This window comes from Camelus bactrianus, chromosome 13 (genome assembly GCF_048773025.1).
Source record: "Camelus bactrianus isolate YW-2024 breed Bactrian camel chromosome 13, ASM4877302v1, whole genome shotgun sequence".
Classification (NCBI taxonomy): Eukaryota; Metazoa; Chordata; class Mammalia; order Artiodactyla; family Camelidae; genus Camelus; species Camelus bactrianus.
This window is the reverse complement of record NC_133551.1, coordinates 59,726,916-59,944,207: the sequence shown is the minus strand read 5'-3', so window position 1 is coordinate 59,944,207 and position 217,292 is coordinate 59,726,916. Positions and strand designations below refer to the sequence as shown.

Below are 217,292 nucleotides of genomic sequence, written 5' to 3'. Positions count from 1 at the left end.
GACATTGGCCCTGGGCAGTTGTTAGACAAGAATAACAGCCAGGAGACGTCATCTACAATTCAGGTACCCCCAGTCATCTGTGACGCCTCAGGGACCAGAGTTCACAGTGTGTGCTTGGCACTCCCGTCAGGGCTTTGACAAGCAACATGTTTGTTAGACACGGTGTCCTTTCAAGGCTCAACCAAACAGCCCCAGCCAGCCTGCACTGACCAGCAGAACAGGCCCCCAGGCTGAGTCACTGCCCAGGTTCTTTCATAACCTGTTTATGCACTGAGGCGCAGAGGCAGGGAAGGTCACTGTGGGTGGCTAGTGTCTTCTGGAGCTCCAGGACAGGAAGGTAGCGCCCACTGACAGGTGCAAGGAGAGCTTGGCTCACCCTGTGCCCACCTGATTCTCATCCAATGGTTTCCTCAATTTGTCTCATTCTTTGACCTTAGGCACAGTCCTGAACTAAGGGAAGTTTCAACAAGCCTCAATTCCTCATCTGTAAAATGGGAAAGGTATACATGTTTAAATCATTGTGCACACTACATGCACCCTGCAGATCAGTGAGGTCGATGCTTTTACTTCATTTTACAAACGCAGGTAGTGAGCATCAGTTATATCCCACAGCTAGTTAGTGCAGGGTCAAGAATCAACCCCAAGTCTGTGTGACTAAACAGCTTGGGTCCAGAAGGAAATAGCAAGAGAAAATTCTGGCCACTGTTCAGGGCTTACCATTCTATGCTGAGTCATTTAGGCAAGTCCCTTCTGTTTGCCAGGACTTGGTTTCCCCATATGCTCTGTGGGGTGAGGGAGAGGGAGCTGGACTAGAGTCTGAAAGCTCACTTTCAAGTCTATGATCCTATGCTTTCACGTCAACAAGTCTTTCCCTAAATCACCTCCACCCCCACCCCAACCCTCTGGCATGGTCTCTATTTCCTGAAAAGCCCATTCTGGACGAAGAGTGATGAAGGATTCTTCCAACTTGGAAATTTCTCTGAAGGTTTCAGCTCTTGCTTGAAACTTTTTCATGACTTCCATTGAGCCATGTCTACACCCATAAAATTGAGATGATCATAGTACCAGCAACCCAGTCACCATATATACCACTGTGCTAGGGGTGTCATATACATTTCCTTTTATCTTCATAATGGCAGTAGAAGAAGATGTCACTGCTTGAGGTCATCTGGTGGAGTTGGCATCTCAGCCTAAGTGTGGTGTGTCTACCTCTTTGTCCCTTGCCACACAGCCCCTTGTCTTACCTCTTACTCCTTGATGGCGCAAGACAGGACTGAAATGAATGAAAGACACTTAGTGAACTGTACGTTGCTGTGCACATGTGAACTATTTTTTAAAAATTCTTACTCTTTATTGAAGTGTAGTCTATTTGCAATGTTAGTTGCAGGTGTACAGCAAAGCAATTTAGTTATATATATATAGATAGATATATACACGTATATATATATAAATACACATATTTTCAGTTTCTTTTCTATTATGACTCATTACAAGGAATTGAATATATTTCCCTGTGCTATACAGTAGCTCCTTGCTGTTTATCTATTTTATTTATTTTTTTAATCTTTAAAAAAATTTTTTTGAAGTGTAATTGATTTACAATGTTAGTTTCAGGTGTATAGCAAAGTGATTCAGTTATACATTTTTTTTCTTTTCAGATTCTTTTCCATTATATGTTATTACAAAAAATTGAATATAGTTCCCTGTGCTATGCAGTAGGTCCTTGTTGTTTATCTATTTTTTATATAGTAACGTGCTGTTAATCCCCAACCCTTAATTTATCCCTCTCTGCCCTTTCCCCTTTGGTAAACATAGTTTGTTTTCTATGTCTGTGAGTCTGTTTTAGGTTTGTAAGCAGAATTTGTATCATTTTTTTTAGATACCACATGTAAGTGATATCATATGAATTTGTCTTTCTCTATCTGACTTACTTCACTCAATATAATACTCTCTAGGCTCAACCCTGTTGTTGCAAATGCATTATTTCATTCTTTTTATGGCTGAGTAATATTCCATTGTATGTATGTACCACATCTTCTATAGCCAGTCATCTGTTGATGGACATTTAGGTTGTTTCCATATCTTGGCTATTGTAAATAGTGCTGCTGTGAACATTGGGGTGCATGTGTCTTTTCAAATCATAATCTTCTCTGGATATATACTCCGGAGTGGGATTGCTGGATTATAGGGTAAGTCTATTTTCAGTTTTTTAAGGAACCTCCATACTGTCCTCCATAGTGGCTACACCAGTTTACATTCCCACCAACAGTGTAGGAGGGTTCCTTTTTCTCCACAAACTCTCCAGCATTTATTATTTGTAGACTTCTTAATGATGGCCATTCTGATCGGTGCGAGGTGATATCTCATTGTGGTTTTGATTTGCATTTCTCTAATAATTAGTGATATTGAGCATGTTTTCATATGCCTGTTGGCCATCAGGATGGCTTCATTGGAGAAATGTCTATTTAGGTCTTCTGCTCATTTTTTGATTGGATTGTTTGTTTTGTGTTGCTATTAAGCTGTATAAGCTGTTTGTATATTTTGGAGATTTGTCCCTTGCTAGTTGCGTTATTTGTAAATATTTTTCTCCTGTTCTGTAGGTTGTCTTTTCGTTTTGTTTATGGTTTCCTTTGCTGTCCAAAAGCTTTTAAATTTAATTAGGTCCCATTTGCTTATTTTTGCTTTTATTTCCATTGCTCTAGGAGCTGATTTGAAAAAAGTATTGCTGAAATTTACGTCAAAGAGTGTTCTGCCTATGTATTTATCTATTTTATATTTAGTAATGTGTACCTGACATGTGAACTATTAAGTCATTAGTAGTCCTCTTTTTCCCACTGTAGTGGAAGCTGGGACCTGAGTCTTCTACCATTTTTGCATCCACAAATAACGCCAAGGTGAGACTTTCTATATGTTCTTGGTGCATAATTGCTGACTAATATAATTCTATTCATGAAGGACACATAGGTGGGGTCAGTCAACACTCCTGGCTAAGCAGGAAGGACAACAGTGCTGGGATTAGCTCCCTGGTTGACTTGGTCATTACCACGACCCTTGTGCCCACTTTCTCCTTCATTTATTCTCAGATTTTCTCTGCCATTATGATTTTTGTCATTGCCACAGTCTCACTCTTTCCCCAACGGAATGGGAAGACAGAACCCTAAGAGCACGCGAAAAAGCCAGTGAAACATAATTTCTTATCGGCTCACCTCTTCTGACTCCATTCTCACTTCTTTCCCACCTGTGCGGGTCTCGCAGAGGTCACCCCCATCCTGTCGTCCCTGACAGCCTCATCCTCCAGCATGGCTTCTCTTGGATTTCTGTAGTTCTTACTGGGTGTTCCATTCTATTCACTCTTCTCTGCTTCCTCCTGGGTTTAATTTTCTCTCTTACACTGTTTCTTGATTTACCAATATTTGCTGGGTACCAAACCCTGTGCTTAGAGTTGCAGTGAATTTCCAATTTCTCAAAATGGAGGAAGAAAACTTTTCTTAAATATTAGAACTTTTTTTCTAAAAATACTAGAATTTCTTACAATAAGCATGACATGCTCTTGTACCAGAAAAAAACTGGAAAGTTTTTCCATTATTTTAATCAATTGTGTGGCCATACACATATATACTATTAAAACGCACCCATTCAAATGTAGAGCTTGATGAGTTTTGACAAGTATACACACCTCAGTAACCACCACTGCAATCAAGATGTGGAATAGTTCCATTTTCTCAAAAAGTTCCCTTGTGTCTCTTTGCAATCAATCCTTCCTGTTCCTCACTCCAGGCAAGCAGAGACCTCATTTCTTTCACTATAGTTATGTCTGTTTTAGAATATCATATAAATGGAATCACAAATTACATATTCTTTTGTGTCTGGCTTCTTTCACTTAGAATGTTTCTAGATTCATCTATCTTATTGCATGTATCAGTACTTTGTTCTTTTTTAAGTTGCTGAATACTATTCCATTGTACGAATATATCCCAATTTGTTTATCCATTTACCTTTTGTTGGACATTTGGTTTGCTTAAAGTTTTTTTTTTTCCTTTTTAAGTAACATGTGCTCATCAAAAAATCGGAAAACAGAGACAAATGGAGGAAAAATAATCTCTGGTCTCATTAACCAAAGACAATTATAGTTAGCATTAGAGTGTTTGGATTTTTCTTCCTCTCTGCACAGATGTTTTGGAGATTTTAGATAGTCAAAATCATATTACACTTAGGATTTTATAACTGGCTTTTTTTAGTTGACATTACAAGTATTTTCCCCATTATTTCTTTTGTAATCATTTTTAATGGTATGTAGTATTTGATCACTAAAATGTAGGCCCTGTCAGGGCAGAGATTTAGGTTGTCTTGCTTATTCTTATATTCTAAGAGCCAGGCACACAATAAGTATTGACTAAACTGTATGCCACAGCTTGCCTTGCTATGTCCATGTAGAGACATGTCAATGCTCCTTAAAATTTGCTTTTCATTCGCTCTCTTTTTAATGTTTATGCCCTGCCTCCTCAACCATGCTACTTGGACACAGTGTCTGAAAACACCTATTATATGCTAAACACGTTATATACCATCTCTACTCTTCACAGCATCCTGTCCAGTGGGTCATCTTCCTGTTTTACAGATTAAGAAACAAACTCAGAAAGATTAAGTGACTGGCTGAAGGCCACACACCAGTATGAAGCTGAGTCCAGATATAATCTGTGTGTGTTTGTTTTTCACCCATGTTTAATAGAGTCCATATCCCACAATCATATTGGGAATAGTTAAGATAATTATTGATATTTGCTATGTGCCAAGTGTATCAGTCAATCCTCATAACACCCTTAGAGGGAAGTCCTAGTATCTCTCCACTGGAGAGAGGAGGACATGAGGTTCTCAGAGGTATGGTAACCTGCCCAAGCTTACATGGCTAGGCAGTGATAGGATTTTAACCCAAGTAGCCTGACTCCAGGGCCCATCTTAAACCCTAAGCACTAGTGTGTTAACCCAGGCCCTTCTGCTTCTCCCTGAAGCCCCCTTGGACTTCTGTAGCTCCTCTGGGCTGTACACTGAGTGTCCCCCAAGAAATGTTTGAGTTGATAGTGTATATGATGACATATGACCCTCTGACCAAAGAAGGAGTTAATGATGATGAAATCTTAAGGGACCAGAAACAAACCCTTTTGCTTCCAAAGATACCACATGGCAGACTCACAATTCTCACAGCTGTGAGGCTGGAAGAACACCACCTGCTTGAGAAGGCTGCCATGAGTAGTAAAAGATTGATCCGGATTCACAGAAAATGCTTATCCCAGAGCCTGGGACAGTACCCAGTAAGCACACACTAAGGGGGAGCTGTTCAAGGGCCTCCCCTAGGAAATCCGAGACACAGTGGGTTAATTATCCTCAGACAGAAAAACCACACTGACTTCCCCAGACAAACCTGAGAGGAGAGAAACCCAAACAGACAGTTACAGTTCAGCTAAAACAGGGCTAATCTTTAATCTTTTATGGATATGTGTAATACATTAACTATTATAGCCCATCGCCTAGAGGCACTTCAACACCTGGTCAACTAGAGGCTGGGGTTGGGGTGGCTGGGCTAAGTGGAAAGGAGCAAGTAAATAGACCAATTACCCTTCTGCAGCAGACTTTCTTAGATCCCCGCCTTGAGATTAAGAGGATGAAATGGCTGATGCTGCCTGTCATACAAGGGTGGGGTAGGAAGGTGAATTCTTGAGTCAGCAGCCACTGAAGAAGACTAGGCACAAAATAACCTGGGATGCATTACCTGTCTCTCTGCAAACCAAGCTCCTTAAGAGCAAGAACTGTATTATTTAATATTTGTCATCAGGTGTTTGCTCATGGTAGTTACTATTAATAATGATGTTGTTGTTTTCATAATAGGAAAAAAATCCAAAGGTGAAGAATTACTAAGGCTAGGTGTCTCTATGAATTATGAAATCTTAAGTTTCAACCACCCTATTTTTTCAACTCTAAGATATCTTCTGTGTCCGTGTTTATCAGGCCTTGTCTTATAACACATATACACGTGTATATGGAGGTGTTTCTCAATGGTCTGAAACTCTCTTATTGAGTAAATGCTGTGACTTAAGAGTGGATAGTGTCTAAGAATTGAAGCAGCATCTATAAAATAACATATTGAGTATAATAGTTCAGTCTCCCATTCCAGGTAAGAATTCTTTCTACCATAATTTCTGCTTGACTATTTCCACTGGAAAGGAGTTTACTTCTCATCCAGGCAGTCTTTTTCATTTCTAGACACCATCACTGTGACCAGTTGTTCCTTATATGGAGCCAAAATCTGTCTCCCTATAATTTCCACCCAACATTTCTAGTTCGGTCCTTTGGAACTACACAAAACAAACCGAATTTTTCTTAGGAGGCAGAGTAGCTTAGAACAGTAAGCAAAGTCTCCAGAGGCAGACAGACCTGGGTTTTAATCCTGACTCTACCAGTGATTAGCAAGTAACTTAATTTCTGTTTCCTCATCTGTTAAGTGGGTTAAAGTACCCACTGCTGTAAGATGTAAATGAGATAAATATGTATAAAATATCTGGCAATTGATGCTCAATAAACGGAAGCTATACCTCTCCCATTCCTCTATACCCTTTCCTTGCTGGCTTTGTCATAATCTTATATGCTTGAAAATAGATGCTATGTTCCACCCTTCTCAAGTCTTTTCCAAATTAAACATTCCCAAGTTCCTAAACTTCTTCTAATAATAACTCTGATTCATTGCATACCTACAACATACAGTAAGTGCCAGGCACTGCCAAAGGCCTAAGAATTTAAATAAGTTGCCCAGGGCCACATAAGCAGTGGCCAGGATTCAAACCTAGATCTGCCTGGCTCTAAAGCCATACTTTTAAATCTAGATCCTACAGCAGTGCTGTCCACTAGAAATATAATGTGAGCCACAGATGTAATTTTAAATAGTCTAGCCACATTTTAAAAAGTAACGAGAAACAGGTGAAATTAAATTTAATAATATAACTTATGAAACTCCAAATATCCAAAATATCATTTCAACATCTAGTCAATATATAAACTTATTGAAACATTTCACATTCCTTTTTTGTAATAAGTCTTCAGACTCCAGTGTGCATCGCACACTCATAGTATGTCTCAATTTGAACTTAGCCACATTTCAAGTGGTTTATAACCACAGGTGTCTCCTGGTTGCCATATTGGAAAGCACATACCTAGAGGAAAGATGTAGTGTTCCCAGCCTGGAATTTAAGGACTTAGGTTCCCCCGCTGAATCCAGCGCTGACTAAATGTAGGAGATCAAGAAAATAATTTAATAATCCGTCTGCTAACCTCTGTTCTCTACCAATCATTTTCTCAACAAAAACAGTATTTATCAAGTACCCGCACTGCGTCAAGCATCATTCCAGGAACTGGCATATTGCAGCAAATAAAACAAAGCCGCTGCTTTCATGGAACTTATGATTTTAATGGTGGGGGTGGAGATAAATAGATTGATAAGTAGGCACTGTGTCACCTAATCAAATGTGCTGTAAGAAAAATACAGCAGGGTATGGGAGAAGGCAGGGCAGACAGTGGGTTGCAATTTGAAATAGGTGGTCAGGGAAGGACTCCCTAATAAAGATTTGAGAACAGACCAAAAGGGCACAAGGGAGTGAATCCTGCAGTTCAGAGGAAAAGGAGAGTTCCAGGCAGACTGTACAACAATTAAGGTGGGAGCATCCTTGACATGCTCAAGAAAGAGCTATGAGAACAGTGTAGCTGGAGCAGAGTGGATGGGGTGGGGGGGTGGGGGCACCGGCACAGATGGAGATGATCAGAGAGGTAACAGGTGATGAGGGCAGATCGTGTAGCCATAATGAGGGCTATGGATTTTACCCTAAGTGGAGGAATGGCATGAACTGTTCAGGATGTTGGAGATAATTAGGTTGAAAAGCAACAGTTACACCTTTTCCAAAGCACTATGCATATAGGAAGCAACCATTCCCAGGGAAATACTAGTTTGTAGCACTAAAGTTGAGATCCTAGCAGAGCATATAACAGAGGGGTAGGTCTATCTTTATTTCTATCAGGCCATTGTAGAAAGCTGATAAAGGAATTGTGTATGGGTACATGTGCCCTGCAACCCACAGTCATGGTCTGGTGTCCTGATGAAGACTGGCCAAGAACTAGTCTTACTCCTTTGCGCCCAGTCTAGTGATGGGCTGGCAAGCATTAATGTATGAACTTTCCTCCTCTTTTGCCACCACTAATTGTAACAACTGGGGAAACTTATTGCGGAGAAGGAACCCATGAATTCAGAAGGAAGCATGATAAAAGGCTTATAAATTAAAGAATTGAATTTGAATCTGAGTTCTGCCATATGCTTGGCCATTTGGCTTTGGGCAAGTGACTTTACCTCTCTGAACCTCTTTTTCCTCCTCTATAAAGTAGAGATGTTAATATCTACCTTTTAGCAATATTTGACATATTTACACAAATATAGTGTAAATGTGTTGACATGTAGCAACTGTTCACTGATTGGTAGGTATTGTTATGTGTTCAACAAAACTATGAACATTCATTACACATAAAGTACATTGCTATAGACTGAATGTGTCCCCCCAACCCAAATTCTTATGTTGAAACCCTGCTCCCCAATGTGACAGTATCAGGAGGTAGGGCCTTTGAGGGGTGATTAGGATTAGATGAGGTCAAGGGGGAAGTGCCCTCATGAATGGGATTAGTGCTCTTATAAGAGTCCTGAGGAAGTTTGCTTTGCTCTGATCTTCACTATATAAGGATACAAGGAGAAGTCTGCAATCTGCAACCCAGAAGAGGGCTCTCGACAGAAACCAACCATGTTGGCAACCCAATCTCAGACTTCCAGCACCCAGAATTGTGAAAAATAAATTTCTGTTGTTTATAAGTCACCCTGTTTATAGTGTTTTGTTATAGCAGCCTGAGCTAAGACACGGCTATATATAAAGAAAACACATGATTCCTCCCTTTAAGTTTTCGTTGTGTCTTTTTTTAATGGAGATACTGAGGATTGAACACAGGACCCCATGCATACTAAGCATGCATTCTACCATTGAGCTATTACCCTCCCCACAACCCTTCGAGATGTCTGCAATCTATCCAGGGGATGAGACATGTACAAGGCATATTCAGTAATATATTACAATGAGCATACAATGAAGTTCAAGGTCTACTGGAAGTTAAATCTCCCACCATCTTGGGCCTCAAGGTCTGCTGGGAGTTGAATTCTTTACCATCTTGGTGTTAATTTCTGTCATTCTTTTAATAGTTGTGCCTTGCCCCCCTTCCCTCCTGCTTGTTCAAATGATATATAAAGTACAATAATAATAGCTACCATTTATTTACTGCTTACAATAAGCCAGGCATTATACTAAGCGTTTCATATGTATCTTTTTTTTTTTTTGCAATCTTCCTCTTAGAAAGCACTATTTTTAACTCTGTTTGAAAAAAAGGAAGCTATGGCTCAGAGAGGGGAAGTGAATTGCCCAAGGTTGCACAGCTGGGTAGTGGCAGAGGACAGAAAGGAGTCCCTTCTATGCTCCAGGCATCACATCCTTATCAGAGAAACTGATCCCTGTAACTTCTAGGCCTTGTCCAAGTTCTACATATTGTTTACCAATGTCTTACCCATACTTTTTATCTTACTTTGAAGTGCCAGCTCAAATCTGGGTAAATGTTCAAAGGAACTTTTTTTTTAATGAATGAGTGAGAGGTAGTGTAGGTTACAGCAGGGTAGCTGGAGTACAAGCGGCTGGACAGTGTAAATAAGAGGGTGGGATCTGAAGTTAGCGGCTTAAATTTGTATCCCAGCCTTTCAGCTCCCTCACGTGTTATTTAATATCTTGTTGCCCAAGTTTCCTCATCAGTAAAATTACAGTAATAAATTATACTTGGGTCATAGGGCTGCTGTGAAGATTAAATTTAAAGTTTTGACATTTTGTTCATCGGGACTTTTCTTTTCTTTTGCATTAAATTTGTAACATATTGCATTAATTTGTTGTTGTTGTTGTTGTTACTGAGTTTTTTGGTGTTCCCTTAAACTTTTCGCTCCAGGGAGTGCCTCAGTCACCTCTCTCTGGTACCCTCTTTGTCTGCATTTTATATGCTGGACACATAAGCAGCGTTCAATACATATTCGTTGAATTTACTTATCTCTCAATATTTTTAAATTGATATAAAATAAACACAGAAGAATGAACAAATATTAATTCCACTGTTGAGCTCCTAATTGTTCAGAACAGTTTGCTAAGCAGTAAACGGTGGCTTTTCTTTTTAGCCTCGGGTACCGAACCAAAGGAAGTTTTTGTCTTGTAACAATCTCTCCTCTTTCTTCTGCGGTTCTCTTCCCCAGGTTCTCTTTTTTCCCTGTTAATTCCATGAGATTTTCTGGACAAAAACGTCTCCAGGTCGTCACATTTGAAAAAAAAATACTTTCCCAGAGGGCGGCCTATGACGTCAAGACCCCAGACAACTCCTAGAGAAACGCTCTAAAGGCGGCCGCCGTCTTCCAAGCAGCGTCGCGTTTTGCGCATGCGCTTCTGCTTGCAGGGTAGGCAAGGCTTTTTGTGCCCTCTCGGCACCCTTACGTCTCAGGTTGGCTGTGTCTAGGTTTGTGCGACCGCGGTTTCTCGCCGGAGGTGGGAAAAGGAGGAGGAAGTGTTGCGCTATTCTGGGGTCTTTAAGTTTAAGGCTGGGCACTAATTGTCGCTCAAAAGCTCCGAGGTGTTCGGGTGGATATAATTCCCCGCTTTGCGAGAAGAGTCTAGAACGCACGAGGAGGTGTGTTTTTGGTGTAAGTGGGCATACGTTCTTGATACTGGCGTAGGAGGCCCAAAACATCATCTTAAAAGAACTTCGAGCTTTCGCCTGGTGCACTTTAATGGGCGTTTTCAGAGAGGTGGAACCTTAGACTTTAATCTGGTCTTGGTTCTGCCACTGATTTGCTGTGTGTCCTTTGGCCCTTCCCGAGTCTCAGTATCCTCGTCTATAAATTGAAGGATAGACAAGGTTCTTTAAGTCACCTTTAAGTTTTTATAAATGTTATTGCATGTCCATCATGTCGTCTGAGCCACAAAGCCTTGGAGGTTCAATATCGTTGGCCCCATTTTATAAGGAAGACTTTGAGCCCCAGGGTGAGAGGTTTGATAACTTCCTTATTGCACAGAAAACTTTTAGAGGTTTCAGACCTTGAGACTAAAAGATTATGCTATAATTCCATGATCAGGTCTCCTTTGTATATTTCTGTGTCATCCCCAGCCCCTGAAACTGGCCTATAGCAGTTACTCAAAAAGTTTTGAATGGATAAATGAATCTTTTGATGTCAAGGCTAATGACCCAAGCAGATCTGGTGTCTTTCCACATGTCTGAAGTATTAACAAGTAGAACTCTTCTCCAGCTGTATCCTGTGCTTTACTTTACTAGAGGCTACGAATCCAGTTCTGTTGTTTTCATCTTAAACAGATAACATGGAGGCTCCTCCAGTCACCATGATGCCTGTTACTGGGGGCACCATTAACATGATGGAGTACCTGCTGCAGGGTAAGTGAACTAGGGAGCTTGGATTACCTGTCTTCCTCTTTTCTGTTCAGCTTTCATGGAGATGAGAGGCTGTTATGCAAAGGCAACCTGCATGATTCCTGGCACCCAATAGGAATTTTCTTTCTTTTTTTTCAGTTTACATTTAATTATGGTCACAAATACATAACATTAAATTTACCATCTTAAACATTTTTAAGTGTACAGTTCAGTAGTGTTAAGAACATTCACTTTGGTGTATAGCTGATCTCTATAACTTTTCCATCTTGCAAAATTGAAAATTTATATAATTCCTTTTTCCCCTCACCCCAGCCTTTGGCAACAAAGTTTATACTTTCTATTTCTGGTTTTGACTACTTTAAGTAACCTCATGTGAGTGGAATCATACAGTATTTGTCTTTTTATGACTAGTTTATTTCATTTAGTATGATGTCTGCGACGTTCACTCATATTGTAGTATGTGACAGTATATCTCTTTTTAAAGGCTGAATAATGTTCCATTGTATGTATATACCACATTTTCTTTATCCATTCATCTGTCATCGGACATTTGAGTTGCTTCCACCTCTTGGTTATTGTGAATAATGCTGCAGTAAACATGGGTGTGGAAATACCTCTTCAAGATCCTGCTTTGAATTCTTTTGCATATATACCCAGAAGTAAGAGTAATGCATATGGCAATTCTGTGATATTGTTACAGCTTCATTTCATAGATCAGGAAACAGAGATCAAGTAACTTGCTCAGATGAGAAAACTCAAGACCTAGAGAGGGTAATGATTTTCAGGAGGTATATAATGTTTAGTGGAAGTTTGGACTTTAATTCAGATCATCCATTGAGTGACTTACTGTGAACATAATAAAGTTATTAATTTTCACTCCTCAAGCTGCCCTTCCTCAGTCTTTCCTGTCAGTAAGTGCCACTGTCATTCCCCAGTTGCCACGCATTCAGGAATGAATCCCCATTTCTTACTTTACCTTCACATGTAGTCCATTTCTAGTCCTATTCATTTTACTTCCAAAGTATATATCAGATATATTTTTTCTTCCCCTGCAGTACCTCACCCTGGTTTATCAGCCTTTGCCCAAATTGTTTTAGTAACCTCGTGCTTATTACCATACTTCCACTTTTGATCATCTGCCTCTTCCCACACAACAGCTGATCATCTTTTTAAACATTATTTTATTGTTAAAAAAAAGTCAAATAAAGAAGATAGAGATTAATATAGTGAACACTCCATAGGATTTCATAGGATGCCACATCTAGAATTCAGCTTCTACCATGGTACCATATTTGCTATATCTTCCTGGTTTGGCTGTCTTTAAAGACAATTTCAGACCTCATAACATTTTACCTTTAAACACTTTCAGTATACATTTCTAAAATACAAAGATATTTTCCTTCATAACCCCAATACTGTTGTATTATTATTTTTAAAAATTAATAAAATACTTTTAGTATCATCTAATATCTAGTCTATATTCAAGTTTTCCCCAGTTGTCCCAAAAATGTGTTTTGTATCCAGGATACAATCAAGTTCCTCTTAAGTCTCTTTTAACTTGGACCAGTCTCCCCTCCTACCTTTTTATGCCGTGACCATGTCCTGTTGAAGAGTCCGTACCAGTTTTCCTGGAATGATCTTTTAAAAATGTAGATCCAGTCATGTCTTTCCCTGTGGTGTGGAGAATGAAGTGTAGCTCTATTAGCTGCCCCATGGCCTGAGAATAAAATACAACTAGTATTATTATTTTAGATAGATATTGTTGCTTGTTAACATAAGGACTGTACATATGGCCTGCATGCTTTGGCCCATCCCAAACCCCCATTTCATCATCATCTTCCATCTCGCTCACTACACTTCAGCCAGGCTGATATCCTTTCACTTCTTTGCTTTCCCCAAGCACTTTCCTGCCTCTGTGTCTTTGCACTTGTTGATCCCTCTGTCCACACACTTTGTTCCAGCCCATCAAATAACTATCTCACTTTTACCCTTCAGGCCTCTGCTCAGTTGTCATTCCCTTAGAGAGACCTTCTCTGACTATGCCAAAGCCTCAGAGAGGTCTCCTCTCTCCACCCCTACCAGCTGCTCTCTATCCCATCTCCTTTTTATTTCCTTGTATTTCTGTTTACTTATTTTTTATTTCCCCCACTAAACTAATCTTCATGAGGGCAGGACCCCCTATTTCCTAGCATAGTATCTGGCAGAGCATTCAGTAAGTATGTATTGAATGAGCCAGCACTTGCAAAGCTCCTCAAATGTTTGAAAAATGAAAAAACAGGTCTGGCACTATTGTGAATGTAGGACTCGTTCCCTGCTCCCATGATCTTCTGTCCTTTGATTACTGGGACCTGATATGTTACTCTTCCTCCAACACTACCCATTTCCAAAAATTTAGTCATTTGAGTCCTACTGTGAATATTTACCATAGTTACAGTAATACGTTGTTATTTACTTTAACAGATTTATTCGATAAATGAATGTATTCCCAGCATTGGAATATCAGCAGTGGGGAAAGAAAGATAACTTAAAAATCAATACATAATTGATACAGTGAAAGATGACTAAAAATTGAGGTGATAATGCTAAAGAAAAATAAAGCAGAGAAGTGGAAAGAGATTGGAGAGAGATACGCTATTTTACTTAGGGCAATCAGAATAGAGATCTCTGATAAAGTGACATTTGAGCAAAGACCTGAACAAAGTGGTGGCGTAAGACATGCGGATATCTGAGAGAAAAACATTCAAAGTATAATGACTAAGGGAAAGGACTCTGCAGAGAAATACTTTGTCAAATACTTGGCATTTTCAGGAAACAGCAGGAAGAGCATTGTGTTTGGAGAGAGTGATCTAGGGGGATAGTGGAAGGAAATGCTGTTGGACAGGCAGCAGAGAGCACAATATATAGCATCTTGTAGACGATGCTAAAGACTTTGGGATGTATTGTGAATGACATTGGAAGCCATTGGAGGGTTCTGAGCAGAGGATCATCATTATCTGCCTTACAGCCTAAAAAGACCAGTTGGCTGTTGAGTGGAAAAGAAAAGAAGAAGGCAAGGGTAGAAGCAGGATATTGCAAAGACCAGGCAAGAAATGAAGGAGACGTGGACTAGGTGGGAATGACTGAGGGAGTGAGAAGTGGTTGGATTCTGCATTTATTTTAAAGTATGGATTGGGTATAGGATGTGGGAGAGAGAAAGGGGTCAAAGATGATTGTGGTTTTTTGGTTCAGCAACTGGAAGCAAAGAGTTGCCGTGTAGTATGATAGGGAAGACTGCAGGAAGAGTAAGATTGTGGAGGAAAAATCAACAGGTTGGTATTGAACGTGTTTAGATGAAGATGTCTTAGGCATCCAAGTGGAGAAGTTGAGTAGACCGTTGGAGGAATGTCTGTAGTTCATGAGATATAAATGTGGTAGTCCTCAGGGCATAAGTGATACTTACAACCATAGGACTGAATTAGGTCACGAAGGGAGGAGGAGATTGTTGATGGAGACGAGGACAAGGATTGAGTCCTGGGATCCTCCAGTATTTAGGGAGGAGGAGGAACACCCAGCAAAGATGACTTAAAAGAAATGGTCAGTGAGCTAGGTGAAGTACCAAGAGTTATATCCCAGAGGCCAAGGGAAGAATAGATTTCAAAATTGATATAATCTCTAACAACCATGTGAAATGCTCCCAGGAGGATGAATAAGATAAGAACAAAGACTAGTTTATTTCTGTGAGGCAGTTCATCCTCTTTTAGTTAAATATATTACATGAAAATGACATGTATTTTTTCTATAGATGGAAAACTTTTGTTTGCTGGAAATAGGAAACCATTTTTTAAATAAATGACAATGAAACAGTATTATTATTTTAAATAGATACTGTTGCCTGTTAAATGCTCTGCGCCCAAAGCCGGCTGGAGATTAACATTGTTAGAGAAGGCCTGAAGACTTTCTAGTACCAAAGACAGTGCAAAAACAAACAAACAAACAAAACAAAAACTGAAAGGGAATTAACCTGTTACATAATATCTTTGCAGTATAGCCCCTTAAAGTCTCATGTATTGACCCTATGCTTTACAAAACACTGCACTAAACTGTTCTGGTTTTTCATTTTGGTCTTTTCAATCTTTTGCTAATTCCATTACCCAGAATGAAAGATGGGACTCAGTAGTGCTTTTTCCTTCTTCAGGAAGTGTTTTAGACCATAGCTTGGAAAGCCTCATCCACCGCCTTCGTGGTTTGTGTGACAACATGGAACCTGAGACTTTCCTTGACCACGAGATGGTATTCCTCCTTAAGGGCCAGCAGGCCAGTCCATTTGTTCTGAGGGCCCGGCGCTCTATGGATAGGGCAGGGGCCCCCTGGCATCTGCGCTACCTGGGACAGCCAGAAATGGGAGATAAGAACCGCCATGCCCTGGTGCGTAACTGTGTGGACATCGCGACATCTGAGAACCTCACTGACTTCCTGATGGAAATGGGCTTCCGCATGGACCATGAGTTTGTTGCCAAGGGACACCTGTTCCGTAAGGGTATCATGAAGATCATGGTGTACAAGATCTTCCGCATCCTGGTGCCAGGGAACACGGACAGCACGGAGGCCTTGTCACTCTCCTATCTTGTGGAACTAAGTGTCGTTGCACCAGCTGGGCAGGACATGGTCTCTGATGACATGAGGAACTTTGCAGAGCAGCTGAAACCTCTGGTTCACCTAGAGAAAATAGACCCCAAAAGGCTCATGTGACTAAGGCCTGTCCACCATGGGGGCTTGTCCTCACCTGTGACAAAAAAGAAGACATTATAATTGCCCCATTTCACCATGCCAGCCAGGCATTCTTCCCTCAGGAAGGAAGACAGTGAGAACTTAGTTGGGTCTTTGCACTGTTTTCCTCATATGGCAAGTTCACTTTCATGACAGCCTTTCTAAATTCAAGGCTAAGGATAACATGGAGAATCTGTATAATCCTTCTGCATAAAGAGGGGAGACTGGAATAATGTAGCTTTGGAGGAGGAGAAATATCTTGTTTTGCCATATGTGTATAAGGTTTGTTAATAGAGACTGTGAGCTTGAATTGTGTGGTAATAAAGGCTATAAAGAGAAATGTCTATAATTCTGATTCTTTACCCCATTACCCTGCTATTTGGGGTGGTCTCATTACCAGCTGGAGCAAAAACATGACAGTTTTTAGTTTTAATTTTTGAAAGAGATAGTTTTTACCTTTCATAAAAGTAACACATTTTTAAATACGAACAAAAATAAGAAAAATAACCTGTAATCCTATTATTCAAAGAGATGTACTATTTCTGTTTTGTTTTATATCCTTCTAGTCTTTGTTTTGGGAAATTTATATATATGAGATATATTTATTTTAGAAAAATATTCTGTATATACTGATTTGTAATCTCCCTTTTGTTTAATTTATCATTAACATCTTTCTGGGACATTCGGCGACAGTGTTCTTTTACAAAAACTTAGTTTATTGAGTTCTTATTATGTGTCAGTGATTTCCAAAGTGCTTCAGGTATGTTAATTAATTTAATCCTCACAACAGGCCCATTTTATAAACAAGGAAACTGAGGTGTGGAGAGATTAATTAGCTTTCCCTGAGCTATGCAGCTACTAATTAGCAGAGTTTATATTTAAATATTGATCATTATAATTGCTATTTGTATCCTATCATTTGGGTTTTCCGTAACTTGATTCCCCTACTTTGGGATTTTTAGTTTGACCCCAAGTTTTTGTTTTTATAAGCTATCCTGTAATGCTAGTGCTTTTAATTAAATTTCTGTTTCATTCTATGATTAGTCTTCAGGATAAACTCTAGGGAACTGGTGAGTCAGAGGATATACACCATTTTAATTCTTCTGCTATGCATTGCCAAATGCCTCCCAGAAATGTCCTAGTTTTCACTCCTACCAGTTGTAAATGAGGTTTCCAACAGAGTTGCCAACACTGGGTGTGACCATGAAAACTTGTTTTTCTCATTTGATGATAAATGGTGATTGGTTTTAATTTTCTTCTAAAAATATTCATCAGTGAGGTTTAAATTTTTATATGTTTACTGGACATTTTTTTCTTATGTGAATTCCCTTTTGTTCATTGATTGTTCATTTTATTAATTTGTAAACAGCTTTTATATAATTTCCCATTTGAGTTTTAATTTAATGGATTTTTTTTAAGTAACAGTTCTTAGTGGGATAAATGTTGATCATTTTAACACTTACAGAGTTTTTCATACACTGGAGAGCGTTTGGCTTTTTAAAAATTGTAGGTTACTCAAAATTATCATCTTCTGGAACCTCCGCTTAGATAATACCCCAGTTGAGGTGCATTGGACAAATCATAATTCTTTTTGGACCTCAGTTTGCCACTCAAAAGATTATATGAATACTCTGTTAGGATGCTTTGGGCAAGTAACAGAAAACATATCCCAGGCTGCCTTAAATGATAAAGATGGTATTATCTCATCTAAGGATAAGTTCTAAGATAGGACAGCTTCCAAGTTGATTAGCTGGTTATTTCTCTGGCTCTGGGATCCTTCTGTTGGCTTTCCCTTGTGTATTTTCAAGCTAGCTTCTCCCCTCTTCAGTTGCAGATTGCACAAGTAAATCTTGTTCCTCCTTCCATAGCATATTAGTAAAATGACTGAAGCAAGGCCTTGTTCTTCTTTTGTAGCCTGCCCCTTCATTCCTAAACTCTACTCTCATTCTGTCCAGTAGGCACTGATTCTGATATATTTGATATATGTCTGTGATGCTTGTCTTGTAAAACAGAGTTATGTAAATATGTTCAATTCATATAAGTGTGCTATAAAGGTTCCTTTTCTTACTTTTAAAAATTGTCATTGCTTTTGTGATATTCTCTTGTCTCTGTATGTAAACCTAACTCACGACTTTGAATTTTCATATACTTTTGTATTATCAGTAATGTTAATACTTAAATAATGTTTAACTCTGTTTTAACTCATATACTTCTAACAACAATCCTATGAGGTAGGTATTATTCCCATTTTATAGATGACAGTGAGGCACACAGATTACTCAAGTTTTCTTCCATTGTAAGTGGTGAAACTTGAATTTCAACTCAAGCGGTCTAGTTCCAGAATCCAGGAATGTAACCACTGCATCCACCATGTTTTACTCATTCACTTTTTTGATAATAGAAACCTAGATTGCCTTCAACTCTTTTACCATTAAAAATGCTAAAATAAGCGAGTTTGTAAATTGATGTGAATATTCCTCTGAACTATGTAATTGAGCATGCTCAATTTTGCCAAAAATTTTGAATTTACTTTTCAGAATGGCTGTACTATTTATATTTCTATCACCAGTAAGCAAGAATTCTTATAACCACATTTTCACCAGTCTTTGGTGTTTTCTTTCCATCTTTCTAATTTTTGCCTATTTGGTAGAAGTAAAGTGGCAGCTCTTGGCTGTTTTGATTTGCATTTCCTTGATTATAATTAAATTTGAACCTTGTTTTTTTTGTGTATGTGTTTAGCATATGAAACTAAGGTGTCTATACCCTTTGCCTATTTTTCTGTTTGATTTCCTGTCTTGTTGATTTGTAGGAATTCTTTGTATATTCTAGAAATTAATCTTTCATTTGTTTTAAATATGGCAAATGCTTTCTCCCAGAGCCTTTTTATATCCTTGGCCTATTTTTTTTCTATTTGATTTCCTGTCTTCTTAGTTTGTAGGAACTGTATGTATATTCTAGACATGATTCCTTGTTTGTTTTAAATATTGTGAATACCTTCCCCCAGATTGTCACCTTCCATTAACTTTATGATGTTATTAATTAAGCAATGTCCTAAATTTTGACTTTATAATTTGCAGTTTTGTTTAGGAAGTCTTTATTTACACCTGAGGAACACAGATTTTCCTGTATTTTCTAATACTGGCTTTGTAGTTTTGTTGTTGTTTTGCCTTTTGTGGGGGAGGAGTAATTAGATTTATTTATTTATTTAATGGAGATACTGGGGATTTTACCCAGGACCTCGTATATGTAAGCATGTGCTCTACCGCTGAACTATACCTTCCCCTGCTAGCTTTATAGTTTTAACTTTCACATTTAGGTCTTTAATCCATTGGGAGTCCACTTTAACTTAGTTTCAAATAAAAATCCAGGTTTTTTTTCTCTATACAGTAATTTCATTTTTCTATTACCATCAGAAAAGCAATCTTTTGAGAGCTTTGTAATGGCACCTTTATCACATATCAGATTCCCATATATATACTTTATTTCTAAGCTCTCCATTATATTCTACTGGTTCTTTCATTAGTGTGGTTTCATGGTAGAGCCTGTTCTACCAGTAGGGCAGGTATCCCTACTTTCATTTCCCCCTGAAAACAAACAGCTTTTGTAGACATTTATTCTTTCATATTCACTTTAAAGTGAATTTTAGTTTCTCAACATTACTACCAGAATTCTGGGGGGATCTCTATCAAGTGTGTATAGATTCAGCACCCGCGGGGAGAACTGACATCTTTGTGTGGAACACTTCTTTGCCAGAATTCAGTGTGCAAGCTTCCTTCACCTCTGGTCTCTGCTAAAATGTCAGATAAGCCTTTCCTGACCACCCTAAGTTAAGTAGCACATTCACTCCCCATCACTCTCTTTTTATGTTATTTAATCTTTTTCATAGCATTTATTACTATATAACTTGAGATTACATAATCACTATTTCTCTACTAAAATGTAAGATTCACGAAAATAGATGCTTTCTTTTGTTCTCTGATGTACATACCCCTAGGACCCAAAACCATGCCTGACCCACTCTAAATATTTGTTAAACAAATGAATTAAATATTTATATTACTGAGGTTATTCCAATTAAGACATTTATTCAGATCTTATGTCCCTGAATAGAGTTTAGGCTTTTTCTTGATAAACTTCTGAGGCGTTACCTTATAACGGGAACATTGCCTGTCATTCCAGTAAACAATGTTGTCTGCCATTCGAGTGGTAACAAATATTGCCCACCATCAAGGCATCAGCTACTACAGCTGCCTGCACCACCCACCCACAACCAGAGTGTGCCCAGAGGAGAATTCAGGATGGAGAAAAATAGGAAACATTCTGTGCTCCAGATTCATATCTGGCTGTATATCTAAGGAATAATTTTAATGAGTCCAGACTCTTAAATCCTCCCATATATAGAAAAGCACTAAAATCATTAACTTGAGATGTCTATTTTTTGTGATTAGCAGTAATCTTTTTTTTTAATTGAAATATAGTAGATTTACAATGTGGTGTTAATTTCTAGTATACAGCATAGTGATTCAGTTGTACGTACATATATTCCTTTTCATATTCTTTTTCATTATAAGTTATAAGGTATTGAATATAGTTCTCTGTGCAGTACAGTAGGACCTTGTTGTTTATCTATTTTATATATAGTAGTTAGTATCTGCAAATCTGTAACTCTCAACTTATCCCTCCATCCCCATTTTACCCCCTGGTAACCATAAGTTTGTTTTCTGTGTGAGTCTTTCTGTTTTGTAAATGAGTTCATTTGTGTCATTTTTTTAGATTTCACATAGAAGTGATATCATATGGCATTTTTCTTTCTCCTTCTGGCTTACTTACTTAGTATGACAATCTCCAAATCCACCCATGTTGCTATGGATGACATTATTTTATCCTTTTTATGGCTAAATAGTATTCCTTTGTACATATATAGCACATCTTCTTTATATAGTCATCCGTTGTTGGACATTTAGTTTGCTTCCATGTCTTGGCTATTGTAAATAGTGCTGCTGTGAACATTAGGGTGCATGTATATTTTCATATTAGAGTTTTCCTCTTTTCTGGATATATACCCAGGAATGGGATTGCTAGATCATATGGTAACTCTATTTTTAGATTTTTAAGGAATCTATACTGTTTTCCATAGGGCTGCACTAAATTACATTCCCACCAACAGTGTAGGAGGATTCCCTTTTCTCCTCACCCTTTCCAGCATTTATCATTTGTGGATTTTTTAATGATGGCCATTCTGACTGGTGTGAGGTTTGAGAGACAAATAGGTTCTAGTTCTAGCCATGCCATTGACTTGCTATACGGCCTTGGACACATTGCATCACCTTCCAGAGAATTCATTTCCTCATCTGTCAAATTGATAATAATACCGTCATCATGTAGAGGATATGATGAACTAACCTGTGTGAAGTCTTTCAACACAGAGCCTGACAAGCTGCCAGGATTTTCCCTTTCTGTCCTGTGATCACTCCTCGAGCACAAGAAGGTCACGAAGTCTCTATCCTGTCACTTCTGACATTGGATGGCAGATAAGTATCATCACTTGTTTTACATTTCGCTGTGTTCCCTACACAGTAATTTGTATAGCTTGGCTTCTACTGCTACCATTTAATACCTGTTTGTGTCTTGGGCAAGTTATTTATACTCTCAGAATGTCTATTTTCTCATCTATAAAACAAGCATAACTACAATAGTACCTACTTCATAGAGTTGTCATATGAATTAAATGATCAATATGCATAAAGGCCTACCAGGGGGCTTGGCGCATATAAGTGCTTAACATTTGTTAGCTATTTTTCAATTTTAGTATTATTTATAAGACTGCATGCTTCCTAAAGGGAGGAATTATGTTTTGTAGTACAGCATAATGTTTAAGAGCACAGACTCTGGAGTCTTGAGTTCAGATCTGAACTCCAACCCAGGTATGTTGCTCAAGTTGGGCAAACCTCTCTAGGTCTTACTTTTGTTATCTGCAAAATGGGGATGATAAAAGAACCGAGTTCCTAGAGGTTGTTGTAGGGATTAAAGGAGATCATACACTCATTTGGTATTTAACAGAGCCTGGTGTATTGATTTTTTTTATGTCTTTTTTAATTGAAGTATATAGTCAGTTATAATGTGTCAATTTCTGGTATACAGCATAATGTTTCAGTCATACATATATATACATATATTCTTTTTCATATTCTTTTTTATTGTACAAGATATTGAATATAGTTCCCTGTGCTATACAGAAGAAACTTGTTGTTTATCTATTTTATATATAATAGTTAGTATCTGCAAATCTCAAACTCCCAATTTATCCCTTCTCATGCCCCTTCCGTGGTAACCCTAAGTTTGTTTACTATGTCTATGAGTCTGTTTCTGTTGGCATATTGACTTATTGAGCAATTATTATGTGCCAGGTAATGTGTTAAATGTTTTATTTAGCATTGTTCTAAAAAGTTTTTTTTTCTGTGACCTCCATGATCCCTATTCACAGCATAACCTTTCAAATATTTACTGAATGAGTGAGTGAGTGAGTGAGTGAATTAGTGAATGCTGACTTGTAGACCGCAAGAATCTTGCCTGCCTAAGCTGGTTTGTCCCAGGTTAACACTCCTCATTCCTCTGTGATGAGTTAGTGTATAAGCCATGAGATTCAGCATCTGTAAAAAGCAGGTTATGGAAAGGGAGCAGATTTTAGACCTTGGTTCTTTTACTCTGGAGAAATCACGTATTTTTTAGCACTTGAATTTATTTCCCAGAACTGGTAAAATGAGTTTTTAAATGTTGCTATAGGCGAAAGTGGTAGATTTATAACATTCAAGGTCACAGAGAACACAGAGAAAGGAACACCTCTTTGGGGGAAATAAAAATCAATGCAACTGTTCTTGAGAGCATTTAGCCTAAGGAATTAAGGATGTGCACAAAGGTCCAGTGTAAGGCTGGTCATCTTACTGATGTGTATAACAGAAAAAATGGAAATAATCTAGATGCCTCATAAAAGGAAGTGGAATAATTAAATGGTATTTCATCCACACAATGAGATACCTTGCAGCCATTCAAAAAAATCTGCAGAAATGAATTTAATGGCTTGGAAAAATATTCCAGATAGTTCACTTACTAACTTTGTGACCGAAGGCAAATTGCTTCTGTGCCTCAGTCTCCTTATCATTAAATGAGAATACTGATACTGCCTTCCTTATAGAACTATTGTGAGAACTAAATGAATTATTACGTGTAAAACTACTTGGAATTGTATCTGGCCCATAGTAAACATTATGTGGCTATGAGCTGTAATTATTATTATATGAAAAAAAAGTTTAAAAACAACATGTATATTTTGCTTTTTTTTTTTTTTTAATGGAGGTATTGGGGATTGAGCCTAGGACCTCATGCATGCTAAGCATGTGCTCTACCACTGAGCTGTAGCCACCCTCCTTAGTACATGCTATTTTTTATAAAGCACGAACTAAAGAGAAAATAGTACGAGAGTAAATACTTCAAAATGTAAATGATATGAGAGTAAATACTTCAAAATGTTAATGGCTTTTGCTTGGTGTTGGAAATAAGCTGTACTTTTTATTGTTTTTCCTTATCTTATTTTCTTTTATGTTGAATATATATTTCTTATGTAACTAAAAAGTAGTAATAATTTAAAACAAAACAAAACAGAAAAAGATCACTGCTTTAGTAGGGGAGTAAGAGTATCTGGAATTTTCCACCCTGTCTGTGTCCTGCTTTTTAGCTGATGTGATAGGTATGACTGCAGAGGAGGAGTCAGTCTTCTCTATTCCCTTTAAAAGGTGATCTCCCCTCTTTCAAAGGAGAGAGGATCCCACGCTCAGGATGCCCTTCGGCAATGGCAGGTTCTTAGTAGTAAGGGACCCAACATATAGAATCAACACAACACTGAACTCTAGAGGCAGACAGGACGTGAGTCATCACACTGGCGTTTTGTCAAGTTGACTATAATTGTTTCTATGTTTTTTCTTGGAGATATGACTGTGAAGTGATGAGACTAATTAAAAAAAAAAACAAATATATCAGAAGACAAACATCTAAACAAGTGAATCCCTTTAAAGTACTAATTTTGAGAAATTACATGCTTATTTATAATTTTTGGCCATTGTTCAAATAACTTTTTGGATTTGGGGGGAAGGGAAAGGCAGAAGTCAAACCAATTCACTTCAGAATTAGTTTGTATGAAATATTTTTCTAGCTACTAACTTATTAAAATTATGATAGCAAGTGCTTGTTTTAGATGCAGTGAAATGGGTATTCTAACATTTCTAGTGGCATTATAAATTAGTGAAAACCTACTGGAAAATAATTTGGAAGTAAATACCAAGAGCCATCAAATCCTTACACCCTTTGATCCAACAGCCCCACTTCTGGTAATCCAGGCTGAGGAAATAAGAAAAATATGGGAAAAGCTACATATATTTCATAACAATCAAAAACTTGAAACAACCTAAATGTTCAGCAAAAAAGGTGGTTAAGTAACTTCTGACATACTCACTCGATGAAATATTATGCAGTCATTAAAATTATTATTATGAGGACTACAGCAACTTGAAAATATGCTTATGATGTAATTTTAAACTAGGTTAGCATGTTATAAATTATACGTACACTATTACTTCTATTTTTAAGACTGTATATTAAGGAAAGATAAGCAAAACACACCAAAATGATAGCAGTTGTATTAAAGAGTTAAGCTAAAGATCATTTTTTTCTGTTTTAATGTAATTGGACTTTATTGCTTTTACCTTTAAAAATTACTTTATTTTAAAAGAACAAAATCCATATAAAAGCCATATAAGAAAATCCGTCTTACTTCATTTTCCCCTGTACCTTAGTTATTCACCAACTTCTAATTATTTCACAAATTGAATTTATCTTTACTGAAGATAAAGATTTGCTACCAATGAAGATATTAAAAAGAATGTGTCATAGACCCTATAGACATTTCTGAATTGGGTATCCCAAAAATGTTCTGGAGAGTAGAAATATCCCTGGAGTAAGTGTACTGCCTCCAAGGTGATGACAACTTGAACTAAACAATATTCATTTGTACATATAAGGTGTGTCCTGTTTTAAAATAATCAGTCATAATACTGTTCTAGGTCCCAGACTGACCTAAATTGGGCCCACTCCTGAAATTCAGTCCTTATTCGATATGCCTGATGAGGTAGGCGTCCTACAGGTGATAATCAGCATTACCTTTTAATAAGCACTTACTATGTTCTGGGCACTGTGCTAAAAAACTGCAAAGACTGTCACATTTTAAACTCTTTCAGCAATCTTTTGAGGTAGCTATTATTATCCCCGTTTTACTGGTAAGGAAACTGAGGCTCATGGAGAAACAGCCAAGGTCACAGCTGTGAGAGGTAAACTCTCACGACTCAACTGCTGCTCTGTATTGCTCATCGTATTTGCATACGTTTTTTGCAGGAGAAGGGTGCTTATATTGATGAGGAGAAAGAGAAAAGCTTGCACGAGAAAGATAGCCTGATTCTGTGTATGATATTAGTGCCCCCCACCCAGCCTTGAGGACCTGCCTGTATCTGAGCCCTGTACAGAAAGGGGCTGTAGGTTAAAGCTCTTTTCCTCTGTCGTTCAAAGTCTCAGGCAGAGCTACTCTGGGGCCCAGGTGACAAAATGTGACAAGGTAGAGGAAAAGGGTTCTCATCTACCCTTTTCTGAAATACACTCCACTTTGTTACACTGTGGATTTTGAGGAATTGCTCTGTTACTTTGAGGCAAGGATGTTGGTGTTGGTGTTGGTGAGTCTCAACCCAGGCCAGGAACTCTATGAGCCTCCTCGGGCAGTTACATTGGTGGCCAAAGTGGGAACAGTGGAGTGTGATGAACATTCCTTGTCTATGTCTGGAGTCTTACAAGAGACCTCTGAGGACTGTGTCATTTAACCAGATAAGACGTGGCAGGTGGGAAGGGAATGATTTATTCCCTGAGACCTAAGGAAGTTCAAGTGATGATAAATTATCATCATATTTTGTAAAGAAACAGGGTTTGGGCAGCATTTCCATATGCCTTGTGAACATGGATCACCTGAAATGCAAATACTGGAAAAACTCTAATAAATGGCACTTAGAGAAACAGGAAGAAATAATAATCCAATAAAGAGAACTGAGAAGTAACAGCAAGTGGGAAAAGTGTTTCTAAAATAGCATTGGCCAAACCTGATGATCATCAGAAGCTCCCCAACCAACCCAATTAGAATCTTGGGTATGGACCTAGGAATCTGTATTTTCCCCTTATCAGTCTCTCTAGGTGAATGTGAAGATCTCTGGTTTAGGAACCATTGTTCCAGGCAACTCATCACCAGAACTGCACATCATTTTCAGGTGTTCAGAAATTAGATCTTATGGTTGGAGGCAAAACTGGTCCCCTCTTTTCTGCTTTCTAGGAACTGGAAATCTAATTAAAGAAGTGAGGACAGATCTCATAAGGACTTCAGGGCTGGAAGTGGGTCTTGAAAGATGAGTACATTTTCAAAATGAATAAGGAGAAGAACATGGATGAAAGAAAGCAAAGGTAGGTGAGATGACAGTGAGTCCTCCAATTCTAATTTGTGCAAATAAACTAAGATTTGACCCAACAACTCCTCTTTTAGGAATTTATTCCAAGAAAACTATTAAGGCTGGTACCTTTTGCTGTTTTATTCACAATTACAAATAAATAAATAAACACTAGAAAGAACCGCAGTAATGATAGAAAACAATTCACACAGTGAAATACCATGCAACTTTGTAGAATGTTGTTGTAGAAAAGTTTAATGCGTGGAAAAAAGTTCACAATATATAAAGAGAGAAAATCAGGCTATAAAACAATATATCAGATATGATCCCAATTTTAAAATGCATATGTGTGTGTACTAGAAAGAGATATAAAATATTAATGGAATGCTAGGATTATGCATAATATCATTTTTTCCCATTTTGGTTATCTGTATTTACCATTTTTCTGTACTGATTGTTTCCCTCCTTTTTTTTTTTGAGCACTGTATTGTGGAAAATTTCGAACACACCCCAAAGTAGAAAGAGGGTTTAGTAAACCTGCATGTACCCATCACCCAGCTTCAATAATTACCAATACTTTGCTAATATTGTTTCATCCCTGTATCCTCCTACACTTTTTTTTCTGGAATATTTTAAAGCAAATCCCAGATACCATGTCATTCCATGCTTAAATACTTTAGTGTCCATCTCCAACTTACAAAGATTTAAACAAAAATATGCCATTATTATATCTAAAGACTTAACAATAGTTTCTTAATGCCACATGATAGTCAACTATTATTCACAGTTCTCTAATTGCCTCAAAAACGTCTTTCTATCATTGGTTTGTTTCAGTCAGGACCAAAAAAAGGTCAGTATGTTATACTCATAATGTAATGTCTCTTAGCTTCCTTTTACTCTATAACATTTCCCTCCCCTCTCCTTTTTTTAATGCCAGTGATATCAAGTAACACAAGAATCCAGATAATCTGGTTTATAACATACAGCTCAGTCATCCCCTCTTGATGGTCCCTACAGGGAGGTCTCCCTGTCCACCCCTGATCATTCCTTCATGTGGCGGAAGGGATATTTAACTCTTACCCCACAGGACCTTCTGCAAGAACCTTCATATTCAACTGAAAAGGGCAAACTCAAGATAGAAAGTTACTTAAACCAGCCTTAGTTGCTTTGAACCCTCTTTCCCATCTGAGGGATCTGATGATTGATGCCAGAAAGCCCATCACCTTTTGGAGACCCTGACCTAAACTATTGGCCCTTCAGGGTGATTGATCCTAGAGGCAGGAAGGCACTGGTGTGGCCAGAGGCTGGTAATGGTGGCTTTAGGCCCAAAGCTATGATGTTACTATCTTTTTTTTGTGTTTATATATTTTTGGGTGGGTGGCAGGGAGGTAATTAGGTCTATTTACTTATTTATTTTTAGAGGAGGTACTGGGAATCGAACCTAGGACTTTGGGAATGCTAAGCCTGCTCTCTACCACTTAAGCTAAACCCTCCCCCTACTATCTCTTTTTTGCTTGCTCTATTGCCTGATTCTGGGAGAGCACGCATTTTACTACTAACCTGGTCAAGACAAGCTGAATGAAGGTAAGAATCAGGTCAGGCTCACTTGGATCTATATTCTTAAGTTTAAAAAAGAGAATACAATAGCAGCAGAGTTCTTGAATGCAATAGTCTTCTGTATGTCATTCTCTTCTGTATGTCACTCTACTGCTCCAGTCTAGATAGGCAGTGCTCTATGTGTGGATCACAGTTGTCATCCTAGAATGTTCCTTCCAGCCTCTTGGGAATTCCCTTTGCTTCTCTCTTCTATTGGCTTCCCTGTTTCCTGAATCCCATGCTTTCTTTCTCTTAAAAAAAAAATTAGATATAAGTGACATATAACATTATATTAATTCAGATGTACAATATAATGATATAGTTACATTTCCCCCCCCGTGATGAGAACTTTCAAGACTTACTCCGTAACTTTCTTTATCTTTGTTTGCCCTCTAGTTTTGGTGGCCGTATCTTATAAAAGAACACATTAGAAGTAAAATGTTATTAACACCTTGTATATCCGACTGTGTCTTAGTCACCTGTTAATTGTTGGTATCGGTGGTTTAACAGGGTATAGAATCTTAGGTTGAAAATCATCGTCTTTCAGAATTTTGAAGGTATTCCTCCCTTCTTTTCTACTTCTAGGGTTGCTGTTAAGTTTGAAGCCATTCCAGTCTCTGATCCTCTATATGGGATCAGTTTCTTAACTTCCTGGAAGCTTAAAGAATCTTGTCTTGGTCTGCAGTATTCTGATGTTTCACAGTGGTGAGTCATAATGTGGGTCTATTCTCATTCATTGTGAGGGATACGACATGGACCCTTTCAAACTGGAATCTTATAGAAATATTCTTGAATTATTTTATGCTTTCTTTAACTCTTTTATATATATTCTCTCTTTATGGAACTTTTATCCAGCTATTTTACTTCCTTGACTGGCCCTCTAATTTTTTTATCTTTCTTTCTCCTATTTTTCTTATCTATGTCTTTTTGCTGTATTTCTTAGGAGATGTCCTTCTCTTTATCTTCCAGTCTTTCTTTTGGGCACTGACCTCTACTTTCATGTTTTTTTTTAATTTCAAAGGACTTTTTTCCCTTCTGAATACTTTATTATTATTTCATATATTCAGGTATCTTTTCTTCTATTTGAGGATGTGCATGATATTTTTTAAAATTTTCTTTCTCTGCATTGTCTCAATTTCTTTCAAGTTTCTTTTTTCTGTTTGTTTTCATCTCTTTTTTTTCTGTTAGAGGAAAGCCTCATGTCTGGTAATCCTTAGTTTTCTGCCCATGAATAAAGGTGGGGGACTAAAAGCTGATTGGAAACTCTTTGCATGAAGGGGTGAGTCATTGACCATGAGGTTATTTGTGCATGAGGTCATTTGTCCATGAACCAATGACAATGAGGAACCTTTAACTCGAAGACCTCTCAATGCCATTATCTTTAGATCTGTCACATTGGACTTCATTTTCCTCAAAGAAGAAAACTCAAAAAAAAAAAAAAAAAAGAAGAAGAAGAAGAAGAAGATTCATCTTCCCAGGGGGTAAAGGGCTGGCTACCAGAATTCTGGGAGCAGAGTATGGAAAAAAGTCTACTGATTCCCCCTATTTTGGTATGATGCTCTTAGCTGTGCCTGATGACCCCTATGACTCCAGAGATTGCTTTTGTTTCTCAAGAGAATAAACCTCCATATTTCTGCAGAGGTGGAGGAGGGGCAGTCACTGGGAGGGTACAGTGGCAGAAGACAATATACCTTCAACTGGTCCTTCTTATTTTAGTTGCCCTTCTTGCCCTTCACCCCCACTTCCAGGGATACCAGTGACATGTTAATTCCTGAACATATCCAGGCTGCTTCTCAGCTTTCTCTAGTCTCAGGTCCAGGATTCAGTGTTCTTGGTTCTGCCAGGCCTATTAACTCTCATTCATCTGTTCCTCACTGTGAAATTCTGTTGTATTTATTACCCCCTGTCCCTTTCCTTATGCTTTAAAATAATCCTTTATGAAGTGGGATGGGATTGGGAGGGGAGGAAGTGGAAAGGAAAATTACATGCATGAGAAATTACAGCCATTGTCTTTATCCAGAACTCTTTCATTGTTTTTTTATGGGGCTGTACCGTATTCTCCTACTTACAGACAGGCAAGTTACTTGGATTTCTCTGTCCTTCAATTTTCTCATCAGTAAAATGGAAGAAATGATGCTACCTACTTTATACTATTATAAGGATTAAGCAAAATACCATATTTAATTGCTTTTAAGAAGCAAATTTTTCCCAGATTTTTACATCTCTGGAATCAGAATGTTTAGCAGAGGTCCAAGTATGGTGTAAACATTCAATAAATGATTACCTGAGGTTCAGTGAAATATGGTAATACACATTACACACTTTACAGAGTGCTTGAAACAAAGTTTGCAATAAATGTTGAAGACAGGATTGCTGTTATGCACACTAAAACCTGCTTAACATTCTGAAACCTGCTTATTCTTTTAATACAATCTTGTGTCCATTCTTCTACATCAGTAGAAGGAGATCTACCTTACTCTCTTTGAAGTTAAATGATACTCTATAGAATAGATGTTCCATTTAATCATTCCTCCATGGATGAACATTTATTTTTCAATTTTTTTGCTGAAATGCCAATAGTAAGAGCACTAGTAATAGATCCTATGTTAGTATTTCTGTAAGATAAAGACCTATAAGTGGAATCACTCTGTCATACTCATATGGAAAATGTCTACTAGGAATTTCCAGAGTAAAAGAGGCACATGAGTGACTAATCAAAATCCTGATTTAGGTAGGCAATATGTGATTGTGGAAAGCACACTAGACTTGAAGACAGAAGACCTGCATCCCAGTGGTAGCTCTACCGCTCATCTTGGGGACTATTTGTTCTTTCATTTATTCAAAAATATGTACTGGATTCTGCCTACTCTGTGCCAGGCAGTGTTGGACACTAGCAATACAGAGATGAGTAAAACTCAGTCCTTGCCCTCAAGAAATTTACAGTAATCAGTGAAGAGATGGACACATAACCAGATGCCACTTGCTCACTCTGTGACCTTGGGAAGTTGCTTAACCTCCTGAATGTCCGCTTCATTTTCTGTAAAATGGGTAGCAGTTCTTACACTACAGAGTTGTTGTGAAAATTACATGATAATGTAGGAGAAGTGCCCTGTACAGTGCCTGGCACATATATGTACTCAATAAATGGAAGCCATTATTATTGTTTGAGTACTGGGATAATTATAGTAAGTAATTTGTTATAGTTGCTGTGATAGAAGTTCCACCTCTTTGAACTCATTTCTACAGTATTAAACAAATTGTTAAGAGACAATAATATAGCATATACAAAGTGGCACTAGATAAGTATTAGGTTTTTTTGTTACATTCTTATGTTGGGACAAAGGGTGAATGAGCAGATGGATACACAAACATCCATTTGTTTGAACACAACAGTGCAAAACATATGTTTGAACACAACAATGACAATGATCTTCCTGGTCCATGTGTCATAGAACCAATTCTGGGCACTTCCTTAGCTACAGAGATTTCACCTCTGGCTGTGTCTGAACATCTGGAATGAGGCCACATACTTCCCTGCCCACGGCCACAAATAATCATGGAGACAGGATGTTCATTTGGCCCCTGCCTCCCACAAGGGATTTTTTTCCCCCAGTTCACAAAGTACAGCACAGCTTGCATTGCAACCTTAATGGGGTCACTTATTGCTTGACACTGACTTTTGTGAAACAATTTCTTTTCTTTCCCACACAGATGTAGAAAAAGAATTAAAAGAGGTATATCTTGATACCAAAAGTTTTCAGCTTTAGCTACTAATTAAATTTAAAGATAATTCTAGAGGCAAATTTAAGTAGAATTAAGTGATAGAAAAGAATAGTATAAGTATTCGGGATAGGCTCTCTGTTTAGGGATTAACTAGTATTTAATTACTAGACGCTTTTTAAAAATTATTGAAGTATAGTCGATTTACAATGTTGTGTTAATTTCTGGTGTACAGCACAGTGATTTATATACATATATATATCCTTTCCTAGACACATTGCTTTGTTTTATTTTTTCTCCCTGTTTCTTTACTTCCCCAGAGGGTTTTAAAAGCACTGATATTTATTTCTCCTGTCTGAACGTGTGCCTGGCTATTCAGATCATACCACATTCCCCTGGGTTTTTACAGGCTGACTCTCCTTGCAAAGATAGTGTGGTGCAGTGGTCTAGAGCCCAAGTTTTGGAGTCAGACAGACCTGGGTTCGAATTCTAGCTCTTCCATTTACTAGCCCTGGGATCTCAGGCAAAAATCTCTGACGCTCAGTTTCCACAACTGTAAAATGGTCAAATTTTTTAAATTGAAGTACAGTCAATTATAATGTGGCAATCTCTGGTGTATGTCAATCTCTGGTGTAAAGTATTAGTGTCATTAATATTTGATACTAGCTTATAAAATGAACATGGTTAAAGAGATAACACATGTAAACTGTTCAACACAGTCTCACAATATGGGCTTTTAGTTTTTAGTTATGATCATGATATTTTCATTTTCATTAAGGTACCTCATGCAGTGCTTGGCCCATGATTGATACTCAAAACATGGTAGCTATTTTGGTAAGTTACCCATGGTTTCTGACTGTCAGCATTATGGCTTTGTTATTTAGTTTTTTAATTTGTTAGCAATTACCATGATCTTTAGCCCAGTACCTGGGAACTTTCCTCATCATCTCTGTAACTCTGACAATGCCTGGCACCATTCCCAACACATAGTAGAGCACTCAGTATATCGCTGTTGGATCGTATTCAATTGAACTGAACATCCATTCAGATGTTAGCACAAGAGATGTGTCACTAAATAGCTGTCATTCCAAAACGGACAGCCAACCCTGACACAGACGTGCTTGCACAGTTTGTAAGCCGTGATTTCAACTTCCTGCGTCACAGGCATCTCAGTTAATATTCCATTCCACTCACATGACCCTTAGAAGGAACAGACAAACTAATAGAAATACCTAGTTTAGCAGCTAAGAGAATGAGCTTTGATCTGGATAGATCCAGGCTTACATCCTGGCTCCAGCGCTGTCTCATGGGTCAGTTACTTAATCGCTCTGAGAACGTCAGTTTTCTCATCTGTGAAAAGGGGATAATCCTTGCACCTGCCTCATCAGGTTATGGTGAGAATAATGCCTTCCAGAGGCTGTTCTCTTTTTCTGGAACAGTCTTCCCCTGTGTTTCACTCCTGCTTTTTCAGCTAGACTGTCACTTCTTCCAGAAAGTCTTCCCTGTTGCCCATGGTAGCTTGGCTTCACTGTTACACTCTCCCTGTAGGACCTGCCAATTACCCTTTGTAATTACTTCTTCAATGACCCATTTCCTTTCTGGACTGTGAACTCCCACAGGACAGGGATAGTGTCTGTCTCATTCATCCTGTGTCCTCAGTGCCTAACAGTCCTTGGTACATAATATTTTGTGTGGACTATATTTGTTAACTGAGTGAAATAGTAATGTACATAAACACAGAGCCTAACATTTAGCAAACTTTCAGTAAATAAAATATATTATTATCAACAACATATTGGTGCTGAGTTTATTCACCTTGAGAAAACTAATATAGTGAGAAAAGCAGCAAATTTAAAATAGGGGTTGTGAATCTAGCTCTGTATCTCGTTGGTTACATATCTTGACCAAATCTTTATTCTTCTCATTTTCCCCTATTAAAATGAACATAAGAAATTCACCTTGGTGTCCAGCTTGGCTTGTTTCTTATAAAGTCAGCCGTTTGCCAGATCATACCTGACAGGCTCTCCTGTGTGTGCCTGGCATTGTTAGATCGAGATCCTATCCATCCTAGTACACCTCTGCTTTCTCAGCTGCTCGCTGTTGACCCCTGACCCTAATCCATTCTGACCCTGTCTAGCTCCTCAGTTTGTTACACCAGTTGGCTACCTCCCAGCTTCCAGCCTTTAACTACATCCACTCTCAAAATCCTTAAGTTGCCAGCTGGAGTCTCATCTTCTTCTCACCTTCCCCTTCACTGTGCTCCAGCCACCAGGCTTTCCTCAAGTTTCCTGGAGGCACTAATCTCCCTGATTCAAGGCCTTTGGACCTGCTAGTCCCTCTGCGTGGAACATTGTCCCCACTCTCTTTACCAGGCTAACCCCTACACAACCTTCACCGTCTCAATTTTAACATCACTTCTTCAGGGAGCATTACTTGGCTCCCTTCAAAGAAATTAGATTTCTCTGTTATATGCCATCTTCCTTGTAGACCTGGTGTGATACCTTTTCAGAGCTTCACATTATAAAATAAGTTAAGAATCTGGACCGAAATGTGAAATTTCTGTCTGGCAAGTAATTTAAAAATTGTAAGACCCTGAGGGCTGAATTAAAATATCTGTAGGTTAGTGTCCTCCGGTGGCCTGCCTGTTTACAACCTGAGCTGTTCAACCTTTGGCTATACTTGGTAACTACTTCTGTGTTAATCATCACTCTATTTATTCCACTCCATGCCAGGCACTGTGGTTGGTGCTTTACATAGATGATTTCATGTAAAATCCAAAACCACCTGTGAGGTCAAATAAGGTTCAGAGAGGTTAAGACACTTGTCCAAGTTCACAAGTCATACGGGGTGGAGCCAGGTGCTAAAAGTCTTTCTACTGGACTACTGTGTGTCAAGGAACAATTTGTCAAGTTAGAATGGAAGAAGTTTCTGAAGGTTTGCCTAGCACATAGTTTGCTCACTATGTGCCAGGCATTGTGGTAAGCACTTTACGTGATCTAATTCAATCCTCACATCTGTTCAAAGGAGCTACTGTTATCTCCACTTTATAGATGAGGAAACTGAGGTATAGAACTGGTATCTGATTCTGATGCCACAGCTCCCACACTTAGGAACTCCTATTACCAATTTGGGTTTGTGGCAGAGTAGTGGTCTGACGGGCAAAGGGAAAAATGTTTAAATCCCCATTTCTCCAACCCAGAACCCCACAGAGGATTCAATTGAGTGTGATTCCGTGGGTTATTTCCATGAACCTGCTGTTGAGAGATGTGGCCGAAAGGTGGCAGCAACATTCACAGTCTCAATTTTACGAGGTTCAAGGCAGCAGTGAGGAAGCTTTATGTAGTCAGATTCACTCATTTGCATCTCGCTCTCTGATTGGCCCAGTTAATTCTTTGCCAGTTAATTGGACTTGGTTCTCAACCCATTGAGGACTGACAGGCTTTTGGAGCCCTTCACAGCTGTGAAAGAAAAGATCTCAGGGTTTGAAACTATGGTGAAGTCATTCAGTCCAACAAACGTGGTGATTTTAAAATGTGTTAGGTGAAACAGTGTTTCAGAGAGATTCAGCTTTGTAAAGAAATTTCCTATTTTGTTGTTATTTTTAAGGTACAGTACTGTGTATATTTAAGAAAAAAATCAAAAGCACAAAAGGGTACATAGTGTAGAGTCAGTTTCTCTATCACGTTCAAATCACACTGTTTTTCCACCCCAGGGGAAAGCTTGCGTATCCTTCCAGGTATAGACTGTGGATATAAAGTATATGATTGTATCTTTTAAAAAAAATGATAACCTAAAACTAAACTTCTACAAGAAAATTTAGGAGGAACTTTTTGTGATCTCAGGTTAGGCAAAGATTTCTTAGCTATGACATGATTCACAAGAGAAAAAATGGATAAGTTGGACTTAATCAAAATTTTAAAATTCTGCTCTGTTAAGAAAATGAAAAGACAAACCACAGACTGGGAGAAAACATTGGCAAATCGCACGTTTGATAAAGGTCTTGTTCCTAGAATATATAAAGAACACTCACAACTCAATAATAAGAAAATAAACAACCCAGTAAAAGAATGGGCACAAGACTAGTACAGATACTTCACTGAAGGTGTCCAGATGACAAATCAACTCATAAAAAGAGGCTAAATATCATTAGTCCTTAGGGAAATGCAGATTTCCTTGAGATACCACTACATACATATTGGAATGGCTAAAAACAAATAATAATTTTCAAAAAAACCTGACAATTCCAAATGTTGATAAGCACGCAGAGCAACTGGAGCTCTCATTATTGCTGGTGGAAATGCAAAATGGTATAACCACTTTGGCAAAGAGTTTGGTTGTTTTTTGTTTTTTAATAATGTTGGGCATACACTTAAAATACAACTCAGCAATGCTATACTTACCATGCAACTCAGCAGTTTATCCAAGAGAAATAACAACTTAGGTCTTTTTGTATGTTTTGTTATATTTTTTGTAAAAACAAAAATCTGTATATAAGTGTTTATAGTAGCTTTATTCACAGTCAACAAGAACTAAAAACAATCTCAGTGCCTTAAAACTGGTGAATGGAAAAACTATGGTCCACCAGTACAATGGAATACTATTCAGTAATAAAAAAGGAAAATCTACTGACAGATCAGACAACATGGATGAATCTTACACGCATTATTCTAAGTGAAAGTAGACAGACTCAAAAAACTATATATATATTTTTATTCCACTTTCTGGAAAAAAAACCCCAAATTATAGGAAAAGAAAACAGATCAGTAGATGCCATGGGTTGGGTAAGGAGGAGGGGTTGACTATAAAAGATAGCACAAGGGAATATTTTGGGGTGACAGAACAGTTCTTACATAGATTATTATGGTGGTGATTACACAAGTATATGCATTAAACTCATAGAGCTGAACACCAAAAAGAATGAAATTTACTGTATGTTAAAAAAAAACTTGTGAGGGGAGGGTATAGCTCAGTGCTAGAGCACATGCTTAGCATGCATGAGGTCCTGGGTTCAATCCCCAGTACCTCCATTAAAAATAAATAAGGAAATCAATAAACCTAACTACCCCCCCAAAAAAACCCCAACTAAATAAATAAATAATAAATAATTTAAAAAAATTATTTAGAAGGGAGGGTATAGCTTAGTGGTACAGTTTCTGCTTAGCATGCACGAGGTCCTGGGTTTAATCCCCAGTACCTCCATTAAAATAAATAAATAAATAAACCTAATTACCTCCCTCCCTAAAAAAATTAAAATAAAATAAAACTGTTTAAAAAAACAAAACAAGACAAACCCCAATACTTCACTTCCCCACCAAAGCCATTGATCTCAGGCTGGCATAACAACAGTTGTTGATATAAATAAACTGTTTTTCTTTACCAAATGGGAAAAAAAAGTGGACTATTTTGTACACTGCTCTGCTCCATGCTTGCTTTTTTTTAATAGAGAACACTGTCAAACAGGCAAATAAACAAAGGTTTATGTAACACTCAACTACCTTTCACCAACTTTGTCAAATCTTAATGTTTTGCCTTATTTCCTTACAGCTTTTTCAAGAGAAAAAAAAATCAGAGATATGTTTTAAGCCTCAACGTATCCTTCCTTTCACCCATTCCTTTCCTCTCTCCCCAAGAATTAATCACTTACCTGAATAGTTTATTTCCACACATGATTTTATATTTTTACAATATCTTTACAATATAATACAGTATTTCTACAATGAATCCTTAAACAGTACATAGTAATGTTTGGCATGTTTTAAATTTTTATATACATAGTATCAAGCTGTATATAGTCTTCTACAGCTGTTTTTTTCCCTTCAGCATTTTATCCATGTTGATCCCAGTAGCTTTAGTTTATTCATTGTAACTGTTTAGAAGTATTCTGTATTATGAATATATCACAATTAATTTGCCCATTCTCCAGTAGACGGATATTTAGATTGTCTCCATTTTTTTTCTATTTCAAACAGTGCTACAATGAACATTCTTGTACCTGCAGCCTGTGTCTGTGTTAATTGTTGAAAACTTGGGAGCTAAAAAAAAAAAAAAAGAAAGATGAAAACTACTATTACCCACCATAACAGTTACTATTTTTTGATATTTTAATCAGATATAGTGCTGGTACTTTATGTATGTTATTTTATTTAATTCTCACATCAACCTATATATTATTAGGTTGATTATTACGTACTATTATGTTTCCAATTGTTTAATGAGGAAATTGAATCTTTTTTTTTAAGTAAAAAGTGAAAGATTTACTCAATCTGAACAGAAACAGGAGCGTGGAAACTGAATCTTAACAAGTTTAAGTTAACTTAGCCAATGGCACCCAGATAGGAAATGACAGAATAGTTCTCTATTGCCAAAGCCTATGCTGTTAAATCAACATTATGTTCCCATAGTGCCCAAAGGCCCCAAATCCAGAAATATCAATGGCTAGAAATAGTCTCTACTGTTAATTGGTCTCTCAGAAGATAAGACTCACTCAGGCCACATCCCATTGAAAAACTTATATCAGGAGTATTATATATTTATATGCAGAAAATTATACATACCCCATTGATGAATTTTTACAATCTGAATATACCTATGTAACCAGCACCCAGATCAAAAAGTGAACACTACCAGTACTCAGAAAACCTCCTCTTACCCTCTCCCAGGTACTGCTCTTCCACTTGAAAGGGTAGCTGCTATCCCAACTTTCAACAGACTATTTTTGCCTGCTTTGTGTTTTATACATGTGAAATCATACAGTACACACTACTTGGTCTGGCTTCTTTCAGTTAATATTGTTTGTGAGAATCATCAATCTGGTTGAGTATGGTGTGTCATAGGACACAAAAGGCGTATGGGACAACATACATTTTGCAAAGAATTACGAGCACCACTAGAGATTGCAGCCAGCCATGACTCTGAAGAGTAGGTGACAGACTGGATCTAACGTTGAGCATGGGCAAATCTGAGTGTTGCAAGGGATGGTGTGGGACCTCTTTTGCCTTTTGTCTCATCTTCTCAGCCTTACCTTAGATTCTAGCTGAAGCTGCAGAAAACAGTTTAGTGAGGGCTTCAACTGTCCTTGTTCTTTCCTTGATCTGTCTAGGAGCTTTTACTAAACCAGGATGTAGGACACTGGTGGGAGCTTGTCCAGAAGTGGGAAGGGAGTTGACACCCTGGGGCAATTCTAACCGATGGGGGATGGGAGTCAATGGATAAATGCTTCTTTGTGACAGTCCTTGGCAGGTGCACCATGCTAAGAGGTTTTCTAGAAAATCCTCAGATAGTTTTAGTAAGATCTAGCCCCAGGTGCCTACAGCGGTGAACATCTTGGTAATGCATTTTTGTGTGTGTTGGCTTTTCCTCCTTCCCTATTTTACTCTAGACTTGCATGTTAAATCCCTGGGATCGTGTTCCAAGTAAATTACCTGCAACTAGTAGTTGCCTTCAGTTCTGTTTTCTGGGAGGAATCCTAATTAAGACATATGTAAAATACCTGGTACATGGTAGGTGTTCAAGAAAAAGTAGCAGTTTTATTATTACTACTATTACTACTACTACTACTTTTACCACCATTAGTAGTTACCTGATTTCACCGTTGCCATCCCTATCAGTCCCCTTCCCCATGGATGATATTGAAGCTCCACAATTAGAGCTTCTACGGCAGTGATTTTTGCTTTTTTTCCTAGAGTACTGGGAAGCCACTGAAAAACTGGCTTCCTTTTTTAAAACAGATTTTTTAAAAAATTTTTTAATGGAAGTACTGGGGATTGAATCCAGGACCTCGTGCATGCTAAGCACACACACTACTACTGAGCTATACCCTCCTCCCCAACAAAATAGATTTTTAACTATATTATTTTTCAGGTTTAGTGGAGTATAATCAGCAAACAATAAACAGAATATATTTAAAGTGTACAATTTGATGAGTTTTGATTTATTTAAAACCTTGAAACCATAACCAAAGTCCAGATAATTAACACACCTGTCACCCCCAAAAGTTTCCTCATCCCCTCTATGATCTCTCCCTGCCATGCCTCTGCCTCTTTGGTCCCCAGACAACCACTTGATCTGCTTTTGTTACAACAGCCCCTAGAATTTTATAAAAATGGAATCATATAGGATATACTCTTTGATAAAGTCTGACTTCTTTCACTCAGCATAATTATTTTAAGATTCATCATCATGTTGCATGTATCTGTAGCTTATTCCTTTTTATTACCAAAGAGTATTCCATTGTATAAATATCCATTTACCTTTTGAAGGACATTCAAGTTGTTTCTAGTCTTTGGCTATTACAAATAAAGCTGCTATGAGCATTCATGATCAGGTCTTTGTGCGGATGTATGCTTTCATTCATCTTGGTTAAACGCCTATAGTGTAATAGTTGGGCCATATGGTAGGTGTATATTTAATTTTTAGAGAAACTGCCAAACTGTTTACCAGCGTGGTTATATCATCTTACAATCCCACCAGCAGTGAATGAGAGTTCCCATTGCTCCACATTCTTGCTAACACTTGATATTGCCAGTCTTTTTAATGTTAGCCATTCCAGTGGGTGCATAATGTTATCCCATTGTGGTTTTAATTTGCACTTCCTTAACATCTTTTATGTATTTATTTGCCATCCACTTATCATCTTTGGTAAAGTGTCTCTGTTCAAATCATTTTTGTTTTCCAAACTGGACTGTTTGTCTTGAGTTGAAAGAGTTCTTTGTGTATTCTTGATACTAGTCCTTTGTTGGATATAGGTTTTGCTACTATTTCATCCAGGTCTGTGGCTTGCCTTTTTATTTTCAAAACAGCGTTTTAAAGAGGAAAAAAAATTAATTTTGGTGATAAGCCGTTTACCAAATTTTTTCCTTTATGAATAGTGTGTTTGAAAGTCACATGAATTTTCTTCTGTGTTTTTTCCTCTATAAATTTTGTAGCTTTAGGTTTTACATTTAGGTCTAATTGGGGTTGTGACACAACGGGTTTGGCATTTAGAAAGCTCCTCTGGCAGCAGCAAGGAAGGTGTTTGGAGGGAGATTGCCTAGCGGCCTGAAACTAGAAAAACTTGGAGAGGTGATGGTGCTGGTACCTAGGTGCTGGTAGTAGAAAAACTGGTAAGGAACCGGGATGTAGAATGACTGGGCTTAATGGGCTGAAAGAGATGATAAAAATGATTCCTGGGTTTCTTCCTTATGCACAAAACTAAGGGTAACTTGCTTCGAAGTTTATTGCACTTCAAATTAGCCCTCAATAGTTTTGGGTTTTTTTCTTCTTCTTCTTCTTTGGGTGTATAATTGAAATTTAGCCAGACAGGAACTGGACACAGCTTTCTAAAAGAGCAAACTTGCATCAGCTCCCTCCTCCAGGCACTCCCTGGAGCCCAGCAGTGAACTTTGTCCTCCCAAGTCCAAAGACCTTTGTGCCCTCCTCGTTACCAGGAAAGGTGCCCAAGTTCTTCACACGCAGGACGCGGGCAGCGGGCGGCGCATGCTCAGAGAGGCCGTGTGCGGCAGACCGCCCGGAGAGCTAGGGGATAGAGGTTCCCGCCATTTTGTCCGGCCCGCGACCCAGCTGGCCCCTCCCGGAGACTACAAGTCCCGTGAGCCCCCGGGGCTGCACTTCCTACCCCTCACTGTCCGGCCCGCTCCCTATACCCCCCTCCTGGGGGCCAAAGGCTCTGGCTGCCTCCCGGCGGCCGGCGGGCCAGGTAGGATTTCCGGAGGAAACTACTGTGGACCCTGAGGAGGCGGCGGCGGCTGCGCCCTGGTGAGTTCGGCGAGCAAGGGAAAGTGAGCGGGAAGTGCGCGGGGTCGGGCTGCGGGCGCCTCGTAGGCTGGGGCCGCGCTCTTGGCTCCGCGAGGGGGTCGCGGTGCGGGCCTGGGTAACGGCCGGGCCGTGGTCGCTTCGGGCCACGGCGGGGCGGGCCGAGCAGCCGCCTCCTCCCCCGTCCTCCTACAACAGTCCGCGGTGGCTTCTCCGCCTGCGGCGCGTCCCGCGCAGGCTCGCCCTCTCCGCCTCCCGCGACTTGGCGGGGCCCTTTTGTCTGGGCTGCTTTGCACCCCTTTGTGCCCGGGCGTGGAGTCGCCTCCTCGGGGGAGCCCGCCGGGCCAGACCCTGAAGGGGCCGGTCCCTGGGGATCCGGTTACGGTAACAGGTCGGGTCAAAGTCCATTTTTCAAACCTGCCGTCCTTCATACCTCTGCATCCCACCTGGGCAGACCTGAGGCTTCGGAGCTAAGCAGAGGCAGATGGAGTTTCTGTTGAAAACCTCGAGGTTATTGTCCAACTTTTAAACGTCAGCCCCGGGTGGCTTCAATGCACTAATCTCCAGGCATTTTTCTCGGTTAGAGGCTTGGGCCTGTGGGAAAGAAGTGAGCACCCCCTCCTCGGGAAACCGGGAAGGGATCAAATTTGCTGCGATATCTCTATGGGTCGCAGCTATGATCAGAGTATAAAAGAACCAATGCGGATGGGCAGAATGGTAGTTCACACACCTCTAGAATCTCGGAGAGAAAGTGATTTATTTATAGGGCAACGAGCAGTCTCTTCATTCACTGCATGCAGAAAAAGACGACTGTATTTCATCCAGCCGCGCAGTTCCTCGCCCCCTTGTCCCCCTAAAATCCTTTTATTTCTTCTGCTTAAGACAAAAAGTTGAAAGCAAATGTCCATTAATAGAAGCATCTGCTTTATAGAGAAACCAGAAACCTAGTGGCTTCTAGACAGCAACAGAAGTAATAGAAGTGAAGCCAGTTGATGGAGGAGAGGCAGTAGATTCTTACTGCAACCATTGAGTTGTGTGATCATATTTTGCTAGTAGTAGCTTTATGTATGTCCCGTTGGAAGACTACATTACTAGGTTCAGCTTTAGGTAAAGCTTTTTAAAAGCCATTGCAGATACTCCTTTTGAAAAATAGATTAGTCTTTCAAGTCTCTGAATTGAGGACAACCAAGACCCCTTTACATGAATCAGGGAAGGTTACTAAAGTTAGGTAAGCAAAGTTCTTTGTACTTTATTACTTTGTTTGATATCATAATGGAAATGATTTACTGAGAATCCCAGATTGTTAGCAATATTATACAGGGATGGAGGTCTTTAATACAGTTGTTCTTCAATTTCTAATCCATCAGTGAAGTGGGGATTGTTTGTGTTTTTCTAGCCATGCTTTGAAGAAGCATCCACAGGATTACTCTAAAAGTTGGCTGTTACTTATTTGTTTAAACATGACAGTACTATCAGCGTTATTTTTTAAAAACAGCTCATATCCGTTATGTAACTGAATTCTCACTACAATTCTGTGAGATGATTGTTCTCCCATTTTAACAGTAGATGAATATTAAATTTTCAGCCTCTGAAATGTTAAGTGACTTGCCCGAGGTCACACAGTTAACCTAGTTAGGAAATAGTAAACCATATTCCAAATCCAATGCTCTTTCCATTACCTCACACCTAGTGCAATTATTTATCATAACACTACCAACAGCTTGTGATTTGCTGAAATTTAAATAATGGAAATATTTTCCATCGAGCAGACTAATCTGGAAGGATCTGAAGTTTTGAGAACCATAAACAGTGTCGTACTGAACCATAAGACATACTGAACATTGGTTCTGTCACGTTGTCTTACTGTATGCTGTGATTACCTTGTCCCTAGGCAGAATGGCAGTTTTATGGAGCCCTGGGTGTGGAAGGGTAGTGAGTTACTGGGCTGTGGTTTTAACTAATGGTTATTGAAAGTTTTACTTACTAAAAGATTTTGACTAATCTTTGCTTAAAGGTATATTAAGAAATATGTTGGAGGACATATATACAGCAGCTTTGGCTGTGGAAACTAACATTGAAGAAAGAACTGAAATTCAGATACTTCTCTAGCCAAAGAGTCAAGACTTAAGAAAATGCTTTCTTAGTTTTCACTTTTAATAAAAACTTCAGATCAGTTTCATACTTGCAGTTTAAGCCTTGGATTTCTGTCAGTACATGCCATGAATGTGACATCAGAAATATAAACCTACTTCACCTCTCTCAGTTAAATTCTTCTTAGGTAAAATGCATTACATGCCAATGGAATTGAATCAGTACAATTAGTCTAGCCTTCCTAACTAGTAGAAGCCTGTTATAAATCTCTCCTTTATCATGTCATCATAGTGGGAAGGGGCTTTTTTTTCTGTGTTTTTTGCCGTTGGTCTACTCTATTTTAAAATCAATTCAGCCATTCATTCAATCAACAAATATTTATTGAAAGCCTGTTGTGTTTTAAGCACTTTTGTAGACCCTGAAGACAAAGCAGTGAAAACAAAACTGATAGGGGCAGCAGGTGGGGGTGAAGGTAAAAGGGAGGAGTAAGACTGTTAATAAGTACTAAATAAATCCTCTCTTATTTACTGTGCAATCTTGAACAGTAAGCTCTTTGAACTTTAGTTTTCTCATCTTTAACATGGGTGTAATGATTCCTGTTCTACTTAGCTTGTGGAATTGTTTCCAGAAGCTAGTAGGATAAAAATTTGGTTGCATTGTACCCTTCACATTCCCGTGGTAAGTTACTGTTACAACTGTTAGAACTGGAAAAGGAGCATTTGGAAGAAATGTTGTTTATAAAGAAAGAGACATCATGTATAACTGAAAAATTGTGCTCTACACACTGGAATTTGATACAACATTGTAAAATGATTATAAATCAACAGAAATGTTTAAAAAATTAAAAATAAAGAATGAATGGACTCTGGTCTGAGAGAGTCTGATGTCTCATTGGTTTTTTTTTTAATTGAGTTATAGGCAGTTTACAATGTGTCAATTTCTGATGTACAGCACAATTTTTCAGTCATACATGAATGTACATATATTCATTTTCATATTCTTTTTTACCGTGAGCTACTACAAGATCTTGTATATATTTCTCTGTGCTATACAGTATAAACTTGTCTATCTATTCTATATATATCTGTCAGTATCTACAAATCTCGAACTCCCAGTCTGTCCCTTCCCACCCTGATGTCTCATTGTTAAACCTTCTGTGACTGTTAGTCACGTCTTCACATGGGCTACCATAACCCTTTATGTAGACTTTTTAAATAGCACTTATCAAATAAGACTATTCTGTGTTGTCACAGTTAACTGTCTTAATGTTAGGGACTGTGTCCTAGTCTGCATTCTTATGCTTAGCACACAGCATCAGGTATTTCATTGGAACTTTTTAAATGTTTGTTAATTGAGTAAATAAGTAACAAATGGGCAGGGGCAGTTGTGGAGAAGACCAGAACACAAATGCGGAATGGTTCTTTTATTTAGCAGATTTTTGTTTGTTTGTTTTGCTCTTTGTGTGCTAGAATCTGGGTTATGTTCTGGCAGGACAAAGATGTGAAGGTATATAGCTTCCGCCTTGAAAAGCTTACAATGTTACACCACCTAATAGTGTGGTGAGTGTTAAATAGGGGTGTGTTATAATAGAAGTGAGGGACTGAATGATTGTTTTGGTAGACAGTGAAAGGAAGGCATTACGGAGGACATGATTTTGGAGCTTATTCTTGAGTGATGAATAAGAACAGTTACTATAAACGTTATTTCACCCAAAGGGAGCAATTTGAGCATAGGAATGGAGATGTGAAAGTATAGGGAACGTGTCTGGGGAAGAGTGAAGAGTCTGGCATGGTTAGAAGGTATTGCAATTGGTTTTTAACATTTTTTGGTTCAGGTACCCCCTCTAGAAAATTTGAGAATAGCAATAGATTTTTTACCCCAGAAAACTGCACATAAGCAAACATATGCATATCATTTTAGGAAGCTATGGAATACTTAGGGATCTCTGGACCAGTGGGGCTGAGTAGTTGAAAAGTACAGTGGCTGGTGGAAGGAAAGATTGGTGGCTTGTGCTGAGAAGGATTTAGAATGCTTTCTTAAAGACTTCAGGCTTTATGATTAGGGAATTGCTAAACCATCAGAAGTTTTTAAGCAGGTAATTGACATAAACTGATCTGTTTTGACAGGTAATTGCTTGCTATCTTCAGGGTAGGTTAGAGGGTTCAGGAGCATATTTAGAGTAAGTGCTAAATAGAAGGCAGGATTGAGGGCCTTTTGGGGGGTTTTGTTTTGATTTTAAAGAATGGGAGAGATTTGACATGTTTGAAAGTAAGGGAAAAGGAGCTATCAGAGAGGCAGATATTAAAAATCTGCACAAAAGAAAAGGGAGATAATAAGGAAAGTTTGGGAGGAAATAAAATCTAAAACTCCTAAAGAGGTGACTCTTGAAAAGGAAACAGAAAGAAAGAATAGGAGAACATGTGTTTGGAAGTGATGGAGGTGGAAGTTGAAATTGGAGTGAGTTACTAACTGCCTATTCTACACTCAGCCACTGATCTAGGAACTTTCCTGTGTGCTATTTCATTTAATTTTACAAAAATTCTGTAGAGTGGGTGGGCATTTCCATTTGACAGTTGAAGAAAGTATGGCTCAGAGAAATTAACTAAATTTCCCAGAGGCACTTTAAAGTAATTGAAGAGATCTGGAACCCAGATATATTTCAGCTTCAAAGCTCAGAGTCATAATTTCTACCTTATATAGGGTCTGTTAATGTCTAATGACTTCTTTTTAATTTTTCTGAAGAAATAAGTTAAGTTAGCTGCAGAATAATAATAGGATAGGGTGGGCTAGAGGACTTCAGAGGGTGTTAAAGTTTGAAATAGGAGTCATGGAAAAGGTAATGGAGCCAACCAGAGATGAGCAAAAGGGCAGCTAAACCACAGTTTGGGCCCAACTGAGATCAAACAAACCACCCAATAGGCCATCCATTCTGTCTTCTCCATTCTCAGACATTTCTTGAATACTACTGTTGATGCAGTCCTTAGAAGAAGACACACTGTATTGCAGTGGGAGGCTCAGAGCAAGTCGCAAGTCTTGTGCTTCAATTTTCTCATCTCTAAAAGGGTCTCAATTAGTCGATTTCTCAAAGTGTAGGATTTTATGATATTCCAAGGAGTTTTAGGAGAGGAAATGTGTTCAGTAACTGATTTTTTAGGGACGAGATGGTTGAAACCATATAGCTTTCAGATTCAAGCTTGATTTTCAGTTTCACTTCTCTATTATGTTTAAAGCACCAGATATTTGTTTTGACAATTTGACAGTTCTGATGTATTTACTCAGTGTAATGTATTTACTACCTTTGGAGTGTAAAAAGCTGGATTCTAGTTCTAGCTCCATCGCTTCTTGGCTGTGAATATCCAAGTCAGCTAACCTCTTTACACTTTAGTTTCCTCATTTATAAAATAGGGATAGTAACCATTTCTTCAGAAGTGTCAGATGAGATAATGTATGTGACAGGTGTTTGTGAACTGTTTAATGTTTAATAAATTTAAGAAAAGATATTATACCTGACAAAGAAAAATAGGGTAGTACCATTATCAGTGCTGTATGAGGGAGCCAGCACTGGTTTAAAGTGTGTCCTTCAGTTCCTGAGTACTTAGTGGTAAGGGAAACCTCTCAAGGTGTATACAGTCAGTGCATTGAATTTAGACATTTATTTGTAGTATATAATGTTGCTGGGTGTTTTTTCAGGTGTACATTCAAAATCAAATCTAATCTTGAATCAAATCTGACTTAAAAAAAAAACCTTCCTTGTTAAAGATTCTTTTTCATTCTCTTAAATGTAAACTTGTTAGCTAAATTTCCAGTATTTTTGAAATAGATGTTGACTGTATTTTGTTTAAGGGTAGATAACAATGTTATGATATCTTACAGAACTTAAGTGCATTGCTTGATTTTTTTTTTCCTTTGTGGTTGACTGATTCTGATGGAATGCAACATAATTTATCTCTTACGTAGAACTGTCTTAGCCCACCTTGACCCTGCAGGAGCCATCTAGCTGATAACCAGCATACTTGATTCTCCCTACCCAGCTGCTTACTCTCTTCTTTGTACTTGGTTTGGAAATACAGTGTCAGAAACTGGCATAAAAGGTTAATGATTCATCCTTACCTTGAGTGATCCCAGAGCACTTTGTCCATATTTCTACAGGGCACTTTTCCCTCTGTAGCTTATTTACCTCTATTCTCCCCACTAAATAGTACCTATTTATGAAAATAAACTGAATTAAGGATTCCTAAGTTGTTAGTTTCAATTTATTCAACTATTACAAATAATGCTGCCACATAGGTCTTTGTACATGTAACTTTTTAAAAATGAAATTACTGGATTAGCAGGTATGAATATTTATGCCTGATTTGTACTGCCAAATAGTTTGCAAACATCAATATTCTGTGGTATTTGTTTATTGACAACCAGTCTTACTAATAATGGATTTTAGTATTTTAAATATGTATATTTCTAGTTTAATAATTGTAAATTATGCATAATTGCTTTAACATTTTAATTATTACGAAAGTCAAGCTCTGAAGCTGCAAGATGCCTGGATGCTCAGTCTGAGGCCAACACTGCCAGGACCAATAGCGGGAGAGGGGCTCTGCTCTCCTCTTTCAATAAAGCTGTTGATCTAGTTTTTTAAAAAGACATTTTTTCATATGACTGTAAATTCTGTTCTTGTGTTTTGCTCTTTCATCTGATTAGGTCTTTATAATTTAAGATACTTTTGTAAGTCTTTTATTATAGGTATTAATTTATTTTCAAGTTTATTTAAAGATTTTCCCTAGTCTGTAATACTCATTTTTAGTTTAGTTTTGTTTTATAGAGGAATCTAAATATTTCATTCCATAGCTATTTACTGTTTCCTTTGCAGTTTCTTGTGTTTCTTCCATCCTTAGGAAGTTATTTCTCCATAGGTAGAACAAATATTGATTTCTGAACTTCCATTTCTCTCTCTCCTTTTTTAACTTTTGGAAAAATAAATTTTGATGTATGGGAAAAATGTTCTAAGTTAATTTTTTTTCATAATGCTGCCAATTATTCCTAGTACTAATTGTTTTGTGAAGATATTAAACTTTGGAAGATATCTTGCACTACTAATATTTACCTAGGTCATTAGAAATTAAAAATCTTCACTTTATAAGGGATCAAGGATAAGAAAAAATAAAGTATCTTTCTCACATAATTGTTGATATATTTTATTCTTATTTACCAGTCTAAGGTAAATAAGAATAAAATATAGAAATGGTTGTTCTTTGGGTGGATTGATTGTTTATTGTTAAAAATTGGAGCCCTGGAATACTTTTCCCCTCCTCAGGTGGGTGACAGGTAGAAAGGGGGAGAATAGCCTATAATAGTGTCCCCTCTCCCTCGTGGGTAAATCCCTGTTAAAAATACTTCCTGTAGATACCAAAGAGTAGCTGGATAGAATCAGTTAGAAGGTGTGAAGAGTACTTTTCACTTCCTTTTGCTTGCCCATACCCAGCTCTGCCTCCTATTCCTTCCTCTGAATTAAATTTGAGAGAGAGCATTATGATTCAGGATGTGATTGCATGTTTGTTGAAGTATTAAAAAATGACAGTGTTTCTTACCTAGTGGTGATACCATTAAGATTGGGTATTTTACAAACAGCCTTTTATATATTCTACATGCTTACATAGAATTAGGTAAGAGATGATTGGCTTCTGGGATATCTTTGTATAATGAGAGAGGGGTTTCATCCTTCCATTGTAGCCACAGACCACTAGGACCATTCTGTTAAATGAATATGTCTTTGTATACTGTGGTGTAAGATAAATGAGAAGTCTGTTTTTAAGTGTACAATTCAGTGGTATTAAGTACATTCTCAATGCTGTGCAGCCATCACCAATATCCATTTCCAAACTTTTTCAACATCCCAAACTCTGTACCCGTTAAATAACTATTCTACGTTGTCCTCCCCACTTAGCCCCTGGCAACCTCTGTTCTACTGTCTCTCTGAATTTGCCTATTCTAGGTTCCTCATATAAGCAGAATCATGTATTTGTCCTTTTGTGTCTGGCTTATTTCTTCTTATTTTTTAAACTATTTCCTCTTTGTGCTTACGTTTGTTTTATTTTGTAAAAGATCAGAAGCTCTTTAACTCTCTGGAGCAAAGACACCATTTGAGTGAATTAGAAAAGCAAGCATTTAAGTATCTTCAGGGTGCTTATGTTAATTTAAGGATTATTTAATAAAAGGTTTATAGGATTTGGTAAATTAAATATTTTAGTGTTGTCAAGGCTTTTGGAGGGCAGATCAGAAAGGAAAAGATTAAGGAGTAGTTGTTGAGCAACTTCTTTTTCAAAAAGATTAAACACGTTAACCTCCTAAATATCAATTATGCCATATTAAATTCCTGTAAATAGTGATCCTAAATATTATTTCATGAGGAAATATTCATTCACGTATGATCCAACATACGTGAAACTATTTTTTTAACCCATTTAAGTCATTCTTTCAATTGATCATTTTTACTTCATTTCTAACACTATATAGATATATTTAACTAAACTTCATCTATTAAAAAGAAACTTTTCTTGCGTGAACCCCAACTTTAGTCTCAAGTATTCCGGGAGAAGAAATAAGATGATTAATTCTGGTCTGCGAATCTTAAAAATGATTTTTAATTGTAAAGGAAATATACAATAAAAAATGCAGGTAGTATATAAGTACATAAAATAAAAAGCCAAAGTCCTTATCATCACCTTACTGTCTCTATTTTACTCTCACTCTTGTCCCCGCCAAACTTCCACAGAGAGTTAACCACTAATTAACCCTCTTGGTGAGTACTCTTATAATCCTACCTTTCCTTCTGCAACTTGTTTCTTCTTTTCATTCAACAAAATGTTGAGTATATCGCTTTATGTCAGAGCATAATAGACATCCTTAACTCTTTTGAATGTCTGCATAGTATTCAATGTATGAAGATTTCATACTTTAACCATTTTCTTGCTGACGGACATTCAGGTATCCCCAATTTTTGCCATTATAAAAAATACTGTTGAGTCTAGTGTATCTGTACTTTAGAAGTAGAATTGCTGGGTCAGAGGTTTACAAATTTGATTAGTACTGCCAAAATGTTTTCCAAAAAGATACATCAAATTACCTGTTTATTCAATGTATGAGAATACTTTTCTGTACATAGCATTATTCATTAATTGAATACCACCAATACTGGACATTTTATTTTTATTTTTTTCTGGCTTGAGATATGATTGACAAAATTATATGCATTTAAGGTTTACAGTGAAATATTTTGATGTACATATACATTGTGAAACGATTACCACCATCAAGCTAATATCCATCACCTCACACAATTACCGTGTGTGTGTTGAGAACACTTGAGATTTACTCTCAGCAAATTTCAAGTATTCAAAATGTTATTATTAACTGTAGTCATCATGCTGTACATTAGGTCTCCAGAACTTATTCATCTTATACCTTTTGATCAATATCTTTACTTTTCCCCTTCTTCTCTCCCGAAAACTTTAAATCTTCAAATTTTTAGCCATTCTGATAGGTAAGAAAAACCAAAACAAAACTCAGTGTATGTTCACATTTTCCTTATTAGTAATCAGGTTGAACATATTTTCATGTTTATTAGACATTTGTATTTCTTCAGTGAATTCCCTCATCATTGCCATTTATCTTTTCATGTGTCTTAATCACGTAACTGTTTTAAAAGCTAAAGTTGACAGCAAATATAAATTTCATTTTATATTTTTAGTTTTGGGATAAAACTATATTTGGAGATTTTTAAAAATAGTATTCTCATCATAGCTAATGTTTACTGCCAAAATTATTTTTTAAAAAGATTTCATACATTATATCACTGAATACTGTAGTTTTTATGGGGGCAGGGGAGGTAATTAGGTTTATTTCCTTTGTTAATGGAGGTTCTGGGGATTGAACCTAGGTCCTCGGGCATGCTAGGCAGGTGCTCTACCGCTGAGCTATACGCTCCCATACTATAGCTTTTAAAAGCATGTTTTGTTCTGGGGGATTTTCTCAAACTGTGATGTATATAATGCCAAGAAGAAACAGGGCTACATTTTTCTGGGTATAGACTTTGTCATGCTTACTGATGATGAATTGCCCTTGCTGAGATCTGTCCTTTATAACTGGTATTTCCTGAGAGTACTTTTGCTTATCATTGAGCCACACCTCTTTTAAAGCTGATTCATGCTGCTTAGTGGTGACAGAAGGGCTGTGTTTAACTAGGAGGAGAGGGTCACAGTTTTGGTTTTGTTTTGTTTTTTTAACTGAAGTATAGTTGATTTACAATGTTGTGTTAGTTTCTGGTGTACAGCATAATGATAGATTCTTTTCCATTATAGGTTATTACAAGATATTGAATATAGTTCCACGTACAGTACAGTAGGACCCTGTTATTTGTCTGTTTTGTGTATAATAGTTTGTACCTGCAAATCCTAAACTCCTAATTTATTGCCCACTCTTCTCTTTGGTGACAATAAGTTTTCTATGTCAGTGAGTGTGTTTCTGTTTTGTAGATAAGTTCATTTGTGTCCTTTTCTTAAGATTCCACATGTAAGTGATATCATATGGTATTTTTCTTTCTCTTTCTGGCTTACTTCACTTAGAATCTCCAGGTCCATCCATGTTGCTGCAAATGGTATTATTTTATTCTTTTTTATGGCTGAGTAGTATCCCATTGTATAAATATACCACAACTTCTTTATCCAGTCATCTGTTGATGGACATTTAGGTTGCTTCCATGTCCTGGCTATTGTAGATGGTGCTGCTGTGAACATTGAGGTGCGTGTATCTTTTCAAATTAGAGTTTCCTCTGAATAAATGCCTAGGAGTGGGATTGCTGGATCATAGGGTAAATCTATTTTTAGTTTTTTAAGGAATCTCCATACTGTTTTCCATAGTGACTGCACCAAGTTACATTCCCACCAACAGTGTTGGAGGGTTCCCTTTTTTCCACATCCTCTTCAGCATTTATTTTTTGTGGGCTTTTTAATGATTGCCATTCTGACTGGTGTGAGGTGATAATTCACTGTAGTTTTGATTTACATTTGTCTAATAATTAGCACTGTTGAGCATTTTTTTCATGTGCCTATTGGCCATCTGTATGTATTCTTTGGAGAAATGTCTGTTTAGGTCTTCTGCCCTTTTTTCAGTTGGGTTTTGGTTTTTTGTTACTGAGTTGTATGAGCTGTTTGTATATTCTGGAAATTAAGCCCTGTCAGTCATGTAATTTGCAAGTATTTTCTCCCATTATGTACGTTGTCTTTTCATTTTGTTTATTGTTTCCTTTGCTCTGCAAAGGCTTGTAGTTTGATTAGGTCCCATTTGTTTATTTTTGCTTTTATTTCCTTTACTCTAGAAGCTGGTTTGAAAAAAATATTGCTGCAATTTTTGTCAGAGTGTTCTGCCTATGTTTTCCTCTGGGAGTTTTATAGTATGATCTTACATGTAGGTCTGTAATTCATTTTGAGTTTATTTTTGTGTATAGTGTTAGAGAATGTTCTAATTTCATTCTTTTACATATAGCTGTCCATTTTTCCCAGCATCACTTTCACAGCAGTTTTGGCACTGCTACTTTACTTATCATGGGCTATGACTTTCCTAGCTTTTAGGAACCATCTTAGTGGTAAGTTCATATCATATTCTGAAGTTTTTGCCAGGATGTTAAATCCTGTATCTTGGGAGAGTGACCAGTGACCTTATGTCCTGGTCCTTATGTTCAAGCTTCCTCAGAATTCAGTTACATTTGCGCTCCCCTGGCCCCTGCCCATACATGTTGGCTAAGTCTTACAGCTCCCTTGGGTCATAGTTCCTTTCTGACCTTATTAGGCACAGCACATCTTCCTTCTCTGATATCCTCGTGTCCTTTCCCAGGAGTTTATATGAATTTCTGTAGGTTTTGTTTGTTTATTGGGGGATTTTTTTTTTTGCATTAGAAACTTGCCTTTTTCACTCCTCTCTCTCCTCCTCCCTCTCTACCTCCCTCCATCTCCCTAAAGTAAAATAAATTTAAAATTTGCCACTTGCCTTACACTCTAGTAAATTCAAGATGGAGACTGGAAAGGAACTTGGATGATGTCTATTTAAAATGAAAATTAGCCTTAAATGTTTTATGCCATTTTTATATTATATATCTGTATCTCAGCCTCCTTAAAATAAATCCTAGTTGACAGTGTTCTCAGTAAGTTGTGAATTTCTATAATGTTCCAATTTTAAACTATAATCACTATTACTGAATTGGGTTTATTTTTTAAGAAATATAAACAGTGATGGGTTTTAAGTTCTAAGTATATCATTTATCTTTTTCTCTTTTTAGAAACTCTATCCCATCTCCCTAAACTAGTTGGCAGTGGCATGGAAGATCCATTTGGTGAGTATCACCTACACTTTTCTTAGTAAATGATATTTGTGTTTTACCCTTTCCTCCATTAAAGCTTTGAGAGTAAATTGATTTTTTTTTCATGTTTAATATGCCAAACTCTCTAGTTTATTGGTTCTCAAACCTTTTGGCCTCAGAATCCGTTTATACTCTTAAATATAATTGAGGGCCCCAGAGAGCTTTGTTAGTATGACTTATATTTATTGATATTGCTATGTTACAAATTAAAATGGAGACATTTTAAAAATATTAATTCATCTAAAAATAGTTAATAAACCCATTATATGCTACATAAATAAAATTTTTTATGAAAAATATCTCCCAAAATAAAAAAAATTAACAAGAAGAGTGGCATTGTTTTACATTTTTGCAAATCTCTTTAATGTCTGGTTTAATAGAAGACAGCTGGATTCCCATATCTGCTTCTGCATTCAGTTTGTTTTGTTATTACATACCATGTAGTTTCTGGAGAATTGACTATACGGTTTGGAGCTAATGAGAGTGAGAAGACAATGTTTTTGTATTATAAAAATAATTCTGACCTTGCTATGAGGCATTCCCAGTGGTCCCTGTACCATACTTTGAGACCTGCTGCTCTAGAATGTTAGTTACTTTAAATAAAACAAAGAACCATTTGGCAAGTTAAAATAATAAGTTTTAAATTCTGTATTGAACAACATGGTTAAGGGAATATAAATCTAGATACACAAAGATTTAGTTATCTACCTTCTTGACTAAAAAGTCATTCACTGTGTGTTGAACTCTATTTTTCTATTGACTGTAGTTTCAAAGTCTAGGGTATTCAATTAAAAACAAATGATGAGGAAGGAGAGTATAGCTCAGTGGTGGAGCACATGCTTAGCATGGACAAGGTCCTGGGTTCAATCTCCACTACCGCCACTTAAAAAATAAATAAATAAACTGAATTTACCCCCTTCCCTTGCAAAATAAAAATCAAAAAAAAATACAAACAGGCAAGTGGGCATAGCTCAATGGCACAGCACATGCTTAGCATGTACAAAGTCCTGGGTTCAATCCCCGATACCACCATTAAAAAAAAAAAAAAGACAGACATATTATAGACTTGGAAGACTAGCTGAGAAGTACTTCCTACTTAAAATATACATCAGCTGGAAAAAAGAACCAGGGACAGTTTTCCTTGTTTAACCTCAGCATGCTGGAGGCAGATTTTGATTCAAGCACTTTGTGATTCTTCACCAAAGAGGGAAGAGTCTGAATCTTTTTATGCCACTGTAACTTGAAGAAGTGTAGTAAAAATGTTACCCAAGTTTAAATTCTACTCTTGCACAATTACCAGAGAGGACTGAAATTAGACTCCTTGGGCTACTGGTACAAGTAATCAGATAGCTCAGATTAATAGCTGTTGTCTTGCTTTGACAAGACTGCTATTGAAACCTTGCTGAATCAGAATTTCTTCTCTGATTTTAATGACCTTAAATGGCTTCTTTAGGACTTTTTTTTTTTTAACCCTGAAGTGTACTTTACAGTACATCCAGCTTATCAGTGAAACTTACTGTGAACACTAGAGGGCAGTCAGTACTTAATTCGGAAATTTGTAGTTTCATTACCAAGTTAATTCTTTTTTGGAGGGGTGCAGGGAAGCTAATTATGTTTATTTATTTATTTTTATTTTTTAGTGGAGGTACTAGAGATTGACCCCAGGACCTAGTCCATGCTAAGCGCACAACCTACCACTGAGCTATACTCAAGCTATACTTGAACTCCCCGCTCAAGTTAATTCTTAAGAGCATCATTAATAAACAATTTGGTAAATTGAGTTGATGTAGTTGCCTGGTGACAAATCCTAAAGAACATGTCCATATGATAAACTAGAGTAATGTATGAAACTTCAAAGGTTTTTACAGGAAATACTGTTTTTTTCCTTCTGAGTGACCGCCTAACCTACCTAACTTAAGCATAACTTAAATTTAATCTAATCTAATTAATTAAACTTATTAAAATAATTAAATTTAACTTAAATTTAAATATAACTTATATTTACTAGAGAACAGCAAAGGCTAAGTTGCTGTGAAAGTTGCAGGTGGCTAGTGGTCAGTGGAAATATAAATGGGAATATGCTTTTGACCACTAATATGGAAAAAGGTTTGTCTTCTGTGCTAGTGAAATTTTTTTCCTCTTATATTTTTAATCTTAGAATTTGTAAATTAACATTTATATTCATAATGTGGTTTTCAGAAAAAAATGGAAATGATTCATAGTTATGTATTTAACAACCAGGCCCCTCTGACTCCTCCATTCTTTCTTCTAAATGTTATGCTGGTTTTTTCTTTTTTTGTAATTTTTATTTTATTTTATAGAAGTCTAGTTGATGTACAATATTATATAAATTACAGGTGTACAATATAGTATAGTGGCTCAAAATTTTTAAAGGTTATATTCCATTTATAGTTGTTTTAAAATGTTGGCTATATTCTCTGTGTTGTACAATACCACTGTAGCTTATTTTATGCATAATCGTTTGTAGGGTTTTTTCATAATTTGCTTACAAAACATACATATGATTAGAATTTGGTTACTGAGTAATGGTCCATTCAGTGCCATCTGACAAAGAAAAAGAATTCTGAATGTAAAATGAGTTTGTTTCTAAGAAGGAGCTCTAGAAGACGGGCCAAGATTTTTGTTATGATTAGATTAGCTAAGAGTTATGTAGATACAGTGGAAAAGACTTATTTGTTACATTCTAGAAATAAAAGCGAGGGATTTTTAACCATCAGGTTTTTTTGGGGGGGGGTAATTATGTTTATTTATTAATTTATTTATTTTAATGGAGATACTGGGGATTGAGCCCAGGACCTTGTGCATGCTAGGCACACAGTCTACCACTGAGCTATACTCTCCCCACCTTAACCATCAAGTTTTAGTGAGACAGGCCTAAAGGCCTCTGGAACATTTCTTACACGGACAGATATTTACACATTTTATTATATAATATTTTAAAATCACATTTGTTAATCTCACCACTGGTCTCATAGAAAAGTCTTTAATATTGGGAAGCTGATAAGCTCACTCTGGTGAATATGTTTTCCAAAATTCTAATTTTCTCCTGAAAGCTTGACCTATGTCACTGGCAACAAGTACTATTTGTAGTGACAGGCTTACTTCATTCATATTTGAGAAAATATCTGTGGAATATTTAAGCCTAAATAACATAGTTTGTCATTCAATCTTCCCAGTAAAAATGGTATTTCATGAAAAAAACTGGCTAGTTCAGCTTTCAACTCAAGTGCCTTTCCTGAAGGTAACTTACTATTGTACTTAAGTATATGCTTTGTGCATACGTACCATTTCATCACACAGAATAGAAACATGTACAGAAGTCTTGAGATTTATTTAAAAATTGTTTACAGCTTTCTCAAGGACATTCTTAAATTAAAACCAGCATTATTTTTAACTGCAGTTATGTAGTGGTGAAGAATATGAGTCCTACTACAGTTTGGCGCCGCTGCCTCAATTTGTGCAAACGTACCAGGAGTTTTGCTCACCATTGCTTTTGTACCCTCAGCACAAGTGTCAACACAGTGAAAAAAGGAACTAATTCTTTAGTATTATTAAGTATATAGTTATACCTCTGGACTCCTGAAAGGATCTTGGGGATCCCAGGGATCGATGGCATACTTGCTTCAGTTTCCTGATGTTCACAGAGTCTCTTTGGTGGAAGTCATGAACAGAGCCAAGACAGTCCTGGAAATTGTATTGGGCAGGACTGCAGTGTGGATCAGGGCTTGGACATTTGGCAGAAGAATGATCAGAGGGAGTGAGCAGCTCTGTGATCTCTCCAAAGTTGACCATGTTCTACCTACAGCTTTCAGGAATAGATTAAAGAACACTTCTGTGTGGTGAAATGAGTGTTCTGAACTCATTAGGCACTCAGTATTTTGAGAAAAAATTTGCTAGAATTTACTCAAGACAAGCTGAAGGCCACGCTCACCTGGGCACTATGTTCTCATTTTTAAAAAGAGAATAAATGTCAGAGCTCTTGGTGATGACACCCTTCAGCATGTATGTCCCTTGAGTTACACAGCTCCATTCGGGACAGATGTCCATCTGTGTGTGGTACACAGCTGTCATCATGGGGTATCCTTTCTCACCTGGGGACTTCGCTTCTCTCCTGTGTTACCTCTTTTTTTCCCCTACATCCTATTTCTTCCTCTTTCTTGATTGCCAATAGCTTCTTGATGATGGATCTCGTGGAATAATTCTTTAATTTTCATCTCTTTTTTTCTTTAGCTGTACCTCCTGAAAGGTTTCTTCATCTTTATATTCTATTAAATTTTTCTTTTCCACTGTTATGTTTTTAATTTCTAAAAGGATTTTTTAATTCTCTGAATGTTTCTCTCATAATATTCTTTTATTGTTTCAACAAATTTACTTTGCCCTGCATATGCTCTTTTCCCCAAAAGTTGCTTTCCTTTGTTTGTTTTGATCTCTTTTATGTTAGAGTTTTGGTCTGAAGTCCAGTAATAATTAGCTTTCTGCTTGTGATTAAGAGTGGGAAGCTTTAAATTAGAAGGTGTAAATGCATAGGCTGGGTTGCCTTTGGGCCTTACCGCAGGGTGAGCGCCTGTGCCTATTGTAGAAGAACATCTCTACCAGTATCAGGATTCAGAGTCTTCTCATCACTGGATGGTAGGGGTGATGAGGACTTGGGAGGGTTGCTGCATTCAATAGTAATTATACATGTTTACTCAATTCCTCTCAGATTTTCATTCTATATTCCCACCATCAACTGCCTTTTGAATCCTCCAGTCCAGAGATCATTTGTTTTATCCCTTCCAGAAAACAGGCCTCCAGAATTCTGCCAGAGTTGACATAGGACTGACATTCAAGGTCATGGAGTAGGGAAGGTGATAAAGGAATCAAACAGCTTTTACCCCTTATTCTCCTTATTTTATTCCCTTTCCCTTCAAAGAGACCTGGTAGAATACAATGAAAGTATTCATTGTTAATCTGTATTAGTATATACTACCATGTTTTTGTTTTTATTTTTTTTTAAGTAATGACTACACTGTACATAAGTGCTGGGAGAAGGAAAGGTCCAGAGAGTGTATGTGTACAGTTAGTTGCTCTGATGCTTCATACTCCTACTGCTTTTTAAAATGGCTCATCCCTGCTTCTGCTTTCTTTCCTCTCCCTTCTCAGGTGTTTATGGGTTAACAGCCATTTCCCCCATAGCGTGCCAGAAGAAAAGGGACTGAAAACCTGGCATACGAAACTTCTTGGAGTAGGAGAGGATCTGTATATACTAAATTGTCTTCCCAAAGTGTTTTAAATCTTCTGACAATTTCATTAAGTTTCTGTATAGCCTCCTTTCCACAGAAGTGAACACAGTTTGTTGGGAAAAAATGTTTAGGTATGTGTTTAATGAAATAATTATTTAATGAGATAAATTACTGATGTGAAGCCTGAATTTAAAGCTAGCTACAAAGGCTTTGTTGATATGCATGGTATTCTGGGAACAGATTGAACAGATTTACAGGGTAGTATCTCCTTTAGATTAGTTTGTATCACATAGGAAATATGAGAAGCAGTTTGTTGAAGTAGAAAACAGAAGCCATATCCTAAATAAATAAAGCCAATTATTTTCTTCCTATTTTGTATCAAAATTTAGAAATCATTATTATGTTTTAAAGAGGGTTTTCCTAACGTTTCAAGGGCATTTGTTAAATGTCACTTTAAAGTTTATGGGAAGAATTTTTGTGATGTTATCATGTTGTTACCACTTGAAGCTCAAAATGTGCTAATAACACAGTCCTTCCCTCCCTCCTCTTTAAGAATGAAGGACAAAGCATGAACTTAATTAGTTTTGAGATTCTTAAGGTGTAGGAGATAAATTCCTCTAGAATTAAACAATGCCAAAAATGATGTTCTATTTTTTTTCCTGTGGTGTTAAGTAGAAATTTAATATAGCATTATTGCACATATATACATTTTATATCTTCTGTCGTTTTATTTCCTAATAAGAATATAAACTTATGGAGGGCAAGATCTTTTTACTGTTATATCCCACTGCCCAATAATAGGCAATATTTGTATGTATTTCTCATAGTGGTTTTAAATTTTTTGCATGAGATAGAATTTAAAATCTTAAGGGAAACAGAATTCATAGAACACCAGTCTCTATAAACTTTAATAACACAGATGCCCTATAATTATTTTTTCTGTCAGTAGAGAAAGATGAGCCATCATGGTAGTAATGAAAGCTTGAAAAGTAGTAATGCTGACATTCTGGACTATGTCCCATGGCCTCTCACCACTTTTCATCACTTCTGACTGCTATTTACTCTCTAGAAAATCGTAACAAGTGTGATAGGTGGACTAAATGTGTAGATGGTTTTCCATCTAAATTTATTTCTACATGCTGAGCCCTTATCAATGTATCACGAATACTGCATAGGCAGTGATTATAAGAATGAAAATTAAAAGGGAGGAATAGGAAGGATAGATGGCTTTCAGTTATCATTTTGTATCTTCCTGTATGGTTGGAATTTTCTAACTATGTACATATATTACTTTTGTTTTTCAAAATGTAGAGGGATTTTATCTGGGTTGTAGGTTTAAGGGCATTTTAGTTCCTTCTTTATATTTCTCAGTGTTAAAAATAAAATATGTAACAACCAAACGACCCAATCCAAAAATGGGCAAAAGACCTAAACAAGCAATTCTTCAAGGAAGACATACAAATGATCAATAGGCACATGAAAAAATGCTCCTTATCACTAATTATCAGAGAAACGCAAATCAAAACTACAATGAGGTATCACCTCACACCAGTCAGAATGGCCATCATTCAAAAATCCACAAATGACAAATGCTGAAGAGGCTGTGGAGAAAGGGGAACTCTCCTACACTGCTGGTGGGAATGCAGTTTGGTGCAGCCACTGTGGAAAACAGTTTGGAGATTCCTCAAAAGACTAGGAACAGACTTACCATATGACCCAGGAATCCCGCTCCTGGGTATATATCCAGAAGGAACCCTACTTCAGGATGACACCTGCACCCCAATGTTCATAGCAGCACTATTTACAATAGCCAAGACATGGAGACAGCCTAAATGTCCATTAGCGGATGACTAGATAAAGAAGACGTCGTATATTTATACAATGGAATACTACTCAGCCATAAAAACCGACAACGTAATGCCATTTGCAGCAACATGGATGCACCTGGAGAAGTCATTGTAAGTGAAGTAAGCCAGAAAGAGAAAGAAAAATACCATATGAGATCGCTCATAACGTGGAATCTAAGAAAAAAACAAAAAACAAAAACAAAGCATAAGTACAAAACAGAAATAGACTCTAGACATAGGATACAAACTTGTGGTTGCCAGAGGGACAGAGGGAGTGAAGGGATAGACTGGAATTTCAAAATTGTAGAATAGATAAACAAGATTATACTGTATAGCACAGGGAAATATATACAAGATCTTATGGTAGCTCACAGAGAAAAAAATGTGACAATGAATATATATATGTTCATGTATAACTGAAAAATTGTGCTCTACACTGGAATTTGACACAACATTGTAAAATGATTATAAATCAATAAAAAAAGTTAAAAAATAAAAATAATAAAATATATAAAATAATTTCTTAAAGGAGGTGAAAGAGAATAGAAGAACATTAAAGGGAATTAAAGACTGTCGTAGTCATTCTACATTCACAGCTTACCTGCTACACCTAAAATAACCACTTTATAACTCTACTTAATATTGTGTCCTTTAAAAAAATTACATATATATATATATATATATATATTATTCTTTCTATGAACTAGATTCAGCCTACCTTACCAAACTCAGCACAATTGACTTTTTCCTTATCCATTCATTTGTTCAGTATACACTGAGCAAAGTCAGCAAGGCAGCATATCTTAACAGTTAAGCCCTCAGGCTGTGGAGTCAGACGAACTTGAGTTCAGATCCCAGTTCTGCCACTTCTTGACTATATCCTTTTGGGCTCTAAGATAGTTACTCTCTTATCTTCAGTTTATCTGTAAAATATAAATATGAATTTTACTTTTCCCACAAATTTGCTATAAGAATTAAATGAATTAATGCTTGTAATGCTCTTAGCATAGTAAGCACGTAGTAAATATATAATAGTTGTAATATTCTAGGCACTAAGGGTATAAACATTAATAAGATGTGATCCCTGTCCTTACGGAGCTTTCAGTCTGTGTTAAACAGTTACAATATGCTCCCTAGAATTCCTTTTAAAAAAAAAAAAGTCAGGTTAAATGAGATACAATTTATATGCAAGAAAATTTACCCCTTCTAGGTATATAGTTCTGTTTTTTGACAAACAGGTAAGGTCGTGTAAATACCACCACAATCAAGATATAGAGTACTTCCTTCACCCCCAAAAGTTCCCTGCTTACCTTTTGTAATTAGAATTATACAATGTGTAGCCTTTTGTGTCTGGTTTTTCACTTAGCATAATGCTGTTGAGATTCATATATGTTGTTGCATGTATCACTAGTGTTAGTATCTTTTCATGCCTTTTCCAGCCTGTCATAAGGTTGGAATCATATAGTAGTTTTTTCATATGTAGTTTTTTCAGATTGACTTGTTTCACTTAGTAGTATGCATTTAAGATTCCTCTATGTCTTTTCGTGGCTCAATAGCTTCTTTCTTTTTACCACTGAAAAAATATTCCATTGTTTGGATGTATCATGACGTATTTACACATTGACCTACGGAAGAACATCTTGGTTGCTTCCAAGTTACAGCAGTTATGAATAAAGCTGCTATGAACATCTGTGCAGGTTTTTGTGTGGACAGGTTTTCAGTTAATTGGGTAAATACCAAGGAGTACAGTTGTTGGAATGTATAGTAAGAGTATGTTTGGTTTTTTTAAAAAACTGGCAAATTTTCTTCCAAAGTGGTTGTACCACTTGGCATTCCCATCAACAGTGAATGAGAGTTCCTGTTGCTCCACACCCTCACCAGCATTTGGTATTGTCAGTGTTTTGGATTTTGACATTCTAATAGATGTATGGTGGTAGCTTATCAAGGTTTTAATATGCAGTTCCCTTATCACTAATAATATTGAGTAACTTTTTATGTGTTTATTTGCCATCTATATCTTTTCTTTGATGAAATGTCTGTTCAGATCTTTTGCTGTTTTAAAAAATTGGCTCATTTTCTTATTATTGAGTTATGAAAGTTTTTTACATAGTCCCCATACAAGTTTTTTTAATAAGTGTTATCCAAATGTTTTTTCCTAGCCTGTGGCTTGTCGTAGTGGGAGTTTTTAATTTGGTGAAATCTAATTTTTTCTATTTATGGTTAACGTTCCTTATCTTCTAAGAAATATTGCTTAACTCAAGGTAAGAAAGATTTTTCTTTTTTTTTCTTCAAGATGTTTTATAGTTTTAGGTTTCACATTTAGGTTAATGATTCTTTTTGAGTTAACTTTTTGATATGGTATGAAGTTGAAAATATTCTCCATTGTCTACTGAATTACTTTACATCTATGTTAATAAATTCCTGATGCAATAGATAATTTTCTACAGAAATGTAATTTACCAAAGTGACTCCAGACATGAAAATCCCATATAGACTGATAGGCATGGTAGGAATGGTACGTAAGCCCAGTGGGTTTTATTGGCAGTTTCATTCATAGTTTGAAGAAGCAGATACTTAAAAGCTGTATCAACCACAGTAGAAAAAAAGATAGAAAGTATACTCATTTATTTTATGAAGTTAGTGAAATTTGATAACTGAAAGCTGACACAGGTAGTACAAAAATAAGATTGACATTTGTCCTGTCTGACATAATGAATATAGTTGTAGAAGGTCTGTGTAAAGTCCTGGTAGAGTAAATTCAACAAGTCATTATTATATTTTTTTCTGATTTCAAAAAAATACATATTTCTTCCAGAAAATATAAAGTGGCATAAAGAAGATTTTAAGTCACACTTAATCTTTCCACCTCGTGGTAACTACTGATAACATTTTGATATATCTACTTCCATGATTTTTTCCAGAGCAGTTATCTATATAGTTACATGTTTTTAACATACTGATTTAGAACTGCTTTTTTTCCTCATTGGATATGTCACATCTCTCAGTATATTAAAAGAATATGATCAAGAGGAGTTCTTTCAAGATCTAAGGCTGTTATATTAAGAAAATATAAATAATAGCACATTAGTACATGATAACTCAAAAAACAGGAGGAAAATGATATACTCATCTCCCTGGATGACAAAAAATTTTTATAAAATTCAACTATTTCCAGCTAAAAGGTCTTAATACACTAAGAATAGGGTAATTTATTTTTTTCCTGAAACATTTAAATAATAAGCACCTATATTTCTACTCAGTTGATTTTAAAATTGGTAACATTAGGGCACATTTTATAAAAGTTAGATATAATCTCCTTTGACCACTACTGTCCACTGACAACCCGTAATGTGACTGTTGTGTATATCCTTTTAGCTCATTGTTTTCTCTTATAACATGCTATTAGATACTCGTTTAATATGACAAACAATAGCTATCTGAAACCAACAGACACTACCACACTTACCAGTGAAATACTGAAGAAATGTCCTCTACTGCAAGAACAAGAATGCCCACTGTTACTTTGTTTAACATTATTTTGGGGTTCTTAGTGCAGTAAAATGATCAATATGTTTCCATTAATGAACAAAATAAGTATATATTTGTTGACCGAAAAATATTCCCAAGAGAATCAGCTGAAAAAGAGTTAAGTAAAATGGCTGACTAAATGCGAAATAAATGTTTAAAAAAGAATCGTTAAAAATGTGTATATATAAGTAGAATAAATTGCATCTAAATATCTACAAATGATCTTAAGAAGTACATAACCCATATGATAAAGCTTAAAGTTTGCTATAGATGAGTAAATAGAAGCATTTTGTCAAGAAATAAGAAATTTTGTTAGTGTCAAACTACTCTTTTTTAGTGATTTATGATGCCATTTTGGTCAGGCTAAGTTTTGTGAGCTCACAAGTGTATTTTTGGACTACATAGTCTGTTCTGTTGAACCATCTGTCAATTTTTACACCAGTTCGACATTGTGTTTATTATCATAGACATCTTTTAAGGTCTAAGAGAATATCCCTTCATTATCCTACTTTTTCACGTTTTTCTTGATTATTTACCAAAGAAATAACCTTGATAAAGAGCAGTGGCGTACAGCACAGTGTGTATGGCACATTCCCATTTAAAAATGTGTATTTTATTAAATAAAAGAAAACTTTAAAGTTCTTGAAATTTTTATGTTTTAATATTAAGTGATAAGTAAATTTCCTTAATTAAAAAATAGGTTTCCTCAGTATGGCGATTCCTTAAAAGACTGAAAATAGACTTACCATATGATCCAGCATTCACACTCCTGCTAAGCATGCACTCTACCACTACGCTATACCCTCCCTCTCCCTCTCCCTCTTCAGTTTAGAGCTCAATAATCAAAGGGCTTGAATAGCAAGAACAAGTAAGAATTGCATCTTAAATAGTAAAAAAGAAAAGTGGCACCAAAGAAAAGACATTCTTGCTAAGGTGAGGAGCTTGGCTTAATACTACAGATGTGTGTTTGTTACTTTTAGTTATAATCTCATAGTGCATCGGTGGCTTAACATTGGTTACAATGAAGTACAGTTAGTTTTGCTTGATAATTTATTGTCATACTCTCTACATACCCTAACCCAAACCAAAAGGTGAAATAGCAGTTGGGTGTATGGCTGAATGATTCATTCATTCAATAAATTTTTCTTGGCACTCTGCCCTAGCTGCCATGAAGGAAAAAAAAAATGAATAAGATACAGTTTCAGCACTCAAAGAGAAGATTAAGAACTATTTATGTGAGGCAGAATAAGTGTTTTTACATAGATGAAAACAATTGTGTTATTGAAATTTCATGCCATTATTCAACATGACTTGTATTTAAGAAAATTATTCAAATGAAACTTGCTTCCATAACATCTTTATTGCCTTTTCTGTATCTGTGTTCTTTGAACAGTTTAGTATTGACAACTTTAAGGAGAGTTTTTTTGTTTTATTTCTGTCTTGTATCCAACAGGAAAATTAGTTCTGAACACAGGGAAATAGGAAAAACTGGAGGCTTCCCAAGTACCTTTGAGAGTATGGGTAGACAGTGCATGGTAGATGAAGCGCACTTTACGTTGCTAGTAATTACCATCGCCTCCATTAGCAGAAATACAGGTTAAAGGTGTGAACCTATGCTTCAATAATTTGAGTTTCTCATGAAACACTGGGCTGGGACTGAAGTATTTTTGTTCTAGGTTTGATTTGAGGGGTGGTAGAACTGTCTCTGTCCCAAATAGCCAACTTTTTTTGATTATAGACCTTTTACTTATTTTCTAAGAAATTCCTTTAAAAATTGATTTTGAGATAAGAAACATTATTCTTGTTTGGTGGTTATACTGGAAATATCAAGAATAAGCTAAGAGGACAAATTTTTGGTTTTGTTTTTAATTTTAACATTGTCATTTTGGGCAATTCACATAACTGCTCTGTACCTGAATCTTTTATTAAAGTACTACCTTCTAAAATTTTTATAAAGGTTAAAAATAAATGCCCTTATCTAAATACCTAAGAGGTATTATGTGAATTCAAAGTATATTTAGTGGTACAAACTGTCTTGTAGTAGTTAAGAGTGGAAATTTGCATTCAGATTACTTACATATGAACCTTAGCTTTTGCCATTTATTAGCTATTAACGCCTTGGACAAGTTTACCTCTGTGTGATCCAGTTTCCTCATCTATTAGACAGGGATAATAAATGGTATCCTTCTTACAGGCTTGTTTTAAGAATTAGACCATACATGCAAAACAGGTAGAATAGTCCCTGGCACTATAATATGTGCTCAGTTCACGTTAGCTGTTATTATTCATAGAGAATGGGGAGAAGGAAAGCATAGGAAATTGAACTTAGTTTATCTTTTCCAAGTTTTAGCTTTCTTTTTCATCAAATCTTTTATTAGAATGATATGTAACAGTAGATGATTTTGAGTTTAGTATTATTTTATTTCTTTATGTTCTGATTTTTTGGTGAAAATTTCTACCATTTAGTGAAATGATCAGAAACCAGGAAGCAGGAATGAAAGGGAGAAGAAGCAGAGACCACAAATCAGCCTTGAGTGATTAAAAACTGGTGGTGCTGCTTTAGTCCTTTTGTTTCTCTTAGGAGCTAGAAGAAAAGCAGAGTTGTTTTTTTTTTAAATCAGTTTTTTATAAATCTAAAAGCTGCTTTAATTAAAAGATTGTGTTGCTGTAAGCATCAATGGCAGTGCATTTATAATATGTAACCCATAGCTAAGCTAGCAAGATAATCTCTCTATGTCTGTCTTTCTCTTTCCTATTTGTCATGAAACTGTTCGGTGATTTGTTACAGTACGTTTAGTACTTACAGGCCTGGCATGTGTCCTAACACAAATACTCCATAACCTGAAACGGGAACCTATAGGCTAAACTAGTGAAAGATCATACTTTCCCTTTGCCTCCCACCATTTAAAAAAAATAAGAGTGTGTGTGTGTGTGTGTGTGTATTATTTATTTATCGAATCCCTGCTATTTGCTGAGCAAGCAGTATGTTACTTACTGAGGATATAAAGACAATTTCTGCTTTCAAAGAATGTAGGAGAGACAAGTAAGTAGATAATTACAACAAAAGTGATATATACCCCTATATGTAGAGATAAATTCAGAGTAACTTTGGGGCACAGAAGAGGGGTGCATGATTCAGTCTTAAGTATAGAAAAGTAGATGTTCAAGGAAAGAGTCCTAGAGGAAGTGACACATAAACTGAATTTTAAAGGAGTAGGAGTTAGCCACATTGGGAATGGAGGGGTAGGACATTCCAGGCAGCTAGAACAGCAAATGCATAGGTAGATAGACCTGGGTGAATATGTCATAGTTTGGAAACTCCATATGGTTTGGAATAGGACTAAAGACAGCAGGCATGGGGGAGTGGTGAGAGAAAAGGTTAGGTAGAAATACAGGCATTGGGTCAGATCTTGAAGGATTTTTTATACGCTGTGAAGAACCTCATCAAATTTGTGTTGTTATAAAGGTCATTGTGGCACCACTGTTGAGAATAGATTAGAAAGGAATAAAATTGGAGTCAGGTAAGAAGGAAATTATTAGTGCCCTAAACACACATGAGGATGTCACATTTGAAATCTGTGACCCACAAATAAATTGTCAGACTGGGAAGATGTATAAAATTATTTAAAGACATAGAAGGCTTTTTATCTCAAGTGAATAAATCCCAGAAGAATCATTTTAGCCCTTTATATTTTTTCTTTTCATTCACTGAAAATGAATGCAAAGAAACTTGGTTGTCAGCTCTTTGGATTTTAGGATAGGTGGTATTCTAAAAGTTCGAGGTGCTTAGGCCTTAAACAAGGTGACTATGGGTACAGTGTTTAATAGCTAATTGGATCCCGTTTGATGTAGGACTTTTTTGAAAAGAAATTATTTTTAGGCTGAAAAAAATAATAATCAACTTTACATCTTAGATGATTTTATTTGGTGATTACAGTTTAACAGACTCAGTAGCGCTAATAAAGATTTGGACTAGTTAGACAGGTAAGCAAAGGGACAAATTGTCCATATTTTTCTCATCTCACTACATTGTTTTCCTAAAATGTTAATGTGTTTTACTGTTACTTTTTTTTCAAGATTTAAAAGCAAAGGTATATATAATCCAAAGCATTATTTCTCTTTGGATTTAGAAATTATATACAAAACATTTTTTTTCTCCTGTGCTTCACTTCCTAGGTTCTCTTCTTGTGAAAGATTGAGAGTTTTGAGAGAAGGGAATAGTATATAAGAGATGGATATTTGGGGGAGGGTATAGCTCAAGTGGTAGAGTGCGTGCTTAGCATGCGTGAGGTCCTGGGTTCAATCCCCAGTACCTCCACTAAAAAAAAATTTATATATAAATAAATAAAATAAGTAAATTACCTCCCCAAATAAATAAATAAAAATTGGACATGTTAAAAAAAAAAGATGAGCTTGAAAAAAAAAAAGATGGATATTTCATACATGGAAAATAAAGAATAAAGTGCATTTGAATTATTAGCTGGAGCAAATTTGATAGAAACACTGTTTATATGGTCATCCTTGGTTCTTTTGCAAGAATTACTGTTGACTCACAGTGTAACCAGGTGTTCATTACTCACAATTTTTATTTGGTAGAAGATGAAGTCTATATTCTCCTGCACATGTACTGGAAAAGAATATTTAAGGAGATTTCTTGTTAGAAAATTCTGAATAACTCTTACAAATGTTATAGCTATCACCAGATACTTATTTCCACTGGATATGTGGCTGAGTAATATTTAGATTTCTTTCTCACTCTCTTAAAGTGAAACTGAGGGCCAGATGAATTAGAAAAGAGCTATGAAAGAGGGAGAAGGAAGGAGAGAAGTGGCGGTGGCTAGTAGTCATCTCTCTGAGTCATCAGCAATGAATGTCACTTTACCGGAGAATATTCAACATTTTAATTCCTGTGATAGGCAGCTCCTTGATTTCTGACTAATTTCTACACATTGATACCTCCAGGTTCCTTAATAGACGCCAGTTGGCACTTCGTTTTTATGAATATCATGTGGTTTTATAAAGTACTTTTTTCTTTAAGATTTCTCAGTCACTTTCACTGTAACTACATAAAATCTAACTTCAGCTCATGAAAAAGTACTATTTGGAGCAGAATATTAAATGGATGGCTAGTAAGATGGAGGTTGTTAATTTTCAATTGATAACAAATGGATATAATTCTCAGTAGATCTTTAAATTGAAATAAAACCATTCTTCTTTGTTAGGCTTTGAATTGTTATTAACAGTCAAAGACTTTAACTGAGTGTTAGTAGAAAAAGAAGTAGTAATTCAACTCTAAAGAGTATCAAAGATTGTGAATATAAATAGCTGAATAGTTTGTAACTGAATAAAAGGAAACTTTTTTTAAACTGTCAGTGTTCCTTCATGTGTACTGCCTTTAGTAGTTGGTGTTTAGTAGTTGATGCCATGGAAAATAGACACCACGTACCAATGAGATATGGACTTAGTGCTCTGAGGTAACTCTGTTTTGTTGTTACTGGAAGACTTGTAAGTGAACTTTAAAAATCCTCTAAGTTCAGCATGTCTGATAGAGCTTTGTGCAGTGATGGAAATATTGTAGATCTGCACTATCAGGTGTGGTAGCTACGTGCGGCTACTGAGCCCCTAAATGTGACTAGTACAACTGAAGAATTGTAAATTGTGTTTAATATAAATGCAAAAAATCATAAGTAACTAGTGACCACAGTATTAGATAGCACATTTTTAGATATCTGAGATCTGAGGAGCCCATTTGATACTGATCAGTCATTAAAATATACCATACTGTAATTTATATTTATTTTTAATATATTAATTGAGACATATGTTGTTTATTTCTTTTATTTCAGGTCTTTGTTTATATATCATCTTCCCAACGAGGCCTTTCTGCTTGCATAGTTTATAATTTAGCACCCTCTCTCTCAACCATCCTATTTCCTTTTCCTGAATTTTTTTTTCTGTAGCACTTATCACCATGTAACATACTAGAAAGAAGGCATGAATTTTCCCCTCTTTGTATCCACTGCTGTGTTTCCAACACCTAGAACAATACTTGATATTTTCAAAGTGCTCAGGAATGTTTGTGGAATGAATAAATGAGGATTGTGGTTTCCCAATAAAACTCCAATTTGTTAAGCACTTATTTTGCTTTTTTTTTAATTTATTGAAATATAGTTAATTTATAGCATTTCAGGTATAAGCAAAGTGATTCAGTTGTACATACGTATATATCCTTTTTCATATTCTTTCTCATTATAGGTTATTACAAGATACTGAATATAGTTCCCTGTGCTATATAGTAGGTCCTTGTTATTTATCTATTTTATATACAGTAGTTTATCTGCTAATCAAACTCCTAATTTATCCCTCTCCTCCCTTTCCCTTTGGTAACCATAAGTTTGTTTTCTATGTGCATGAGTTTGTTTCTGTTTCGTAAATAAGTTCATTTGTATCATTTTCTTAGATTTCACATATGAGTGATATCATATGAAATTTGTCTTTTTCTGACTTTGTTCACATACTATGATAACCTCTAGGTCCATCCATGTTGCTGCAAATGGTATTATTTCATTCTTTTTTATGGCTGAGTATTTTGCATTGTACAGCAAGCATTGAGTTAGATTAGCTATATAAAGTGCACATGGCCACTGCTCTTTCCCATAATAAAACATTTCTTGAACCATTATTTGAAACAGAACACTTAATTGGTTAAATCGTTGATTTGACTCTGCTATAGAATTTGAGAACCAGAAGGGAGCTGGGCAATAATGTGATTCAACTGCCTGATGTTACATAGTGGGTGAAAGTTTCATCAGTATCATTTGTATCCTTTTCTCACTTTTCTTTTTCCCTCATCCCCACAACCTGTGAATCTTTATACTCAATTATTTTTTCCCACATCCTCACATCTCCATTCAGTTAATTCTCATTTTCATCTAGGCTTACCTTTCCCACTGACTCTACTGTACTCTGATGAACTACCTAAATCCTTAACCCAACCTAGAGAAACTCTTCATCTTTCTTAACTGAAATGTTCCTATTTACTTTAATTTTGTATAACTAATTCCTCAGTTCTAGAAGCATTTTTGACCATTAGGGCATCCTTAAGAACTTACTGTCTTTAAAACAAAAATTTTTAAAGAAAGCAAAAAGACAGAATCTCTGTAGCTCCAATTTCCTAGCCTGAGGTCTTTTATTCCATGGATCTGAAAGCAGTCCTTCTGGGCATCATTTCAGTTTCTTTCTCCCATAAACACAGTCCAACGTATTGTAGGTTTATAAGCATATATATTACTTCATGCTGGTCATACGTACAGGCACTGTGACACAAAAGTATATCAGAACCTCCCCTCTTTTTCCTAAGGAACTGTGGTGTTTAAAGGTAAGCATTTAGGGGAATCATTTATATAAAGAATCTTAAGTGGGGTGAGAAGGAGCCAAATATATTAAGCACCTTTGGTCATCAGACTGTAATTTAGAGATTTCTCTTATTTAATCCTTACAAAAAACTCTGGGTATCTATCTCCATCTCGCGTAAGTTAAGTAAGTTGTTCACTCACCTCATCAGTAAATGGAAAAGTTGAAAATTTACTTTGTTATGTATATGTAACTCCAAAGCCCCTTTCTTCCATGCTGCCTTCTGGAAGTGGGCATAGGCAGGGAATAAGAGTTACAGTTTTTGATGTAGAATAAGAGACAGGTGTGCTCATTTTTTGCATCCAGTGAGCCAGCCACAGAAAGAAACCAGTGTTATTTGGGGTAAGGGAAATGAATATCTGGTGGTACCAGTGGCCCTCCCTTAACTTTAGCCTCTTTCAGGCTGTTCTTTCAGGTAGTTTACATGGAGTATAAATGCATTCTGCTGAGGATCTTCACCTTAACAGTCGTGACTATATGAGAGTTTATGTAAACATTCACCTGACACATTTGTCTTCTTTGAAAGTTGTTACTACTTACAAAGCAATAAATTCTTAAAAACCATCATGAGCCTGCCATTTTTTTCCCCACAGAATCTAGAGGTTCACATCAGTTCTCAAGACTGTTTGGAATGCTAGAATAGTCTGTGGTCTTCACGTTTCTTCCAGCCTTCATCGGTGGCACTTTTCACCTTCATTGCCTTTGTTACTAGATTCTGTGAGCAGAGCTTAAAGTTGAGGAATGCTGTTTCTTTCCTTGCAGTCAATGTTAATAAATATGTATTATGTGTCCACTGTGCACTAAGTTGTGCCAAGCACTGAGGGTTTAAGTATAAATACAGCATGATCCCTGCCCATGGAAAGTTTCTGGTCTAACAGAGAAGTCTGAAGATCATTGCAATTTAGAGCGATATGCAGAGCACTGTCAGTCACAATCAGCTCTTTACCTCTCCCGTCTTATCTCTTGATGCCTGTACCTTTTTCCCACCTCTGTCATCTGTTCTATGACTATTGACTCTTTCAGATTTTAGATGTCACTTAATTCAAGATCTTTTCTTTGATCTCTCAGGATAGAGCTAGATAACCCCCATGCCCACAAGTATGAGTTTGCTTAGCACCTAAGTACTCATCATGCTCTATTGTAGATGCTATTTACTTGAACTGTAAGCACCTTACGGGCAAAAATTGTTGGTTTTAGTTCCAGCACATCGCTAGGCATGTAATCAATGATCAGTAAATCTTTATTTGAATTCTGCTTGAGTGACTGAGGAAAGGCTTATAATAGTGGAAGCAACACTGGAACCAATTCTTAAAGGATGGATAGGAGTTCCCTAGATGGATCTGGGAGAGAAATTCCAAGCCAAGGGAGCAGTTTGTACAAATAGATGAGACAGTGAAGAGTTTACAAATGACTGGCAAGGCTTTCTCATATCCACATGGAGTTTGAGACATCAGTTATTAACTGTAGGATATTGTCTCTTATGCAGAGCCAGCCAGACTAGATTAGAGTTAGATCATGGGGTAAAGAATAGAAAGCTGCTCCCTCCCTCAATTATATATCCAGAAGTTGAAAGTTAGTCTTTTACTTGAATATGTATCTATATGACCTGTTAATAATTTCCGTTAGTCAACCTTTCTTAGAGGAAAGTGACTTTCTCCCCAGCCTCCTACTAGAGCTCACCTTCTTGAGACATCTCAAATTTAAGAAAGCAATATGCTGAATTAAGCTGAGGGAGATGTAATTGAAATAGCTAAGAGCTTACTCTCTCCTAGGTAATCCGATTTATTTTGGTACTTTAGCAAAAAAGTGTATTTAAATGGAAGCATTATACTTCTGTGATTGATCTTATAAACTGTTTATTGAAAATACAATGCATGTTCTCATGGTAGTGTGTGATATGAACACTTGCCAACAAAAAGCTTTGGAATTGTAAATGTCACTAAAGGTTTTGAATGCTCAGCAGTTTTTATAAGAAACAGGTTTTTTTTTGAGGGGGACGGGTAACTCAAGTGGTAGAGCATGTGCTTAAAGCCCAAGATCCTGGGTTCAATCCCCAGTACCTTCTCTATAAATAGATAGATAGATACATAGATACATAAATAAATAAATCCATCCATCCATCCCCCTCCCCAAAAAAAAAAAAAAACAAAGGCTCTGGTTAGAGGACTTCAATTACTGTCTAAATCTAAGCTGTAGCTTAGATTCCTTTGCCTGTTAAACTCTATAAGGCCTTTTGTGCTCTTTCCATAAGATAGGAAGAGATTCACAAATTTTGGGGGTGGTGGGGAAAGGTAATGAGGCTTTTTTTTTTAATGGAGTTACTGGGGATCGAACCCAGGACCTCATGCATGCTAACCACGCACTCTACCACTGAGCTATACCCTCCCCCAAGATTCTCAAATTTTAATCTCTTACTTCCTCCATTCCTTGAGACAGTAAACTGTGGAGGAAAAGTACTCTAAAAAGAGAATATCTTAATTAGGTGATAAGAAGAGAGGGTTGTCTACTTATAAAGTTAGAGAGTTACCTTTGCATTTCTAAAATACAATGCATGGAAAACTAGAATGAATTCAAGTGTTTGTTAAATTTTAAAACCATCAAAAGGCCAATATCTTTCCCTCTTGTCTGTTTGTGTGCTTTTGTTGACGCAAAGTAAATATTATTAGAATGAAACTGAAACATGCTGGTTAGGGAACATATATTGGCTTGGTACATAGGCAACAGAATTAGAATTTCTGAGAGCTTTGTCATTGTTGTAAAGTATGGACTTCCTTGGGAAATGAATGTATCTTTAGGAATTAAATATTACCTTAGCCATTTATATGAGAGCCAAAGTGAGTCCCAGAGTTAGAGTCTGGAGACTTGCGTTTTAGTTTTGTCTCTGAGCAAAGCATTTAACTTCTTTGATCGTCAGTTTCCTTCTTCTGTAAGGAGTGGGAGATTGAGCCAGATGATCAGTACAAATCCTTTTTTTTTTTCTTATCTTTGAGTTTATTGCTACTTTTAAATACCCTAGGTTTAACAGTGAGCCAAGTTAAGATGGGCATTTAAATTTGGCAGGTGGTAAACAGCAGCCATCCAAGGATCCTTAAATCTATCTCTTCTACTCTTACATAGTTCTGTCAGCATAACCTAGATTCTGCAGTACTGTTTCTGGGCTGTGTGTGTGTGTGTGTGTGTGTGTGTGTGTGTGTTTAACGTGCCTGATTTGAACTAATCCACAATAATGCACATGTCTGGGCTGTTCCACCTGCTTAATGATTCTGTACACCAACCCTGATTGTGTTCAAACTTCCTCCTTGGCCTGCTTCTTCCTGATTTGCTCTCTGGATTCATGCTACAGAATGTCATTCTCTTCTGTTTCTGACTAACCTCTTTGTAATGACTGGGTTTTTTTGACATGTACCATTGTCTGGCTGCTCCTGATCTGGCCTCTCCTTCTTTGACTTTTTTTTTTTTTAATCTTGACAACTGTGATAAGTACTGCTTGCATTTATTGAGAGCTTTTCATGTGCCAGGTACATTACAAAGTGCTTTATTTATGCTCGTGTCATTTAATCCTTACAACTGCCCTGTAATGATAAGTAATATTATGCCCACTTTATAAATTAGAACACTGAAGCTCAGAGAGGTGAAGTAACATGCCTAGTGTTAGCATGTAGTGATAGATCTAGAATTAAAATGTTAGTCTGCCTCCAAAGCTCGTCTTCTTAACCAGTCTGCTGTATTGTCTCCTTGATGATGATAACTGCAATATGTTGAGCACATACTAGATGCTAAGCAATGCATTTGCCACCTTTCGCCTCTCGTTTTACAGTAGTGGAAGGGCTATATTGCACATGATCTGCTTTTAGGCTAATAAATATAGGGGCCAGCTTAGAAGGTATTTGATGTTCTTAGATTGGAGCATTCTTTCAATGTAAAATTTCAATGTATTTTTCCTTTTACTCTTTCCTATCTTAATGGTGAGTATCATAGTGAGTTTTTCTTTTTCTTGACTACTGCCAGTATTAACAATTGAATGTTGCCCAAGTGTACACTATTTTTTCTTACTGATGCCTTAGTGTTGTCATTTTTTTTAGTTGTTACCTTTGCTGTTTTTTTTAAATCAGAAGCAGATAATGGAAAATGAGGAACAGGTCCTAAGGAAAGGGGAAAATCCAAATACTAGAAATCTTTCTGGAAGCTCAATTTGAAGAACAAAAATTTAAACTAAAACCTAGTTTTTTTGGGTAGCTGTCATTTGTTAAAGGAATATTAGGGCTTTGACAAACACAGGATTTAACCTCACTAGCCTTAGTTTTCTTATCTGATAATGTTGCAAATAATATATTCTTCACAATGCCTAGTTAGTTGTGGTGATAATTAAAGGAAATAAACTGTAAAATTCCTTAATATAGTGCTCAAAATTGTTAATTCCCCCTTTATGTTCAGATGTTAATTCATCAAGATGTATCCTTAAGATTTATGTATTTGGCTGTATGTAAGTTAGTTATAGCTCAGTAAAAAAAAGAATCAGTGTGCAGGCTGGCCCCTTCATTGCTACATGTGGTTAGCTGATACCTCCCATGTATCATATATAGCATGTAGGGCTGCTCCTTTTAATTTTGTATTCTTCAAGATCATTACTGAACTTTAGCAGAAAGAGAAATATTGCATAATACCTTACAAATATTCACTCCAAGTTTACTATTTTAGTAAGCAAGCTTTTCAGAAACATTTCTTTTTATTTTTAGAAAAGGTATATTTAATCCCCAGATCTTGTTCCTAATGTTAATTCCCAGTACATAGATCTCATCTGGCTCTGAGTATGCCACTCATAGGTAGGAAATAGAATTTTAGAGCAAGCAGTGAAATGTCCGAACAGTCGGATTTGGAGGCAAACCTGTGTCTAAAAAATATCTTTGAATGGGCTTCTGTTCCCATTAGCCTGCTACGCGTAACCCTAATGTTTTCTGTGTGATTAAATTTACAAGTTCTTTGCTAAACTCTTGAGCAGCCTCCCTTTCTTTGTGGCTGTGAGTCTGGAGAGTTGTAACCAAGCTCAGTGTCAGGAAAAGTAGGTGTGGACTTTCAGGGCTGTGCCGCCCAGCAGCGTGAATGTGGTCAGCAGTCTCCTCCCCTTCCTGCACTTCAGCTCTTCACTGCGAACTCTGGAATGACAGGCATTCCTGCGTGAAGAGAGCCGGTGTGAAGACATATTTGTAAGAACCACGAGTGCCTAGTCTGGGATACAGGGAAACAGAAGCTCCAGCAGATTAACTGACCTTGTGCCATTTCCCGATGCTTGGCAGTGACATTGAGAGAGGAGTACATGTCCCCTCCTTATATGGATTTATTGTTTAAGAAGAGTTTGCTTTGGTCTGGCACGGTTTGTTGTGAGACACATCAGACAACATAATCATGGGGCAAGCTGACATCTCCAGACCGGTAAATCCAGATGGAGTTGGTGAGTAATAGAAGTCAAAGAAACAAAATCTTGACGGAGGCAAGGCAAATCTAGGGCTGAAGCTGAATAGAGATTTTATAGAGATTTGAATGTGATGATTTTGATGCTTTTAACTTTGGGACATTGATAATTTTGTGAAGAATAAATGAAAAATATAAGTTAATTTTTCATTCAGTTATACTAATTTACCACTCATCATTTTGTTTTACTTGGTCCCTTTAGACTTTTTAAAGATAATATTGCTAGGAAACCATCTGTTAATATCTTGCCCTTGGAAAAAGTAAGTGCTACAGGAACTTGTGTTTAGAAATCAGTAGTGTTTTACTGCTATTTTGCAGGGCTCTAGCAATTGGTTTCTATATGTGGTGTAGAACTGGAACTGTTGACTTCTATAAATAGGACTGTTTTTAAGATTTGACTTAATTTTTTAGACTCAGTTATACATTTTCCAAATAAGGCTTTTTCCATTGTGCTGGTGTTTCCGTTTCTCATAAGCAACACTTGGTATAAACATTTCTGAAGTCAGTTCTTTATATTTTAAGTGTTATTGTCTCAGAAATAGCTAGAGACTAGGCTGAGAATTGTAAGTGTAGCCAGAGCTTCAAAGCATATAAGTGAAGATTCATTTTCCCAACATTTGGGGTTTTTTATAGGATGAAGATGGAGAGGTAGGAAAGATAGATTTAAGTGGGTGTTCATTAAAAAGTTGCTAAATATAAGCAAAGTAGGGGAAAGCCTATGAATCATCCCTTGACATTATACTATATTTTTAAAAAAAGGTTTATACCTTCTCTTTGATTTATGAAGCAGCATAAAGCATGTTCAGTCTCAGGCTGCCTTTTTTTCACAAATGAAAAGTGTTGGCAATTTTAAAGAAAAGCATAAAGTGTGGGAACACAAGTAACACCCCCAAATGTGTCTCGTGATTTAATGTGATTTAGTTTCAAAGGTATGTTTTCCCTGAGAACTTGTCAGATGAAATTCCTACAAAGTATTATTTTTCATATTTTACTGAAACTAGGCACATGGATCACAAAGTGAGTCATTCAGCCACAGATTTTTAGGACTGACGTTAGGACTAGACTTACTTTACCTGATCACCAGGGCTGAGTCCATATCAATTCAGTTGCTCACTTTTTGTTTTTCTAAATGAAATATTTTATAAATAGAAAAAGGTATCGAGAAGAATACAAAGGACCCTCTGGGGCCACTACCCAGCTTAAGAGATGAAATTAAAAACAGATATATCCCTCCCCACCCCTCTTCCTGTGCCCACATTCCCTTGTATAATTCATAGATGACTATAAGCTATTTTAATGGACAGACTCCACTCTATCATTTATAATTCAGAATGTATTCTGTTTGAGCAAATCAAGACCAGTTCATGAAGGTGTAACGTTGATATGTAAGATGAATATCATTACTGTAAAGTCTTTTACCAAACAACAGTTGCTTAATGAAATGAAATTTTAAAACTATTTCAAATGGAAAAGAATCTGAAAAAATATATATGTTTAAAAAATAAAATTGTAACACTGTACCCTAATGATATGAAGATACAGTAAGCTAAGAAACTTTGAGTCTGGGCTACTTGTGAAATCCTGCACTATTCATGAAAATTTTTTTTATAGATCTGAAAGTGTTATAAAGTGAAAATGCATTAAACAAAATTTTTATTTTTTAACACATAATTTTTAAATTGTCCTACTAGTAATTGCTATTAATTTCCCCTGCCACCTATTTCTATTGTTTCATTTTTTTAAAATTAGATTTATGACAGAGATAAGTAAATAAGCCAGAGTAATACATAATATCGAATAGCATCAGTTTTACATATTTTATGTTAAATTATTAATGCACGTGTATAATAATTTATTAAAATTGTTACTTGGGTGCACTTTTTTTTACTGTTGTACTTTACTGATATGGCTGTGTCCTGGGTTACTCTCTAAAAAGCCTTTCATCAGAGATGTCAGTCAGGACTCAGACTTTAGTGAGCCTGTTTCACTTCATGGCTGAACATATTCAAAAGGCTTGTTTATGAAATAAAACAACTAATAAAAAAATAAAAAGCATTTCAATGAATAGGTGTCTGAAATATCTTACTAGATTTTTTGGAAGGATAAATGTAGAAAGTAAGACTTAGATCATTTCCTTACAGTTCTAGGCCTGTAATAGAGTAGTTAGTTTTGAGCTTTAAAATTGATACTTTAAAATACTGGGTTTGGCAAGCCAAGTCATACAAAAATAAAAGAATGAATGAATGTATTGAAATGATTTCTTATTATTTTCAAGCCACTGTGAATGTGGCAGACTCTGAATAGGTATAATTCCTGTCTGTGCCCTTAAAAAGTTTACTTTCTAGTTAAGAATTTAAAATATTAAAAGTAAAAATCCAAAATACTTAAAATTTATTTAAGATAAGACATACTCCTTTTTTTAAGGTTATTAGACTCCCATGGCTTATGATGGAAGTGTAGAGCTGTTAACCAAGAAGAGTCTACTTTTAAATAAATAACCTTTACATGAGGACTCATGCAGATTTATGAGATGTTATGTCAGTATCCAGCTATTGTTTTTTACCATAGGATCTTTCTAACAACAAGTGAGCTAATGGAGTATTTGAATGCAAAGTAGAAATTTATGCTATGGTGTCCATTCAAGGAGATAAGCAGTTATCATCAGCATTTCATATAAAAAAATTATCCTAAAGTTAAATGTGTCCACAGGAGAAGCCTATAGATTTACTGAGATGAAACGTTCAAATAATACTTTGTAGTTCTTGATCAACATAAAAGCTGTTTCTGTATGCACTTTAATCATTCATTATTTATCATATTAAAATGAATAGCTAATTAGCACATGTCCTTAAATTAGGCACAAGACCAAAGAATTTTAATAAGCTCTACTCAACCATTTAGTCTGGAACTTTTCTTCTCTCTGCCTTTCTGTTCCCACTCTAGCTTTTTTTTTTTTTTTTTTTTTTTTTTGAGCCCCAACATATACCTTCTACTCACTAATTAGCCTCCCCCCCAACTTTTCCTTTGTATGAGAATATATTACTTTAAAAGATACTATGTTGTAATATTTCTTACTTTCTATATTCCTTTTCCACACCATTTGATTCATTTTGCTCTGAAATTTGTTGTTACGGGTTCTCATTCATGAGAATGGGAGTAGTTATGGGAAAGGTGGTTTAGAAATTTATTGTTATTTGGAGGCGAAATCAGTAAGCAAATTGCTGGATGAGTAAAATTTAATGTAGCTTTATAACTATTAACATAGGAATAAATAATATATGGATTAATTAAAAATAAACTACTTCATGAGACTTGGAAGAAAAATTCTTGGTATTGTTTGGTCATCAGAATTATGAGAGACATTTCTCAAACCTATTTTGGTCTAAAAATAAATACTTTCTTCCGAGAAAGAAGGAACAGGCATACTTTCTTCATGTAATCCAGGAATCAGGAGAAAGTGACAGTATAGGGATCTGTCATGGACTCTTTACAGGATTTTCTGTTGTTATTGAATGTAGAATACCAATCAAAAGTTATTATTCCCTCTCTCTGCTTCAGTAGGTTTTCTGAATAGCCTATTGTCACAACAATGTATTCCTTCTTTCTACTTGCAAGTTAACTTTGGTAAATTTAAGGGTTTTTTCCATGAGAGAATATATTTCTTGGCACCTCACTATAAAAACTTTCTCTCAACTTGGAATTTTTGTCAAAAAAATATACATACCAAATTGCCAGAGTAAAGCAGCATCACTTCTTGATGCAGTCATGATCGGAGAACTATTTCCCAGAGTTAGAATCTCAAACCTAACTGTACCTGCAAGTACAGAAAGAGAACTTTTCCCTGAGTATCTTCTTGAGTGTTTTACCCAATTCTTTCTACTTCCCAGAGGTCAGAACTATGCAGTATTTCCAAGGAAAGTTATTGGGCCTGCTCTGGACAAAGCTTGCTTTGTTCATTAGTGGCAGGTTTTGCTTTCTGTAACTTTGTTGCAGTTTTCTAAAACAGCTCTTTAAATCCAATAATAATCTTCTTTTAGAAGGCAAAAAAGAGTATAAATACAATAGAGTAAGTACCGTAAATTACTGTTCTCCATTGACAAAGTTCTAATGCTGTTAAAATGCTTGTGTAAAAGCAAGATCTGTTTCAAGCTAGATGAGCATAAAGGATAATTAGACAGAGCCATTAGATTATAGAAGTAACTAGTCACAGTATATGTTAGGTCAAGCCATTATGCTGTATACCTTAAACCTGAAAAAAAAAAAAGATAATTGATACCTCTTCATAGTGGAGTATGTGTCTTGTTGCACAAAACTATGTATTAAGTTTTGGACAAATAGCTGATTATTAAAAATTTTGTGGGTAAAATAAAAGAACTTTAAACATCTTAAATCTACACATTTTTTAAAACCCAGTAAAGTATAAGAAATAGGGATAGAACCAAGACAGTCCCAGTAATTTTGTTGGTTATTACTAAGCCTAGTGAAGGCGAGAGGATAGCGAAGGCTGTCTTGAAAACTAAGTTCTCTATCAATTCCAAATGTCTGTGCCTTACCTTTGCTTCCAACGTAGATGATTAAGAATTGGTTGTAAATCAGATTCTAAAATGAACACTTGTGCGGAGAATATAGCTCAAGTGCTAGAGCACATGCCTAGTATGCACAAGGTCCGGGGCTCATTCCCCAGTACCTCCTCTAAAAATAAACACATAAATAAACCTAATTACCTCCCACCTAAAAAAAAATAAATAAGTAAATAAATAGAATAAACACAATAACACTATCTTTGACCTAGGACTTACTGTTTAACCTTGCTTTATCCTTTATTTTTAGCAAGTAATGTAGGTATAATATGTATCCGCAGTGAATAGGTAATGAATATTTTAACTGAAGATGTAAAATGCTAAGTAATTTTTTAATAATGCTATATATTTATTTAAAAATCACTCCAGAAATTCATCTGGAGCAACTGAACTTGAAGTAAAAAACTTGAATTAAATGTTGACAAGGAAAAAACTGAATATTGAAGCAAGAAACTACTAGAACTCTGCATAATACATGATATAAGAAATAAGCCTATGAAATGTGAGGTGCTACAACTTGAAGGAGGGACTAAGTAGTTTAAATACCAGGGCATAGTTTCAGGATACTACTCAAACTAGAACTCCAAACTATAGTTTAGTTAGTTATCTTCCTCTCCCAACCTCCACCCCCTCCAAAAAATACCAAGACCTCCAACTCTGTGACATGCTTTCCTAGTGGCCTGCAGCTGCATGACTCAAAGAAAAAGGTGTTTTCTTTGGAACACACAATCGTAAAACTATAGCCAGCATTCTACACCCTGTGTTCTGAAGGACAAAGGGAAATGAGAGGAACCACCTTGTTTGGCTCTCATGGAAAATAGAGGGGGCCATAAGAACATTTTAAATTCCATAGTTTAAACAAAAACAATGAGATATCTAAATATGACTCCAAGCCTGTATTTATTCTGTCAAATTAGAAGTGGGAGGGAGATGGTCAATAAAATCAGAGTTGTTGAGAACAAATGGTTCGTGTGCAAATTTGCTTATGAACAGACTCACCTCTCTAAGCCCTTTGTTTATGAGTACAGAAACAAAATTTGAGATGTAATTGTATCATTAAAAATAAAAAAGAAAGATGATTTCTAGATACCTGAATATACTTTTTGTTGTATAATTTATTCTCCTGTCAGTTTCTTTCTTTCTATTGTAGTTTTCTAAGCAATGCAATTGAATTTCCTTCATGTCAGACAAAAATTCATAGTAAGAAGCCTGAGCTAGTGTACCAATTTTAATGGATCCAAGAATGTTACGGAGATGAGTAGCTTCACTTAGATCTAGTCAGCCACTGCCATCAAAGATTTATGCATACTTTAAAACACTTCACTCTAGCTAAAAAGTTTACACCTGGTGAATTTAGATTACCATTAAATTTGGTCTCTAACTCATAGCAAAAAAAAGGGTGGGTTTTTGTTTTTCATTTTTCAGTTTTGTTAAGTAGAATTGTTACAGTTTGACTGCACATATACAATATATTGCATGTAAATACATGTATACAATATAATGCATTTATTTTTAAAATTTACATGTATGTACTGTTCATTGTTTCTAAGAATAGTTTAGAGCTTTAGCTTTTTAAATTTACATAGTTATCAAAGGAATAAAGCCTACCACAAAATAAAAATCAACAGAATGCAGTAATCCAATCATAAAGGACAGTGCTTACACATATTCAGGAAATCAGTCATCTAAGATATAAATAATAAGTAGTTCATCTGTGTCCTTTGTTTAAGACTCCACATATAAGTAGTATCATATGGCATTTTTCTTTATCCTTCCAGCCGCTTCACTTAGAGTGACGATCTCCGGGTCCATCCATGTTGCTGCAAATGACATTAAAAAGGGTAGTATTCTTAAAAGATTGTAGGACTAGAAAGTATTGTTTGGGTAATCCAAATCTACTCACTTTAACATGTGTCACTCTGCCAAAAACCAAAGAAATATGTCCTTTAATGGTTTAATTTGCTTAATATTTCAGACTATGATTTTCATGTGGGAAATAACTCATCTTTATAGGAGCCTAATGTTTAAAAAGAATTGTTTTCTTTTGTGTATTTATGTATCTACTGGACTTAATTTATTAACTGTCATGGTTTGAAAGCTCCCACTTTCATAGTAAACTTGGTTTTGTTCCAATTATAAAAGCCATACACGTTCATTGTAAAATATATATCTATATATATGTATAAAAGAAGTTGGAAAAGAGAGGCACAAATATCCTGTAATCCTTCCATCAAATTACATTTACATTTTAATTTAGTCCCTTCCATTCTCCTTTTTAACATATTTTTGTACACTTTAGATAATGTGATACATAATAATTTATGGCTAAGTTTATACTCTTTAATCTAGGATTACTAGTTACTCTAGGAACTTAAGTTCTAATGATTGTATATTTTATATAAATTCTTCAGTTTATTTACATACCCATCATTATACAATGACATTCACAATTGTCACCACCCTAAATAACACTGTCAGAAATAACACCTTTGGGCAACTTCCATCTTCTGAAGCCGAGCATCCTAGATTTTTATGTAAATGTTAATGAGAACTTAGGCTTTTATTAGAGAAAATGGTCTTTTATAATTTATACATAGTTAGAATTAAAATTTGAAAAAAAAAATGTGCATGGCCCTGGCTACTATTCTAGTTATAAATAATGCCTAGTTAGATTTTTTTTTTTTAAAAAAAGAATATATGCCCAAGTGGAATTTGATTATAGGAGATCAATACCTGTATCATAGATTCTTCAGAGTTGGATTTAGGCAGACTGCTGAGTAGTTCTTTCCAAAAAATGTTACCATTAGTCTGCTTTCAATCTGCTACCTTCCCTTCTTGATTTAAAATACTCTTGGAAGTTACCATATGATTCAGCAGTCCCACTCCTGAGCATGTATCTGGGGGAGACTCTAATTAAAAAAGATACATGCACCCCAATGTTCATAGCAGCACTATTTATAATAGCGAAGACATGGAAGCATTCTAAATGTCCATCAACAGATGACTAGATAAAAAAGCTGTGGTACACACACACACAACGGCATACTACTCAGCCATAAAAAAAGAATGAAATAATGGCATTTTCAGTCACCTGGATGGTCCTAGAAATTATACTAAGTGAAGTAAGCCAGATAGAAAAAGACAAGTAACACATTATCACTGATATGTGGAGTCTAAAAAAAATGACACAAATGAACTTATTTACAAAACAGAAACAGACTCAGACATGGAAAACTTATGGTTACCAAAGGGAATGGGGTAGGGGAGGGGGTGAGGGGTAAATTAGGAGTTTGGGATTGGCAGATACAAATTAATTCTATACAGAAGAGATAGGAGTAGGGGTATAGCTCAGTTGGTAGAATGCATGCTGAGCATGCACAAGGCACTTGGTTTGATCCCAGTATCTCCATTTAAAAAAAGAAAGAAGCAGAATAAACATCAGAGTCCTACTGTATAGCACAGGGAACTATATTCAATATTTTGTAATAACCTATAATGAAAAATAATATATGTACATATATATCCACAACTGAATCACTATACTGTACACCAGAAACTAGCACAACATTGCAAATCAACTGTGCTTCAATAAAAATAAAATAAATTAAATTAAAATAAATACTCTTGGATGTAGTAGGGAAGGCTTCACTGGCTGCCTGTCCTACCTACAGTCCTACCCTTCATATATAGGACATTTGATGGAATCAGGTTTTTGTGATTTCCCTCTGGTGTCAACATAATTGATTTTGGGGGAAAAAAGAAGGTGATTTACCTCTTTCCCTTTTCATTAGGAATGATTAATCTACTTCTCTTTCTTCTTTTTCTGAAATCTTTCACCCATGGGAGCACAGCCTTAACTCAGAATTTCTTTCTTTCTAAACAAAGAGCACACGGGAAGAACTTTATCAACACTTTATTTTAATCAGTTATAGGTGTTGCTCTTGAATATCTAAAAGTTGAGTTTCCAGAGCACTCCCAGACTAATCTCCATGAGAAATGCCTAAGAGTATGACTTCAGAGTCCTCTCCCACGTATCTTATCAACAACATAAAGAATCTGTCTCAGCTTGAAGGAAGATCTAAAGAGTAAGGTGCACAACAGTCAGTGAAGAAAGACTCCAAATACAGGATATGATTTATGAATAAAAAAGAAAAATCTGTACTCCAATGTAAAAATAATGTACAATAATGATCTAAATCATAAAAGTTGATTGCTATATCCAATTTAAGTACAAAGCAATGACTTCTAAGAGAAGTGAACAAAGGAATGATAAAGTACCTGTTGAAATTTGAAGTAATTATAAGTAGATAGTGAATTAGTTTATAAGGAGGCTTTAATAAGAATCCTAACTTTAGTATTTGTACCTTTATAAATTTTGATAGAAAGCATCCAAAGAATGAAACATACAAAGAAAAGCAGTCCAATGGGTTGGGGGGAAGCCAATAAAATGACATTTATAAAGTGCTGAAATTAAACAAATAAAAATACCTCTCAGTTCCCAACTGAAACTACTGTACCAAGTGAAAATATTATTCAGAAATAATGAAATAAAAGTAGCCTAGTTGGAAGCACAGAATTGGAGGAAGACATGAAGAGTACCTGAAAGAGCAAACATGCAGAAAGTATGAACGAATACTGTTTGTTTAAACAACAATAATAATGTTTTCTATGGTTCAGTTATGTATATGTAGAAGTAATATATGACAGTAACACAGAGTAAACAGTTGAAATGTCAGATTCTTGCATTGTTCCTTTAGTAGTAAAAGTACTAACTTAACGTCAATTATAAGTCAGGGATGCACAGAATAACAAATAGAAATGAATAGAAAATGGTAGACTTTTAAACCCAGCTGTGTCAGTAAAAGCATTAAATATAAATTGACTAAATATTGACAAAAGACAACAATTGAAAACTAGAGAGAAAAAAATAAGGCAAAAGTTTTATTAGAGCAATATAGGGAATTTCCTAGTGATGAAAGGGTCAAGTCAACAGGAAGATATAACTCTAAATCTGTGTGTACCTAGTAACATATCTACCAAGTATATAAAGCAAAAATTAATAGAACTAAATAGAGAAAGAGACAAATCCACTTTCATAGGTAGAAATATTAACATACCTCTCTCAGTAACTGATAAAACAAGCTGCAACAAATCAGAAAGGATTTAATGATTTGTACAACACGATTAACCAACTTGGCGTGATTGGCATATAATAGAACCCTACACTCATTAACTGCACAATACTTTCTTCCCAAGTGCACATGAAACATACCTTATAAATCTAGGGGAAATATGTGTAAATTTTAATTTATTTTTAATTTAAACTCTACCTGAGACTAGGAAACACAGAAAAGATCCTTACAGTTCTGTAGGAGTACTTGAGTAGGAAACACTGGAATGTTGCTGTGATTTCCTGGTTTATTTTTCATCAACAGAGAATTAGGTTACATGCAGAGAATGTCTATCTCTGTCTCTTTTAACATGCATAAGATTTCCAGATAATAATCTGGGATTGAATTTAACAAACTTGACTGATCATTAAGAATCGCCTGGGAAAATTTTTGTAAACAGATTTCTTGGTCCCACCTCCTGGAGATTCCATGTTTTGAAAAGGCAACTGGGCTGATTCCAAGTATTTCAGCAGATTTGGGAGTCGCAGAAATAATGTTCTGTTTGTCATCAGAATATGAATGAATGGATTTGGGATCAGGCTGGGTGTGGCTGAACCCCACTGCATGATGCAGGAGACATACTTCCTTCTGAAAGTTTTATCAACATGAAAATTAAGCACATTTGCATAAAGCATCAAAGAAAAAAACTACTCTTTGCTTTTTGTATTCAGTGACTTTCTTTACATAATGAAAGAGGAGGGCTTTTCTTAGCAACCTGTATGACAGCAGATGCATTCATTTTTATCGTAAGTTGTTGATATTTTGCACACACACTGACTTTTTAATATAAACAACTTATTTTGAGTTTATATGCTAGCAAGCATAAATATATTTGAAAGGATATTATATTGTTGTTTTGAATGTATAAGAGAAAGGGAACATAGAAATATATTGTTCAATATAATGAAGAACTAAAAGGGATGAATTAAGTCTTACTTTTTTTTTAATTGAAATGTAGTTGATTTATAATGTGTTGATTTCTGGTGTACAGCATAGAGATTCAGTTATACACATATATTCTTTTTCATTGTAGTTTATTACAGGATATTGAATGTAGTTTCCTGTGCTATACATCAGGACCTTGTTGTTTATTTTGTATATAGTAGTTTGTGTCTGATAATCCCAGACTCTAATTTATCCCTCGCCACCCCCTTTCCCATTTGGTAATCATAAAATTGTTTTCTGTGAGTCTCTATTTTATAAATAAGTTCATTTGCATCATCTTTTTTTATTATTTTAATTTTTTTAATTTCTTTTATTTATTTATTTTTTTTTATTGGTGGGGAGAGAGGTAGGTTTACTTATTTATTTTTAGAGGAGGTACTGGGGATTGAACCCAGGACCTTTTGTGTGTAAGCTTGTGCTCTACCACTTGAGCTATACCCTTTCCCCCTGTATCATCTTTTTTAGATTCCACATATAAGTATATATGATAGTTGTCTTTCTCTGACTTAACTTCATTTAGTGTGATACTCTCTAGGTCCATCCATATTGCCATAAGTGGCATTATTTCATTCTTTTTATGGCTGAGTAGTATTCCATTGTGTATATAAACCACATTTTCTTTATCAATTCATCTGTCAATGGACATTTAGGTTGCTTCTATGTCTTGGCTATTGTAAATAGTACTGCTTTGAACATTGGGGTACATGTATCTTTTCAAGTTAGAGTTTTCTCCAGATACATGCCCAGGAGTGGGATTGCTGGATCATTTGGTAACTCTTATTTTTAGTTTTTTAAGGAAACTCCATACTGTTTTCCATAGTGGCTGCACCAAATTACATTCCCACCAACAGTGCAGGAGGGTTCCCTTTTCTCTACACCCTCTCCAGCATTTATCGTTTGTAGACTTATTAATGATGGTCATTCTGACCAGTATGAGGTAATATCTCATTGTAGTTTTGATTTGCATTTCTCTGATAATTAGTGATATGGAGCATCTTTTCATATGCCTATTGACCATCTGTATGTATTCTTTGGAGAAATGTCTATTTAGGTTTTCTTCCCATTTTTGATTGGGTTATTTGCTTTTTTGTTATTGAGTTGTATGAGCTGTTTGTATATCCTGGAGATTGTCCTTGTCAATTGCATCATTTGCAAATATTTTCTCCCAGTCCATACTTTGTCTTTTCATTTTGTTTATAATTTCCTTTGCTGTGAAAAAGCTTATAGTTTGATTAGGTCCCATTTGTTTATTTTTGCCTTATTTCTGTTGCCTTGGGAGACTAACCTCAGAAAATATTGCTACAATTTCTGTCAGAGAATGTGTTGCCTATGTTCTCTTCTAGATTTATGGTGTCCTGTCTTATGTTTAAGTCTCTAAGCCATTTTGAGTTTATTTTTGTGTATGGTGTGAGGGAATATTCTAACTTCATTGATTTACATGTGGCTGTCCCAAGTCCTATGTTAGAAAGTGGTTAAATCGCTGAGAAAAGAGTGGAAGCAGACTAGATTGGATATACTTCATTTAAAGACCTCATAGACAGGAACTTTTCTGTGAATATGTTATCATCTAACATTCCTGTAGCTATTTGGCTATTTTTCTTTGTAAAAGCATCACATAGCACTAAGAACCTTTACTTTCATATTGTTAGTTTGGGTTTTTTTGTTTGTTTGTTTTTGGTTTGGTTTGGTTTCGGGGGTTTGTTTTATTTTTATATTATCTTCGCTATTACTTTTCTTTTTTCGTTGGGGGCCAATTGGGTTTACTTTTACTTACTTGTTTTTTTTAACAAAGGTACTGGGGATCAAACCCAGGACCTCATGCGTGCTAAGTAGGCACTCTACCACTGAGCTACTACCCTCCCCCTTTCCCTATCACTTTTAACCAAACAGGCATTTTCCTATGTGTCTTTTGGAACTGAGTGAGGTTCACTCAGTGGGTGGGTTAGCAGGAGATTTTCCTTTCGTGTCTTTTGGAACTGAGTTTCACTCAATGGGAGGGTTAGCAGAAGATTTAAAGTTTCAATCCCTCCTTGCCTCTGTAAGAAAGGCTACTGTATGAGAATGAATAGCTTATGCTACTTAGTTCCATTTCTGAAAGTGTTATCATTAACATGTTAAATATTATGATATCATGAATGCTCTGAAATGTCTTCAGTTCTCATTGACATTCCATAATTGGTAAAACACTGTCTTAGTGAAAGCACTCTTTTTTTTTTTTTTACTTTTTTTTAACACCTTTATTGGGGTATGATTCCTGTACAGTAAACTATACATATTTCAAATGTACAATTTGATGAATTTTGATAAATGTATACACCAATGAAACCACTACCACAAGACAGATAACATTTCCATCACTCCCCAAGAGGGAAAGCACTTACTCTTGAAAGCAATACCGTGTGTTCACCCTGGTGCCACTCTTGGTGGTCCATCCCAGGGTACCGTGGAGGGGAACTTGTTTTGCAGGAGTTCTTCTAATGTCTCTAGCAACTATACTTTAAAAAAGATGATCCAGTGTTATATTCTATTGCATTTTATGTAAAGAATTAAGGTAGCTGAGACCCAAGATGCCCACAAGTAAAGAAAAGAGTCACTCTTCTCTGTCATCGTCATCTGTTGCACTTCAGGAACCAGAACCCTGTTTTGTCTAAGTCATCTAGACACAGCAAAGTAATGTATCAGTAGTTATTGCTGCAGTCACTCTGATTATTACGATTGTGTAACCCTGATCTTTATCAGCGGACTCCCCTAGACTCACGTCTATCAACTGAAAAAAGTTGGAATTTGGCAAATGTTTCTTTAAAAAAATGCCTATTGATTGTGTATTTTCTCTTATGAAAAAAAGTCTAATGAATTAAGAATCTTGTAGTGCATATATTATGCCCTCTTATCCCCCCAGCCTCCAAAAGCATTATTTGCTTCGAATGTGAAATTGTTTACAATAAATATATTCACTTATTACAGGCAATTATACAGGATATGATCCTTGCTAATTCCAGGATTGTTATTCCACATGACTCTTTTTTTCTTCTCCTCTAGACTTCTCCAAAGAACCCTGGGACAGTAGGTGGAGTGCAAAGTTGTATTGTGTTGCTTTCCTGCTTTTTTTGTTGCCTTCCTGCTTTTTTAGAAAATTACTCTTGGCCCAGTCTTGGCTGCTCCTTTCCGTGCCACTAAAGCTAACTAACTAAACCCTGCATGAGGGACTCATAGCCTTTCATTTTGATCCTGCACATTTACCATGTCAGTTATGTTTCTTGTCAAATCTTTAGAATCAGGATTGTCCTTAAAGCAACACTGCAGTAAATGAAATGAAATCTTATCTCTCCAAAAAAAAAAAAAATGTCCCTTTGTTTGAAGCACTCTCTTTCTAATACCCCTGCCTCCCCACCCATAGCACCTTCCAGTACTCCAAAACTACCTAGGGTCTTTTTTGCAAAGGGAGATAATAATCTGATAAACATATACAAGTAAGGTGTTAATACTTAAAGTGTTACCCCCTCCCTGAACTAGTCATATCCTCAAAAAAGAGGGCAGGGAGAGGGCAGTGATTAACAGAGAATAATGACTCACTCACCAGCGGTGGAACTCTCTGCTTCAGTGACACAAGAGACAATGATGTGAGCTGAGAAAGGCCTTTCCCCATGCCCAGAGAATGAGAATGGCAACAGAAGTAGCCTACACTGGGGCAAGATCTCATGCGTACTGGGAAGACATCCACATTGTGTGTGTGTGTGTACCTTTAAGAGATTTGAGCTGGTTACAATCATCTCATTGAATTTTTGTCCTAAAATGGTATCAGCTCCTTAGTAGTTTTTCTGTTATGGATTTTGGTGTTTGGTGTCCATGTGGTGTCCAGGAGTCTGTCTGCATGATTATTTATCATTGCTCTGATCCTTTCCAACTACTACAGGAAGAGAGGGGAAGGGACATTTTCGAGATTATTCTGAAATAATAAATTAGCTGTTCTCTTGCCTCTCTCCCTCTCACCATGCAACAGAAGAAGCAGGCCAGCCTGTTGCAGACCCAGGCATGGTAATGGACAGTGTGGAAGCTGGAGACACAACACCTCCTACCAAAAGGAAGAGCAAGTTCTCAGGCTTTGGCAAGATCTTCAAGCCCTGGAAATGGCGAAAAAAAAAAAGTGATAAATTCAAAGAGACATCAGAAGGTAAGATGTTAAAATTTAAATATATGTTCTGAGTTAAAGAGTTCCCCATTTTGGAAGTACCTAATTTTTTCATTCTCTTCCCAAGTTTCTATAACCCCCTATTTGAAGAGGGAATTGAATCTTTTAGAATTAAAAAACCAAGTGATCATTCATTAAGCCTTATATCCTATATTTTGATGGGATTAATGTTTATCAACTGAGTGGTGAATGGAGCTCCTGAACAATAGTGAATCTAAGATGCTTCTTTTTTCTACTCTGGCCACTTCCTCCCAGAAAAAGTTCATTTATAAATACCTTATTATTGAAATTTCAATTAAAAGAGAAAAAGCTAAACTTATAAAAGGATAGTTTCTTTTGAAAATAATATTTTCCTAATAGTACAGGGTGTGAAAGAAATTAAGTTTTTTTAATTTGAAGTTAGTTTTTGTGTTCTTTCCTAAGAATAGAAAATTGAACCACTTTATGCTTTTAACCTGAGGAATTAGAATACTTAAAGTTGACCTTTATCTACCACATTTCTGAGTGTTTTCCAATTTACTGTTAGTTTTAGAGCGAAAAATATCTATGCGAAAACCAAGAGAAGAACTGGTTAAAAGAGGGGTTCTGCTGGAAGACTGTGAGCAGGGTGAGTTCGCAAATAAATAGCTAATGCCTGTCTCTGTACACTTGATCTTTGGTTCTCACTAGGTATTTGAATTTTCTTTCTTTATTACTTGCTATTGTTTAGAGGGAGTTGGGCTTAAAAAATAAAACTGTTCATGTATCTAGAATATATATTTTTAAGGCTTTTATTGAAAAAAAGAAGAAGACAGTGCAATAGGAAAGTCTTCAAAAGCATTGAACAGTTCACTGAAGAGTACATACAAATGCCCAATACACAAAGAGGTGGTTTTTTTTTTTTGCTTCTTAGTAATGAAGGTATACACGTTAAAGCCAAAATAAAATACCTCTACAAATAAACTAGAAAACCTAAAATTAATCAAACGACAAAGGGCAAGAGTTGATGAGGGTGTGAAATAAGCAGAAGTCATATACAACTGTTGGTGGAAGTATTAAAGTGGAATTATCACCTTGAAACATAGTTCAGCATAGTCTATGAAAGCTGGAGAACGTAAACCTATGTACAGTCTTTGATGTATACCCAACAAAAATGTGTATACATGCTAATAGCAGCAATATTTATTAACAGTTGAGCAAAATTGGAAACAACCCAAATGTCCATCAATAGTAAAATATATAAATAACTTGTGATACATTTATTAGAATGAAATATTATATAGCAATGAAAACAAACTAAACCTACATGCTTTAATATGAATCTCATAAGTAATACTGAGCAATTGAAGTCAGTTAGGAAAGAATATATATTGTATCATTTCTATAAGTATAAAGAAAAACAATGTTTGGAGATGCATGTTTATGTGATTAAACTGTAATAAAAACACAAAGAAAGGATAAGCATAAGAGGAGAGTGATGGATTGCTTTGAGGGGGAAGGAGAGGTATGTTAATGAGGGAGAGAGGGAGGCTTCAGAGGTCTGGAAACATCTTACTTAATGTCCGTAATGATCACACAAGTGTTATTCTTGTAATATGTCTTTGAAACCTACATTTCTATTTTGTACATTTTTTCTGATGTTAAACTTGTCAGTGAAAAAAAATTACATAATGATAGGATATTTCTATAGAATTCAGTGCCATACCATCTATATTTGATTTATTCAAAGAAGGCATGTATTTTTTTATACAACTTTTAAAGTTTCCATTTATGGTTATTACAAAATATTGGCTGTATTCCTTGTGTTGTACACTACATCCTTGAGCCTATCTTACACCTAGTAGTTTGTACCTCCCACTTCCCCACTCCTCTGTTGCATATAAATGGGCATATATTTTTTGTGAGAATGAAAATATCTAGTGATGAGAAAATATTAAAACATAAGTGAGAATAATTGATTATTTTTAAGGAATTAGAACTTCAGGGTAATCATGAATGATTTTCTTTGCAGTAATTACCTCCTAATTTCCTATATTAAAGTCCATTTTTTCGCTGAGTTAAAAAGAAACTTCCCTCACCTTTCCTTCCGAGAGCCTACCTTGTCTGGCTGTGGTCTTTAACTCTGGAACTGAAATTGAGTAGTTAATGAAGGATCTTTGAGGCAAACATACTCTTTCTCTATACATTCTCAGCTTTGTACCAGCTACAGTACTGTGTCATTTCCTTTTTTCTTAAACCAAATTTGTCTCCAGGCCTCTATTGCTGTCCTAATCTTGTCTGTCTGTCTTAAAGATCATGTTTTGGTATTTCAGCACTCATTGTTGGTTCAATAATGTCAATACTTTCTCCGATGTATGACTTTTTTTTTTAATTGAAGTACAGTCCATCACAATGTGTCAATTTCTGGTGTACAGCACACTATCCCAGTCATGCATATACACGTATATATATATATTTGTTTTCATATCCTTTTTCATTAAAGGTTATTACAAAATATGTATGACTTTTATGAAGCAGTATATCAGAAGAGTAAGACTGTAGTACATTGGTTGCATTTCATTTCTCTTCATTAGAGCTACTTTGCATTAAATAAAATCTGAAAGCCAAATTTTAAAAATATATCGTCTCTCTCCTACTTTAATTTTTGGCTTCCTGTTACCTACAGGAATTAGTCCAGGCTCTTTTACATGGTATTTGGTACCCTTCATAGCCTGACTCTTGCTTGTCTTCACAGTCCTATCCATACTATTTCTTACGTATATCGAGTCTCCTGCCAGGCCATACTGGTTGTTATTTCCCAAACATGTTGAATAATTTCACACCTTCATACTTGCTATTCCTTCTTCCTACAGTCTTTTCTCATCTTGTCATTGAGTGGTAGGCTTCTCCTCCCCTTTTAAGATCCAGTTTTGCTACCACTTTCTGTAAAGCTTTTCTAACCCCATCCCCCCATCCAAGATAATTGTTTCTTCATTCCTACCATAGCACTTCATTCATTATAGCTCTTAACATTTAACATTGTAATTATTTATGTATCCTAAATCTGTGTTATTCATATAGCAGGATACCTGGTACATAATAGACAGTCAAATGTTTATTGAAAAAAGTAATTACTTATTTCCATTACTACCATAAAATCCAAATAATTTAGATCTAAATAATAAGCTAAAACAGGAAAGCTTAGAAATTGCTGACTATATTTACAAGATCTTGTGGTAGCTCACAGCGAAAAAAAAATGTGACAATGAATATATGTATGTTCATGTATAACTGAAAAATTGTGCTCTACACTGGAATTTGACACAATGTTGTAAAATGACTGTAACTCAATTAAAAAAGTTAAAAAAAAAAAAAAGAAAGAACACTAATTTAAAAAAAAAAAGAAAGAAAAAGAAATTGCTGACTTTTCTCCCTATCTGACCACGCTGGTCCATCAATTTCCTCTTTTTTGGACCTTGCAGGTGGTGAGGATCCAGGGAAGTTGAGCCATGCCATGCTAAAGAATGGCCATACCACCCCCATAGGGAGTGCCAGATCTTCCAGTCCAGTCCAAGTAGAGGAAGAGCCAGGAAGAGTAGCAAATCTTAGGAAATCTATTCCAGAAGAGGACCCAAAGAAGCGACTAGGTAAGAAACTGGATTTAAGTAGAATTTTCCCCTCATTCTTGCATTCACAAAATGCCTAAATTTGTGATTCTCAAGGGTGAAAAAGGATGTTAAATATCAGATACACCTATAGGGCTTTTTCAAGCTTCACATTCCTCCTCCTCCATCCAAGGGACTCTGTCTAGTTGCCCGGCTCTCGTGTGAAGAATCACTACCATAACAAGCCTCTCTTACTGATTGAGAAACTGTCATATACCTTAAGTATGTTGAAGTTGAGAAACTTTGCCTCTAAACTTATCTGTAAGTTAAATAAGGGATGAAGTTGACTGTAGATGTAGAGGTGTTAGGTTTTTCAGGCTGTCTTGTAACTCTCTCCTCTCTTAAATCACATCTGTTATTACACAGGCTCGACTGGAAGCCAGCCTAATTCTGAAGCAGAGTCCATTCCTGAGAATGTAACCAAACAGCCTCTACTTCCCCCTAAAAGACACTTTTCTTCTCATGAGGCAAATGAAGGGCAAGCAAAGGACGCCACTTCCTCTGGCAGCACAGCAAGACCCATCTCCTCCACTTCCACAACCGCCATCACCACAGTACCTACTGCCACTACGGCTGCTACGAACCTGGCAAAAACTGTTCATTCCTCTGTCCCCCCTTCCCAAGCACCCAGGACTCCTGCTGCTCCTGCCAGCACTAACACTACTGCTACCCCGAGCCTCACCCATACAGTCCCTGCCAAGCAGCCCCCTATCCCTCCCCCTAAACCAGCTCACAGAAATAGCAACCCTGTCATTGGTAAGTCTTTAGAGTTCTGTTGGTTTGGTTTGATTTGGTTTTAGATGGTTGTTTTGTTGAATAACTGGTACAGTATTGGTTTGGTCTGTGAGAGAGTTCATATCTTGTCCCTTTCAATGCCATCAATATAGGGGAAAAAAAGTTTTGAAAATGAGGTAGATAGATGGCTATGAATGGTAACAGGGTGGGGTCAGAGATCACTAAAATTAGGTTCAAGTTTGAGGGAATTAATATTTATTTTCCTAAAACAATGTTTCTGAACTACTTTTTATAGTTGGGGAACTGGGCTTGTGAAGACCATGATGGGTTTAACCTACATGGAGAAAAGGGTTGTTTTTTTTTTTAAACCTATTTTAAACTGCCAGTGCCTTCCTTCAGCAAACCCAGTAGATAAAAAGATGATTGTATAGATGCCAGTGTAACTTACGATTCAGTGTCTGACATAATATCTTCATGGGGAACTGCAAAAGATATTATTTAAATTGTTCTGATGAAATCATGTTTTATCTTGGGAGAGTTAAGAATGCTATTCTTAATGAAATAAGTGGTTGAAGAGGAGTGGTAGAGCACATGCATGAGGTCCTGGGTTCAATCCCCAGTACAGCCATAAATGAATGAATGAATGAATGAATGAATGAATGAATGAAGATAACCCATAAATTTATATTGGTTTAGTAAATTTTTTATATTTACCTGATGTCATATTTAGGTTAATTTTCTTTTCTTAAATATAGAGGAATTTTCAAGAAAGGGAGGACAGAAAAACAGATAGTTTTTTAGGAAACATTATATTAAGCTTAGTACTGCTTAAAGTTTTTGTTAATGATTGAATGGAGAAATAAAAAAGTATGCTCATTAAATGGCTAATTTAACCAAATTGTGTGGAGTGACTAGAAAAACAGGCTTAGGCTTCATTGTGAGTAAAACAGGTTGGATTAGCTTGACAAAAACAGGATGAAGGTTATTATCATTATCACCCTTTGGATGGAGTACTGTGTTGACTTATCTCTGAAGATCAAGGAGGTTTCATATACTTATTTTCAAAACCTCCTTGTGAAGTTTTATCTACTTTATCTATTGTATAGTTAAAGCAGTAAGAATGTGAAGTTGTGATTCACTCAGGGTTGCAGTTAGTGAGAGATAGAAACCAAACATAAGCTTTTCACCTCTGCAGTACAGACCTCTGTCCTGTGTGCCTGTGTTCTCAGTCTGTTGTGTGGACAGGTGTTCTCCTCATGATCACCTGGAGGGCTTGTTAATGAACACAGAGTGCTGGGCTCTGCCCTTAGAGTTTTTGATTCCGTAAGTTTGCGGTAGTGCCCGAGAATTTGCATTTCTAATGAGTTCCCAGATAATGCTGATGCTGCTTATATAGGAACCACAACGAGAACCACTGCTCTAAACCAGTAGTAATCTACCCTTTTGGGGGTAAGACAACATTAAAAAGTGATAATATGTGTACTGTATCCTGGGCTGAATTGCAGAATTCACTCCTCACCTCAGGTGAATAACCCAAAGCGATAGGCCCAGTGACTGAGGGATCGACATCAAATCATGAGTAGTCCTCAGCAGAAAGAAAAATAGGACAGTTCACACAGCTTTTATTAAGGTTAAATAGATTTGATTTAAAGAACTATCCTTTATTCTGAAATTATGACCTTCCTAATTCTTTGGTGTTAAAAGACCATTTCTTTCATGAAATGATTATGTTCATAAGTGGTTTACTGAATATCAAGCCTTACTTGAAAATAATAAAAATTGACAACCTGTAATTGGTTGAGAATTTCTTTTTAACTGTATTGGTCTATGAAATCCAAACATTTGGAAACCATTGCTTTAGACATTGTTCTGTCTACTAACAGGCGTAGTAGTAGGACTAAGGACTAATTAGGAGTATTAGGACTAAGGAAGGACCACCATAAATAACTGAACAGATGAAGGGAATTTGTAACCCCTCCAGCAAATATTCTGGCATCTTTCCCACAGAACTACAGCCAAGTGCCATCGTCAGGGTTTGTATACCAGAGGTTACTTCCTTACCAACTTCAGCTATATGTTTTATTTAAATTATCAAAGTTGATTTACTTTATCAATTCAAACATTAAAATATTCAAATTTGGTCTTTCAGGTGTGGGTTTTATTGTAGATTGAATAGCTAACTGCTATTTTTAGGCAGACAGCAAAAATCTAGTCTACTAAAAAGTATCTCTTTCATTGATCCTAAAATTCACATTTTTTTTAAATCTTTTTTTTTGTATGTATGCAATATTTTTCTAGAAAGCCCTTTAAAATTTTACTTACAAAGAGTGACATTAAAATATTATTAGGTTAGCTAGACTTTCACTTTGAATGCTGCCAATGGAATGGGATTTAGGGCAATTAAGTTTTCATTTTAGGGAAACTTGAGGTGCTGCTCTCTAAGTAAGACATAAAATCTTTGAAAACAATTTGTGGGACCAATGTGAGGGATTTGGGTAGAGGATTAGAGATTGGCAACCAAGAGAACTACTATTTATTTTGGAAGACTGACCTTTTGTGATGTGATGATCCACTTCTTAAAAGCCATTTTGAGCTCTCCAAAGGGACTTTGCTGAATCAGTACCTGAGTCTGGGGCTTTGGGGGAATCACACAGGGATATATATTGTCATGACACAGGGTAGGGGGCCTCTCATCTAATAAACATGTATTGAGGGCCCATTATATGCCAGACACTGTGCCCCACCCTGTGAATATGATGATAGAGACAACGGTTGCCCTGCCATCAAGGAGCCCGTAGTGTAGTGGAGAGTGGAAATGGCAGGTTGGGCATAAAGGACACCAAGAGGCCTGGACACTAATAAAAATAAAGTCAGTGGGATCCGGAGGATGGAACTTTATAATGAGTCCTGGGAATTAGCTGAATCCTTGCCATTTTGTAGTATATCTTGGGCAAGTCACCTAACTTCCGTGGCCTCAGTTTTTCCTTCTGTAAAATGGTAAAGATGACCCTTGTATAAAAAGAATATTATGAAGTCAAAGATAGACAAGCACTATGATTTCTTCAAAGTCCTTTGCATTTGCTATAAAAATCCAAGGTGTCATTATTGGTGGTTTAATAATACAGAGCTGAGATATCTAGGTATCATTATTTATCAGGATATGATAGCAATGCCTGGTAGTATTTGTTTTTTTATTTCTATCTGCATGTTTAAATTTTTTAATGGAATACTGTTAGACAAAATAACTTAGCCACATTTTTTCTATCTCTATTCACATTAACTTTATCTATACCAATATCAAGTTATACAAAGTTGTCATAGCTATTGTCATAGTAAAGAAGCAAGAAATGTCTCATCAGAATATTAAGGTAGTGGTTTTCCTACACTGCTGTACATTTATTAGGCCTTCTAGATATTCAAATGTAAATTTTGTTTCAGGATGAGCTAGCTAGGGAATGGCAAAGCCATGAAATGTTCTAATTAGCCTGAAAGACTAAGTGTGAGCTCAGCTCTAATTCTAGGCTGTGGGCTGGCCCCTCAAAGCACTGAAAAGCCATCTTAATTTGAGGTGTTGCTTTCTCTTTTCCAGCTGAACTGTCCCAGGCAATAAACAGTGGTACCTTGTTATCAAAACCATCCCCACCTTTACCACCTAAGAGAGGCATTCCATCAACCTTGGTACCCACCTCAGAGTCTGCTGCTGCTGCTGCTACCACCACAAAAGCACCAAGTGATCAGAGAGAGAAGAGCACTTGCTCTGTGGGTTCCGAACCACTGCTGACAATCCCCCCTTCCTCCCCCTCCCCCCCACTGCCTACTCATATACCTCCAGAACCCCCTCGGTCCCCTCCATTCCCTGCTAAGACTTTGCAAGTTGTGCCAGAAATTGAGTTTCTGCCTTCCTTAGACCTATCCCAGGAGGTTCCCCAGCAGGAAAATCAGAAAAAGGAAGTGCCCAAGAGGATGTTGGACCACAGTTTTGGGGAGCCCCATGTACCCCCTAGGCTGCCCCCACTCCCACTGCATATCCGAATCCAGCAGGCCCTGACCAGCCCGCTCCCCATGACTCCTCCCTTGGAAGGCTCTCATAGAGCTCATTCATTGCTCTTCGAGAACAGTGACAACTTTTCTGAGGACAGCAGTACCCTGGGTCGGACCAGGTCACTTCCCATCACTATTGAAATGCTAAAAGTGTGAGTGCCTTTAAAGCTTGCCTCTTGTTCCCTCTTCTCTACTCTGGGTAGTCCTTCTTAGAAAAAATTACTTATAAAGAGAAAATGAATACATTTAAATTAAGAATGCTTAATAAGTAGGACATGTTCTTGAATTTGGACTTTTTTACCCTCCTGATTTCTATAGCATTGTTTCCATGGCAGAAATGTCCATGATGATAAAAAGAAATTACAAGCTTCTGTACTTGAAAATTAAAACCACTGTATATTTTTATATGATATAAGGGAAGCAGTGGAACATGATGCTTAAGAACGTTGACCTTGGAGTAAGATAGTTCGGGGTTCAAACGCCAGTTCTGCCTCTTATTTACTAGCTTGCAGTAGTGTCTGTTACTTAACCTGCTCTTCTGTTGTCTAACCTGCAGACAGGAATAATACCTATCTCACTGGCGTGAGAATGAAATTAGACAAATCTGAAAGCACTAGTGCCTGGCACACAACTTGGTAGAGAGGGAGAGAGAGAAGCCTAGAGAAAAAGAAGGGAGCTCTGAAAGATAGGTCAGTATTCCAGCCCCCTAGACTGGCGCTGGTCATCTTGTTTCCCACATCTGTCCCCAAACTCTCAATCTGTTCACAGTAGCACTGGTACTTCTACCTACTTTGTTGGTGTTCTTAAAATCCAGACAAATTGTGACTGAAGATTAATACCTTTTGGCAAGTTGGAAATTTGTTTTACTAACTAAAAGAATTGTTACAGAGCTATTGCAGCATCTTACTTTTTATTTGTTTTGCTGGTATTACTTATTTCACATCTTGGGAAGAGACAGTTCAGGAGTTTTAAGTAGACTAAATCAGGTTTATGCCTCCCAAGTGCAAAGGGGAGAAGTTAGTTTTCATCTTTACTTCTCTTTGCTTCCTTGTTTTAGATTATCATTCTGTCCTACTTCATTGTTAAACCAAAGAGAAATGGGTTAAGTATTTTTATTGAGTTTTGCCCATGAACAAAGTAGTCTTCTCATTTAATCAGACCAAAGCAAACTTCAATCTTATGTGTAGATCTTCAGGGCCCTGTTTGCCAGGCACTAGTGCATTCTAGAATTTGTTTCATTCTCACAACAAGCCAACAAGGTAGGTATTATTCCCATCTACAGAAGAGTTAAGTAACTTACAAGCTACTAAATACATTGTAAAGCTGGGATTTGAACTCAGAGCCCTTTAGATTAATAGGTGCTAAAAAGTTTCTCAGCATGATTGTAAAAGTTAAGGGAAGGAACTATAATTATTTCACTCATGGACCTTTTCATAGTTTTTCGGTACTTTGCCTTGCAAATCAGTTATTCTTTATGTCTCTGAAAGGAAAATGTAATTATGTTAATTTGTTAGTCCAGACGATGAAGAAGAAGAGGAACAAATCCACCTGTTTGCATTTGATGAGGAAGTAGCATCTACCTCCGTCGTTCCTAAACCACCACAGCGTCTGCAGGAGGAAGAGGAAGAGAAGGAGAGTGACTCTGATTCAGAAGGTCCCATTCAGTACCGAGATGAAGAGGATGAAGATGAAAGCCATCATAGTAAGAAAGGGAGGGAAAGCAAAGGAGAAAGTTCTTTCACGGATATAGCTACAAGCTGGTCTTAGCAAGCATAAGATGAATGGAAGCAGGTACCCTCCCCCGTCAGGAGCTAACTGCTGTTAAAAGCCACTGGGAAGGACCCTTGTCCCTGCTGTTCCCATTGTTATAACAAGCCAGTGAGAGGGAGCCAAGTAGATTGAGTCAATCAGGTTTTTATCTGTTTGATTTTGATTTTAAATTTACAATGAAAGTATTAAGGAATGTGGAGTAAAGGAAAGTTGGTATTTGGGCTTTGTGGAGAAGACAAAAGTGATGCTCTCCTTTAGCCTAATGAACTCATTGTGTTCATGGAGCAAAGGGAAAAAACATGTTCACAAACACAAATCTGCAAATAATGGAATCTTGATTCCTAAAAGTGGAAAGCAGCTTTAAGAGTAGGAACCTTACGATAAAGAAGATGTGGTATATTTATACAACGGAATACTATTCAGCCATAAAAACTGACAACATAATGCCATTTGCAGCAACATGGATGTTACTGGAGAATGTCATTCTAAGTGAAGTAAGCCAGAAAGTGAAAGAAAAATACCATATGAGATCGCTCATATGCGGAATCTAAAAAAAAAAAATACTAAACAGAAACAGACTCATAGACATGGAATATAAACTTGTGGTTGCCAGGGGGGATGGGGGGTGGGAAGGGACAGACTGAGAGTATGAAATTTGTAGATACTAACAGGTATATATAGAATAGATAAACAAGATTATACTGTGTAGCACAGGGAAATATATACAAGATCTTGTGGTGGCCCACAGCGAAAGAGAATGTGACAGTGAATGTATGTATGTTCATGTATAACTGAAAAATTGTGCTCTACACTGGAATTTGACACAACATTGTAAAATGACTATAACTCAATTAAAAAATGTTTATATATAAGAAGAAAAAAAAAAGAGTAGGAACCTTATGAGGTATGTAGTGCAAGTGTCTCTATGTTTTAATTCAGAGGCTGTCCTGTGCTTAGATTATCCCTCCTCTGGCAAGTCTCACTCAGGACAAAACTGATAGAGAGAACTGCTAGAAGGGAGAAGATGCCTTTAGCTCAGCTGAGTCTATCTGCTGAAAAGATTTTTAGATGTCTCCAGCTTTACCCCCACCATTGTGTTAGGTGGATCACTGACGGCCAAGTAGAAAGCTGGGAGTTATGATACTGTTTGTTCAGATTCTTACCTAGCTCCAGGTGAGGTTGAGCCTTAAGCTTCTACATGTTTTTCTTTCCCTTGCACAAAGGTGCTCTGGCCAACAAAGTGAAGAGGAAGGATACACTGGCAATGAAGTTGAACCACAGACCCAGTGAACCAGAGGTGATCACGGATTCTTGGCCTCGAAAAAGCAAAGAGGAGTGGAATGAAATACGGCACCAGATTGGAAACACTCTGATCCGGTAGGTCTTTGTGTAGAATAGATTGATTTGATTTGATTATGCCAGTATGTGTGTTAGAGATCTACTTTGTGCTGGAATACTCATTTAGCCTTTTTTTAAATTTTAGAAATAGCGTAATTTTTAAAAATATGTATTGTACACAGTTGGGGTATCTTTTCTAAGAATTTGGAAATTAAGTAACTAGATGGCTCCTAGAACTTTAAGCCATGACGTAGACGTATCTCACAGCTTTACACCGTAAGACAGACATAAATATGTTTTTTTTTTTAAGTTTCTAGAGAATTCGGGTGGTTCCCAGGACAGCAAGGCTCCTCTGGCATTTATCCGGTTGCTCAGCCATGAGGTACCAGCCCAATTCAAGATCACACCCATATTTTCCATTGTATCTATTTCACATGTTCCATGTAACTGCCTCGTTTCAAAGTGTTAGTATATTTTTGAAGTCAGCTGGAACCAAAAGCATAGAGAAAGTGAATGCAAGCCAGCTTCCTGCATATAGAATACATGTAGAATCCAGGTACACAGACAGGTGTTTGCAACCTCAAATGTTTCTCTTGGTAGAGTGAGGAAAAGGAGGTGGAATTCTTGACATATTCCTTAAAAATAACTAACTAAGGATGTCTGCTAATTAAAATATATTCTCCTCTCTTGCCTCAGACACCTGGCTTTGCTGTTGGCCAAGATGACAATCTTTTTTTTTTTTTTTTTTTTTTTTGGAGATGACAATCTTAATGCAGAACTGTGGCCTTCTGAATGTCAGCAAGAGACCATCAAGATTAGGAATTAGTTAAGAATGGATTTTTTTTTTCTTCTAGTTTTATTGAGATATATTTGACATACAGCACTGTATAAGTTTAAGGTATAGAGCATAATGATCTGGCTTATATATACATCATGAAATGATTACCACAAAATATTTTTTCCTTGTGATGAGAACTCTTGGGATTTAGTCTCTTAACTTTCATATATAAGGTATATGTTAATTATATTAATTATGTTATTTATTACATCCCTACTGTTTATCTTTCACTGTAGATTTGTACCTTTTGACCACCTTCATCCAATTCACCCTCTCCTACCCCCTACCTCTGGTAACCACAAATCTGATCTCTTTTTCTATGAGTTAGTTTTTCGTTTGTTTGTGTTTTAAAGTATAATTGACCTACAACACTGTGCTGGTTCCTGGTACACGACATGGTGGTTTGATATTTGTGTACACTGCAAAATGACCACAACAATGAATCTAGTTATTGCCTGTCACCATACAAAGGTATTACATTATTATTGACAGTATCCCCCACGCTGAACATTTCATCCAAGATTGGGTATCTTTCATAATAGATTGCTTTCTGCTTTACTGCAAAGCTAGTTGTTCATCTCTGAGTGTTTTTTCCAAGTCATAATCTTTTTGGAAGAGCTTGTTGGACACTAGCAATGAACAGTCTGAAACTGAAATGTAAAAATATAAGAGATTACCATTTACAGTAGCATTAGATATCTTTAAAAATTTAAGGATAAACCTGACAGAAGATTGTGTAAGACCTGTACACTGAAAAGTATAAAATACCACTGAAGAAAGTAAAGAAGACCTAAATAAATGTAAAGAAATAACATATTCATGGATCAGAAGTCTCAGTATTATTAAGACATCAGTAGATTCAACAGAATTCCAATCAAAATACCCCTGAGTGGGCTTTAATTGACAAACTGATTCTGAAATTCTTATGGAAATACAAAGCAACTAGGGAAAAGAACAGGCTTGGAGGATTAACACTGTCTTATTTTAAGTCATATTATAAAGCTAAAGTAACCTAAACAGTATGATATTGATATAAACATAGACAAGTAGATCAATGGAACAGAAGCGAGAGCCAGAAATAGACCCACCCGTATATGTACAACTCACTTTTGAAAAAGATACAAGATAATTTTATTGAGAAAGGATGATCTTTTCAACAAGTGGTGCTGGCACAGAAATAACTTCAATTCATGCTGTGTATCATATGTAAAAATTAATTCAAAATGGATCATAGACTTAAATATAAGAGCTAAAACTTTAAAACTTTTAAAAGAGTATGGGTTAGACAAAGAATTCTTAGATACTATCTCAAAGCATGATTCTTAAGAGAAAAAATTGATAAATGGCTCTTCATCAAAATTAAAAAGTTTTGTTTTGTGAGAGACACTGTTAAGAGAATGTAAAAACAAGCCACAAACCGGGAGAAAATATTTTCAAACCATGTATCTGATAAAGGTCTTATATCTAGAGTATATGAAGAACTCTCCAAACTCAATAAGAAGACAGACAACCCACTTTTAATTTAAAAGGTGGGGGGAGCAGAAGATTTCAAAAGACACATCACCAGAGAAGATGTACAGATGGCAAATAAGCATATGGAAAGTTGCTCAACATCATCTGTCATTAGGGAAATGCAGATTAAAACCACAGTGAGATACCACTACAAGCCCATTACGATGACTAAAATTGCAGTTTAAAAGGCTGATAAAACTAAGAGCTGCTAAGGATGAGGAGCAGCTGGATTCTCATACACTGGTAGTAGAATGTAAAATAGTAGAACTACTTTGGAAAGCAATTTGTAAGTTCCTTTAAAGAAAATCAATGTATGATCCAGCCATTCCATTCATTGTTGTTTGTAATAGTCCCCCCTCCAAAAAAAAAATAGAAACAACCCAAATATCTATCAAAAGACAAATGGATGGACATAGTCATGTGATGGAACACTACAGAGCAGGAAACAGAAATGAACTATTATAATGCCACAACTTAGGTGGATCTCAACAATCATCCTGACTGAAAGAAGCTAGACAAATAAAGTATATACTATATGATTTTCTATAAGATTTTAGAAAATGAAAACTAATTTATAGTTACATAAAGCAGGTCAGTGTTTGCCTGGGGGCAAGAAGAAATTAAATTGAAATTGAATAAAGCAAATCAATGTTTGCCTGCAGGTAATGAGGTTGAGATTACAAAAGGAAATGAGATTTTTGTCAGGGAGGTTGTAGAGTTGTATCTCTGGTACCTGTGAATGTGTCTTTATTTAGAAGGAACATCTATGAAGATATAATCAATTTAAGATGAAGTCATACTGGTTTAGGGTAGGCTCTGATCCAGTGAGTGGTGTCCTCATGTGAAGAGGGAAATTTGGACACAGAGACACAAACACACACAGAGAGAGAATGCTGTGTGGCTAAGGAGGCAGGCTGGAGTGATGCATCTCCAAGCCAAAGAATGCCCAGGACTACCGGCAGCCACTAGAAGCTAGGAGAGAAGCTTGAAACAGATTCTTCCTCAGAGCCTTCAGAAGGAACCAACCTTGTCAACACCTTGATTTTGGACTTCTGGCCTCCAGAACTGTGAGACAGTAAATTTCTGTTATAAGCCATCCACTTTGTGGTGATTTGTTATAGCAGCCCCAGGAAATCAATACAAGGGTGATGGATATGTTCCTTTTCTTGATTGTGGTGATCGTTTTACAGGTACACACATATGTCAAACTATCAAATCATGAAGTTTATTGTATGTCACATCTTAAAGCTGTAGGGTTTGTTGTTTTCTGTTTTTGTGGGTTTTTTTGTTATGTGTGGTTTTGTTTGTTTGTTTTATGAACATTGAAGAAAGAAGGTCTTGTTCTGAGTGACTTTGAAATACATAAACCTGTAAACTGTATATAAAATGGGACTGGGAGTTTTCCATGCAACTAAAGAGTTACTAGCATGTAGTTCAAACACTGTCTGAGGATGCGTTAAAGCTAAGAAATGAAGAACTTTCTGATTGCAGAAATGACAAGTTGTCATTATTGAATAACATCTCATAACTGTGGATGCGATGAGAAGCTTCAGATATTTCAAAGAGGACAGAAATTAAAATCGTAGATTTACAGAATATCACTTCAAAAAAAGACAATCTTTAATTCCAGTGGTTCCTAAACTACTGGTTTAAAAATCAAGACAGGACATCAGAGTCATACGGGAAGCATTGTAAATATACATATGTATCATCTTAGTTCTCATCCTGGTTTCCTGAATCAGAATTTTTGTTAGTATCCTTGAGGATCTTTGTTAACAGATATGCTGAAGGAGGAAATCTGTTTGGGAGCCACCAATCCCGTTCAAATCTTTATTTTACACATGAGTACACTCAAGGTCTGACTGAGCTTTTTTGCGGTGATAGGGCTTGTTAAGTGTTAGAGCTAGAACTAGAATCCCAGCCTCCTGTTTGCATGTACAATTCCTTTTTACGTTGTAATTTCTGTATTAACACTTTCATTATGAAAATTGTTTCATAAACAATGAATCAGATAAAAAATGAAATATCAAAAGTTTGAATATGTATTGATTTCTTTCTAGAATAGGGGCTAATATAAACTAAGACCAAACAGATCTTTGTAAACAATATTAGGAGGTTTAATGTAGAAATAATCTTATCTCCCTTTTAGACGACTGAGTCAAAGACCAACACCAGAAGAACTAGAACAACGAAACATACTACAACGTGAGTCCAGCCATGGAAATGAAGTTGTATAGATTTTCTTTGTATATCTGACTTTAACATGCATAACAGAAAAGAGAAGCATTTTCTACAAGGGCTGAGGAGAGAATATTCTAGCCAAGGAAGGACTATTCATACTTTTTTCCCTGAAGAAACAAAGTTCTTCCAAGCTTCCTTTACAAGATATCATTATGTATTGTTTAGTGTACTGGGATACTCCAGAAAATTACGTTTTAATGTTCTCACCGTATCTTGAGCCTACCTTGGGCTTTTTGAGGGGGTTGTGCATTTGGAGTGGACCTTCCTGTTGCTAGTGGAGTCTAAGGGTTTGTGCCCAAAGCAAGTCCCAAGTGCAGCTTTTTCATCTCTTAAGACTTTCATACCTCTGAAGTCATAAAATATGTAATGTAATTAATTTGCTTTCTGTTTATATAGTCGACTTTCTGAAGTAGCATTCTAATCTAGTATAGATTTATTTCTATAGATTATAGAGTGAAATTTGTCCTTAAAAACCTCCACCTTAACATTGTAAATCAACTGTACTTCAATTAAAAGTTAATTAATTTTTTTTAGAACCCTCCACACTGAAGAGGATTAGGCTTCATAGAGTTATTTGTGGGCATACTCAGCTTGACCAGCCCATCCCCTGTTTTCTCATCACTGTTTGAATACGCACAGCTTAGTCACTAAGTACATTTTAAAGTATGGGAACCATTATAGACGTATGACATGAAACTTAGTATGATCTCCTTCCTCCATTGTTAATGGTTACTCTTGAGCAAAGATATGCAAGGTTTTTCTTAAAGGACACATAGTAAATATTTTCAGCTTTGCAGGCCAAAAAGCAAAAGGAAACTATTATGTAAGTACTTATCAAACCATTCAAAATGTAACCATTTAAAAATGTAAAGATCATTCTTAGCTATGGGCAGGAAAAATACAGGCAGCTGGCTTGATTTGGTACCATAGTTAGCTGACCCATGCTCTTAAGTATTTGACTATGCCAGTTGACAAGAAAATTATCTTGATTAGCCGTTCCCAAAGTTAGTATTTCATTCTGATGTGGAGCCTGTAAGAAATACTTGCCATGTAATTATTGAAAAGTTTGATATGCAAATTACCATTTTGAAGTAATAATCTTTGTTTCTGTCAACTGTAGCTAAAAATGAAGCTGATCGTCAGGCAGAAAAACGAGAGATTAAGCGTCGACTTACTAGAAAGGTACATTGCCCGTCTTGTATTTGACCTGTTTGGAAAGAAATGAATTTGACTTGAATTGCTATAGATTGATATGAAAATACAACACATGATGAAAATATAGAAAACAATATAACATTATAAGAACTTTTTTTTTCATTTTTACTGTTTAGAAAAACCTGCACAAGAAGGTGCTCAGTAAATACTTGGACAAGTTTTGACCTTTTATTTGGTAGACCAGGGGTTTTGTTGTAGATTCTTAACACCTCTTGAAGTATGAGACTGTAGCAGGAGGCTGTGGAGCATTCAGTTTTGCAAGGCAAACTGATTGTTTTCTAATCAGGGAAAGAACTAAACTTACCCTTAGTAACACCTGAAAAATATGAAAAAAACAAATAGGATTTTCTCATTGGTCCCAGATCAATTAGGGTAGAATCTTTTCTGTACCAGACTTGGGTAAATCCTTCAACTCTGGGATTAAACCCTTTTTCCTTTCCATCCCTCCATAATAGTAATTACTTCCTGTAGGTTTTTGGAGTTGGTCTGAGTTTCTCTAGATATTTCTTGAAATGTATAAGAATTCCCAGGAGAGCAAGGAATCTAGACATTTTCTTCCTGAATTTCTCCCACTGCTCCCCTTCCCCAGGACCAGAGGAATTATCCTTGATAGAGTGAGGGTGCCTAGAGGCCGTGTCTGGACTTAATGCCTTCAGGTCGAGCAAGTTACCTGATTGTTCAACCTTAAATCATAATTTGTTACAGAATCTGGTATCTTGGGCATTATCCATGTTGAAAGGAAATTCACCCTTAATATTACCCACACTAGATACTGCTTGCATATTAAATGTATTCACTTTACAATTATTAGATACGAACTTAAAGCCCTGACACTTCTGCTACCCAAAATGTGGTCCACAGACCAGAAGCATTGGCATCACCTGGGAGCCTGTAAGAGCTGCAGTCTCAGGCCCCACCCCAGATCTGCTTAATCAGATTCTACACTTTAACCAGATCCCCACATGGTTTGTATGCATATTAAAGTTTGAGAAGCACTGGTTATACTGGTTACACTGGTTTATAGCAGTGCTTCTCAATCTTGGCTGTGCATTATGGAGCTTAAGAAAAAAAAAACTGATACCCCAAGTCTCTGAAGATAGACCCAGGGGTCAGCCATGTTTAAAGGTCCCCAGGTGATTCCAATATGCAGTGAAAGGCAGAAGCACTGGATTAGAGGCAGTTTGAGAGCATGATTGATTCCTAACTCCTGGCATAGAGAACTAAGAGGCTCCGTTTCTTTCAGCTCAGTCAAAGGCCAACTGTGGCTGAACTACTTGCCAGGAAGATTCTGAGGTTTAATGAATATGTGGAGGTAACAGATGCCCACGATTATGATCGGAGAGCTGACAAACCTTGGACCAAACTGACCCCTGCTGACAAGGTATCTGTCATCTGTCTGTCTGTCTTTCTTTGAAGCATACAAGACTAACTAGAATGGGGAACCATAAACAGTTTCACTTCTGAGTCTAATCAAGATACAAAATACCAAGATGTACAAACCAAAACTTTATACTAATAACTTCACCACCACCACCTAAAATGAAAGAGAAAAAAATCCCTGCTGTATCAGAGTATAAAAATCTGGAAGGAAATATTTTTAACAGTCATTCTGTTTGGTTGGAGGGAGTTTGAATGGTATATTTTAGTAATTACCCATATTTCACTTTTATAACAGGAAAAGCTATTTTACATGCTGTGGAAACTATAAAAGCTATAATATTTCTTTTAAGCTCTTCAAGTGTTTTGATTTAACTGGAGATTTTCAGTTTATTATGAGATGAAGGGTGTCAGGGAAGGCAGTGTGCCTTGGGCTCAGAGCTTCACTCAATGTGTTGACCTGGCTTCTTGCCTCCCCCGGGCAACCTCCTGCGGGTTGCAGTCACTCACACAGTTAAGCACCATAGAGATTAGATGGCAAATCACACTGCTATGCTATAACAGACAGAAGATGCTGAAACATTTGTTTCTACTCTACAGGCTGCCATAAGAAAAGAATTAAATGAATTTAAAAGCTCAGAGATGGAAGTTCATGAAGAGAGCAAACATTTTACACGGTAAGACCCAAATACTCTGAGCTAAGTAGAGCTTAACCAAAAAGTAGACATACTAGGGGTATTCAGCGAGGAAGGACTCTAGTGATGTGAAAAGAACAGCACTTGCAGGGTTAACTGCAAGAAGACTACATTGAGGGAAAGGGATGAGAAAGAACTAAGAGCTCATGCCTATACTGACTGTGGCATTTTATGTATATTATCTTATTTAATCCTTGCAGCAAAGATGCCAGGTGTATTTAGATCCCCGTTTTATTGATAAAGAAACAAGCTCAAAAGGGTTAAATAACTTGCTTGACCTGCTAGGACATGGGGAAAGGAAGGAATGACTAAAAAGCCACTGGGTGCTCTCATCTCTGCACCTCACTGTCCGGGTTATGGATGAGGAAGTTGTTGCTGAGCTGGACAAGATCCTGCCCTCTCTGGTTTCAGTCTTTTCTAAGTTGATCTTACCAATTCAATTGTCAACTTTGTTTTAATTAACTGTCTTCATGAAACAAGCCAAGAAGCATTTTGGTTTGGAATTACTGTAGTGACTGAGGACCCAGCCCATACCTGAAGACTCAGCCAGCCACAAATGGAATCAGTGAAAGTGTCTAGATGACTCTCGGAACATTTATACAGAGAGGCTAAATGAAAGAAAATACAATGACAACTACAGTTTGCTCTAAAAAGAAGGAACAAACAAAGTTGGAAAGTAAGATATTATTAAATATTTTTCCATCACAGTACAGGCAAATGGTTATTTTAACTATAGAATTTGTTTGTACTGAGCTCTCAGATGTGTAGAGAAGCCAGATTCTTTGAACAGTAGTAACATAATTCGGAGCACTGAACTCAAATAAGAAACCATACTTGCTAGCAAGGAGATTGTAGTCTAATTTGGGAAAACCTGTGTACAATCAATATGATAAATGCCCCAGTCATTCTGAGTCCCAAATCTGCCAGGTTTAGCATCCCAAGTCCACCATGTCCTAGCTATGGCAGTGTTAGCTGTTTTTAGTGTTATTAGTAACATTTTATAGTAGTAAAGTACCATAGTCAGCAACAATAAAGGAAAGTCATAGAGAAGGTGACGTTTAGGCTGGATGTTAAAGTATGTAAAAGGATTCTTTTGGACAAGAAGGAGGGAAGGAACATGGTAAGCAGAAGGACCAGCTTTAACAAGACTTTGGGAGCAGAAAAATGCATGCTGTTTCTGACAGAAAATGGAGCTGGAGCAGAGGAGGGGTGAGGGCAGTGTGGTGAAGGTGAGACTAGCAAGATGGGTTACGGTCATGTTCTGAAGAGCATTGACTGTTATGCTAGGATATTGGAACCACTGGAGTTCTGTGTATCTGGGAACAAGCCCCGGTGGAACTATGGAAGGTGATTTGGAAGGATGAAGAGAACAGCAGCTAAGAAGCCAGTTAGGAAGCAACTAAAATAGTCATAGCATGCTGCTAGCTCAGAACAGGGAAGATAGATTTGAAAGACATTTCAAGTATAGAATCAACAGGATTTGGCAATCTGTTGATTCCAGGGATGAATTAAAGGAAGTAGTCAAAATGACTCTTAGATGTCTAACTTGTAATTTTTGAGGTCTATGAAGTCAGTAAGTGAATAGTTTAGGACATTTATTCAGTAAATATTTTTTCAGCACATAGTACTTGATAGATAATGGTGCAAGGTATTTGGGATATAGCAGAGAACGAGATAAAGTCCCTGTCCTCAAAGAGCTTTTATTCTAAAAGAGGAAGGCGGACAATAAACTGGAAAGTCAGTTATATATGTTGAGTTTGACAAGCCTGTGACACATTGCAGTGAAGCTGCCTGGAAGACAGTTGACTATTCAGCCTAGACTCCAGGGAGAAAAGGTATAAAGCTTCAAATTTGCAAGAAAAGATAGTAGTTCTTCAGGAGAAAAGTGTTTTGTATTTAAAGGGTGGATGGAGGAAAATGAACCAGGGAAGCATACTGAGGAAAAACAATTGAAAAGAGGGAAAACTAGGGAAAAGATAGTATTACAGAAGTCAAAAAAAAAAGAGTTTCAAGAAGGAAGAGGGTCAGGAGTATCAGATGCTACAGAAAGGGCAGGTAGAGTTAGAGTGGAGGAGAGGCAGTTTTTCAATATTAGAACATAACATTTCATTACTTTTAAGATAATACAGTTGACATGTGAACAGTGCAGGGGCTGAGGCACCCACAACCCTCAGCTGAAAATTCATGTATAATTCATAGCTGACCCTCCATATATGCGGTTCCTCTGTACCCGTGGTTCCATTTCCTACGCATCCTATTCAGTCATGTAGCTCTGTGGTATTTACTATTGGAAAAAAATCTGAGTAGAAGTAGACTCACACAGTTCTAGCCCTTGTTGTTTAAGGGTCAACTGTTACAGCAAAGCAGTCTGCAGTATTTGGTGACTCGGCTCTTTGTGATCATCTGTTTTAGCTACCACCGTCCATGAAGCTGAAGTTTGAGAGAGGATCTAAACAACCCCCCAGAACAGGACTGCTTTGCTGCTTCAGTCTCCAGAGCGACGTGGAGGGAACTTCAGCACTTCTCAGCACAGCCAGAGCTGAGTCCTCCGGGATACAGTTCTGGGGTGAACAGCACTTCTATGAATGTAGCATTTCACTGGAATGGATTCTAATGTGTGCCGTAGTCAAAACTGAACACTTTGTCAGTGCTTTTGAACTGCAGCATACTTGAGGGGTCTTCCCTCACCAGCCACCAATGTTCTGGCTCACTTGCAGGTTCCAAGTTTAATTGGCTGCACCTCTGCCTCACCCCAAGATGACTGCCTGTGCTGAGGCACAGTTTGCACTGTTAGCCTAACCTGCCCTGTCCTGGTTTGAGACCCACCTATGTGGACACTAAATTCCAGCCATCAAATCTAACTGGTAGTAGGGAAAACCTTCTGGAAAAGGGGCCCCCACCTCCAGGGGAAGCCTTCACACCACACTGGTGTGTCAGTTGAAAGTATTGTATTATACCTCCCGTAACACAGCATTCAGTCCTCCCCCAGCAGCCCAGCCCGAGAGCAGCTCAGGACCTGGTGTGTTCTTCCCTTGGGCAGAAGTCATTCTGATTTTTTTTTTAAGGTATCTTGAAGGAATGATGGGAACTTATGTTTTTCCTATCAGGCAATCTGGACTGTAACCAGATTCCAAGTTGGAAAAATAAGAAAGCATGTATGTTTTCTATATATAAAAACAAAACCAAGAAAGGCCTTTATGTTAAAGCCAACTTGGCAGAGAACTGACTCATGGCTTAAATTTTATAGGCTGTTGTACTTTGTTGTACCAAATGATACCCTAAATCATTCTAACCAAGAGATGCATTCTCTCCATAAAGCAGAGTTGTTGCAACCCTGTAGGAGCATTTGTGTGCTGTCAGCCCCCACACTTCCAGCCAGAATCACCCCAGGGGTCTTTGGAGACGCAAGGAGGGGCAAGATCATGACCCACTGCCCCTGTCTGTCCCTCAGTGCTATGTGCTCGCCTCCTGTGCTCTCCCTCCTGACTCCAGCCCTCGTCTTCCTGCTGATCCTCTCTGGCAGCTTCCACCTCGCTCACCCCTCCTCTTCCAAGCTGTAGCCAGTGTAGTTGGTGCCTGGGCATTGGCTCAGCTCCCACTCCTTTTTGTATTTGTAATATATATTAATATGATTTCCTAAAACAGAAGATTCAGTTACTTTCTTTGAATTTTTATTGAAAACCATACAGCCTTACTATTTCCCTCTAATTCCTATCTACACTAAGTGGAAGGAAAAAAATAGTTTCTATTTAACTGATGAATGTGGCTTTTTCCCTTGAATGTTCAGAAAATTGTGGCTATTTTTTAGATTTCTTCTGACTCCTTCTGCAGTCCCTGTTCTGACGAGATCGGGTGTATTCAGGGTGGTATGGCCGTAGACTGCAGTCCCTATTCTGTGTGTGATCTTTCAGTAGATTTTTTTTCTCTTTTTCTCCTTTCATGTCCATGTAAGATTTGCTGACTAATCAGAATATCAGGTCAAAACAAAAAAGCTAAAGTGACCTTAAAAGGTAATATCTTCTCTTCGTATGGGGAACAGGGAGGTATTTGGATTTCTCAGTAACATCAGATGCTTCATGGCTATGGAGATACACTGGGCCCACATCTCCTTGAAGCTCATTAACATTTGGTGTGACTGAGGAAAGATAAGTGACAATTACAAATTGTTAGAGGTCTGTATATAAGGTGGCCACACATTAACTGCTAACTTGACTTCTAACCTTTCTGTCTTGTTGGTTTGGAGACTACTTGGCTTATGCGAGCATTCTCTGTGCCTTCAGACATTTGACATTTTTCAAGCTCTTCTTTCACTGCCTTTCTTTCCCTTAATGTGCCAAGCTTGAAACAGGATTTGATCTCCTGAGCTACTTGTCTGTTTTCTATGTGCCACCAAGGAATCTAGTTCATTATCATCTCATTCATGTTCTTTTGAAACAGGATACTTTGGGGGGGGTCAAGTCTTTTCAGGTGTTTTTATATAAATATATATAAAGTGGGTTTTTTATGTTCTCTTTCCATGTAAGTAACAATTCACAATCACAATGTAAAGAAGAAATAAAAGCCTGATGTATTGTACTTCAAAATGCTTCCCTGATGTACAGAATCTCCTTGTAAAATAAATAATTGCATTGTATATCAGTCTTCCTATCAATATTAATTATTAATGTATTTTAGAATTAAAAAAACAAACTATACTGTTCTGGTGTGAAATACTTATTTTTTATCTTCTACCTTATTCCAAAAGATTTAAGGTAGCTTAATAATGATCACTAAAATATTGCTAGACACCCTAATGAGAAGTAGATGAGAAAGAAAAAATTATGGTAAGAACATTAAATGTAGTCAGAGACAAAGATCTGTCTATCTGTGCACACATGAGGAAAAAGAATAAGCTGCAGAGAGGAAGCCAACTGTGACCCCCACACTATGTAGCAGATACAGCCCTAGGTCTTCCTATTCCCACCTAGTCTGGGAGGTAAGTGAAAATTTTACCAATTAAAGAACTTGAGAGGTAAAGTGACTTCCCCAAAATCAAAGCAAATTATGCACTCACTCTTCATATATTCAAGGACAAGCAACTGCATCCCAATCAGTTGTCTCTATAAGGACTTACTGCATATGGACCACATTATTAGACCTCAGGCTGACATCACAATAGGACAGTCTGTAGCTCATGTACTCCTCACTGGCAAGCAACCCAGTTTCAATCCGGGCAGCCCCACCAATGACTCACTTTCTACTTGTCACTTCAGAGACTGACTTCATTAGGATACCACCCTTTACCAAAGGTTAAGAGAAACCATGAGTCAGAACTGCTTCTGTCATTGGGCTCCACCTGCTCCCATATTTTCCTCCTCCTAGCCTTCCAAAAGAGTCCTCAAACTTCCTTGACCCTTTTGAGGTGACGCATTGTCTCCAGAAGGGTGTTTTGAAGATGCATATTGCCTAGTGTTTGTTGAAACTGAATGAATTTAGGGTCCTTATGAATTTCGATTACCGTACCCCAGGAGAAGGAGGACTGCAATTGCAGAGGGAGAGGTTGGAAAACAACTATCAGAAAGGGCAAGTCCAGTGGATATTGAATGGAAGGGGATGGGATAGGAAGTGTTCTTATAAAAGATGAGGATGTACAAGAAAAGCCAAGCCCTGAAGCCAAAACAGCCTAAACCAGTTTCAATTCCAGCTCAAGGAGGCATGAAGGGAAAATCAGGAAACAACAAGCAACGTGGACCACTTGCTCCATCTATCTCCTTTGTCTAAAGGGTACCATTAATTTCTTCCCCCAAGGATTTTTGCCTCCTTCATAAAAGCATAGAGGCCATATGACAGGAACAAACACTCTCAATTTCCCTGCATCTGATACTGGTGTACACACACACCATTCTTTCATTCATTCATTGCCTTGATCAGTGTTTATCTCCTTCCTGTCCAACAAGAAAAACAATCTTCCCTGTTGCTCTATCTCCTGCTTTTCCTACACTCCGTACAGGTAATCTCTTCTAACACTGAACAACTTAAATTCCTGTACAGTCAAAGCAGCTGAGCTTAATGAGTGATAGATGGAGGAAAAAGAAGTAGGCTTCTTGATACCATTTTAGGACCTCTGGTCTGTACACACTGTTTTCCATTCCTAAAGCCATGTTCACTCAACTCATTAAAATCTAAACTAAATCCATAATAAAATGGCTTTCCCCGAGGTCACCAGTGACTCCTCAGTTAACTGCCACATCCAAAGCCTGTTTTCAGCTCAGTATATCTGACTACCCTGCAGTATGTGATACTGTGGGCCATGTCCCAGTCCTCAAAACTTCTTCCTTGGCTTCTCAGATACCTCATACTCTCTTCTGGTTCTCCTCTGATCTTGCTTCCTCTGTCCTGCTGGCTTCTTCCCTGACCACCATTTAAATGTTGGGTTTTCATGTCCTCTCATCACTCTCCCTGCTCTCCCAAGGTGACTTCAATTACCACTTATTCCAACAACTTGTTTGTTTGGGTGGGGGGTGGTAATTAGGTTTTTACTTATTTATTTATTTCTAGAGGAGTTACTGGGGATTGAACCCAGGACCCTTTGTGCATGCTAAGCATGTGCTATACCACTGAGCTATACCCTCCCTCCCTGCAACAATTTCTAAATCTTTATCTACAATTTGGATTTCTTGCTGGAATCCAACCCTCTATCCAATTACTGTTTAGACATATATACACCCAAAAGCTCCCCAGGCAACTTATACCTTCCACGTGGACCTTATTCTCGACCTGTACAGCCTACTTTCTCAATTATCAGAATTAGAGACCACCATATATGTTCAGCCTCCCAAGTCTGAAATTTTAGTATTATATGCAAGTTCCTCTCTTACCTCAAAAGCCCAGTGGGACAATAAGTTCCATGCATTCTCTACCTCAGAAATGTCTTCTGATTCTTTTATCTCCCCTTGCCTTGTTTACCATGCAACTTCAAAGCCAGCGTACTTTAATGGGACTTTATAACTTCTGTCTCTCCAATCTATCCTCCAGTATTGCCACTAGAGTTACCGTTCTAAAATGTAGACTGTCATAGCAATTCTTTTTTTTCTTTTTCAGTTTTATTAAGTAGAATTATTACAATTTGCACATATACTTCATATTGCATGTAAATACATGTATACAATCTACTGCACATTTTAGTTTTACATGTCTGTACTGATCATTGTTTCTAAGAATAGATTAGAGCTTAAGCTTTTTAAACTTACATAGTTTTCAAAGGAATAAAGCCAACCACAAAATAAGAATCAACAGAAGGCAGTAATCCAATCATAAAGGACAGTCAAATGTGCTTACCTATATTCAAAAAATCAATCATCTTAGTTATAAACAGTAAGTAGTTCATTTGTGTCCTTTTTTTTAGATTCTGCAAATAAGTGATATCATATGGCATTTTTCTTTCTCTTTCCGGCCCAGTTCACTTAGAATGTCAATCTTCAGGTTCACCCATGTTGCTACAAATGGCATTATTTTATTCTTTTTTATGCTAAGCACACACTCTACCACTGAGCTATACCCTCCTGCCTGAAAAATAACTATTTTCCAAAAATAATTAGTGAGAAGAGTGGCCTTGTTTTACTTTTTTTTTTTTTTTTTTTTTTTGCAAATCACTTTAATGTCTGGTTTCATAGAAGACAACTCAGTTCTCATATCTACTTTTGGATTCAGTCTGTTACTATAAGCTGTTTTGGTTTAAATAAATGAAGAAAATCCAGTCCCACAGAGATATATAGTTGGTAAAGATGTTAGCCATTCTTTCAAGTAAAATGATATTCCATGAAAAAAATGTGGCTTTTTCAGCACACAACTCAAACAATGGTATACGTGCTTTTCCTGGAGATAAGCACTGTACCTTTGCATGCAGCCTAAGTGCTTTATGTGTACTTCTTACTTTGTCACAAAATATTAAAGAGATGGATACGCAAAAGGCAAGAATTAGTAACATTAATGATTTTTACTTCTTCATGAAGGACAATTCTTCGGTGAAACTGACTTTTTTTTTTTAATTGTAAATTTGTGTTGATCAAGAAGACAATGACAACAGGGCCTTGAAACATACTAAGGCAACAGCAGTTCACAGCACGATTTCATTTTATAACATCAGTGCAGAGTCAATACAGTGAAAAAGTCAGAAAACATCTAAGTATTATTATGAAATACTTTTGACCTCATAGCCCCCCAAAAAGTCTCAGGGACCCCAGAATCTGCCAACTACACTTTTTGAGAACTACTGCTGGACCTGTTTCACATCTAAATCTTAATAATACCAATGTCTTAGAATTGCTGTGATGCTAAAGTATGTAAAATACCCAGCACAAAATGTTACGGGAGAAACACCAAAAATGTTTCTATTCGTTATAGCCGAGTTGTGATGGCTGTCAATTTATCTAACACTTGTTCGAAATTCTATCCCAATTTCAACATTTCACATGTAATATTTACCTTCAGGGTTTTAATTTTTTTCTATTAATTTTTAAAACTTTTTGAGGAGGTAATTAGGTTTATTTACTTATTTTCTTACTGGAGGTACTGGGAATAGAACCCAAGACCACAGAGCTATACCCTCCCCTATCTTCAGGATTTTTTACTTGCCTTCTTTAAATTAGGTGTTTGTAAGTGTTAAACTCAGCATAAAATTCACCAGTGTAACCATTTTTAAGTGTACACTTCAGCACTTCCGTCTGACTTACCAACGCATTTATCAAATGTTTATTTCACACGTGACAGGGCAGATTCAACCCCTTTTGAGGTTGCATATCTCTTTTTCTATTCTGTATATTTATTACTCCAAAGGGTTTTTGGCGACTTTATTTAATGCTATATTCTCCAGATTGGTGAAGTGACCGTAGAGACATAAATATAAAATACAGCACACAACTACCCTCTTAAATACTTTAAAAAACGGAGTTTCTGTAACTCGCGCTCTCCCGCAAGATCCCGCGCGAAGTCTCTAGTATCGCGAGTTGCCTCTGAGCCAGGTAGGGGTGGGGCTTAACTTGCAGGAGATTCCCAGCACCCTTAGCGAATCTGATTCCCTAATTGCGCATGACGCAGTGCAGGCGCAATAGACGTTCCTTGACTTCCGCGTATAGAAGGTATAAATATCGATGCCTCCGGTTTCTCCGGCCTTTTCGGGAAAGACTGCTGCGCCTGCTGTGGCGTGTTTGGTAAGTTTTCCTAACCGCCTGCTTCGTTAACTCTAGGTCTTCTACCCCGGGTACCCCAACCAGCTTTTTCCGTGGGAATCTACTGTTTAGAATGATTCCGAATCTTTTGAGTCCGTGGTAACTACACTTACTCGCAAAATGAGGCAGGGTCGGGTGTGGGCCGGGGAGGCCTCATGGGCCGTGAGTCTCGGTAACCAAGGCGCGCTAGTGCCGAAACTCCCCGGCTTGCAGGGTTGGCATCCTGCGCAGCGTTCGTCTTTTACTGTTTATTGCGGCATGTATAATGCTGCTCCTAGGAGGCGCGATGGCACTTTAAGTGGAGTTGCATGCAGGGTATTTTGTTTCTGGTTTTGTTTAAAGGTTTTTGTGGTTTAGAAACGGATGCTTTAGTTATGCGAGTTGTTTTATCTTTTGAGGTGGTTTTCCTATTCCAGATGATAGGATTAAAGATAGAAGCTTTAATTGCTGTAACGACTGTACACTCGCTATTTCTTTGGCAGGAAGTTCATCGCCTGTTGGGGTTTCTAGATGTTTTCTTTGGAGACCTAGCTGAAAATTCAGATTACTAATGTGTGTCTGATTATCGGTCTTGGACTGGGATTTTTTTGTTGACACTCCAGGTGTTTTGGGTCTACTCCCTTATAGATATCTCTCCGAAGCAGCTATCAACTGGGTGAAGTTTCTCAAGTATAGTGACCAACGTGGATACCCCGGGAGGTCACTCTCCCCGGGCTCTGTCCAGGTGGCGTAGGGGAGCATAGGGCTCTGCCCCGTGATGTACAGTCCCTTTCCACAACGTTGGAGATGAAGCCGGGCCTTGAGTCAGCGCCTGCATATTCCTACAGCTTCTCAGAGTCCTGTGGACAGTGACTGGGGAGACAAACCATGCAGGAAACAGCTCTGTAGAGCAACCTATCTGGATCTGGGTTGAACTGAAATACAGGAAAAATTTGCTTTACTCAGTTTTACTGTAGTCGTAGATTAAGCTCTTACCTGCCTTCTTTTACAGTGTTCATTCGGGATTCGGGATAGCTTGATTTGGGGTAAGTAAATCTACACATTGCTTTTGGCTTGTCAGCGTTTGCCTGTCGGTGTTTTGTATAAGAGGTTTGATCTTTCTGAACTGGGTTCCTTTCATGAAGATGCTACTGATGTATAATGCATCCAAAGACTACTACATTTTTGTGAGCATATTTACAATTTCTTAGATGTCTGGTTATATTCTGAAAGATGGCTTTTTAATTTTGTTCCTGTATCGTAAAACTGATTCTCACATTTTTAATTGTGATGGAGAGAAATTTGTATTTTGAAAATGGAATGATTTTGACTGTTTTGGTGGCTTAACGAAAGTCAAAAGCTGTCACATGAGCCATACATTGTATGTACCACCTCCCCCACGGTCTATCCAAGGGAGCTAAGGGTTTGATCTCTTGTTTAAAACCTTCCCACAATGGGAGTGAAGTTGGGCTTGTGCACCAGCCTACTTCTGTGATGAGTGACAGTAATTAAAATACATGAAGCACAAAATAGTAGCAGTGACTTTAGAATTTATTTTAAAAGTTGCTGATCATGGTGAGCTTCCTTTCTCAAATCTGTGTAGGGTATGAGGAAAAGTGAAATCTCTTGAAAATAGGGGTAATGGTGTTAAAACACATTCCAACGTGGATACCCCGGGAGGTCACTCTCCCCGGGCTCTGTCCAGGTGGCGTAGGGGAGCATAGGGCTCTGCCCCGTGATGTACAGTCCCTTTCCACAACGTTGGAGATGAAGCCGGGCCTTGAGTCTGCACCTGCATATTCCTACAGCTTCTCAGAGTCCTGTGGACAATGACTGGGGAGACAAACCATGCAGGAAACATCTAGTATGCCAGAATTTACAGTTGAAGTTAAGATAGTAAATATGAGTCTAATTCTTTCTTTGTCTTTTTTATTCAGGAGAGAAGAGGAGCCTCGCTAATTTTGGCAGTTAACGCTAATGCTTTGGGGTCCTTTATTTGGCAGGGAGAGTTGGTAAAGTGAGTAATACACTATTTTTGGAAGATAAAGCCTGGACGGCCTGAAAATGTTTGGGCACAGTGTTTACCCTAGAACTGCACCTTAAAACCCAGCAGAGTAGTAGGTGGTTCTGTTGCCCAGGGGCCCACTGAAATTTTTAAGGATTTCCAAATGATACTGGTGTGTGGGCAGGTCTGTTAAAACAGTATAGTCTTGACCTAGGAGGCCCAGAGACCTTTCCACGTTTCCTATGAATTGGAACCTTGTCATGATAACACTAATATACTACTTAGCCTTTTTTTTTTTTTTTTTACCATTCTGAAGTGGTATTTTCTAACAGTGAGTGAAAAGCAGATGCCCATGAGAACCTAAATGTCCTATTAAAAGAAATCCATGTCAGTTTCTAATGTACTCATAAATAAAGATGATAGTATACATACTTGTGTGGTTCCTTTTTTTATGTGCAAATGTGACTGCTGAATGAGTATTATGTGAATGGAACTGCTTGTTAAAGCAGTTAATGCCTGGTTAGTTCCACAATAAAAGGCCCTGAGCTCTTGTCTGAGATTGACACTTTACCATCACTTGGGAAAATGCTTTTTGGTTAGGGCCCAGATAAAAGCTCCTTGGGTAAGCCCTGTTTTCATTTCTGTTGGATGATAATTCAAAGGTGGATATGCTTAAGGTACCTGTCTAATGATTTAAGGTGTGGTATTCCGGACTTCATGCAGTAGGCCACTGATACGGGAAATCTGCTGGTCAGACCTAACCTTGCTGGCAAATTGACATTGGCAACTACAAGATTTTGTATAAATGTTACCACTTGTTAGGTTAAGCCTCTGCTGCCTGTGTCCAAGGGGTGTGGTTGAGTCACAATAGAACTTTTTGTCAAGCCCTTGTACAGGCTGCCAGCCTTGGGGAAATCAAGGCCCTGAAGGATGGGGACTAGCGGGGAACCATCTAGAAGGTAAGAGTTTAAATCTCTGATGTGGCTAAGTGAATTTCACAAGGTGGGGAGGTAGAATAGGCATTTAGAAGCCATTGGGGTCACCCTTAGGGGAAGATTCGGGGGCTTGGTTTTGGTGGTCACGTGGGATGTCCAGATGGACTGCAAAGTGCTCAAAGCCAAGAGTTTATGTGGGAATAGGAGTACTTGTGTCTGTGATTATTGGACAAAAACCTGGGAGAACTTGTTGGATTGTTACAAGTACCACTGTGTCTCGGGAGTTATTTCCCAAAACAAGTAGTGACGTGTGCCAGGTTCTTCAAAACATTTGGCATATATTACTCTGCTCTCTGAGGTGGATATTGGTCTGTTTTGATGGGAAAACCCAGAAAGAAAGGCTACATAATTGCCCAGATCTACAACTAGGAAGATGGGCCTCTGCATAAATTGATGGGACACTTCCTTGGGGGTGGACACGTACAAAGCAGGGTCCTGTTTATCTTCGCGTCCCCAGGATTATCCCTGTGTCTAGCTCACCTGGTATCATTACCACATAAACACTGTCTTTGGAGAGTAGATGCAAAAAGCCTGAATAGTGTTTTTAGAACAAATTCTCAGGGTAGGGCTGGGTGGTAGGTGAAAAACAGTATCTCCTGATATGGAAGTATACCTGAAGGAAAGCTGTCAGCATGTATTCTATGTCCCACCCTTTCAGCTAAACTTCAGATTGCACCATATCTACCTGTAGACTTTACAAACCTGCTCTCCTGGCTTTTTTCTGTATGTATGCCTGTAGTCAAGTCAGTTGACCAAGCGTGACAGTCTGATGCCAACACTTGCAGTCCCTGTGGTCTTGGGCAAGCTACTTAACCTCTGCCTCAGTTTCCTCACGCATTGAATGGGGATAAAAGTACCTACCTCTTGGAGTTCTAATGAGAATTAGTTAATACTTGTAAAAAGCTGCTTACAGTCTCATAATACGATGAGCTTGTGAGAAAATTCTCTTAAAAACAGACAAGGAATATAGTATCCAGTAAATTTATTCAATAAAGTCCACCACCATAGATAAATGATCCACTAAACCAGGCTTATCTCACTCAGAACCCTACCTATCCAGGGGAGTTAAAAAGAGGGTGATTCAGGGAGCTTAGTATCGCCAAGATCATCTAACTAGTAAGTAGCAGAACTAGAATTTAAACCTAACTCCAAGACCACGTACTAGCTTTGAGCAAGGCAGTGTGGTAAGATATGTACATTATCTCATCTAATACTCCTTGCACCTCTGCGAAGTGGGTAGTCTGCCCTGCCCATTTTTGCAGATGAAACAAGTTGAAGGCATTGAACTTGCTTAAGTTACACAGCCAGTAAGTGGCATTCATCTGTGCAATTGACTACAGAACCTATACTCAACGCTACATCATACCATGCCTTGAGAAATAGCTATTCCTGGTTTAAAGCACTGAACTCTTGTAATTCAGCTAATTAGCAATACCCACTGCACCATAAAAACTCGGTTTCAGTTGTAATGAATTATATATCTGCTATGTGCCTAGCTTGACTTGACTTGAAAATACTAAAATGGACATGAGTACAGTTTCCTGGGGAGCGACAGCCCTTCCCTGGTTGTTCCTCTGTCTTTCACTGCTTTCTGTCTTTGTGCATGTCTTTCCCTCAGAAGGATGGAACCGATGTCTTTATGATAGTATCTGACACTTGATGAGGATTTGCCATGTGTTAGATATTCTTTCATCCTTACCAACAATCATATGCAGTGCAGAGACTTTTATTACAACTATGTTATAGAAAAGACAATCAAGGTTAGATTATTTGCCCAAGGTCACAGAATAGGACTTAAAGGTCTGCATCTTAAGAGCCTGTACTCAACCACCATCCTCCCCTCCCCTCCCCCTAAGCATCCAGAATGGCCTCTCAAAGGCAGGGTGGGTACCTTGAACATTCCATCATGATCATGATATTAGAATTCTGAAGTGATTATTTTCCAGGTAATGTCCATCTAACCTACTAGTTGGGGGATCCTCAACGAATGGGACCATAGATGTGTGCTCAGTACCTAGTACTGTGCCTGGTACATAGCAAACACTGGTTGATGACTTCATTATTTTTCTGTGTTCTGTTTCATTGATTTCTCTTTAGATCTTTAGTATTTCCTTTCTTCTGTTTACGCTGAGTTTAGTTTGCTCTTTTCCTAGTTTACTAAGATAGAACCTGAGGTCATTGATTTGAGACCTTTCTTTTTTTTTCCCCATAGTCTAGGCATTTAGTGCTATGAGTTTCCCCCAAATACTGCTTTAACAATATTCCACAAGTTCTGCTATGTTATTTTTTTTATTTTAATTCAGTTCAAAACACTTTCAAATTCCTAACAACAAGGTTCTAATGCATAGCACAGGGAACTACATTCAATATCTTAAAAAAACCTATAATGAAAAAGAATATATATATGCATAACTAAATCACTATGCTATATACCAGAAACTAACAACATTATAAATCAACTGTGCTTCAATTAAAAATAAACCAAAAACAAAACCAAAATACTTTCAAATTCCCTTTTGATTTCTTCTTTGATCTGTGGGCTACTTAAAAGTGTGTTAGTTTTTAAGCATTTGGGAGTTTTCCAAAGATCTTTCTGCTATTGGTTTCTACTTTCATTCCATTGTGGCCTCAGTCCATATGCTTGAATCCTCTTAAGTTTACTGAGACTTGTTCTACCCAGAATCTGGCCTATCTTGGTAAATATTTCATGTGCACGTGAAAGGAATGAGTATGTTACTGATGTTTGAAAATGAAATCAAGTTAGAGTGTGAAGAAATGTGAGGGGTTCTATAAATGTCAATCAGCTTAAATTGATTGAAAGTGTTGTTCAAGTCTACTCTATCCTTGCTGGTTTTCTCCCTACCTGTCCTGTCAGTAATACTGAGAGTGGGATATTGGAATCTCCAGCTGTAGTTGTAGATAGAAGTTCTGTTTCTTCCAGAAGTTCTATCAGTTTTTTTGCTTCATGTATTTTGAAGCTCTGTAATTAGTTGCATATGTTTAGGATTGTGCATTTTAATTAATTGACTTCTTTAGCATGAACTTACCTTCTTTGTCTCAACAATATTCTTTGCTCTGAAATCTACCTTGCCATTCATATAGCTGCTCTGGCTTTATTTTGACTAGTGTCATCAGAGTATGTCTTTTTCTATCTTTTTATGTTTAACCTATTTGTATAAGGTTGATCCTTGTACAACATGGGGGTGCTGTTGAAAATCCAGAGATAACTTCACAGTCAGCCCTCTATCTGCAGTTCTGCATCCATGGGTTCAACCAGCCTCAGATCGTGTAGTACTGAAGTACGTACATATCTATTGAAAACAATCTGAGTATAAGTGAACTTGCACAGTTCAAACCTGTGTTGTTCAGGGGGAGGGTACAGCTCAAGTGGTAGAGCACATGCTTAGCATACACAAGGTCCTGGGATCAATCCCCAGTACCTCCTCCGCAATTAAATAAACCTAATTACCTCCCCCCACCAAAAAATAAAGTAAAATAAAATAATTTTTTCAAAAAACCTGTGTTGTTCAAGTGTCAACTGTACTTACATTTAACATGTATTTCTTGTAAGCAGTGTGTACTTGGGTCTTGCTTTTTCTGTATATTATGACAATCTCTGCCTTTCAATTGAAGTGTTTAAAACACATTTATTTTTATATGATTGAGTCTTATCTTGGTATTTGTTTTCTATTTTTGTTTCAACTGCTCTTTGTTCCTTTTGTACTCTTTTTCTGCCTTTTTTTTTTAATTCAGTATCTTTTCCTGATTCCATCTTATCTTTGTTGGCTTTTAGCCATAACTATTTTGTTATTTTTGGTTTGGTGGTCATTTTGGGGATTCACATATACATCTTTTTTTTTTTTTCATTTAAAAAAAATTTTTAATTGACGTATAGTTGATTTACAATGTTAGTTTCAGGTGTACAGCAAAGTGATTCAGTTATTATTTTTTAATATATTTTTATTGGAGTATAGTCAGTTTACGATGTGTCAATTTCTGGTGTACAGAGCAGTACTTCAGTCATATAGGAACATACATATATTCATTTTCATATTCTTTTTAACCATAAGTTACTATAAGATATTGAATATAGTTCCCTATGCCATACAGTATAAACTTGTTTATCTCATCGTATACACCTTTAACTATCAGAGTCTAAGTTCAATTGATGATATACTACTTCACTTAATATAATAATCTTATATTTCTCACCCCATAGTCTTTGTTATTGTTGTCATGTATTTTACTTTTTATATATGTTATAAAATCCACAATACCTTAGTATTTTTGTTTAAACTGGCAATTATCTTTTTTAAAGTTTTGTAAAAAGAAAAAATCTTACCTAATTACCTCTGCCCCCAAAAAAGAAAAAATCTTATATATTTACCCACGTGGTTACATTTCCAATGCTCTTCACTCCTTCCTATAGATCCAGATTCTCACCTGCTATCACTTTGCTATCACTTTCCTTCCATACAAAAGTATTCCTTTAACATTTCTTTTATGATGGGTCTGCTGGTGATGAATTCTTTCAGCTTTTGCATGTCTGAAAATGCTTTAATTTCCCCTTCATTTGTGAACAGTTTTTCCTTGATATACTTTTCTAGATACAATTTTACTGGAGCACATTAGAGATGTTGCTCCGTTCTTGTTGGCATTGTATCTTTGTCTTTGTTCTTCTGTACATAAGATGTTGCATTGTATCCTTATCTTGTTCCTCTGTACGTAACGTCTTTCTTCTGATTGCTTTTAAGATTCTCTATCGTTGGTTTTGAGCAATTTGATTTTGATGTACCTTGTTTCTTATGCTCGGAGTTCCTTGAGCTTCTTAGATTTTGTATGGGTCAGGGTTCTCTAGAGAAACAGAACTAGTAGGATGTATGTGTGTAGATAGAGATTTATTTTAAGGAATTGGCTCATGTGGTGGTGGGGACTGGAAAGCCTAAAATATGTAGGGCCAGACAGCAGACTGGAAATTCCAGTAAGAGCTGATGTTGCAGTCTTGAATCCAGAGGCAGTCTTGGCAGAATTCCTTCTCTTAAAGCCTTCAACTGATTGGATGAGGCCCACTCATATTATAAAGGGTCATATGCTTTCCTCAAAGTCTACTGATTTAAAAGTTAGTATATCTAAAAAATGACTCACAGCAACATCTAGACTGGTGATTGACCAAACAACAGGGCAGTATAGTCTAGCCAAATTGATGCATAAAATTAATCACAGATCCATAGGTTTATAGTCTGAATATTTTGACCATTCTTTCTTTTTTTTTTTTTTTTTTTTTTGACCATTATTTCTTTAAATATTTTCTATCTCCAGTTCCTCCTTGTTTTGGGATCTCCAATTACCTGTAGAGTAGGCTACTTATTAAAGTTATTTCATAGCTCACTAATGCTATTTTCACATAAAATTTTTTTCTCTGTGTGTTCCATTTTGGTTTTTTTGCTATGCCATCAAATTCACTAACCATTGCATTTGCAATATCTAATCTATTATTAATCCCATCCAGTTTATTTGTCATCTTAGATATTGTCAAGATGTTCACTTAGGATCTTTTTATGTCTTCCATGTCTCTGCTTAACTTTTGGACATACAGAATACTGTTATAATAACTTTTAATGTCATTCACTTCTGAGTCTATCATCTATGTCATTTCTGAGTCAGGGTCAATTGATTGTTCTCCTTACTATGGTTTGTGTTCAATGAATAAAATACAACAATAAAAGGTTGTGAAAAAATTAAAATTAATATTTGGGTTCAGAGAGGAAAAGATAAGTGCAGCCAAGGAAGGCTTCATGGAGATGGTGACTGAAGTGAGCCTTAAAATATATCAAGAATTCAGCTAGGCAGGAAGGAAGGCCCCTGTTAGGAAAGGTGAGAAAGTACGAATGAGCATTGGCACGTCCAGAGTGCAGTGTAGAGGCCAAGGGGAAAATGGGAATCAACACCTTGGGGCATTTGCCACCTGGTGCTCCAAGCATAGCACTAAAGCAATATCTGAGTCTTTAAAGATTCCTCAGCAGGGCAAGGTCTCATGATTTAGGGAGACTAACCTGGGGATCTAGGTGAAATGAAATGGAGGGGAAAGGATGAGAGGCAGGAACACAAGAGGGTGGTGCTTAGACTAGAGGGGCAGAAACAGACAAGCAGAGAAGCACGAGTCAGAAAAGAAATTAAGGTTTGAACCTGTACTTGTCAAAGAACCTTAACCTTGGCTTGAAGGATGAAGGGGGAATGTGTCTAGATCCATGGGAAATGAGTTTTATTTTGGGTGTTGAGTCTTCTGCATAGACTGTAGGACTGAAACTTAGGGTGGAGGTCAGAACCAGACCAGATGGATTGCCCTCTCAGTTAAAAGGTGATGGCTAAAAGTTAAAAAGCCCTGAACAAGAGTTCTACTCTCCTACCACTTGTATGATGACCCCAGAGAACTTGCTTAAACTCTTTGTACCTCATTTTTCTCATTTTCCAACTGTTGAAGTTTTTATGAGGAACAAATGAACTAATGGACATGGATGAACATGTTTCTGTAGTTAAAGTAAAAGGTTTTACAAAATAGATGGTAATAATTATTTTTATAATTATATTAAGCCAGGTGACTGAGTAAGATCTTGGAGGAAGACAGCAGAGAGAGATCAGAGATCCCAGGGTTAAAACTTGGAGACATTTCACAGTATATCATCCAAAAGAAGAGTCTGTGATGGAGACAGAAGTAAACTTGAAGAGGTAAGAGACTCTGAAGATGGGGACTGCCTTTTTTGAGGGGAGGGGCTCTGCAGAGAAGAAATTCAGTTGGTAAACACTCATGAAAAGTGTCCATCTAGAGTTCAGGTATGATAGTATGACTTTCAGAGTCAGAATCAACATGAAATGAAGAAAATGTCCTTCTGCAGCGCTCACTCCCCTGACCTAGGAAGTACCCAGACACAATCAAATGGCCTGAAAGTTCACCGCAGGAAACCCTTGAAATCCTAAAGAAATGTTTGTATTCATCCTGAAGAAGGAGTGTGTTAACAAGACAGCATAGTCGGCTTGGTGCCTGTTCTCCATCTCTAGCTCCCAACCTCAATTTACACCCTCATCTTCTTTTTTATCTGGTCTCCCTCCCCGACTCTTGGTTTCCCCTTCCCTCAAGTCCATTCTCCATTTTGTTCTAAAGCAAACATCTGCTCATGTCACTCACGTGCTCAAATCCCTTTCATAGTTCCCCACTGCCTCAGGGTAGAGGCTGTGTCCTTAGAGACCCTGAACCCATGGCCTGTCTCTCCCTCTCCAGTTCTCCCCCACGTTACTCCTGTGGCACTCTCTGCCCCAGTCAGACCCTGCGAGTTTCTCATAACCACCATAGGCGCTCATCGCTCGCTGTCATTGCAAGTGATGCTTCTTCTAGGAGGCCCTGCCCTCTTAGCCTTAACCTGGAAAGCCCTTCTTAAGCCCTGGCTGAGCCAGATAACCCTGTGTGTACCCTTGTCACAACCCTGGTAGTTGTTGATAGCCTGATTTCTCACCTTTCTCTGACGGAGAACCTCATGAGAGCAGGGAGGATCAGGATATCATTTGCCCGTACAGTCCCTTCCACACCAGATTTTCCCAAACAAACCGCGATTCCTAGTAGTCTTTCTGGTTGTCATTTCATTTGCACCGATTTGGGGTCTCCAAAATGCACACCTACTGAACCCGGGCCAGGGTGGAGAGAGCCTGGTCAAGAGCGTCCTAGCAGAGCGCGCCATTTGCACTTCCCGGGGTGCCCGCCAGGGGTCGCCGGGCTCTTTGTTTTCTTTTCTGGCCCGGGGTCGGGGCCGGAGGCCTGCAGAGCGCATGCTCTGGGGCAGTTCGCGGCCGGGCCGGCGAGCGGAGGAGTTCCTTGTGGCGGACCTGCAGCGAGGTAGGTCGCGCCCGTCACGCGCCGAGGGTCCGGGCGAGGGGCGGCGCGCGGGGCGGGCACAGCTGGGGCACCGGCGGTCGTGGTGGGCCGGAGACGTTGCCTGCGCGCGCCCGTGTCGCGCGGCGCCGGCCCCACGTGAAGCCGGGCGCCCGGGAGGCGCGGGTGCGGGCGCGCGGGTTCCCGACCCCGCGGGGCGGCCGGGAGCCGCCCGGGCCCCGCCTCGCCCGAGCGAGGGCCGCGCGGCCCCTCTGCCGCCGCGCCTCTCACGCCCGGCCCGCGCCGCCCGCTCGGGCGGGAGATTCAAACGGCCCGAGCGCGGCCGGCCGAGGTGCGCGCGGCCGCGGTGACCTCGGCGCCCGCGGTACGCAGATCCGCGCGCCTCCCCGGCCGGGGCAGCCACCCTGGCGGGGGCCGCGTTTCCGAAGCGAAAAAGTGACTTTGTCCAGCATCGGTTTGGAGAACGTGGATTGCAGAGTGGGGCCGGAATCCTGCCCGACGGGGGTCTGCTTTAGGAGCACGAGGGTAGGCTGCTCAAGGTCTGCGCAGGAAGAGAAATCTCAGCGACAACGGACACCACAACGACAACTGTTCGACCCGTTGAAGAGTGTGCTGTGAACTCCGCATCAACTCACGTGTCGACAGATTATTTATTGGCTGTCCACTCCGTACCGCGCTAGCAGGGCGGGGAACATGGTGAGAGGGCCCCCTGTGGCCCTGATGGAGCCCCGGGTCTCCCTGGGGAGACCCATGTGGGGCCACAATTAACGGTCCAGGGTTATCCCCGGAGTATGCCCGTGAAGCTGGGGCGCTGCTGCTGGCAGATACTAACTGAGGTGCTCCAACGAAATGTGACTTGGGTGCCCCAGCAGAAGTGGAGAGTGTATGGAGTGTGAAGGGTAACGCTGGGGGGGTCACCCAAGCCTGCTCAGGCGAGTCAGGGGTGGCTTTCCAGCCGAGGTGACTCTTGGCCAGAGTTGAAGGAGCAGTAGAGTTATTCAGACAGATGGGGTGGAGGGGTTAGGGTGATCCAGGCAGGGGACACAGCACATGCAAAGGTGTGGAGGTGTAGGTAAGTGTTGTGATCCGGGACACCACGAGTGTTTGAGTCTGACTGGAGCGCAGGGTACAAGGAGGGGAGGACCAGGACGATCCAACAGGGGCTGGGTCTTGAAAGGTCTGGGGTGCAAGAGAGCAACACTGGGTGGGGGTGGAGGAGGCAGCAATGGTTTCACCCAAGAACAGCATCAGAATGGAGTCTGAAAAGATGAATTAAGAGTTCTTCTCTTATTGCAAAGACATCCCAAGAGCAGGAATCCTATTCAGGTTTGCAACTTCCTAGTTGGGTGCCCTGGGGCCACTCGCTCAACTCCTCTGAGCCTTGTTTTCCTTACTTGTACAGGTAAGTGACCTGTGGTGAGGATTCCTAATATCCTACTGTTTCCTTAAAGCTGGGGTTCTAGCATCTGGGGGAAGTTGCGGCCCTTTTCCCCTGGGAAGAATGAACACATTTAAGCCGAGGCACAGCGCTGTATGTAAGGGGGATCCCCTGGCTAGGAACTCCTGGGTGAAGTGTGCCAACTCTGTGCCTCGCAGAGGCAGGAGCGGCAGGAGCGCAGCAAATGTTTGCTGCCAGATGAGCCTCTCTCTCCCCTTCACTCCTGGGGACCTCTCACACAAAGGGATTCTTCAGCCTTTGCGTCTGGCAGGCAAGTGTCTGCCTCCTGACTTGGGTGGGCGGGTGGGGACAACTGCTGTGGTCAGAGAGGGCTCTGTCTCCCTTTGCAGAAATGAAACTGTGCTGAGGTCACGGGGTCACAGCAGAAACACTTGGCCCCTGGTAGCCTGTCCAGTCTGCTGTGCCTTTGTTCACCAAATGAGGAAACTGAGATCCAGGGAGAAGAGGGGAAGCTCTGGCTCTGGGGGGAGTGGTCAGGAGACCTGGGCTGTCATCCCACCTGTGTGGCCTGGGACACCTTCCCCTGAGCCTCCACTTTCTTATCTGTAAAGCCAGGATAATCACACCTCAGAGGGCAGGTGTGAGCATTCAGGAGAAGCTGGCACATCGTAGTTGCCTACTAGTGGAAGTTGACTCTATCTGACTTATTATTTGTGATTGTGTCTAACTCTTCTCCCAGACTGTAAATTCCTGGAAAATGAAAGGACAGAAGCTGTGTTTGTTGGGGAGAGTGGGGTAGGGACAAGAGACTACTATTTGTTCCCAGCCCAGACACTCACTGGTTAAGAAAACAAATGCAGAGCAGTTAGACAGGATGTCTCTCCAAAGGACTGATTTGTGCAGTAGAGGATATGCAGGGGTGTGATGGGTGCAGGACTCTACCTTTTAGAAGGTGCCCTCACATTCCCTGCCATGCCTCCAGGATTGCTCACAACACTAGGGCGCTGCAGTGCCTAAAGTCCTCCATCAGAGAGGTGTAGATTCTCAGGCTCAAAGGGAACTCACTGAAATCCATTGCTGTCTCCACCACAGCACAGAGTTGTACCCGTTGTCCTTCCGCACATCCTTCAGCAGATCCATCGCCCACCTGGCTCACGCTCCCAGGCCCCAGCTACCTCCATGTCTCTTCTCTAGTCCCACCATCCTGCCCTTCTCAGTGGGCTTCTACCCTCTGCTTGTTGCGTTTGGCCAAGCTCATGGGGGATCCTGGGGAGGCCTATCCAGGCTGTCTCCACCCCTGCCTGGATCATGGCCTGCCTTTAGCCAACCTATTCTTGTTTTTGTTTTTAATTATTCAGATAGACCTGGATTTTATTCCTGGCTCTTCTATCTGGCTGTATGAACTTAGGCAAGTAAATTTACTTCTCTGAGCCTCAGTTCCCTCAACCGTGAAATAGGAGTGACAGTGCCTTCTTCAGCTTGTTGTGAGGCATCAAAGATTGTTGGCATATAGAAGGTAGGAGTGGCCAGTGCTCCAAAGAGACTCATTTTAAGGAGTAGATTGGTATGGTGGATAGATATGTAAATAAAATAGTTACGATTCAAAAGTCTTTCCTGATTTCTCTAAGAGAATGGTTCCTTTGGGATTGAGAGGGACCAGAGGTGGTTTACCTATGGCAGTGACTTTGAGTAGAAGTTCTTCCAGTGGGATACGGGATGGGCTGGTATAGAAATGCACATGGTATAGAGAGAATAGTCAGCAGTCTGAGATTGTGTGAGGAGAGAAGGGAGGATGTGATAGGTAGGATATGAGGCCAAAAGCTGTGTCAGTACCAGACCCTGGAGGTCTTTAGCACCAGATCAAGAAGTGTGGGCCGAGGGAACCACTGAGGAGTCTGAGCAAGAAAGCAGCTTGTTCTAGGTTTAAAAAGATCATGAATGGCTTGTGGAATGGGATGGGAAAGGGGTGGGGAGGATGAAGACCAGAGAAAAGCTGCTGTCTTTTCTAGCAGAGAGAGTATGAGAGAGTTCTCAGGCAGGCTGAGAGACCGGGGGTGTGGGGAGGAAGTAGGCAAGGGCACCAGTTCTGGGGTCTGACCAGCTTGGTACAGATCTTGACTTCCTTTTCCAGTCTTGGGTAAGAAACTTCATTTTTCTGAGCCTCAGTTTCCCCATCTGTAAAGTGGAATTGGTGTGGTTAGCTTGCAGTGAGATGCCCCAGATTGTTAGCCAAAATACAGGTGGCTAAGGGGATGTTGTCTGGGTCAGTTGCAAACCCTACTAACACATTTTTTTTTGTTAATGACCCACGACTACAGGTCAACCCAACATCAGCATCAGTGTGCTGATAGAATTTTGTTTCCTGTTTTTTCACTTAACTTCTTGTTGTGAGTACTTTTCCACGTTATTACAGTCTCCCTCCCCAGCACAGCTAACTCCTACAGGTCATTCTGATGAGCTGGAAATGTGCCTTTGGTGGGACAGGGCCCTGGACACAATGAACTGGCTGCCAACCTGGCCAGGGGTACAAGCTGTCTACCGGAAACAGTGGGTACTTGTCATATCCCACACCCCTTAACCCATCAGCTCTGCATACTTAACATCCCTTATTGGTTGGCTCCCACACACTTCAGACTTAACAAAAACACCTGGCAAAATGGACCTCTAGGTCTCATCTCTCCTGTCTGTCCCACAGTGTTCTCCATCTCCCTAACTGGAAGTATGCCACCTACCTAGTCCAGTAAGCCAAAGCCAGGAAGGCCTGCCCAGGATCCCCTGGATTTTTGAGGATGAAAATGTCATTCCAGATTCCTCCCTCTCCCTCATTCCCTGTGCCTAACCAACGGGCAAATCAAGCCTGTCTCCTAAGTTAATCTGTTTTGTCTACTTTTCTCTCTTGCTTCAAACCAGATCAATCACCAGCTTCTCTCATTTGGGTGCCTGCAGTTGTCTCCTCTTCCAATCCATTCCATTTTCTTTACAGTATTCAGAAGACATTTTTCTCCTTAAACCTTTTCAGTTTCCCTGCAAGGCCTTGTATGACCAGCCCTTGCTTCCCTTGTGCCATTGACCTGGCACTGTGCAGCTGCGGCCCCCTGGCCTCCCGGGATCCTTAAGCAGATCACATGCTTTTGTCCAGGTCTTCCCCTGCTGGTATTTCAAGTCTTAGCTCAAATGTTACTTATCTGATCTATATCTCCTCCCCCATCCCAGTTACTCTTTTTTTGTTAATTGTGGTAAAATATACATAACACAAAATTTACCATTTTAACCATTTTTTATTATATGTAGTTCAAAGCATTAAGTACATTTACATTGTTGTGCCCCAAATTATTTCTTACTACATCACCTTGCCTATTTTTCATGCAGCGCCATCTGTAATACCAGTGTGTGTGTCTCTTTCCCACTAGAACATAAGCTCCATGAGAACAGGGAGAGGATTGATTCGTTTTCCTTTTTCTGTTCTCCACCTGGCCCAAAGTCAAGGGGTGGTTAGAGGCACTCAGTAAATATTTGGAATGAATGAATAAATGCTGCCATGTATTAAGCACTTACTGTGTGCTTGGCACTGGAAAGTCCTCTACAAACAATTCATTCAGTCTTGACAGCAGCCCTGGAAGTAGTCATTGTGTCCCTTTTTACAGGTGAGGATACAGCTCAGAGAGGTTAAAGCTGCCAGAGAGGCCACCCGTGGTCACAGAAGCAGGGGTGGGCAAGCCAAGCTCTGGCAGATGAACCCAGTTCCCTCGACTCCCAGAGCGTGCATTTCTAGTGTGGGAAGAGGGGTCTCAGAGAGGCTGATTGGTTCCACCCTGGGAGAATAAAAGTTGGGTGAGACACAGAACTACCACGTCATCAGAGTGAGAACTGGGCCCGTCACAGCCTGTAGAAGAAGCTCCACCTGCAGAGGCTCGACCTGCACAGGCTTGGCACTCTAGGCCTTTGGCTGCTTCCTTGTCTTTAGTACTTTGTTCTCCCCCAGGAGAGTCAGCAGAACTGTGCTCAGAAATGCAGAGGCCACTGACCTTGTGTTTGTGTACCATGGGAGCTGGAGAGGCTGGGTCTCTAGGACCTCCTGGAAGGAAGAAGGGAGGGGGGTGCTCTTTCGGGCCACACTGAAGCCTGAGAAGGGCTCTTGGGGTTCTCTTTCTGTTTGTAGCCTTGGGTAGAAGCCTCCACCCCTTTTCTGTAAAACGGAGGAGAGGTGGGTTAGCTTAGATGAGAGCTGTGCCTGAGCATTTCCCGGGACAGGTTCCTGCTGTTATACACCAGTATTGATTTATTGAGCACTTACTATGTAATCACTTTTACAGTGTTAGCTCATTTAATCCTCCACATTACAACAGGGTGTAGGTGCTATTATTATCCCTTTTTTGCTGAGGAGGAAACTGAATCATGAAGAAATTAAATGATTTTGGTCAAACAGCTAGAAAGTAGCTGAGCACATGTTCTGGCCCTTCATAACCACGACTCTACCATTTGTATCTGGATAGCTGTGAATTGCCCTGACCCTAGCCATCCATTCCAGAGGGTTCACAGTTTAGAATTTGGGAGCCCCAAGTTTAAACAACTTAACTGTCTTTCATAACCTTAAAGACCAGGGCTCAATAAAGGTTTATTTCCAGAGCTGCATATGTGGAGGAAAAAAGGCTTTGGACACAATTTGGGCTGGACTGGAATTGTGAGAGCCAGGAGGAATGTCTGTTCTCAGCAGCCTTGGGGAGGCAGCAGCAGTTAAAGGAGAAAAGGGGCTCAGGGCTGAGGCCCCTGGATCATCCCCTTCTTGTCACCTGTAGGTGATTTCCTTTTCCCATGTTGTAACACCTCTTGTTTGTATGTTAGTGTGTGTGTATATACGTTGTTTGTCTCTTGTTGGACTGTTTAGAGGAAAGCCAGGCTCCTCCCAGGAGTGGTGGCATTTTGGATCAAAGGGTACAAATGGTTTGGTTTAGTTTGGTTTTATTTAATGAAAGTAGCTTTTTTTTTGCATGTGGTTTGATTATAACAGTGATGCATCACTAGAGTTACTAGTGGTTATGTTAGGGTTGGGAAGAGTTATGAGGGATATTTCACTTAACGTTCTTCAGTGTTTTAATTTTCTATATTAAAAAAAAAATGTTGCCCCATGGATGGCGGACCTACCAGCACCACGGATGCAGCTGCCCTGCTGCACCCGTGACGTCGGGGCACAGAGGAAGCAGCTATTTCTACACTCAGTGCTCAGAACAGTGGGCATTAAGAATGGTTTGTAGCCGGACAGTACGATTTTCTTCTTCCATAGAGTAAGGCTCGTTGTGAGGTTTAAATGAGATGTATGAGCACGTGGCAAGCTTCGGGCACAGTGGGATTGACTCAGAGAGGGTCTCCTTTGGTCATTCAGTAGGTCTGTCTGGGGGAGACTTTGTAGAAGAAAGCGTTGGGCAGGTGTGACCTGCTTGCCTGCCTGAGAGCTGCTGAGCCAGTATCAGTGGCCTGTGTCCTGTCCAGACCCGTTACTCCCTGTGCGGGGTCTGGAGCCACCTGGTCTATGAGCACTTGTGCTGTGAGGACCCTTGACAAGGAGCAGGAGACGGTTTGGTCATTCTGGAAGGAGCGCCAAAGGGTTGCTCCTGGCATTGGCTCTGTGGGTGAGGCAGAGGTCAGACCCCTGTGTGGAACCCGTCGATGGGCCAATGATCATCCAGACCAGGGCCCTGGGGGGCAGAGGGGACTGTGGCCCCCTGTCAGGTGGAGGGCTCAGTTTACTGTTGAGGGTCGAACAAAAGCTGTAGGTAATGCTCTCAACCAGTGTGTCCCTCCCAGGGCATGTGGCAGTGGGCAGGAGGGAGGGGTCCCCATGCTGGCAGGCCTGAGGTTGACAAACCTGCTGTAGAAAAACATGGTTTGGGGGGATTCACTGATGAGATTCCATGTCTCAGGAAAAAAAAAAAAATGTAACGTTCCTTGTATCTTAGATAGTATAATAAGATACAAAGAAAAAAGTAAAAGTTGTCCATAATCCCGAAATTTCCCGGAGGTTACTTTTATTAACATTGAATATGTTTTCCTCCACACATTTTTATATGTATGCTTCCCCCCCACAAATAGGATGGTGGGCTGTTTTTCAGTCTGCTTATATTATTTGGCGATGATTCAATATGTAAATCTCTGAAAACATCACTTTTAATGGCTTTCTACTGTTTTATCATCAATATACTACATATTACCTAGCCAGCCTCCCAAGTGCATGGGTTGCTCCATTTTTTTTTTTTAATATTAAGAAGAATATAGCAGAGAATATTTGTGGAAGTTAGTCTTTAGCTATATTTATTATTTGGTTCTCAGATAAATTCTGAGAAGTGGAATTGCTGGGAATTTCTTCTCACCTCTTTTAAAGTTTTTGATAAATATTGCCTAATTAGAGCAGGAAAATGATTGCCATTTTTGCCTGTTTTTTTCAGGACAGGAAGATGCCACCCAAGCGTATAGCTAAGAGAAGGTCACCCCCAGAAGATGCCCTCCCGAAAAGCAAGAAGGTGAAGGGTAAGTTGGCTTTAGCCTCTATCTCAGTATGGGTGGCCTCCTGGTGCCCCCAGAATCTGGGACTGGGCTCCTTCCTGAGGGGTCTGGAAGTCCAGGAACTCCACCCAGCTGGAGGGTCGCCTGTAGCTCATTGAATCCCACCTTCTGGGAATTATAACAGTGCAGAGACTTGCCTAAAAGCACTCAGGTACTGGCCAAAAAACTAGACCCTAGGGCTTTGCCCCAGGCAATAATATGGTTAAGACCACTGACCTCCAGACTGGGTTCAAGTCCTGGCTCTGCCACTTTCTAGCTGTGTAGCTTTGGTCAAATCACTAACCTCACTGAGCTTAGACTAGCCCGTTCATAAAATGGGCAACCTCACTGGGCTGTTGTGAGGAAAGTGAGACAGTGTCCTGGTAGCACTCCAGGGAGCTGGCTGTGGTTTCCTCTCTGTTGGGACCCTGGAGGGAGTCAGGGAGGAGAGAGAGCCACGCCTAATCTGGGAGGGGGGAATGTGGACCCACTCTCAGACAGTGTCTGTCTTTTGCAGACTCTCGTAACCAGGCAGCGAGGGCCGTTGCCTCCCGCCGCATTCCAGGCGCCCGCTCCTGCCAAGGTGCCTGCGGGCAGAGCCCTCCTGACCAGAAAGCCCGACCAGGTGGCTGCCTGCCCAGCGAGCCCTCTGTGCAGTCGGGGCAGCTGTGGCCACACCCCCAGAGGGAGGGCCTGGATGCCATTGGCTGTTGGGGCCACGGGCGCCGTCATTGGCCAGCAGATGGCCCTGTGCCGCGCACCCGTTGGCATGTACCTCTCCTCAAATGTCTGTGCGGTGTCTTAGGCCTGCCAGTTCCTCTTCAGCTGCTTGTCTGCTCCCAGATAGGAGCACAGTGAGGGTCACTGTTCGTGACCAGAGGTTAAGTCACAACCTGAGGATGGAGGCTAGGGACTGTGCCCTGAACACATAGGCTTCACTGCAAACTCTTCTGCTAGTTATTAGCTCTGACCCTGGAGTGGTTACTTAACCTCTCTTGAGGCTCTATTCCCTTTCCTATAAAATGGGATCCTAAATATGGAAGGTCTGTAACAATGTGCAAAGCAATTCAACATTAGTAGAGTAAGCAGTCAGTAAAGGGGTAGATGTTATTATGCCCTCACTGTTGTCACCGTGTTTCTGACCAAGACCTTACAGCCAATCAAGGAAAGTATCTTATGTCCTCACTGTTCTTTTTCTCTCCCCACTAAGATTTATTTCACAATATCCAGTATCTCACTGTTTCCATTTCCTTCCACTCACATTAATAATATGCTTTGTTTTTCATCTTCACAAAAACCCTATGAGATAGGTACTTTTGTTATCCTCATTTCTCAGATGAGGAAACTTAGGCTTGGAAAGGTCAGGCTAATGGTCTGTGGCAGAGCAGGGGCTTGAATCCAGGTCTGTGTGATCCCAGAGCCCATGCAGAGACCTCTCCTCTCCTGTCATCCTACACACTCAGGGGCTGTCTTCTTCACCCCTCAGTCTCACATAGGTCCCACAGCACAGAACCGGGCTTGGTGCTGACACTGGGCCAGGGCGATGTGGGCCAGCTGGGGCTAGGCGAGAATGTGATGGAGAGGAAGAAGCCAGCCCTGGTGCCCATTCCAGAGGACATCGTGCAGGCTGAAGCTGGGGGCATGCACACCGTGTGTCTAAGCAAAAGTGGCCAGGTAAGTTGTGGGTGGCACAGGATGGGACAGGGCCTGGGGATGGGGGCTTGGGGAAGAGCTTTGAGCCACATTCTGTGGAGATGGAGCTGGCTAGATGAGCAGGGAGTGGCTTAAACAAGAGTGGACTGAGAGGCCAGACCTTGCACTAACAGGGCCATCCTGGACACAGGTCTACTCCTTCGGCTGCAATGATGAGGGTGCCCTGGGAAGGGACACATCAGCAGAGGGCTCAGAGATGGTCCCCGGGAAAGTGGAACTGCAAGAGAAGGTGGTACAGGTGTCAGCAGGAGACAGTCACACAGCGGCCCTCACCGAGGACGGCCGAGTCTTCCTGTGGGGCTCCTTCCGGGTAAGACTGGGTCTGGAGAACTGCATGGGGGCTGGCAAGCAGAATTAACTGGTGGGACCCCAAAGATAACTCAGCTCCACAGCCCTGTTGTACTTACTGGTGGGGAAATCAAGGCCCTGGGCAGAGCTCGGGCCCAGACCCAGGTCTTTGGCTGCTTCTTCTAGGCCTGTCCACAACACTGGCTGTTTGCTTGACGCTGATGTTATGAAGTATGTGTCTTGGGAAAGGGGTGGGTCAGCGATGCCTTTGGGCTGAGGCTGAGCCAGGAAGCCTGCTGTCCTCACCCATCTCCCTACTTTTAACTTCCCCCTTCCCCTTCCCACCCCTCTTCCACACTTCTTAGGGGTTTGGGGGCATATCACAGAATTTCCAAGACAGGAGAGTGGTTTTAAAAGGAGATTCAGCATTAAAATTGCTTTGATACTTCAGTATTCAATTTATTTTGGCATGTCAAAAATAAAGGAATCTGATGTTTCCTCGTTGGGGCTATTTTTACTTTTTTTTAATGGAGTATTTCAAACACATAAAAATAATTAGAATAATATATTGAACTCCATTTACTCACTTCAACAATTATCAGCTTGTGGCTAAAGTTGTTTCCTTTTCACTCCCATCTCATCCCCAACTCCTTTGTTATTTTAATGCAAATCACAGAGTACTATGTGGCCTGGCTCCTGCCCACCTCTCCATCCCTACCTGGCACCAGTGCCCTTCACCAGACAGCTTTGTGGCTGCCTGCAAAGCTGGATCTGGCTGGTACTAGGCTGAAAACTGTTCCATCCCTCCCTTGCAGGACAACAACGGTGTGATCGGGCTCTTGGAGCCCATGAAAAAGAGCATGGTGCCTGTGCAGGTGCAGCTGAGCACGCCGGTGGTGAAGGTGGCCTCAGGTGAGTCTGGGCAGTAGTTGGAGAACCTTGTTCTGGGGCTGGCCCAGCTTTGGGCCTTATATACAAGCCCTGCATCCCCTGCCTTCTCTCACCCTCAGGAAATGACCACTTGGTGATGCTGACAGCTGATGGCGACCTCTATACTTTGGGCTGTGGAGAGCAGGGCCAGCTGGGCCGTGTGCCTGAATTGTTTGCCAATCGTGGTGGCCGGCAGGGCCTTGGTAGGTGGCTTAGGTCCCTCTGGTGGGGCAAGTTGGCAGGCCACCCCTGGTGAAGCTCAAGGGCAGAAGGGATTTTCTGTGTTCAGGCTTGCATCAGGTTGAGAACTCTGACTCTAGAGCCAGACTAGCCCAGGTTTGAATCCTGACTCTACCACCCACTGGCTAGGGGACCCTAGACATAGTTTCCTCATCTCATTGGGTTGTTGTGAAGTTAGATGAGTTAACACAGAAGAATGTTGGGCACATGGTAAGTTCCATGTAAATGTTAAGCTCTTATGGTTGTGGGAGTCTGAATGGACTCTCTTGGCCTCAGTTTCCTCTTCTGTATAAGAGGGAGAAGAGTCTCTGCTCAGCCTCCCTGTGAGGGCTTTTGCAGTGGAGGAGAAAGAGCTGGGGCCTAGAGGAGAGGCCATGTGTGTCTGCCGTTGACCTAAGCCTTCTCTCTGCCTGTAGAACGACTCCTGGTCCCCAAGTGTGTGATGCTGAAATCCAGGGGAAGCCGGGGCCATGTCAGATTCCAGGATGCCTTCTGTGGCGCCTACTTCACTTTTGCCATCTCCTCTGAGGGCCATGTATATGGCTTTGGCCTCTCCAACTACCATCAGCTTGGTGAGTCGCAAGCCCAGCACCCAACGTAGCCCAGAGTGACCTGAGTTCCAGTCCTGCCTCCACCACTCATTGTTGTGCCCCCTTGGTGGGGTCACCTAATTTCCAGAGCCCCAGTTTTGTCATCTGTGAAATAAGAATGTGAATACCCTGGTGCAGGGCGGGTGGCCACACTGTGGGAAGGGATGAAGGACAGCTCCTTGGACACCTTCCCCCCTGACAGCTCTATCCGGGCCTTTCTCCCCAGGAACCCCAGGCACAGAATCTTGCTTTGTACCTCAGAACCTGACATCCTTCAAGAACTCCACCAAGTCCTGGGTGGGCTTCTCTGGTGGCCAGCACCATACTGTCTGCATGGATTCAGAAGGTGGGACCTCCAGGCCCATTTCTGGGTCGGGGGTGGAGTGTTCCCTGGGCACAGACCTGGCCACACTCCTGAGTGATGGTTCTTGGAACCTGGGCCTGCTCCAAGGGTTGGACTAGCTGTGGGTCTGTGAGGGTCACCCCCATCCCTCAGCATTCTGATGCTCTTCCAAATATGAGCAATAGGGGCCTATGGGTTGTTTTCCCAGGCCTCTCCCAAAACTGAAAAAGACACTGCAGACCTTCTCACCACCCTGGGAACGGGGGACCAGTTCCCATGGATGTGGACACTCACCTGGCCTACCTGGAGCACGTCCTCTGCTACTCCTCTCTCCCTCTTCCCACAGGAAGAGCGTACAGCCTGGGCCGGGCTGAGTATGGGCGACTGGGCCTTGGGGAGGGCGCTGAGGAGAAGAGCATACCCACCCTCATCTCCAGGCTGCCCCCTGTCTCCTCAGTGGCTTGTGGGGCCTCTGTGGGATATGCTGTGACTAAGGATGGTGAGTGGGGCTGCCCACAGTCGGTCTGGTTGGGGTCTGAGGGTTGTGATTCAGGCTCTGATATGATGGAGCTGAGATACTGAGAGCAGTGTTTGTGATGACATTGCTTTCATCCTGATTGTCAGGAGCTCTGGCTTTGATGACGTTAAATGAGTAAACAGATTGTTTTAATAGAGATGATTTGTTCTGTAGAGGAGGAAAACAGCAAAGGGGGATATATCACTGAGGACCAGACAGACAGTAGGACTTGAACCCAGGTCTCCTGACTCCTAACTCAGGCTTCTCTTTACATTTTCTACCACGGTGACCCTTTTATTTACAACCTAGTAGGTGCCAACTTCCCAGGGAGTTGTACTTAGAATTTTATTAGGAGAAAGAAGGCTTAGTAGTTGGGGTCCTGGCAGGCACAGCAGAGATGTGGACAATTGATTGCTAAAGCCTGAGTGGAACAGCCATGGGACCTTGAGAAGTCAGACTGGCCGAGGTGCTTGAACAGGGATTATCTGGGAAGAATTCCTGAGGAAGTGGGGCTTGTCCTGCACCTCGAAGTTTCAGTCCTTTATGATAAGCAAAGGAGGGCATCTCGGGTCCAGGAATATCCAGAGTATCAAAGGCAGTGGTCCTGGGAATGGAGGGTGCTAAGGGGGTTTGGAGAATAGCCAGTCGTTGTTGGGCCTTGAATGCCATGCCTAGGAGCAGGGAGAAGTCTTTGGCAATGCGTAAGGACTGTGGTCTCTGGTTGACAAAGGTTTTTTTTATCCGTCACCCCCTTGTCTTCTCCCAGCATCACTGAATGCTGGGAAGGGTAGGGCTAGGGACCCTGGAGACAGCTGCCCCCATTTCTCTCCTTTGTAGGACGTGTTTTTGCCTGGGGCATGGGCACCAACTACCAGCTGGGCACAGGACAGGAAGAGGATGCATGGAGCCCTGTGGAGATGACAGGCAAGCAGCTGGAGAACCGCGTGGTCTTATCTGTGTCCAGCGGAGGCCAGCACACAGTCTTACTAGTCAAGGACAAGGAGCAGAGCTGATGAAGCCTCTGAGGGCCTGGTTGCCGGCCCCCCACCTCCCTCCCAGAACAGGGAAGCTGCGATGACTGCATATTCCAGCAGACCTCCCCCAGCCCCAAGTACTCTGTCATCTCCTGCTTTTTTCCCTAGAGCAGAACAGAATCCTTTTCCTCCTCTTTTTTTTCCCCTCCTTTCTGGGATCATCCTGGGACCTACAGGATGAGGGTGGGGGATATGGCAGAGGGGAGGGAGTTTTGTCAGAAGGAATATTGCTCACCCCACAGCTATGTGGTTAGACCTTTCCCCATCATCCCTACCTCCCTTGGTCCTGGCTGACCCTGGTTTTGCCTACCAAAAACCAAAACTTCCTCCGCTGGGTGTTTGGTGCCCATACCCTGAGGAGTTGGGGCTCCTTCAAGCCCTCTCTAGTAGTCGTGTGCCACTCTTCCTGTCCTTCACAGCCCACAGGCAGACAAATGGTACAGTCGTCAGATCCAGTTGTCATGGACCTATGCCTGGGGGAAACTGGAGAAGGGGCAGGACTACCCAGCCATGGGCAACCCCAAGCCAAATGTTTGGCCTTGAACAGGTGCCCATGAGGCAAAAAAAAAAAAAAAAGATTCTCCACTTGATCAAGAAAAAAGCCAATCAGCCTTTCTCCCAGAAGCACAAAGCATTCTTCCCTTCAAACATTGACTGCAGTATCTCACCCATCCAACCTGAGTCACCTGCAGCCAAGGGCCTGAAATCTGGAAAGAAAGCTACGCCTGCAGGAGAGGACCTTGGGAGAGAGGGAAGGAGTGCTTTATAAATAAACCTATAGCAATACTGAGAGTGAAGTGAGGGAGGGAGGGAGGGGAAGAGGGTTAGAGGGGCAGAGGCTGGTCGCCAGAAAGGGAAGCAGCAGCTTGTACAGTGGCTGAAAAAATAGAAGAGTTTTGAATTTTTTTTTAATGTAAAGTATTTTGGAGGGAAGAGTGAAATCTTTTAACACTTTGAATAAATTTAGAGTTTTATAAAACAGGCCACTTGTTTTCTACACACTCCCTGCTTTTTTAAGGGAGTACCTGCTGTATTGGAAAGGGCAGAATAAATCTATGCCTGTGGACCTGGTGAAGACTAGGAATTAAGTGATGTTGAGAGGTCCTGGTGTGTGCCAGTCAGCTGTGTTTTTATATGGAACAGTGGCTTTTCTAGACAAATCAAAAAAGAAAAGAATTGATTGACTTTTGTTTAGGTATTTATGAATCACTTTATGAATCACTGGATTTAAAAAAAAAAATTATACTACATAATGAGAGACACGGGGTAGATCTTTTAATATCCTAATCCCAAACCAAGATTTTTGAGTACGGTACATCTCTAAAAACACTTTTACAAAGTTTGATGATGTATCATTTCAGCAGCTGGTGTAACTGATTAAACATGATTAACTGCACGGTAACTCTTAAGACAACTTAAGCATAATGATGTAGATTTTCACAGGCAAGATTTTCATTTGAGCAAGCAAATCATAAAGAGCTGACGTGTCCAGTGTGATGGTCACTAGCCACATGTGGCTATTTACAGTTAATTTAAATTTGTAAAAAATATAAAATGAATTTCCTTGGCTGCACTAGCCACATTTCAGGTCCTCAGTAGTCAAATGTGACTAGTGCCTATAGTATTGGGCTATGCAATTATAGAAATATATAGAACATTTCTATAATTGCAGAAAGTTGTAGTGGACAGTGCTGATTTCTATAGAAGGTCTGTATATGTACGACAGGCAAGTTTTATTAGTGCCAGGAAGATTTTTGGATGTCAGTGGCTCTTGAAAAAATGAATATGATGTAAAATAATTTAAAATGTATTCTGTGATTGTTTTTTTCTTGAAGTTTTAGTTTTGATGCAGGTACTATACTGACTAGAAGTTGACTTCTTAGAAGGGGGAAAAAATCACACTTCTGATTTTGATGTTTTCTTTGTAAAAGAGCACTTGTCTGTCTGTTCTTCCCTGACGCCTACTCCCCCAGAAAATCCATTTGGTTTAGATATACTGAAATTTTCCCTTTGACAATATAGCAGGTTGAAAGTACCCTATCCTTAGTAACAGCCCTTGTGGGTTGGGACTTAAAACCAGGCTTTGTGCTGAGCACTTTACATACTGTAATAGCCCATTAAATCCTCACATCAGCCCTGTGAAATAGGAATTGCTGTCCCTCAGGAAATAGTCCCTGAGAGTTCAAGTGACTAACTTGAGGCCCAGAAACTACCAAGTGCACAGACTAGGCTGGAATTTAAATCAGCCTCCACCCAAGACCAGAACTTCAATTCCTTTTCCTTGTATTGCACGTAAGAGTTATAAAGCTCTCTGTAGGTGCTTTACATGTATTAGAACAGTGTCAGGCACATAGTAAATGCTCTATACGTCTCTGCTATTATGACTATTGCACATTTTTTACTCCCCTGTGTTTAATAACTGCCTTGTTTTTCACATGCTTAGTTTTTTGGTATAAGTATCATTAATTCATTGCCAATGTCTCAGGAGCTTTTTTGTGTTCAAACACAGGTACTCTCAATTTTATGATTTCCCCTATCCTCCAACCTGGATTGGTTACTGCAGGCAAATGTAATCAACCCTGTATGGCTCAGCTATAAATAATATTTACAAAGTCATAATAATGTAAATGTTCAATATTGTTTTGACAGAAATTATAATCAGAAGATGGAAAAGTGTGTGTATGAGGGGCAGTCCCTCATATCTGTAGCTGCAAATGAGAAATGTTACTTAGAAATATGCAAATTTTAGGGGGAAGATTTGGAAGTTTGCTTCAAGGGACTAGGAGTTGGGAGTAGGGATAGATAGGGGTAAGGGACAGCTGTTTATTGATTGTGACATAAATTCAATTTTTTTTTCAGTTTCTACCCTGTTCCCAATACTGTTTTGGGAATTTGATTAGAAACAAAGTGAACAAGGAATCCTTTCTGATGAGGCTTACATTCTAAATTAAAAATAAATAATTTGAAAGTCTTCCACAAGTAAAATCAATTAAAAAAAATAGTAAACAAAGAGCAAAGCACACGGGCTGGCAAATAGTACTAAGTAAATTGTTCTCAGTTATAACATGAATGCCTTCAACTGCCATGTTGGACAACTTACTGGATGCCAGGCTTTGGGCCAAGTGCTTTCCCAACTTCACATTTTCTCCTCACAACAAACATGGTATGAGGTAAGCACTGCTATTACCCACATTTAAACTCAGAGAGTTTAAATAACTTGCCAAAATAATTAAAGGGGACTGGGATTTGGGCTCCCTTTTGTTCAAGTCTATAGCCAAAGCACCTAACCATACACCACTACTGCAGTGGATGGGATAAAGCTGGAAATTTGGCACTTCATGGTTGGATCTCAAGACCATGGTCGGATCTTAGACCATGAGTGGTTGACTTTGGGGCCCAAGACCCCAAGCTTGGGATGTGTAAACTGAAAAGGAAGGGCATTAGTGGCCCATTAGTGCAAAGGGAGCCCAGGAAACAGATCCTCAAGCATTTGGGAGGGGCTTCACTGTCGGAGATGACAATCACCTAGGGAAGCTTCACATTCTGAGAAATGGGCATCAAACAGGGACACCCGGACTAGGAAGTCAAACCGTCTGTGTTATCTAATCATCAAATCGTGTTTACTGAGGGCCTTCGATGGCAGGTCACTGTTCTGGGACTGACTAGAGCTCCTGGAGGTTTGGGCCCGTGTAAGGAGATGGGATGCATGAAAGAGTAACAAGGCTTGGGGACTGATTAGTTGAGGTGATAGAATTTACTCTCCCTTTAACCCTCCCCTCCCCGCGTCCTAAGGCTATACACGGGAATGATGGAAGAACCCCATTCCAGCTTCAACAGAAATCACACATAAGCCTTGCAAACTGGGAAACGCGGGGTGAAGGGGTGGCTGGGATGGACCGGTCAGTCAGTAAACTGCTCGAGGGCACACAGTGAAACTGGATCGTTCAGGCTCCCAAAGGGGATCTTTCACTTTTTTTTAAAATGTGCTTATATTTGCAATTTTCTACAATGAGCATATACTACTTTTCTAATTTTATATGTACGTGTGTGTTTAAATAAAGTCAGAAACTTGAGAAAGCCTATCAGCCGCGCCACCCAAGGTCCAGCGCGAGGCGGCGCCTGCCCCGCCCCACCCTGCTGGCTCCCGTCTGAGTCCCGCCCTCGGGGATCCGGAAAAATCCTGAGCGGCACGCAGGCGCGGCCCTGGGCTCCGAGTTGCGGAGCGTGCGCAGAAAGCGTCGGAGGCGCATGCTCCGTGGAGGTCCCGGCCCCGCTGACTAGCCACCGCGCCCGCCAGGGTGGCCGGCAAAGGCCTGGCGGGGCTTCGGGCATGGCGGCCAGCCTATGGATGGGTGACGTGAGTGAGCACGGCCGCCCTGGTCTGCGGAGGAGGAATTTTAGTGTCATGAGAAGAAAGGGAAGGGACGGGGGCGTTCCTGGGATACCAAAAGAGTGGAAGTGAATGGGGAGGGGAGTTCTTTCAGGAGACGCCAAAGCGAGCTCCAGCATCTAGGTGAAGGGGCTGAGTCTGAGGGGGATGCGTCGTGGGGCCCCGCTCGGGTTCACAGACGGGAAAGGGAGGTTCTTTGGGCGGATAGAATGGGAAGAATCCCAAAGATTGAAGGGCGCCTTGGTTCCAGGACTGAAGGGATGGCGTTCCTGAGTCCATGAGGAAGGCTCCCTAAAAGGAGCAAATTTGAAGAGAAGGAAGGCAAGGGATTGAGAAGCAGAAGTTGGGCTTCAGATCACTCGGCAGATGGAAATTCTTCACCCCCACACCACTCCGGCCCGCAGCGTGCCGCCGACCCTGGGCTGACCAGGAGGGGCCCCGGATCCAGGAATGAGGAGCCTGGATGCTGGCCTGAGCTGCTCTGCTCTTGTATTTACGCAGCTGGAGCCCTACATGGATGAGAACTTCATCTCCAGAGCCTTTGCCACCATGGGGGAGACCGTGATGAGCGTCAAAATTATCCGAAACCGCCTCACTGGGTATGTTCTCTCCTTCCATCCTCTCACTTCTCCCTTAATAAATCGTGCTGCAAGTGTCATTCAGGAGAAGGTAAACATCGTAGTCAGAGCTTCTCACCCCTAGTAACCGTTATTATAATGATATAAACTAACATTTGGGGGTTTACTGAGAGGAAGTATAGCATATTGCTTAAGGACTGGACTCTGAAGCCAGTCTGGGTTTGAAAGCTCTGTCTGCTGTGTAACCTTAACCAGGCAAGTTACTTAACCTCTCTCCTTCACCTTGACTATAAAAATGGAGATAATAATTGCGCCTGCCTCATAGAGTTCTGGTCAAGATTAAATGCGAGTTAATTCGAATTCAGCATTTAGAGCAGTTGCCTGGCATATAGTATAAAAACATTATGATTTACTAGGTAATAAGCACTTTAAAATCACAAAAACCTCTGAGCTAAGTACTATTATTAGAGAAGCTTAATAACTTTTAAAGTTACACAGCTTTTAATTGGGAAGCCAGGACTCTAATTCAGGTCTTTTCTCAAAGCTCACGAGTGCCCTTAATGCTATGGGGACAGGACTATGTGCCACTGTTCTAGATCTCCGAGGTACATGACTGAAACAAGCCAGTCTGTCCCCTCGTGGAATTTACTACAGTCTAGTGGAATGAGACAATAAATATGTAAACAGCAAAATGCAGAGTATATTTTCAGCTAGTGGTGCTCTGTTGCCTCCAGTTTCTTATTTCTCTTTTTTAAGGTCTTAGGTTTCCTAGTTAGAAATAACAGGATTCCTTTATCAATTTGACAGTGTTTACGAAGCATCTACTCTGTGCCAAGTACTAAAGCAGCTTGCTACAATGTCAAATAGTTGAAAAATAGAGATGAGAGATGCAATATATGGCCAACTCTGGCTGTGTGGTGAACAGGTACTTTGTATATTCAGAACCCCTGTACCCAGGGACAGATTTTCTGACTAGTAGATCATGCTGGCCTAAATATTTTTCCTCTTGTTCTTGTAGATGGAAAACCCTACTGGTTTCACATCAGCTACTGGTGTGAAAATACTTTCTGTAATACGTTATACTTTTTAAAACACTGACATAGGTTCTCACGTTTTCATCTTAATTGAAATAAGAATTGGAATTATTGTTTCCTGCACTTGATTACTAAACTCTAGCTGCGTCTTAATGATGGCAGTTACAGACATATTACATTTATTCTGCCTTGTGTGACAAAGACTTTGAAGTGGGTTATAAGAATACTGTAAAATAAATAAATGTAAATTAAAAACCAAGAACAGAGAAGATAGGGGAATAAGAAAAGACACAAGGAAGAATAATATGCAATAGAGCAAAGTGTTTAAGAATGCAGTCATTGGTTGCACAACAGTGTGAATGTACTTAATAGAACTGTACACTTAAAATGGTTAAAATGACACATTTTTGTGTTATGTATATTTAACCACAATTTTAAAAATTCAACAAAGATTAAAAAAAAAGAATGCATCACATGTGGAGCAGCCACATCTGTCATTCATCACTGGTGGGATTATAAAATGGTACAGCCCCTTGGAGCAAGTGTCTCGCAATTTCTCATATACATTTCCCATATGGGCCAGCAAGTCTAGTCCTAGGTATTTACCCAAGAGAAATGGAAACATGCATCTACCAAAGAAAAGGTCTTGAAAAAGAATGTGCGTAACGCATTTGGACAATGGCCCAAAACTGCAACCCAGGTATTCACAGATAAATAAATATTGGTATATTCATACAATAGAATAACTTAGCAATAAAAAGAGACATACTGCTAATATAGTGACAACATGAATGAATCTTAAAGGCATGGTGCTAAGTGAAAGAGGTGTTAATATATGATTCCATTTATTTAAAATTCTAAAATACACAAAATTAATCTGTGATGGAAATAACTCAGCCTCTGGAAGAATTTGTACATTTCATTGCATGTAAATTTAACCTTAAAAGGGGAAAAAAAATAGTTATTGAACTCTCGTTAATAAGCATGTTAAAGTAATTGAGGGAAGTACACCAATATCTGCAACTTCAAAATGTATCAGAAAATAAGAATGACAAATGGGTGGAGGCATGGATAGATGAATAGCTATGTGATAAAATAAGGCTGATAAAGTGTTAATAGAATGTCTTGACTATTGTGAACTACAATAAACATGGAAATGCATATATCTAAAAAGTGTTAATTGAAGGGTAGGCTGTGTGTGTGTATGTATGTACATATATATGGTGTTTGCTGTACAATTCCTTCAGTTTTTATATTTGGAAGTTTTCATAGTAAAGTATTGCGGAAAGAATGTGGTCAGACTACCCTGAATTCAAGTCCCAGCTTCGAGCTTCGGCACACACCAGCTGTGTGGGTTAAGGCATCTTGTAAAATCCTAGGTCTCGGTCTCCATACCTGAGTGGGAGGGATAGTTTCATTCCCTCATAGAGTTCCATGAGGAGTAGATGAGCCGGTGCAGGTGAGGTGGCCAGCACGGTGTTTGGCTCAGTAATGCTCAGCTCTTACTGGTGGTGGTCTTTACATCTGTGAGCCGTAAGGTTCTAGCACACACAAGACAGAAGGCACAGAATGGCCAGCCATTCCTCTAAGCATCAGCAAACACTTATGGAGCTCTTAGACTGTCTTCTGAGATCCTTGGGCTTGGGTACTGCCCTTGCCTGTACCTTCTTGGCTGGGTGTCTGCAGGGTTATCTGCACTGAATATTGTATTTCCAGAAAACTGGTTTATTTTACTGGTGATAGCTTTAAGGCTGATGTTAAGGAAAATTAAATGTTTTCAGTGTAAATCTCTTAAGTAGGAAAGGATGTCAGGGTTTAGCCACTTCCTCCTACTCATGTTTCTCAGTGATGCTTTAAAAAATAGAACACCAGGAATCGCACAGACATCCCCCAGTTAGGTAAGGCCTATGGGTTTACTTTGTCCAACTAGATTGTAAGTTTCTTAAGCATAGGAACCACATTCTTTAACTCTGTATCAGCCTGGCCTGTGAAAGGTGATCAAAAAACCTTTTTAATTATGAAAAATTTAAAACAAATCTTCAAAAATAGCATAATGAACTCTCATAGAGCTACCACCTAATTTCAAAAATTGGTAACATGTTGCCATATTTTCCTTACCTGTCTGTCAATAAAGATAGATTTAGGTAGGTAGATACTTTCTCTTTCCTGAACCATGAAAGTAAATTACAGGCATTGAGACATTTCACCGCTAAATATTTGAGCTTACATTGCCAATCCCTGGACATTCTGTTACACAACCACAATGCTCATATCACACTAACAGAATTAACAATGATTCCCTAATATCACACAATGGCCAGTCTACATTTAAATTTTTATAATTCTCCCCAGAGTGTTTTTATAGCTTTTATTTGTTTTTTAATGAATTAGGATCCAGAGATCAGATTCTCCATTGCATTTAGTTTTTTTGTCCTTTTTTTAATGTAGAAAAGCCCACTTCTTTCTTTTCTCTTAACAGTGACTTTTTTTAAAATTTGTTTTTCTTTACATTTTCTAGATGACTTTATTTATTTAGCTTTTTTTGGTGGAGGGCAGATAATTAGAGTATGTATGTATGTATTTATTTTTGGAGGAGGTACTGGGAATTGAACCCAGCACCCTGTGCATGCCAAACACACACTCTACCACTTGAGCTATACACTCCCCACAACATTGACTTTTTAAAGAGGTAAGATTAATTGTTTCATACAAGGTTCTACATTCTGGATTCTGGTCCTGCTTTCTGGATTTATTTGTTTCCTTGTGGTGGTGGTTTACTTATTTTGTTCCTAATATTTCCTGAAAACTGGACATTAGATTTAAAGGTTTCATTGGATTGCATTAAACATTTTTGGCAAAAGTACTTCGTAGGTGATACAACACAAAATAAATGAGTCTGGGACTGGCCTAAATTGGCAGTCCTTATACTCAGGTTTGTAAATTCTGAACTGGATTATGGCAGGGAGCAAAAACAGTACAGGGTCTGATTAGGAAAACATTTTTTCTTCCCTTCAGGCCCAGACTCAGTCTCCCATCTGGATAGCACATCTTTTTTTTTTTTTTTAACTGAAGTACAGTCAGTAATTTCCAGAATATATAAACAGCTCATACAACTTAATAAAAAAACAAACAACCCAATCCAAAAATGGGCAGAAGACCTAAACAAGTATTTCTCCAATGAAGACATAGGAATGGCCAATAGACATGAAAAAATGTTTAGTATCACTAATTATCAGAGTAATGCAAATCAGAACTACAGTGAGGTATCACCTCATACCAGTCAGAATGGCCATCATTCAAAATTCCATGAACAATAAATGCTGGAGAGGGTGTAGAGAAAAGGAAACTCTCCTACACTGCTGGTGGAAATGCAGTGCAGCCATTATGGAAAACAGTATGGAGATTCCTCAAAGAACTAAAAATAAACTTAGCATATGATCCAGCAATCCCATTTCTGGTTATATATCCGGAGGGAACTCTAATGCGAAAAGACATAGATATCACATCTTTAACAGTTTACTCTTTCTGTTCTTTCCAGGATCCCAGCTGGCTACTGCTTTGTAGAATTCGCAGATTTGGCCACAGCTGAGAAGTGTTTGCATAAAATCAATGGGAAACCCCTTCCAGGAGCCACACCTGTAAGGACATTTAGATAATCATGATGTTGCCATTTTTATTGTCATTGATAACTGTCATTTATTGAGTCCCTACTGTATACTTACTGTATTTAATCCTATCACAACGCTGAACAGTAGGCATTGTTATCTTTGACAGACCAGGAAACTGAAGCTCAGGGAAATGGAATAACTTGCCCAAGGCAACACAGGTAGTGGCAGAGCCAGGATGCAAACTGAAGATTGGTTGCCTCCAAAATCCATGCCCTTTCCACTCTGCACCGCTGCCTCCCTTAACGGAAGACTTGAAAATCTAGACCGCTTGCTTGATTGAGAAAGTAGAACAGGCTGGCAGCAGTAAGGACACGTTTCAAGAGAGTTACATTCTGCTCTTCCCACAGTTACTTAGCTTACAGCTGCACCGCGCTGGCACACCTGGGCTCATAGAACCATGGAGCTGGCAGTGCCCTTAGCGGTCATCCGTGCAACCCCCTCATTTTATACAGGAGAAAAAGCTGAGGCTTAGAAAGGGGGAGATGTTTTGGCCAAGGTAATTTATTTCAGTTTTTCTCAAATATTGTTTGACTCTTGAAACACCTTTCTCTGTTTTAGTTTGTTTGTTTTTAAATTTCCAGGCAAAACGTTTTAAACTGAACTATGCCACTTATGGGAAACAACCAGACAACAGGTAAGTACAGAGTAGCCCTAAGTTAGCTTCAAGCCCCAGGAAATGTCTAGATAGAGACAAGATGTGTCACTGTGCCTGTCATTCCCAAAGAGGGAGATGGGGAGCTGAGTTTGGCCCCATTTTACCTCCCTTCTGAAGGATGACATCCCCCACCCCCATTGGTGGACCCTTTCCAGGATGCTTCTTGTCAAGGCCCATGTCTTCTCTATATTTGGTCCCTCCCCCAGCCCTGTTACTGCCCACAGTACTGGTGTTTTATTAGGTAAGAACTGACCTGTTGTAGCAACATAAATTGATTTAGCATTTAAGATCGCTTTTTGAAAGGTTTAAAACAATGTATCAAAGGCTTTAGATAGATTTGTGGCCATTGAACTTGTCATTCTACTTTTCAGAACTTATTCGTGGATGTGTATAAAGATTAACATCAAGAGTGTTCATTGACATATTACAATATTCGACATAGTCTACTTCCACACAAAATAAAAATTAAAAAGAATAATATTCTGGGGGGAGGGTGCATGGTGGTAGAGTGCATGTGACAGAGGCCAGAGGTGTCCCCACAAAGCCTAAAATATTTACTATCTGGCACTTCACAGAAAAAGTTTCTGTGAAGTTACTGACCTCTGTCCTCAAAGTTGAGAGATTTCATTTTAGCTCATCTTTAGGAGAGAAGGTCCAGTTATTCTCTCTGTCTTTCACCATTTGAATTAAAAATAGACAGAATATCTGGTTTTATCCTTTGAGCACTTCTAGCCCTGCCCTCCATCTGCACTCCTGTAATACTTGAAGCTAGACAGGCTTTATTCAGGGGGTGAGGGATTTGGGACAGGGGACTCCTTCCATAACTCTTCTGCCAGGACTGCCAAGTGAAACAAATTAGGACGCATCAGAGGTTGTTCTCTAAGAAGACCTAGAAAAGATTTACTAGAATGGGCTAAGAGCAAAAGTTTTGTTCTTTGTCTCTGAATTTCGCTTTCTCTTCTTAGCCCCGAGTACTCCCTCTTTGTGGGGGACCTGACCCCAGATGTGGATGATGGCATGCTGTATGAATTCTTTGTCAAGGTCTACCCCTCCTGTCGGGGAGGCAAGGTGGTTTTGGACCAGACAGGCGTGTCTAAGTAAGGCCTTACCTGTTGTTGATTGATGCCTACCCTGTTGGTTGCAGCATTTTTCCCAGAAAAGGAGATGGTGTAGTGAGGCCATGCTGCACGGTGGTTAAGGCCACAGGCTTTGGAGCCAAACTGCCTGGTGTGAATCCCAGCTTCAGTGCTGCCCAGGGCTTATGCCGCAGACGAGTAACTGAACCTCTGACCCTGTTTCCTCATCTGTGAAATGGGACCGATCAGTAGTATCTGTATCTCTCAGGGGGCAGCATAAGGATTAAGTGACGTAATATAAATAAAGCAACAGGAAATGCTTTTTAGGTGTTTCCTCTTTTATTTATTATTGTTACTTCAAAAGTAGAAAGACCTCACGAGAGGGTCATTCTTGATCTGAGTTGTAGTTATGATCTTGGGCTTTGAATTTGAATCCTGCTTCCACTATGACTTTGGGCAAGTTAGTAAACCTCTGAACTTTGATTCTGTCTTCACTAAAATGTGGGTACCCCCTTCATCAAGCTGTGGGATAGTTCGGTGAGTTAACCATGGAAAGATGCTCAGCACAGATGAAATAAGTGCTCATTGAGTGTTAGCCATCATTCATTTATCCCCCAAGTAGAATGTGAGTTCAGGAGAACAGAACCTCGTCTGCTTGTGATTGCTGAGTCCCAGGGCCAGGTGTAACACCTGGCACACAGGGCAGACTTGGTAAATATTTGCTGACTGACCTTCTGTGACTGTTACTACTACTGCTCCTACTAGTACTTGCCGGTAGATGGGAGGGAAGCTACTATTTGGGAAAAAGCCCCATCAAGACAGTATGGAGGAGACTGGTGAAAGTTGGGGTTCCTACAGATCTCAGGATCCTTGTGTCTCACACGTCATTTGATGGACTCTCCCTTCTCAGCCCCTTTCCCAGTCTTAGACTTTACCTTCATCACATTTGTGTTCTAAATAGTGTGGGTTGTTTATTTTTCCCCCTGCAGGGGCTATGGTTTTGTGAAATTCACAGATGAACTGGAACAGAAGCGAGCCCTGACAGAGTGCCAGGGAGCAGTAGGCCTGGGGTCTAAACCAGTGCGGCTGAGCGTGGCGATCCCTAAAGCGTGAGTCCTGTGCTGCTGGGGAGCAGAGGCCTCTGGACCGACCCCCACCTGCATGCGCCTCGTCTGTTGTTGATAATCAGGGTATCGCCTATGTGCTGAATGGGAGGCTGCCAGGAGATTCAGTTCAGGCTGCAAATAATGAGTGCCTGATATTTGCCAGGCTGTGTGCTGGGTGTTAGGGAGGAACTAATATAACCTTGCCCCTCCAGAAGTTTCTGGTTGAGGAGAGAGAGCTCTAACTGGGGAAAGCAGATACATTCAGACGTCACTGGTAGCAATGCTGGAAAAGCAGTCTGGCTGCACACAGTTACTGTCTCTGCTCTTTGCCCAGTAGTGCCGCTGTTAAAAATTTATCCACGGAATTCATAAGAACTGAGCAGACAAAAATTACATCCAGTTTTAGCCTTATTTATATCAGTGAAACCTACAAACCTCCTATGAATGTCGCCTGCTATGGGAATGGCTAAGAATTAATGCTCCAAACAGAACGGAATTTTTTTTCCATATTTTTTTCTATTTTTCTATTTTAATATAACTCATAAAACAGTGCTTGTATAAAAATTCACACAAAGTTGCTAGAAAACAGAATTTCCAAAAATGTCCTGGGTTTTTGTTACACTGAGTTTTCTAATGATGCACTCCACAATAGAATATTAATACATCACTGTTACCTGTCACACTAGGCTGAAAACCCTCCGTCCCTTACAACACCAAGCAGGTTTTTCACTCAGATGTAAGACAGCCTTTCTTTGCACAGAATCTTCCATTCTTTGGCCCAAGCAATGGTTCTCAGCAGGGGACATTAGCAGCACCTGGAGACAGTTTTAGTTGTCACAACTTGGGGGAGGGCTACGACTGGCATCTAGTGAGTAGAGGCCAGGGATGCGACTGAACATCTTACAGTGCACAGGACATTCCCCATGACAAAGAATGACCTGCTGCCACCCCCAACAGTCAATTTTGCAAAGACTGAGAAACTGCCTGTTACAAGTAGAGGAGTGGCTGCACTCTTAGGGCAGGACTTCCAACTGATCTTGGTTTTTAAAACAGCAAAAGATTTGGAGGATCTTCACAGTTTAACCATGTTTAATACAGCCTGAGTACTTCCTCCCCCTCCAAATGTTGTTTGTTCTCAACTCTATTATATGTATAAGAACATTATAAAGAAAACATTTAGAAGAGAGAAATTTCCTCATTACCCTAAGATGACTAATTAAAAGTTCTGAGTTCCTTTCCAAGCTTCTCCATAAACTTCTGTGATGTATAGATGTAGATATAGACATGGGCATGGACACGCACACACTTCACGTGGATCAGTTAACATGTGGTAGATTCATTTCTTTATTCATTTTTGATTATAATAACAGTGCTTATTCTTCTCTCCTCCCAGCTTACTCAGTGTACACACTCACTTTGCCATCTAGTTGAACAGCTGTCATCATTATAATATTTTTTAACAGCTGCAGGATGTTCTTTTGATTGTATATTCTGTCTAGCAGCCTCTGTTGTTGACTGTTACGGCTGTTTCTGATGTGTCACCATTGTTCAGTCAATGATAACTGAGTTCCTATGACTCTGCAGGCCCTGTCCTGGACTTTGAAATTATAGCTGTAAATAAGAAACAAAGTCCTTTCTGCAGGGAGGTTATATTCTGTTATATTTGTTTCTTCACTGAACATTGTCATCAGTATTTGATGCCTGCCTCTGGGGAGGTGCCCTCAAGCACTAGGAATTGAGGCTGATAAAGTAAGAGTCCCCTTTGAGAGTTAGACTGTAGGAGCTGAGTGTGGAGAAGCAGAAGAGAAATGTACCTTCAGTGGCCTGAACATATCAGGAGGGGGACAGACTCCTTGGACACGTGGAGGTGGAGTCATGGAAACGAACATTAGCAGTTTCCAGCCTCGTGCTGGCCGGGGAGAGGGAATCTGCCATCAGACTTCATCGAGCCACCCAATTGGGAGGTGATGCGAACGCAGTCAGATGTGGAGTCTCTCTGACCGTTCTGAGTCCTGCTCACCAAGCAGACATTGAACTCATGAGGAATTTGGGAAGAGCTCACCACACCTGATTCTTTATGTTTTTGAAAGCAGTAGATCCTTTGCAAGCTTGACATTCTGGTTTTGGTTAGCAGTGGCTCGGATCACTGTGCAATCGGATAAGAAAGCTTTCTACTGACCCTGGGCCTCAGCCTTGATTGGTGAAGGCAGGATGTGGGACACTGGCAAGCTGTCTTGAGTCTGTCAGTGCTGGGGCAGTGTGTATGGGGTGGTGGGAGTGTGAGCCCTGGAGTTAAAATTGGTTCTGGTTGTAGCTGTAGTCTTGGGTAAATCACTTAACCTTTCAGAGAAGTTCAGTGTTCTTATCTGTATAATGGAAATAATAAATAATAGCTCTATCATAGGGTCGTACAGAACTTAAAATAAGACACCATGTATGAAAAACAATGGGCACAAGTCCCAAGTACCTACTCCATAAATGGTCGCTATGACTACAGCTCCAGTCTACTGGAATGCTGCTTTTTTTTCCCCCCTTTTTTTGAGGAGAAGAGGTGATTAGATATTTTGTAGTTTGAAATGCTTCTTAGATCATCCTAAATCCAGATTCTCCAGGCCATGTTCACCTGAGCCTTTGTGGCTGGCAGAAAAACAGCCCCCCAAGATCTTGAGAATGGGAGAAGTCAGCACTGACAAGGTTTGATTAGAGAGACAAACCTAATGATTGAAAGCTCTTGTCTTTAAAGCTGGACTCTGGGACCAGACTGCCTGGATTTGAATCTCTTAGTAGCTATGTGACTTTGGACAAATTATGTAACCTCTCTGTACCTCACTTTCCTCATCTGTAAAATAGGAATAATGGTATAGTTACTGCATAGCAGTATTGTGGGGATTAACTGAGTTAATCTGCTTAAAGCACTTAAAACAGTCTCAGGTCACATAGTGTTATGGAAATGTTTGCTTACATTTGTTTGTTGACTTTTCTGTCTTCATTTAAGGAGTCGTGTGAAGCCAGTGGAATATAGTCAGATGTACAGTTACAGCTACAACCAGTACTACCAGCAGTACCAGAACTACTATGCCCAGTGGGGCTACGACCAGAACACAGGCAGCTACAGCTATAGTTACCCCCAGTATGGCTATACGCAGAGCACCATGCAGGTAACTGTGATCTGGCCAGTCTGGCCCTCTTGGGTTACATCATCCTGTAGAGACCTGAGTCATTCTCCAGGAAGGGATGGGTAAGGACGGGAGCTTGGGCTTCAGGAAAAACTGGGGGAAAGATGAAGCAACCTAGTTCCTCTTGTTCAAAGTACACCATCTTTGGGGGGAGGGTATAGCTCAGTGGTAAAGCGCGTGCTTTAGCACGGACGAGGTCCTGGGTTCAATTGAAATAAATAAACCTAATTATCTCCCCCACCACCAACAAAACAAAACAAAACACCATCTTAGTCACGGGCCGGGATTTCACTATGCTTCTCACGCACCTCTCTGGTCTCTTGGCAGACATATGAAGAAGTTGGAGATGATGCATTAGAAGGTAAGAAAGAAGTCCCTTCACTCAGTTCACACATCATTACAGTAAGATGTGTCACCTGAGGTGGAAGTGCAGCTCCCAAAGAGCCTGGGGTGGGGGGTTTCGCTAACAGGGGAGGGAACCTGTCACTCCCTAGACGTGTGGCATTCTACCCCAGGATATAGGTCTGTGGCAAAAATACCATTGCCTTATATTTTTTTCAGTTTGTAAAATTCATTTTTCATGTTTTAATTTTTTTCCTTTTTTTCTTTTGGAGGGGGAGGTAATTAGGTTTGTTTATTTATTTATTTAATGGCAGTACTGGGGATTGAACCCAGGACCTTGTGCATGCTGGGCATGTGCTCTACCACTAAGCTATACCCTCCCCCTTCCATCTGTTTTAAATTACATGTTTTTCTCATTCAAGTAACAGTTATGATTGAAAATTTGGAAAATACAGTAAAGTATTATGAAGAAACTGAAAATCACCCCAATTCTGCTACATAGTAATAGCGATCATTAATTTTTTAAATTAAAAGTATTTATTATCATTTTTACTGAATTTAACTAAAGAAAAAGAAAGAAAAGTAAAACTGAAAGAATTGCTAACCTTCAGACAAATGTTTTTCCAAATGAGATATTCATACATCTTAAAGGATTCACTAAGATTTGGAAAAACTATAAAAACCAATTAAAAGTTTTTTTCACCGTGTTTCTGGACAGATGTTAAGTCTTCAAGAAGTAAAATAACAGTTGTCATAAAATCAGACATTATTGATTTCTGTGTACATAAAACTTTAAGGTAAAAGCCTCAAAGTTTAAAATCTATTTTAAGAATTACTCTTCAAGAGGTCACAGGGAAAGTGTGATCTGTAAGCAAATATCCTTTAAAGAAACATCACCTGCAAAGAACAGACTTTCTGCTTTGTAGCATTTTAAAGCACTTTCACATACATGCTGTCTTCTGATTCTAACAGCAGTGACCTTGGGGAGTGGGCTGGGCAAGATACAGGAGCTCTAGTTGACAGATGGGGAGCTGACCATCACCTCATCTGCTCAGGGTTCCACTGTGAGTTAGGAGCAAGGGTGGACCTTGGTGAGCAGACTCAGCCAGAGCCATTTGGCAGTCTTTCCGTATCCTCACCAATAGTTACTATTTTACATTTTAACCATCCTGGTTTGTATCTCATTCTAGTTTTGATTTGCATTTCCCTGATGGTTAATGATGTTGAGTGTCTTTTCATTCATGTTTATTGGCCATGTGTTTGGAGAAATGTCTATTCTTTTGCCCATTTTTAAATTGGGTTGTCTTTTTATTGTTGAATTGTGAGAATTCTTTATATTCTATTCTGTATACTAGTCACTTATCAGATATATGATTTGGAAATTACTTCTCCAGTTCTATGAATTATCTTTTCACTTTCTTGATAATACCCTTTGAAGCACAAAAGTTTTTAATTTATATGAAGTCCACTTATTTTTTCTTTTGGGATCATAGTGTCATATCTAAGAAACCATTGCCTGTTTATACCTGTTTCCTTCTAAGAGACTTTTTTTCTTTATTTTTTGGTTTTTGGTTTTTTTGTTTTTGTTGAGTTGCTGATTCTAAGAGTTTTATGGTTTTACATTTAGGACTTTGATCCATTTTTAGTTAACTTTTGTATAAGTTGTGATGTAGGCTCTCACTTCATTATTTTGCATGTAGTTATCCAGTTGTCCTGGCACCATTTGTTGAAAAGGTTATTCTTTACAAATTGAGTTGTCTTCGTACCCTTCTTGAATATCAATATACTCTAAATGTATAGGTTTAGTTCTGGATTCTTAATCTTGTTCCACTGATCTGTATGTCTGTGCTTAGGCTACTGCCACAGCCTGTTACTGTAGCTTTAGTAAGTTTTGAGATGGGAAAATGTGAGTCCTTGAACTTTGAAGATCGTTTTGGCTATTCTGGGTCCCTTGTATTTCCATATAAATTTTATGATCAGCTTGTCGATTTATGAAAAAAAAAAAAAGCAGCTGTGATTTTGATAGGGATTGCATTGACTCTGTAGATTAATTGGGGGAGTATATTGCCATCTTAATGCAGACCTTTCTTGACTTAGTATGTATGTCCTGATAAAGCCATCATAAGTTGACAATAACGTTAAATCAAAAATTCATTTAATACACCTAACCTACCGAACATTATAGCTTAGCCTGGCTTAAACATGCTCAGATCAGTTAGCATTTACCTACAGTTGAGCAAAATCATCTAACATAAACCCTGTTTTATTAGCGTTGATTATCTCATTAATTGGAGCAGTTCGAGGATATCAGTTGTTTACCTGCCTGACCACGTGGCTGGCTGGGAGCTGCTGCCGCCCAGTGTCACTTGAGTGTAGTTACCACGTATCGCAGCCTGGGAAACCATCAAAATTCCAAAGACAGTTTCTAACTGATGTGTATCACTTTTGTACCGTTGTAAAGTCGAAAAATCTTAAGATGAACCATCGTAAATTGAGGACCATCTGTATTTGTCTTCAAGTACAAGGATGTGTTCGTATTTTATTAAGGTCTTCTTCAATTTCTCCAGTTAATTTTAAATTGTTTCCATGAATGGGTGTGCGCGTGCATTTTAAACCAGCAAGATTAAAAGGAAAATATAAAGTGTTATCAGTCATAGTAGTTAAGGAATTTTTAAAATTTTGTGAAATATAAACACTTGGAAAAGTACAGACAAAAAATGTAGTTTAACATGTAGTTATAAAATGCCCATGAAACCTTCATTCCGGTCAAGTAAAATATTGCCAGTCTCCTTCCCCTAGTCACAACCCACAACCCTACTAGAGAAAACTGTTGTTTTATAGTAACAAACCTTCCTTTTCTTTATAGGTTTATCATACATATGCATCCCTGAGCAGTATGGTTTAGTTTTGCCTGTTTTTGAGCTTTCTGTAATGCAGTTGTGCTGAACGTACTGGCCTGCTTCTTTCGTTCAACACTCACTCAGCATTTTGTGTAATTCTTCCAAGTTGGATGTGGTTGAGGTTCATTTTCAATGCTCTGTAATAGTCCCTTCTAAGAAGTTTACTTGTTCCGGGTTTATTAAAAATACTATCATGTATTTTGTCATGATTTAACAAATACCACTTTTGCAATCAAGAAAGTGAGGTTTACATCAGGACTTGACCGTAACTCCTTCATTAGACAGTCACTTCATTAGTTCATGATTTAGTAATTTTGATCAACTTCCTAAGCACAAATTTGAAAGGACCACACCAGAAAATCCAGGTCATGTGACAGCTAGAGGTGTAACAGCCACCATTATTTTGAGTACTGACTATACGTTACATTGTCAGTTCAGCTGGCTCTTTATCAACTTGGGATTAGGGGCCCCTACCAACCACATGGTTGAAAATCCACATGTAACCTTTCCTTCGTTCCTCAACATCCTGATTCAACCAACTGTAGATTCTCTAAGACTAGCATTTACTCTTCAAAAAATCCGCATACAAGTGGACCCAGTTCAAACCCATGCTTTCAGATGTGAACTGTACACCCAATTTTCATCCTCACAAACCTTTCAAGGCAGTGCTGTCAGCTGGTGAGGAAGGAGAGAACTCTGGCAGGGAGTAGGGAACTGAGTCTCCTGGGACTGCTGAGTGATTCTCCCCTCTGCACTCCCTGAACCAATTTTTGCTTCCCTTCCAGACCCCATGCCGCAGCTGGATGTGACTGAGGCCAACAAGGAGTTCATGGAGCAGAGTGAGGAGCTGTATGATGCACTGATGGACTGTCACTGGCAGCCTCTGGACACAGTGTCTTCAGAGATCCCTGCCATGATGTAGCCAGGACAAAGGACAAGCCAGAAAGACTGTGTAAAGGAGATAAGAGACTCCTTTTTTAAAAGTCACTTGCAAGAACTTCTACCTTTTTTGAAATGTTTTGTAAGATTTTAGTAGTCAACTATTTCCTGAAATTATGAATATTTCTGCGACACTGCTGCCTTCATTTGAACAATTTGAGTTTGAAAACCAAGGGACCAGTTGTTCTGAGATAAACTGGAACCTCAATCTTCATCTTTGAACAGTAATCATTTATCCAGGTAGGGGGGTTAGCTACACTACTGGAGAAAAGGACATTTTGGGATTAACAACCAGAATGGATCTTAACAGCTACTGAATCAGCTTCATAGGTGACACGCACATAAATCCTTAACATTCTCTGGGGTCAGAGTACATGGGTAACCACTGTCATGCTCCCAAACTGGGCAGTTTTATTTGCTTTCAGGTACTCCCTCCAACAAATTTGCTTCAAGTCTGGTGGCTAGGTAGAATTTATTAGAACTGGGGAAGTTGCGTGCCCCATGTAAGTGTTGGGGCCAGCTTAGTCTAGACCAAAAGGCCTGCATAATTTTAGGGACAGGCCTGTGTAACCAAGCCCACTTGTTTCTTAACTAAATGCACTAACAGGTATAAACCCACTTACATACAAGGGATGGTAATTCAGAAAGATAACCTGACCTTGAAGTGTCAACCAGCACCAAACCAGATCTCCATGCTAGTGTTTTACACATTCCTACTGTGACGTGCAAATAAATTAGGTATAATTGGAATTTTAGACTTGATCATATTGCCCCTCAGAGATCAACATTTTTTAGTTTTTTTTATAGTTCATTCTGGGTCTCTGGATCATTTAGATAAGAGGATAACCAACAGTTCGAGGGACATGAAGAAAACTGACACAAACATACATGCAGGAGTTTATTGGTCACTTACGTGCCAGGTACAAACATTAGCCAAAAAAAGTCATGGTTTCCACTTAAAAGCCTGTTGTCTCTTCCCATAGTGTTTCTCCCCTGAAAAGGAAGTGTAAGCCAGTGTTAGTATTTCCTCAATTAATCAATGCCATCGAGGCATTTTCCTAAGAGCTGGTCTCAGTCCCATATCCGCATTTATCATCCATAGATGTCCACTCAGATTAGGTTTCATCCTGGACCAGTCAGACTGAAATGAACTGCTTTGTTTCTATCCACTCACTCTCCCCAGGGAGATGTGGTTTAGACTCCATGGTCTGAGGTTACCCAGAACAATCACACGTTAGCTCAAGCCACCACTGCACTTTCATAGCAACCAGCCCTTTGCTGTAAAATGCAGGGCTGTCCTTTTCCACATTTTACTCACAGCAGAATGTGCTTTTAGCCTTTAGGGTTAGCGATCTAACAGACCAAGCCACACTGGAAACATTATTTGTCCTGAGGTTACGAACGGCCAACAAAGCACACAGGGAAGGCCAGATGTAAATGAGGTATTAAAAAGACAAGACTTTTACATACAGACCTGAACAGCCTTATCTATTTGCTATGTTTAGGGGTCATAGTAGTGATAAAACTTCAGGTGGACATTCAACTCACCCAACTCTGCAGATCCAAAATCACAGATGAAGACAGTTTCACTGTTAACAGAAAAAACATTCTCAATCAAGAGGCAAGAAAGCTACCAATCAATCCCTCCCAAATACAGAAATACTAGTCAGCAACCACTATGCCAACTGTCCAGACTTTCACATACAGCCTCCCTTTAAACCTAAGATTAGCCCATTTTACAGGGGAAGAGGAACAAATTCTAAGATAATTAACCTTGTTTGAAACTAGCCCTCATACTAGAGCAGATACTAGCACTGTGAGGACAGCTTCAGTACTACTATTCCTCCTTTTACGACCACCAAGACCAGTGTTCAGATCCGATGGGAAAGGGAACAGGAGGGTCAAGCCATCTTCAACATCCAACTTTACCTTATTCTAGAGATTCAGCTCCAGAAACAAGCTGGTATCTTTTAGTATCAGGCACTGCCGGTAAAATCCAGGGGGGAACCTGTAGGAAAGAAGTGAAGTTCTAAACCAAAAAGTTGATCCAGTACACCCATCTACATGAAGTTGATGGAAACAGCTGGACCCAGGCCCTGAGATAATATAGGAAAGGTGAGTGGCAGCTGCAGGTATAAGCTGACCTGCGCTGTCAAAGTCTCTCCAAGTTGCTCTTGCATGCAGTTGGAGATCCCATGGCCACAACAAGCCACAGCCCTTGGAAACATGCTGTACTGACCCAACTTAGCTCCCAAATCAAGTCTCCACAAGAAACCTACCAGGTCCTGGGACTCTAGTCTCTGTCATCACTGTCATGACGAGTCTTCACTCACCAGAAATACCAACTTCAGTCATACTGGACTCTCCATCTGGCACAGCTAAGATGAGAACACAATTGTCCTGAATGATCTTACTGCTCCCTTCATCTGGTTTGCAGAACCAAGGTTCTGACTGGTCTTTGGTCCCAGTACTGATGTCATAAGCTTTTCAGGGCAATGACCCAAAGCACTGCCAAGATCTGTGGCGCTTGCCGCTGGATTTTCCCAGTACAGATATCTAACCCACTCCCATCTGCCCCTCTATGCTGGTTCTTGGCTTCTGCAAGCTACTTCTCAAATGCCTCATTCTGTTAACTCTGTATGCAGGAACCCACCAGTGGAACATTTCTGATGGCCTCTGGAAACGTTTCAGTTTTAATAAGGGTCTCTGGCTATACCTGAGAAATGACAGGTACAATAGCTGTCTTTTCCTGAAATGTTGCAGATCAGTTACAGCAAACAGAACGGCGACCGTCAAGGAAAAATGTCACTCTGGGCTCCTTTTTGACCACAGCAGCTATGTGGAAGCAGCTGCAGCTTCGATAAGGGCCACAGGCAACCGAGATCATAAAACAGCCTCAACAGCTGTCCAGACTCACCTAAATCCTGTGCATCAGGACGTATCACCAATACATCTACTGGGACATTCTGGAGACTAAGAAAGAGAACAGACATCCTATAGGTCTCAATCACCATTTTACTATCTGCCGGTGTTTTGTCCCACTTTACCTTCACAGGATCATTTAATCATTACCTCAATTTACATAATTAAGTTAATTGCTGAAAGTCGCCTATCAATGGAGAAATTGACTTAAGTGGGGACTCAAAATAGAATCTGAGTAACCCCGTCTTTCAGAAAACGCTGTCCTTATACCCACAAGGGTGACCAACTTAACATGTGTCGTGCAGCCAGATAACTTAGATAAAAGTAGGGAAGTCACTTGCCGAAGGTGACAAAGCAACTAACTGTCACAGGCATATTCAACGTCTGGCTGACCTCACCACGTGTTCTACCCAATTAGGCCACTTCAGCCCCACACCTGCCGTGAACACGGACGGCCGCCCGCCCGCCCCACTCACCTGTCCTACCGAGAGCGCAGGGCCGCCCAGGCCGAGACGCGAGCAGGGCGCGGCCCTCACGAGCTGCGGCCGCTCTCACCGCGCAAGCGGCCAACGTTGCCTTCCCGACCTCGGCCCCACCAGGCCGGCAGGCCCAGTCCTCCGTGCCGCGCTCAACATCCCGCAGCCTCAGGAGGCAGCCCCGCCGAATGCGGCGCCGGTGGCTGCGAGGTTAAGGCCGAGTGCGGCGGAGTATGGGCGTGGACGGCAGCAGGCCAAGAATCGCAGGACCTGAGACACGCGACACACGGCAGCAGGCAAAAAGGATGGCTGTATGCCGGCAGGGGTTTATATAAGTCCTACCGCGGCCGCGCCTGACAACTTGAGCAGCCCCCGCAGGCCGCTGGGAGTTGTAGTTCGTCCGCCTTCCAGCGCGGGGCGGTGCGTTGGCTCCCAGCCCCAAGCGCCTGTGGGGCGGGACCTTTTTCTCTCAGCTGGAGGAACCATCTAAGTGATTTCTTTGAATTCCAAAGAAGCTCCTCCGCCTTGGTTTGGCATTCAGTGGACGTCCAGTACCAGGTCTTGGGCTCATAAGTCCCGCCGTGACTTCTGGAGTTCAGTCCAGGGAGACTTTCAAAATCGGGGAGTTAATCGTTAACCTTGTGAGCTGGGAAAGGGCTCCAATCAGAGATCAGACCACGGTGGGCACGTGGAGGAGCAGCGACTGAATGCATTTTGGGGAGGGGCTCTGTGCGGTTCTCTTGGAGAGGGGGTTTGGGGAGGGCTTCTTAGGAAGAGGCGACTGATTACTCGTAAGATGAATGCATTATTTGTTCAAGGCTTATCCCTTACGCTAATAAACAACTTTACTGAGTGCACTATGCTCGATTATCTCAGCTACTTTGCATAATAACCCTGGTGTGTGGGTATTATAATTATGCCCTTTTTTACACAGATACAGAAACTGAGGAATGGGGCATCCACAGTTAGCAAACGAGGTAAGGACTGGAATCCCGGAGCCCACCCCAGATACCACCCTCATAATCACTGTGCCGTGTGCAAGTTTTGTCCACGGAATGAGTAAGCATCAATATAAAAACAAATAGTAATTGTCAAGAATTAAGCACCTATTCTGTGCTTAATCTATTCATTAATTTTTATCCTTACATACACTTTTTGTTTTCTAGGGGAGGTACTGGGGGTTGAGCCCAGGACGTCATGCACGCTAAGTACAGTGCTTTACCACGAAGCTATACCCCCACCCCCTTACATACACTTTGAAAAATAGATGTTACTGTTTAAAATGTAGAGAAAGCAATACCCTAAGAGGATTAAGAAACTCTGATGACTTCCAAATGTGTTTTGTCGACTGAAATAAAATCACACAACATGAGAGTTGTGGGTTAAGTTTTACTGGGGCAAATGAGGACTATAGCATGGGAGATATCATCCCAGAAAGCTCTGAGAAACTGTTCCAAAGAGGCAGGGGGAAGACTCAGTATTATATATGATTTCAGTGAAGGGGGTATGTATAGTCAAGCACACACTTAGGCAGAGGCTTGTTGCTAGTCATGAGGAGCAGATGTCACCGTTAATGATTTTAGTGCTTTTCTAGGTATGAGGAGATGCAAGAATTGGGGTCATAAAATCTCCTGAAGATATCTTTATCTTAAAAGATACCTTTTAACTGAAGGCCTATTCAGCCAGTTTTCCCAGAGCACAGAGCAACTCATTCCTGACCTTGATCCTGAACTCCTTTCAGAGAGTGTTGGAAGTCAGCAGCTGCAGCGGCTCATGATTTAATCCAAGCAGAGTTAGATAGCAAGTGCCAACGTGATCCAACCCTTGTTAAGCAGATGGCAAGTGCCAATTTTTTAGTTAGCAGTTTCTTTAGCCCCACTTTTCTCCTGAGCTCCAGACCTTATATTCTGTTGCTTCCATGACAGCTGCAGTTGAATGTCTAAGCTTCTCAGAACCCAGCCTTTGGTGGGTGGGGTGTGGTTCAGTGGTAGAGCACATGCTTATCATGCATGAGGTCCTGGGTTCAATCCCTCCAGTAAAAAAAAAAAAGGAGGAGGAGGAGATGGAGGAGGATAAGGAGAAGAAGAAAAAGAAGACAGCCTTTCCTCCTCCAAACCTGCCTTTCCCCATCTCAAAGTCCCTAGGGTGACCCAGGACTCCTACTCTAACATCCCATTTCCAATCCATCAGCAAATCCTGTATTCACCTTTAAGATGCCTCACCTCTTAAAGACTTAAATGAAAGACCAGATACTATAAAACTCCTAAAGGAAAACATAGGCAGAACACTCTTGGACATAAATCACAGCAATATATCTTTTGAACCAGCTCCTGGAGTAATGGAAATAAAAGCAAAAATAAATTGGGGTCTGATTAAACTTAAAAGCTTTTGCACAGCTAAGGATACCATCAACCAAATGAAAAGACAACCTACAGAATAGGAGAAAAATATTTGCAAATGATGTGACCAACAAAGGACTAATTTCCAAAATATACAAACAGCTCATACACGTTAATATCAAAAAGAAACAAGCAACCCAATCAAAAAATGTTCAGAAGACCTAAATAGACATCTCTCCAAAGAAGACACACAGATGGCCAACAAGCACATGAAAAGATGCTCAACATCACTAATTGTTAGAGAAATGCAAATCAAAACTTTAATGAGATATTCCCTTATACTGGTCAGAATGGCCATCATTAATAAGTCTACAAACGATAAATGCCAGAGAGGGTGTGGAGAAAAAGGAACCCTCCTACACTGTTGGTGGGAGTGTAAATTGGCGCAGCCACTATGGAGGATAGTATGGAGGTTCCTTAAAAAACTAAAAGTAGACTTAACATATGATCCAGCAATCCCACTCCTGGGCACATAACCAGAGAAAAATATAATCCAAAAAGACAGATGCACCCCAATGCTCATAGCAGCATTATTTACAATAGCCAAATGTCCATTAATAGATGACTGGATAAAGAAGTTGTGGTATATGTATACAATAGAATACTACTCAGCCATAAAAAATGATAAAATAATGCCATTTGCCCCAATGTGGATGGACCTGGAGACTCTCATTCTAAGTGGAGTAAGCCAGAAAGAGAAAGAAAAATGCCATATGATATCACTTATATGTGGAATCTTAAAAAAAGACACAAATGAACTTATCTACAAAACAGAAACAGACTCACAAACATAGAGAACAAACTTATGGTTACCAGGGGGAAAAGGGGGTGGGAAGGGATAAACTGGGAGTTCAAAAATTGCATCTCTTGGGGAGTGATGGAAATGTGAGCTATCTTGAGTGTGGTAGTGGTTTCATGGGTGTATACATACATCTATCAAAATTCATCAAATTGAAAAAAAAAATTCATCAAATTGTATATTTGAAATATGCATAGTCTGCTCTACAGGAACCATATCACAATAAAGTTGTTAAAAAAACAAAACAAAAAAGATGCCTCACCTCCTCTGATGCTATCATTATTGCTGACCCAGAACTCTTCTAACTAGTCACCCTGATTCTGCCATTGCCCCTACAGTCTGGTCTCAACACACAAGTCAGGTTGTTAAAGAGCAAAAATTTTTAACTTTGATGAATCCCATACATAGATTTTTTTCTTTTTTAGTTTGTGCTTTTTGTGCCCTATTTTTAAAATCTTTACCTAACTCAAAGACATTAAAGTTTTCTATGTTTTTTTCTAAAAGTTTATAGTGTTAGCTTTTATAATTAGATCTGTGATTCATTTTGAGTTAATTTTTGTGTATCATGTGAGGTAAGAATCAAGGTTTGCTTATTGCATATTGGCTACCCAATTGTTACATCTTCATTAGTTGAAAGGATTTTTTTTCCCCATCTAAGTGCTTTGGCACCTTTGTTAAAAATCAGTTGGTCATAAACAAAAAAAATCAGTTGGCCATATGTGTAGGTCTGTTTCTGTACCCAATACTATACTATCTTGGTTACCATAGCTTTTTAATAAGTTTTGAAATAGGACAGTATAAATCATCCAACTTTGTTCTTTTCCTTAATTGTTTTTAGCTATTCAGTCCTTTGCATTTCCATATCAATTTTAGTATCAGGTAACTCATATTTTTCTAAAAAGCCTATTGGGATTTGGTTTGTATTGCATTGAATCTATAGATTAATTTGGGAAGAATTGACATCTTAACAATATTGAGTCTTCACATTCATGAGGATGGTATATCTCTCCATTTATTTAAGTCATCTTCAATTTCTCTCAACAGTGCTTTGTAATTTTCAGTGTACAAGTCTTGCATCTTATATATCTTTTGTCAAATTTACCCCTTAGTTTTTCATATATTTTATGCTATTGTAAATGGTATTACTTTTGTTAAATTCCAAATGATCATTGCTAGTATACACATAAAGAATTAATTTTTGTATGTTGATTTATATCCTGCGACCTTACTAAACTCACTTATTCTTTGTTGTAAGTTCCTTAGGTTTGTCCACATGTCAAAGAATAAAAATGGGTTTACTTTTTCTTTTCCCATCTGGATGCATTTTATTTCTTTTTCTTGTCTTATAGTACTGGCTAGGACCTCCAGTACAATGTTGAATTAATAAGTTATATTTCATCAAAATTAAAAACTCTTGACCTTCAAATGACACTGTTAAGAAAATAAAACGCAAGAGGCCCTTCTTGATTGCTCCTGGATCTGGGCTCCAACAGAGCTCCGCAGCAGTGGAAGCTCACAGGCGCCGTTGGCCGCTGGCGGCTCAGGGAGCGTGGAGTAGCGGCGCGGGGTGCTTGGGAATCATCATCCAGGGACCTTCCCGAGACCACAAGAAAACATGGGGAGAATTTTCCTCACAGGAGAAAAAGCCAAGTCAGTGTTAAAATGCTACCCAAGAGCTAATGGACTTTTTGAGGAGATAAGAAAGGGCAACATTGAGTGTAAACACAAGGAAGAAGTCTGCACATTTGAAGAAGCAAGAGAGGCTTTCTTCAAATATATATGAGAAAACTGAGTTTTACTTTTCCCTTGGAGCAGAGGGAAATAGGCTGTGAATGAACTCCAACATCAACCGGCTCAGAAAAGAAAGAAAAAAGTTGTTTTGTGTGAAGTTCTATTATGCATGCATTGATGGAAAATTCATTACATCAGTCAGGGACATGTCTGCGCCACTCCCCAGACTCCTAACTGTTGGATAAAAGGGTTGATGAGGCAGAGGGAATGCAGATTTTGCAAGTGTCATACCCTGCTGCCTCTGTCTCCATCCCCACTGACCCCTGCCCCAATCCTGCCCCAAGCCCAAGGAAGGAGGACCGCTGAGGAGGACCCTAGATGAGAAGTCAGATGACCAGAATTCTAATCCCGCCCTGCCAGGTAGTTGCCAAACTACCTTGGAAAACACCCATTTCTGACCCTCAAATTCCTTACCTCTGAAATGGTGATTGTATCTCTTGTCCTGCCTTTCTCCTGGGGCTTTAAAAGGATCTAATGAGATGGTGTGCATGGAAGTAATCTGTAAACTGTGAGGAGCTATCTAGGTGTAAGGTCATAGCATTGTCCTTAAGGCAGAATCTTCACCCTCTGTTTTCCTAAAATGTATCTGAGTTTTCACACAGTGAGAAATAGACTAGGCTGCCCCATAAACGGCAAACATGTTCCTAATCTGAGCATGTGGGCTCTTAAACTCCTGTCATTCTCTGGTCTACACCAAAGCTGGGCCAACTTAATGATGACTGCCAGCTCAGCACAAACAGGATTCAGCAGATGTTGGCAAGGGAACTGTGATGTATATGGTTAGTTAATAGGTTTTATAGCTTTCATGAATTAAAAATGAATAAATGTTGAACCTGCTCTCAGAAAAAAAAAAAAAAAGAAAGAAAAAAAGAAAAAGAAAATAAAAAGCAAGAGATAAATTCAGAGAAAATATTTGCAAAACATATATTGAACAAGGGCCTTGCATCTAGAACATAAAGAGCTCTTTAAACACAACAATAAAAAGTCAAGCCACTCAACTGGAAAAAAAAAAATGGGCACAGAATTTGAAAGACACCTCACCAAAGATAAACAGATGGTAAATAAACACATGAAATGATGCTCAACCTCATTGGGCATTAGGGAAATGCAAATTAAAACTACAATTAGATCATACTACAAGCACACTGGAATGGCAAAAGTTAAAAAGGTTGACAATACCAGGTGATGATGAGAAAATAGAGTAATTGAAAATCTTTTACAGTATTCAGGATTTTTATATGGTACAACCACTTTGGAAAACAGTTTGGCAGTTTCTGAAAAAAGTAAAGCATGCACCTACCATATGACCCAACCAAAGAGTGGAAACAACACAAACATCCTTCAACAGGGATGGGATAAACACCTCGTGGTATATTCACACAGTGGAATGACTATATTGTAGAGTGAAAGAAGTCAAGGACTGCATACTGTATGATTTCATTCATATAAAATTCTAGAAAATACAAACTAATCTCTAGTGGCAAATGGGGGCTGTTTGGGAGTGGGAGTCAGGAGAGAAGAATTAAAGAAGGACATGGGGAAACTTCTGGGAATAATAGAGGTTCATTATGTTGATTTTGGTGGCTTCATGGGTATACACTTATGTCAAAACTCATATTGTACATTTTTAATATCTGCAATTTATTGTATCAGTTATATCTTAAGAAAGTTTTTTTTTTTTTTCAAAAAAAGGTAAGCAAAAGAAAATTCAGAACATGTCATTCACCTGCCCCCAAATCACTGACTTTTCAACACATTTGGAATAAAACCTGAGGTCCGCATGGTGGCCTCTGAAGCCACATGTGATCTGGATCATCCTCCTCTCTGTTCTTAATGCCTACCACTTGCTCCTCATTCATTCTTCTCCCTCCTTGTGGCCTCCCAGCTCTTCTTGGAGCACCCCTTGCCTGCTCCCACCTCAGGGCCTTTGCTCTTGCTGTTCTTCCTGCCTGGAACTGTCCTCCCTGGATATCACAGTCAACCACACTGTTTACTCCCTCTCTTCCGCTGGGTTTATGTTCAAATGCCACCTCCTCAGACCACCCTATTTTAATATAGCACCCTACCACCGGTTACTTATAGCACTTAACTCCTCCCTATCATAGCATATATAAATTTATTTTCTGTCTTCCCCATTACAATGTGAGCTCCCCAAGAACAGGAATTGTGTCTTTTTTCCCCGCTGCTCTATAAATGTCCAGTATACAAAAGATGGCCAGCACTTATTGAAATACTGAGTGAATGCATTAATTAATGAATAAAACTTGGCCAAGGCCACACAGCTAGTAAGAATCACTTGGAACTAAAACTCAGATCTGTCTAATGCAAATGTGCATAACGTTACCTGCTATGTAACACTGTTACTCCAGAACTTCCCTGTAAAGTAGGGGCCATGATTTGCCTCACTTAGCAGAAGGGGGAGCAGGGAGGGGAAATGACTTGCCCCCTGGGTCACATAGGAAGTCTATGGCAAAGTCAGCTGACATCTGGGTTCTGGTGCCAGGTGCACTCAGGGACAGACACATGACCCCTGCCCACAGTAGGAGTGTTAGGAGAGGAAGTTCAAGGAGTCTGATGCTGACAGTGCACTCTGCCCACATGTGCTGACCGCAAAGGCTTTTAGGACATCTGGGTTCAAATTGCCTTTCAAGCTATTTCATGACTCTCTGCCTTTGCCCAGCTGCCTCTGCCTGCAGTGCCCTTCTTCCCTGACCTCCCTAGCTCCCACTTTTCCCTGGAGACCCAGCTTCAGCATCACCTCCTCCAAGAGGTCTTCTCTGACTCTGTAGCTCCCCAAGTTCAGCTCTGTTGTGGTATTTGAATGAAGAATGAATGAATGAATGAATAGCACTCATCTACTTTCAGTCACTCATTCAACCATAAATATTTACCGAGTTCCTCCTTTATGCCAAGCACTGAGGATACAGCCATTGGTCCTTGTCCACAAGGGGCCTGAGCCTAGAAGGGAGACAGACATCACAGTGGACAAAAGGGCTTGTGACATCACTGACCAGTCAGTGAGGGGCTTCCTGAGGACGGGGATCAAACCTGAGGCCTGGAGTAGGGGTTAGTTACCCTTTGAAGGGCAGAAGAGGAGTGTTTCTGGCAGAGGGCTGAGAAGAGGAAAGATGTTCAGCATGACTGGAGCTCAGAGCACCAGTGGTGGTTCAAGAAGGGGCGGGGGGTGGGGGGAGAGATCCGCACAGGCCTGATGCAAAAACTATTTTTCCTGCTGAACAGAGTAAGGTGAGGAGAACATCCTGATGGAAGAATCAGTGGGACGGGTGGGAGTGCGGTAGACTCTCCTGGTTTGGGCAGCACTGGCAGGAAGGTTTCCTTCCCCAACACACACACCCTATCTGATGTTCCTCTCTCTCCTCCTAGAGGTGGGGGTAGAGCAGAGGCTCGGGCCCCTTCAGGTACTACCATGCAGGTGACCAGAGGCCAGGGTTACTAGGAGACCTGACAGAATGGCTTCTCACCGATTTATTTAGAGTTAGCCACAGGAAAACCAGGGTCTTCCCAGGTCCCCAAACTGTCCAGCCAGAAACAGACTTGGCAGCTAGTCTCAGTTTTCCTTCCTGAGTGATCTTGGGCTGGTTACTTAACTTCTCTGAGCCTCAGTTTCCTAATCTATAAAAAACCAGGCAGACTAACACCTACTCGCAATGTTATGTAAGGAGGAAATGTGATATGATGGTTTGCATTAGTGAGGACTGCTTCCCACTTCCAATTTGCCAAAACACTTAAACTGGTAACATCCACCCACAGTGAGACAGTGGGGCTAAACCATTGACAAACTGTTTGGGACCAGTCAGAACTCTAGCCTTGATGCTCTGGATTTCCAGGCCAGACTGGAAAGAGTGGAGTGGATCTTGGATGCAGTTATGATGCCTTACCCTTGCCCCTAACCCAAGTGGGACCTGACCACCTTGTTCTAGTCCTTTTCCGACTTGTTCTGCAGTCCCCCTTTGTGGCATCAAGGAGATAATGAAGAATGAGACAAACCTGGATATGAGTCCTAACTCTGCTGTGACCTGAGACAAGCCACACATCTGAGCTTCAGTCTCCTCAGCTCTACAATGGGCGCTTTCAAAGGGTTGCTGTCCCAAAGCATAAGGAACTGATTGTCTCATAAATGTTAGCTGTCCAGTTCACAAGCCTCTGTACTTGCAGTTGTCTGTCTACTCTGCTTCCTCTACCCAACTGCGTCCAAGTCCCTCCCTGGGTCCTGAGACCCAGCACAGGTAGGCAGGGAGCAAGCAGTGGAGGCTGTTGAACATTGAACCTGAGCACTGAACGGGAGGCCCCAGTCGAGGGCAAGTGGGGCTCCAGGAAAGGTGCACCTGGGTGGGGATACAGCACCCATATACCATCAGCTTTCTAGAGCAGTGTCTCCAGGTCCAGCAGCAGGGGCCCAACGGGGAGACTAATAGTGGGGCTGCAGAGAGAAACCACTCTAACGAATGAATGAAGTGGATGTTCTGGCGCTGTTAGCCTCAGGCCGGTTAGCCGTTCTTCCCCAGTGCTCCTCCCCGCAATGTCTAATTTAATCTCTTCTTCCTGTGAAGTCGGTGTTGTTATCCCCTTTTTACAGAGAAGGAAACTGAGGCTCAGAGAGAGGAAGTGACTCGCCGAGGTGTTTCCACCGGTCCAGTCCCGGTCCCGGCAGCTCAGCAGGCAGCCCGAGGCGGGGGCGGGGCCGCGGGGCGGGGCCCCGAGCGGGGTGGCCGGGAGGGCCCGGATAGTTGGTCGCGGGACCCGCGGGAGGTGAGACGTGGGCCATGGAGACTGGGGCCAGCTGCCGCTACCAGTTTCGGATCGCGGTGCTGGGGGACGCGGCCGTGGGCAAGACGTCGCTGCTGCGTCGCTACGTGGCGGGTGCTCCCGGGATCCCAGAGCCGGAGCCGGAGCTCGAGTCGGCGCCCACGGTGGGCGTCGAGTTCTATAGCCGCGCTCTGCAGCTGCAGGCCGGGCCGCGCGTCAAGCTGCAGCTCTGGGACACGGCGGGCCAAGAGCGCTTCAGGTGCGAGGCAGGGCCGGGCGCGGTGGTTGGGGGGTGGGGTGGGGGAGGGGCGAGAAGGGGGCTGGGGTGAGGGAACCCCAGGTTGGGGCGGGGTCACTGCCTGTCCACCTGGCCATGGCGATCGCTCAGAGGCGACAGCTTCAGTGGCCCAAGTAGAGGTCTTGGAGTCCCTGGATCTGGGTCCTTCACCCTTGAGTCAATTCATTCTACACATACAAGTGAGACTTGGAGGAATGAATGACCTGGATGCTGACAGAGTCCACAGGAACACAGAAAGGAAGGTGTCAAGGTGATGGGAAAGGAAGACAGAGATTTGTGTTGGCCCTGAAGGATCCCTAGGAGTTTGCCAGGCAGAGAATGGGAAAGCAAAGACCTGCAATCATGAAAACATCAGGCGTCCTCCAGGAATGAAGGAATAGTCAGGAGAGTATGGGAGTAAAAATCGGCCATCACAACATTGTAAACTGACTATAACTCAAAACAAAAAACAAACCAAAAACACCAGCCCCTAACTGGGGAGCACACAGTCTCTTGGGAGAGACACAGACACTAGGAAAAGAGAAGCACAAGGCAGTGTGAAATGAGCTTATAAAGGGGGATGTGAGGAAGTCAGTGGATGGGGGGTTCCGGTGTCTTGAAGGCATAAGTTTCTCCCAGCTTACTCCCCCCACCTTCAGGTGCATCACCAGATCCTTTTACCGAAATGTGGTGGGTGTCCTGCTGGTCTTTGATATGACAAACAGGAAGTCCTTTGAACACATCCAAGACTGGCACCAGGAGGTCATGGCCACTCAGGGCCCTGACAAGGCGATCTTCCTGCTGGTTGGCCACAAGAGTGACCTGCAGAGCTCCCGCTGTGTCTCAGCCCAGGAGGCAGAGGAACTGGCTGCCTCCTTGGGCATGGCCTTCATGGAGACCTCCGCCAAAAATAACTGCAATGTGGACCTGGCCTTCAACACCCTTGCTGAAGCCATCCAGCAGGCCCTGCAGCAGGGGGACATCAAGCTGGAGGAGGACTGGGGGGGTGTCCGGCTCATTCACAACATCCAAATCTCTAGGGCCCCCAGCAGGAAGCAACACCCAGGTCCATGCCAGTGTTGACTCCAGGAGAGAAAGGGTTAAAGCAGTGTCAACCTCAGAAGTGCTGGTGGAATAGGGAGTGTTAACATCTCTGTGGAGGGCAAATGGCAGAATCTATCCAAATGGATAATATAAACAGTATTCTGGCACAGTCATGCCTCCTGGATTTGGGGGTTTCAGAGCTATCCCCTTTCCACTAGAAAGGTCTAAGAGGCCAGGTGTGCAGCTTCTTTACACCTGTTTCCACCATTGTCAGAGGAGCTCATAAAAGACCCCACCTCACAGGGGGCTCTGGGCATGAATGAGCTGACGGATGGGATATGCCCAGCCTCAGCCTCCCACACAGTGAGAATCAAATGGCAAGAACTGTCATCACCGCTCTTTCCTCTCCTTGCCAGGATGCGGCCGTTTCTGGCAGCATCCCTGGATGCGGAAGCTGAGCCACTCAGTGTGGGGACGCTGCTGTACAGGCGAGGGTGAGTGCAGGGAATTTCAGCCCAAGCCAGCCTTCAAGCCTCCTTAGGTCCTCAGGTTTGGATGAGTCCTAAGGTGTGCCCTCAGGCCCAGGTTGCTACCCAGTGCCCTGGAAGGCAGGGATGACCGTGAATAGCTCCTGTGTTGGGCACACAGAGGACACTGATTGGTCACCAAGATTTCCCGTCAGGGCTGAAGAACCCATATCCGACTCCCCACTGCACTCCCAGCTGCTGAGAGTGCTGCCAGTGGTCGAGCTCAGCCTACAGCTCCCCCCAGGGCAACCCATATTCAACCCATGTCAATCTTGGAACTACTGTAGGGCGGGGGTGGTGAGTGTTCAAAGGCCTGGCCCTCTCTCCCTAACTCTAGACAATTCTGAAGGTCAGACCCAGCTTCATCACTCTCCACGGGGTGGATTGAGGCCACTGTTACAACATCACAGCTAAATTCTCCTACTTAATCCTGCTTCTCTTCCTTCCTTCCCCCTAAAGCATATGTTTATCTCAAAAATTCCCCAATAAATATCTGCACACTGATCTCCTTCTCAGAATCTGCCTCTTGGGGAACTTAACCTGCAACAGAAACTGTTGCACTTTTGTCCAGGGGCAATCACAGAAGGCTTCCTGGAGGGAAGAATCTCAGCAGGTGTAGAGGGGATGTCATTGTGCCAGTGGGCATGGGTAGGGCATGGGCAGCTGCACACAATAGAGCACAACCACTTAACTCACTTTGTGACCTGGAACCAATGACTCTACCGCCTTGAGTCTCAGATTCCTCAGTAACATGTGACTGAAAATCCCTCCTTCCTGGGGCTCTTGGGAGGATTTCAATCGGGGTGAGTGTCTTTGTTTTCCTCCCCATGGCAACCGGGCTGGGATGGGCCTCTGTGCACTGCCTCCTCTTTTTAAAACATCACTCATCCTTCTGACAATATTGCAAGGTCGGCACGATTATCTCATTTCACAGATGGGAAAGCTTGGGCCAGGAGAGGGAAATGATTTGCTTTAGAATACATCATCATTCCTTCATCAAAAATGTTTTAAAATGAGCATCTACTCTGATCTGGGCTCTGAGGAAACAGCAGTGAACATGACAGAAAAGCTGTCCTGGGGCTGACATTCTAGTGGAAAAGAGAAAAAAACTAGTAAGTGGACCTAAATGATTTTCAGTTGTAAGTGCTCCAGAGACCACAGATCCAGGAGGTGAACTGAGGGCGATGGGGCTCCTTTACAGCAGGTGGTCAGGGAGGGCCTCTCTGAAGAGATACCCTTTGAGCTGAGACCTGAAGGAGGAGGAGGAAGAGCCAAGAACAGAGATCTATGCAGAAGGAACAGCGTCTGACATTGAGTGGGCACTTATGTACCACATGAGGTAGACAGGTAGATACTATTACTCCATTTTACTGATGTGGAGACAGATCCAGAGACTTTAAGTGAAGCCAGTAAGTGAAGGATGGAAAACAGATGTGGTTCATTCAGTAAATGTGGGTCAGCTCAGTGTTCCACCAGCCTTGTCCACCACCTCGGGCCAGGCCCAGAAGTTCTTACCTTATGCCTCAAGGCTGTGGTCCCACACTCACAGGCTCCCTCAGTGCGGTAAAAACCTCTGGTGACTTTGATGGGTGTGATTCTGGCCCAGCAGTAGGAAGCAGCCCTGCCCAGCGGCTAGAGGAAAGGCAGACAACAGGAGTGGAGAGTAGGGAAGAAGTCAGAGGGGCAGGCCCACTGGAGAGCTGAGCCTTACCTCCACCACTGTTCAGAAGCAGACCTTCTCTCCTGGGATCCTAGCTGCCAAAAATGGGGCAAGCTTTGCAGTCAGACCTGGGTTTGAATCCCAGGTCCACTCTGTACAGTTGTGGGATCCTAGGGAACTCACTTCATCTAAGCCTCAGTGGGTTCATCTGTAAGATGGGGATACTACTACTTAATTCACAGGTTTTTAGAATTAGATGAGAAATCAAAGGCAGTAATTGCCACATAGCGGGAATTCACAAGATGGAAGTTTCCTTCTTCCCCTGAGGCTTTTGCTATTAATCAGTTAGGGAACAGAGACTACCAAATTATACACTTTGGGGAAATAAAAAGGATTCTAGACTCTAACAAAGTTCTTAAAGGCTGGGACATGGCCCGCAGAAGCCCCAGTGTTGGAAGAGGCAAGCTTCGCATTGCATAGCCTTTGCTCCGGCAGGTACAGGCCCTGGGTTGGGCCGCAGGCCAGCAGAGAGAAGGGACATTCTAGCAGCATATGGGCACTATGGTCTGCTGCCCACGGTGTTTCAAGCTCCCACTTGGGAACATCTCAGGATGGGTATAGGATCAGGGCCTCTATTTTAGGGAAGTTCTGCTTCTGTCTTGAAGGGACCTAGTTCTGCAGCGTGGTTTCAAATGGCGCATTCTGACGTGTCCCAGAGGTGTCCCAGAGGCTTCACTAAGCCTGGGTCTGGGCATGTCCTGAGAAGCCTAGACCGGGAAGCCCTGATCGCTTTTGGGTTCTGGCTCCCGTCTCTCACTGCAAGTCTGAACCAGCCCCAGTCGCGTGGTTTGTGCCGCAGCTCTGGCCTCACTTCCTCGCTTCTCCTCCTGGCTGGCCTCCTGCACTACGTGGATGCTCTCTGGCAGTACAGAGTCCGCATCTTCCTCAAGGAGGACACTCCCTCCCTACTAGGAGACTCAACCATAGGCAAATCAACCTTGCTGAGGCACTACACAGAGGACATCTCTGTCGAGGGCATCTCCCAGACAGTGGGAGTGGACTTCTCTATGCACTTTGTTGGGGCAGAGCCTAGGCGTCCAGGTGAAGCTCCAGCTCTGGGACATAGCTAGCCAGGAAAGGCTCCAGTACATGGGCCCTGGGCTTGGCTCCTGCCCTACCTTCTACACCACCCACCCCTGAGAGGGAGAGCCCACCCATCAGGAAGGGAAGGGGCAAGAGAAGGGGCCTTGGAGGCCACAAGAAAAATGAACTCTGGACCAAGAGCACAGGTCTGAGTCCTGGCCTGCCCAGTGACCTCGGGCAGGCCACATGACCTCTCCAGACCTCCATGTTCTTACCTGTAAAATAAGAGGCAACCCTGGGTGACTCTAGGGGCTTTTTCTTTTCTAACTACAGGTAACTGCCTCCCTCCTCCCTGCTTCATCTCATGCAGTGGGACCTTCTCCAGGATGGCTTCCGGAGCCCACATGGCTCCTTCTGTGTCATCTAAACTCACCCCCATTTTTGTGATCACACCCTACCCCTGCCTTTTGGTTCATTCTTCCCCAGCAAAACCTCAAGCCTATTTCTTTACCTTTAGTTCAAATTAACTGCAGCAACTTCCTGGCTGGTCCCCCTCCTGCCTATTTTCAATTCCGCTGTCTACACTGGTAGCCAGAGCAAGGTTTTTCATATGCAAATATAATCATATCAGTCCTCCATCGAAAACTTTACTGGCTTCCCATTACCTGTGCGTCGTTTTCAAACTTTTTGTTAATATGCCTGCTTTTGGCAACAGAATTTTGTCAGATGGGGTCTTTTTCACAGCCCTAAAATACTCCACAAAGAGAGATATTGCTCAGGGTGAAGGGGTGGGAAGCCCCAGAGCCAGCCTGCTAGGCCTCCCACACTACACACTACACAGTACACTCTCCCACCCCCTGCAAGACACAGACATGGTGGCCTCCAAAGCATGGGCACTGGAGGAGCCCACCCCCAGGCCTGAGGGCTGTCCACCCCCAAGCTTACTCTGCTCATCTCTGCCATTCTCTCCTGCTGTGGCACCTTGTGCTTCAGCCACACTGATGCAGTGACTTCTTCATGCCTTTGCATGTGCTGTCACTCCCGTCTTTGTTCCCACAGGACCTGGGGGAGAGTTTAGGGCACAGTTAAGAGTGTAGGTTCTGGAGTCAAAGGGACTTGGCTGAAATCTGAGCACCATCACTACTACTATCTGTGTGATCTTTTATTTTGTGGGGGGGTTAGGAGAGGTAATTAGGTTTATTTATTTTTAATGGCAGTGCTAGGGATTGAACCCAGGACCTTGTGCATGTTAGGCACACACTCTACCACTGAGCTATACCCCCTTAAATGTTTTTTCCTTCCAGTTTATTAAGATACAACTGACATACAGCACTGTATATTTGGTGGGGGGGTAATTAGGTTTATTTATATATTCAGTGGAAGCACTGGGGATTGAACCCAGGACCTCATGCATGCTAGGCATGCACTCTGCCACTGAGCTATACCCTCCCTTTATCTGTGTGATCTTGAGCAAATTATGTAAACTCTAAATTTTAGTTTCCTCATTGGAAAATAGGATTAAATGAGATGTTGCAAACAAAGTGCTTGACAAACACTTTTTCCTTTAGGATTCTTGGGAAAACACAATGAGCTTATCCACAGAAGGTGCTTAGGACAGCACATGGCACCCAGCAAGCACTCTTACCAAGATACTAGAATACACAAATCTACCAGGCTGCTACCCCTTGGGTTCCTCAGCATGTATTAAGTCTTCTGTGCACTCAGACTCTGCTGGGCTCTGGGAGTCAAGTGGGCATGGTTAGTTGGCTTATCGAGGTAGAAGGCCTTGTGTCCAGGCTAGGGGGCTGAGCTGCACCAGAAATGTGGATACCAAATCAGAAGACCCCTTACAGATCAACTGGTGACATCCCTCTCTCCTGTACTCCCACATCCAGTCACCAAGGCCTGGGAGGGCACCACTTAAACAGCTGTCAAATGCCGCCCTTCTCTCCACTTTGTCACTACCATCTCAGTCCAGGCAACAACCTTCTCATGAACCTTTGCTTCCACAAGTGCCCTCTCTCCCCGCTCCACTGCCTGGCCAGAGTGATCTTTCAAAATGTCAATCTGACCACGTCATGCTTCTGCTTAAAATCCTTCAATGGCTCCTGCTACTTTTTGGGTAAAGCCTACTCAATGCTGGGGCCTACGAGACGCTGCATGACCTGGCCCATCTCTCCTCACCACACTGTCTCAGGGCACATGCAGTTCTCCTTGAAGTGGAGGGACCCTTGCCCCTGGGTCCCTCAGATTACAGCTCAACTGTTCAGATGCCCTGCCTGAGAGCCTCTTGTTTGCAGCCCTTGTCATAAAAGCAGTTTTCATTTCAGCCGATGGTAGGATCACTCCCTGTTTTCATTCATCGTTGTAGCCCATGCCTGGCACGGGCAGGGGCAGAGCTTATGGTACTTGCTGAGCGAACAAACCAGTGTGCACACAGGACAAGACCACTCAGCTGGATGAAGCCACTCACCTGTCACACAGCTGATCAAGAACTGACGTCTTTTGACTCTACCCAGCTCTTTCCATTAAACTGCCCCAATTCCCTTCTCCCATTCTGTCCTCAATGGAGGATTCAAAACTAATCCTTATTCCTCCTTGGCCGCCGAGGTCAGGGGCTCGCGAGTGTTCCTACTACTGGAACTTGGCGGGAGGCCTTTTGCGGCTTCATAATCAGCAACAGAACATCCATTGAGAGCATCTCCCAGTGGCATCAGGAGGTTCTGGAGAAAGCAAAACCCTTCAACATCCTCTTCCTGGTGGTAGGCCATAAGAGTCACTGGTGGCTGAGGGACAGCTGATGCCAGAGGAAAGGGAGAAGCTGGCTGCCTCTTTGAGCACTATGTTGAGACTTCAGCCAACAGCAACGGTGACTTCAGCATAGCCTTTAAGCTATCCACTCAAGAGATCTATGAGACTGTGAAGAGGGGGGTCATGGGACCAAACTCAGAGTGGGAGGGAATGAAAAGCAGGGTCCTACCTCAGACCAAGCCTCAGGAAGTAGAGGACCAGAGTAGGGCAAGGTGGATGTGCCCATGCTGGTGACCCACAGGTGGAACAGCCATGCTTCCTGAAGCCCGTGGAACTCCCACAAGCCACCAGGGCCACACTAGGCATAGAACAGGATGCTGCTAGGTGCCACTGAAGGTCATGACTCTGAGGTCTCAATGGGCCTGGTTTCTTCTGCACGATGGTGAAAGCACTGAGACCAGGGATACTAAGAATACACGGGGACCTGCACAGAAAGGCCGTTCCCCAAGGCTGCTGCCATCTTTTCTTAGGGTCAAGGATGATCTCCAGAAGTTCCAGAAGAGCAAGTCAAAAAAGGATTTCCCCAAACCAGGATGCCTCTTCAGTTTGGGGCTCATGAGAGAAGGTCATCCTGATCATTTCTATAGCAGTGACTGGACTTCAAGTCCTAGTGATGGTATGGCCTTCCTTGGAGTAAAATAATGGGAAAGTCCCCGGGTTTTTCCTCCATCACAGACATAAATAATGGTGCTGCCATCTGCTGACCAGAGAGCTACACCCAGCCCTGCCTGTCCTCCTCTGGCATTTCAAAGGCTGTAAGCCATGCACCCTGTGTCTTTTGATTGATAACTTCTTTATTCTGGAAAAGCAAATGAAAGTCATATTCATATAAACACTGACATTACAAAGTACAAGGAAAGGAGGAAGGGAGAAGGAAACAGAAAACCTCTACAAATCCTGCTAATACTGCCTGACCAAACAAGGCCATAATCCTTTGTCCCCTATTCAATCACTTATATAATAAACCACAAATAAAGTCTTCTCTGAAAGATACATTGCTCCTCTTTGAGACGGCAGGGAAAAGGGACCGGAAGTTAGGGTAGGAGGCTTTATTCTTTTGGCAGATCCTCTCAGTTATTATAGATATTGCTGTACTGTTAATAAAAAATATATGCTTCTCTGTAAAGCATTAAAAAAAAAAAAATCCAAGGATGAGATGGCTGAGGTTTCAGCTCAAGTATCTCCAAATACATTGTTGTCCATTCCCTGACCTTTCTGTGTGTTATTTCTTGGTTGTTTTCCGGATCAGTGCCATTCTCTGAAAGGAGAGAGAAATAAGCAATTATACAGGAACTTTCTGGGACATCCAGGAGTGGCCAGCAGACAGCGTGGTCTGCACCAGAGGCTAGAGCCCTCAGGAACCTACAGGTACAGGGCAGCTCAGCAGGTTCCTTCTGATTCAAGAGCAGTTTGTGGGACCCCAACAGATGTTTGGAAAGGCCCGTGGACCCATTTCATTGACCCAAAGACCCAAACTGCTCTATGCTAGCAGGATGGCAAATAAAGTGAAAAGGAGAAGGCGACAGCTCTTGCCTTTTGGGGATTTAAGAGACAGGCCATCAAAGTATGTGTTTTCTAGGTCTACCCCCACCCCTAATCTTTTTCTCTGATGATGGAGAAAATTAGGAAGGGGCTCTGTTTTACTCCTGTTACCACACGTAAAGGGAGCTGACATTTCATACCTGATGACCTGCGATGAAGGAAAAAGACTCTAACAACTTCCACCACAGCCCATCAGGGAAACATTTAGATCATGGGTTTCAAATTTTACTATTATCAGCCACTGGCCAAATTACTAGCTTGCTTTTGCTCACTCTTTTTAACTAACAGATTGTCCCAACATTACGATATGTATGTGTTGACTGATAAATAAATAGGGCTGAAAAGTGGATAATTTGGGAGCAGAGCCAAAATGACCATCCATTGCCTAGGATTCCCTTCTGAAGAACACTGTGGTCCTTTGATTCAGGCCACTGGCAGCCTCCTTGTATGGCTTCCTCTGTGAACTTTGTAAACATACCTACTCCAGAGATCCCAGGCTTTGAAAAAGCAAGGTACTCTCTGCCAGGATCACCCAATTGTAGCCATGAGGCTGGGGAAAAGCTCACTTTCAAATCAGAGTAGCTAGTTAAATTAAGGCTTTGTCAAATGGAGGCCAACATTGCTTTGAGACTGACAAATGACAGGGACAGCTTGCTTCCCAGCAGAAGTGGAGACAGGTTCTCATACTGACCCCTGTTCTGCAGTAGGAGGGACAGAGAACAACCTTTAAGCCGGGACAGAGGCCAGAACGCCCAGCAGAGCAGCCTGGGTACTACCTCCCAGCTTTCCTTACACTGCCCTCTAGCCAGAGGGCCATATATGATGTTCAAACCAGCAACAATGAGACAAAGTTTCATTAAGGAGATCTATTCATGTTAGAAGAACCTAGAATCAACAGCTTTAAGTGACACCCATTAGAGTTAAGAGAAAAAACTGAGACCCTGTGTGGGAACAGTAAAGCACCAAGGAAATACCTGGCTGACCTCCCAAGGAGCCCTGCTGCCTCCTGCCCTTTCTGACATTTGGGGGAAGTGACAACCGCAGTGATGGCAGCTGTGTACATTCCCACTAAGACACAGCTCAAGGGATCAGCTGGGACTCTGAAGGCTTCTCACCTGTTTGTGAGCTTCTGTGGTGCAAGCCTTTTTGTAGGGTCGGATTTCTTCTGAGCCAAATCCTGGGATCCACATGTTCCACTGGCGCTCTGCAAGGAAGAGGCCACACAGAGGTAAGGAGACCAGGAAGGCAGCATCAGGGTACAGTGTGACCCTCAGACAAGGGTCAGGGAGGACTAATCTGGGCACATCAACTGGAAGAATTAACAGTAACCCTCAGAGAGCTTCTATGGGACACAAGTGGGGGAAATCACATGGTGCCTCCGAGGTTTTGAAAGGACACCATCTGACCTTCTTAAAAAGAGGTGAGTCAAAATTTTGAGTGTGGGGCCCTAATATTTCCATGCAGCTCTTCAGAAAAGGAAAGTTATCTGTTCTTCAATCATCTTACTCCTATGCTCAAGGTAACCCCTCTCAAAACCAAAGGAGTAGGAACAGAAAGGCACTTCTAGCGTTCTGGAGTTAAGAGCCAAGCACCAGCTCTGCTGCTTCATTGTGAAGCTGTATGACATTGGGTCTCAGTTTCTCCATCTTTTACATGGTAGTGGCAACAGTAATAATCACCTGACAGGGTGACTGAGAGCCTTCAATGGCATAATGCAATCCCACAGCCTGGGATAAATACAGACATACTGATATAGACACAGGTATGTCCACGCCACAGCGTCATGTCCTTGTGCTACTGGATATGATCATCCCTGTAAGACTGTCACTACAAGTTCCCAGAGGGCAGAGATTTGGCTTATTTCACTTTGTCAGTAATTGGCATAGCTACATGGCCCCCTAAATCCACAAATAAAAGTGTACTACACTTTAAGTATACCCAACATTAAGAAATTATACTTACAAGAGATTATTTAAGGACTAGGTCTCTACTCAAAAGGAGTTACATGGGGACGTCTTTATCAAGCTCCTCGAATCACTGAAAACATTTGTTTTGCAAATTTGATTTGCCCCCAGGCAGGCAGTTACTTAAATCAAATTGAATATTAGTGGTTTCTTTGTGCCTAATGCATAGCAAATAATGTGTGAATGAAAGATTCATGATTTGTTCTAGGATAAATTTATATACAGCTCTCTTCCAGTATTTTTTTGAAAATGAAGATAAAAATGTCTGAAACCTTCTGCTAATAATATTTGTTGTCAGTACTTGAAAGTGACACTAAGACTATTCTCTGGGAATTAAAAACCTTCGCATCAACACAAAGTGGATCAGGACATGGATATTCAAAGTCACTTTAAAGAATAGTTACCAGGCATGAATATACATGTGTAAGTATGTGTAGCTATATATTTAATTAAGTGTGTAGAGCTGCCCCTTGAACGAGGCAGGGGTTAGGGGTGCCAACTCCCTCTGTGGTTGAGAACCCGTATATAACCTATAGGCAGCCCTCTAACTGTGCTGTTCCTCCACATGTGCAGTTCCTCTGTATTCATGCATTCAACCAACTGTGGACCATACAGTACTGTAATATTTACTATAAAAAAAAAATCTGTGTATCAGTGGGCCCTATACAGTTCAAAACCATGCTGTTCAAGGGTCAACTGCACTTAAGTTTTACGTAACATTAATATAATAGCAACAACAATTATTTAGTGAGTAAAATGTGTAGTAAAATGGCTGGTACAAAGCAGCATTGTGCAAAGCATTCTATGTACATTATCTCATTAAACTTTCATATTTCTAAAGAAAGACTCTGTCTCAAAAATATATATTGAACACATATTCAAGCAAAATGGGTTAGGAGATACATAGAAAGTTAATCAATTTAGTAACCCCTCGATACTTACAAACATTCCATTAAGCCTAAATTAAAGATAATGAACCAGTATGAATATATATATTCTACAAATAAATATATTTAACAGAAAAGAAAGAAACAGAGAGAAAGAAAGAAAGAGAGAGAGAGAGGGAGAGAGAAGGAGAAAAGAAAGAAATAAAGAAAGGAAGGAAGGCAGACAGACAGACCACGTCAATCAGAATGGGAGGTTATTCACCTCTGGCCAAGTATAACAAAAAAACCGGGTCAGAAGCAAACACTGACAGTATCCATCCCAACCTGTCCAGAAGAGAGGCGTTAAGAGTTTATAGCTCCACTGGCAAGCTTATCCTTGCTGAGGAGGGAGACAGACTGTGTGTGCAGCAGACCTAGATGGTTTAACACCAGGTTCCCTGACTCCTCATGCTCTGATCCCACACCCTCCAAGCAATCTTCTGATTATGATTCAGGTTCCATTAGGCCTGCTACAGAAGCTATTCTGGTCATGCAGACTTTTGAGTATTCATGTCTCTGTGATAATTATTTCTTATCCTTAATGAATAAATTGACATCCCAATTTTATTCTCAGTAATTAAAATACAAAATATTTTTTAAAATAGCAATGGTAGGGGGAGGCTATAGCTCAGTAGTAGAGTGTATGGTTAGCATGCATGAGGTCCTGGGTTCAACCCCAGTACCTCTGTTTAAAACACACACACACACACACACACACACACACACACACACACACACACACACACGTATAAAACAGCAATGCTAAACTCTCAAAGTAATACAATCTGTTGTGAGGGTTTTTTGGTATGGTAAAATATAAAACTTAACCATTGTAATCATTTTTAAGTGTACAGTTCAGTGGCATTAAGCACATTCACACCGTTGGACAACCATTACTACTATCCATCTCCAAAACTTTTTCATCAATCCAAACCGAAACTCTAACTCCCATTTCCCCCTCTAGACCCTGGTAACCACCATTCTACTTTCTGTCTCTATGAATTTGTGTTGTGATGATTTTAAAATCTGTCTGCAAATTCCTTCATACTCTTCCCATCAAGAAGTGGAGTCTGTGTTCCCTTCCCTTGAACCTGGACAGGTCCTTGTGATTGCCTCAAAGAACAGAATTCAGCAGAAGTAATGCTAGGGACTTTGGAAACTTGGTTAACAAAGGCCATGCAGTTTCTGCCAAGTGATTATGGGACACTTGTTCTGGGAGCCTTCAGCTGCCATGCAGAAGTCCAGCTATCCTAGGACTGGATATGGACCATGGAGAGAAACCACAGAGACAGAGACTTGTGGAGTCCCTGATTTTGAGTGTTCCTAGCCCAGACATCAGACATGGACATGATGAAGCTCTGTATCCTCCAAAAAGATATGTTGAAGCCCTAACTCCCCTCAGAATGTAGTGGAAATAGGGCTGTTGCAGATGTACTCAGTTAAGATGAGATCATACTGAAGCAGGGTAGGCCATTAGTCCACTATGACTGGTGTCCTATGAGAAGAGACACAGAGACAGAGACACACAGGGGACCAAGACCAAGGCACAGGCTGGAGTGATGCAGCTACAAGCCAGAGAATGCCAAGGACTGCTGGCTACCACCAGAAGCTAGGAAGATTCTAGGAGGATTCTTCAACAAAGGCAATGGAGAGAGCATAGCCCTGCTGACATCCTGTATTCAGACTTCTGGCTTCCAGAACTGTGACAGAATAAATTTGTGTTGTTTCAAGCTACCTAGTTAGTGGTATTGTTATGGCAGCCCTAGGAGACTAATACCCGTTCCTTCAAAACAGTCTTAGCCCCAGCCACCACCTGACTTTAATCACACGAGAGATCCTTAGCAAAACTGCCCAGCCAAGCCCAGTCAACCCTCAGACCTATGAAAAAAATGAGTAACTGCTACTGTTTTGAGCCACGTTTGTTACATATTAATAGATAATCAAAATATCTGTCTTCTGCTATTAATACCAGCAACGTTAACCAGAAGTGTGTTATTTATTCCACCTCCACTACCAGTGACTCACCGGACTGGCCTAGCAGTATCTCCTTGACACTGGGAAGAAAGCCTTTCAGTAATCAGTCATGGGCTGATCCGCACTGAATCCCTTAATATCTTCTGCCTTATTGACTTGGCCTGACTGTCTTTGTAGTCACAGATTGTTCCCTTTCTTCTGATCACACTGCAGCTAATACACAGGGTTGCTTACTCATTTCCAAGTGATTACAGTTATCAATGTTAGATGAGTATCTCCCAGAAAAACCCAAGCCTGAATTTAGTGTCTATTAAGTAGAAAAGCAGAATACAAAATTATATGTACATTATGAATATAATTTTCTTGGGGAAAATGCATCATAGGCTAAAAACTGGAAGGAAAACACCATTACATGAACGGTGGAGATATAACAGCTACGTTTTCTAAGCTCTTACTTTGTGCCAGATCCTGTGTCAGTCACTTTACAAACATAATCCATAACTCTCACAATGACCCTGTAAAGAAGACATTATAATCCCCAATTTACGAATTAGGAACAGGCTCCAAGAGAAAGCAAGTAGGAAGGATAGGTGGTACCATCAAAAAGTGGCAAACCCAATGCCAGGACTCATTCCCCCATGATGGATGGATTTCTCTTTCCCGTTTAATGCTGCTGTTGAATGAACATATAAATCCTAGAGCCCAAAAGTCTGATCCTGGTATGAAGGTTCCTGAAGGAGCAATACTGTGGATGCCTCAAGGGGAAATGAGACCACATACCTAGATGCAGCTGGACATCCTTTACCTCCAGGGTGCTGGACTTGCGATGCCGAGCAAGCTGGCAGGCTGCTGTCACCACACTCTCAATAAAATCATCAGCAATCTGAAGCAGCATCTGGGGAAAGGAAGTAGGGGAGAGTAACCATGACATTGGCAGGGTAGGCTCCTGTTGCTGGGACAACTGTATCTGCTTGAATCACATTTAATCAGGCTTTCTATTAGAAGGCCTGGAATCGGCATTTGAGCTAAGATGGGGAGGAGTGAAGACAACAACAGAAACACATCAACTCAGTGTTAACCAGCTTGAGCACAACTCACACCTTTCTGAGGATGTACTTTCTACCAAGCAGGGATCAAGCGGCCCAACCAAACCCCCATCATACCTTCTTCTGAATTAGGTAGGAAAATAAAAGTGAATCATTCAATCCTCACTCCCTCATCTTCTCTTAAAACATTTTAATTTGTATTATCTCACCTAGTGCTTATAAATAACCCTGTGGAAAAAAAATGGGGCGTGGATTTGACCGTAATTCTAATGGGGAGAACGCTAAGATTCAGGAAGACTAATTTACTCATGGCAATGTAACTACTAAGCAGTGGAACCAGGATTCAACCTCTAGGTTCTGAGTCCATATCCTGGATTTTTCCACTTTATTATCGATTATTCCTAGACCTTGTGAAAAGCAAAATCAGAATTCTAAAGCTAAAAATCTACATGAAAAAAAATGAAATTTTGATCAGTGAATACACTCCTCATGGCTTCTTCTGCTGACAAATAAAATTAAATTAAATTAAAAAAAACATAGTTATAAACATTTCTTACTCTGTTGGACCATTAATGCATTGTCATCTTTCCTATGGAACCAAAGGGATGCCATCTAAATGAAAGATTTCTGATTAAACATGGTAGGTTGACTCCAAAAATGTCCTTCTCTCTTTCCCTAAACCCATTAAAATAACAATAAATTTTAAAAAGACATAAATCCAAAAAGAGAACAAGACTAAGAGAGAAAATCTTAATGGATAACAGATTCCAATAAACCTTTAAAGTAAATTTTTGGTAAAGAGGTAACAAAGGAAGAGTGAGAACTGACCTAGCAGACAGAAGGTATAAAACAAGTGCCTGTAGAGGGGACACCAATGAGAACTGAACTGATCTGCCCTTTGCAGCTCCTAAGAGATCCAGGATTTGGAGATGTTATTAATCACAGAAGATTGGTCTGAGGTATGGAACTAAAAACTGGGGAACTGTTTATGTCTACATACAGAGTGGTCCCCCAATGCCCATACTCCAAAGGCAGCCAAGTGACTTTTTCCCACACATACCTGACCCACAGCACAGTAGGTTTATTCCCTAGAAAAACTAAACAGAAGTGGCTCTGGATTAGTACACCAGACACAGCAGAGATAAGGGAGACACAGCCCCTTTCTCTTGCCTCGCTTCCAGAGTGTTAGAAGCTAGGGATGAACCCTCCAGATAGGAGACTAAAGTATTTTTCTTTGGTGATACTAAATGATTCCAGAGAAAAGACTTACAGATTCTGACATTTAGGGAATCCCCCATTAAGAAGGATGACTGTGGACAAACTTCTGAAGTGAGGCCAGTGGTATGCTGAAGCCAGATTAGATGAGTTCATGAAGGCCCATTATACGCATTTCTTCCCAATTCTGTATTCAGTGACAACATGTCAATAGCTTAAAATATTTACACAGTGGGAATATTTACACCACAGAAATCAGGAAATGTTGAAAATCAGGGCCTTTTTCTCCACAGATGGTTGTTAAACATTTACTGTACATTACTGGGTGAAGACCATCAGTCAATAAGACCTGCTTTAAAAAAAAAAAGTTCTGCTTTAAATCAGTTTTTTTAGTGGCTCATCATTTAGTAATGGATAGCCAGGATCATGAGACATTTGTAGATAGTCTCCAACACTAAAAAACATAAACAAACCAAAGAAGAAAAAAAGGGGCCCAGAGGAAACAAAGACAATGCAGGGAAGAGAAGAAAACGTCAAACAATGTAACTAATATCCTCAGAGAGAACGATAAGAGAAGATATTACAACCAGACAATAAGAACAGAATGGCTTAGGAAAAGAAGAAGAAAAAGAAAAAAAGGAACCAATCAGCAAGAAAAAGTTCATGGAAATGAAAATTTTTATTTAAAAAAAAGGTAAAATTTAGAAGATAAACTAAGAAAAATCTCCCCAGCAAGTAGAACTTAGAACTACAAAGAAATGAAAAATAAGAGAGAAAAGATCAAAAAATCTAAGAGGATCAATGCAGAAAATCCAACATCCAACCAACCATCATTCCAGAAAGAAAGAACAAAAATAGAGAAGAAATTATCAAAAAACCAAGATTAAAAAAATGGAACCCTCATACAGTGCTGGTGGGAATGCAAAAGGGTGCAAACACTTTGTAAAAACAGGAAGTTCCTCAAAGGAAAACCATAGTTACCATATGATTCAGCAATTATTCCACACCTAGGTACATATCCAAGAGAAATGAAAATGTATGCCCAAACAATAACTTGTTATGTGAATTTAAAAAAAGAAGGGAAAGAAAAAAAAAAACTTGCACATAAATGTTCACGGTAACATTATTCATAATAGCCAAAGAGTGGAGATAACCCAAATGCCCATCATCTGATGAATGAGTAAACAAAATGTGGTATATCCATACAAGGGAATATTATTCACCCATAAAAAGGAATGAAGTACTGATACCTGCTACAACATGGATGAACTTTAAAAACATTATGCTAAGTACAAGGAGGCAAGTCACAAAAGACCAAATATCATATGATTCCACTCATTTGAAATGTCTAAAATAAGCAAATCTACAGAGACAGAAAGCAGATTAGTGGTTACTGAGGGCTATGAGGGTTGGGGGAAAATGGGGAGTGACTGCCAATAGATATGGGTTTCTTTTGGGGGTGATGAAAAAGTTCTAAAATTGTACTGATAGTTGCACATCCTGTGAATATACTAAAAACCACTGAACTTCATATTTCAAATGGGTGAATTTTATGGTACATGAATTATATTTCAATAAAGCTACTACCTAAAATACCCACACACATATAAGGGGCAAATATTTTTCCTCTGCTTAAAATAACTAACTAAATAAAATAAGAATAACAATGGAATTATACTGTTTTTGTAACCTGCATTTCCTTTACCTATCATTACATATTCCTCAGAAAAGGCACACCCCCCTCCCCCAAATCCCAAAACAAATCATACCATATCCTCCCTGAATAGAGACACGGGAAGTCTCCAGATTAAAAGAAGCCTCCAAGAATTCAGCACAACAAATGAAAAAAGATACATAGAAATCTCATATGAAAATTCAGAACAGGAAAAAAACTGTCCCTAAAAGGATCAGAACCACATTTCTTAACAGGAGATTTTAGAAGACAAAGAAGCAATGCCTTCCCCATTGAAAGGGAAAAACAATTTCTAAATAGAATTCTAAACCCAGCCAAACTAAAAATTAAGTGTAAGGTATTTTCATTTACCTCTCATCTATTCTTTTGTAGGAAATAACAACAACAAAATGTTCCAACAACAAGAGGGAGTAAAGAGTATGTGGAATCTAGTAAGAGATCTGAACAGAAAAGGAGCAAAAGGAAGGCCCATAAAGGGTTTGTGTACATGGTCTAAAATTAATCCGACCAGAAGAGGAGGGAGGTTTCTGGGAGTAAAATCTCTAGGACGGGAAAAACCCAAATCAATAGATTTTTTTTTCCATTTGGAAAATAATGCTGATAGAGGTTATAAGAGAGCTGATAGCAGAAGTCAAGCTAAAAAGGTACAAAGAAAACTAAGTAAATAAAAATGGGTCAATTATCAACTTCAGGAAGGTAAGTTGTACCAAAAAGGAAAGGTAATCACAGTGGTGAACAATAATTAAATAGCCAGAATAATATAAATACTGATTTCTGAGTTATCCAAAAATTGTGACAAAACCATATGGGAAAAATGAGGGAATAAAAAATTAATAAAATAAAATAACATGTTAGATTGCCAAAAAAAAAAGAAGAAAAGAGGGCAAGGAAGGTGTGTATGGCACATGTGAGTGGTTTAACAAATTCTCATCTACCATAGTAGGAAGTCTACAACTATTACAAAATTAATGAATCAAAGAGTATTTGTGTAAGTACATTATTTAGAAATAGAGGAATGTTCTAGAAACAATTAACATTGTTGCCAGGGATTGCCTTGAGGAGACGACTATGCCCTTTTTGACAGGCAAAAATAGCAGTGGCTGTTAGGTATAAAGTTCCAGGCACTCTCGTAGGTGCTTTGTATGTTATTTCATAGGACCCTCACAATAATTATGGATAAATACTGTCATACCCTACCAACACAGGAGGAAGCTGAGTCCCAGAAAGTGTAACTGACTCACCCACAGAGCCAAGATTCAAATTCAGATTTGTCTCTAAAGTCTAATGGCTACTGTATATTACCTCTCAGGGACACAGTATTTGGGATACCCAACCCCACCTTACCTCCTCTACATCTTCATCCAATTGCTCATTAGGGTCCACTTCTCTTACTAAGTCTTGTAATTTCTTCTTGGTCAATACCTAAAGTTAATTGGGAGAAGATTTTTCAGCCAAGTATCAAAGAAACAAACAACTCATGACCCTATAATGAAAGGCTGTCCATTTGTTGGGTTTAGTTTCTACTTTGCAAAGAATTATTGGTCAGGCCTACCTGTTGGTATTGCTACACTCTCAGACAGAAGTAGCCTGGGGAAAGGCAGAAAGAGCAGTGTGGACGAAAGGACAACATCTGTTGGCTAGTTTATTAAACTCTACACTAATTTGCAACTTTCTGACCACCACAAATTGTACAGTGCCTCTGCTGCCTTTGGACTCGCTCTTTTACCTTTCTCCCTACAATGTAGCTCAGCTCACAGCGCCTCCTTTCTGATGCTTTTCCCAGCCCACCCAGGTAAAACCAATCACTTCCTCTTTTGGCCTCTACTATACCCTGTGTACCCTTCTATCATTGTATACATTTACAAACTTGGCTATTTCTGACTTACTAATGAAAGTTCCTTGAGGACAGCGAACATGGGTTCATCTCTGCGTAACTAAATATTTGTATAAGTATGTAAAACTGTGATCCTTGTTTCATAAAGGAAATGTCATATCACATATATATGCCGCTAAAAAATGATCAAAAGACATACACTAAAATGCTAACCATAAGTTATTGTGGGTGGTGGTAGAATTATGGGCTGTTTATTCTTTCTGTATTTCTAAAGTATCATGATAAACGTGTATAACACTGGAAATAAGGAAAAAAGAAAGTAATTTAAAAAATAGTTGTTAATGATGTCTCAGAGCTATCCTTTCTACCATTATCATTTTAATTCAAGCCTTTGCCACGTCTTGATTTACTGCGAAAGTCTTAAGACTTGACTTACTGCAAAAGTCTGCTCCCTTTCCTATCTTTCTTGTCCCCTTATGTCAAATTAATCCTCCTAAGGCATATTAGCTTTATTATGTTACTTTCACTCATCATTAAATAAAAATTGTTTATTAACTAAAAGTTCCAGTGGAAACTAACTGGCACCGGCCCAGGATGTTCTGCCGTAATTCTACCCATACGATTTTATCTCCTCACCTCCACATTCAACATGGGTTAGCCTCCTGACTATCTGCCCAACCCTTCCCATTCACTGTTGCCGGTCCCTCCCCTCATTCTCTTGAAATGTTGTCTCCTCATCCTATTCTATCCAGCCTGCAAGACCCAAGTCAAGAGATTATACTTATTTCTTATGGCTCTGGAAGACAGAATCAGGATCATGGGTAGAAAGAGGGGTCGGATTTTAGAATCACTGCAGAAAATTAATAATGGCAGCAGCCAGATGAACTAGGAGAAAAGACTGGAGGCAAGAGTATTTTTATTATAGGAATAATGAATAATGAATCCATTAATTATTTAACTATTTTATTTTATTTAACAATTATATAGCACATATATTTGTATATAAATATATAAAAACCTGTCATAGGCAAGGTGTGGTGTTAGTGTGTGTGTGTGTGTATGTATGTATATATGCATACACACACACAGAAATACTACAAAGTAAGAACGGATAAATGTACATGAAGTCCAAAGGAGGAAAAAGACCTTCTTTTTCAGCTGAGAGGAAGAGGCAGCATCTGAGATGGACATCTCTCAAAGTATTACCGCTTCAAAGAACAGATAAGAGGTGCCCACAGAGAACAAAGAGAGGATGATACCTGATTGTTTTCAGGGCTGAGACGCCCTCCTGTCCCAGGAGTGCCTGGGATCTTTACCACTGTAGTGCTATTGGCCATGGAGCCTTGTGGAGGGGTGTTAGCTGGTTCTGGTTTTATCGATGAGAAATTGGTGAGGTTGATTAGGGCTGAGGGGCCAAACTGGTTCATAATCTGCCGTGCTTTGGACTTCAGCTCATAGAGCTTATCGAGATCCTGTTTCTTTTTGGAGCTGTGAGGACCAAGGCCAATCAACTGTAGAAGGAAAACAAGAGAATTAGCTCTGGAAGCACCTATAATAAAGGATGAATTTTGAAAGTAAAATTCTATACGATCTGTCAGATTTTGAAGGGTCTTCATTTGATACCTGCACACTGAAAATGGAGGAAATGAAGAATGTTCATTGTTCCCACCTAATATTTAGAAACCATCTCCTCTCCAAAAGCTAAATGAAATAGTCCACACAAATGAAATAAGGAAGGAAGTAAATGAAATGGGGAATGTTGTGTACAAAAATAAACTAGAATGAGCAAGACATTTCTGAAGACTTTGTGAAAACAGAATACTTGGTTAAGTAGTACATGCATTATTTTTGAACATCAAATAACGTTAAATTCAAATAAATCATGGCACAATCACACACTTGAAACCTAGTCACCAAACTTCAGAAATCAGATTAGTTCATTCTGACATTTCAAAACATGCTTAAGTCTATGTCAGGGCTATGCCCAATAAACACAATTTTTAGCAACTGTTAAACGTAAGCACTTCACTGTCATCAAGAGCAAATTTTCTCTGAGTGTTAGCAATCTTTAAGTACGTGCAGAGTCCCTAGCCTGGAGTAGCCAAGACTTCTAAATTTTAGAGCCATGAGATTGATTCCGTAGACATCAGCTTTGGTGTCATCAAGATCAGAAGCACATTCATCAAGTTCTGCCCACAGTGGCCTCAAGGAGCTTACTTACAGCTATCTGAGTGTCTAGATCTTTAATTACATCAGCAACAGCTGTGAGCCCGGTGAAATGAGAGGCAGCCATTTTCAAAAGCTACCTGTAAATGAACAACTGGCATCAAGCACCACCCTTGTCACAGAACCATTTCAGTAGTATGACCTGGCACATCTTCAATGACCAGGCTCCAGGCAAACTGGATGCAGAGAAATATTTTCTTATTCCTACTGGGCACCAAGAAAAACATCTCCCATCTCTTTCATATACAACTTTTTAAATTAATGGTATTACAGTAACATAAGACTCTCTTCCAATGAAATGAATGTTCTATTGTTAGGGATAAAGTAGCAGCATATGAAACACTTTATTGGCCAAAATTGTGGAATATGAACCTGCAGGAATCATGGTAATGATTTTCAGAACCTAGCAAAGCTTAGCAACCCAAATGAGTATCTGCATCTATTCTACTCTTGTCCCTATTGTTGAGTTCCTCCCTAACAAATGGTCTAACTCTCTAACATGAGAAATAATCTCCTCCTGGTTTACCCTTAATAAAAGCAACTAACTATGCAAAGACAAAGAGAAACTTGCTGGCCAAGAGCCACCTGAGGGTGTCGGGACACAGAACAGCATCAGGATTACTCGATTTTTTTCTTAACCATATGTCGTTCATACCTGATTTTCCCTTACCCAGAAATGTTAGCAATGAAAGAATCAGGAAAGGAAGAGATTGTTAACATGGTAATAGTAGTGCTACTGTTATAAAAGCAAACTATTTTCCCAGAGCAAGTTCTATGAAAAAGTTTTATTAAAGATTATCAGTGTGTTCACCACACTAAACATACTATGTCTCAAATAACATTCCCACAACCTCCAATGGACTTCCCAAATAGAACTGCATATTGCTCAAGGTAAGCGTGAGAGGTTTTTTTTGTTTTTGTTTTTGTTTTTTTTTTGTAGTAGAGATTTCTGTGTAATAATTTCTATATTAAGACCTGGAGACAAAAAATAGCTATCTACATAATACAAATATGAATTAATCTTAAGGAATAGTTCCAATGGCTATCAATAAAATAAACTGCTTTAATGAAATAAGTGGAATCCGTATAATGTAACAAAAATCAAAATTTCCCTCTAGGAAACTAGACTATACTCACTGATTTTGTTGAGAAGCAAGAAACACTTCCGAATTTTCAATAATTTTGGGTAAGTGAGCTACTTCTTCCGTTAAAACAAAACAAACAAAAAATTAAAAATTAAACTAATAAAAAGAGAGAGAGAGAAAACAAAACAAACAAAGCAGACACCCATTACCAGAATGACACTGCTCTGAGTTTCCTAGACTGTTTCTTTATTTGGTTGGATTTAAAACACTGTAACATATCTGGGTGGGTGATAATTACATGTGTTTATTCAACTGTGAAACTCATCACACTGAATATCTAATATCTGTGCATTTCACTGTATGTAAATTATGCCACAACTAAGGATAATAAATCAAACTCCCCCCTAAATTAGGTAAAGGATTGCACTCCAGTGCATTTATCTCAGAAAATTGAAAACTTACGTTCCCACACAAACCTATAAACCAATATTCATAGCATCTATCAACAGGGAAAAGATAAGATTATTGGATAAATGATGGTGTATGACTGAGTAATCTGGAAAACAGCTGGTTTCACATTTAAAATTTAAATATTAGATCTATCTGGAAAAAGGGAGTATATACAATCCTTTCATACACTCCTCCATTCCAGATGGATCAAATATTTACATTTTAACCTCATCTTTTTTAAAAAAATCTTTTCCAGGGGCAGGCAGTAATTAGGTTTATTTATTTTTAGAGGCGGTACTGGGGACTGAACCCAGTACCTTAGCATGCTAAACATGTGCTCTACCACTTGAGCTATACCCTTCTCCCAAATATTTACATTTTAAATATAAAACCATATACTAGATAAAATATAGGATATCTTTTAAAAATATTCTGAAAACTAAACTTTATACAAAAACTAACTCAAAATGGATCATAGACTTAAACGTAAAATGTACAACTATAAAGCTTTTAGGAAAAAACAGGAGAAAATCTTAGGGCTCTTGCTAGACAAGGGTTCTTAGACCTGACACTAAAAGCATGATCAATAAAAGAAAAAACTGATAAACTGGCCCTCATTAAATTTAAAAATTTCCTCTGTGAAAGCCCACGTAGAAAGGATGAAAAGACAAAATACAAACTTTAAGAAAATATTTACAAACTACATATCCAACAAAAGACTAGTATCAAGAATGTATAAAGAACCCTCAAAACTCAGTATTTAAAAAAATAACTCAATTAGAAAATGGACAAAAGAAACAACCAGACATCTCAACAGAGGACATACAGATAGCAAATAAGCATATTAAAAGACATTCAATCAACATCTTTAGTCATTAAAGAAAGGCAAATTAAAACCACAATGAGATAGAACTACACAACTATCAGAAGGGCTAAAATAAAAAATAGTGACAAGAGCAGACGTTGACAAGGATGCAGAGAAACTGGATCACTCACGTGCTGCTAGTGGGAATGTAAATCGTATAGCCACTCTATAAAGTTGGCAGTTTCTTAAAAATCTAAGCATTAACTGTCACAGAGGAGCCTAAAAAGACATAAAGACTAATTAGAAAAACTAAGATCTTAATAAACTATGGACTTCAGTTAATAATGTATCAATATTGGTTCATTAGTTGTAATAAATGTACCATACTAATATAAGATGTTAATAATGGAGAAACTGGGTGCAAGATATATGGGAACTCTCTACTATTGTCCCAATTTTTCTGTAAATCTAAAAGTGATCTAAGAAAGAGTTTACTGAAAAGGAAAAAAAGAACAAATCACTAATACACAAAACAACAGGAATGAATCTTAAAATGTTTAGGTGAAAAAAAAAAACAGTCTCAAAAGAATACACTGTATGATTCCATTTATATGGAATTCTAATATCTAATGATCTAAAACCTAATCTCTAGTGATAGATGGGCAGAGATTGACTGCACAGAGGCAGAGGGTGAAGTTTCTGAGGGGATATAAACATTCTATATCTTGAGTGGGGTAATTCTTACACAGCTGCTACATTTATCAAAACGCATCAAACTATATGCTTACAATGTATACATTTTATTGTATGTAAATATACCTCAATAAAGTCAATTAAAAAAAATGCAACTACTATGTGGCCCAGCAATTTGCAGTCCTAGGCATTTATCCTAGGATTTACTGTTAACACAAAAACTTAATGTTAACACAAAAACCTGTACATGAATGTTCATAGTGGCTTTATTTGTAATAATCAAAAACTGTAACCAGCTCATATGTCCTTAACAGGCGAGTCATTAAACAAACTATGGTATAGCCACACCATGGAATACTACTCAGCAATAAAACAGAATGAACTATTGATAAATACATCTTGGATTAACTTGCAGAGAATTATGCTGAGTAAAAGCCAATTCAATAAGAACATATATTGTATGATTCCATTTATATAAAATTTCTGAAATGACAAAAGTTTACAAATAGAGGACAAAATAGTGAGGTTGTCAGGGACTGGGGGGGTGGTTATAAAAGGGCAATATGAGGGGCCCTTGTGATGCAATTGCTCAGCATCTTGACTGTGGTGACAGATAAATGAACACATAAAAGTGATTAAATTGTATAGGGCTTAATATACATACACACACAAGCAAACAAGTTCAAAATTGGGGAAATCTGAATAAGACTATTGGGTTGTATCAATGTTGACAGTCTGAATGTCATATTACACAACAGTTTCGACAATGTTACTGTTGGGGAAAACAAGTGGTGCAAAATATACAAAGGATCTCTGTATTATTTCTTATAACTTTATATAAATCTACAATTATCTCAATGTTTAAAATTTGGAAAAGCAATATTCCCGAGAGTAAATAAAGCCCTTCCAAAGATGACCCAAAGCTCAGAAGCCATAAAAGAAAACAAAGCAGGGGGTGGGGGTTATAGCTCAGTGGCAGAGTGTGTGCCTAGCATGCATGAAGTCTTGGGTTCAATCCCCAGTACCTTCATTAAAATAAATAAATAAACTCAATTACTTCCCCCACTAAAAAAAAAAAAAAACAAAAACAAAAACAACCAATCAAAATCAAAACAAAACCCTCCCAAAAAAATTTAAAAAAAAAATTTTTAAACACTGATATGTTCAATTACACAAAAATAAAAATGTCTGCATGGCAACAAACAAAGTTTAAGGGCAAAAGACAAACTAGCAAAAATATATGCAATATATATCAAAGACAGAAGACTAATTTCTTTTATATATAAAAAATACCTACAAGTAAGTCAGTAAGCACAAAACACCCAAAAGAAATACTGTGAAAAAATTTGACAGTACAAGAAAAAGAAATTCAAACAGTTCTTAAAATAATGAAATGATCCTTATTCTCATTCGTAAAAAAATGCAAATTAAAACTACAGGGTACTATAGTAGTATACAAGGCCCCATTTGGCAATGATGAAAAGTTTTACATAAACTGTGTTTGATAATTTTACAGAGAAATAATCATTTCAAATGTTGTTGGAGTGGAGGGAATATAAACTATTTAGATGTCTCTAGAAAGGGCTACTTGGTAGTATCTACCAAAATAAGAAAAGCATGTATTGTTTTGATCCCAGTTCTATTTTTAGCAATTTATAGTTAAACTTGTATGTGAATAGAATACCATACATACAAGGAGTTGCAACCTAAATATCCATCAAAAGTGATAGAGTTAAATTAGGATATAACCATGTAATGCAATACACTAAAAAAGAATGAGACTCATGAAAATATCATGCTAAGTGAAAGAAACCAGTCACAAAAGAACACATACTGTATGATTCCATTTACATGAAGTGTCCAGAATAGACAAATCTATAGAGACAGAAAGTAGATTAGTGGTTGCTAGGGCTGAGGAGTGGGGGAGAGGAACAGGGACTGAATGCTAATGGGTATGGGGTTTCTTTTAGGGGTGACAAAAATAATCTAAAGTAGATTGTGATGATGGCTGCACAGCACTGAATGTACCAAAAAACCCAATGAACTGCATACTTCAAATTGGTGAATTGTATGATATGTGAATGTCTCAGTAAAGCTGTTTCTAAAAAACGAGGAAGCTCATGAAATGCTCTCCAAGATACACTGTTCATTGAAAATGCAAGGTACAGAATAGTGACAACAGTTTATCATTTAGTAAAAAGACAAATACTTGTAAATGTATAAATTATTCCTGGAAAGATACACAAGAAACTGATAACAATGGTTGTCTCAAAGGGTACAGGCGAACAGTAAGTAGAATCTGGGTGACCCATGGGAACAAGGTGGGAGATGACTTACAATACAGCAGAAGGAATAAAAATGAACCTTGACCTTTATTTCACACCATATACAAAATAAATTCAAAACTGATTATAGATTTAAATGTAAAAATGTAAAACTATAAAACTTTCAGAAAACATGGGAGAAAATCTCCCTGTCTTTGAGTCAGGCAGGGTTTCTTAGATACAACATCAAAAGCACAATCCACAAAAGAAAGAAACAGATAAAGTGGGCTTAATCACACAATATAAAACGTCTGCTCTGCAAAGGAAAATAAAGACAAATCCCTAAGAGAAAATAGTTACAAATCATGTATCTGACAAATAACTTGCATCCAGAATATATAAAGGACTCTCAAAGTTCAATAAGAAAACAAACAACCCAAACAAAAAATGGGCAAAAAATCTGAATGGATCCTTCCCCAAAGAAGATATACACAGATAGCAAATAAACACATGAAAAGATGCTCAAATATATTATTTATTATAGAAATGCAAAATAAAACTGCAAAGATACCAGTAAATACCTATTAGAATAACTAAAATTAAAAATAAACAGACAAGTGCTAGCAAGGATGTGGAGCAACTGAAATCTTCATACATTTCTGGTATGACTGTAAAATGGTGCAGTCTCTTTGGTAAATGGTTTGACAGTTTACTGTTAAATTAAAGATGCACACATCATATGACCCAGCAATCCACTACAAGGTATTTATCCCAGAGAAATGAAAACTCTAAAATCAGTATGTGAATGTTTATAGCAACATTATTCATAATCACCAAAAACTGGAAATAATCCAGATGTCTTTTAACTGGTGAATGGATAAACTATGGGTATATCCATACAGTGGACTACTACTCAGCAATAGAAAGGAAGAACTGCTCCATACATGCAGCAGCATGGCTAATCTCAAATGCATTATGCTAAGTGAAAGAGGTAAGCTCCAAAGGCTACTTATTATAAGATTCCATTTATATGACACTCCAGAAAAGGCAAAGCTATCTGGATGGAAAACAGATCAGTGACTGCCAGGGGTTTGGGACTGCTGTGATTACAAAAGAACAGTAGGAGGGAAATTGTGGGAGTGGTGGAACTGTTAAGTAATTTGCGTGTTATGATCCTTACATGACAATACACACTTGTCACAATTCATAGCACTGCATCCTCAAAAAGGTGAATTTTATGGTAAATTTAAAAATAAAATAAAAAAAAAATCACAACCTGATCAAAATGGTCTAAAATACCTGTTTACTGACAACTTTCATTAGCTCAATTGTGGATGAGGCTGATCAAGCACAATGGAATGAAGTGACCGTTAATAACCTGAATTCCATTATGTAATGTACCATGGTTGCCTTTGGGTTACTCAAATTTCTAACTCTCATTTTCTCAGGCCGAGAGAGGAATGAACTACTGAGTAAAAACAGAGGCATTAACTGTGGGACAGTTTGAGAGCACAATTGTAATAATAAACCCTTTATTAGCCCCTACTATATGTGCTGTGGGATTCAAGAAGGAAGTCAGGGGAAGTACATGCCCCAGTTATCTACAGTAGAAAACACTTAATGATTTTATCAAAACAAGAAAGTATGGCTGGTGGGGGGAGAGTATAGCTCAGTGGCAGAGTGCATGACTAGCATGCATGAGGTCCTTGGTTCAATCCTCAGCACTGCCATTAAAAAAAATAATAAATAAATAAACCTTATTACCTCCCCTCCAAAAAAAACTTAAAAAAAAAAAAAAGGTATGGCTGGGAGTTCAATTAAATAATCAAGACTATCCTCCTTCCCTGCACCCATCACACTTAAACCCTAGCTGACAGGCTGAAGATGACAAGCCCTAATTGCTTTTCCTTTTAACAATCTTGTACCTCAAACAGAAATACAGTTGCAACTCTATTATTACTGTACTAAGCTGGGGTGGGCAGGGTATAGTTCAGTGGTAGAGTACGTGCTTAGCATGCACGAGGTCATGGGTTCAATTCTCAGTACCTCCATTTAAATAAATAAACAGATTTAAAAAAAAAAAAAAGAGGATCTGATTTTTCAGAGGATAGGAAAATGGGGGAGACCTTGCAGTAATTATGAGACTGTGGCCTTCTCTAGGCATCTGCTCTGAACAGGTTTTAGGCTAAGGGAACAGAAGACTGGATTGTCTTTAAAAACCCTTTTACCTATGAAATGTTTAGGAATTTATTCTTTAAACCGTGTAGTGAAGGGGACTACCAACCTTATGGCATAAAAGCCCTATCACTGTGGTGCATGACTTAATGATTTGGGTTTTCTATCTGGCTGTTTCTCTCCTCACTGGCTCCTAGGTGTATCTAAACGAGCTCATGTTTCCCAGCCTAAATAAATAAAAAATAATCAATTAATTGCAGTCTCTGAGACCTGAGAGCACCAGAAATGTGGGATTTTTTTCCACTAGTTTTTTGACTAGTTTGATCCTGTTTAGGCAATTTTGACTTAACAGAAAGGTAATACAGTACAGCGATCAAGGGATGGATGCCAGTCGCAGTGTCTGCATTCAAGTACCAACTATGCCACTTATTAGCTTTATGGCCTTGAGCAAGTTACCTAATCTCTTTATGCCTCAATTTCCTCATCCACATGAGTGTACCTCATGGGATTGTTCTGACAATTCACTGAGTTTATGTATCTAAAGCACTTAGAAGAGAGTGTGGCATATGGTAAGTACAATTTAAAATGTTTGCTAATTTTATATATATGCTATCCTCTTTTAAATCTTAGTTATATGCTACTGTATAGCACAGAGGACTATATTCAATGGCTGGTAGTAACCTATAATGAAAAAGAGTATGTATATATATGTATAAATGAATCACTATGCTGTATACCAGACACTAATAACATTGTAAGTCAAAAAACTAAAAAGAAAAATAAATAAATTTCAGTTATAAAAGACAACATATTAAAATTAAAAGATTTCACCCATCCTGCTTTGTTAGGTGGCATTCTATATCTATTCTTATTACTACAGACATTAAAAAAAAGAAGAATGGATTTTAAAAAAAAATAGTGGTGCCAAATGGTCAGCAAGAGGCTGATGAGAGGTACTGCATGCAGCACAGGGAAGGCCTAAGTCATTTGGGCTGGGTGCCATCCTAGTTCTGCCACTGAGTTATGTGAGCTCCCTTTGACCAGAATTACCACATCTATAATTAGACGGACCAGGCAAATTCTAAAGCCCCCTCCGGCTTTAACAATTAGTATCAGATTTAAAATTAAGTCCATATGTATAGACTTCAAAGTTTGTCTTCTGCCTCCAACACTCCTGTTTCACAGTGCAGGATATAAACACTGCTCACGTATTGCTTCCAAAGTATTTTGGGGCTTTCTACAAAGACCTCAGGTCAAAAGCAATATGTTCTATGTTTATTTATACCTGCTCTAACAAATGATTTTCCGATCAGGTACATACTTAGAAATCCTATTATAATAACACAATCAGTCCTAGAGCCACAAATGAGTGAAGTAAGCAGTATATTTTGCAAATGCAGATGAGGATGCTAACTCAGGAATAAATTATCATTACTTAAACCACCAAGTACTTTGAAATTGTGGTATAGGGATGCTTTACCTCATAATTTGGTGTAAGTTTTGATCACTTGCATACAGTATAGGCACTTGCAAATAGTACAGGCTAGTCTATTGGGAACTAAATTATCCCAATTTCCCTAATCATCTATATCATGTTACAATTCGTAGTAAAGTTAATCCAATTTGGGTGGGGGAAGGGTATAGCTCAGTGGTAGACTGTGTGCTTAGCATGCAGGAGGTCCTGGGTTCAATCCCCAGTACCTCCATTAAAATAAGTAAATTTTTTTTTGTTTCTTGTTTTTTGGGGGGAGGTAATTAGGTTTATTTATTTTTTAATGGAGGTGCTGGGCCTTGAACCAGGACTTCATGCATGCTAAGAACACATTCTACCACTGAGCAATACCCTTCCTCCCCAATAAGTTTTAAAAACCTAATTGCCTCTCCCCCCACCAAAAAAAAAACAAAAAACAAAAAACCCACAAAACTTGAAGAGTTTATGGATGAATAAATATTTGCCTTTCTTTAAGAAAAAAGTTAATGCAATTTAAGCACTTGTTCTTCAAATTGGTCTTTCTTGGCCTCTTAAATTTAAAATTAAATGTCTTATTCCTTTGTGAGGAAAAGTTGTATTCAGGTCCCATTTTTCTATCTTGAATATCTATGCTTCTTTAAAAACACAGGTATTTAGTTCTCCTCAAATACCACACCACATAAGTACCCCAATAAGTTATAGTACTTAACATTAAGAGGAGTCCTGAGGAGGGGCTTTGTTCATTCAATGCTATGCTTTCTATAACCATTACTTCTATTTTGCTGATGGGCAAACTGAGATATGGCAAGGAATCCAGTTAGAAAAGCAGAAAAAAGTTTTAGTCAAACACATAATTGGAATTGACTGGAGCTGCCACTTGGTACCATGTGATTTCAGGCAAGGTACTTAACGTCTCTGCACTGATTTCCCTATTTGTACAAGGGGAATAACAATAGCTAACTTGTGGGACTGTAAGTGATAATTAAATGATTTAATATTTGAAAGTGCTTATGATGGTGTATGGTTAGTCTAAGTTTCAATAAACCTATATTACTGAAGAATGGTCCAAGTCTCTCCACCATTCTTATCTAAAAGCACCCATCTCCAGTAAATCCTTACGTTAAAAATACAGAATACAACTTACTTATCTGCAGTTTTCTAAATGACTTAAATTTTTGAGAAGGGGCTTCTTATAAAGGTTTCCTAGCTGGTGACATTCATTGCATCAATGTCAATACAGTATCAATATTCAAAATAAAGTACTAGAATCCATAAAAATTTTCCTCTTGAGTTTGAAGTTAAAGCAAAGATTCTAGAAGCATGTTTTCAAGGAACATTAACCAAGCATCTCCTATATACGTGCAGAGCTGGGTCCTGTATCAAAACCATGATCCAATCAATCATTGCCTCTTTGGACTTTTGCTTCCTTTCATGTAAAACACGAGTTTTTAAAAAAGGGTCATCTTTCCTGGCTCTTCCATCTGACATCCTCTTATTTGAGATGCAGAGATCTGTGTTGAGTTGCGTGGAATGGGATTGAAAGCACTTATCAAGTATATAACTGAGTTCAAACTTCAACTTCACACCAGTGCTTCTCCAGAACTAAGCAGAAAACGAAGATGCTTGCAAGCGGGCTTCCTAGAATGTATCTGACACAAGAAACGCCTGCCAAAAGCCAAGTAGGCAGCGCGAAGGAGTCGTCTTTCCCTTGAATACATCCTTTACCACTCTCGGTTCAAAGAATATGAGAAAAATTGATCATTATATCATTATATCTCTCTCCCTTTCCCTTAGAAGCTGATCTCCTCACAGCCATGGCCCCTTACACTCTCCACTTTTAGGAGCGCGAGTCCTCACAGTCCTGTTCCTTCAGGTATTTCGGAGTCTCCAAGCCTCGATCCCATCCCCACAGAAGCCGGTCTTCACCGCCCGCTCCTGTTTCTTCCCAAACCCAAGTGTTCTCTTACTGCTCCTGCCTCTCCATGAACCTAAGTCTTCGCTGCCCTGTTTCCGAACCCTTAGAAGCCTAGGTTTTCACTGTCCCGCTTCTGCCTCTTAGGAGTCTAAGTCCTCACAGCTCCGCTTTTACCTCTTAGGAGCCCGTGTCTTCACGCCCCGTTCCGTTCCGACCCTCTCCTCTTAGGAGCGCGGGTCCTCAAAATCCTGTCCCTCTCAGCCCGCTTTCCCTCGGGTGCCGGAGAACTCACATCAGTCCTCGTTCCCTAAGTCCGGTCTGGAGCCCAGGTCCCCACAGCCACGTCTTCTTCGAGCCCCGAGCCCCTCAGTCCCATCCCAAGAGCCTGATTCCTCACACAGCCCCATCTCCTACACTACCTGGCTCTTCAAACACTGCCCACTGTGGGTCTGGGTCCTGACTCCCTCCTCCCGCTCTCCTTCCTCAACTGCCAGGGCCCAAGACTCACAGGCAGCAGCGTCTATCTCCCCATGATGTGCGGAGACTGCCCCAGTGAATCGTTCGTCTCAGCAGCCGGTCCGACTGCTCGGCCCTCCCCGAGTACTTCCGGCACCGCTCCCCGCCTCCAACCCGGAAACGCGCGGATCTTCCGGCCGGCGGGCGCGCGCCTGGCTTGCGCAGGCGCACACTGCCTCCCGACACGCGGTGGCGGTTCTGCGCTGTCGCTAGGTCGGGCGTTTGGGCTTTTTCCGGCTTGCGGTTGACTGGCGGTGTGCGGCGTTAGGAACCCTACCCTTGCTATTTTTTTTTGCTACTCGACCTATCGTGTATATGGCTAGCATGACCAGTAATTGACGCCCTCGGATGCCTTCGAGGTCGCCCATTTTTGTTTGGTGTTTTTGTCGTGATAATCAGGACAGTAATGTATCCTGGGACACCAACACTCCATAGATACACTGTTGGACCCCAACAGGAAACACCTGGGGACAAGAGACACCGGTTGTGGCTGTGAATTGGCAATTAATAATAGAACCATTACTATCTACCAGTAACTTCTCTAAGCCCCTTACTTCTGGTAAATCATTTAATGATTTACAGGAAATCTATGAGAGATTAAGCAAGTTCTAGCTAGTAAGTTCAGAGACTCAGCTTGAACTCAGGATTCTCACTTGTAAGCGTGACCTGTCCTCTTGACAGGTTAGGGTGATGCTTTTGATTATGTAATACAGCAAATGCTTGGTAATGAAACAGGGCAGGACCCTGTTTGGTCCTCCTAGGTCCAAATCCTTTCTGTGACCTCTGTTTCTTGTTTGTAGGAAATAGGTTTCATTCAGCTTCCCTGACCTTCTCTGCTCCATAGGCAGATTTAAACAGTTGCTAATCAAGGAAGGGAGGGAATGCAGAAACAAGGGAGGAATGGTCAAGAAAAAATAGTGAACCCTTGGGGCAGGGATCTGGTTCCTCCTCAAGAAATAGATTTCTTATATCCTTGAGTACTTCTGGAACACCCCCCCCCCTTACCTTCACCAACCAATCAAAAGAAAGTCACATACCCTGCAGCCCTCACCCGAAATTTTGCCTACAAAAACTTTTCCCTGAAAACTGTCGGGGAGTTCGGGTTTTCGAGCACAAGCCATCTGTTCTTGCTTGGCCCTACAATAAACCTTTCTCTGCTTTAAACTCCGGCATTTCGGTTTGTTTGCCTCGCTCTGCATCAAGGGACAGAACTTCTTTTTGTAGCAGTGAGAACTGCTGTATTTATCCAGTGCTAGATGCTAGACATGTAAACAAGATGGGATTCCAGCCTAAGTCCCATCTGGAGCCTGGGTCCCCACACTAAGATGGAGAAGAACCCGCAAACATAAAGGAATGTGCAAAAGGCTATGACAAGCCAGAGTGAGCTGCAGTAACTGTCAGCAGGAAAAGCTGCCTCTCACCTGGATTGGTGCAGCAATTTGCCACCACCCCCACCCACTGTGCTTATATCTTGCCATCCTCATCCCACCACATTCCCAATCCACTTACACTGCCACAAATTCAATTCCAAGCCCCTTCACCATTAGGCTCCAAGCTACCTTCCTAGTCTTATTTCTTTGCCACTCCTAAAGGTCTGACATACTATTTTTGTTTTTGCTCCCCTATCCATCTTTTTAAGACTCAATTTATTTTTATTTTGTTTTGTTTTTTGGGGGGGGGGGGTGTAATTAGGCATATTTATTTTTAATGGAGGTACTGGGGATTGAACCCAAGACCTCATACATGCTAAGCATGTGCTGTACCACTGAGCTCCTCCCCAACTTAAGACCCAGTTTAAATGTACATTCATTCATTCCACACAGTGCTCACTGTGTGCCAAGTCTTTTGCTGTATACACAATAGTAGATAAACAATATCCTTGTCCTTCAAGAGTTTACAATCTGGAGTAGACAAATGGACCACTAGCAAGTACACAAAAGTGTTAAGAGGAGAAACTATCAGAATAAACCAAACTTACATAGCTGACTGATGGAGGGCCTTGAGCTAGGAAAGAGCTTACTCAAGGACCAAGGTGGCCAAAGTGGCTGGAGCTTAGTAGGTAATAGGGAGAGTGACAGTCAATGAGGTTGGAGAGGCAGGTAGGGGATCAGCTCAGGCAGGAGTTTGTAGGCTATAGTGGGGACATGGGATTTTATTTATGATGCAATGGGAAGGCATTGGAGCATTGAGCAGAGGCAGGAAATGATTATTTGCTTTTAAGAAATAACTGGTGGATTATAGGAGGAGCCCCCAGCAGACACAATTGACAGAGCCTATATCCAGGCTTAGGCTTCCCGCCAGTTTATACTCCACATCTACTTTCCATTACAGTGTAAGCTGTTTATGTGACTTACTTCTCTTCAGCTTCTAGTTTATAGAGGTTAGGGACCTCCATACATTATTAAAATATATTAAGAAGAGTAATATTTTTTGCTTAAATCTATGTATATAATGTATATATACATTGGAACAGTCTGGCAAGATAAACACTAAACTGTTAATAGTTTGGGAAAAGCGTTCTCACATTTCTGAACTGTTTCAATTTCTTTACAATTAGCACATATTGTTTTTATATTAAAAATGAAGCATATGTGAATGATTCCATTTTTATGCCTTTCTGGAAAAGGCAAAACTACAGGGCCAGAGAAGAGGTTGCCATGATTGGGAATGGGGGTTGGGGGTAGACTAGAAAAGGGGACAAAGGAACTTTTGGGGGTGATGGAAATGTTTTGATTGACTGTGGTAACAGATACATGTCTGTATGCGTTTGTTAAAACTCACAAAACTATAGGGTAAAAAAAGGTGAATTTACTGCATATAAATTATACCTCAATAAACCTGACTTCAAAAATGAAATATACAGAGAAAATATAGAAAGGAATATTTTAAAAAATATTTTAATTCCACAAGTAACATAGTACACAATAATAAAATAATTCACTATGCTTTTTAAAAATTGGAACATTACAGGTAAATCTAAAGCCTCGTGTATCTCTGCCCCATCCAGATTCCCTCCTTCCTTCATAGAGGTAATCATTGATATGTGTTCTTCCAGATCTTTTAAAAATAAGTTAATATCTACAAGTATGTGGCGTAGGAAGTAAAGCTCTGGGTTTTGTGTGCACATGTGTGTGTGCTCTTTATTAGGCTAATGGTATCATGCAGGACCCTATTCAACACCTTTTCCACACAATTTTTCAATATCTGTTTATAAAGTGCAGTATTACTTTTTTGTGTGTACGTTAATGGTATCATGCCGTACCTTATTCTGCAACTTTTATCACGCAACGTTTTTTGATGTCTAATTCACTCCTTGGAAGCGCAGCAGATGGCACTCCGAGCTTTATGAACCCGCCGCATTCTGCTAACCCGTTGTTGTGTAGCGATTAGGTTGCTCCCAGTTTTTCCGCTCTTACCGGTGATAAGGTGCCTTCCGTGCCCCCATGCTGGGCCAGCTTCAGGGTGGATGGCTGAGTGACATAAGTTTGTGCGTATTCAATTCTAATAGATATGATTTGTGTCTTCCCCGGATAGGTACCCACAGCTGCGGAGAAGCAGATCTCGCAGCCCGGCGGACCCAGTACAGGAAGGGAGAGCTTCTCCCACTCGCTCCCTCAAACTCCTCCCCGCCCCTCCCTCCATGCCCGCTGGCATCTTCCCAGCAAGCAATGCGCATATTTGCATACCAACTCCTGTTCCTGACTTTAGTTTTAGATAAAAATCGAAAGACAAATGATAGAGTCTCCTTGTGAAGACTTCCCTCCGGACCAGAAGGTTCTGCAATTAGCCCCCTCAACTTCAGGAAGAAGAAATAGAAAATTGCATAGGCTTTGTTTTCACCTTTACCAAAAAGGGATTTGCAGACACTGCCACCTTGCTTTTGCATACGATAAAGCAAAAAGGGCTTCTGTCGTGAGTGGCACGCGCAGGGCAGCTCGTTTGCTCTGTGTGCGGAATCGACATCAAGAGATTTCGGAAGCATAATTTTTTGGTACTTGGGCAGCTGGTGATCGTTGGTCCTGGCGCCCCTACTTTTGAGTTTGAAACAAGAAGGAAGCATAGTGATGGTTGGTTAGTAATTTTTTAGGTGATTTTGTGTTTCGGGTGTTCGTCCGAATTTCTTAACCATGTTTTCTAGTAGTGTACGTTAGCTGCTTTTTAAGAAGTTTGGGGAAATGATGTGGGCATAACCTGGATCTTCGTAGTACTCTGTATGTGAGAGGACTGTTTTCGTAGCTAAGAAATTAATTTTCTACGAAGTAAAAACAGCAGGTACCTTTCCCCAGTTATAAAGTGGAAATTTTTGAAGTAGGTGATGCATTTATCCAAGGGCACAGTGCATTATGCAGCCATGAGGAATATCAGAACTCTTCCCAGTTGCCTGCTTGCCTGCGAGGGTAATGGAATCATCATGCAAAACTGAGTTTGTAAAAATTGCTCTTTCACCAGATACACATGTTACTTTCTGTAGCTGCATTGGTGTTCTTTCTATAGCTGCATTGGTGTTCTTTCTATAGCTTTTGTCCTTTAAAAACGTAGAGGCAATAATTTAAAACACCAGTTAAGTAGCACTTTCTTATCGCTGATAGCAACAACCTTTCTGCAGAGCAATTCGGCAACAGACATAAAAATCTAAAACTTTCAAAAAATTAATGTCCTAAGAATGTATCCTCACATGTAAAGAGGTGATTTAGCTATAAGGATTAATTCATTCTAACAACAAAGGTATAGTTTACTCCAATAAATACACAGTGGTCCCTCCATATCTGCCCAGGGTGGGGGAGTGGGGTAGTTGGTTCCAGAATCCGCCACCACCCTCCCCCCGCCCCATACCAAAATCTGCAGATGTTCAAGTTCCTCATATAAAACGGCATTGTATTTGCATATAACCTATGTACATCCTTCAGCTGTATTTTAAATCATATCTAGATTACCTATGATACCTGTTACAAGGTAGATGTTATCTAAATACTTGCAAGGGGACAGCAAATTCAAGCTCTGCTATTTGGAGCTTTATGGAAAAAAAAATTTTTTTTTTTTAACATTTTTGACCCACGGTTGGTTGAATCTGGATACAACCCCAGCCTCCCACCCTCCCCAACCCCGAAGCAGAGGGCTGGCTGTATTATTTGGCTCATTTAACAGATGAGAAAACAAAAGCTCTGAGAGGCCCAGATCACAGAGCTAGAAAGTAGCAAGAGTCAAGAGGTGAACCCAGGTCTTCTGACAGGAACCCATTGTTCTGACTGCACAGTAAATCCAAGGA

General features: G+C 39.6%; 6 protein-coding genes, 1 long non-coding RNA gene and 8 other non-coding genes across 39 annotated transcripts; 10 read left to right on the top strand and 5 right to left on the bottom strand.

Moving 5' to 3' along the window:
- The first annotated feature begins 10,579 nt into the window (after positions 1 to 10,579).
- Positions 10,580 to 18,367, top strand: MED18 (mediator complex subunit 18). 5 transcript variants are annotated; one of them, XM_045511379.2, is made up of 3 exons: positions 10,580 to 10,788; positions 11,431 to 11,547; positions 15,719 to 18,367. In XM_045511379.2, the coding sequence occupies exons 2-3, from the start codon at positions 11,475 to 11,477 to the stop codon at positions 16,270 to 16,272; spliced, it is 627 nt and encodes a 208-aa protein (XP_045367335.1). In that variant the 5' UTR covers positions 10,580 to 10,788; positions 11,431 to 11,474; the 3' UTR covers positions 16,273 to 18,367. The 5 variants fall into 5 exon arrangements, with proteins under 5 accessions (XP_045367335.1, XP_045367334.1, XP_010946265.1 ...); XM_045511378.2 differs by having other exon boundaries at positions 10,580 to 10,801; XM_010947963.3 differs by having other exon boundaries at positions 10,581 to 10,788; positions 11,470 to 11,547.
- Positions 18,368 to 21,807: 3,440 nt separating this feature from the next.
- Positions 21,808 to 116,848, top strand: PHACTR4 (phosphatase and actin regulator 4). 6 transcript variants are annotated; one of them, XM_074377049.1, is made up of 16 exons: positions 21,808 to 26,835; positions 29,001 to 29,120; positions 54,304 to 54,357; positions 91,620 to 91,643; positions 92,581 to 92,751; positions 93,296 to 93,376; positions 96,210 to 96,374; positions 96,759 to 97,148; positions 100,717 to 101,320; positions 102,683 to 102,870; positions 104,162 to 104,315; positions 108,776 to 108,831; positions 109,988 to 110,049; positions 111,326 to 111,463; positions 112,060 to 112,136; positions 114,567 to 116,848. In XM_074377049.1, exons 2-16 carry the CDS (start codon positions 29,108 to 29,110, stop codon positions 114,580 to 114,582), a joined length of 2,193 nt encoding a protein of 730 aa, XP_074233150.1. In that variant the 5' UTR covers positions 21,808 to 26,835; positions 29,001 to 29,107; the 3' UTR covers positions 114,583 to 116,848. The 6 variants fall into 6 exon arrangements, with proteins under 6 accessions (XP_074233150.1, XP_010946260.1, XP_010946262.1 ...); XM_010947958.3 differs by lacking the exon at positions 91,620 to 91,643; XM_010947960.3 differs by lacking the exons at positions 21,808 to 26,835; positions 29,001 to 29,120 and adding an exon at positions 41,649 to 41,888.
- A 4,371-nt stretch (positions 116,849 to 121,219) lies between these two features.
- Positions 121,220 to 123,775, top strand: LOC105063419 (uncharacterized). The gene is made up of 3 exons (XR_834776.3): positions 121,220 to 121,342; positions 122,352 to 122,385; positions 123,277 to 123,775. It is a non-coding gene; the product is annotated as an uncharacterized LOC105063419 (long non-coding RNA).
- Positions 122,039 to 122,242, top strand: LOC123614856 (small nucleolar RNA SNORA73 family). The gene has a single exon (XR_006722326.1). It is a non-coding gene; the product is annotated as a small nucleolar RNA SNORA73 family (small nucleolar RNA).
- LOC123614855 (small nucleolar RNA SNORA73 family) lies at positions 122,999 to 123,202 on the top strand. The gene has a single exon (XR_006722325.1). It is a non-coding gene; the product is annotated as a small nucleolar RNA SNORA73 family (small nucleolar RNA).
- An 8,320-nt stretch (positions 123,776 to 132,095) lies between the features above and the next one.
- On the top strand, positions 132,096 to 148,783 carry RCC1 (regulator of chromosome condensation 1). 6 transcript variants are annotated; one of them, XM_074377034.1, is made up of 11 exons: positions 132,096 to 132,224; positions 140,061 to 140,142; positions 140,675 to 140,782; positions 141,644 to 141,831; positions 142,001 to 142,180; positions 142,974 to 143,070; positions 143,169 to 143,291; positions 143,745 to 143,900; positions 144,145 to 144,264; positions 144,608 to 144,760; positions 145,616 to 148,783. In XM_074377034.1, exons 2-11 carry the CDS (start codon positions 140,070 to 140,072, stop codon positions 145,789 to 145,791), a joined length of 1,374 nt encoding a protein of 457 aa, XP_074233135.1. In that variant the 5' UTR covers positions 132,096 to 132,224; positions 140,061 to 140,069; the 3' UTR covers positions 145,792 to 148,783. The 6 variants fall into 6 exon arrangements, with proteins under 6 accessions (XP_074233135.1, XP_074233138.1, XP_045367327.1 ...); XM_074377033.1 differs by lacking the exon at positions 132,096 to 132,224 and adding an exon at positions 132,591 to 132,917; XM_074377035.1 differs by lacking the exon at positions 132,096 to 132,224 and adding an exon at positions 132,592 to 132,917 and having other exon boundaries at positions 140,675 to 140,740.
- LOC123614850 (small nucleolar RNA SNORA43) lies at positions 138,749 to 138,882 on the top strand. The gene has a single exon (XR_006722320.1). It is a non-coding gene; the product is annotated as a small nucleolar RNA SNORA43 (small nucleolar RNA).
- Positions 148,784 to 150,011: 1,228 nt separating the features above from the next.
- Positions 150,012 to 165,890, top strand: TRNAU1AP (tRNA selenocysteine 1 associated protein 1). Of its 4 annotated transcripts, none has more exons than XM_010947954.3 (9): positions 150,012 to 150,169; positions 150,704 to 150,801; positions 155,353 to 155,452; positions 156,064 to 156,116; positions 157,103 to 157,234; positions 158,203 to 158,322; positions 161,315 to 161,477; positions 161,823 to 161,856; positions 165,523 to 165,890. In XM_010947954.3, exons 1-9 carry the CDS (start codon positions 150,143 to 150,145, stop codon positions 165,657 to 165,659), a joined length of 864 nt encoding a protein of 287 aa, XP_010946256.1. In that variant the 5' UTR covers positions 150,012 to 150,142; the 3' UTR covers positions 165,660 to 165,890. The 4 variants fall into 4 exon arrangements, with proteins under 4 accessions (XP_010946256.1, XP_045367332.1, XP_074233139.1 ...); XM_045511376.2 differs by lacking the exon at positions 150,012 to 150,169 and adding an exon at positions 150,220 to 150,325; XM_010947953.3 differs by lacking the exon at positions 150,012 to 150,169 and having other exon boundaries at positions 150,341 to 150,801.
- A 671-nt stretch (positions 165,891 to 166,561) lies between these two features.
- Positions 166,562 to 215,589, bottom strand: TAF12 (TATA-box binding protein associated factor 12). 8 transcript variants are annotated; one of them, XM_074377041.1, is made up of 14 exons: positions 212,019 to 212,163; positions 200,648 to 200,732; positions 199,686 to 199,937; positions 197,937 to 198,014; positions 193,419 to 193,533; positions 188,890 to 188,978; positions 184,367 to 187,490; positions 182,194 to 182,310; positions 169,075 to 177,021; positions 168,594 to 168,649; positions 167,956 to 168,054; positions 167,606 to 167,684; positions 167,225 to 167,265; positions 166,562 to 166,669 (listed from the first exon to the last, which is right to left on the bottom strand). In XM_074377041.1, the coding sequence occupies exons 2-7, from the start codon at positions 200,717 to 200,719 to the stop codon at positions 187,455 to 187,457; spliced, it is 642 nt and encodes a 213-aa protein (XP_074233142.1). In that variant the 5' UTR covers positions 200,720 to 200,732; positions 212,019 to 212,163; the 3' UTR covers positions 166,562 to 166,669; positions 167,225 to 167,265; positions 167,606 to 167,684; positions 167,956 to 168,054; positions 168,594 to 168,649; positions 169,075 to 177,021; positions 182,194 to 182,310; positions 184,367 to 187,454. The 8 variants fall into 8 exon arrangements, with proteins under 8 accessions (XP_074233142.1, XP_074233143.1, XP_074233148.1 ...); XM_074377042.1 differs by having other exon boundaries at positions 169,084 to 177,021; XM_074377047.1 differs by lacking the exons at positions 200,648 to 200,732; positions 212,019 to 212,163 and adding an exon at positions 215,289 to 215,589.
- LOC123614854 (small nucleolar RNA SNORD99) lies at positions 166,740 to 166,813 on the bottom strand. The gene has a single exon (XR_006722324.1). It is a non-coding gene; the product is annotated as a small nucleolar RNA SNORD99 (small nucleolar RNA).
- On the bottom strand, positions 167,449 to 167,578 carry LOC123614851 (small nucleolar RNA SNORA61). The gene has a single exon (XR_006722321.1). It is a non-coding gene; the product is annotated as a small nucleolar RNA SNORA61 (small nucleolar RNA).
- LOC123614858 (small nucleolar RNA SNORA44) lies at positions 167,779 to 167,908 on the bottom strand. Its single transcript, XR_006722328.1, has one exon. It is a non-coding gene; the product is annotated as a small nucleolar RNA SNORA44 (small nucleolar RNA).
- Positions 168,414 to 168,548, bottom strand: LOC123614857 (small nucleolar RNA SNORA16B/SNORA16A family). Its single transcript, XR_006722327.1, has one exon. It is a non-coding gene; the product is annotated as a small nucleolar RNA SNORA16B/SNORA16A family (small nucleolar RNA).
- RAB42 (RAB42, member RAS oncogene family) lies at positions 178,684 to 181,183 on the top strand. The gene is made up of 2 exons (XM_074377039.1): positions 178,684 to 179,089; positions 179,767 to 181,183. The coding sequence occupies exons 1-2, from the start codon at positions 178,848 to 178,850 to the stop codon at positions 180,188 to 180,190; spliced, it is 666 nt and encodes a 221-aa protein (XP_074233140.1). The 5' UTR covers positions 178,684 to 178,847; the 3' UTR covers positions 180,191 to 181,183.
- Positions 215,590 to 215,922: 333 nt separating the features above from the next.
- LOC123614852 (U11 spliceosomal RNA) lies at positions 215,923 to 216,056 on the top strand. The gene has a single exon (XR_006722322.2). It is a non-coding gene; the product is annotated as a U11 spliceosomal RNA (small nuclear RNA).
- The last annotated feature ends 1,236 nt before the right edge of the window (positions 216,057 to 217,292 follow it).

What these genes read in the sequence shown, in the direction of transcription:
- MED18 (XM_045511379.2), top strand. Translation starts at nt 11,475, where the DNA reads ATGGAGGCTCCTCCAGTCACCATGATGCCTGTTACTGGGGGCACCATT. An exon ending in GATGGAGTACCTGCTGCAGG is followed by an intron (nt 11,548 to 15,718) that starts GTAAGTGAACTA and finishes TTCCTTCTTCAG; the next exon opens with GAAGTGTTTTAGACCATAGC.
- PHACTR4 (XM_074377049.1), top strand. An exon ending in ATTCAAAGAGACATCAGAAG is followed by an intron (nt 92,752 to 93,295) that starts GTAAGATGTTAA and finishes ATTTACTGTTAG; the next exon opens with TTTTAGAGCGAAAAATATCT. An exon ending in TGAAGATGAAAGCCATCATA is followed by an intron (nt 102,871 to 104,161) that starts GTAAGAAAGGGA and finishes CCTTGCACAAAG; the next exon opens with GTGCTCTGGCCAACAAAGTG.
- RCC1 (XM_074377033.1), top strand. An exon ending in GAAAAGCAAGAAGGTGAAGG is followed by an intron (nt 140,143 to 140,674) that starts GTAAGTTGGCTT and finishes TGTCTTTTGCAG; the next exon opens with ACTCTCGTAACCAGGCAGCG. An exon ending in CTCCAACTACCATCAGCTTG is followed by an intron (nt 143,901 to 144,144) that starts GTGAGTCGCAAG and finishes CTTTCTCCCCAG; the next exon opens with GAACCCCAGGCACAGAATCT.
- TRNAU1AP (XM_010947953.3), top strand. Translation starts at nt 150,653, where the DNA reads ATGAGGAGCCTGGATGCTGGCCTGAGCTGCTCTGCTCTTGTATTTACG. An exon ending in ATCCGAAACCGCCTCACTGG is followed by an intron (nt 150,802 to 155,352) that starts GTATGTTCTCTC and finishes TGTTCTTTCCAG; the next exon opens with GATCCCAGCTGGCTACTGCT. An exon ending in CCCTTCCAGGAGCCACACCT is followed by an intron (nt 155,453 to 156,063) that starts GTAAGGACATTT and finishes TTAAATTTCCAG; the next exon opens with GCAAAACGTTTTAAACTGAA.
- RAB42 (XM_074377039.1), top strand. Translation starts at nt 178,848, where the DNA reads ATGGAGACTGGGGCCAGCTGCCGCTACCAGTTTCGGATCGCGGTGCTG. An exon ending in GCGGGCCAAGAGCGCTTCAG is followed by an intron (nt 179,090 to 179,766) that starts GTGCGAGGCAGG and finishes CCCCACCTTCAG; the next exon opens with GTGCATCACCAGATCCTTTT.
- TAF12 (XM_074377041.1), bottom strand. Translation starts at nt 200,719, where the DNA reads ATGGCTGCCTCTCATTTCACCGGGCTCACAGCTGTTGCTGATGTAATT. An exon ending in TGGATGAAGATGTAGAGGAG is followed by an intron (nt 193,534 to 197,936) that starts GTAAGGTGGGGT and finishes TCCTTTCCCCAG; the next exon opens with ATGCTGCTTCAGATTGCTGA. An exon ending in CCACAGAAGCTCACAAACAG is followed by an intron (nt 187,491 to 188,889) that starts GTGAGAAGCCTT and finishes CTCTCCTTTCAG; the next exon opens with AGAATGGCACTGATCCGGAA.